The following is a 286,757-nucleotide window of genomic DNA, read 5'->3' as shown; positions in this document are numbered from 1 at the left end:
TGAATTGAAAAAAGTGGAAGTCCCACATCGGATGGAACACACACATTAGTAGTGTTTATATAGTGGAGGTGTACCTCTAATTAATGGGGGTACATAAGCACTAGAGAAAAAATATATATTGATATATATTTTATTATTTGGAAATGATAAATTAAATAATTAATTTAATCATTATTGAAAGTGCTTTCTTAGTCCCCAAATTTTGCTAAAATATTTTGGTACATAATATAATATATTTTTGTACTAAATTTAATATATTTTAGTACTCAATTAAGATATTTTTGTACTAGATCTAATATGTGAATTACTTAATCGCAAAGTAATATGTTACTTGTTCCCAAAGTTTCTCATATTACTTGTTCCCAAAGTTTCTCACTTATTAGTTGTGAATTTTCTCTATAAATAGAGAGCTCACACAGTGCATTCCACACACCAAAGAGTTTCATTGAGTTGTCGGGAACTCTTTCTCTCTTCTCCCTTTTTTGACTTGTGTTGACGAGTCTTTCATCTCTTCTCCCTCCTTCGACTTGTTTAACAAGTCCTTCTCCTTTTTCTACTCCTTTCTGTCCCTTCGGAATTAAGAGGGTTCTTAAGACCATAGTCCCTTTTCGGTTTAATGTCCCTTCGGAATTAAGAATGGTCTTAAGTTCATAGTCCCTTCGGTAATATATGTCCCTTCGGAATAAAGAGTACTTTTAAGATCATAGTCCCTATTTGGAATAATAATGTCCCGTCGGAATCAAGAATGATCTTAACGGTATATAAATATTATAACAATATTTTTCTATTTGAGGAGTAATGGTGGTAACACCATATTTGAGTGGTCATAATACCATATTGATAGTTTGGAGAACTTAAAGGTTAGAATGGTGGAAACACCATATTTGAGTGGTCTTAACACCATAATAGAATGGTAATAATACCATATTAAAGTGGTTTCAGTATTAAAGAGTGGTCTTAGTACCATATTTGACGGTGTAATTCTCGAACGATTTTCTACAGTGCAGTAGTTAATCGAACAGTTGTAGCTGGACTTGTTTTATCCTGGAGGCGGCGTGGTTGATAGTCTACCTTGCACAATTTTGGGTAGTGCCACGAAACGTCTTAAAGAGAGCGACCTGGTCGTGACTCAACCTAGTAACAACTTCGGTAGATAATAGAATTTGGAAATCCAAATACAACAGTTTGGAAATCCAAAAACAACAGATGTAAGGTGTGCTATGAGATTATATTGGTGGGTAAAAAGTTTCCTACCAACATAGAAGTTGGATTATAAGTTTTCAGCCTGATTTTTGACATGTGGAAATTCTTGGAGTGTTTTAACTTCAAGTGAAGTATATTTTTGCATTGAAGTATGATAGTTCTTTTAAACTATGATTGTCAGTGAAAACTCTTGGAGTTATTTAACTTCAAATGACTATACTCTTTATGATTGAGTATGATAGTTCTTTTGAACTACTATCGACTACAATAAAGAAGTCGCTCTTATCTAAAACACTTTAAACTTGTATCTGACTTTTTTTTTTCTTTTATACTCTTTTCTTATAATGCTATGAGATGTACTAGCGACATAATTTTACCAAAATTAGAAAAATATAAGTCTTTATTGAAGTTATTTTATAACGCTATGCATCAATTATTCTTTGTTTTGATTTTTTAAATCTTTGTATGACCTGTTTAAGCTAGAACTTACAACGAATGGGGGAAGATTAACTCAACTCAAGAGTACTATAACAAAATAAAAGCGTTTCGTTTTCTTTTCAACACGTATGATAATATGATATTGATATGGAGTATTAAATAAAGAGTATACCATGGAAGTTGGAAACCGAAATTATTATTTAAATTACACAAGAGAGGATTGGGATGAAATGATACATATTTCTTATAATTGAACGAGTGACCTCGGGTTCGAGTTTCACTGAGAATGCATTAGTCTCTAATTAATCATCATACTCAATACTAATCTCTCAATTGTGTGCAGAAGATACCTTACATTAAAAAGACCGTGTAAATTACGATGTATTTAACTTAGTTTACCCGCAAGCATGCATGAAAAAGACACAAACTTTGCTGTCACTGTTTTATTGACAAAAGAACTAAACAAATTGGTTGGCAAAGTCATGCGAAACTACGTATTAATAAATGCTTGGAAGGCAAGCAACACGACCCAGGAAATGGTTATAAATTAGGATGTCTTGATCATACACAGTGGCCTAAACAAAATTAATATGGCTTCTAAAAACACCTTTCTTATCTGGGTTGCCCTCATTCTTTTTGTGTTTTCATTGCATGCCATGGAACTAGATGGTACTTCTGAGCTTCAAGCAAGTAAGTGAAACATCCAGTTATGTATATTCAATTGTTTTTTCTTCAAAAACTGTTGTTTATTCCATATATAGATTTATATGAGGTGTTTTACATGCAATATTGACCGGCTTAAACTTTTTCGAATAATTAATTACTCTCTATCCCTATATATGTAAGATATTTTTGGACAAAATATAAAAATTAAGAAAAGTAGTTGTTGTATTAAATTTTTCAACAATATATACGCTTCTTTTGTGTAAAAAAAAAACAATATATACGTTTCTTTTCCAAATTTAACCTTCAATTATTAGAAGAGAAATTGAAAATTGCAATTGTTATTAAATTTTAATAACACGATATGAGATGAATCCATGCATAATATTATCCATACATATTTTCAAGTCAAAAAGGTTTTTATATGAATTTGAAACATATGTTCTTAATAAAATTATTTATTTATATCTTGTCAAAAAATATAAACTATTTATATGCTTGTGAAAATAATCATTGCCTTGCAAAATAAAAATAAGTTTTGCTATTAATGTATAGGGTCATGCTAACCAGTGCCCCCAGGGCACGGGGCATTGGTTAAAGATGTCAAAAAACGAAATAATTATAACCATAGAAGGAAACAGTTTTTACTATTTTAGTATCATTAACCAGTGCCGGGGACACCGGTTAACATTTCCATATATTTTATAGGCTGGTACGAAATGACTAAGAGTAGAAGGCTACTTGGCCAAGAACAGAAAGGTCCAATTAAAGGTGGGGGATCAAGTCTAATTGGAAAACCCAAAAATAAGCCATATGATGATCCTTGTTGCCACAATTACTACCATCCATGATCAGAAGGAAATACAAATAACTAAGACCTATTGTTGTAATCGGTTATACTTTCATATAGATTGGTGTTGTAATTCTGTAGATTATATTATTGGATCTTGTTGTTTCATAATTTAACTATTTTATACTGGTTCTTCTTAATTTAATTTGTGTAAGAGTTATTTACACTAATGCCTCTAGTATTAGTACTCCATCTAATATAATTATTTTTAGGTTATACATATTTTCAATTCCTATAATATCCCGACTTTTTGAGTTCAATTCTACAATATCTAATCTAATTTGTATTAAATTTAGACCCCATTTTGAAAACCCTCCTGTAAAATGGGTGTCTTTAGTCCGTCTACAGACTCCATATATAGGGACCAAAAAAATAAGTCCATATATATAAAGCAAAATAAAAACTAAATTAAATTGAATAAGATTTACGTAGAGATTAAACTTTTTTTTTTTTGAAAGAATGTAGAGATTAAACTTGAAAGGTATTCCCGCCGTCGCTGATCTTTGGTCCTTTTAGGATTTTATATCATCCCAAAGTTTTGGTTCTTTTAAATAAAAAATGGAGATATAATTGCATCTATTTTCTCTTTTATACTCCCACAAAAACCAAAATTTATTTATTAATATGAGGCTTTTAAGTTTTTAAATCAGTTTTATGTTTTCTTTCAAAAAAAAATGAGTTTAAGTTTTTTTTACAATAAAATAAGTTTCATTCAAAAGTTAAAATAACTATAGTACAACCAAATTAGTTATGAGTGGGATATTCTTCATCCATATTTAAAAGCCAAATACATGATATCAAATTATCAATACACAAACATTTTAGAAGGCAAAAGTACATTAACAAGTCAAACTTTTAATCCTATCAATCAAACAAAATTCTTTTATATATGGTCAATAATAAAGAATAATGAAAGATCAACAATATTCAATTGCATTGGTCCTCGGGAAAAAATATTGTTGGTATTCGTCCATTCTAACTATAGTTGGTCTTGAAAATGACGAATTTAATCACATGTTGACAAATCTTTTATAAGGCCAAAAAGAAAGTTAAATTTAGTAATAATCAGAACACATGCTTTATTCAAAAAATGATACTGGCAAAATAAGTCACTCTCAGACATTTCATCAAACACATAGTATTTTTGTTTGTTAAATTTATTAACAAATAATATTAAGAACCTTTGTAAATAAGATTTAAGATACGATATAAAATTAGATCTAATTCTAAGCATTGAACCATTTATGCATTCAACCTTGTCAAAATTCGATTTTTACATAGAAAATTATGTAGTTATGACTTTTACATGTATTTGATTTGTATTTTCAAAATGAAATTTCTTTTTGTGGGTTCATTTAACAATGCTCTTATGACACTTGTTAGCAAGACCCTTGATAGACGTTTGGCAAGTGCACCAAATATTATCGAAGTAGTAAAAATATCGATCCCACGAGGACTGTTTTTAACTTCAATAATTCAATTTCGTTATATAATTAGGATGTGTAAAGTTTATTTTGTTTTGCCACTAGGCAGAAGATTTGGTTTGATTTTATGAAATCAAATAAAAGAAATTAGATTTGATTAAGAAAATATGAGAGAAAGATGAGATCAGATCCGTCGAATCCTCTAAGTTCCCCTAATTGGTCTACTGCACCTATTTGTTATGAACCCTCTTCTAGTTTACGATGATTAACAAATTAGCCCTAATCAATCCCTTGAGTTAGGACCCTCTTCTTAAACTACAGCCCCTAATTCCTTAGGTGGTCTAATAATTCTTGAAGGTTTTACCGAACGTTAACCTATTATCACTAACAAACGATTATCTATTCCTAGACTAACCCTGTTTATTAGAACAATTCAATTAGGTCTAAGTTGAAAGCCATGGTCAGTGGTCATTCATTCTCACGAAATCAAGTTATATGTGATCAAGATATAAAAAGCATTAAGAACAATTGAATTGAATAAACTAGAATTGAATTCATAAACAAAATAGAGTTTCACAGCAACATGTGTCAATTAGGGTTACAAAGATTCATCTCGGATCTAATCTCTAAGAGATTTAGCTACTCATAATCGAGTTTACAAATAGCATAATCAATGAAATAATTAAAACATACATGAATTGGTAAAAGGTTGAAGAAATCGCCCTTCTAGCCGTCTCCGATGTCTCAAAATCGCACTTTGCTCTCCAAAATCGTAACCCTTGTTCTTCAGATTGAGTGCAGTATTTATAGAAGTCATGAGCCTGACCCATCAAAATCGCGCCGCGCCTTGTATAATGGCGTGCCGCGATTTCCTCTTTACAGGAAGTGTGTAATTTTGCTTCAAAAATCGCAGCACGGCTTGAAATTGGCGTGGCGCGATTTCCTTCGAACAGACTTCAAATTTTAAGCTTTTTGCACTCCAGAACAGTATAAATTGCATGAGAACTCTATCAAAATGTCACAATAAGTCCCTAATATTACGTAATGACAGGATGTCATCACAACCCCAAACTTAAACCATTCCTTGTCCTCAAGGAATTTGCTTGCAACAGTGACAAACGACAGTAAAATAACAGTTACCTGACAAAACGATAGTACCCAAAAGTTCATTCTCCTTCTAGCTAAAGATGAGCTAGTTTGACTTGTTCGCATCCACCAATTCACAACTCCACGCATCAAATTGAAATAGGGTTCTACCAGTCGACATGCAGGTCTACATATTACCATACGCTTGAAAAGTTTCTAAACATCAATCAAAGTCAATATCATTACACACTTTTGAGGTCTTTAGGGTTATAACGGGGCTTAGGTTAAAGGAGGGATATATTTGGATAAGTAGGCTACATAAAATTTGAGTTAGGCATTCCTACAGAAGTTAAAGCATAAAATTCAATCCTTCAATCATTCACCTTGTGGAATAACAATCAATGCAAAGGTACTAGAGAATATTTTTAACATTTAGGGACAATCGAGTTTGAAGTTACTCGGATTTTCAATGTTTTGTCCCTTTTTCATCATTCAATTTCTTTTTTTTTTTTGATACACCATTTTTGTGTGTATTTTGCATGACAATTTCATATTTTATTCATTTTTGTTCTCTAATTCTCTAGTACCCCCACCCCAAACTTAGTTGGTTGCAAATTCCAATGGCAACCCCAAACTTAATCTTTAGCAACATACTACAATGCCTTAACTCAGAAAATACATTAAGGGACAAATCCTAAAAGTCTCTAGGCTTGTAATGTAGTTTGTCACCGAACAAAAAGTTCTAATCCTACCGGCTCACAATTGGTTAAGAAAGGATAAATTTAACAATTTAAAACAGGGTAGGCTTCAAAAAGGCTCACAGGACCAAGCACTTTTGCCTCAGTGTGTAATTAACAAAGACCAATCAATAATAGAGAAACAATGCAAGTTCTAGAAATGTAGTTGCATGGAAAACTAATCTAAATATAAGTAAATTGAAAAACAAAATTTGGCAATGAACCTTATGGCTGAGATTTCTGGGAGTATGTGACTACCTAGCAACGCCGTACACTTCGCCTTTGAATCAAGTCACCCCTCCTTAAGAACTTTTGGAGTACCGTTTCATCAAACAACTGTTACTAAACTGGAATAGGTCACATGAAACAAAACAAATTCATTAATTAAACAAGTGCAGGAGCAATTACAATAGGGAAATAAGTTCAATGGACTTCGACATAAAAAGAAAATAAAGAAAATACATCAAAAGAAAAATAAGCGAAAATAAAATACAAAGCAGGAAATGCTAATTCATAGTAGATCAGCCCATGTTCACATCATCATCCGGGTGTCCAGCCCCCGGTGTCCTTAATCCCTCAAAGATGCCATCCCCTTGATCTTGCTTGGTGGCATTGAAATCGTCAGTGATTTCCCTCCTCAGTTTCTCAACCCAACACTCCTCCGGCGGTTGAACATTCAGCTATGCATTAAGGGCTTCAGGGCTGAAATCAATGATCTTGCCCCAAACAAAAGATTGAAAGGGTGTATCGGAAACCCGTGCATTTGCAAAGAATTCGACGATCACGGTTTTGTTGTTCGCTTCATCGATCATCTCATTCAACTTCGTCCACCCTCTCCTTCGTAACTCAGCCTCAAAGAACGGATAATTCACAAGCTTTGTGAATTCAAACTTCCTCTCCCCCACAACTTCAAAACTTTTCATGGCATTTGTGGAACTCTTGGGCTTGGTCATTGATAAAATGAATGGCGTTTTCGGGTGGTTCGGATGCGGTACGAGGGCGTTTGGCTTTGCTTGTGGATGGCTTGGGGTTGGTGGCTTTCTTTGAGCGGGTGTTTCGTGGATTGGAGGCCATTTGTGGTTAAGGAAGATGGTGAAAAGGAAGTTTTGTGAAGTTTGGGAAAATTATGATGGATTGTGAATGATAATGGTTTGGATTGATGAATTTGTGATTGGATTGTGGTTTGATGATGTTTAGGAAGTGATAAGGTAGATTAAGATGGGAAAAATTCGTGAATGGGAAGTCTAGGGAAATTTTTGGTAGAGAAAAGTAGGAAAAATGGAATGAAAATGATGATGAATAGTGAGGTTTTTATAGGCTGAGGAGGAAAATCGCACCGCGGCTAATATCAGGCGTGCCGCGATTTCCTCAAAACAGGGAGTTTGGTTCTTTGCTTGTGAAAATCGCGCTGCGGCCATATACAGGCGCGGCGCGATTTCGGTCAAACAGGGAGCATGTTTTGCTTCCTCAGGCCAAAATTTTTGTTTTCTTGAAAAATGCCTGAGTTCCTTTAATTTCTGAAAAACTTTTGAGGAGAGAATCATGCAAGACATCAGTACCTTGCATGATTTTCTTGGTAGGAGGTATACTTGAACAAATTTTTTTTTTTTTTTAAACTTTCATGCCTCATATTAAAAAGAAAAGAAAAATATTTTTGTGTTTTTGTATTTGAAAGCAATAAAATTATACCTGAAAAATAAATAGTGGGTTGCCTCCCACCAAGCGCTTTCTTTTACGTCATTGAGCTTGACGCTTCAACCACTGTTAGGGTGGCAAATATGTCAGAAAGAACACATCATCCTTCTTCTTCCTCTTGTTTGGTAGGAATTCCATGAATTTGTAGCAAAGAAGTAGATGCTCCCATGATCTCACCGTTAAACCTTTAGAGTTTAAGCTCTCCCACCGTAGAGAAGGACGTGCATCCATCTGCACACGAGTGATTTCCTCAACCTCCGTTGGTTCAGACTTCGGGAAAATATCAACACTCCTCACTTTGGGTTTTTCTTCCACCTCAACCTTGTGACACTCACTCTTCATCTGAACCAGCTTCCTCTGAGACTCATGTGCTTTCTCAACAAGATCACCACACTGAACATCAAACTTTTCAAATAAAACTTGATTTGACACCAAGAAATCATCTAAAATATTCTGAAGTTGAGTATTGTAATCGATGTTGATCACCTCTTTCTTCCCTTCACCATCACTACCTGGTTGATTTGCCTCATAATGACCACAACTCGAGATTTTGTTGTCCAAAATTTTGATCTTAAAAGATAGCATATATTTTTCATACTGCAACTTAGCAATCTCTTCTGTGTCATAGAGGAGTAACCTGTCTATCATAGCTGCAAAACTTGGATAAACTTTTCAGTAGCACAGTACAATGAGAAGAAAACAAAGAGCATAATATTTTTTTTTTAATATATATATACAAAAATATAAAAGACAGAAATCCTAAATAATAATGTAATTGCCAAATTGAAATGACTCAACAGTCCCCGGCAACGGCGCCAAAAACTTGATAGACGTTTGGCAAGTGCACCAAATACTATCGAAGTGGTAAAAATATCGATCCCACGAGGACTGTTTTTAACTTCAATAATTCAATTTCGTTATATAATTAGGATGTGTAAAGTTTATTTTGTTTTGCCACTAGGCAGAAGATTTGGTTTGATTTTATGAAATCAAATAAAAGAAATTAGATTTGATTAAGAAAATATGAGAGAAAGATGAGATCAGATCCGTCGAATCCTCTAAGTTCCCCTAATTGGTCTACTGCACCTATTTGTTATGAACCCTCTTCTAGTTTACGATGATTAACAAATTAGCCCTAATCAATCCCTTGAGTTAGGACCCTCTTCTTAAACTACAGCCCCTAATTCCTTAGGTGGTCTAATAATTCTTGAAGGTTTTACCGAACGTTAACCTATTATCACTAACAAACGATTATCTATTCCTAGACTAACCCTGTTTATTAGAACAATTCAATTAGGTCTAAGTTGAAAGCCATGGTCAGTGGTCATTCATTCTCACGAAATCAAGTTATATGTGATCAAGATATAAAAAGCATTAAGAACAATTGAATTGAATAAACTAGAATTGAATTCATAAACAAAATAGAGTTTCACAGCAACATGTGTCAATTAGGGTTACAAAGATTCATCTCGGATCTAATCTCTAAGAGATTTAGCTACTCATAATCGAGTTTACAAATAGCATAATCAATGAAATAATTAAAACATACATGAATTGGTAAAAGGTTGAAGAAATCGCCCTTCTAGCCGTCTCCGATGTCTCAAAATCGCACTTTGCTCTCCAAAATCGTAACCCTTGTTCTTCAGATTGAGTGCAGTATTTATAGAAGTCATGGGCCTGACCCATCAAAATCGCGCCGCGCCTTGTATAATGGCGTGCCGCGATTTCCTCTTTACAGGAAGTGTGTAATTTTGCTTCAAAAATCGCAGCACGGCTTGAAATTGGCGTGGCGCGATTTCCTTCGAACAGACTTCAAATTTTAAGCTTTTTGCACTCCAGAACAGTATAAATTGCATGAGAACTCTATCAAAATGTCACAATAAGTCCCTAATATTACGTAATGACAGGATGTCATCAACCCTTCTATTATACCTATTAATCACGCTCTTCTTTCAATCTTTAATTTATTTTTCCAATACCATTTATTAAAGACAATTTTATAAAACAACTCATAATATCTCTTTCTCATATAAAATTAATTATATTCTTATTTGAAAATCCTTGAAGAACGCTCTTGGGACACTCATTAATTAAAACCCTTGAGAGATTGATATGGTTTTGTTGTCTATTAGATCATACCTTACCTAGAATTAGTCTTCCTAATAGTCTGCGGAAAATACATTACTAAAAGTCTAAAACGACCATGTCATTTATTTACGATGATATATTTGACTTGGTTTACGCGGAAGCATGCGGGAAAAAGACATTGTCACTGTCTTGTTGACAAAAAAGAACTAATACATTACTAAAAGTCTAAAACGACCATGTCATTTATTTACGATGATATATTTGACTTGGTTTACGCGGAAGCATGCGGGAAAAAGACATTGTCACTGTCTTGTTGACAAAAAAGAACTAATTCTTGGTTGGGAAAGTCATGCAAAACTTCATCATAATAATGCTTTAAAAGACAACCAATTGACATTTGCCTTTCCAAAAAAAAAAAAAAAAAACATTCAACAATGCTTTGTGTTATAAATTAAGATATCTTGAATACATAAACCAAACTAAAATGGCTTCTAAAATAATCTCACTTATTTGTGTTTCTCTCATTCTTTGTGTGTTTTCATTAGCTGGTGCTTCTGAGCTTCATTCAAGTAAGTGAAACTCCCACTTATATTCAATTGTTTTTTCTTCAAACATATTTGCCTATTCCGTTTCCATATAACACATGAATACATGATGTTTTAAATGCTTTATTGAACAACTGAAACATTTTTGGATAATTAATTATTAATTCATGGCATATATAGTACCATATTTTGTATGATCATATGAACGAAAATGTCATCATATATTATTACTCTTATTTTGCCAAGTAAATTTTTTTATACGACTTTCCAAGAGAAAATTCAAGACAATACAGATGAATCTATGCATGATATTATCCATAAATATTTTCTCAAGTCAAAAAGGTTTTTGTATGAAAGATAGGGTATGTTATCTATAAAATTATATACTACTATATGCTTGTGAAAGTAATCATTGCAATTAACAATGATTCATATGTGTATATTTTATAGGCTCGTATGAAATGGCTAGGAGTAGAAGGCTACTTGGATCAAGAAGTCCCTGTGGGGCAAGTCTTATAAATGATCAAAACAAGCAAGCATCTGATCAACCTCGTTGCGGCAATTACCGCCATCTTACCCATCCATGATCACGTTATTGCGTTACTATTCACAAAACGAAACAGTAAAAATTACAACTATATAAGACTTATGTTGGTTTTACTTTCATTATCATGTATTGATAAATAAAATAGATTGCTGTTATTGATCTTGTAGATTGTGTATTAGACCAGTAAATTTGTAACATCACAGAAAAATTTATTCGACTAATTTAAATGGACTAATTTGTGTATTAGTCCATTTAATTTTTTATTTTTTTTCATAAGTTCCCTCCCTTATGTTAAATATGAATACTTGTAGTCAAGATTTGATTCTTGGTTCGACATATTGTGAGTCTAATCTCTTTCGCTAAACTCAATTTGTGCTAGTCAATCCCTTGATTTTTAAATCTGGGATTTTAGTTGATCTATTTCAGAAAGTTTTAGAATTATATTTTATGGTGTGTCATATTTATTAATGACGTGAAAATGTATTTAATGATGTGTCATTGTTGATTTGGACCATGAACAATGAAATTTAATAAAAATATGTTTACATCTGTTAAAAAAACTAGAAAAAAAAAATGTTGTGATAGAGCTTCTAATCACGTTTCACGTTAAAAAAACGTTTATATGGTCCACAAACTTTCCTTTTAGAACAAAATTCACACAATAATAACAAAATGGAATTAAAACATCAAAAACCTTAGAGGTCGTTTGGAGTGATTCTAAGTTTGTTTTTATTTTAGTTTTAAAAGGTAAAAAAAAAAAAACATTGAATTACTTGGTTCATCTGCAAGGTATTTTCGCATGCACTTTCAAACGAAATTGTTTTTATAGGTTTCCGTCCACACCTACAATGTGTTTATGTTCGCGTTAAGATGCATGCCAAATCCAAAGAGATTGGCACAGCCATAAGATGCTTCGAATTGGAACTCCCAACACTTTCAGCAACAAATGTCCATTCCAAAGTTTACGGTCTATTCAATGGTGGTGGCTCGAGTGGGGGTTGGATGGTCGAAGAAGAAGACAGGTCGATTACAAGTGATCGTTTTGATGAGGCTTTGCATGAAAATGGGATTGTGATGAGGTCTCTAGGTAGGAAGAGTTCCCGTTAGGGAAATGTGAGAATTACATTCGCGACAATAAGAGCTTCACAGATTGTGGGGATCGAAAGGATACAGAATTTTGATGGGGAGCACACTATGATCACGGATGGGAAGGGGGTCGTGTTGGTTGTCGGCCGAGGCGGAAGGGAGAGAAAAAGCAAACATGGAGCGGCTGTTGTGGTCTCATGCATATGTGAGTAGAAAGGGGAAGACGATGGCAAGCAAACAAACCCCGCCGTTGGGGGAGGAAGCCTAAAATAAGGTTGCAAATTTTGTTTATTTGCCAACGTTGAATTTGACAATGTACCAGCTATTCGAGTTTTATATTGTGTATAACTTGAATTTGACAATGTCTAATCTCTGTTTTACACGAGACTTGAGTTTTTCCAATACCAGCAGAGATTGTTTATGTCCAACTATTTCCATAGTTTGGTCCAATTGTATATAAACCCTTTGAAAAAAGCCCGAGTTAATCATGAAATTAACTTGCAAATCAATTCACCTATTTCCAAAACTACTGTCACTGTCAGATATTACCGAAAGACCAAGGAAATCATGTAAAAATAAGGATAGAAAGAAACAACTCAACTATATATAATCCATGATTAATGATTTTATATTGACATTTTAATATCAATGGCACACTACTGGATCTAGATCCTCAAAAATCTATATAAAAAGCTAACATTTATTTTAGGACAACAAAGTAAGAAATAGATAATTACATATAGAAACTGATTACACATACCCTATATATATCTTGCACACCTTTTTCAATTATTTTCCTTCTCTAGCAACAATAAGTTCCACCATGTTATTATCACCAATAATATCTTCAGGTACCAATATTTCATCTTCAGTTTGGAAATTGTACTTACCACCAATAGCTCTTAAAAACTGATATACTTCAAACATGGTTGGCCTCTCCTTTGGAACTTCTGTAACACAGTTGCATGCAACCTTTAAAAATTGGAAAAGCTCATTATCATCACCTTTGTTGAGAAGTGACTCGTCGATGGCATCGTGGAGTTTTGAGTTGCTTGAAAGCTCCGTAATCCATTCTACGAGATTTCCTTTAAAAGTTTCCGGTGCTTTAGCCACATTTGCAGGTCTTTCACCGGTCACCAACTCGAGAAGCACGGTCCCGAAGCTAAAAACATCGCCCTTTGGCGTAGCAACCAAAGTTTTTGTGTACTCAGGAGCAACATAACCAAAATCGCCAAATTCACCGTTTACAAAAGTACTTAAATGCGTATCGAGCGGGTTCATCAGCCTGGCAAGGCCAAAATCAGATATTTTGGGCTCGAAATCTGCATCCAACAAGATGCACTTAGAGCTTATGTTTCGGTGGATGATGCGAGGATTGCAGCTATGATGAAGCCATGCAAATCCTTTGGCTGCTCCAATTGCGATTTTGAGTCTCGAAGGCCAGTCAAGTGTGCACTCACCCGCAGCAGGATGTAGTTGATCATGGAGCATTCCATTCGGCATGTTTTTAAAGACCAAAAGCCTCTCCTTTTTGGCCACACAAAAACCTAAAAGTGGAACCAGATTACGATGTTTGACAGTCCCTAGTGTTGCCATCTCAGACATAAACTCTTTCTCGGAGTGTTGAGATTCCTGCAATCTTTTCACCATAAATGCCGTGCCGTCATCAAGGGTGGCTTTGTAAACTGTTCCTGTTCTTCCTGTACCAATGATATTGATATTACTGAAGTTGTTGGTAGCCTTCATGAGATCGCTCAATCTCATTTTTGAAATTGATTTCTCAAATAGAGATACCTGATGTTCATTTCAGTACAGTTAGACTTTAAGTAAAATATTCTCATCAGAGTCCAACAGTATGCAAAATCATATAAAGTACAGCTCTGTAAATGTTACAGAAAATAATTTTGCAAAAAGTATATTCTTTACTTCTAATATTTGAAGAGAAAATGTTTGCTATTTTTCTTTTTAAGGATGTTTGCTTTTCTGTATTTCTAATAGTTGAAATTTTATCTTATAAAATGGAACCAAAATTTTCTCCAAACATTATCTTATAATTAGGACCAGAGGGAATCAATATTTTCATGTCTTCGATGCAGCAGTATGCAGAAAAGTTTTCGCAATTGATGTAAGCAACAATGAAAAGGATATATGTTCCTAGCATTTCTCTATTTATTAACAGTTGAAAGTATTAAAAAATAAGCCAATAAACTAGATTCTACTGAGCCAACCCAACTTAGTGGGACAAGGCTTGGTTCTTCTTGTTGTTGTAAACTAGATTCTATCGAAAATATTTAAGGGCTTGTTTGGATTGACTTATTCGAGCTTATCTACTGACATAATCACTAGTGAAACTGTTTGGGAGATGTTTAAGACGTTTATTATTAGAGTTGTTTATGGAAACAGCTTATGGCATGTTCACAAATTTTTTTCATCTTATTTCCACAAGCTCTTCAAAAATAGCTTATGAAAACAGCTCAAGGCTTATATAAAAATAGTTTGACTTAATTTTATCTTTTGTCATAGGAATAGTTTATACATATGCACTAATATGATAAGTGTTTATGCTATGAGCGCTTAATTAAGTAGTTATCCAAACAAGGCTTAGAACAAGTATCTAATTCTATAAAAGACAAATAAATCTAATAACATAAGTGAACAGCTTCTCTAGGTGTAACCATATATGCCATGTGCAATGATGCATCAATATACAACTTACCTTAATTCCTTTAGTTCCTTTAAGACTTCTTGCCCATTTGTTTCCTTCAGGATCTTCTTCCTTCTTCCTATAAGCACTGCGACGCACAAAGAAGAACATAAAAACGCCCAATCCTAACGCTGCAAGAGTCACTGCACCAACAGCAGCTCCAGCTATGACTGCGGTGTTACTCTTGGACGAAGCCGTGCCCTTGCAAAGCCCCAATGAAGATGTACCACAAAGACCTTGATTATTTGCATAATTTACTTCAGTTTTATTAGCAGTGAAGTTTGGAACTGGCCCGGTCAAAAGATTGTTGGATACATCGAATGTCTTAATACGATCGAGAGTGCCTAATAGTAGAGGAATTTGACCGGTGAGTCGGTTCTGACTAAGTTTAAGGATATTCAGATAAGTACAATTTGCAAGACTAACAGGTATCTCCCCAGAAAATTCATTTGAAGATAGATCAAGAGACGTCACAAATTTTAGAAGCGTCGATATATCTCCTGGAATAGTTCCAGATAGATCGTTGACTGAAAGATCTAATCCTGTCATGCTCGAACAATTAACAATGCCCCGAGGAAACTGACCCTTGAGTCCCATATTTGATAATTTGAGATTCAAGACTTTATTCTCATCAGGATGCCAACATTCAACACCATTAAATCTACATATAAACCCTTCAGTTTTATTGTTGAAATTCCATGAAGATGTCAAATAATTATTCGGGTCTTGAATCGAATTTTTTATACTTTTCAAACAGAAGATATCAGTTTCAGTCCCATAGGTTATACCAAAACTAATCAGTAACAACAAACTAACAAAAACATAAGAACTCAAATTCCAGCTACTTAGAACAAGAATCATCTTCACCAAAATCCTAAACACAAAGCCAAAAGCAAAAATCAAGAAACCTCGTTTATTAGTATCCAATTCAATCCGCACAGCCACATCACACCCTGAAAAATAAAATCAAAATAGCAAAAAGCACAGTTCAGAACTTCACACAAACCAAGTCAACCATCCAAAAACAAAGTAAGTCAACAAAGTAAAAAACTTTACTTTAGAACAAAACTAACACGGCAATAACAAAAGCATCAAAAACATGAGAAACCCATTTAAGTAAATTTAATACATATGAATGAAAAAACATAAATTTTCAATTTTTCACAACAGTACTAAAATTCCCATCTGAGTTTTGAACAACCCAATGAAACTTACATTCCTGAAACTTACCTCTACCAAAAACATGAGAAACCCATCAAAGTAAAACTAACATATATGAATGAAAAAACATAAATTTTCAATTTTTCACAAAAATACTTAAATTCCCATCTGGGTATTAAACAACACTCAATGAAGCTTACATGAAAATCCAAAAAGTAAGACAAACACACACAAAGAGAGACACAAATAACTATAAAGTTTGAAACTTTGAAATGAGAAAAGAGCAAGGAAGTTACCTGTGAGAGATTTAGATGATAATGTGTGAAAGGTTTGATGTGAAGAAGAAGGAAAAAAATGAAATGGAAAATGGAAATTGGAACGGGTCAAAGAAGGAAAGGCAAAAAATTCCAAAGAAGGGAGAAGACTTGGAATAAGAGAAGACTTTTGAAAGTGATGGTGCTTCTTCATTTGATGACTAGGCTTTTTTTCTTTGTTAAAAAATTGAGGTGTTTTCTTATTGGACAACCTAAAGAAAATCGTGACACAAAGGAAACAACATTTTCTTTCTAAATTTCCCTAATTTTAAATAGGGAAATGTTAACGTGTGTCCTTGGGGGCATAAGTTAAGAAGGCGTAGAAAGTTTTTTTGAAACTTGCATTCAATATCTTAAAAGTTACAAAAATTATATTTTTAATATAAAATTTATTTTTAATTTCTTTTTCAAGCTCCTTAACTTATGTCCTAAGAGCATAAGTTAACATGACTCTTTTAAATATCGTTTGGTAGATAAGGTGGGGACGGGGGTTCTCTATTGTAGCTGTTTCATGCAGCAGACGATCGAGGACATGGATCAAGGATTCAACGACTCTAATTTATATAGTGTGGATCAACAATTTCATATAATGTTTAAGGGTAAAATATGTTTTTCGTCCCTGCAATTATAGGCCATTTGAATTTTCGTCCCTGAGCTTACTAATCCTCCCATTTCGTCCCTGTAAAAGTTAATCACTTGAAATTTCGTCCCTCTCCTCTTTTAATCACTGCCACGTCATCAATTCACCAAAATGGCATGGGGAATTGACGAAAATACCCCTGGCTTATTTTTTTCCTTAAAAAAAATTTCAAAATTTTGAAAATTCTTTTTTTTAATTAAAAAAATCTGAAAAAAATAATTAAAAATCATGAAAAATTTCGGAAAAAAAATGTTAAAATTAAAACTGAAAAAACTTAAATTTTTCGGAGAAAAAATCGTAAAAAAAATTCGGGAAAAAAACTGGGGAAAAAAATTTGAAGGAAAAAAACAAAAAAAAATAAGTCAGGGGTATTTTCGTCAATTCCCATGCCATTTTGGTAATTTGCTGACGTGGCAGTGATTAAAAGGGGAAAGGGACGAAATTTCAAGTGATTAACTTTTACAGGGACGAAATGGGAGGATTAGTAAGCTCAGGGACGAAAATTCAAATGGCCTATAATTGCAGGGACGAAAAGCATATTTTACCCAATGTTTAATCTCGATCGCATTTATTTATTATTGAATTGTCGATATTAGTTACAGCACCGCGGAATTCAAATCCTTTTTTTCCTTTTATGGGTTCATCATTAACTCTTATCTTAATAATTTATTCACATGCATCCAATGAAAATTCATCGTTATGACATGTCAATCGAATTGTATAACTTATTTTTCAAATTGATGATAAGAAGTATTAAAACAAGGAAAATTCTATGGTGAAGTTAATCAATTGACTTTTTCGGTGAAGTTACCCTAAATCCAATAATAATGTGCCACATGTCATGTGTGCTGATTGTGGGATGGTATGTACCGTGTACCTGCTCAATATGTTCCACCGTAGACTAACTTTTTTGAACCATCAAATTAAGCACCTCACTAGTGCTATTTTGTTGCCTTTCACACTATATATATTCCCTTTCTCCTTTTGACTTTTTCTTCCTTCTATTTCAACAACACATTTATTCCAATTTATTTATTTATTTATAGCAAAATTACACTATAAATCCTTTATATTAAAATTTTGTTTTAATTGAAAATTCATTATTTTAATAAAGTTTAAATTCATTATTTAATAACGTTTAAATTTGTTTTTGGTCATTGCATATCTTTTTCATAACAATTTTGTTTTCGTATAATATCTATATCTCCTTGATCAAAAAATAATATCTATATCTTAAATCATTAGTTTCAACCATCAAAACAATCTTATATATCTCAAATTATGATTAGTTTGTATCAAATTATAAATTTTCATATTTCATTATCAAAACTATATGAATTATTTTTCCTATTATCTCTTGATATAGACTATGTTTTTGTAACACATTTGTCCTTTTTTCATTTTTTATTATAAAAAATGCTGAAATAATAGTTTTTTTTTTTTTGAAAGGATGCTGAAATAATAGTTTTATTAATAACCTTATTTGTTAAAATATTTTTAATTAAAAAGATAAAGAAATTCATAAGTCATATGAATATCTTCATCGTCTTCTTCCTTGATTAAAAAAAAAGACCACTTAAAGCCAAGGCTTCGGTGAGAGAGTGAAACAAGTCTCCTCTTGTGAGATAGTTTAACACAACCATAAGATATATTAATTTTTAATTCAATGGTGTGGATTTGAGAAGGGCAACCTGTTTGAATAGTGTTGGACAAGGTTTTTTCATATTATTAGGTTATTAGCACATGAGTAGTTAGATATTGGAATTACTAGATCTTTCACCCGTGCGAAATAATAATAAGATCAACCAATGACATTTAAAAATAAAGAAAGTATGGATAGCACGATAATAATAACTTAATTTAAAAATGTCAAGTACAACATCCCCAATATAAAATAGTACATAAAAACATTAAATCAAACATTTTGGAAAACTTCATGGTATACCACATTAGTGGTGTTGTCAATACATTCCCCATTTTCACCTGTTATCATCATTTTCAAACCTTTCCTTGAAGTGACCCTCGATACCGCGACATAAAGTTGACCATGGGAGAATACCGATTGAGGTAGGTATATGCCAACTTGCTTTAGGGACTGCCCTTGACTTTTATTAATAGTCATAGCAAAACTAACCATAATAGGGAATTGTTTTCGTTGGAATTTGAATGGTAGTCTAGTATCTGAAGGCTGCAATGATAGTCTTGGTATATACACCTTCTCACCAATCCTGCTTCCAGATATAACCATTGCTTCAAGAACATATCTCCCCATTCTCGTTATAATCAGTCGTGTTCCATTGCATAGCCCAGCGGTTATATCCAAGTTCCTAAGTAGCATGACAGGAACTCCCACCTTCAATGTTATTTTGTGGTTTGGTAGACCTGATGAATTGATTGAGTTAAGAAACTCGGGAGTGAGTATGTCGTCTTGCCTGTTAGCCATAGTGTTGCTAGGGCAAGGTGAATCACAACTTAAATAGACCCTTTCCTCCCCAGGAATCATGTTGAGCACATAATTATTGATTTCGTCAACAATAACATTTTTTGCTGTCAATATAGCCCTATCTTTAAAAAATTCTGGATCATGCATATTTTGTAGAATTGATGGATAAATGCAATCTACTATGGATGCAATAGGATCACTACTACTGGGAATGAGAAGATCTTCGGGAATTTGTATATTAATGCCATCATCTCTTACATCCCCCACGGTACCATCACCAATACCCAACACCCATTCACTAAACTCTTTTAGTTCTTCAACATCATTACTCGAACAGCCATGCAAAAGCCTCATATTAGTAGTTAGAGATAGTACCTCACAATGACGCCATAATTTTGATGCATTAACACTTGCGCGAACAATATCTTGTCTAGTGCCTTTGGGAACAACTGGAAGAATTTGGCGAAAGTCGCCTCCAAGGACCACAACTTTACCACCGAATGGAATATCCATTCTGCCATTGTTTTGTGCTCGAAGCACGTCTCTTAAGGTACGGTCTACGGCTTCAAAACAGTGTTTGTGCATCATAGGTGCTTCATCCCATATTATTAGTTTTGCACGCACTATCAACTGACCCAAAGGACTTGTAGGACATATGGTGCATGTGGAGAACTCATCAATTATGAATGGGATATGAAATCTAGAGTGGGCTGTTCGTCCTCCAGGAATAAGAAGTGCCGCAATGCCACTTGAAGCTACGGTCAACACAATTTCCCCCTTCGAACGCAACGCAGATGACATTGCCCTCCAGATAAATGTTTTCCCTGTACCACCGTAACCATATAAGAAAAATAATCCGGGTTTATTGGCCTCAACCCTTGCCATTATAGTGTCATATATTTTTCTTTGTTCAGCAGTCATGGTTGACATCAATTCTGCGTGCTCCTTTAACAATTGTTCCTTGTCATATTTCAGCTCATCATAAATCAACATGTTTAGTCCTTCAGTATTCAATGAAACATCTGGTCTCGGCATTGATGGATAGTCCTTTTTCATATCTTTTCCGTGAGCTTGCAACAATTTTTCTATCTCAGCGAGGGTATAGCTTTTTATTTGATCTTCTGTTAAAACCAATTCTGCAAATATATAAAGTAAACATTACTGTGTATCGTGAATGTGAAGCAAGTGTGTTGTTTAAATATTCCATACATTTTATGAGTTAATATAACACATAATGGCATGAATAAAATTGCTTTCAGTTAGTTTGATCTTATTTTGATGGTCTCTAAACACCTATACATACAATATTTATTTCGACAAACATGTTAGGAGGCAATATAAAACATGATAGCATGAACAAAAGTGCCTGCATATTTGAGGAAAATAGTGTATTTGATGTATCACGTGCTGACAGAGTCACCAAGACATTATTTGCAGAATTATATATATCAGACAAAATAAAATAGAGTTACACCAATAATAGCCATTTGGATCGTGGAATTACCTGGAGCACGCAGAATACGCCTTTGACGGTAGAGTACATCATCGCTTAGACTCTGCCATGTTTTATCCCACACAACATTTGGTCTGGAGAACTGGTTCGATACTAAAAGCGCAACAAACAACATTCGCATCCATTCAGCCGTCCCCCATTGTGCAGCTTGATTTATAGCATCAATACTTTCTTTGTCATCATCCAACAAACCAAGTGCAAAGCAAGCCTCCTTAAAAGTATCATATTTGAAGTTGTCAACAGTTTTTATTGCATCGTAAGACGTAGGTCCTTTAACATAATTGAGCATGGTACGGAGGTAAAATTTCTCCCCTGATCCAGGCGGTACAAAATGAATTCGTCCAACGGAATAGCCTCTCTTCCTTGGTGTCCATTTGTGTTCCTGTTGATTCCACACAAACTTCAAGGGAAATTCAGCGTAAGTAAGATCCTTTGCTTCAGGATATTTCCTGTTAGCATCAAACCACGCCATAAATTTTGTGTCACGGATGTGTGGTTTGTTGAGGACCTCTTCTAAATCTGCATCATCTTCAAATACAATAGGCTCCTCTCCTTCTAAATGGAAACTTAAACGCTCTACCGAAGGGTCTCTGTAGTTGATATCGAAAGAAAAGATCCTCCAAACAGCTTCACATGCTGATAGATAACGACAATCATAGTACATCTTAATCTCATCATAGCATTCATCACCTGAATTGTAAAAAGAAGCTGTGACGCGATCGTGTCCCTTATTCACATATTTGAACAAATATTTGATTGACCGTGACTGGTTGCACCATTCCACATTGATATGTGCATTAAACATCTTCAACAATTTTGCATTGTAAGGGACGACAAACCTATTATCGACGAATGCTTCACCCTTCTTGATAGTCACGCCATTGTCCCTTCTTCGATAAACGGGATATCCGTCTTTGTCAATTACGGTGTTATCGACATATCTCTTAGGAAAATACTTGGTACATTTCCCTCTATCCATGCAAGGGGAACTCAGATTTTGTTCTCCGCATGGTCCGTGTATCATGAGGGATGAAACGATATCATACAATTGAGGATCTTCATCTTTGTTGGGTATTTCCGCACATATAATTTTGTCGATGTTATTTGGATGAACAACTCGAAATTGCGGGTGAAGGAAGACCAGAATATGAGCATGCGGTAGTCCTCGTGATATATTACTGCAACTCTATTGTGTATATTACTGCATAAATTCCAAATATTTTGGTTAATATAAAAGATTTAAGTTAAAATACTAAATGTTCAATATAAAATGGCAGTATTAAAGTATAAGTCACCTGCTTTAACTTTTCCGAATATCTTCCCCTTCTTAACTTCTTTAATCAAATGATTGAGCTTGATCTTAAATATTCGACTAACCAAGTCAGGCCTATCTTCTGGCTTTAGATTGTGTTTTTTTAGGTAATCAACTAATTCTGGCCATTTGTGGTTACATGTAAACGTGATGAACAGATCCGGATAACCAATCCATGAACATATCGCCATAGCATCTTGATAATTTTGGATCATGTACCTTGCACCGCCAACAAACCTTGACGGCAACACAATACGCTTTCCGGCCGTAGAGGGATTTGTCTCACCCCTGAGCACTGCCTCGTACAACCCTTTGTACATATCAGCTCGCACGTCCTTTTGATGGTCTCTATACCACTTCAATCTCCAAGACTCAATCATGCTATAAGCGTCAACTAAGAATTGTTGGAACAATCGTTTTGAAAACATTAAACCGGTCGGTTCATGGATTCTCTGCTGAATGATGTAAGCAAACCATTCCTTCATCGACACAAAAATTCTCTTTATAGGATTATTTGTTGGTCTGTCGGAAAATTTAATATCCCTGCGAAAACCATCCTCACCATAACAAAATAACAAAGGATACTGGAGTGGAAGGTATCCAGGTTCAAAAACTGACACCCTTTTGAGCATTCCAGCATGTGTTTCAATAACCAAATCCCTGTCGAAATCTGATGCATCGTAGTCGCCTACCACTAACGCTGCGACTTCGGATGCGGACGGCAAATTATAACGTCTTCCATCGTAACCTCTTTTGCCCAGAAGACGCAGCTTGACCTGAGGGCTGCCATCTTGTTGGATTTTGTCTCTAACTAATCTATATGATTTGACATATGAATTTGAAGCGTCAAGAATGTGCCGCAAATCAGAAACGATATCTGCCTTCAGATTGTGTTTATCATCATCCATTCTGCGAATTCAGAAAAAAAAAAAATGAAGTATGCATTATTATAACATTCATAATGTGTACATAATGTTAAAGACAGTATACTCAGTTGAAAGGTAAACTCGATAACAATTGAGTTATTAACATGAAAGATCTAAGGATTGCAAACACCTAACATCCTAGTGTCATGATTGTGAAAAATGGTCGTCTTTCAATCTGAATGCCTAACTACCACTCATTAGACGGAAACAACATACTAAGGCAAAAATTAATAAGCATAAATTCTCAATATTATGTCTCTGACTATAGTGTGAATAACCGGATATGAACACAATTACAGCGAAAAAGAACAATATATGTTATTTGAAACAGAATTGATTAAAAGATATTGCGATTTTATGGAGTGGGATAATGTCAGAATTGTATACTACCTTACGGCGTCCATTCTATTTCGAATCTCGTTATCGGTATCATATATATACAATTGTGCAAATTTCGGTTGGTCACCCGGACTTGGTAGTAAACTTCCGATTTGATGGTAATTTTCTCCGTTCATGACGAAAACAGGTGGTGCTTTTCCATTATTCCTTGTGTTGTCTATTTTGGCACCAATCGACGTAAAAGCGAACATGCTATTAAACGATCGGATATTGTCAAGAAAATACTTGCTTTTTTTGTCACGTTTGTGGAAAAGATCATGGAGAGCTTGTGGAATTTGACGGAGGGGTGCAATTTCTATCCTCCCTTGCATGCAACACATAGAAAACTGAGGATTAGTTGTGTTACGATTCTTTCCGACTCTTTCTTCGTACCACATAAAAGCCTTGCACCACTTGCAAACAGACCGCGGTTCGCCAATGTCGTAATAGGCTGCAACCATATTCGCACGATCGGCGTCAATATTCCGAAATAACGTATGATTTATTGAAGTTTAGCAATATGAAGGAAATATAAACGATAAATATCGGATTTGCAGTCTTCACAACAAATTAACATTAACATATTTCTAAATGGGATAAGAAAAAAAAAAGACATATACCTATAACTTCGGGCTCAAATGATCTTGTGCGTCTACTTCGCCGTGTCCTTTTTCTTGAAACTGTGTCAGATGCGATAAGTTGCTGGCATTCCACTACGTTCAAACAATGTGCGGTTAGAATAAAGGTTTACATAAAAACGCAACTACTAAATGTACGAATAAGAAGGATATTCACAACCAAAATGCAAATAAGATTTGCATTTATATACCTATATCATTATCAGGAATGTCATATTGTTCGCCATTTTCCATACACATATCAATTTCACCGCCATGCACATTCTCAGGGCCATATTCGTCGTCAGATGTATCAATAGCACTTGATACGCTAGAATTGTCGTTTTCTACATATCAGAGAACAAATAATTATTACATATATTGACAACTACTTATAAATTCAATGGGATGATTTATTTGTTCTGTTTTATACCATTATCTTGGTCAGAAAGTTCCATACAGTCAACATGTCGATCGCTATTAGATTTACACTGATGGGAGGCATAGTTGTTTGCTGATATAACAGGCTGTGCTCGGTCAGATCCTGATGCCCTTCCAATAGATCTAAGAACATGTCTCCCCGGTGAAATGGGACTACTAAGGCCAGGGACAACTGGTTTACGTTGTTTGGATGATTGAATTCCAGCTGAAGATGAAGGAACTGAATATTTAACAGTACACAGATATGAGTAGCAGTTTATATAGAAACTAAAATATCAAAACTGCATTGGAGACATACCGTTAGTAATATCTGAAAAAGGTAATCTGCTGCAAACTATCTTGCGCCTCTTGCTCGACTCCATGATAGATACTCCACTTCTTAACCCCCGTAAATATGAAGATGAATTGGTTTTGGCATTCGTGTGCTAAAATGTTAGACCAACAGTCACGTATGAAGCTAATTTTAATATATCATACATGTAACTTTCATTAATCACTAAACAGGAGATAACCATAAGGAATAAAGTAAAGATAGTTGCTCATAGGGAATTGTAACTAACACACACAGACTGTCCAACTAATTGTAATTTAGATACATGGTTTGTGTGTGTTTAATATTCTAAACATTGAGCACCGTAAATTAATTGTTTTTAACAATCTAAACATTAATTTGGATTTGATGCCATTTAAAATTACTTGTTTCTATATAAACATTGGAATGTGGTTCAATATCTTATCTATTTATATAAAATATGATTATTTGCATAACCTGATTTTATTGGACAAAAAAGGTGAGTAACCATCAGTTTTTCTTTATTTTAGTTATTCTCATGATGTTTTCAATTAAGCTGGTTAATTCCATTGGTCTCATACTTACATGCTTTTTAATATAATCTCCTCAAATTCTATCAGACATTGCCTCTTTTAAAATTGCGATCTGTTCTTTGTTTATAAGTACTAAAACTGATAAAGTAATTTTTTGATATCACACATTAACAAATGAATATATGAAAGCAATACATATGACAATAGGTTATTCTTATACATCAAATTAGTTACTTATACGGGTGAATTATGTTAATTTATTTATATAAGATTTTAATATATACTGATGGCATACTATAATCCACACAATCACCACAATTCAGATATGATACAAAATAAATCAAGTGTTCATATGGCTCAAATAATATGGCGAAAGATTATGAATGGATCGTTATAAAAAGATGGCTCAGATAAATAGGAATAACCAATTACCATATAATGAAGTTGGAACCAAATTATATGATAAATATGTCACTTAATATCTTAGAAATAAAAACATAAAACCAAACTAAAAAGTAGCTGATGAACCTTCAGATAAGTCTTGATTCAACATAAACAGCACACATAAGTATGTGGCCAATATTATTAACAACTCAAAACTAAACTCAAAATGGAAAGTTAAATTGTAAACAAAAGGCACGATCAATAGCAACTTTGAATCAGATCATCTTGCTCAATCCTTTTTCTCAATCTTCACAGACTTGAACTTTGGGCCCTCCTTGCTTGATGAAAATTCTCCAGTTTCAGCTCCAGCAACAGAGGCAGTAGCCACCTTCTTAGATGATCTTTTGTTATTAAGCTTGCTGCAGGGGGTGTTATCACTTTCCTTGTTCTGCTGTGGATCACTCTTGTTTGAATCTCCAGACTCAATAGCTAATATATGTTCCTGAAATCATATTATATATATTAAAACAACGAAAACTATCAATTTTCATTATAAATTCACAGTGACTACATATCAGATATACCTCAACATTTGCCTCAGTTGGAGGAGTCAAACCAGGATCACCACGATCCACAACACAATCATCTTCATCAAACGACTGCGCATATTTTTCAGATTGTTATTACACTCACTATTCAACATTAAAATAAAGAACAACACTATGAAATAGACATTACAATACCTTAATATTATGAAAGGCTTTAAATCGACTTATCAAGTCAGCATCATCAGAAGTTCGTTTGACAGAATAACTCCGCCAATTGTGCACTAAGTTTCCTTCAGTTATCTCCACCTTAAATAGCATCTCCTTTCCATCAAATATGTCCATCTCAGTCGGAAACTTATCGGACTTGTTACCCTAAAAATGAAATGAATATAAACATGTTAACATTGTACATATGGGAAACAACTCAAGTTGGTTGTGGATTGATTTTTAATTATCTACCTTGGCCTGTCTATCAATCAAGTCATGCACACTAACATTGACAAAGTTCTGCACATTCTTATCAAAGAGAATGAAGACTGTTGATCCAGTTGGATCAATAACTTGGACATGGAGCTTATATCTGGTTTCAAATAAAAACATCATCATAAAATTCACAATTAAGCTATATTCATGAGCAAAAGGGTAAACACGACACTACCTTGGTACCGCATTCCGTGTCTGATTACATCTCTTGCAAAACATCCTTCCAGCAATGATCCTACATCGTGCAGAGCAATGTTTGCAAGACTCGTAATACCAGCTAAACTCCTCTTCAACACCACATATCGTACCGAGAACAACACCATGACATTTCTGAAGGGGATCATGCAACTATTTGTTAAACATCACCACAATTTAAATAAATCAAACAATAATATTAACATATATAAATGGCTGATAAATTACCTCTGTCGCCTCAATCAAATTTTCTATGGTCATCCTCTGAGTCTGCATCATGTCGTCAGCCAACGGCACCGCTACGACACCGGTAGACTGGCTGACACCTTGGGATAGCTGGATATCAGAACCTTCAATCCTGGAATTAAACACAGTTGATCAGGATATTATTTCAACTCCATTAGTTAATAAGTGACACAAAAATATTCTCGCAAATCTATTTGTTATTATCCCAACCTCTTACGATATGCGACGATCTCAGGCAAATCACTTTGAACATGCACTTTTGTTCCATTAAAGGCATTAGACACGCCCATTGTTCCAAAATATGGTTTCAACTTGCATAATTGTAATACAACGACAACAGGTGAAGTTTGGTCTTGGTTGTTAAGAAAGGTGTGCATATTGTTTGCAAAATCCCCCCAAAGTGAGCAATGCACCCTTGTTCCTCTGTATAATAACATTTTCACGATCAATATAAGCAGCGTAGAAATAATAAATCAACAAAGATTTTTTCTAAACTAATGAATTATGCTAAACTGATTGAGTCAGACTCACTCTTCATCCTCCAATGTCAAGTCAAGCAGATTGCGCCTCCTGCCACTTAGTTCCTTCTCTTTAATGTCGTCCTTCTCAACGACATGGCCAATCACATCTGGTAAGAACCAAAATCGACACATTTAAAAAAATCACGTTAATGAGATGAAAATAATAACTGATTATGTAAGTGCAAACGAACAGAAATAATACCAATATATTGGCCTTCATTGGTGGATGCCAGTATGTCCTTAAACTTCATAAAATCAAAATGGTTGTGAGGAATGACATCTTCATCGAGTTTAGTCCAATTAGTGCGATCTGTAATATTGATCTTCCATTTGTGAGGTGTGGTACGATACTTGGGATCATTGTGTGTGACCAGAATATTTTCAACCTCATACGTTGATCCCTCAGATACCAATTGCTTAATTTTTGGGATCAAAATCTGCTTTGCTGAAGCTTGTATCTTCCCATTCTGGTTGCAGCGAATAGCATGCAGAAGTTAGCATATGTAAAATTTTTGAATAAATATTCATTATGAAAAGTAGATAACCGCGAAAATCTACCTAATATCATACCTTCTCATCGAGCAGCAGCATGCTAATGAAATTTTCCTGTTCAGGATTGTTAAAATCTCTAACGGTCCAAAGATGAATAACACGAACTTTCAGCTTTAGCTTAATTCTTCCAGCAACGATAGCAGAAACAGGTGTGTAAATCGGAGCCATTGCAGTCTACCAGATGTTATATCTTTCAAAGCTACTTGGAAAAATGGAAGGAGTAAAACAGAGTATGATACTTATATAGCAAGGGGATTAAATGGCATTAGTTTGATTCATCACAAACTTTGAATCTTGCACATAATCAATCTCAATATAATTAAAGATGGCTTGGAAAATACTGACTGCATATCCAACACAGTTGTGTTGGGAATCAGCGAATTATTGGGAGATGTATTTCTTTAAATTTTTGTATAACAAAAAACGTGGTAAAATTGCAATAAGGTGGGAATATGAATAGGTGGTATTTCAAACATTTTCTACAAATAATAGCTTTCCAATGTCATGAAGTAATAATTTGTGACCTTTGCAATAACCCACATAATTAGTTATCCAAAAAGTTGGGCTCTTTCAAACGTAATTTATAAATTCCCATATATAACTTACTTAAAAGTACCAATAATTATAATTTAAACAAAATACCTCACATTTTTCCAAACGATGTGCACTTCCAATGTTATTAAAATTTATCAGATAATTACCCCCCAGCATATTGATAATGTGTGATATTGATAATGCGGATAAACATAGACATAAATTTATCAACTCATTTTTATTTAAAATTATGCTAACTACTGATAACATTTTAACTCCACCTTAATTGTACATCACTTATCTCTATCCCCATTAATATCAATTTAAAGAACATATGTTTGTCTTTGTTGATATATGATAGTTTGTTAAAATGTACCACATTATTGTTTGTGTTTGAATATGATAAGTTTGGAATTGGAATTATACTGATAAGCTTGGTTCACATTGACATTGTATTGTTTCATAGTATATTGACTTTTACTAATGAAATTAAAAGAAAATTATTTTGTAGTGGTTTTGTCCTTTCAATTGGAATTTATATATACAAATTGACGAACTTTAGCCATATTTGTGGTACATGCCCTGTAATTTTTAAAAGGGTTGTCATAATGTTCAGTGCGAATATGGTAACAGTTTGAGCAATATAAGACAGTAAACTAATGAACTATAAATTTCGTCCATGACAGAGTTGAATAAGTTGTATTATAATTTCACTCAAAGGTCATTGTTGATGATACATAACACAATAGCTTAGTTATACCTTAAGATCTTAGAACTAAATAACTTATAAAATAAAAAAAAATAAAATTCAAGAACCAAATAAGAGATATATAGTGATCCACAGCTTCCAACAAACACGAATAACCCCCCACATCAAGACCGGATGATTTTAAAGTAGAGTGTGTCATTGTTTCCAGCATGAGGTGCACCAATAACGACACGTATTCCTTGGCGAAACCTCCTTGCAACAGCCATTCGTTTCCAGCCTCCCCCTATCTTAAAATGAGGACATGGATCATTTTCAAACATGACAGTACATTTCCACAGGTTTCCACATTCATCCACCATACGCACATTCTTGGTGCGCATATCCATTGTAGCTTTGCAAAAATCAACATTATCAAGCACCTGTGAATAAATAAAAATAGAATTAATTAGCTAACAAAAACGGCACAAATATTTTAGTTGGTAACACAACTATATTCACTATAATCACTCACCAACCATCCTGTTTCAACCTCGTCATAATCAAGTAGTTTCTCATGACAAAATTCAAAGTCCCCAGCTTCATGTGTGAATGGCAATGGCATGAAATTATTAGCGATCACAGCTTTGTCAACCTCAAATTTGATTGGTATAGTAAACCTCGGACACCTAACATGCACCCCAAATTTATCCCTGAGTTTAATCCCAAACCGACTATTCCCAACATACACCATAGTAACCAACGCACCAAGAGCTATCCCATAGAAGTCAAGCATTGCGTGCCATCCTTTGGTGAGAAATATTAATCCATATCGTCTTTCGACCAAAACCTCAAATTCGTTGTCCCTTTTATCAATCAGCTTCGCAAATGTGTGAAGCTCGTCACCAAAATCATCTCCAAAAGTGGTAGGCAGAACAGCATAACCCTGGAGGAAATATGAAACAGTTGAAAGAATGATTTAGTAAGCCAGTAAACATTAGAGCAAATATAATTGTATGTCAGGAATAATTATACACAACACTCACTCGATTGATGTTGAACTCCACATCATAAGTTCTGTACTTGATACGCATTTCGTTAACCATCTTATCCAGGTCTGTTGTTGGATTACGCATCAGAGGTGCTGGCATACAAAAACAAAAAGTTAAATAGGTGTTTCAATAAATTGTTTTGTGAAGACGACCATATTAAGTTATGGTAATATAGTGCTCACCAATTAAGGAGTGGTAGGACAATGTAGCTTGAGCACCGAGGCTTGACATTCTATAAATTTCTCTACGGAAGTCTTGAAGGAAAATGGAGGAACACTATGAGAAACACTGATCATTTATATAGATGTTGTTGATTACAGGAAAATGAAAATCAAAACTGCATTGGAAAACACACGCAGAGTTAATGTATATGGGAGTGGAAAGGTTAGCACATGTGAAATCTGAAAGGGGGGAAATCTGAATTTGGTTGATAATTCAATTTTCTAGGGCGGAGTTACATTAGACGGTTGGGATGTGTTGTATTGTAAGTAATCATGATCCAATGGCCTATCTTTATTGGCGCCTAAACATGATAGAATTAGGGTAAGCACAGTTGTTAGCAATGTTTGTTAGGATTAGAAATAATAAAGATTCAAAGATAATCTTAACATTGTTTCGCTACGACGTTAGCATCCAAGAAATGACAACCTAACATTGTATCATTCATAGAAAATTTGGAGAAAAAAAATTCTTGTTTCGTAAATGATAAAATTCCTTTTTTTTTTTTTACAAGAATGATAAAATTGCTATTTCTATTAATTTAATACTTTTTTATTAAATTGAACAACCATTATAACATTTTTATTATTTTGACATTGTTAGCAGACTTTAATTTTCAGTTAATCTATTGAAAAAAATTAATGAAAAAATTAGTGTGATGTTTAGTTTTGAAAAAAAAAATGTTAATAAGTATTTGTTCTATTTAAAAAAGAAATTGTGGTAGAATTTTGTAGAAAATTTAAAACATCTCCAACCCACCCAAAAAAAAAAATAGGTTGAGTTGGGTAATTGGGTAAGTATGGTTTTAAAAATGAAAAACTCATAATAAAATAACGGGTTTAGGGTAAAACCAGGCTCAAATCTAATAAACTCACTTATCAAATAATGTCAACATTTTTATTTCTATTTTCATTGAGAAGAAGGAGAATACAAAATATTATGGTCATAAATCAAGTCTAATTTTCAAGAAGGAGAATACATTCTCTATATTCGAAATCAAATCATTCTAGATTTACAAATTTGGATGTTGCACTTTTTGGTTTTTTTTTATGATAATGCAATTTTATTTTATTTTTTTGAAAGAGATAATGCAATTTTATGTAATGCAACTTTAGTTTGTTGCAAGTATTTTTTTGATGAAATTAATTATTTGATATTATCGTTTATTATTTTTTATGCTAAAATATAGTGAAAATATGTTATACAATTTTTTTAGAAAATAAAAAAGTTAGTATTTTTTATGAGAAAAATATGATGACTCGTCATTTAATATTAACAAAAAATTAGAAAAATAATTTGGCTAATCCACTACCCAACCCAACCTAAACCAAAAATTAGTTGGTTTGCCCAGACCAGACCAATAATATAACGGGTGGTTATTTTACCTCACCAAAATCGTGGTGCTCTATATGGTTCAGGTCTTGGGTTTGGTCAAACTCAACCCAAACCGAGTTATGTACACCCCTAGTTATATTTATAAAAAATATAGGATTAAATATGTTTTTAATCCCTATAAAACTAAGACCTTCTAAGTTAATAGTTTTTTTGTAGTACAAAAAATTTCTGCACTTAGCTTTTGTCCATATTAAATTCAAATTTGAGCAATTTTTTATAGACGTATTAAGAACATAATATTGAGTTTAATAAAACAAAAAAAAAATTAAAAAAATGTTTTAAAACTGATTTTTTAAATAAATTAAGTTCCATCACCCATATTGTCAACCTCGATCTTTAAATTTAAGTGATGGAAGAGACTGACTTATTCCAACGTGAGTAACTTTTTGGACCAACTTGAAACTTTTAAAACGTAAGGGACCAACTTGAAACTTTTAAAACATGAAGGACCAATTTGAAAACTAAAATTAACATAAGAGATCAAACATGCGATTAAGCCTATCACTCTTAAATTCACAATCTTCTAATAAATCTTCTAAATCCCTGATCATAATCATCTAGAATAATTATCACTCTTAAATTCACAATCTCCTAATAAATCTTCTAAAGCCCCGATCATAATCATCTAGTCATAACAAACCAAATTAAACATGATTATCTATTTCAATAACACCAACAACAATCTTTATTAGAGAAAAAGTTGTATAAGGGTAAAATTGGGATAATAAAAAACACTCATAATTAGGTTCAATTGTTTAGGTGAACTGAAGATAATTGAATACTAAAATAGTAGGTTATTAGTGAAAGGTTCAAGCTCTTAGATGAACTGAAGAGATTATTTGAATACTGAAATACTAGGTTCTCATTTGAATTTTCGACCTCCTATGTCAATTGAAGAGTGAAATAGTAAGTTTTCAGTTAAATATCTGACCTCTTAGGTCAATTGAAGAGATTTGAGTACTGAAATACTAGGTTCTCAGCTGAAGTTTCGATCTCCTATGTCAATTGAAGAGTGAAATAACAACTCCTCAGTTAAATATCTGACCTCATAGGTCAATTGAAAAGATTTGAATACTGAAATAATAGGTTTTCAGTTGAAGTTTCGACTCATTGGTGAATTGATTACTGAAATAATATGTTCTGAGTTGAAGATTCAACCTCTTATGTCAATTAAAGAAATTTGAGTACCGAAATACTAGGTTATGGGTTGAAGTTTCGACCTCCCAGGTGAATTGAATACTGAAATACTAGGTTCTTAGTTGAAGTTTCGACGTCCTAGGTTGATTGAAGATATTTGAATACCGAAACAATAGGTTCTCAGTGGACGGTTCAACATCTTAGGTCAATTAAACAGATTTGAATACTTCCTCACTGAAATACTAGGTTATGAGTTGAAGTTTCGACTTCCCAGGTGAATTGAATACTGGAATACTAGGTTGTAGGTTGAAGTTTCAACCTTCTAGGTGAATTGAATACCGATAATCTATCTTATATTTATTTTTTTAAAAGGGATAGTCTATTTATTATTTTGTTAATTATTTTGAATAAACTACTCATTAAAATTAAAAAAAAAATCTATCATCAATAGTATCGGTCCCTAAATATATACTTATTTTTAAGGAGAAAAAACACATTAAACCTTAAATATAATGGGTTGATAATGATTTGAGTCGATGAATGTCTAACATTAACTAAACATAATAGTCTATGACGTTAAAATATATCTAAAATGTTTTTTTTAAGAAAAAATATATCTTAAATGTTGATAATACCTATTTAGGGACTGCTAAACAGTGGCCAACTACATTGATTAAGCATCCAAAACAATAAAGTTTTCATAAAAAGTGAAGCAATAATTATTTGGTGAAACCTAACACCTTATCTTTCCAAGACAAATTTTTTATTCATTGATTCCTTAATCAATGCTCCAACGACACTGGTTAACAAAAGGTTACATATTTTCATATAGGGTCTGGTTAACGAGTGCCCGTAGGGCAGTCTTTAAGCATATCAAATTTAGCAAATATTCTTTTAAAAAGTTAACTATTACAATTTTCAATGCATTCAATACACAACTTTTCGTTAAAAACTTACCATTTAAAGTGGTTAAAGAGTGCCCCGAGGGCACTCGTTAACATTTTCCTTTCATATAATATGATGTAAATATGATGGACGATCAATATGACAGTATTAACATAATATTTTGTTACGAGAGATTATTCTGATTAACGAAATGCATAATCATAGACTATTTAAAAGTCCTCATGAGCATAACTCAATTGGTAAAGACAATGCATAAAATATGCAAGGTCCGGAGTTCAAACTCCGACCACTATAAAAAAAGACTATTTAAAAATGTCAATGCATTCAAAGCTTATTGTGACTATTCATTACATATTCAGGACCAAAATGACAATTATCTCTAAATTTAATATTTGGAACTAAACTTTTGGCGGGATAATTTACCGCTGAAATTTATATTCTGCAAGCAAATGTGGATGAAAGTGGTTCTTCGAAATAAAAGATGTAGCCAGCGGCCTGATCAATGCGCCTTGTCTTGTCTTTTCATAGGGCTAGCACACACACGTGTTCATTCCCTAAGGCCTCACTATGTACATGATCAGACATGTCAGTGTTTAACTTTTTTAAAAAATTCATCGAGTTTATTTATATTTTATGGCTTTAAGTCACTGTTCATAATGAATTATAAACTAGTCCATCTGTCCCGCAATAGATGACCCATTTGAAAATGTGTTATTTTGAGTTAACTTACTTTGACCATATTGTTCTACTAATATACAAAGATAATTAATATCATATAAGATGTCGTTAGATTTATCTCGAGAAGTCTTTTCAAAATATCAAATTTTCATTGTTTTTTATAATATATTATTCAAGATATTTAAACTCAAAATTATGCATTGATATGCATAATAAGGTCAACTGTGTCAAATATTAAGGAACAGACATAGTATTTTATATTATTATTATTTTGTGTGGGAAATTTTATAATTTTATTTTCTTTGTTGACTGATTAAATGACTTAATTTTTTATGTTTTACTTTTATTTTAGCATATGGTGATAATTATAGACATCAAAGTTTTATTATATAGAGTTTTGTTAACGAGTGTCGCCGAAACACTTATTAAGTATCTGAAAAATAAGAAATTATTCTTTAAAAGAATCAAATATTTTAATTTTCAATGTATTGATTACATAAATTATCATAAAAACTTATAATTTAGAGTTTTTAAAGAGTGTATCGGATACACTCGTTGATCATTTATTTATTTTATAATATAGTGTAGTCATTTTTTTGAATGATAATATAGTGTATTGTAGTTATAGTCTATTCAACACAAGGCACGGCACGTGATAGTTAATTGCAAACCAGCTAAAGAAAACTCAACAACCGCATATAAATGATATTGCAGATGTTTGCACCATTAAAGAGTTCATTAATGCAAGACCAACCAACATATATATTGTTTATCTTGTTGCTTTGACATTCACATACAAATACACACAACCTGTGAATTGTGTTATCTAAAATTTTCAGAAAAATGGTCGCAGCTTATGTTGTGTTTAGAGGCAAAGTTCCTGGTGTTTATCTATCATGGCCGTTATGTCACATGCAGGTGTATCGTTACAAAGGAAACGAATATGTGGGATACAACACTTATGAAGAGGTTGTGAGAGAATGGATATTGTACTGTGAAAACCAAGGTTACGACAAGGAGTATATCAAAGGAGGTATACCACGCAAACAAGCTCAAAACATACACCATGATTCTCAAGGGAAAGCATTCAACATCCATTCTAGTTTTTCCAGCAACAATGAAGAATCTTCACAACACAGTCATTATGAGCAAGAAGCAAGCCGTAAGTATGAGGCGAAACGTCACGTTGAGCAGGTTAATTATGAAACCGTTGACAATTTCTCTTGTACACGTAAGTTTTATCTTCTCAGCAACTGCATATGTGGGTAACATGTGTGTGTCAATTTTTTTTAACTTTTGATAGTTTTATACGTGTTCCATGAACATATAAAATTTACAGGAGAGTTTGAACCTTACTTTGCTGAAGATACCTTATCTTTGGATTGGATAAGCCAAAAAAGCATGCAGAAAGAGGTTGATAAGATGTGTTATACATTGAGGATACCATTGCCTACGTATGAACTACAAGAGGTTCATGGCTTTGGAGGAGTTGAGTATGTCAAGTATAGTGCCTCTTTACAAGTTGGTGCAAAAGGAACAAGAACTATATTAGTGGGTAGGTTTGGAAAGACAGAATATGATGCAAAAGAGGATGTTGCTGTTTTGTTAATTCGACAACTGCTGTTATATTGTGGTAGGAAGATTCGTGATTTCAACCATTACAACTTGGAGGATATGGTACACACTATTAAAAGTCTTGAAGACGAAAACTTTGAGTTAAAAATGGAGTTGGCCATGGTGAGAGCTGAGGTTGATGTAGCAAAGACAAAGGGAAAAGGAAAAAAAAATATTAGCCAAATGTGTTATAATTTATGTGATAATTTCTATGCATGCATGTGTGTGTTCAAATGTATTGTGTTTATTTTGATTTTTTAAATTCACGTGTTATGTGTTTCTTGACCATTGTGTCATATGTTATGTTTTTTTTAACAATCATATAGTATGTTATGTTGGTTTAATTTATTTTTTGACCATAAAAAATATTTGTTTTTTAATATAAAATGTATTTTATATTAAACTTAGGTTATTTATTGTTATGGTCTCCGAGCAAACCACCAAATTGGTCTCTGTTTTTGTAAGTGATTGTCAAATATGTCACTGACTTTAATAATATTTCAAAACAATTCCTATTTTCTTCAAAAGTTTCTCAATTAAGTCCCTCGTCATGTGCAAAAAAACATAGAAACAAGTGTCTAATTGATAAACTTTTAACAAAGACAGAGACTATTTTGAAATATTATTAACGTTAGTGACTAATTTGATAATCACTTACAAAGACAGGGACCAATTTGATAGTTACTCGTATACCAGTGTTGGTATTTAGACACATTAAGTAAAATAAAAGTAGTTGTAATTTGGCAAAATTAAAGCAAAAACCAATCATTACTACTCTAAGGCTAAGCGATGTGTATCAATTAACGTCATGTGGGTTGATTGAACAGCAATCACTTGTCAAGCTATTTGGTTGCTAAAAAAATACAATTATAATAAAACTGTATCATTATAAAGGGTGGGAGTAAGTCCTAGCTCATTTCACAAGAGGTTACTTCTAACACTTGCTGCAACAAACCGAAAATGGAAAACACCAACTTAGCAGATCAATCTGTGTATGGGTAAGGAGCATACATTTATTTATATGATTTTCCATAAATTTAATTTCAAAAAATGTTGATATAATTTCCTACAAATGTTTTTCTTTAATTAAAAAGAAGATTTGTACAAATATGTTTTTCGTAACTTGGCTCATTCTTTTCCTTGTTTTAATAGGATGGATTATGAACAACACATTGAGGGTGAATATGAGCTCAGTAGTGTCAATGAAATTGTCATCCCTAAGGTATTCTAGCATGGGTTTATTTAGCAAAATTATTGAAACATTCTTTTACTGGTTCAGTCATATGGTATTATGGAGAGTTAATTTTGATGTAGATTGTCATACCACCTTGCATTCAAAGCAACCAGACAACCTCTAATGATGAACATACCAGAACTGATAAACTTGAAGAAGTTGTCATTGAGCTAAAGGCAAGTTTTATGCATGTTTATATACCTTAGATTGGGTGTTAAGTTCTGTTTTGTATGAAAGACTGAATTTATTTTTTATGATTTGGTGTTATGCTATATTATGTATCAAAAACTAAATTTTGTTTTTCTTTTTTCTGTCCTTGTTATATTCATGAAGAAATTAAGCACAAAAGTTGAACAAGTTGAATCCACAAACACTAAGATTCTAGAAATCCTAATTGGAATGGTTAAAGTGAACATCAAACCTGCTGTAGCTGGTGAAGAACAAAACACTAACCCTCAACCTAAGAAACATAAGTCAGTGTTTGAAGATAAGAGCAAATTTCATGGTCAAGCTCAATGGACAACCCCTTCCATCCAGACTAAAAACACTATCGAATCAGACAATGATTTTATGAACAACGTGAATGATGTCTCAACCATAATCGTAATAGATGATGAAAACATACCGGAAAATCACCAAAATAAGTCTGCCTCACACAACCGTGGTATATCAAGTACTAGCACTATTGTTTCTTGTGGCTTAAGTGATAGAGGAAAAGAACCAATGACCTGTGTTGACACTGTTATGGACGATATTGCTTTTCACAGACTTGTTGGTAGTGATTTCCACCAAACATCCAGAAACAAGGTATACTTTGTTTACTTCCCATAAATATACATATGCTTACTTCCCATTGTAGTAATAATTTGTTTTGTTTTTAACAAAAAAAATGTTACTTTAACATGAAGGTTATACTAAATGATGCTGCAATGGTCGCAAAAAAGCTGTCTTTTACACCTTCACCGTCCCAAACAACGTTCAAAAAACCTAAACACTCAACACCTGGAAATTCTCAAAGTGGAAAGACTGTTGCATCTGTGTCAAACATCTCAAGGTCATCCACCCCTGTTGCGAAAGGTAAAATTGGGGCTGCAAAATCACAAAAGACTAAAGTAACAGGTGCAACAGTTCCAAAGGTAGAATCTTATTTTTTGATTGTAACCTTTTCTTATTTTATAGTCTATTTAAACCTCAATAATGAAAAACCTTCTTATTTACCGAAAAATGTAGTATATGATGTGTGAGTTTAGGCCAAAAGTTGATATGCAATTGTCATTGCTAGAAGCTCAAGTTTGTGCTTACATTTTCCGACCTCTGAATTCTGATTATTTGTAAGTACTATCTCACAATAAATTAGTTTTGGTACATATAAACTACTTTGTTTTTTTAAATTAGACAGCAAGGAGTTAACAAAATATTTATTATTGGCTTGTCTGAAACATGTAACAGTGACTTGGTGTTTGGTTTGGGAAATTTTTATGCATTGCGAACTGATTTTCAATGCTTAATGCCTGAGGGTAGGGTCAATGAAAAGGTAAATGATCTCTTTGTAAAGATAATAATTAAATTACTTGTTAAACAAGCAAATGTAACATCATATATGTTTTCAAGGTCATACACACGATGACTTTGAAAGCAACTTGGAATCAAAAAAATGTTACATCACGAACTGTGTGGTACTTCCCTCCGTCATTTGCGGTAAGTATATCATGACAGGTTCCTTGGAATTACCACTGTAAGTAACTATGTGATGACACTAACTACCTACGACATTATTTGGTAGATGGATGTTGCAAAGGAAACTAGTGTTGATGGACTTGAAAGTACTTACATTCAAGATTGGATGCCTAAGTTTGATAAACTTAACTTGGTAATGAAATTTACATAACCTCCTAACAATCAAACTAGTCTTTAATCATAATTCTTTATTAAGTAATTATGTTAATTTATGTGTAGATCTATGTGCCTATTGAAGAAGTGCTTGAAGGCCACTTGTATCTTATGGTGGTCCACATAGAGGAAAGGAGAATATATCATGTGGATTCAAATCTCACTGATGGAAACAAGGGTGGTAGACGGCTGAAAATTCACAAAATTGTAAGAAATCCTAAACTGAATGGGATATGAAGTTTTGAATAAATAAAAAAAAAATACACATTTCAGCCTTTGTTTTTACTGTGAGATTGCAGGCTGAAAAGTTGTCTGAACTTGTGTTGAGAGTGTATGGGAATGAAGTTCCTTTTTGTGCGATACCTGACTTGAGCATGTGGAACATTGTTGAGCCCCGTGGCGTTCCATATTGTGGTACCAGGTGAATAACATGACAATGTGTTTCATTATTACCAAGAGGTTAAATAGTGGATAAATAAATCTAATCACCATCTTTTAACATGATTGTAGTGATAATTCTGGAGTGTGGGTAACAGAATGGATTAACATGCAGAATAACTTCAACAGCCAGATTCACGGTGTGGTAAGCGAACATCAAACACAGTTACTTGTATCTGTGACAGCTGTTATATTATTAATTCCTTTTATACTTTTGATTGATATCAAATCTCTTTCACATGCAGATGGATGAAAACAAAGTTAGGATGAAAATAACTATGCGTTTGCTGTTGGTGGGTCATAACGATTGCAAGGAAATGTTGGAGTACAATGCTGTTGCGTTATGGAACAAAGCAATGGCTGCAAGAACTGCTGCACAGTCAAACAAGTGAAGCAAGTTTGTGTATTTTGGATGGAAAACACTTAGGTTAACTCTAGTATATTAAGTAACTTGTGATGTTTTAAAAGGTCTGGTGGTTGTCCTAGTTTAGCATATTTTTAAGGTTATCCTATTAAGGATATATTTTGACAAATGGTCTTACTATGTTTGGAACATGGTATGTTCTTTTTTTGGCTAAATTCCCACTAGAACATGGTATGTTCTTACTCTAAGAAAAGTATCTATTATGCTTTATGTTTGAAGAAAATATTACGTGTGTTTGTAATTCACTTAATGGACACAATGTGTGTTTGTCTGTTTGTAAAAAGACTATGTCAATCAAATATGTGCAATGGTTGTGGAACTGTTCTTGGTATGATATTTATTTCTCCGCCTATATTTGGTGCATATTGGCTACTGCTGAAATTCATTCAGTTTTGGCCTTGAACAGATGGTGTGGCAGCCAAGTTGCTGGCTTTTCTTGTGTGCTGTTTGTGATCTGTTTTGCAGGGTTTCTGGTGTAGCTGCTGTTGGGTTTTGGGTGAATTTTTTTATTCACATATTGCTGGTGTTAACATCTTAGCTGCATGTCCATCAAAAACTAGTCCAAGTATGATCAAAATTGACAAAAGAAGAGCCTATTCAACATTGTTTCTGGTACCTCAATGTCTTCTCCTCATGTTAGCGGCGTTGCCGCGTTGATTAAATCAGTTCATAAAGATTGGTCACCTGCAATGATCAAATCATCTCTTATGACAACAGCTTACACATTGAACAATAGAAAGCTTCCAATTTCTGATCTTGCTTCAAATAACTCAGCTCCTGCTAACCCTTTTGCATTTGGTTCAGGACATGTTAATCCAGAAAGTGCTTCTGATCCTGGATTAGTCTATGATATTAACACCAAAGACTACTTGAATTATTTTTGCAGCCTTAATTTTACCTCTTCAGAGAGTTTGATAGCTGTTGGTATTGATTTCAACAATCTCTCTTGTGAATTCAGACACTCTACCATCAAATGAAGGTATCTTCTTCTTCTTTCAGATCTCAATTATTCAATTTTTATTTTCTTTGTGAAATTGTACAATGTAGAATTAATTTTGCATTTTTATTGAAATTATTAGTCTTATGATCCTTTTCTGTGTTAAAAAGATTAAATTTTTAACTCAAATATGGGAATGATATTAATTTCAATAAAAATGAAGCATTGTTGATTCATCATTGAAGGGGTTTCTTGCAAAGGAATTAGGCCAAATTACCTATTTGGAAGAATTGTATGTTGTTAATTTTTTTTTATCATTGTTGATTTAATCTTTGCGAGATATCGCGGTTGATGCTAATTTGCAGTTTTTTACCTGAGATTGCTGTAATTTCTCTCTGCATCAAGGAGGAGGATTATTATTTCCATTCAGGTGGTAGAATTGGCAAGGTTAAATCATGAGATTACTGGAAAACTACTGGGATATTGTAGAGAGAGCCAAATCCGTTTTCAAGGATGTTGGTTTTTTATTATGCATCAAATGGGACCCTTCTTTAGCACCTACATTGTTGTAAGCAAGTTTCTTAGTGTGTGTGTGTGTGTGTGTGTGTGTGTGTGTTTAAACAAATGTTTCAGTTCCTTCAACATGCAATTTTGACTGCGCAGATGAAGAAGGATGCCAATTCTCATGGACACTTTGTATGAAAATTATAATAGGCATTGCACGTGGACTCAAGTATTTGCACACAGAAGTTGAACCTTCATTCACTATCTTAGAGCTGAACTCCAGTGCTGTATACCTTACATGTATATATGTGCTGCAGGCCAAAGACTATCTTGAAAAGCCAGAAGTAATGTCGCATTTGGACTGGGCTGAACTTGCTCTTTTATCATAATAATGATATAGTCAAACTCATCACTAACAGATCTACATTACAGCATAGATACACAATTAATAATTTTCCTCTTCAATTTTATTTATGTTGTAAATTATTGCTCAAAAAGGGTATATGTTAGGCTTAAGTACAACAAGGTCTCATTGTATAGCTCTAGCCTACTTGTAGAACTTCAGAAATTGTTAAATAGAAGAAGATTGTATTGGACAAGTATTTTTCTTTTATGCACTATAGAAGAAACTTCCCTTATTTTTGCTTGCTCCTTTCCCGTTCATTCTTTTTCGTGCAGCCCATCCTCTTAGTCTCCAAAACCAAATACCTTTCTCATATTGATTAACTAATTCATAATATTCACATCATCTTGTCATTTAACTGATAAGTTCTAACACTTCTTCATTTGATTTCTGCTATAAACTATATAAATTAGATTTGATAAAAACTCACTAGTGATAATCCAAGTGAAACAAAAAAATCCAAGTGGTTTCATTGGCAACTTGGCAGAGTAGCAATCTACAAATAATAGATGCTTACTTAATTTCGAAACTAAACCAAGAGTAATTGAAAAACTGAACAATGACAGAGTTTAAGTAGTAATGATGCATTATATAGTAATAATGTATTATAGAATAATCGAAGAAGATTTATGCTTTCCACATTCATTCACCTTCGAAACACAACCTAGCATCATACATAGCATAACCTTCCTAACCAGCATTTCCTGAAGTAAAACATCTGAAGAAAAAAAAAAAATATTCGACCTCCGTTTGATTGTCTATTGGCAACATCATAAGCCCCAATGTGACCACCACTACAGCTGTTGCGTATTAAATATGAAACGGCAGCAGAACAAGAACAAAATAACAGGCACTGAAATACCAGAAACCCAACTAACAACAACAACAAAAAACTCCTACAGCACAAAACAGAAAGCCTGTAGAAGGAAAAAACCAGAAAAAACAGACACTGCTAACAGAAGGCAGACCTGAGGCTAACATATACAAAACTGCAGCACACAAACCGCACACAGCACGCACCGCATACCCCAGCGTCAACCTCCAAACTTCCAACCAGTCTCTTACCAAATCAGACATTCTCTAGGACTCCAGCACCATTCATAATAAGTATCATTTAATAACAGAAGCGCCGCAACAGGCATCCATAAATAGATATGCCAACACATAAAACACATTCAATATTCTAAACAACATAATATTTCCTAAGAAAATGTCATTGATACCATTAAACCACAATACATCAACGCACATATAAGTAACACATTGTCTTTTTGGTGAGGGGAATCCACATTACATCACTAACACAACAAAAGTACATAAGTAGACATACTACAAATGATTTTCCAGACTACAAACAAAACAATACATTAACCATAAACCCACCGGTGTCCACCGTCTTGACAGTTGCTCCATATAAGGTTTTAACCAACATCAACTACGAGCTCATTCCAATCTGCATCAGTAAATAATATTCATAAGATAATAAGTTCAAACTAAATTAAACTAACTATAATCATAATCATGCTTCAATGTTATTTAACTTACTTTATCACAGCTCAAGATCTCCTTCTTCATCATCTTCATTAATTCCATAAATTGTCGCACTCGAAGTGCATGCATTTTCAAAGTTGTTGACTCCTTTAGGACATGATCGTTTATTGTGTCCTATCACACCACACTGACTACATGATTGAGGACGCCTACTTCCACCAGGCGTAGCAATTGGATTAGATCCACACCCTTTAGTCCTCACACAAGTAGGGTCCAGTAAACTTTCGTCGACGACTACATTGTGTACCCCAGTGCTAGCATCAATACCAACAGATGTTGGTTTATTCTTCAACCTCAAAAGTTCAGCACTAAGAAAATCTACAATGCGGTTGTACTCCTCTACATCTTGATAAACCCTCTCAGCCACATCCTTCGACAACTGAATAATTCCCGCATACCTTGAAGCAATTTGAGAATCCCAATATTGTGAACCATTTGTGTATCTTGATCGAACTGTATCTGTAGCGAACTTTGTCCACCTGTGTAAAACTAGATTCTTGGGAAGGTGATCAAAATCCAGATACATCAAAACAGCAATAATATGATCGCAAGGCAGTCCAAACGACTCCATCCTAAGACACGAACATTTGAAATCTACAGGAGTTTCACAATGTGTAACGTGCCAGACACTTCCATTTCCACAGTACTTTGAAACTTTGTAGATAGAACCCATGGACATCTCTTGAATTTCAATAATTCTCAACATCAAAGATTTTTTCAGAGCATTACGGAAAAGGAAGAAAATCTCCCTTGTAAACTGGTTCGATGCTGATCTCTCAATGAATCGCAAACTAGTTTGCAATACGGGTTGACCATAGTTGGAATGATAGTCGGACTCAATCTCTCAAAATCGAAAATATGTAAGGCACCTATGAAATTGCTGGACAAAATCAGTCAAGTTAATTCTTGAATGCACAAATTGACATATGTGACTATGTAAACCCTCACACCGAGATGTGGTTCGTATACCTGCAAAAAATTCTCCTTTGATATGAGCAGTCGCCCACATTCTTTTCTTTGCATACATCTCATTGATCCAATTGTTGTCTTGCAGGCCAAATTTTTCAACCATTTCTTCCCATAGTTCTTCAAACTTATTCACCTCCATATCACCCAACATGCATCTTTTAAGATATGACATGAAATCAGCAATCCCAACATTCGATGATGCATTCCATAGAAGATGCCAAGCACATAATCTATGATGTGCTTTTGGAAATATACTCTTTATGGCATTTTTCATTGCAACATCACCGTCAGTTATTACGGATAAAGGAGCCTTACCATTCATAGCAGTCGCAGATTGGTCCAACAACCAAACATATGTCTCTTCCGTCTCTCTCGTAACTAAACCTGTCGCAAAGACAACAGTTTGGTTATGATGATTAACACCGGAGAAAATAACAAACGGGCAATTGTATTTGTTTTTCCTATAAGTTGCATCAAAGGCCAATACATCACCAAAAATTTCATAATTCATACGACTTTCTCCATCACACCAAAAAAGACGTTCAAGCCTCTTATCTTTGTCTACAGTATGTGCAACATACATTAAAGGGTCTTTTGTACGAAGCATATGAAGATACTTCAGTGCACCGCAAGAGTCAGATGAAACTAATTTCCTTTGTCTTCCTGATTGGTTATACAAATCCTTTTTCACAAAACCTAACTTGTGAAAACCACCTGATGAATTAGCCATTGCACCATACGTTTGATATGGTCTTACACCAACATTCTTATACTTTTCAATCTCAATCAAATCAGTTGCTGTTAGCTTTCTATGTGCCGGTAAAAGACCACATAGCAAACCATCCAACAGCTCGTGGTTATGCGCAAATTCAAATACGGTCACATACCAACGCTTCGAAACAATGTCTATGTGGACACGACATTTTGCAGAACATCCACACCTGGTATCATTTCTGGGTTCTCGCTTCCGCCTCTCCAAGGTCAATCCCCTGTTCTCTCTAAAACCTTCCCGCGAACAAACAAAAGTTTGCTGCAGAACATTACCCAAACGGTCCCTCAGAACTTGGGTCTTCCGAACAGAAAATCCGTTTACCCTTGCATACCATGAGTAGAAATTATATGCAACATCTAAATCAGCAAAGTCAAACCTTTCAACTACATCTACAGAAATGTTTTTCATGTCCATCTTTAAAATATCACCGATGCCATTTATGACTATAGCATTCCCATTAGACTCAGATGAATCGCTACTCGCTTCTAAATCTCCATCACACTCATTAGCCCCATTGTCATCCATATTATCTCCTTCGTCTGAAGCTTCGTCCATTTCCTCGATGTTAATATTGTCATTACTGTCAGCTGAACTTTCTGTTACCTCCTCCATAACCTACAATATAAGCATAATTTTAACAATCATAAATTTGAAATTTCATCTACTCTGTAAATCTTAATGTTGAAAATGTGTCTAAGGAGATCAAACTAGGTGCCACAACATTGAGGTAGTTGTAAATCAGGTCATCTATAATATCATCAGTAGGAAAAGGAATGAAAAAGGTTAATGGGAAAACAAACGAGTTTTAGAGATAAAATTATCTCTTTCTAATTAATGTGGGAGACAAATAGTCTCTGAAAATACTGCAATACCACATTTTCAATACATACACGGTGAACTGTCACATGGATGAAGGAATCTGCACACAAGTCAGCAAAACAAAATTTGTCTTCACTAAACACCAATAATTAGCATCAATTTATTTTTTTTAGAATCAATAATCTGGGTTCTCATAACACAGAGTCTCTTTGTAAATTGTAACAGTGTTTTTACGAGATAAAAATTTAGAAGTTTGTCTTTATTTGTACAGATTTTTTTTTAAATGGCGAGAATTGGAAGAAAAATAATAAAAAACTGTTTAAGATTATATAAGCTGTTTTGAGTATCTTCAAAAAAAATTTGCACTTAGTACTAGTTACATCTAAGAACAGTTCTGACACATAAATAAGCACCGCATACACATATGGCCATCAATGTCAAATATAATGGTGAAAAATCATTAATTTAGACTTAAATTTCAAAAACAAAGCTACAAAAACATAAATAACAGAAGATTTCAGTTTGAAGGAACATAAAAAAAATAAAAATAAAGCTTAATTTTGGTAAGTACCTAACAACACAAAGAGTCCCTTAGCTTTGCTTGGTTTGGATCTCAGGATGCTACTTTCACTTGAACTCAGTTTGAAAGACAACAGAACAGATTTGTTCATAAGGAATGTGTTGCATATTTGTTTGTAAGAAGATGGAACAGATCTTGATTTTTGTAATTAATATATGTTTTTTTTCCTTAAAACTCAATTTTGGTTGTTGAAAGAGAAGAGGACAAGGACGTGTGTGTTGTTTTTGGAGAAAAGATATGGATGTATGTAATGAAGATGAAGATTTTAAGTGTTAATTTTAATTTTCATTAAATAAAAGTAAAAATGGGAAAATATATATTATAAGTTATTAAATTAAATGAAAATACCTGCTTAACTTGTAATTGCCGGTACAAGATAACTCTCTCACCATAGGGGATTTGTAAGCCTCTCTCACGGTAGAAGGCGCCCCACTTAAATACACATCTAAATTGCTTAAACATCTTTACTTTGATCTTCTTCTAATCTCAAAATCCCTAAAACTCAATTAACCCCAAATGGTTCAAGCAATTCATTAAATTGCTTCTCAATTAACCTTGATTAGCTTCTAGTTCATGGTTTCATGTTTTGTGTTATGTGGGTCTTCAACCGGGACGAACTAACCCATATGAAGGTTGAAGATGAAGTTAAAAAAAAAACAAGAAAAAAAAAGGAATAAAAAGTGTGAAAAATTTAATTTTGGTGGCACATTAATTAATACGCAGATTCCTAAGCCAATTAATTGCTCAACTGCTTTAACTTTTCGTAGAGAAATTTCTAAATTGAAAAAAACTAAAGACAATAGGTTCTAAATTGAAAAAAACTAAAGACAGTAGGAATCGAACCATGTACATGGTTGTGCAAAATCGAAATTGTAATCATTGTGTCATCTATCTTTTTATGTCTAAAATTGAATATATCATATATGTATGTTATATCTACATTTTTTTTTTTAGAAATGCTAGTGTCACACCCACTAATACTCTCTTTTAACACACCAATAAAAATTAGCCATGTGTTCCATTTTTTTAATAAGAAAAAGAAGAGAGAAACAAAGCGTGAGTCTGTTCACCCTCTTCTCCTATTCTCCAAAACTTCTACTCTGTTCACCCTCTTCTCCTATTCTCCAAAACTTCTACTCCCACTGTCAAACATCTATTTTCTTTCCCAGGACAACAAATTGGAATTTCTCAATTTGAAAAACCCCAAATCTGCCGACGTCTATCTTCAAATTAAATATCCTTGGTGAGAAAATTAGCCTTAATTATAATCTTCCCCCAATAACTACTTACGATGCACATACTGATTCATAGGATGTGTCACCAACCCCACTAATTATATATTCAGGTGAAATTTTGATTTACCAAAATCAAAATCATTCAAGTAGCATGTGATTGATCATGAGAGGGAAGCCTTCTTTTTCTCTCTTCTTTTTCTTTTTTCTCTTTCTCTCTCCAAAATTTAGAAACAGGATGAGCAGGTTACAACTAAATTGAATTAAAAAAATGGGACACATGGTTAATTTTTATTGGGTGTGTTAAAAGAGAGTGTTAGTAGGTGTGACCCTAGCAATTTTTTTTTTCCATAACATCATTATTAAATATAATATTAACATAATATGAAAGTATTCAAAAAAAATATTTTTTGTTAAATTATATATATTTTTAATTTATATGCAAAACACCGTTAAATATTTACACTGCATCCGTTGCAGACTTTATATGTTTATATGCACGTAATCAAAAAAAATTACTACAACCATTTATATGTTGACTAACTAGGTTTCAAATGTGATAGTTTGTCATATCGACTTACACCGAAGATTCCGATTTCCGAAATTCCAGTTGTTACTTTGTTCTCATTCCAATAAGGACATATTCAACGGTCTGATTGATTATATTTGATAGCGTTAGTCGGTTAGGTCCATTTTGATCGTCGGAGCAATGTCCTTCCATATTGACTAGGTTTCTAATGGGATATGTCATACCCCAATTTTTGACCTAAGACCCCACATTCATACGCCATTTGACCCTGATTAGTCTCTGACTTTTCAGAGAAAAATTCGGCAGAAAGGTATCTTAAAATACCTCATGTTTGGTTCCGAGTCGGGCCCTCTTCTCTCTTTATATTTTTATATTTTTAGTTTTCTTTAGTTTTTTATTATTTGTTATTTACTCTTTAATTTCCATCTTTTATTTAATTTTATAATTTTAATTTTAATTTCTAATTTTTATTTTATCTTTTAATTAGTCATTTTTCATATTTTTATTTTGGTCACTTTTATTTTATTGTCTAAGTCAAAAAAAAAAAGAAACAAAGTGTCAATAGGTCCAAAAATAAAATGTCCAAGGTCCAAAAAATTTCAAGTCAAGTGTCAACTTTCACATTCATCTTTTAAAATTCACCATTAAACACCATTCAAATCACCATCAAAATCCATTAAACCATTTTTCCATTTTCATCAACCTCCTCACCTATAAATATAGCTCTCATTCTTTACAATTTGACACACAAAAAGTTCTCTTGAGTTGTCAAAGAACTTTTCTCTCTTCTCCCTCATTTAGCTTGTGTTGAAGAGCTATTCTTTTCTTCTTCCTCTTTTTCTGTCCCTTCAGAATTTTGTCCCTTCGGTAATTTTGTCCCTTCGGTCGTCCCTTTCTTTTTTTTTTTTATATTTTTATTTCTTTTTAGCACTTTAGCATTCTATTTTATTTTCTATTTAGCATTTTAATTATTGTCATTTATTTTCCAGCAATTAGAATGAATTTAGGTCCAATGTAAATATAAATGAGAAAAGTGTGCGTGCGTGTGTGTCTTTTATTTCTTTACCGCTTTTATAAATCGAAAAATACAAAAAAAAAATAGATTAGGTTAGGAGATTTTGTGGTGATCCAACATCACTACAAAATTCTCACGCTTTTATTTTTATTTATACATTAGTTTATTTTATGTTCTATTCAATATTCAAAAACAACAAAAACATTCAAATAATCAAAAATCACAAAAATATTTTCATAATAAACCTTGATTTTCAATCAAGTGATAGTTTTTTATTTTCTTTCTTAATCAAATATCAAATCAATTTTAATCATACTTTAACTCTATTTTCTTTCAATATAAAAAAATACAAACCAATTCTCATTTGCCACTTGGCTTTTTACTTTAAAACCTTTTCAAAACTAATAAAAAACACAAAACAAATCAAACGTCAATTTTTACCCCTAACTACGTGATTTTGATCCTTCACGGGTACGTAGGCAAAGGACACTTGTCCTCTCAAATCAATAAAATGTAGATAAACTAGGTCCCCTTTCTTTTATCATTTCAAATTCCTTTTTTCGAAAACAAGCAAGTTATAGCACATAAATTAAATGAAACCAAGAGGTTCCCGTAGAGTACTACGGACATAAAGGGTGCTAACACCTTCCCTTTATGTAACTAACCCCCGAACCCTAAATCTTTTCAATATGGGGTGGTTTGAACTTTTTTCCCCCTTTTTTTCAAAAAAAATTAAATGTTCAGTCGTGAAATCAAAAGTGAGTCAAACGCTAATCAAATAGCCTTGATCTCCAAAAAATGACGCAACATGATAGTTCGTCAGATCAACTTACATCGAAGATTCCCATTTCCAAAATTCCAGTTCATGCTTCGTCTCATGTCCTTCCATGTTAACTATTTTTACTGCGTCCATTGCGGATTTTATGTTTTTATATCTGCATAAGAAAAATTTTATATAGCGATATAAGAAATTTGTTATGAATTATGATAAGATTTTAGTAAACCACGACTATTTTCGAAATATCAATATTAATGTCCACCGTTAAAAATCATGACTATTTTTAAATCATGACATCTTTGAAAATAAAATATATTATTATTAAGATAGATCTATTTAAATATGTGTCTTTTTTATAAGTATCTTTTTTTTTTTTTAAGGATTATAAGTATAGATTTGTACTCTAAAGTATTCTTTTTTCATTTTTTTAAAGGATTTTTGCCTGCCACTTTTGCCATATGTCCACATTACAAATTTGTCGTCTTTATTGACATTGGATGGCTTGGTTTGAATAAATAGAGGGACTTTTTTTTTTCTTTTCAATCAAGCTTGGGAATTGAAAAATTACAGGATATTGAAAATATATTCCTCAAGCTTCGACGGTATACAAATTACAATTGGTCACCAATTAAAGCATGAAATGGTCAAAAAGGGATTTCTGGGTTTTCCTTTTGAATGTGATAAAACCGAGATCTAGGTTATTTGGATTGAAATAATGTACTATGAAAATCAAGTTATATGCAGGCTGCCATTTTTTTAGAAATTTGTGAATTGGGATTTTAATGCCATAGAAATAGAAAGATGGAAAACGTATCAAAAGGGGGTTAAAAAAAATTGGGATTTTAATTTTAGAGTTTAGAAGAAGATGGAAATAAACAATACACATAAATTCATGCAATTTTGAGGTGGATTCTGGTGGATTTATTTTTTCGTTTAAGGAAGGAGATCATGAAGATCAGACGAAGAAGATGAATAATCATGTGATTTTAGAGTTTTATGATTTTCAATATAAAAAAATAAAAAAAATTATCCTATGTGGTTTGCACATCATCAGATTTTAATAGAAAATGAAAAAAGGACCAACTTGTGCAAGATTATAAAGATAAAGGACCAATATGAGAAAAAATAAAGATAAAAGACCAATCTATTACAATTAAATAAGATAAATGACCATTGGAGTAATTTTGCCTTTTTTTAATTATGTAATTTCTTTCTTTCTTTTTTGGATTTTTTTTCATATGAAGAAGATGAAGATATGATGAAAATGATGAATGTATGATGAAGATATTGAAGAGTGACATAGTGATTTGATAAAAATCTGGAAGGGAGAGAATATGTATAAATAAAGAAAAAGAAAGAAATATGAGAGAGATGAATGAGTGATAAAGAGGAGAGAGAATTGGAATTATAAGAAAAATCATGTGTAGAGGGTGTACCACAATAACATAGAGACCAAGTAAATCTAACCGTTAAGATCTTGAAATAAACTTGTCTATGGTGGAACATATGAAGCAAGTGATCCATATTATAATTTGTCCCAACATCTGACGTGTCATGGCTTGAAATCTGATTGGTCCATTCAAACGACTTCACTGAAGAAGTCATTTACCCGACTTCTTCATAGAAGCTCCCTTAAAACAAATGTTGTCATTGTATTCAGTACAAAAATCTAATTTATCAATGGTGTATATATCAACTTTTTAGGGCAAAAAAGAATCTGAGCATAATAAAGAAAATGAAAATGCTAACAAGTGTTCATAGGACATTCGTTAAGAAGTTTAAAATAGAAACTTTATTTTGGAAATTATGCATTCAACACATTGAAACAAAAAAAAAGTAACATTTTCTACATAAAATTCATCAATCATTTTTAATTTTGAATCATTAACCCTAAAAAAAATAGGAAAACCAAAAAAAATATTGGCAGACGTAATTACGTAAACCTAACCTAACAAAAATTATTAAAAAAGTCAAGAAAAACAAAGTTAAATTCGTAAAAAAAAAAAAGCTAAATTACACCAGAGGTCCTTTAAGTTTGAGGTTTGTAACTGTACTTACAAAAAAGTACGGTAAGGAATACTAGGATTCTAGGGTTTAGACTGATGATTCGATGCCTTGAGAATGCTCTCAAGAGTGGTATTTATAGCCTGCTATGGGCTTGGGCTTCGGTTGCTTGGTTTCCAAGCAACAGGGGTATTTGTGTATTTTGGGGCTTTTGGGCGCTTTCTAGAGGCTTCTAGAAGTTTACTGAGGCGGCGCCCCTTAGGGGGCGCGCCAGGGCTCAGGAGTCTTTCTGGAGGGCGCCCCGGCCTTTCCAGAGGGCGCCCAGGCCTTTCTGGAGGGCTTAGAGCCCTTTTTGGAGGGCTCCTATGCCCTTAGGAATATGATGACGGTCCACAGCCCCCCAAGCACGAGTCTTGGGACAAGGCGAAGTGATGATGTCATGCGAAGAGTCTTTCTGGGATCATTTGATTCATTTAGGAATATGATGACGGTCCACAGCCCCCCAAGCACGAGTCTTGGGACAAGGCGAAGTGATGATGGTTTCACGAAATCCCGCTATGCCGCCGGACTATTTCGAAGGATTTCTCCAGGGCGGTTTACGAATGTCACGGAGACCCCGAGGGTAGATATATGTTCTGAACTTGGAGCGTTGTACTGAGTCTGTCATGGAATGCTTTGACGGAACCCGAGGGTGTTTGTTCTGTGTGCCCGTATCCTGCATGCCCCCCAAGCACGAGTCTTGGGTCAAGGCGAGTTGGTTGGTGATCCGGGTTTGCTTCGTGTATGTTTTGCTCGAAGGAGGTCGCCATTAGGCGATCTCGTATGTTCCTTTTGTATGGCGAGCTCCCCAAGGCGCTCTTGGGGTGTTTACTGACCTTTGACATGCCTTGAACCATTTATGTCCGCCACGTGTCCTGATCTTAACTGTGCCTGGCACGCTTCCCGAGGCGGCTTTGCTCTCCCTTAAAAACGGACTTCTAGGTTTTCATTTCTTCATTTTTCATTTGTCCAACGCTCCTTGCTGCTCTCCTCTTCGGTTCTCTTCACGTTTTGTTTGCCGGTTTATAGCATCTGCAGATCCGTCTCCCATTCCCTCGCAGGTACTTATTGACTTCTCATCCCTTCTTTTTCCCTCTTTTTGTATTTTTATGTTTAGAGCGAAAAACGTTAGTTTAGGAGATGGTTCTAATTAGGGAGTGCGATGGTGAGGGGAAACTGGTCCAACCCGTTGATCCGATTGAAAAAGAGAACTTGAGGAAAGCGTGCCTGAGGCACGCTACCGATGCTGATGGGATTATCAATTGGGATGCCTATTACGATGGGTTATTCGGGGAAGAATTGTTCAGTGACCTTTCGAGCGAGTCAAGTGCTAATTCGGGCCATGATATTGATTGTGTGTTTCTGTCTGCCACTTCAGGGGCAGCTAAGGAGGACGAGTGCTGGGAAATTCGTCCGCTTCAGGGGACTTCGCGCGCAGTGGAGGGGAAAAGATTACCTTCTAGGTCACTAGGAATGTCTTTGTTCGCGGAAGAAGTGTTGTTAGAAGAATCCCTTTATGTTGATGTTTCTGCTATGGATTCATTTCGAAGTAAGTTCGATATTTCAGCTACCGGGCGGGAAGAGGACGTGGTGCTGTTGTCTTGTGATCCAGACGAGCGCGTGTGTGATCAAGAGATGGCGAGCGAGGGGGACGAATCTTACTTTGTCTATACCGCCGTCTTAGAGGAATTTGGCGTGAAAATTCCTTTTACGCCTTTTGAGATGGACGTATTGAAGTTTCTGAACGTGGCGCCCACACAGATTTTTCCTAACAGCTGGGCGTTCATTCGGGGTTTCGAAATTCTATGTAAGTCGCTGGGTCTTGAGCCTTCTGTCGCCGTCTTTTTCCAATTCTATGGTACCAAAGATGTTAACAAAGGGACCTGGATAGCTATCTCTGCTCACTCTGGAAAGAGGCTCTTTCCCACTTACGCTAGTAATTTTAAGAAGGAGTGGCGGGATACTTTCGTTAGAGTGCAGGGGTCGCCTGGATGCTCGACGTCCTCAGTTCTGGTGAATGGCGAGCCAAAGTTTCCTCTTCGGTGGTCCAGTGCCCCTTTGGCGGTGAAAGGGTATGACTTGGATGCGATGTCGCCCTATGAGCATGAGCTAACTCAGTTCCTGGAGAAGGTTCCATTGACAAATATTCATGACCTGTTAAATAGGGAGGGCGACGTTGTCCGCATGGAAGCCTATTTGCGTGAGTGTCTTTTAAAAGTTCCGCATTTGCTTTGGTTTTGGCATTTTATTTGATTTATTCACCTGAGTTTGTTCTACTTTGTGCAGGCGAAATGTTGCCCCTTACTGGCGCGGAGATGAGGAAGTATTTGGCTGAGTTGGAGAGAAGTAAGAACCCTGATGGCTACGTGTCCAGCAGTCCAGGGGGCGTTTCCTTGAGGAGGTTGAAGAGGAAGGAGTCCGCTAAAGGTGATTCTGGTGTGATTGAGGTGGACGATTTAGAAAACGCTGGTGGAGGAAATGCCCCTACTTCGGCGGCCTCTCCTTCGTCTAAGAAGGCGAGGACGGGTCGGGGATCTAAACCTAGCAGCAGCCGCCCTCCCTCGGGAAAAGAAATTGGAGGGACTTCTCTGAATGACGACGTGATGGACTCTTTCTGGCATTCCGGGTTCGACATTCGTCGGTACAATACTATCCTTGTTTTCTTAGGCGTCAATTCCTTTGGCCGTTAGGTCTTCGAATTTTAGTGACTTTATTGTTTGATGATCTGGCAGGTATATGAAGGAACAGGTACCTTTTACTAAGGTGGACGTGGAAGCTGGAGTGAAAGCTAAGTGCAGCGACCTGGTGGCGGATATCCATACTGCATCTTTGAGAACTATGCTTTTGAGCCATTGCTTGGAGACGAAGTATGACCTAGTGGAGAAGAAGCACAATGATGCTGCGGAAGACGTGGAGAAATGGAAACATAAGTCTTCTGGACTTGAAAGCCGCCTTAAGGAGGCGTTGAAGGACAAAACAGCTGCTGAATCCGCCCTGGAGGAAATGAAGCAGGCTAAGGAGGATGCGGAGGCGGAGAGGGACGCGATGAAAGCTGCGTTAGAAAAATCAGAGTTGGCGGTAGACGAAGGGCGGCGGGCTCTAGCGCTATACTTTGAGGACGGCTTTATGCGTGCTAAGGAGCAGGTGCTTTTATTTAACCCAGAGGCCAAAGTTGAAGAGCTTGATCCCTTCAAGATCATCGTGAACGGCGAGTTGGTGGACGATGAATAGTCTTGTGCTTTTTTATTTGTTTTTTATTCGAACTAAGTTTCTTGGTCTGTAACTTGATATTGGCGGCTTCTTAGAGCGCCCTTTTAAACACTCTTTTATTCGCCCGGCGATTTGTGACTTTGGATGTTTACATATGCTTATGTCAGATGCGGTATCTCTTTCCTGTTGTGGCTTGATATTCTGCAAATGTTTAAATAATTTAATGATTTTCTACGTTGCTTTCGATTTCGTTCTATATGTTTAATGCGTCTTCATGAGTTGTTTCTTCAAAAGTGAGAGTTTTCAGTGACCGCGTCTCTTTTTAGATTTAAATCTCTATCACTCATCTGGTATATTTCGTCGCCCTAAAATGTCGACATAAGCATTTCGGTGGTCACGTCGAGACGCCTGGCGTTTATTCTTTCGTCTCTTATTCTGAAGGAGGATTTTGCTTCCCACTCTGAGGGAAGATAGTAAACTTCCAACTCTGATGGAAGGCGCCTCCTACTCTGAAGGAGGACTTTTGGCTTCCCGCTCTGAGGGAAGACTTTTATTTTACACTTCCAACTCTGATGGAAGGCGCCTCCTACTCTGAAGGAGGACTTTTGGCTTCCCGCTCTGAGGGAAGACTTTTTTTTATTTGACACTTCCAACTCTGATGGAAGGCGCCTCCTACTCTGAAGGAGGACTTTTGCTTCCCGCTCTGAGGGAAGACTTTATTATTTAACACTTCCAACTCTGATGGAAGGCGCCTCCTACTCTGAAGGAGGACTTTTGCTTCCCGCTCTGAGGGAAGACTTTTTTATTTTACACTTCCAACTCTGATGGAAGGCGCCTCCTACTCTGAAGGAGGACTTTTGCTTCCCGCTCTGAGGGAAGACTTTTTTATTGTACACTTCCAACTCTGATGGAAGGCTAGGCGAGTTGATGCGTCGATGCAGCCAGAGCCTTTATCAAGGTTGGCGTTGTGGATCCTTTGTCTTTGTTCTTTCAAGGAGCGAATTCTGTTTGCATGATAGAAAAAATGTGGATAGAATCATAGATATGAAAAAGGAAAGGGCGCCTCGTTAAAAACCCCTGCCCTTGCAGGGGAAAAGAGTGCCACCCTAACCCTGTATTATTGATATAGTCAAAATATAAGAGTTGCAGTGGTGATCTTACATCATCTTTATTTGGTACATAATAAAATTAAAATTCAAAAGAAAAAGAATCTAGCTATAATAGTGACGCAGATTGGCCACGTTCCAAGTGCGAGGTATGGCGTCTCCGTTCAGTTCTTCTAACTTATACGCCCCGTGAGCGTATTTTTCTCTGATTCTGTAAGGTCCTTCCCAGTTTGGAAATAGTTTGCCTATTCTGGTTGGGGCGACGACTTGCTTGAGGACTAAGTCGCCTTCTTTCATCTCCCTGGGCGTCACTCTGGAGTTGTACCGTCTAGCTGCTCTCTGCTTGGCTGCGAATTCCCTGATGTGTGCCTGCTCTCTTACCTCATCAATGACGTCCATGCTTACCGCCATACCTACTTCATTAGCTTTTTTAAGGAAAATAACACGTAAATTTACAATAGCAATATTTCCCTGCATTAAAAAATGTTAGTCGCCTGGCGGAATAAGATAGATACCTTCTTCTGAAAACGTATCTCGCCTCCATGTGGGGGTGTCGATTTCGACCGGTATCATGGCGTCTGTGCCATAAACCATAGTAAACGGTGTCTCCTTGGTTGTAGAATGGGGGGTAGTGTGGTAGGACCATAGTACCTGTACTTATTTTGATCGATGCATTTGTTTGTATATAGTATAGTAGCTTGAAAGAGATTTTAAAAGCTTTGGAAAGTTGAGGCGAGAGTAAATTGATTCTGTAAATTATTCATACCTCATGGAGTTGTTCTGCCCACAAACTTTTGGCGGCCTCTAATTTCTTTTTGATCCCGCTAAGAATAACTTTGTTGGCCGACTCAGCCTGCCCATTGGCTTGCGGGTGAATTACCGAGACGAATTTTGTCTGTATCCCTAGGTTCTTGCAGAAGTCCAACACTGTTGAGTTTGCGAACTGAGTTCCATTATCTGACACTATGCACTTAGGTAGGCCGAAACGGCAGATGATCTTCTTCCAGTAGAATTTCTTTACTCTTTCCGCAGTTATCTTGGCGACTGCTTCTGCCTCGATCCATTTGGTGACGTAATCCACTCCCACTATGAGGAATTTCAGCTGTCCTGGGGCGAGAGGAAAGGGTCCAACGATGTCGACTGCCCATTTGTGAAAAGGCCATGGCGAGTATACAGAGGTCAACTCCTGAGCTGGGACATGCTTCCTGTCAGAGAACCTTTGGCACTTGTCACACTTCTTTACGAAAGTCGAGCTATCCTGAAGCATGGTGGGCCAATAGTAGCCGGCGCGGAGGAGTTTGGCGGCCAGAGCTCGCCCGCCTATATGGCTACCGCAAACGCCTTCGTGCACTTCCAGAAGGACCAAGTGCGTCTCGTCTTCTCCTAGGCATCGTAGCAAGGGAGTCGTGCGGCCTCTTTTGTAGAGTTTCCCAGAGACCAGAGTGAATTTGGACGCTCGCCTTCTGATTGTCTGTTCTTCCTCGTCGTTGGTTGGTGTGAATGATCCTGTCAAATATCTAAGCAATGGCTCCATCCATCCTCCCGTGTTCTCTACGACCTGAAGTACTTCGGCCACCTTCGTACTGGGTGTTGCAACCACTTCCTGGATAACTGTTCTGTTGTTGCATGGTCGTTTGGTGCTGGCGAGTTTTGCCAATAAATCTGCTCTGGAATTCTGCTCCCGTGGTACATAAATGGCTTCGAAGAAGCTAAATTTCTTGGCGAGGCTCTGCACCTTAGTCAGGTATTTGGCCAGCTGTGTGTCTTTCGTCTGGTAGTCGCCCGTGATCTGGCTTGTTACGAGCTGGGAATCACTCTTAGCTCTTAAATTTTCGGTGCCCATCTCTAGGGCTAAGGTCATGCCGGCTATTAAAGCTTCATACTCGGCCTGATTGTTGCTTGCCTTGAATTCGAATCTGAGGGATTGTTCGATGAGAACGTCGTCCGGCCCTTCCAAGATAACGCCTGCACCACTGCCTTTCAGGTTGGATGAGCCATCTACAGATAAGAGCCATACGAAAGGAGGTTGTTCCTGTACTGGAGAGGCGAGCTCTACTACAAAGCTCTACGGACCAGGCTACCATTCTTCTGGCCAGGTCAGGTTTCCCCAGCACTTGCCTGATCGGGTAATCTGATTTTACGACGATCTTGTGACTTTGGAAGTAGGGGCGAAGCTTCCTGGCTGTTACGACGACAGCAAGGGCGAGACGTTCTATCTTCTGATATCGCAGCTCTGCCCCCTTGAACACCCTGCTGACGAAATAAATCGGCTTTTCTCCTGTTGCTGAATCTTCTACCAAGACTGTGCTCATGGCGTTGTCAGATATCGCCAGATATAGGAAAAGAATGGCGTTCGGATTTGGCCGCTGAAGGATGGGCGGACTAGCTAAGAACTTCTTAATTTGCTGGAAAGCATCTTCGCATTCTGGAGTCCACTCGAATCTCTCCTTTTTCTTAATGGAGGCGAAGAAAGAGAAGGCTTTGTCGCCGGCGCAGGACAAGAAACGAGAAAGAGCGGCGAGCCTACCTGTGAGTTGCTGCACTTCCTTGATGTTGGTGGGGCTTCTCATGTTGATGATCGCCTGGCATTTGTCAGGGTTTGCTTCGATGCCTCGTCTTGTTAAGAGGAAACCCAAGAATTTTCCCGCCTGCACTCCGAAAGAACATTTTGTTGGATTCAGACGAATCCTATACCTTCGAACCTGGCTCAATATCTCCTCCAGATCTTCAGAGTGACTGTTTCCCTCTTTCGTTTTTGCGACCAGGTCATCAATATACACCTCAAGATTTCGTCCTATCTGCGCGGAGAACGCGGTGTCCATAGATCGCTGGAAGGTGGCGCCTGCGTTCTTTAGACCAAAAGACATGACTTCATAGTGATAATTCTTTGTGCTGGTCATAAAGGCCGTTTTTGGAGCGTCCAGAGGGTCCATCCGTATTTGATTGTAACCTGAATAGGCATCCATAAAGCTTAGCGTTTTGTAACCTGAGGCGCTGTCGATCAGGTGGTCAATGTTAGGGAGAGGATAAGGATCTTTGGGGCACGCCATGTTCAAATCCGTGTAGTCTACGCACATTCGCCACTTCCCGTTTGCTTTCTTAACAAGGACGGTGTTGGCTAACCATGTGGGATACTTTATTTCGCTGATAAAGTGGGCTTCAACTAACTTTTTTACTTCCTCATCAACTGCCTTCCTTCTTTCCTTGCCCATCTTCCTTTTCCGCTGTACTATCGGTTTCACGCCAGCATTGATAGATAGGTGGTGGCAAGCAATGTCGGGGTCCATCCCTGGCATTTCTGACGGATGCCAGGCGAAGAGATCCAGATTCTTCTTTAGTAGCTCGATCTGGGCGACCTCCTCTTCAGGGGATAGTGACGTGCCAATCTTTGTTGTATGGTGGGCTTCTGGTCCGATGGAGACTTCTTTTAATTCTTCAGTGGGTTCTAGGCGTTCTTGCTGGAAGCCTTCTCTGGGATCCAGATCGATCATGTTAACTTCGTGCGTTACCTCACTACTTGGCTTCTTTCTGGTCTTTTGCAAACGCAAACTGTTATGATAGCATTCCCTGGCGAGTTTTTGATCGCCTCGAACGGTTCCAATCTTTCCAGAGTCAAGAGGGTACTTCATTACTAGGAACTTCGTGGATAAGAATCCGCCCAACAGGTTGAAGGCAGGGCGACCTATGATGATGTTGTAGGAGCTAGGCGAGTTTACGACGAGGTACCTGACTCGAATGGTTTTGGCGTGAGATCCGCTTCCGAAAGTTGTCTTTAGGGTGATGTATCCTCTCACATGAACCTGCTCGCCCGTGAAGCCTGCCAGAGTTCCCCTGAAAGGTTGCAGCTGCTCTGGGTCTAGCCCCATTCGATCAAATGTGTCGTAGTAAAGAATATCCGCAGAGCTTCCTGGGTCTATCAACACCCGCTTCACGTCCCACTTGAAGATTTGTAAAGTGACGACCATGGGGTCGTCGTCGTGGGGTACTACGTCTCGATAATCTTTGGGCGTGAAGGATACCTCTGGTTCGTGCTTCTGATCCGTCTCTTCATACTCCTGGCACAACATTACCTGCCTCACATATTTCTTTCGCGACGAACTCGACTCCCCTCCTCCGGCGAAGCCGCCCGAAATAGTGTTTATGGCGTGTCTTTTTTCGTCGTTCACTTCCTCCTTTTTATGATCCGTTTTTTGTTTATTCTCGCTCCTTCTGTCCCTGACGTATCCTCTTAGCTTCCCACTTTGTATCAGTCGCTCGATTTCTTGGCGAAGATGAATGCACGAGTCTGTGTCGTGTCCTCGTACCTTATGATATTTGCACCATTTGTCTTCATCCCTTCCCATGACGGGGTTGCGGGCTGGCAAGGGCTCTGGGATCAGCCTTGCTTCGAAGACCTCCTTCATGATACGCTCTGGCCTAGTATTTAAGGGCGTGAAGTCCCTTTGAGAATACGGATTGAACGGTCGCCTCTCCGGCCTTCTGTAGGGGGCGCGATCTCTGCCAGCTGTTGGTTGATAAGGTCGCCGCTCTGGATTGTTTGCGCGTTCCTTGGCATCTCTGGCCTTCTTTTCTGCGTTGCTCTCCTCGCCCTTGATGTAACATTCTGCCCTGGCTATAACTTCTTCCATGGAATCCGCAGGTTTCTGGGCTAGAGACTCGTTGAACTGCCCTGCCCTTAGTCCGTTCTGGAAAGCTCCTACGAACACTTCCTGGTTGGGGTTGATTACCTTGATGGTTGTATCGTTGAACCTAGCCAGGTAGTCTCTGAGGGATTCATTATGCCCTTGTCGCACATTGAAAAGGCTAGTTGCTGGGACCTTGCGATGTCGACTAGCGGAGAACTGTTGTATGAGTTTTCTGGTCATGTCCTGGTAGCTGAGGATGGAGAAACGTGGGAGATTCATGTACCAGCGTAAGGCGGCGTCAGTGAAAGTACCTGCTAGCAATTTGCATTTCAGAGAATCGGGAGCCCCGACGACCGCCATGCGTGTATTGAAGGCCGTGACATGCTCCATGGGGTCGTTCTTTCCGTCGAAGGTGGATAGGTGGGGCGGCTTGAAGCCCTCTGGAACTGGTGCGTCCCAGATTTCAGTGGATAATGGTTGTGGTTCAGGGTCATCTAACTCGCCATGGTGTGATTCTTCTTTCTCCTCCAGTTGCTTTTGTTGCATGGTCTCCATTGAGGCCTGAAGGGCATCGTTGTGATCCTTCAGTTGAGCGAGCTGAGTTCGCATGGATTCCAACTCTTCGGCTGTTGCATGACGAGGGGCTTTTCTCTAAATCATACGTGAGGTGCGATTTAGGTTGGTCGAAAGGGGTTAGGGTTTCTAAATCGCAAAGGAGTTTTACGATTCAGAGGTCTAGTTTAAGGGTTCCAGAATCACGATTTGCGATCCCGAAACGTGGTCAAGGTTAGTTTTACCTGTTTCCCACAGACGGCGCCAACTGTACTTGCAAAAAAGTACGGTAAGGAATACTAGGATTCTAGGGTTTAGACTGATGATTCGATGCCTTGAGAATGCTCTCAAGAGTGGTATTTATAGCCTGCTATGGGCTTGGGCTTCGGTTGCTTGGTTTCCAAGCAACAGGGGTATTTGTGTATTTTGGGGCTTTTGGGCGCTTTCTAGAGGCTTCTAGAAGTTTAATGAGGCGGCGCCCCTTAGGGGGCGCGCCAGGGCTCAGGAGTCTTTCTGGAGGGCGCCCCGGCCTTTCCAGAGGGCGCCCAGGCCTTTCTGGAGGGCTTAGAGCCCTTTTTGGAGGGCTCCTATGCCCTTAGGAATATGATGACGGTCCACAGCCCTCCAAGCACGAGTCTTGGGACAAGGCGAAGTGATGATGTCATGCGAAGAGTCTTTCTGGGATCATTTGATTCATTTAGGAATATGATGACGGTCCAGTAATAGATTGGTCTTTTAAATGAGTATTATAACAATGCGTGAAGGTTGTTTAGTCGGTATTGTTTAAAGGGAAATGTTAACTAATGTTCTCGGAACACCAATTAAGAAAACAAATATAATAAGGGTCATGTTATCTTGTGCCTTTAGACAATTATTTCTATTGTAAATTCTATTGTAAATTCCTTAACATATGTCTTTGGGGCACATGTTAGCATTTGTCATATACTCCCTCTGTCCCACAATAGATGACCTCTTTGACAATGTACAATATTGACTTAACATATTTTGACCGTATTTTTCTATTAATATACAAAGATAAACAATATCATGTAAGATGTTGTTAGATTCGTCTCGATGAGTATTTTTAAAATATTAAATTTTCATAATTTTTTCTAATAGAAAATTGAAGATATGAAAGATAAAAAATATGCATTGATATGTGTGTCAGAGTCAACTGTGTCAAGTAATATGGGACGGAGAGAGTAATAAATATTGACATTGCATTGGAAATTGTGTAGTCATGGTTATCATGACCCTTGTTTTAAATATTCTTTTCAAGGTTATTCTTGCCATAAATATGAACTAAAAAACAAGGATTAATTAATGATTTGGTCCCTTAAGTTATTTGTTGGTTACATTTTGGTCCCATAAGTTATTAACGTTACAATTTGGTCCCTTAAGTTATTTGTTGGTTACATTTTGGTCTCATAAGTTATTACGTTACAATTTGGTCCCTTAACTTATTTTTTGGTTTCGTTTTGGTCCCTTAACTTATTTGTTGGTTTCGTTTTGGTCCCAAACTACTCCCTTAACTCTAATAACTTATGGGACCAAAACGAAACCAACAAATAAGTTAAGGGACCAAAACGAAACCAAAAAATAAGTTAAGGGACCAAATTGTAACGTTAATAACTTATGGGACCAAAATGTAACCAACAAATAACTTAAGGGACCAAATTGTAACGTTAATAACTTATGGGACCAAAATGTAACCAACAAATAACTTAAGGGACCAAATCATTAATTAAGCCAAAAAACAAAGTTAAGGTTACGTGTTTAAGAAGTCGTCGCTTGTCTATATTTATGTATATAGGAGTCGTACATATCTTTTTGCATATATTTATGTATATAGCACAAGTATATTGAATTAAAAAGAATTGAATTTAGCAAATGTAAAGATATAAAAACTAATTGGTGTTTATACTTGTATAGGTTGGTTCATTCGTAGTTCATAATTAACTTCAAATGAATAGTCACTAACAGTGGCGGATCTTCCTGGTAGCGGAAGGGAGCCACGGCTCCCCCCAACTTTTTTATTTATTTTTTATATATGCTGCTACTGCAGTGCTCTTCCTCTGTAGCGGCACCCCTTAGGTTCATTTCCTTGATCATCCACACAAACTCTGTCGGCAGTTAATCTCAAATTTCTGTATCCATCCATGTCGCGTCGATTCGAATTTCGATTCCTTCCTTTAACTCTTGTGCCTTCTCTCATGAATTTCGGTTGCCTTTGATGAGAAAGAATACAATGATTCCTTTGGTAGAAGATGAAAGGGAATCGAACATTATTGGGCTGAATGGAAGAAGCAAACATGGGGTAGAAGATGATGATAATGGAAATGGGTTACAAAAAATTGAAGCGCCCTACCTCAAGGAAGAACCTGACAGTGGGGAAAGATTTGACCTTGTTTGCATATTCAAATCAACTGAGAAACTTGATAAAAAAATTGATTGAGAATTGTTTAAGGTTTGAAGGTATGGAGAGAAGGGGGTGAAGAAGACGATAGAAGCTAACCCAGTTCTACTTGCTGTGTGTTTTTAATTTTTTCTGTTTTTTCTTTTCACGATCCTCAAACAGATAGTTGTAAACTGGAGTAAATAGCAGTAGTAATAGTGGACGTGCAAAAAGTAATTCTCCTATGATTATTATTTGGAAATGGCTGTAAAAGCCCACATTGTGTTAAGTCCAACAAATGTGTTAAGCCCATATTTTGTTATCTCTCATTTCATACATGTTTTATTTTTGTTTTGTGTTAGTGTTATTTTGAATTTTTAATAAAATTATATGGATCTCTTATGAATTTTGACTAGAATATTTTTGTTAGTATTTACCGCTCCCCCTAATATTTTGGTCAAGATCCGCCACTGGTCACTAACCTGAATAAACCTGTTTTATGTCAAAATATTTATGTAGTGGTTTTAAGTTTTAACGGCTCAGTGTGACATTAAATATGGGATCGACAGGGGTGATGAGTAAAACTAGCGTTGATTTTTTTTTTTACAACATTATAAGTATGAAGTATACATTAATTAATTTACGTGGAACGAAAGAGTTGGATAGTTCAACTAATTTGAGAGGGTTAGGGAATTGAAGATTCAAGTTTAAGTCATGTCTAAGAGAAAAAACTAACATAACAAGGAGCATATTAACTTTTCTCATTAGAAAAAACTAATTTATGTGGATACATAAGGTGAGTTCTTAACTCTTAACTATATTTTATTCATATGCAAGAGTTTAGGATTGAGCTTCTAATCAATTGTTCAAGGGGTTAAAATCCCTTATCACTTTGATCAATCCATTAGTAAATATGTGTTCAATTAATATGGAATTTTGACTAGCTAAAAAATAAACTTCAATTTTTTACAGAAAATAATGTAAATGTTAAACACTTTTGACAAAATTGTAGTTAAACAGAATGTAATGTGGGAAGAAATTGAACGAAATTACGAAATGATGTTGAAGAGCACAACATGATAAAAAGGCTACAAAGTAATAAGATCCTCGAGAGGAAAAAATGGTGAAAAGGACGACGTAGTTGCAAGAACAGTTGCTACACATTTGGTTTGGAGCTACACTTTCTAAAATGATTTGGTGTGGTGTATGGCTAACCATTTCCAACATCAAAGGAAAATAGAAACGGTCGATGTGAATGCAATGGAAAGAAAACAGCTCATCAATTGAACAAGACAAAATGGGAAGACATTTAATTGTGCCGTAACATATGACTACTACCTACAAACTGTAAGCTTTTATTACAAAAACTGTTGTAAGCTTTTATTACAAAAACTGGGGGCGTTTAGCAATGTGATTCACGCATTTTAAGTCTACTACATATACAATCCTAGTTGATCTGAAAGATCAAGTTTTCATATGCAGTAAAATTATCTTAGTCGAGTGTCAATGGCAACACCCAAGAACAAATTGGCTGTCATGATATACATCTCCCATCGTGGGCTAAAAGATGCAAGGGACATACGTATACATCAAAACAACAAGTCGTCGAATCATGTATTTTCCACAAGGATGAAGTGGATGAGTAGTGATATATGTACGTCTATTTCAAGACAATTTTCATGACAACCTTGTTTTTCTCTTCTCTTATTGGTCAAAAACAATAGAGAGAGAGAGAGAGAGAGAAAAAGCAAGAGAGAGAAAAAACATCATGTGAATATGAAAGAGAAAGTTGTCAAAAAGTTGTCACAAATGGTTGTACAAATATCATTTCTCAAAGTGGAATGATTTGACTATTAATTGCATCACAATCAGCTGACGCTGGAATTACCCGACGCATAATTGATTGACATCTAAATCGGTTGTCGGTTAACGACTGAGCATGGTTACCAAGTCCAAATAGACTTGGATGTTGTTGTAGGGTATTATTAAGGTTGTGGTAAAATTTAATGAGAGTTCAAGAGACTAAAAAATAAATTTGGCCAAGTCATAATATCATATAAAGTCTTTCCTAGCTAGGCGTCATGATAAATGAAATGGTTAAAGAGAGATAATAGAGTGATGGTCGAAATGAGTAGTTGATATGGAAGTTTATGACTCAACATACATAATCTTACTTGAGCTAAATGATAAGGAGTTGAAAGTCATCGGTTTAAACAATGACGAATAAGTGAATATTAATCTAACGACTAATGTTTGTAATTAAAAAATTTGTAATCTTACATGATGTAATAAGGTAGTTAATGGGCCAAAAATGTGGCAAGCAATAATGCCGAATTGATTAAACAGAATGAACGTTGTTTTGATAATTTTGATAAAAATTGCTTTTGAAAATATAATTATTCCCTTCGTCTCACAATATGTGTCTCATTTGAGTTTTACACGTTTATTAAGAAAATGAGTAATAATAGTATTGATTTTAATGATAACATATGTATCATTCACTAAAACACGCTTATTAATTAGATTTAGTGGAGTAGTTATAGATGATTGGAGTGCAATAAACAAGGGTATGTTAGTGAAAAAAGTAATAAATGTTGTACTGATATTATAAAAGGGACAAATAATTTGAGACAAAAAAAATTAAGAAAGAGGACACCTATTGTGATACGGAGGGAGTACCAAAATTGGTATCATTGGAGAAAAGGTGGGAGAAATTGATGGTAAGTAAAAAGAACACCGAAAGAAATTAATGATAGTTTAATGTAGAATTGATTCTAACATAATCAAAAGTTAAGAATTGTACCTTGAATGAGAAGTATTTTTGGAGGATGAAAGTAATTCCGAAAACTCAAACCAACATGATGGAAAACATAGTTTTCACAGTGGAGGAGGACGAAAAGCACATTTCGCTTTCTAAAATTCAAACCAAACAAACGTTTAGTTATTCTAAATCTATAAATACTCCATTGCACGGACGGACCCACATAGAGAGCTATGTGGGCCAAGGCCCTCACACCAATTTTAAAATTTTCATTCACATATATGTTTGTTTTGGGTTGGCTTGTAGTATGACTCTTAGTTATGGTATCTTCCTCTATTATGTCATATATTCATAAAATACAATATAATAATGGAGTAATGGTTATTTTAGTCCCTGAATGTGTAACAAATAGTCATAATAGTCTCTAAATGTATCAAAATTCCAAGATAGTTTTTGATTATGCATTTTATTAGTCAAAATAGTTCTTGACGCTAAAATAATCCATCAATACTCACAATAACTCTTTTCATAATGTGACTGAAATGAAAATAAGTAAGTATATTGAACGACTAATATGACAATATTAATGAATTATTTTAATACCACGGACTATTTTGACTAATGAAGTGCACATTCAGAGACTATTTTGAAATTGAGGGACCATTTGACTACTTGTTACACATTCAGGGACCAAAATGACTATTACCCCTATAATAATATATGCAACTATCAGAGCCATCCATTTCTCCCATTTATTTCAACCATAAATATTGTTTATGTTTTCATATTGAGTTTAAATCATATGTTTTGTCAATGTACGATTATTTTATACATACAACTCAATCATATGTTGTCACGTTAATTAGTTAATAGACACGACAATTCATGTGTTTTCTTATTTATTAACCGATGTAGTAGCACATCATAGATGTATGTGTAATAAAATAAGTATACACTGATAGAGTATACTAGAAAAATTCATTGCACTAATTTCATGCCTTTTTTTTTGACAATATTTTGTACTTTTTTTTTTGAACCAATTTCATGCCTTTTTTTTTGACAATATTTTGTACACTTTTTTTTAAGGAAATATTTTGTACACTTATTTAATACTAAAAAAATGCATCGCACCAATTTTATGTCTTTTTTTTTACAATATTTTGTTAGGTATCTTAATTCTTATCCATATTATTTATTAATTTTGTTAGGTCTGTAGCAACTTAACCTATTGTTTCTGTAGATTTTTTTTAATTTAATAGATATCTTAATCCTTATCCTCATTATTTATTAATTTTATTAGGTCTGCAACAACTTAACCTATTGTTTCTGTAGATTTTTTTTTTTGACAATTTGTTGTACACTTATTTAATACGTTTACAAACTGAATACACTAATTTCCGCAAACTTGGTTACCGTAAATAATTTGTTTAGGAACCATGAACTGCATTAATTATTTATGTTTAACTATAAAAGTAATAAATAAAATTGACCCGGGGTTCGAACCCCCGTGAGTTTAGCTCAGTTGGTAGGGATATTGCATTTTATATGCAGGGGCCGGAGTTCGAACCCTGGACACTCCACTTCTCCACAAATTAAATTGTGTGAGCTCTTGCCACTAGGCAGGCTATTTGACAAAAAAAAATTGACCCGTGCAATAATCTAATTTGTGTTTATTGATCGGCCCATGATCTTACGGGTTAAATATTATTTATTGATCTCTATTATAGTCGAGAAGACCCGTGCGTCGCATGGGTCAGAAGTCTAGTGTATTAAATAAGTGTACAACAACTTGTCAAAAAAAGTCTACAGAAACAACAAATATATACAAACGATGAAACAACAGGATATGAATGAAAAACTCATTAGTGAGGAGAAGTATTAGAGATTGCTACATTCTTAGTAAGGAGAAGTATTAAGTATTGCTACATTCTTACAAAATTAACAAATAAGGATGCCCTCACTACTCAAATTTTGCTCGGTCGTGCTCCATTGTAAAGATTATTCAACATACACATCAAATCAAACAAGTCTACATATTTCTACTGCTTTCCTTTATTTTATCTTTATATTTTCTTAATCAGTAGTCTAAGAATGTAAAACTACAAAACTTAGAGCATCTCCAGCGCTAAACATTGAAATTTTGTTCTTGGTTAATTTTTGTGGGTCCAAATGTGACAGGTAGGATTTCAAAACTCAATTCATTTTTCACTCCAATGGAAAATCTTGTGATTCACGTTCTTGTTCTATTGAAGTGGGCCCAATTCCCCCAATGTTATTTCACATGCCAGTTTACTCCTTCCCAAACCTCTCTCTTCTCTTTGCTTTTCCTGACACACTTCTGATAGAACGTTGTTCTTCCTGGGCAACCGTTCTCCAGGGTGGATGACAGGTAGACCTTCTCCAATGCTAAAGAACCATTTTTGTGTGTTCTTGCTCTTGTAGAACAAAGCGTTGGAGATGCTCTTAGTCACTTTCCAGCATAATCACTTCATATAAAAAAAATCACCAACTCAAACATAAATTAACCTGCATAGTATCTTATCAATAAATCAACCAAATTGTTGTGACCTAAATTGATCACACAACTAGTTGGCTAAACACCAAACTTTGCAATTTGCATGACGACAACACTTTGGTTTGGGTTTAGTTCAAAAGAGAAGTTGGTGTTGTCCCTACAAGTACGGTTTTGCAGACAAAGAAGGCTGCTACTGGTAGCGCGCTATTCGCTAGACTTGCAAGTGCTGTTCAGCTTTACACACGACATGCACACGATAACTCCACAAACAAAACGAATCCAAGGATAAACAAACAAACAAAACAAAACCTCTTCAAAGTGAAGTTAATAGATCTGTGTCGGTGCATGCATTTGCATAAATACCCAATCTAGCTAAACAAGAAAAATAGAGTACTAAGGTGTCTTAACAAAGTTTCTCATATGAACTACTATGTTTGGATCAATGTTTAAAAAGCATTTGAAACGTTCCTTTGTGATAAATAGAAAAGAGGAATAGCTAATTGATTGTGAGAAATAAAAAGATTTGATATATTGCTTTGACATGAAGAGAAATATAAATGAAAAATAAGTTATCAATTCAATTACTCCCTCCGTCCCGAATTAATTGAGCCATTGACTCATTTCACACTTATTAAGAAAAATGTATAAATAAAGAGGAAAGTGGAGTATATTGAATTGAGAATGATGAAAGTAGTATTAATTAGAGTTATAAAGGGGAAAAAGTGGAATATATTGAATTGAGAATGATGAAAGGAGTATTGAAAATTGAAATGACTCAGTTATTTTGGGACACTTTTTTTAGTAAATGACTCAGTTAATCCGGGACGGAGGGAGTAACATTTCTCCTCTAATTATTTACCACTTAAAAATATATTAGAAAAAGTAGTAGGTCTTACTCTTTTTACAGTTTCCTCTTCTCTATCTTTCTTCTAAAATTAACCATGAGAAGTTTTTTATTTCTTATCAATTTCTCTCTTACCTCACTTTCTTTTCCCTATTTTTTTAACCGATCACACCCTAAGTGCAAAATTTGTCATAAGGAGAAGCTTATGAACTTATTCATCTTAAAAACTAAGATAATGACATACCTATTCAATTTTAGTTTGACAAAAACATATCATGTTATTTACTCCATTTTAATTTGTCATAAGGAGATTTTTTTAAATGAAAAATGAAATGGATGTAGGTATATATAATATTTATGATACTCATCCAAAGAAGACAAATACATTTTTTTACGCAATATAAGACAAATACTAAGAGCTACTTTATGCATCCACTCCATTTAATTTACATCTATATTCTATTGTATTTTAGACCAACAACTAGAAATCAAACCATGTCACACCACATTGGTATATCTAAACAATATTTTTTCTGAAAAAATAAAAAAATAATAACAACAAGCATGGAACAAATGTAAACAATGTTAATGATGATTTCAAAAAGGTTTATATTTAACAAATACATCTATATGGTCTCACACTAAAATTGATTTAATTTAATGTTTAGGTTTATTTAGTCTTGGTTTTTTAGTTTGAGTTATTTGCGATTTTTTCGTAATTGATTCATGTTATAAAAATTCGACAAAGTTTTATGTTGATTGTCGACGTCTCTATTTTTTAACTCGGACTTATATGTTGCACCTTTCAGCCGATCCCACCTAATGAAATAAGACTTTATTGTCGTATTTGCAATTTTATAATTTTAAATAAATATAAAAGGATAGTGAAGCTTAGCAATTACACTTTTTTTTCAAAATGAAAAAATTGAAAAGATAGAAGTAAAAAGCGTGCGAAAAAAATTACTATAAATAAACTATTACAAAAAGCGTGGGAAAAAAAAGTAACACAGTATGGTAGGCATTATTATTATCGCAACAAGTAAAGAAAATTGAAGAAACAGAGAGACACTTCTCTACTCTTCTTCTTCTTCCTCCTCCTCCTTTTTCTTTCTCTCTCCTAGGGTTGCATTTCTAGAGAGAGAATGGATTGAGATTTCACAAATCTCTCTCTACCTCTCTTATTTTCTTTCCTTCACACCATTCAGGTAACTCTTCCTTTATTTCTCTCTCTTTCATTTTCAATTTTATTTTCCTCTATCAGCTTAGATCCGCTTTTTCATTTTAGGGTTTTTTTAATTTTTGGTTTTTTCGTTGGAAGCTTAAGTTTAGAGATCAAGTCACTAGAGAAATTGTTGTGATAATACTTATTTGGTGAAGATTTTTTAGTTTATGATTTTAGAATTAGGGGATTTGCTTCAAAATCTTTATTAGTACTTTTCGTGTACCAATCTTGCTATCTTAATTGATTGAATTTGTAGTGTTTTGTAAAATTAGCCCTAGAATCAGCTTGTAAATATGAAATGATATAAAAATATATATATTTAATTTCTTCAATTAAGATTATTGGGGTAAAATTGAGATGAAAAATGATAAGCTATGAGCTTTAAACTTTATGCTACTTGAATGAGCTTATCAAAAAATTCTATAAGCTAGTAAAAATACGCTATAAGCTTGTGAGAAAATGATGGTTAGCAACCAGATATTTTTTAGTCAAATGAGCTTATAAGCCATAACCTCAAAAATGTGTCCTTCCAAACAGACCCTTAAGTGTTTATGTAAAAGTTTTATTTTATAACAAGATAAAATAAAGTTAAATTGTTTTCGTACTAGATATAAGCTGTTTTCATAAGCTATATTGGACAGCTTATGAAAATAAGCTGAAAACAACTAATGAACATGTCGTAAATTGTTTCCGTAAGTTGTCCCAAACAGCATTACAAGTGCTTATGCCAGTAGATAAGCTCAAACAAGCCAGTCTAAATAGGCCTAGATTTTTTTTTTTATGCACAATGTTAGTTTAGATATAGGGGTCCCGATAAAAAAAGTTTAGCTACAGGGTTTATGATATTATATTGCAGTGGTACTCTTTTTTTTTTATCAGTAGGAGTTGAACTCGGTACCCTAGGGTTTACAACACTCGCACACACTGCACACTAACCCTGTGGTTGTGATGTTACTCGTTTGATGTTACACAAGTTCAACTTTAATATTTATTTTATTATTTTGTTTAGCTTCTTTACTATGGAGGACAAGGATTCAATTGCTAAAATGATAGACTCTACATCTTCGAAGATACAACAGCTGCAGAAGGCATTTGCTGAACTTGAAAGTTACCGAGCTGTTACTCTTAACTTGAAATGGAAAGAACTTGAGGAATATTTTCAAGGGCTGGAGAAATCCTTGAAGAGGCGTTTTAATGAACTGGAAGACCAAGAGAAAGAGTTTGAAAACAAGACGAGGAAAGCTCGAGAAATGATAGAGAAACAGGAAGCGGCTGTTTTTGCTAAGGAGCAAGCCTTGCTGCAGAGACTTCAAAGGAAAAGAGATGCTTCTGTATTCACCATTGTAGATGCTCGAAAAAAATACAGGAAGGTTTCATCAAAGGACTTGGCTACTGTCTTTAATGGGAGTCAAGCGGCACCAGATGTCAAGGAGAAACCTGTGGATGCTGTGTCCACTGGGGCTGAAGGCAACATCGAAAATGCGAAACTTTCTCCTGCGAATGTAAGTGTTGACATGATGTCTTATCCAGAGTTGGTAAAGCTATGCAAAGAGATGGATGCTGCTGGACTTCACAAATTTATATCTGACAATCGCAAGAACCTTGCTGCTGTGAGGGAAGAAATACCAATTGCATTAAGAGCTGCTCCCAATGCTGGCTGTCTAGTTTTAGATTCTTTGGAAGGATTTTATTGTACGGAAGTGTCAAGTCAGGATATAAAGAAGGATGCTAACTTGCTGGGTCTTCGCCGAACCAGTATCATGTTACTGGAATGTCTAAGTGATTTCCTGACCAATTTGGGTTCTGTTTCTAATGTGATTTCCAAAGATATCAAGGATAGGGCAAAGGCAGTTGCTGAAGAGTGGAAACCGAGATTGGATGCTCTTGACATGGATGCTAGCAATGGGAATTCCTTGGAGGCTCATGCCTTTTTGCAACTTCTAGCTAGTTTTGGTATTGCCTCTGATTTTAATGAGGAGGAGTTATCCAGGCTAATTCCAATGGTATCTCGGCGTCGCCAAACTGCTGATTTATGCCGATGCCTTGGGTTGTCGGAGAAGATGCCTGGTGTGGATTAGCTCTCTTACTTTTATTTTATGCACCAAGTTTTCATCCAATTATCTCATGTTCATTTTTATTTATATATGTTTCTAGATTTACATTATGAAAAAGTTGTTTCCTTGGGTTTCTTTAAATGATTTTCTGTTAATTTTAAATTTAAATGATTCATTTTACTTTTGATGTGCAGGTGTGATTAAAGTTTTGGTAAACAATGGGAGGCAAATTGATGCTGTTAACTTGGCTTTTGCATTTGATCTTACAGATCAGTTTTCTCCTATTCCTCTGCTTAAGTCTTACCTGAATGATGCTAAGAAAACTTCTTCTCCAGTCAAGAGTGTTAACTCATCTCCCACTGCACAGGTAAGTAATCATTCCTACTGTTGTTTTCTATTCATGATTTGAACACATGCTGTCAACTATTGTATTATTTTTTGACTTGTTTGTCCAGTTGTAATTGAGGTCGTCAGTTGTCTAACAGTTTATTGTCAATATGAAATATTAAGGTTGTTAGTTGCAAAGGAATGTTTGTATTATAATATTTTTAGAATATTGTGGGGATAAATTGTCCAATCAGGTACTCTTCTTATTGAGGAGTGATCTCAGGAACTGTTTCCTAATTTTGACGTGCTTCTACTTCACTATGGTTAATGGAAGGTGCTCATGTTGAGAATTTGTGATTTGTGATAGTAATGTGCAAAATTGTTTGGCATGTTATAAAAACATTCACGATTTTTCTATTGGATTCTCTTGTGGATGTAAACCGTTCATGAGTTTTCTCCTAAAAGTATAGTTTTTGAAGAGTTGGTTCATGCCATGGTATTGGAGATTCTATGATATAGTGGTCTAGAGTTTGATTCTTACCAGTTACCAATCCCATTTTTCTATGTAAAAATTGAATTCAACACAAGGTAGATGGATTTATGCAATGTCTGCCCTTCAATCCCAAAGGTCTCTTTTGTGATAGGGTATAATACATATATAACTATATTCACAGGGACTTGTGTAACACTTCACAACATAAGCCTTTGACTGAGTTTATTCATGTCATGTAAAATAGAGTTTATGGAATATAAGTTCATGTAGAAGTAAAGTAGAGTATATGGAATGTAAGATTTGTGGGAGGTATGCTAGTTCTAGCTTAGAGATGAAAATTAGATAACATGCCACAATCCACATCACAGCTTCATGCCAAATGATGGGGAATAGTAGATGTAAATCATAGGATTCATGCAGGAGCGCTTCAAGACATAATTTTTGATGAAAAGGTGCTTCAAAAATAATATGTTAACACAGTTATAAGACCTGTATTAATGTATAGGATTAATTTTGAGAAATATAGAGCCTATAAGAAAGTCAATTCAGTTAGACAGGAGAATGCTATGAAAGATGAGTGGTCATACAAGATAAGATAGGATTAGGAATAAAGTATTTGAGAGAAATTTGGGGTAGTAGTATTGCAAATAAGTTGGTGAGGCCTTGCCTTGGGTGGTTTGGACATGTGCGTAGGAGACCTATAGAAAGCACTAGAAGGAGGGTAGATTAGACGAAGGATAATCTGTTAATAAAATGTAGAGGAATGGAGAAACAGAATCCTATAGGCCAAATCATTAAGAAGGATTTGGAATTTTACAATCCATCCTGTGACATTATTCAATGTAGGACATTATGGACCCTGATGATCTATGTAGTCAACCTCACCTAGTGGAAAGTGAAAGACTGTCTGTCCATTTGTTAGAGAACAGAGGAAGCCGTCATAAAGAGGCAGCCTAGTTTCACTAGTTTCTATCTTAATCTTTATGATTTGTAGATTGACTCAGTTTTCTTTGCTTTAAGTTGAGTTCCTAGGGTCAAATTGTGGGTTTCTCAATCATCTCGAAGATAATGTGATGTGGGTGCACTTCTTCAAAAAAAATGTGATGTGGGTGCACTAGAGATAACCAAGTAGTTATATTGTCATGCACAGAAATCACACACAGTACTGCGATACACTTGCTGTCCCCAGAGTCATTCTCCTACAGATAGTATTCTCTGCCCACAATAGAGCACAACTTCACATACATGATGCGCACACACCCTACTAACGCATATACTGCTAACAACGACGTTTCTAATCATGACTTCCATTAAGTAGTTCTGCCACTAGTTATTTCCTAGTCTAACTTACATCAGGCAGTTATTCCTGTCTTTATGCGGTCTAGTGCACTCCTTTCAAATGTGTGGTTTGGCTGGCTCTCAGATTCCATCAGTGTGATTTAAAGAACTTAGAAGCTCTATGCTGGTGTGGTTGGTAGCTTCTGTGGCTGTGGGGACAGGCAGTGATTATGTAGATAACATAAGCTGTTTGCCAGTATCTGTTGTATGGCCACCAGAAAAAGGTGGACCACAATCTCATTCTTTTAGTAGATATAATGGCAAGAGACTCTGGCTAACTACTGTGGTTGAAGTATGTGGAATGTGCCACACTAATGCAATTGGAAGAATGGGGACAAAAATGTTTGATTCCAAAAATTAGAGTGCTGTAAAATGCAGTAGTGAAAAAATGATAGAAGACATTCTCTATCAATTATCATCTTGAATTGCCTTAAGGATGCATCAAATGCATGTAGAGTAGAGAAGCATTTATTTGGTGTTTTTGACAGGTCCTTATTTTTATGCTCCAAAATAACTACAACATTGCCTATCTTCAATATTCATCTTTATGTTTGGTTATGGAAATGTGTATGAATATTTCTAATGACTTGCTATTGTCTCAGCTTGATGTTAATGAAAGAGAGCTGTTTGCTCTTAAGGCCATAATCAAGTGCATTGAAGAACATAAACTTGATGAGCAGTATCCAATCGATCCTCTCCAGAAACGAATGATCCAACTAGAGAAGGCCAAGGCCGATAAGAAGAGGGAAACTGAAGCGACAAAGCCTCAACCCAAAAGACCCCGTGCCAATGGTGCTGGATATGGTCCCCGTGTCACTAACATTCCTTTTGACAAAACTTCCTATGCTAGAGTTGCTGACAGGTACCCTCAATACGTGTATGACCGCCCTTACATGTACCCAGCACCAACTGAAAATCACTGCTCCCCTTACCTGGCTTCTGCAACCTATAACGTCTCTCCTAATCCTGGAACTTACTTTGGAAATGGCTACCAATATCAAGCTACATATCTCCACTAATTAGAGAGACGGTGAACTGATAACAATGGTCCCTATTAATATTTAGTCTTAAGTCTTAACCCTTAAGCTGTTGTATGTTGTACTTTATAAATGTAGTCTTCAAGAATCCCTTAAACATGTGAAATGTTATGTTAAAATTTTAACTTCGGTGCTAGAAGATATACTTATCCTCTAATGTATCAGTTCTGTTATGTTCTCGTTTTGTACAAGCTTACTTTGTTGTCTTTGTACTTGTAGTATATGTTTCCTATTTAATTTGAGTCCGTCGATGCTTTTAAGTTTTAAATAACTTCACCATTTTCATCTGAAACTCTTGAACACCATTTTCATCTGCATGAATTGATTCTCCTTTTTGTGGGGTATAAGTGTGTCTTGGTATAGTCGTAAACCTCAGGCGGGTTACACTTGACCTGACCTTAAATAATGCGGATTGATTTTTGATTAGTAGGTGGGAAATAAAATTTGAGAAACATGATGTGGTTGGATTAAGTAATTTTATATAGGTTTTTTTAACATGATGTAGGATCTACATAGTTAATTGAGATTTATTAATATTTTAATTGGTAAAAGAGAGTATGATAAAATTAAGTATTAGAGAATGTTCTGTCTAAAAAAGTATATCAGAGAAAATATCACCTAATATTTTTTAAAACCAGGTTTATGCAATCTTGTAAGGAAAAAAAAAAGTTTATGTAGTATATTATAGGAATAGCGGTGATGAGCAAAAATGCAGGTGTGGAAAATATCATATAGTGCTTCATTTTCTTGTATCATGGAGTGTTTTTAGTTGCTTCTCCTGTTTCATTATAATTTTTTTTTTTTGGTGTAAACCAACTAATTGCAAAAACTAATCTCTTAAACCTTGTACAAATTAGACGAGCGTCAAACTCTTTCTAAAAAATTTAATATGTAGCATGCCCAAACTTGATAATGTACACTATTTTAGATCGTGATTATTTATAAACATTATAGTAAAACAACTTGTTAAAGACTAAAGGTCAGTAATTATATTCATTTTTTAAGTAAATAACGTGCTAAGGTATGCATAAGACTTCAAATAATATTATTTGTATTCAATTTAAAAATTAAATATTTTTTTTTGTTTTATTAAAATGTCAAGGGTCATTAACAAACCATTAAAGAAAAATAATACTTTTCTTAAAAGGAAAGACCAATGAAAAATTAATGTCTAAAAAAAGGCCAATGTACTGTTCATTAAAAAAGACCAATAAGCTTATGTAGGACAGAAAAAAGGATTAGGTAGGAAAAAAGGATCGATAAGTAAGTTTTTTTTTTTTGACAAGTAAGGATCGATAAGTAAGTTTGTTATGTATATATATTTTTGGCCAAATACCACTTTTGGTCATTTTAGTTTGACAGAATTCCCAATTTAGTCCTTTAAGTTTCGAAAGTTTTAATTAGGTCCTTTTAGTTTGACAGAATTTCCAAGTTAGTCCTTTAATTTCAAAAGTTTCAAATATGTCTTTTTAGTTGATAAACTATTTGACCGTTACCCTTACTGCCAGTCTCCGTTTAACTGATGTTGATGTAGCCGTTAAGTAGTTGACTTGGATCAAAATGCAGCCTTTTAAAAGCTCGAGGATGTCAAAACGCTATGTTTAATGGTCACAAATGATCATTCATAGTGCTAGAAAGACAATTATTTACAACAACAAATGTCTTTCTAGCACTATTAAAAGACATTTATAGTGCTAAAATGATCATTTGTGACGATTAAACGTAACGTTTTGACACCCTGAAGCTTTTAAAAGGCAGCGTTTTGATCCAAGTCAACAATTTAACGGCTACATCAACATCAGTTAATTATTAACTTACAGCAAGGGTAACGGTGAAATAGTTTATTAACTAAAAGGACATATTTAAAATTTTTGAAACTTAAAGGACTAACTTCATAATTCTGTCAAACTAAAAGGACCTAATTGAAACTTTTTTGTCAAACTAAAAGGACCAAACGTGGTATTTGGCCTATATTTTTTGTTACAACTTGTTAAGGATATTTAGTCAAAGGGTCTTCTTGATATATCCCTTTATGATAATTTGTTAAAAATAAATTCTCAAAAAAGAAAATTTAAACTTTTAATAAATTGGATAGTGGATAAAATATTTTCAATTGAAGAAATTGATAATTATCTATTTAACCCTTAAGCTATCACATTCTCTTCAATTTAGTCTCTAGATTATATAAAACAAACATGCAAACCTAAAAATATACTAGTCAGGAGTTCCTCAACTTTGATGCTACTTCATATTTCATTTGGCACAAACAGGTTCTGTTGATGGTTTCTATTATGGTTTAGCGTCTTCTTCGAATTTGGTTGTCAACAAAGGACAATTTGGTGGCGCGTGACATTATTTCTCATAAAAATCAGTTGTGCGTGACTGGTGTGGAGTCATTGAGACTACTCATCATTTATTCCTCTCTTGCCCCTGTGTTTGATTTACTGTGGAGTCTTGTTCAGGCGTGAATTGGTATCTCATCGGCTGATCCGTACCATTTACAAGACCATGTTATTTAGTTTGTTTATTCTTCATGGGGAGCGCGAGTTCGACGCTCTTTTTTGCAGCTTGTTTGGTTATGGTGTGTTTGGGTCTTGTGGAATGAAAGAAATAATAGAATATTCAAGAACAAGGAATGCACCCTTCACCGACTGTTAGATAAAGTCAAGTTACACTTATTTTGGTGGATGAAGACTACTAATATTAATGTTCGTTTAAATTCTCATTTGTGGTGGTCGAGTCCGTTTGTTTGACATCGACTAATTTGTTTTGTTGTTGTTTCCTTGCTTCTTGTTCGGTTGTAAATTTGTAAATTTTTGAGGTCCTTTCTCGCGTACCTCGTGCTTTTAAGGAGTCTCATTTAGTCGTAATATATTTCATTTTTTATTGTTAAAAAAAAACCTAAAATTATATGAATCGCCATTTTAGTCCTTAAATTGTATGAAAATCCATTTTAATTCCAAATATCTTAATATTGGAGATTAAAATGATAAATTTTCTATACTTCCACGTATCGTGTTTGTGAGAAATATTCTTAACACAATTTTTTTTTTTGTAGGAACACAAAATTTTATAACAACACAATATATTTATATCCCGTAAAAAAAACACTATATATTTATACATTTTCTATTTTTTATATTCTATTTTCTCTCACCTTGAGTCTGACATCTATATTCGTTTTTATATGATGTTAGAATACGAAGTTGAGTTTTGTGTGTCTAAATATAACTTTTTATTAATATAATTTGTAGAGTAAGTTGATAGTTTATTGATTAGATTGATATTTTATTCATTTTAAATACAATAATTATATATTATTTATTAACAAGGGGGTAAGGTGCTCCTGAAAAAAGAAAACAAGTGCACAGAGTGACACATAAGGATGAGAATATGTTAGGCCAACTGACACGAATCTTCGACCTAACCTAGGTATCAAACACAAGTCATATATCAAGCCAACCGACAGGAGTCTATGACCTAGTCTACATCAAGCCTAGATCATATCAACATTTTCTTTTATAGGGAAGATTAAAACTTTTTAAGAAGTCTATTTAAGCAAAAATGTCTGACTAAAAACCATAAAATATCATTTTTTATTACTATTATTATATATTAAATTATAAAACATTTTCAACAATTTAAATTTATTAATCTAGATTAATTTTTCGCATATTTCAATGTAATACTATTATAAACTAAAATTGAAATATGAAACCATATATGGTCAAATTATTTAAAATGTCATTTTGAATACCAAAATAATTTTTAAAAAAGGTCAGACTTACGCCTAAAAAATAAGCATATACTAAACATTCATAAGCCCTAACACTCTTCCACATTTTTCAAGCATATTTCAAAAAGAAAAATGCTAACATGTGACACAAAAGCTTGGGGATTTTTCAAGCATATTTCAAAAAGAAAAATGCTAACATGTGACACAAAAGCTTGGGGAACATGTTAAGTAACTTTATGTAGCAATACTGTATCAAATGCCGTGCACTTGTTCTTTCAAACGCCAAAAATAATATTTATAGGAGAATTTAAATACAAAATGTTTTAAAGGTACATGTTATCAAGATCCTTTCAAACTTGTTCTTTCAAACGCCAAAAATAATATTTATAGGAGAATTTAAATACAAAATGTTTTAAAGGTACATGTTATCAAGATCCTTTCAAAAAAACTAGTAGTGTAATTGGTGTATATAATTGAATGATCTAGTTTGAATGTACGAACTATTACGTAACATATTTTGATCATATTTTTCTATTAATTTATAAAGACAAATTATAGATATAAGATGATGTTGGATCTATCTCGATAAATAGTTTTAAAATATCAATTTTTGATAACTTTTTAAGATAAATAATTTCAAAATATTAAATTACTCTTTATATATAAAAACATTAAACATTCATTTAAAAAAGATACATTATTCATTTCGAGAAAAATTTATGTGACACACTTGATCGTTTCATACATATCAATGTACAACTTTGAATCGTAATATTTTGAATTTTCTCATAACAAATATTTTTAAAAACATTCAAGAAATCCAAGAATTAAATGAGTTAATTTGGGAAAATTTTAAGAATATTTTGCGTACAACAGTGATAAGAGCTACTAGTAGTAATATACTACGAGGCAGCAGGCATGGTAACAAGTTCCAAGAAGAATGTACATGTTTCTTGTTTATTCCTATATACTCACTCACATACTGATACAGCTAACTAACTCTGTCTGCAGTTGGTAGCAACTAGTAACTAGTAATAACGGAGAAGACCAAAACGGGAACGGAACTTGAAAAAACATTTGTTTTTCAAAAAAGAAACAAGTGTGAAACAGAGTCAGCTGCTTTTGTCACTCTCTTTTCTTTAATTTAATCAAACAAACACCACACACACACACTCTCTCTCTTCCTTTTTCTTCTTCATCTTCTTCTTCAACCTTCTCTCTCTCTCTCTCTCTCTCTGATGTGAGGAGGGTTACACTCAGAAAAATGGAGTGACAACTCTCTCTCTCTCTCTCTCTCTCTCTCTCTCTCTCTGTGTGTGTGTGTGTTTTACAGTACTAGTTTCTTTCAGATCAATCAGGTAAACTCTCTCTCTCTCTCTCTCTCTCTCTCTCTCTCTCTATATATATATATATATATATATATATATATATATATTTATTTTACTATTTTAGTTTTTCTGTTATTTTGTTTTCTTGCTGTCGGTTTAGATCGGCTTTGTTATAATTATTTACTGCACTGCATAGTTTTTTTTTTATTTTCTGGAAGTTCATTACTCTGTGATTTTTAAGATTTAAGCTGTTTCTATTTTTATTATTGATGAGTGGAAATGTTTTGCCGATTTTGCCCCTGTTCCTTTTTTTAGTGTTTTTGTAATTGTTGCTCTAAAGGTTTGGATCTAGACATTTTGTTTGTTAAATATTTTTGAAACTTTGTTCTGTTTGATGCATATGAAGGATTTTTTAGCTACTAGGCAACTTATAAAGAAATTAATGCTTGATGATTTGGTGAAGGGCTAATTAATTAAAGGAAAATGCTAGATATCAAGAATGATTTTATCAAGAAAGATTCAAGAATGACATGGCAGAATAATCACCCTTAGATTTTATCAAGAAATTGTCCTGAAATTAATGTTAGCCAATAAAATCTCAGTTTGGCGGAAATCATGGGGTGGTGGGTGTTATGTATTTTTTATTTTATTAAAGGTTAATAAATAAGATTGAAATCTAAGGATGATTATTCTGCCATGTCATTCTTGAATCTTTCTTGATAAAATAATTCTTGATATCTAGCATTTTCCTTTAATTAATTAGCCCTTCACCAAATCATCAAGCATTAAATATGATGTCATAAATAGTGATTATGATTCTATCTTGATAATTTAGCTAATGTCCCACTATTGGTAGCTTCTCCCATTTTTATCCATAGAGTTGTATGAAATTTTTTACTTTCTTAAGTACTTCATGGTTTTTATTTTATTTTATTTTAAGTTTGTATTACTGAGGATGCTTTATTTTTTTTTATTTTTATTTTTGAGGGAAGGATGCTTTATTTATAATTAGTAACCTATGCAGCGTCCTCGTGAGCTTAGCTCAGTTGGTATGGACAATGCATAATATATGCAAGGTCTGTCTGGGTTCAAACCCCGGCCACCACAAAAAAAAAAAGTAATGCAGCATCGACACAATGTCTTGTGTTTAACATGTGTCTGTGTCCGACACTGATGCGACACTGAAACATGTGTTACATTCAATTGCTTTCATTTTTTAAATTACTATCGGTGTCTATGTATGAGTGTCGTGTCCGATGTTTGTGTCGGTGTTAGTGCTTCATAGTTAGTAATTCACTTATAAAGAGTGAATAGAGACACATAGGATGTGTGTATAATTTTAGAAATGGATAAACAAATATTTATGCTATTTGAAGTTAGAACCCTGATTAAACTAAGTAACTGAGAGATGAAGAAACTTATCTTATTTTTATGATGTTATATACTGTGACAGAAGATTGGAACAAACTGTACAGAAATCTAGTTCTTGACTTTCAAAATAGGAAGTTATGAGTTATATAATCCTCAAATTCAAAAACCCTAAAATTATACATTGCCGGCCTTGTTTTCAAAAGATCGTGAGAGTGCAGTGTATACTATTAATCTTAACTTCAAATTAGCACAAATGTACCGTATAAGTTCCCCAAATGTATTATTAATCCTAATCAGATTATGAGTGTGAACTGTATACTATTAACCATGGTTCATGCCTTCACAACCTGAAATTAAGTAGTTGTTTCATTATCATATCTTTTTCAGCTTCTTAGCAATGGAAGAAACAGATTCAGTTGCTACACTGATGGATTCCACGTCTTCGAAGATACGACAGCTGCAGAAGGCATTTGCTGAACTTGAAAGTTACCGAGCTGTTACTCTTAACATGAAATGGAAAGAACTAGAGGAACACTTTCACGGGCTTGAGAAATCTTTGAAGAGGCGCTTTCATGAATTAGAAGATCATGAAAAAGTGTTTGAGAACAAAACTTTGAAAGCTCGTGAAATGTTGAAGAAGCAGGAAGAAGCTGTTTTTGCCAAGGAGCAAGCCACATTGCAGAGGCTTCAAGAGAAAAGAGATGCTGCCACATTTGCCATTTTAAATGCTCGAGAAAAGCACAGGAAGGTTTCACAAAAAGATTTGGCCATTGTCTCTAATGGGGGTCATGGTACATCAGACGTGAAGGAGAAACCGATGGATGCTGTTTCTAATGTGACAGAAGGTCTTGTAGAAGATGTGAAACTTTCTCCTGGAAATGGAAATTTGGAATTGATATCTTATCCAGAGCTGGTAAAACTTTGTAGAGAGATGGATGTCTCTGGGCTTCACAAATTCATATCTGATAACCGTAAGAACCTTGCTGCTATAAGGGAAGAAATACCTCATGCATTAAAAGCTTCTCCTAATGCTGCATGCTTAGTGTTAGATTCTTTGGAAGGATTTTACTGCATGGAAGTGTCAAGTCAGGATATTAAGAAGGATGCTAACTTATTAGGTCTTCGCCGGACCTGTATCATGCTGATGGAATGTCTGAGTGATTTCCTGACCGATTCAGGAGGTATTTCTAATTTAGTATCGAAAGATATCAAGGACAGGGCAAAGGCAGTTGCTGAAGAATGGAAGCCTAAATTGGATGCTCTTGACATGGATGCTAGCAATGGGAATTCCTTGGAGGCTCATGCGTTTTTACAACTTCTAGCCAGTTTTAATATTGCATCTGGTTTTGATGAGGAAGAGTTGTCCAGGCTAATTCCAATGGTATCTCGGCGTCGCCAAACTTCTGATTTATGCCGTTGTCTTGGATTATCAGAGAAGATGCCTGGTATGTATCTGTTCACTTATAATATTCTGTTTTGATCGTAACCTTATGAGAATTATATCAGACTGGGCGATATTGATCAACAGTCATGTTATGTGATTAATATGATTTATTGTTAAAACATCTAATGATCTAAATGGCTTTTAACATGCAAGGTGCATGCAAGAATCTAGCATATGTATCTATCATTAGAGACTAAAGCAATTCCGATTTGCATCTGTTTGTTCTGATGCTTTGTTTTTCGTTTTGGACATACAGGAGTAATTGAGTTTTTGGCGAACAGTGGGAGGCAAATTGACGCTGTTAACTTGGCTTTTGCATTTGACCTGACAAAACAGTTTTCTCCTGTTTCCTTACTGAAGTCCTACTTGCAGGATGCTAGAAATTCTTGCTCACCTGTCAAAAGGGTTAACTCATCTCCCACTGCACAGGTTCGTTGTTGAGTAATTATTCTTTCCATCGTGTTCTTTTAGGGTATGTTTGGGAAGGGGAAGAGTTAATTTTCTTTTTCTAATTTAAGCAAGCTCTGGGTATATTGGTCTTATGGAGGAATATTTAACTTGATAATCTCCTCTTTTCTGTTTTTATAATATTATTCCTAGTAACTTCTTGTATCAGATTGAAGTTAACGAACGGGAGCTAATCGCTCATAAAGCAGTAATCAAGTGCATTGAAGAACGTAAACTTGATGAGCAGTATCCTCTAGATCCTCTCATGAAACGAGTTGTTCAACTAGAGAAGGCGAAAGCTGACAAAAAAAGGGAAACCGAAGCGACAAAGCCTCAACCAAAGAGACCTCGTGCTAACGGTGTGGGATATGGTCCTCGTGTCACTAACATTCCTTCTGACAAAACTTCCTATGCTAGAGTTGCTGACAGGCACCCGCAAACACAATATGCGTATGACCGACCTTACATGTACCCTGCACCAACTGACAATCATTGTCCCCCTCTCCTCGGCGCTCCACATTATAACTTCTCTCATAACCATGGAAACTACTTTGGAAATGGCTATCAGTACCAAGCTACATATCTTCACTAGTTAGCTGAGATATGAGCAGAAGATTATGAACCTTTTGTTTAATATATCTAGTCTTAACCTTCTAAGATGTTGTATGTTGAACTTTTAAAATGTAGTCTTCAAGAATCACTAAAAGAAGTTAAGTCTCATGTTATTAATGTTTTAACTTTTGCTGTACTAGAAAGATATTCTGATCCTCTAATGTATGAATTCTGTTCTTGTTTTGTACAAACTTATCTTGCTGTTGCCTTTGTAGTATGTTTTGGTTGTCTTAGAACCGAGGCTGTCTTTTATTTATTTGTTTATTTACTTATTATACTGTCAAAGATCTGTGCAACCAATATCTTTTCCAATGTAGTCAAGACATGACTGAATTTTTTTCAATAGAGAATAATTTGAAATAATTTCAATAGAGTTTGAAATCAAAACTTAAGTCCAGATATTGATGTTTTTGTAATAAGAAAGAACTGAGATATTGGTATTTTTTTTGAACAGGCAAAATGAAATGCATTATTCTCATATGAAGTTCCTACAACACAAGAAGGCACGGAAAAACTCAAAGAACATACAACATAAGATAATCTACCAATGATCAAGACCAAACGTTAAACTTGGATGTTTTGCTTTCAACCACTAAAAGGATAACAATTTAGTTCTATCAATTAAATGCTCAATCAACTCCCATTTTGTTGAAAACAACGATTACTTTTTCCTTTCAAGCAAGGAAGCCAATGCGCCAAAATACAACATGTGATCGGACAAATGTGAAATGTATATTGATGAATACATAAATGATCGATGTTTTTCTCAAGACCGCGACCACTAACATACACATCATTTTATTCTTCCACTATCTCAATTCATTAACCACATCAACAAGATAGTTATTTTTTTTTAATGTTTCACTATAATCATACACCACAATATTGATTTAACAAATTTTAGCTTAGTTTGTTATTTATTGACAAAATTTTAAATTAATTTTCTTAACAAGTGACCTAAGGACACTTTTTAGTATTTTTCAACAAATTGATTTTAATTTTTTGAGATGGTACTTGAAAATGAGTTGAATCTAAAGTCGTTTAAGATAAAACGAGTTGAACAATAAATTTCATAGTAAAAATCATGTTTAGACTCAAAAACTATAAATCCCAACTTAAAGTTAAAAGCAATAAACAATATTAATTCTATTGAAAAACAACCAAAGCATGTTCAAGTCAATTTTACACCTCCATAGAACGAACCATAATCAATTGTGACTGCTCGAAACATGAAACTAAATATATGCTAGTAAATTGTAGGATGCAAATTCAGTGCAATCAAGAATACACACATTCCCAATCAAAATTACAAATCCATATTTTTTTTATTTCTTCAGAAAACAGAAACATAGTTCTTCAAATCGGAGGGTTCATGTTTGTCTGACTTTGTGTATCGGAGGGTACAACAATAATTATCGGGGGTATAGATAAGAATTTTCTACTTTCTTATATAGCAGATAAAAAGGCCCAAGGCCCAATGTGATACATTGTAAACCCTAATTGCAGTTCCATCATCACTCCTTCAACAGAACCAGTGCTATAAAAACGGAGCAGTGGAGTGCATAATTTCATTCACCATCACCAATATTTCTAGGGTTCGTTTCTCTTTTTCTTCCTGCCTCATTTTTTCGTTTCTTTTTAGGGTTTTCATTTCATTGATTGCATTTAGATTTCCGACTTTCTCTGTTTGCTCTCCTAAGCTGTTCACGGATCTCTCTTCATTGATTGCGTTCAGAGAAACCTATGAACTAGTTTAGGATAGTAAACAATGAAGTACAGAATCCAATTCAAAGAGTTTTTAATTTTCATATTTTTTATATGGTATTTTGTTATTGTATTTGAAAACCAGACATATAGTCAGGTATCTACCGTGTTTATGTTGGTAGATACCGTTACATGGCTGGGAAATTAAACTGAGAGAGTGTGTTTCAGATGAATTTGGGGTTTCCCATTTTTTCTGATGCATCTCTTTCATTAGGTGTTCATCGTTGCCCAATAATATTCTATTATTATTTGAGCTACATCTGGACTCTACATTTACAATACACACTCACACCTTTTCTTTAATTTCTATGTAACTCTTTTTCCTTAACGTTGATTTTGAGTTTATAATATTGTATAAACCAAATTAATTTTGTTGTAATGTTGGTTCAATTCAATTTTCCTTCATAACGTTGAAACATATATTGAAGAAATGTACCCCATGATCAGATTTCGGATTCAGCATTAACGACAAAAATGAAGAACTACTCAGAATGTTCATTTGATGACTGATAATCCTAAAATTAAACTTAATACAATACTCGTATGATACGATACGAAAAATTATTTTGGATTGATTTTAAAAAATGAAAAAAATATTAAAAGTTAAATCTTTTCACCCTGTGTGTTACAAATGGTAGATCATAGGTACTGTGATATGAATATGTCAACATATTATTTAAGAGATAATGGATATAATCACTTTAATTAACAACAAAAATTAATGAAGAACCTATCAGAGTGTTCACTTGATGACCAATAATCCCAAAACTAAACTTAATACAATACTGGTATGATACATATTACTTAAAATGATAATGGATTAATGGTGATACAGATGTTTGGATGCATTGATACTAAACCATTAAACATCAATGGCTAAGTCCTAAAAGTAATAAACATAAATAAACAATTATTAAAAATGAAGGGTTAAGTCCTAAACTTGGTTGGTAGGGAGGAAGCGAATATGACAGGTATTAGGATAAAATGAGAAAAATGTCTACTTGAATGCCAACTCAATTTACCAAAAGATAGCTTAGGGCTTTTGGAGCAATACGAGAGGCGCACTTAGCCTCACTGTTTTAGAAACCAACTGGTTGAACCATGAATTGACGTTGTCCATGGTTCACTTATTTAAGTGGCGTGACCACAACTCAGTTGTAGTTTGAGCGTTGTGTATAAATGGTGAACAACCGATGGAACAGTGAACCGACACCGGCCACTGTCTATAGTTCAGTTATTTAAGTGGTATGACCACGGACTCATCCTAGTTTGAACAAAAGAAATTAGTAGAACCATAACTCAGAAGTCTTGCCGGTTTGCTGTGAAATTAAATTTTTAAAACATAACCTACACAATTTTTGGAGTATTTGAGCTTCTTAGTTTTGTTTATAAGAAAATAAATGTGCATCCTTCTTTTAGGGATATGGACTTCAAAGAAGCCGCTAAGGACAAAATCCCTTGGGATGGGACTATCTCTCTAAATGATTTTTCCCTCTCTGCTTCTACATTTTCTAACAAGTGGAAAATGTTCAATCCTTCCTTTCCTCCATGGCTATGGACTGCTATTCCAAAACATCATTTGGGTCCTCCTAAGGTGACTCTTTTGTCATAAGGCTATCAAATCCACTGCCTTGATCCATGCTTAGCATCTGTTCTGAATATTTTTTATCTGCATGTCTCTCCCTATGTCAGGTTGAAGGATACTTATCACTTGAGAATGTGTGCCTTGTCAAATCAAGTGAGGTCTGTCAGCAATTTAGTGTAAAACTAATTTTTATGGACGTGCATGTTTGGAATCACAATGAAGTTGATGAAACTACAATGCCACTGATTTTATGTAAGTTTCAAAGTGTAGCTTTTCTCAAGGTTACGCCGGCACACATTGATTATGTCAACCTCACTGTCAATCCAAACATGCACGGAGTGAAGTTTATGGTACTTATTGAATTGTAATCTTCATTACAGGAAGAAGAGAGTAACATAAGTCTGACATGCAAAGCAGAGAGCATCATCTCACGAACAGAAGAACCCTTTGATGATGCAACTTTAGTTTGTATGGCCAAATTGGTATTCCTAAACTAATTTACTTATCCCATACCGTGAATCTGGATTCTCTGCAGTTTCAGTACTTTTCCTTATCAAACTACTTGCATAATGCATTTCTTCCTTCCTACTAGGTTCAGAGCATGAAGTAAATCACTATGATTTTCACATTGTCTACAGTCCTTCATATAGAGTTCCGGCGTTGTACTTCCGTTCATACCATAGTGGTATGTTCACTTTTCTATCTGTGGAATTTGTTTATGATAAATAGCTTATGGATATGTAAATATAATAAAAACAATCAAGTTTTATAACCAAGATTTCATTATGGTCGTTTGATTGGAACCTAGATTGTTCGAAGTGATCCTCTGATCCTATTACACCATTTATGCTATTGAATGTGGATACTAGAAGTGCTTTATTTCTTTAATATCAATATGATTTAAAAACTTAGATTTAAATATTCTGTTCATATCTAATGACGATATGCTAAATTAGTTTCTTGCTTGAATCACATAAATGATGATCAATATGTTTGATACTGATACTGTTTGATTATGTAGATGGACAACCTTTGCCAATTAGTGAAATCGAAAAGGACCTTCCTGGTCATTCTGCAGAATTGCTATTAGAATCCAAATGGACATTTATAACTCAAGATGTAAGCAACCTGTTTCAATCTTTTTCCTTTTCATTAAATACCTATGTTTTAACTATTTTTTGTCACTTATAAATTTAAATGAGTGTTTTTCTAATAATTTTGTTACTGTTGGAAATATGGTTATCAAATTTAGATTCAAATTGTAAATCGGAAGATCTACTTTCTGAATTGTGAATCGAACTTATTATGAATAGTAGGATACATTACCAATAAAAATATGACATTTTAAAGTAGGAAAAGCGATATATCAAACCTATAAGCTAATATATCATCTACTAATCTCAAAATAATTGAAGATTAAAGTCATAAATCAAACAATAACAGAAGTGACTGGCCATAGAGTTGACAAAAAGAACGGCTGGTAGAATGAATCATGATTCATCATAGAAGATTATAATTAGAAAAGAAGATTATAATTAGAAAAGAGCTGCCATACATAGTTCGATATAAGAATAGATACACATTGAGGATTGGTATGATCTTATCGATTGAGTTCACTTTCGTATCGAAGCGTGGCATACGGCTCACATATTTTGTAAGATACTGATAATTATGAAATATAATGAACAAGTACATCAAAATTTAGGCCCACTTGGGTTGGCCTAGTGGTATTGGCTTGAGATCTGGGAGTGTGCTCCTCCTTATGGTCTCAGGTTCGATTCTCTCTGGTGCTATTTTGGGTGGGTTAGTTTAGCTTCTTCAAAAAAAAAAAAAAAAAAAAATTTAGCCAACCTGATCCTTGCGTTTGTTTGTTTACATCTAATGAAATGGGTTTTATGAATACATATGGAATGAAAAATGCAGAAATAAAGGGATAAGATGCGTCTTTAAAACTCTATCGGTTGAACTTCAACACCATAGAAGTGTCATTTGATCTGAAAGTGAAAATGGCTGAGCACCCATATAGGTGGAAGTTAGGAAAAGAAAAATATTTTCGCTTTAGTAACAAAATTTCATATTAAAAGAAAACCACAATTAATCTTTACACCTTATCATTGGTTAGTTTATTATTATAACCATTCTTCTACACATTAAACTAAATGGTTTCAATTTTATATCTTGCAGGAACACCCATATTTGAACAGGCCATGGTACAAGTTACATCCTTGTGGGACGAGCGAATGGATGAAATTGCTCTTCCATGGTGATACATCTTTGAATAAAAACTTCATTGAACAATATCTAGTTTCTTGGTTCTCAGTTGTAGGGCAAGTCGTTGGCCTTAAAACTCCTCTGGCAATGCTGGACAACGTAGTTTCAAATGATTCTTAGACGGTCATACACGTGCTTATCCAAAATGAAATTATGGGATTGAGAAATAATTTCTTTGCAACCGATCTCTGTTGTCCTAACATTAGATGTGATGGAGGAAGGAAGGGGTGTGTTTGCAGTTGTAAATGGTAGAAAGTTGTAGGAGAAAAACTTGTCAACTTGTTTAAGACATGTTTCAATTAGAAATGATTGGAATGTTCACTCACCCTTCTATATTTGCATGAAACATTATCGTTTATCATATCTATACAATTTTTTCTTGGAAAGGATATCTGTATACAATGAAATGCAGCTTAGTTCAACACATCTGTAATATATTTTTAGAAAATCCTTTCATGAGCAAATAGTCTATTCCTTTTGATAACATTGGTATCTTTGTATATTTCTCAACTAAATGCAGATTGGTTCAACACATCATTCTAAAGAACATAATGTATATCAGCTGCTTTTTGATACCTTAAATACCATTGGTTTTGCACTTTTAATTGAATTCAAACATTTTTCCTTTTGCGTATTTACAATTGAGATTTCATCATCTATATTTTTAGAAGACTTTTATCAATTTCTCAGGAGAAACTTTCATTTATGAGCTATTGTTAATTGATTCGAAAATAAATTGATAAAGGTACCCGATTCTCTCTGCCCCCATCAGCACTATGTCATAAAGAAACTAAGTACAGAAGATCTTTCAATTAAAATTGCACCTATAACATATATTGTGCAGTGAGTTAAGTTCTCTACAGTTTTTCCTTTGAACATAGAAGAGGGAAAATTTTAGAGAATTTTAATTCAACAACTACAAACAAGAATCAAATCAAGCAAATATTTGGCTTTTGAAGTTTCAGATGATATGGTTTCAAAAATTTCAAATTCAACATTCTCAATTTATAACATTATATCAAAAAGGAAGACACATCAATATCAAATTCTATGAAGGCTAAGCACTCCTCATCAAGTTTCCATGTGACTATAGCCATAGGTTAAGCCATAGGTGAATAAGGAATCTTAACAAGAACCAGCTAATATTACTCACTGCTTTCTTTCACTAATAATGAGTCATTTGTTTTAATGGTACATACAAAAAATTCATCACTACCATTCAATGGCACCAACAACTCATTACTATACAGGAATACATCTCTCCCACCTGCTACATCTTCTCAGAAGGTTGAAGAAATGCATCATCAAGCTAAATTTCTTCTCTAATTTCTTCATGATTTTCAACACCTTTGCTATGGATTCTGGTGAAGTGAACAAGGAATTCTGTATTACCCTCGGCACCTTTGAGAGGAGACTCAATCCAACCTTTGCTGCAGAAACCAAAACTCTCTACTCCCTTTGTAATCTTCTCGAGAACCTGAATTGCAGAAATCGATTACATTTTTAGCTTAGCAAAGTTTTCCATACCCTTTGTAGGATAATCTGGGAGCCTTGCTTAAAACACCAAAAACAGAAACCCTCATATAAGATGTGAAGCATTGTTTCAATTTAATTGGATTTTTAAGAGAAAAAGTTGAAGACAGGACACATAACACTTGCTATTACTACCTCTGTCCCTAATTATAAGTCTGTTATAGAGCGCAAAATGGTGCTCATAAAAAGGAACAGAGGTAGTAATTAGTTTTATTTCTCCAAAATTATATTATGAACAAGTTGACAACAAACAAGAAGTTTAGATAGCAAAAAACTACCCACCTCTTGATGGACAGCAGGATCTTTCACTATCCCTCCCTTTCCTACCTGCACAGACAACGGAATTCCAAATTTAGAAATGATATTTGTTTCCAGGAAACGGAGGCAAAATGATGATTATTTTATAATTCAAAAAATCCCGCTTGCATAGAAATAGTGTATTATATTTATACTGACTCCATTTCAATGATAACATATTGACCACGTTGGTAGTATTTAGCTGTATATTATTACTATTATTACTGGAAATATCAAAACAAACAAAAAAAGATATAATGTGATTTCATATTCCTTACTTGAGATCTCCGAGCTTCAAATTGTGGTTTAACCAAGGTCACTAATGCAGCATCTTCCTTCATAACATTTACCACAGCAGGCATGACCTGTTAAAAGAATATAAGAATATTTAGTTGATACAAACAGGTAAGTCATAGATTAGTGAAAATAATCTCAAGTGTTTCCTCTCATTATCTTTCTCTAGTTGCTTAAGAAGGGTGGTTGACCACTTAATAAGCAATTGTAAAACATTGAATTTGTTAAATATTAAATATATAATATGCTATCCAAAAATGAGTAAGATTATAAATGGACTAGTCCTGTTTAAGTTGGCAGGTCCAATTCAATTTTCACAAACATCTCATGTGTTATGCACAGATCAGGAGAAAAGCTTCACAAGCGAACATGAGTATATGACTATGTTTAAGCTGATTAAAGAGCGTACCGTTAGAATAGAGATGAATGAGAGGTCTAGAGTCACCAAATCAACATTTTGTGGGAGTTCTTTGAGATATCTTAAATTTGTCCGCTCTATAATAGACACACGTTCATCTCTTTGAATTTTGTCTGCTACCTAGAAAAGTTAACAATCATTACTACTAGAAAATCACTGAAAAACTGCAGATGTGCAATAAAGCAATATAATTAGGAAACGCTGTAAGAAAACAATAATAGAATATCAAATCTTCTAAAAAAATATGAAACAGACTCATTAGAACTCTAAAGTAAGATATATTATTTAGTTGAGTTCACCAAACTAGCAAGTTCCCAAATTATTTTAAAGACATTACTGTAGAAGTTCAAAAGAACCTCATAAATTGTACTCCAAAATATATATACATGGCATGAACAATGAACCGTATACGTAGAGTAGAATATATGCTTTATTTTACTCGAAAGTAACACCTCTGCAGATTACATTTCAATGGAAAAATCTTCCTTGTAAGTTTTATCAAATAGATCATATTGATTCAGCAGGAAGTCTAGAGTAACAACTAATCCCCTTAACCATGAAAAAACATGAAATATGTTATTAATAAACAATCTCTATATGCACATATTATTTAACTGCTGAAACACTACATTTAGTTTTTTTTTTTTTTTTTTGGTACACATTTAGTTTTTATTTGCATCTGCAACAATAAGGTGTTTGGCCGTCAAAAGTAAAAATCTTTGAAAGAGAATCCAAAAACCTATCAAAGGAGAAATTTATCGTTAGAAATTCTGGAACTTTATGAATTGATATTAAGAATAATTTAATATTACTGTATTAAGGCAACCAGTCCTACTCACATGAATAATAACACATGTTTTGAGAAAGACAAGATTTTACCACCTTCAACTTCTGATATCTCTAGCTAGAGATGTGTGTTTATATTTACTATTCCATGTAAATGTAAGAAACCAAAAGAAAGTCTTCGGAAAGTACTTAATCCCAAATCATGCAGAAGACTACTACTCTGAAGATAGTAGATACAATGGGAATAATTTACAATAGCCACATAACAGATGCCCAAAATTCAAAAAACACTAAAAACCTTAAGAAATATCCATCTCAAGTATTCAAAAGATGTAGGCTAAAGACATAACAATCAGTAATCTAATAAGGAAAAGCTAACGACAAAACCGTAGAAAAACATAAAAGTAAAGCACTAAATAACTTTAAGCCTCTAAGGCATAACTATATATGCCTAATCATTCAACACATACACAACAAGCAACCATATTTGCCCCAAAACTATAAATAAGTAGGCAAAGTACATAACCGAGTTTATGTTTACACCAAAAAAAAAAAAAAAAAACGGAGAAACAAATAGCTAATGAATGGTGGTGGTTCAACCCTACCCCAAATAACCTTTGCCCCTTCCTTACCAAATTCTTGCACATCCAGAGTAACCCAAAAAATAAAGCAATGTTTAATAAGTTACCTGTCCATAACCTACATCAACCCCATAAACATGTGATGCACCATACTGAAGTAAGCAGTCAGTAAATCCTCCAGTTGACAGCCCAGAATCAAGAGCCACTTTACCAGCAACATCAACACCGAGCTGTTCAATAGCACCTTCCAACTTATGTCCAGCTCTGTGTCGATATAAAAAATACAAACAACAATGCAGTTTCATCAAAGTTGCCGTTGAGATATTATGTCAAGTAAACAGAGATTGGTGACTTCACCTACATACATATTTGGGAACTTCAGCTTTTATCTCCACAACAGATTTGTCAGACACAGGTGTACCGGCTTTATATATTCTCTTCCCATTCACGTATACTTTTCCTGCATTACATATGTTGTCAATTATATAAATGGTATATTTTCTTTTCTTACTATGAATAGGCATTAGAAGAGTCTGGAAGGAAAAACACTCTTGATTGTTAAAATAACTATACACATACATACAAATGGAGTGAATAGCCTCCAGAAATGATTATATTATACAGGATGAAGAGAATCATGGAGAAAAAAATATGGTTCTAAATATTACGTAGTATTTTGAATTGTGTTTTATATAACCTCAAGCTTACAGCCTCAACGTTGATTTCACTAATTTGGAAGATTTGTTCTAATGGCTAACAGTAGAAATGTTAATAAACATTATTTTTCCAGACTTCATATCCATAAAAATCAATTTACTCAAGGCCCAATACTCTAGCTCCTGCAGGTAAAAGGATATGCCACCGCAGGCTAGATCATGATCTCTAACCTTTTCTAACCACAAAAGAGAACATGCAATAGACGATAACATTACTATTATTTGCCAATAGCAGCTAGCATTGTTAATTTAGAAACAAAAGAGGATACAAGGGTGTGAAAACATTTATGATCAAATAAATATGTTATGATAAATATGAAAAAAAGAGAGAGTACAATCAGGAAGATAAGAAATCCTCACAAATAGAAAACCAAAAGTTAAACGACAATGAAATCAGTTCAAGAATGCAGACACTGTCCAATTTCTTTGCATATCAACAACAGGAATTAGCTTAATATAACCAAAGTGAGCTCAGGATAGTGTCTACATACTAATTTGGAAATAAAAAAATAAAACTGATTACCTTGCAAAATCCATGACTGGATGATGGATCTACTATATTGCTGATATTGTTCAAGGCATACTTCATCAAGTCTCTTTTTCCTAAAAGGCGAATGCACAAAAATAAACAAAGTAGTTCAGTGTTATCAGCAATTTTCTTTCAAAGGGAGTGGTGGATGACTAATTAGTAGAAGGAACAATTTGAATGATGGAATGCTCCCCATGTTAAATACGTGTGTTTTCTGACTTTCTCTTTGACAAATTGACAATAGAACCTAAAATCGAACTTCCTTTTTTTCCTTTAAGAGAATAACGCAAAAAGCTTAACCCTTAATGTACTAGTTAAATGCCTGCTACACAGTGTAATTCCTCTGCATTAGGCCTTAAATATGTCCAAAACGATCTCTGTAAAATTAGATCCCCTTAAAGCATTTAATTTGAACAGCTAAAATGTTTAAAAAACATATCAATAGTCATTTAAACTGGCTTGTTTAAGGACCCTGAGGTAAAAAAAAAATCTTTTCGAATATACAGTGATTTACCAGCCTTCAACAATAAAATGCAGAACTTTTCATGCTCTTGACGTGAAAGCTATATCATCATCCTCACCAAAAGCACTACTACCATGACATATTGTTACCACTACCACAAAGCCAATAAATAAAATCAAGAATGGCAACATTACCACCAATTAAAATTTAAAACCATAATTTTTTACGAGTGCATTATAAAACAAGTGTAAGCTCAATAGTCAATACAAATCCAAAATAATTTGCTTCGCCGTGTTAGTGAAGATACCATGTAGATGTAGTGTTGTCAAATAGAAACTATAATATAGCAGCACCATTGCGTAGCTGAACTCTTACAATTCACTATTGTTGAATGATGCATTATTTAGTACAAGTAATAGTGGCTATCACGGCACTAAAACTCTATACCGTAGCAAAATTTGAACAAACTGCTATTTTTCTACTATCTGCTATTGAAAACTGATAAAATGGCATACCATCATGTCATTCTGATTCGACCAACGATGCAATAATGGAAAAATTACATAGGAATGAAGATACTTAATCACGAGCTTTGAAGAAACAATGAAAGCTTACTTCTTGATTGGTATAATCTTTTCTGATTTTGCAGTAGCATAGCTTCTAAAGGAACCTCTTCTAACTGGTATTTGACCACTGACCCATCTCACTAAAATCAATTTCCATGAAAAGCAACATCAATAACAACGTTTCAATGCACAACAACAGTTCAATATACAGTAAACAACATAAAAAATTGTTTTTTTTTATTTTATTTTTGCAAATAATAATATTTATTTGAGGGTTTATTGAGAAAAAAACAGAATGGAAATTTGAGAGAGACAGAACCTGTTCCTGGGAGTTTAAGGTTTCGTAACAAGGAAAAGAAAGTTAAGGTTGTCTCGCTTTGTAAACCTCGTAACTGGTTCTGCTTCACAAACTGTAACGCCATTTCTGAATTCTCAACAAAAAACAGAACGAAGTGTTGATAGATAGGATATGAACAAGATGGGTTTTGGGGCTTCTCATTCAAAGCTCTTTCTTTCTGTTAATTCTATTTCACACCCCTAATTTTAATACTCACACCTCCTAAGAGTGTGTTTCAGTGTTTGTATGAGTTACTTTTTTTGAGGTATATAAGAGGGTAATTCAAATTCTACCTTCAATTGGCCGATGAGATTGGTCCCCTGAATTAATCAGTCATTGGTCGTATACCGAATTTCCAAAAAAAAAAAAAAACTTGAAAATTTAACATTTTCGATGTGAATCTCCAAATAGTCGTTATAATTCTTTTAAATAATGCAAATTGATTTCTATATATTTCAAACATTAGTCTATTTTAATTATTCGGACTTTGCAACTTAGCCCCTATAAAATTTTTAAATTTGCAAATTGGTCTCTTTTTTCTTATTTTGAAATTTACAAGTTAGTATTTGTAAGCAATTTTGAGACCAGAGAATCCCTATCCATTCCAAATGGACAAAAAACATCATATGTTTCTTTTCCTATGTTGGCATCAAAAGTACTAACTAACGGTTTTTCTGTTCTGTTACCTATTAAGCTACTTTTTCCCTCTTCATTCTCCAACCAATCAAACCAAACCAAACCAACCAGTGCTTCTTTCATGCAATGACCATTCAAGCCTTTCATGCTTCATCTTCTTGTTACTTCCATTCTCACCTTCATTCTTCTTCCACAAAGCGTTTCCATTCAAGGAAGACTCTGAAGCTGAACTGTAGTACTTCAAATGGAGACAAAGTTTGTGTCTTTGTGTTAATGGCTTGTTTTTATCAGCTTTACCTCTTCATACTTTGTTTCCAATGCTGCAGGATGATTATCTTCTGGATGCTCCTATTTCTGTTGGTGATGGTTTCTCTTTCAGTGGAGGTAGCTAGCAACTCTTTTTCATTTCCTTTTTTGGATCATAGATTTATTGTATAAAGTTCTTTTATGTAATTCTGAAATATTATTGGAATCACAGGAAAATATTCAGATGGGCCTAATCCAAGTGATGAATGGTTTAAGCAAGGGAAAATGGTAATTATTCATATCATCATTTTTCATCCATTTCTTATATGCTGTCAAAAGTTTTTTTTTTTTTTTTTTGTCTTACCCCTCCGGTTTCCGAGGGTTAGGTAATCTTGAGTTCAGCTGGAAAGTAAATAAATTTTTGCCAACGATTGTTCTAGTCAGGATTTGAACCCGAGTTATCTTGAACAATGGTTAGAAGGGGTTTGACTCATGTCTAGTAGCAATGTGACACTTTTCTTGTATTGAAAAGAATTTGTTATCACCACAGTTATCTAAACAATTCTGCTAACAATTCAACCCTATGTGACAAAAATTTGTTAGCATGACTAAATTGATTGTGAAGTGTAAGGTTACAATATTATGATACAGAGAAAGTGATCCCTTTTATTATTTGAACTTCATTAAGTTGAGGTTAGAATGTTGCAATTTCGAACACTATTATATGATTTTTATCCAATTTTGTTGTTGATATGATTAGGTTAAAGCTTATTTAATTCCTGGAACTGGTGAAAAAGCAAAAGATCCAATTTTTGGGCTAACAATGGGTACTAGCTCTCAAGCTACCGGCGATCGTTTCAGGTAATTAAACTAAATGTATTGTTATGTCGACATAACAATCTTCATATTAGAAGAACACATGACAAATTAAGAAAAATATGACATAGGAAAAATTGCGGTTATTATCTCAGTTGAAGTTAAACTTGACATTTAATAAGTAATGCTAAAAGACTTAATTAAGAATCTATTTCAGCTTCTTCACTTTACTTTATTCCTACGTTACTAATTGAATCATATTATGTGAATATGATTTTCCACAATAGATGGTTTTGTGTCGAAAGCGGAAGTGTTGATAATCCTTCAGTGATATTAATCCATGGTTTCCCTTCACAGGTGAGTTTCATTTGTTTCTTCCTAGGCATATTCTTATATGATCCATCACAATTAATATGATTTCTATGTTGCTGCCTAGGCATATTCTTATCGTAAGGTTCTTCCTGTACTCTCCAAGGACTATCGCGCCGTAACATTTGATTGGCTAGGTAAGATCACACTCTCGTGACATATTCAACTATGCTTTGTGTCAATGCTTACTTTATGGCTTTTAATTGATATAAACCAAATTAATGGATGCTTTTAGAAGCATAGGATTGGATTTTGTAAAATGCTTTCAATGAATGAAATCTTTCAGAACAAATATTGAGGGCCAACTTTAGTTTGTTAATGTTATTTTTGGGCTAATGTAGTTTCCTTGATAATCAAGCTTTCATTTAACTCAAAGTTAGTAGAGATGTGGTTCAGTTTGTGAGTGATGAGTCTAAATACTCACTCCATTTTCTTTTTCTGTTTCAGGATTTGGGTTTTCTGATAAGCCTCAACCCAAATATGGGTTTGATTACACCCTTGATGGTAATTGCTTGTGTGTTTCGTTTCATAGCGACAAAAATTGAGTTGAACAATGCATTTGAGTCTAAAAATCAGTTTTAGAGGCAGAAACATCAAATTTTGAAGGCAAAATCAATTATATTCTAGAGCATTCAAACATGACACAAAATTCTACACCTCTAGAATTTATTTTGCTTACTAAGGATTCTTGTTTTGAAAAAGAAGAAAAAATGAAAGATTCATGAGAAACTGAAATGATTTATTTTCTTCTACCATGCAGAATATGTGTCATCATTGGAGTCGCTTATTGATGAACTAGCTGTTACCAAAGTTTCACTTGTTGTCCAAGTAAGTTTCCATTGGCTAATAAGAATCATGGATCTACTAGTTAAAGTAATCTCTTCTTTGACATAGCATTAGTCTTGCTTGTTTGCAGGGATATTTTGCACCAGTTGTAGTTAAGTATGCCAGCAAACACCAGGAGAAGATTAACAACTTAATACTCATTAATCCACCTGTATGTTTATTTTTGAGTTGTGTAATTCTGACACATAAATTTGAAATCAAATTTTGACATGGTTAATTAAGTTTAAATACGTGATTAATTACATTCAGTTTATGATTAATAACTTGAATTTCTCTTTCTTATTTTATAAGTTAACAGCCCAACATGCCAAACTTCCACCTACATTGTCCATATTCAGCAACTTTCTGCTAGGTGAAATATTTTCACAGGTATATAGTGATCATAAATACTAGTATTCAAGTTTAATACAGAACCTAAAGATTCCATTTAATGTGATTGATTCTCTTGTGAGTGTTTAGGATCCATTGAGGGCCAGTGACAAAGCACTGACAAGCTGTGGACCCTACAAAATGAAAGAAGAAGATGCAATGGTCTATAGAAGACCCTATCTCATATCTGGCTCCTCAGGGTTTGCATTGAATGCAATCACCAGAACCATGAAGAAAGACCTAAAGGTGAATATTTATCTTTATCCCAAAATATATAGAAATTCACTGAGATTCAGTCTCTGTCGTTTCGACTCATGCCAAAATAAAGTACTCAATTAACATAAAACATTAGATTTTATTTATCTGTGATTTGAGAAATTTGGTGTTTGTTTAATTCATATTTCCTTCAGAGGTATGTGGAGGATATGCAAACAATACTACAGGACAAAAGTTGGAACGTTCGAACCACCGTATGTTGGGGCCAGAGAGATCGCTGGTTGAGCTACGATGGAGTGGAAGATTTCTGCAAAGGTTCCAACCATAAGCTTATTGAAGTTCCAAAGGTAAATGCTTAGATTCCTTTTCACATATTTGTCTTAAGCTGGTTTTAGTTACTTCAAAGCTCTTATTTTTTATAAGCCAAAAAGTATCATTCTTTTCCTGCTTGCCTTCCGCAAGGCTACTATATGAGCATATATTTGTAAAAAAATATGCCTCGTTACCTGTTACTTTGCTTAAATAAAAGCCAATGAGTATGCAATCATAAACCTAAGAAGCATTTCTTTCTTAAGAGCATACATATACTAATAGAAACTATGGTTAAGGGTTCTTAGCATAACTCTTCACAATGAAAATGTGGTAAGCCGATTTATAAATGCCCCTTGCAGTGACATTCATTCGTAGTATATGGATCACATTCTTATCAACAGTCAGATCATTGACTGTTTTGATGATAGTTTGGTAGGTTTGACACTAAACTTCAGGATATCGTGTCTATGCTAGAAGTAGCTTAATCTCATGGATGAGGAATGTCAAGGAACCCGAGTCAGTGAGTGCATAATATAAAAATTGAGTTGAAGGAGTGCAGATTTTTAAAAATAGAGAGGGTAAAATATAAAAATCTAAGATTTTTCTCATAATTTTCTGTCAATTGTTGCACTTGCACACTCTCACTATACTCTAAATGTACTCCTATTCCTAAGAACTTAGACTGTTAGGTGAAAAACACATGATAACTTCCATACCGTTTCTCTAATGCACCTCCTCACACGAGAACCTCCTGAGCTTTGAAAAATGGCCAATGCACTAGCTCATCTACCTTGTGTGGAAATTCAACTTTTTGTCAGAAGAATGGCAGGCAAGAAATATAAATCTCTGGCGCACTAGATTATAGAGGTTCTAATACCATGTCAGGAATGGATCATCTTGACTCTCAGAGCTTAAGTTGCTAGATCTAGTATCTAGTATTGTGGCCATGTACTGTGCTATAGCAGCATCAACTTGTGACTTTATGTGATTAAAGCAGTTTCATAGGGAGCTTAAATTGGGAAAGGTCTAGGAAATACAGGAATATGTGGCAACATTGAAATCTTGAAAATTGCTTTGAATGTAGTTTTTAATGAAAGGACCAAATGCGGCATTGATCATCAACACTGGTGTCTGGTTTGTTAATATATTTACCTAGTTCCTTAAGAATTCGAACAAGTTTGGTGCACGTAATATATTTGATCTAGCTTGAGATGCAGTGTTAGAGTTAGACATATAGGTTAAATACTATTGAATTCCTTGTTGTCTAAGATAGCTTGGAAACTAAGAAACTTGAAGACAAAAGAATGTAAAAACCGAAATGTTTTTTTAGTATGAATTTGCACAAAAGTACTATGCTTGGAAACTATGGTTGTACTCTTAGATTACACTCTCACACATCTTTCTATTCTCCTAAGGGAATGTTACAATAAACTTCTTGCTCTTTTTAGGCTGGACATCATGCACAGGAAGATTGCGGCGAAGAACTTGGACAACTTATTTATGGAATAATAAGAAAAAAGAACTAAACATATAAATTTTTTGTAGTTGAATTACTACAGTTCAAAACTTGAAGTTTACATGTGAAATTTAACCTGTGTAGGCCAAGTATATATTCAAACACATGATATATTCTAAACATTTTTGTTTATGTTGTCTTGATATGTTCAACATGATATTGCAATTAAAATTAGGAAATGCAGATATTCAAATCCAAATTTGGATAGGGAAATGTCATAAATGCAAGCAAAAAATGAAGTTTCTGCACGAATTGCATTGCAACTTGACTAATGATACACTCTTTATTTAACTTTATTTCTCCACATATTGGAGGCCAATAAAACATTAATTAGATAGACAAGAGACATTTGGAAAGGTATTTCTAACTGTTCCATGAGCATTTCTACAAAAAAATGAAGTCTTTTTTCCTGCTTGAGGAGCTACAATGTTATTTTGATCCAATAGAATGTCGAAACAACCAGGGGAGCTACAATTTAAATTAATAGCTATCTTGCTAGCTGAAGTTCCAGTAAATCCTCGATATGTCACAGAACTCACCCTCACAGATGTATCCTAAAAATTTCAAAATTCAACTTGTATATAACTATGATATATAAAACCAATCAACAGTGAAATAATCCATTGTTGAAATGACAAGATATAATAATATGAATAATAATGTAGAGTGAAATATGTACCTGTGGACTAATTTTGTACCCTTGGTCTATAATTATTGGGTTCTTAACATTACCAAGAATGATTTGCTCAAATGTAATCTGTCTTGCATAACCTGATCCACCCTGCAAAATATTTGACAATGAAAGTTTTGTTATAAATTGCGTCGCTGAATTCGAACATATTATCATTGTTTTACAATGCAAAATTTAGTATAAATTATTGTCAAATAGTGGCTATAGCAGTGCTTTAGAGTAGCAAAATTTGAAAATATATTTTAAATCCTAATAAAATTTTAAATTTTGAATTTAGTCTCAATAATGCACAACTACTAAAGACACGTTGATTTGATTTTGTAAAAAGTAAGGACGAAAACTGAATAAAATTTTAATATCAACATAATTTTAATCCAATTAGTCACACTCACCGGAACCGTCTTGATTCTTGCTCCATTTGTAGTCCCAATGAAGGTGCAGTTACGTATATGAATATCGGAAACTTGATCATTTGATCTATTTCTACCAAGGCTGCCAATACTGATTAATTCATAAAGTACACATTTTTATGAGGTTCATAAAAAATATCAATACATGTACAATATAAAATTATGGCACACCAAAATAAGTCTAAATATGTCAAGAATTCAAACTCTAAGCACTAGTATATCATACTAACATCTAACATTGTTTGTAAAAAAAAACTCATATGTTGACATTTCAAAATGAGATTTAAAATACAAATTTAGGTTATTAGTTGTCAAATCCAAATTCGATTTACACATGCACACACATTATAATTCTATGCTCTCATTTTTACTAAGGTACAATAGAAATAGTATATGTGTGAAATTGAACTTTAGAGATGCAATTTTTATTACCTTATTCCATGGCCCGGTCCGCAAGTAACCCGAGTAACATTAATAAAAAAGGAGCCATCATTAAACGCAATACAATCATCACCTATTTAAAAGAAAAAAAACTCAAGTTAAATATCCGCAAATGTTAAATATTTTAAGGATAATGACCTTAATTAGCTATAAAAATAGTGTTTTGCATTTACTTATACTAATATGTTTAGTCAAAATTTATGTTTTTTAATTAACTTTTCCACATTTTTCATATCAATTTCTATATGACACTTATAAAATAATCATAATATAAACTTTACTTACCGGATCTTATCTTAGAATTTTCTATCAAGATATTATTGGAACGAGAAATGTCAAATCCATCAGTGTTGGGGCTAGTAGCAGCAGAATTAATAGATATATGAGAAAATGTTGAATGATTGCACATAGTAACAGAAACATGAGATCTTGGGCTATTCAAGATCCTCAAGTTTCTAACATTGAGACCATTGCAGGAATGGAAAAACAACATCTGTACCAACAGAAAAATTATGTCACAAGATATTCACAATCATTTCGAAATGATAATTTGGGGCTCAATAAAAAGTTGTAGAATATAAAATCAAATTATAACTGTTCATTTTATCCTCTAAAAAAATGATAATTAATGATTAAATATGTTTTTCATCCCTATACACTTTTGTTTTTCGTCGCCATGAAATAAGTGCCACTTTTGTGTACTTATAAAATTTCTACGCACGTATTTTTAGTTTGTGTTGTTAAGTCGGCAAACATTTTTTTCCATAAAAGAAGAAGAAGAAAACAATGTATTTTAGAATTATTTTTTTTACAAACATGTTAGAACATTAAAAAAAGTTCATCAACAAAAAAATGAGCTTACAATTTGAATTCTATATCTAGATTTTATTACTTTTATCTTAAACTTTTGATATTTAAAAAATTCATATTTAATCCACCCCATGTTAATAAATTCATATTTTTTATTTGTAAATGATCTTTATATAATTGTCTAAACATGTGTTCAAAAATTTGCGTGCTAATTTTTTTTTATATGAACACAAAAGTGCCATATGTTATATGACAACAAAAAAATAAAAATCGATAATTTTAGGAACGGAAAACATATTTAACCCTCAAATCAATTTTCACATAGAACAAAGTGAATAATAATTATACCTTAGGTCGATCACAAGTTGGGCATTGCCACCAAGTAGGACCACCTCCATGAAAACCTCCTTTGTTATTGCCATCAATTGTGAGTTCGTTTACACGTTCAACGCTAATCCAATAAAACTTAGATTTCGACGCTGCTCTAGAAGGTGCGACTATTTGCCCTTCAAGCTGCAGTATAAAAGGAAAAATATTAATGATTTTAATTATTTTAAATTGTCATTAATATTTTAATTTTAGAAAAACATTTATGTATATAAATATATAGGAATGAAAATTGAGAATATTTTTTATGATCTAAAATTAGATTGAAATAAATAAGAATAAAACATTCTCATGAACATAGCTTTGTTAGAAGGGACATTATCGAATGTCACATTTATTCACGTTAATGATGGATTTCTAACTACTAAACTATTTGACCCAAAGAAATAAAGAAAAAAAAATCAGGGAGGACATAATAACATGGAAAGGAAATATCATTTAATCAATCATTTTTGTTTTTGAAAAAGTTAAACTAACTCCACGAAATTGATAGTGGATTCTTATAATTAATCATTTGTATTTTTTAAACGGAAAAAGCACAAAGAATACACAAATAAAATAAGAAAAGTTACGGAATAAGCCTAAAACCTGTTTGGATTGAGCTTATACAAATAATTAAGCTTTTATGTTAATCCATAAGTTGTTTTTTCATAAACTACCTTAACAAACTTATAAATAATACATTAATGTTTATTTATTTGCATAAACTGCTTTATATAAGCTCTAAATATAAGCCAATCCAACCAAACACCTAATTGAGGGCAAGTAACACACGAACAATGAGAAAATACAAATCCAACCAAACACCTAATCGAGGGCAAGTAACACACGAACAATGAGAAAATACAATTTTAGATCAAAAACTACCGTAGAATATTAAAAAATAGTCAACGTTGATTATATCTATCTTCAAAGTTGTGCAAAAAATGCTTTGTGATTAATTAATTTTTTTTACACTAGCAGTGCATCGAAATTAATTTTGTTTTTATAAAATAAAATTAATATCTTATATATATATACACACACACACACACACACACACACAAAATATTTTCACAATACCAAAACTTCACTGGAATAATAATGATGCATATCTATATTTTCAATATAAAATATTATTTTTAAAATTTAATATCATAATTTCTTAAAAAAATTATATTATAATTCATACATAAATTAAAGTCCAACAACTATACCACATTTGTTAAATAAAGTAAAATCATATTCCTTGTGGTGCTTGAAAACTAGTAATGTGGTCTTTAACTTTGGTACTCATAATTGATGGTCAAGCCCGCTTTTATGTACGGGCATTGACTGACTTTATTGTAATTTTAACAGGATTTTGATCTTTTCGTGATTGTTATGGCACGCCTTGTGCTACAACAGTTACGTTGTTCATGGTAATATAATTCATTTTTGCTTGCTAAAAAAAATAATTCATACATAAATTTTGTCCATCAATATATAATTAATATATAGGTGTTTTATTTTATTGACATCAATGAATAGATCTTATAAATAAGATCTGAGACTCTACCTGGATGAGAACTCTGGCGCTGCAAGGACCACTAAAATTTGCTTTCGACACCATGTATGTTTTTCCAGCTGGTATTATTAGAGTTGACATCCCTGATGCTTTACACGCACTGCTAAATGCATTAACAAATGCCTACAATTCAATATACACATATAATTTTATTAGGCAACATATACATATAATTGAAAATATTGTTGTTGAGGGTCACTACTCAGTTAGAATAGTCATAATCTACCAAAACCATAAGCTTATCATAAAAATATATAAATTACAAATGAAATAATATAGGAGACAAATTTCTCATGAAATATATAGACATATTAATGAAAATAATAAAGAAAAAGTTCAAAGAAACATTTACTTGTGAATCATCAGTTTTGCCATCGCCGCGTGCACCATATTGTATCACATTATAAATTGCATTTTCGGTTCCAACATTCAACCTTGTACATAGACAAGGTGAAACAAAACCAAGAATCAAAACAAGAGCAATGAACCCTTGCATGTTGACTTAGGGTGATTTAAAAAAGAAGGAAGGTTCAGAGCTACTATGATGATTTGAAGGCAGTAAGTAGTGGTGTGGGGTTGAATAGAAACTTGCATAGAAGACACTTTATTACGACTATATATAAGGGACTAAGGGGAAAAAAAGTAAACGGAAAATATATTTTAAATATGTCCTAATCATAAAAACATTAAATATTTGAAAAAAAAACATTAAATATTTGGAAATATATTATTATTGTTTGAAAATAATTTCAAAAAAAAAATCTGACTATAGTTTTCGTTACTTTGTTTATATGTATATTCTAGTAAGTAGTATTCCATTTCAAATTTGTTTATTTTTTTATTTTTATTTTTTATGAACCGTTTCAAATCTGCTTCTATCTATTCTATTCTATTCAATTAATATACCTTCAGATTAATTTTCTACACTTTCTAGAATTTAGAGACTTAGACCATCTACAATGGGGTCCTTCCCCTATTTAACACCATGTTAAATAGGCACCCCCATTGTGACATCAATGAATTGGTGCTTACACCCTTTTTCGCCTATTACTCATGGGTCCCACATGCACAATTAATTCTATTTTTTCTCTATATTCAAATATTGTATTATTTTAATATTAAAAATAAATTATATAATAGTTTTAAATAATAGTTAAATTATATAATAGTTGCAAATAATAGTTTCTTGAATTATTAATAAAAATTAAAAAAGAGTTTGTTTTTTTTTTTTGAGGGAAAGAGTTTTTTTTTTATAATTTATAATTAAATTACTTCAATATTTTTAAAATTATATAATTATGAATGAGTATACAAATTATTGTAAAATTTAATGATATAGAGATATTGTTGGGACCCAATTCATAATTATTTTGAGATGCTGGGTTGGAGAGATTGGGTGCTCATTCAGTATTAATTATAAAACGAATGACGTGTACAGTTGGGACCCGTTTAAGCACTCAAATGAGGCGCTACATTGTGGATGGTCTTAGAGATTTGGGGATTAAATTTGGGATTTAGAGGGGTTTGAAATTCAATTTGGGGATTTAGGGAATTAAATGAGATTTAAGGATTTGAGGATTAAATTCGGGATATAGGGATTTACGATTTGAGGTTCAATTTGAAAATATTGATTTTCGGGTTAGGACTAAAGCGACAATTTTCTACTTTCACTTTAGTCCCGTGACACCTCATGCACCTTGTTAGCACAAAACATTTGTCACCTCATCAAGTAACTTAAGTTTTTAATGCCATAGACTAAATTGATAAAGGAAGTGCACATTCAAGGATTACTTTATATTTAATCATGAGTCAAAGACCTTTGTAACAATGAGATGTAAAGTCAAAGACCAAAATGACCATTTACTCAAAACAAAACACTCAGCTGTACCAGAATTTGCTCATAAAAGATCACGTCCACTCCTTGATCAAATCCCATATATATTAACTTGATGGAATGAGTGACAAACTCTCACGTTCCAATTCATTTGTAAAAACCGACGAGTATTTTGCACTAAGATCCAACCCCATATTCACTTAGATTTGTTTGGGAGTTTGGAGGGGAGGGGAAGGAAAGACTTTGGAGGGAGAGAAATATAGAGGAAAATTGAGAAATCTTTTCACATTTTTTAAAAGAGTATTTTTTTTAGAGAATGATAAATTAATGCTTATGATTAATATAATTTTAATTTTAAGAATGTCCTAACAATATATATTAAATTTGAAAAATTCATATAAACCCCCCAAAACCCCTCAAAAACCCTCATCCAATACAATTTTTTAGTTTCTCAAATGAGGAGGGTTTATATTTTGAAGAAAGATAAGCCCGCAAAACCTCTCATTCCAATGTCCTATGTTTCTTCTACTTAGTCCTTCCTTTTTTTCTCAAACCTTTCATTCTCTTCCCCTCCAAACTCGGAAACAAAAACCTTACAGCTATTTCCCAGAATACTAACCTCCACCGTGTTCACATCAAGATATAATTCCACTTTCACGTACCCATTACTATGCGCCAGTTTCAAATCTTCAAAAGCAACCCTATAAATCTGCAATATAAGCACTACGCTTTCCTATATGAATTTGGAAAAAACACTACACCAGTTTCCATACTCATCCCGAATTAAAGCACCCCAACCTTGCATGATTCCATCCGTATTAATCTGGACTCCTCCTCTAGGAGGCAGATGCCAATGAATATTCATATCTAATCTTTGTTGCACCTAAATTGATATATATATATTCATATCTTCAGCATTGATATAGTACTTTAGAATCCTCATTTGAAGAAGCTATTGAGTGATCGATCATCAAGTTTGTTCCCAGGCCACATACATCGGTCGTTGTCTGTTATTTAATTCGGGGGATTAATCGCCTTAATTTTCCAAAATAGGTTACACAGAATCAACGGAATGCAGTCTTTAAAGATCCAACATCACCTTACTACCATTTTATTCATCATTACATACAGCCATATCCAGTCTCTCAAATATTTGAAAGTGTATTTGATATCCTACCATTCCTAGATCAATCAGTTTACATATATTGATTATGTTAGAAAATAAATTGCACTTTCTTACGCAAGCCACCACGCCTCCTTTCATTTTTGCTTGATTATCTGTATCATTGAAATCACCAACTACTAACCAAGCACCACTCATACCTATCAACCTTAGATCATCCTACATACTTCATTGCAGGTCTTCACTTGGACTAGCGATAAGAAGGATTTTTAGGTCCTTTATGCCGGTTTTATCAAAAATAAAATATCGCAACGAAGAATAGAGACGTATTGTTAGGAAATAAGCTATGTTAACTATCTGTATCATGCTCCTCCTTAATCGATTATATATTCCTTCTATTTCAATCATTACTTCACTTATCCCTCATCATATATTTCCGTGTCTGAAAAACGACACAAAATCCATTTTACCTGTCGACTTCCGATGCTGAGCAAAATAGACAATTGATTCAATGACATATAACCGAATAGTTGAATATAAATGCAAACCAGCATCTACACATGCTTTAAAAAAGATCTCTTAAATGAAGTTAAAAAAGCCCTATGTCTTGCAAGATATAGGGTCTGGTTAGACTTGCAAGGCATTGACTCTCCCTCTAGTAAAGAGGTGGATGGGTCCACCAATGGAATTTGTATCTACCAAATTTAATAGTGCACCATAACCACCTATTTGATGAATGTGATGATAAGAACTAAAGAAATGAAGATGAAGAAAAAGGATAAAAAAAATAGGCGGTGTTGGTTCAATATTAAATACAATAGACATATACAATCCAATGGTCTGTTTTTTAATAAAAAAATCAAATGGTTACAATTAAAAAAATTAATAAAATCTTTGGTGGACCAATTACAATGTTGGACCACCTTAAACATTTGAGGTTAAATATTGTCGGAAAGAAAGAACGTGAATAGCGGAGATATAATTATGGGGTATAAAAATGGAACGAAAGCTAATTAAAGAATCAAAATGAAACCTCAAAAATAGTTAAAGGACCAAACCATCAATATAACCGTTGAATTACTAGAGTTCTAAGAATTTTGAAGTTTATATATGAAATTTAACATGTGTAGGTCAAAAATATATTCAAACAGACGATTTATTCCAAAGATTTGTGTATGTTGTCTTGATATGGTCAATATGACGTTGCGATTAAAATTAGGAATATGTTATCATATATCTGGTAAATGCAAGCAAATAATCAAATCCTAATTTGGATAGGGAATGTCATGTCATAATGCAAAACAAAAGAGTTTTCGTGCCTATTTCATTATAACTTAATTAATGATACACTTTTAACTAGTTTTTTTTCTTCTTCTCCACACTATGGAGGCCAATACAACATTTAATTAGATAGGCAAGGGACACTTGGAATAGTATTTCTAACTAATCCATGAGCATTTCTACAAAAAGAGGAAGTCTTCTTTCCTGGTTGTGCAGAAACAATGTTATTTTGATCCAATATAATCTTAAAACAACCAGAAGAACTGCATTTTAAATCAATTGCTATATCACTAGAAGAAGTTCCGGTAAATCCTCGATATGTCACATCTTTCACCGACACAGCTGTATCCTGATAATTTCAACAAAATTCAACGCATATATAAATATGATGTATAACACACTTTGTTGAAATGACAATATATAAATATATGAATATATGAATAATAATTTAGAGTGAAATATGTACCAGTGTGCTAAGAGTGTATGCTTGATCTATTATTATCGGGTTCATAACATTGACAAGCACAATGTGCTCAAATGTAATTTGTCTTGCATAACCTAATCCACCCTACAAATGACAATGAAGGTGTTGTCATTGCATCGCTAAATTTGAACAAATTGCATTGCTGAATTCGAACAAATATTGTCAAATTTGAATAAATAGCAGCTATAGCAGCACCATAGAGAGTAGCAAAATTGAAATGAATCGCTATTTTTTGCAAAATGCAATTGAAAATATTGGTATAAACTAAGATATATATTGTGATATTATTATATATTACTCTTAATATTTGCTACATAAAAAGTCCTAAAAGGTACAAAGTTATGATGTGAAATTTACAATAAATCAATTTTTATGCAAAGAAAGTGGATGTGAGAAACTATTTCTCACTCATAATATTCATTTTAAATCCTTAATAAAATATTCATTTTATTTTAGTCTCTATGATATTTTTATCCATTTATGGTCTATATTTTTTAAAAAGCACATTAATTATACAAAAAAAATGTAAGGACATTAAATAAAAGCACATTAATATTTTTAAATATTTTGTACATTAAATAAAAGTTTTGTAAAAAGTAAGGACTAAAATTGAATAAATAATATGGGAAAAATATTTCAACCCTATTAGTCATACTCACCGGAACTGTTTTGATTCTTGCTCCATTTTGAGTCCCTATAAAGGTGCAATTTCGTACATGAACATCGGAAACTTGATCATTTGCTCCATTTCCACCAAGGCTACCAACACTGTTTAATTCATGCCGTACACATTTTTATGAGATTCTTGAAAAATATGAATATATGTATAATATAAAATTAAAATCATATCACACCATATTAAGTTTAAAGATGTCAAGAAGTCAAACTCTAACTACTAGTATTATTCTAAAAATTAACATTTGTTCACCAACAAAATCATATTTTATCATTTGAAATGAGATTTAAAATAAAAATTTAGATTGTTAGTTGCTTAATCTTTATACAATGACACACACACTAAAATCCTTTGCTCTCATTTTTACTAAAGCTACAATAAAAATAATATAAATTTAAAATTGAACTTTAGAGATACAATCTTTTATAAACCTTATCCCATGGCCTGGTCCACAAGTAACCCGAGTAGCATTGATAAAAGAGGAGCCACCATTGACGGCAATACAATCATCACCTATTTAAAAGAAAAAATGAAAATCAAATTAAATTGACCCAAAGGTTAATTATATTTACTGATGCTAATGTTCAGTCAAAATTATTTTTTAAAATTAATTTTTCCTCATTTTTCATAATAGTTTCTACTTGACTCTCTAAATAAAAAAATGATATAACCTTTTTTTAGACGTCTATATAATCTTTTTTTAAGGCATATACTAAAAATTTAAAATACCATAAGATAATATAAACTTTAATTACCAGATTTTATGTTGGAATCTTGTATTAAGATATTACTGGAATGAGATATGTCAAACCCATCAGTGTTGGGGCTAGTAGCAGGAGAATTAATAGATATATAGGAAAATGTTGCATGATTGCACATATTAACAGAAACATGAGATCTTGGGCTATTCATGATCCTCAAATTTCGAACATTGAGACCATTGCAAGAATGAAAATGCAACATCTGTACCATAAAAAAAAATGTCACATGATACTCAGTAACTATAAAAACGATAGTCTGGAGCTCAATTATTTTAGTTAGAGTTGTAGAAAAGCTTGACTACAAATAGCTGATGTGCAATAGGGGTATATATATAATCAATTACATTGTTATAATCTTTTACCAAATAACTTATTATTATAATCATAAGTTTAAAATAACATTCTGCTATGCTATTTTGCTTTAAATAGACTGACTATTACTCTACATTTTGAAATTAAACTAATTGTAACAAAAAAAGTGAATAATAATCATACCGTGGGTCGATTACACTTTGGGCATTGCCACCAAGTAGGACCATCTCCAAGGACACTTCCTTGGCCATTGCCATCAATTGTGAGTCCATTTACATATTCAACGCTAATCCATTCTGATCCAGCTCTCCACGCTGCTTTAGAAGGTGCAACTATTTTCCCTTTAAGCTAACAATAGAGGGAAAAATAAATTTATTTAATTATTTTAAATAATCATTATTAAAAGGTGCAACTATTTTCCCTTTAAGATGCAATATAGAGGGAAAAGTAAATTTATTTAGAATAATTATTTTAAAAACGATAAACACCTTTAAACTATTTAAAGGATCCATATTAGACACACTCTTATTATAGATTTGAATCAAGAAATTACAATAACTTTCACTTACAATTAAGGTCAAAGAGGGAGTACCTGAATGAGAATTTTGGCGCTGCAAGGACCACTAAAATTTATTTTTGACGCCATGAATGTTTTACCTGCTGGTATAACTAGTGTTGAAGTCCCTACTGCTTTGCATGCACTACTCCATGCACTAAAAAATGCCTACAATTCAACATGCACAAGATAATATATATTTTAGGAATAGAAAGAAAATAATAGCAGAGAAAAGTTTCTCATGAAATATCAATATTAATTTAAAATTATAAAGAAAAAGCTCATAGAAACATGTACTTTTGAGTCATCAGATTTTCCATCGCCACGTGCACCATATTGCATCACGTTATAGATACCATTTGTGGTTCGAACATTCAGCCTCGTACACAAACAAGGTAAAATAAAAGCAAGAATAGAAACAAAAGTAACGAACCCTTGCATGTTGAATAGAGTGAACTAAAAAAGAAGGAAGATTAAGAGATATGAGATACTATGATGATGATGATTTGTGAAGGGTGGTGTGGGGCTTAAATAGAAAATTGCATGGAAGATAATTTATTAGGAATATAGAACGGACTAGTGGAAAAAAAGTAAACGGTCAATATATATTATAAATGTCCTAATGATAAAAATATTCAAGTATTTAAAATAAATACATTAAATATTTGAAATGTTATATTTTTCTTTCAATGAATGAATAAACCATCAGATATGTAAACTTCATATAATTTGAATAAACTTTTCTTAAGTATGAATTTAAGTATTTAGGTGTTTTTTGGAACAAAGTATTGTTTTGCTAAAAAAAAGTTAGGTTTTGTTCGATAAAACCAAACTAGCATTACGCTCTAAATCACACTTCTTAATGGCAAATTATATAATAATTCCATTATAAGTAAAAGTAATTAGATCTTCTATAATAACTAATGAAAATGAAAGAGGTGCACATGACCTTTAACCTCTCACCCGTTTCTTTTTTGAATAAGCTATTGTTCTTTCACCTTTCATTGCACATAATTAGAAGACTAATGCTAATTAGTGCATGACCTTTTATTTTTCACCGGTTTCTTTTTACAATAAGGTATTGTTCTTTCACCTTTCATTATACATATTAGCAAGACTAAAGTTTGGTTGAAATATATGTAAAATTAATGAGAAATTAAGCTAGAATTGGAAGTTACATATAATAATGGAAGAATAGGAGTTTATAGTTTTTACAAGGTAAAAAATGGAGAATTTTATCGAAAATGATATTGAAGCAAAGATACTTTAGAAGTAAATAAATTAGAAAAATGCTAAATTGTGCCATTAGGACACAAGATAATGACCTAAAAATAGAATAAAAAAAAAATAAATGTTGCATAGAAAAGACAAGTTTTTAAACTTTTAAGATTTTAAATTTACAATTTTCAATATTAAATTTCTACATTTAGATTTTTATTTTGTAACCTTAGGGCATATATAGTAGGGCTCGATTTAGCAGGTTTTTGGTCTATTGATTTGAAGCTAGCTACCTCATGTTTCCTGTATGTTGAGCGGTTTTGGAAATGTAGGGTCTAATTTTCTTACAGGAAGTAGTTTTTCTCTTTGGTACGGTGTTGACCATGATGTTTATGTATGTCTTAGTGACGTGAATACAAGAATTGATCAATGCATGCACATGCACTTTTCTGCTCCAAGCATTAAGTATTTCAAAATCTTCAACAACTGAATATGTTGAACATAAACAAAATAATCTTCAAGCCAAAACCTTAGTACACTCAATCAAGGACAGTAAAAAATGTATTAGTGTCTATAGATTGCAGCAGGCAGATACCACAAATTTGTAGTTTAAAAAACAATAGTAGCATGAATAACACAATGGTCCCATAACTAATTGTCACTAACTCTTTCATCATCCATCATGTATTAATAGTAGTTCAATATTCTTTTAACTTTGAAACTAAACATTCAGATTCTTTTTTTTGATATTTTTATGTTAGCTTGTTCACGATGAGAAATATTTGGTTTTAGATCATGAGGTACTATGATGTCTTGATTAATGTCAACAAGATGTTGCAGTTTAAATTAAGAAAATGTTATCCCTTTAACCGTACAAGATGTGCATTTTAGTTCTTAAATTTTAAAATGTATAAGCTGGTTATGAAGATCAAAATTTTATCATACGTGAAAAGATTTTATTCAAAGATTTGGTGAAATATATGGTGCAACAATGCATGTGAAAATGATGTCTTCGTGAGCTTAGCTGGACAATGCATAATATATGCAAGATCCGAGTTTTAAACCTCGGCCACCACCAAAAAAATGCATGTGAAAATGAAGTGTGTATAACCAAATCATTTGAAAATGAGCATCACATGTTTCACGCATTTATCAATTACCAACTAACAAATAGAGTGTGCATAGAAAATCCCTTCTAGAATAAACTAGCAATTGTTGAGTGATTATTCTTTTAGCCTCTCTAAGATCTTATTAAGGAGTCTCTCAATTGCATTGCAACTTATTTAATAATACACTTTTTTAATTGTTTTTTTCATGCATGGAAGCAAAAAAACAAAACAATTACTTTGATAAGCAAGGGACATTTGGAACAGTATTTCTAGCAGTTCCATGGGCATTTGTACAAATAGAAGAAGCCTTATTTCCTGGCTGAGCAGAAACAATGTTGTTTTGATCTAATAAAATGTCGAAACAGCCAGAGGAACTACAATTTAACTGAATAGCTAAGCCGCTAGCAGAAGTTCCTGTAAATCCTCGAAATTTCACGGAACTCACCGACACATTTGCACTTGCACCCTAATAATTTCAACACAATTCAACACATATAAATATCATATATAAAACCAGCCAACACAGTTGAAATGACAAGATTTAATAATATGAATAATGTAGAATGAAATATTTTACCTTCCGACCAATACCATAATCCTGATCTATAATTAGGGAGCTTCTATGGTGCAGTCAAAAAAATGACTTTTTTAAAAAAGTCATTTTGTTTAACCAATAGCATAGTTGTTCATGCCATGTCAGCTAGTGTCTTTGTGATGGACCACTGTAACACTTAATTTTACTTTATTATAAATTAGTCCTCATACAAAATATTAATTGATTTATTAACTTATTTTATTTAAAATTTCTAAAAAAACTTATTTTATTCAAAATAAAATCATTTTTTGTTCTTCATCTTTTCAATTTGTTCAACCTTTCTTCACGTGCTGTGCATATAATTCATTTTTCTTCATCTTCTTCCCAAAATGGAAGACATGACCATCACTGACAAAAATCATTCTTAACCCAATTCAAGATCGAAATCGAAATTGAAATCCATTCAAAATCTTGAGTTCCTCATCTCAAAATCGAAATCCATTTGAAATCCAATTCTTCCAATCAAAATTGAAATCATGTTCTTCCTTTCGAATTCTCGCGTGACCGACCCAAGGGTTTCCAAACTTGCTATTGCGCTTACCCAGCCTAGGATTCGTCTATCAGATCCACCAGACATAGTTTCCGTTCCGTAGCCGCCGCTTGCCATTTCTCAAAATCACACCAATTTCATTTCTCCGAAACCCTTTCTTCAAGAGTTAGGGTTTTTCCATTTCGAGCAACAATGGCGAGAGTTCGAAAAAATCCTCAACCCGAAGATGATGAACAAGGTTCAAGAATCTTCACATTGCGTTTCTCTATCTTCACACATTTCGAATTTGTCAATTATTATCGATTTTTTTTTGAGCTAATTTCATTTCCAGGTTTTGATTTGCGTTTTTTGTTTGTTTTTGTTTTTCAGAGACAATCCGAAGGAAAGGGAAGAGGAAATTAGCTTCTACTGTTGATGACGATGGCTACATGATCACGAGGTATTAACTAGATCTTCTTCTCAATTTGATTGTCCAATTGCTCTAATCTCATTTAGTTTTTTCATTGATTAATAATTTATTTGGTTATATTTAATTCAAGGTTGATTGGTATCCATGGGGTGAAGAAGCTTTCGCCGAAGCTCGCCGCAGAGATTCTCTTTTCGTTGTAGTGGTGATGATGGGTAAGTGCTTTTCGTATCATTCACTCCTCCCTTGTTCCCAAATTGTTCTCAAATCACAAAGATTGAGATGAGGTTCAGTTTGTTCATTCTAGTTTGTTTGTTCCTTCAGTTAGTTAATTTTTTTTGTGTATATTTTTTGGGGTTTTAAAAGGTTTTACATCTTAATTTTGCTGCTGAGGAATGTTGTAACTGCATTTGATTTACAAGTCAGTTTTGCGATGTCAAACCTTTGTTTATCTTTGTTATGTTTTTGAATTTTTGTTCGTAATATCTGTCCTTGATTGTGTTTGTGGTTCTGAGCATATTTGATAGTTGATAGTGCCTGCAATTTTGCCTGGTAAGATTGGCTTTATGCATCTGTTTGGTTTAGCCTGTTTTAGCTGTCTTGACATAGTTGATTACTGATTTCCAGAGTGTATGCCTAATTCATGTGCCACAGAATTTCTGCTTCTAATAAATACTACTGCATTTGCTGTAGCCAAACTAAAAATGTAATTCTCTTGGGGTTGCATTATCAATAGAAGCACCTGACAATCACTTATGTGTATGCATCAATTGCTTCTGTTCTTGATCTAGGTTAATTTTGTGGACAATCACTTCTGTGTATGCATCCCTAATTTGTAAAATTAAAAATACTATTTAATTTGCCTATCATTGAAACACATAATTGCAAGTCAAGATAAGATTAAGGTGTACCTTGGAGGGTTGTTTCTGTTGCTAAAATTCTCATACTCTTGATCAAAATATGGCCAACAAACTGCAGCCATTCTAAACAGGTTACAAGAGCATAACTTGCTTCTGTCATTAGATAGGGAGTTTATCTTGTCATTAGGAGTTTATTGGTTTTGGTTTTTGGTGTTCCGTATATATGCGGCACCATTTTTGTAGTTTCAGTTTTCGTCCTTTCCTTGCGGCTTGCGGGGTTGGCACTAATAAATTTTGCCGATTCAAAAAAAAAAAATCTTTTTGTGAAACCCAAAAATCCTTGACACTACCATTATATATGACAGTGATATTTCTTTTTAATTTCAAGAATTGCATGTTATATATATATATATATATATATATATATATATATATATATTTTGCTGGGTTTGTTAATGATTCAGTTCATTTGCAGGGTCGAACTGATTCATGTTTCAGTTTGTTACTCATTCATTCATGTCCATGACTCGCTTTCCAGTTTTATTATCGCGTGTTGGTGTTGGCTGCTCGCAACTGCTCTCAGATATGCAGGCTTTCAAGGTCAGGCTCTTGATATGGAAAGTGCTCCTGGTTTCTAAAAATGAAGTTATACGTTGTTTGAAGAGGGTGTTGTCAGAGGGATAACTGTCATGGATCTTCTAATAATAATTCTGACCTCATTCTATCTGCAAACAGTTGCTCAAAGACCAACATGTTTGTTTGGTCCTTGCTATCTCGTTTTTCAATGTATTTTCAGCTATCCTAGATCTCCTTATTAGCCCCCCCAATACATCTTTCTTCTCAAGCAGTTTGATTTTAGTCATACCTCTTAATATAAATAAATTAACTACAATTTTGGTTCCTAATACCAAGTGAACTTAAATGTTTTATGCTGCATTGAGAACGCGTTCTATAAGCTTTTATTTACCCGAGACACTGGTCATTCTGTGCGATAAAATGTTGATGCTATTTCCTTAAGATTTATACATGTCTATGCTTTATGCTTACAGGATTCCATCCAAGGGTGTGTTTATATTTGGCGTTAAAACTTGCCGTCATTTAATTGTGAGACCTTTCTTTAGTTGAAACCTTCTTTCACGTGAAACATTTCGGACTTTTAGAGGGATTGTTCTATTCAATTTCCTCTTTCTTTAATGGCATCAGTAGCAACGGTTGTTCTGTTTATCATCTGATTCACTATTATTTTGATCATCAGGTTTAGGTTGTTTTTCTTATTGTCTGAGTTGCATCAAAGTTGCATTAGAGAACATGCCTAATTTTTGTCTCTTGAAGTAGGGGTCGGTGTTAATAGGTGCTATAGAGGTCTCTTTCAATTGGTGAGTGTTCCTTGTATGGGAAGAGAAGAATAGAAATGCAGTTATGAAAAGAACCATTTTGTCAATTGGATTCTAATACATGGCTTTTTTTTTCCTTGCAATATTTAATAGAAAAGTGTTTTTGAGTGCAATGGCTCTTAACGAATCAATCTCGTAAATCTCGTAAATCTCGTAATGTTCTTACCGAACACCTATCTCACCAATTAACGTATTAGGTACTAAAATAAAATTCCTTCCTTCTTTTTAGCCATAGATATCTCATGTTTAAACTAAAACATTTATGTGCTTATTAATCCTCTGCAGGATCTGGTATAGCTTTTCATGGTGTTTTCCTATTTTCCAGAATGAATAGAATTAAGCCAAAGACAGCCTAATGTTCAGGTATTCATTATTTGTTCACTGCAATTACACGCCACAAGCACAAACTACATTAGGATTATATGTTGTCATGATATATGCTGTAAAAACTATACATGATGTATGCTGTCATTGTCTTATTCAATGTTTTAGTGTAAAAAAAACTGATATTGACGTCGAAATATAGGGAAAACAATTCAAACAAAAAGTCAATCCAAAATTAGGGTTATCCAAACATAGTCTAGATTCTCTATCCATCAACCTATCCAATAGAAATCATAATTATCAATGTAAAAACAAAACATGCAGAAATTGTAAAATTGTCTCAAAGTAGATAGAAACAAAACATGCTGAAATTGTAAAATTGTCTCAAAGTAGATAGAAACAAAACATGCAGAAATTTTAAAATTGTCTTGAAGTAGACAGCATTCAAACTTTCACTTTCACCAAAGCTTTCCTTTTCTTTTCCTGAGCACTCCAATAATTTGCAGCCCTGGGCAATACCTCATACTTGTACAACGTATTGTTACTAGAATTGACCAAATGAAGTGCAAGTTTCATCCTAGTGGCTGTGACAACCTGAAAAAATAGTAAGAATTATAAATTCTTCCATGCTAGTTATAAAGGATAACTTGTGAAAGTAATTAAGATAGTGACATGGAATAAACTTACATTGATATTCTGATAATCACTTTTCAATGCACATTCAGTCATCCATTTAGCAACCCACACTCCACAATCATTCCTGTGGAAAATAGTAGTACATTAGTGACTCTGACAACAACCATAGATTAAAAATAGAAATATACAAAGTATAATGAATGAGAAATACGATCCAGTGCGTTGTGTTGGAAGGGATCTAGGTTGAATTGTACAAAAGTTTGATATTGAATTGGGTGAATCCACATTATCAACAGGAGAATCAATACTCAAAATTTCCTCAATAAAAATACCCTGCAATAAGTTACAAACCTTAGTAACATAAGCATAATAATAAGTTATAAAGTAACAAACATGTAGGATACAAACCAGCTTCAAAACATCCCGACGTCTTATGTAATTTCTTTCCGGACAAGGCAAAGAGTCTAACACCACCAATTTTCTTTCTATAAAGTCGACGACCATGAGATACCAGTGCATCCCTTGATCGTTAACAGGAATGAAAATCTGAAAGAAAGAAAAAAATAAAAATAATTCATTTGATGCTTTAATTTTGATATGGCAATAATCATACAAACAGAATCAACATAAAACAACCTTGCTAGGAGATTGACCCTGTGGAATGAAATCCTTTTGAAGGATTTTCCGCACTTCTTGCGGAGTGTGTCGACAGCCGAGTGCGTATTGCTGCATAAGTAACACAAACATAATTGATTTTAATAATAGTACAAATAAATAAAAACTTCTAGTAAGATCAGTAGTGGTGAATACCGCAAAAGATGTGGGGAGATACCATACTCCTCTGGTTTTGGTTTTGGATAATGAATCCATCAGCCAGTTTTGGTGCGAAACAACCAAATTAATTACCTGTATAATGTAATATTAAAAATTATGAACATACACCATCATAATACAATGTGATTTTTAAGTAGTTATTATCATATTCAAATTACCTCCTGATCCACAAAAGTCCTTGGCATCAGTGACTTTAGGGTTTTCCTATATCCAGACACATGTTTAGTTGAGCGAATCAGTTCTTCGTCCCTATAATGAAAATTGACAGAACCATCAGCTAAACTAATATAAACAAAACTAAAAAAATGATATTCAAATTGCTTAGGATATGTTTTACCCATTTAAGTCATCATCATCAGGCATAAAAACATACGCAGCTATGTAGGCACAAATAGCATCTAGATTCATTGCTGGTGGTGGTTTGAATGTAAATGGCATCCACTGTCAAACAAGTTTTAACATGTCAAAAATTAGGCAACAGTCAGGTTGAGTTGAAAGTTAATGCTTTAAGGTTGAATGATTACTTACTGAAGGAATTTCAAAAGCAGCAGCATCACCATCATATCCAGTTGGCTGATCTGGATGAAAGTTCAGGAAAAAATCGTTATCATCTTCCTCTTCAGGTTTGCAAAAAAGGTCTTTCCTAACCCGAGTCAGTTCCAAATCAGCCATTTTTCTCTTGCCTTCGCTTTTAGTCTGTGGAGGTGCTGAATTGGTTCCAAGATCAGCATTAAAATTAGTCTTGGAGGCTTTCATTTCGGATTTTGCAACTTTCCTCCGATCAGCCATTTTTCTCTTGCCTTCACTTTTAGTCTGTGGAGGTGTTGAATTGGTTCCAAGATCAGCATTAAAATTAGTCTTGGAGGCTTTCATTTCGGTTTTTGCAACTTTCCTCAAAACTTTTGGCGTTGAAGCCGTAGAATCATAGTTTTGTACCTTTTCATCTTCGCTCTCATCATGGCTACTTTGACAGTTACCAATTAGAACCATAAAAAGGTGTAAGAACTTAACATATCATTTATCAAAAGAAAGTTATAATAACATATTTATTCAAATTCAGCAATCTAACAATAACTTATCATCTTAATATTCAATAAAAAAATGATTATCCAACATATTTAAAATGATTACCTGGATGAAAGGACCACTAATTCAGATTTGAAGTCATGTGAATGATTCTGTGACCCGAATCTCTTGGCTGCGACTTTCTCCATAATAGTAGATAGAAGATATGATGTGCCCTGAAGTTTGTTTTTAGAACTGGTTAGGAATTGTAGAAATGTTTTGCACTGACGCTTTTTTTCTTTTTTTTTTAATTTTGATGCAGGTGTATTTATTCAGAATTACGTTGATGCAAATATTAAGGGATTTGGAGGATATTACCATACGATTTTTTATGCAATTCTGCAAATATTAAGGAGTTTGGAAGATATCATTATGTTTTTACCATACACCGTATTAAATTCTTGATACAATTATGCAAATATTAAGGAATTTGAAAGATATCATTATGTTATTATCATACGACCGTATTAAATTCTTGATGCAATTATGCAAATATTAAGGGATTTGGAAGATATCATTATGTTATTGCCATGTTTTTTTGTCAACGGTTTCATATCATATTTTATGAGTAACCAAAAAAAAAAATCATATTTTCACTCTTGTTTTAATTATTCTTAAATAAAGGTTTGTAAAGAAAAAACTAGGAGGGGAATAATACATTGATCATGACATTCATAGCTTAAAAGAAACTGAATTTAATTAAAAAAAATGGCATTGCTTAGATTCGAACTGACATTCATAACTAAATGCAAATTAATAATTAATAGAATTGAAATAAAAATTACGCAAGTAAATAAATAATAAAAAGAATGGACCTAAAACGAAACAAAAAGAATTTTTTTTAAAATACCTTGAACCCGAAAGGGACAGAAAGGAATAGAAAAAGAAGAAAAACTCGTCAACACAATTTAAACGAGGGAGAAGAGAGGAAAAACACAAGAAGCATCAATTGTGAATTTCGGTGTCCAAAATGCATTGTGTGAGCTCTCTATTTATAGAGAAAATACACAACTAATAAATGAGAAACTTTGCGAGCAAGTAATTCACATTTCAGATCTACTACAAAAATATCTCAATTGCGTACAAAAATATATTAATTCACATTTCAGATCTACTACAAAAATATCTCAATTGCGTACAAAAATATATTATTCAGTACATGAATATGTTATTCAGTACATGAATATGTTATTCAGTACATAAATACATTATTGAGTATTAAAATATATTTTAGATCAAGCACTAAAATACTTTAGATTGTCTACCAAAATATTTCAGATTGTGTTCCAAAATATTTTAGCAAAACTTGGGGACAAAGAAAGCACTTTTTAATAATGATTAAATTAAATAATTAATTTATCATTTCCAAATAAAAATTTATTTAGTGCTTACTTCGTTCGCACAATTATGTACGCCCATTAATTAAAGATACACCTCCACTGTGTAATCTTAGGTAAAAAATATTGGGGTATGACAATGCCCTACGGTAAATGATGAACATTGTCACACGAAACTTCAAGGGTCTCAGGTTAAACCCTAAACCCTAAAGTAGTTTGTTTTTTTTAAGGAAAATACATGTATTCAGTTGATTGGACCAACTTCTAAATAAATGCAATGTTACAATTTTATTCTTTGGTTGGTATCCTTAAATAATACAATACGGTGAATGATGAACATTGTCACACGAAACTTCAAGGGTCTCAGGTTAAACCCTAAACCCTAAAGTAGTTTGTTTTTTTTTTTTTAAGGAAAATACATGTATTCAGTTGATTGGACCAACTTCTAAATAAATGCAATGTTACAATTTTATTCTTTGGTTGGTACCCTTAAATAATACAATACGGTGAATGATGAACATTGTCACACGAAACTTCAAGGGTCTCAGGTTAAACCCTACACCCTAAAGTAGTTTGTTTTTTTTTTTTAAGGAAAATACATGTATTCAGTTGATTGGACCAACTTCTAAATAAATGCAATGTTACAATTTTATTCTTTGGTTGGTATCCTTAAATAATACAATACGGTGAATGATGAACATTGTCACACGAAACTTCAAGGGTCTCAGGTTAAACCCTAAACCCTAAAGTAGTTTGTTTTTTTTTTTTTAAGGAAAATACATGTATTCAGTTGATTGGACCAACTTCTAAATAAATGCAATGTTACAATTTTATTCTTTGGTTGGTACCCTTAAATAATACAATACGGTGAATGATGAACATTGTCACACGAAACTTCAAGGGTCTCAGGTTAAACCCTAAACCCTAAACCCTAAAGTAGTTTGTTTTTTTTAAGGAAAATACATGTATTCAGTTGATTGGACCAACTTCTAAATAAATGCAATGTTACAATTTTATTCTTTGGTTGGTACCCTTAAATAATACAATACGGTGAATGATGAACATTGTCACACGAAACTTCAAGGGTCTCAGGTTAAACCCTAAACCCTAAAGTAGTTTGTTTTTTTTTTTTAAGGAAAATACATGTATTCAGTTGATTGGACCAACTTCTAAATAAATGAAATGTTACAATTTTATTCTTTGGTTGGTACCCTTAAATAATACAATACGGTGAATGATGAACATTGTCACACGAAACTTCAAGGGTCTCAGGTTAAACCCTACACCCTAAAGTAGTTTGTTTTTTTTTTTTTTAAGGAAAATACATGTATTCAGTTGATTGGACCAACTTCTAAATAAATGCAATGTTACAATTTTATTCTTTGGTTGGTACCCTTAAATAATACAATACGGTGAATGATGAACATTGTCACACGAAACTTCAAGGGTCTCAGGTTAAACCCTAAACCCTAAAGTAGTTTGTTTTTTTTAAGGAAAATACATGTATTCAGTTGATTGGACCAACTTCTAAATAAATGCAATGTTACAATTTTATTCTTTGGTTGGTACCCTTAAATAATACAATACGGTGAATGATGAACATTGTCACACGAAACTTCAAGGGTCTCAGGTTAAACCCTAAACCCTAAAGTAGTTTGTTTTTTTTTTTTAAGGAAAATACATGTATTCAGTTGATTGGACCAACTTCTAAATAAATGAAATGTTACAATTTTATTCTTTGGTTGGTACCCTTAAATAATACAATACGGTGAATGATGAACATTGTCACACGAAACTTCAAGGGTCTCAGGTTAAACCCTAAACCCTAAAGTAGTTTGTTTTTTTTAAGGAAAATACATGTATTCAGTTGATTGGACCAACTTCTAAATAAATGCAATGTTACAATTTTATTCTTTGGTTGGTATCCTTAAATAATACAATACGGTGAATGATGAACATTGTCACACGAAACTTCAAGGGTCTCAGGTTAAACCCTAAACCCTAAAGCAGTTTGTTTTTTTTTAAGGAAAATACATGTATTCAGTTGATTGGACCAACTTCTAAATAAATGCAATGTTACAATTTTATTCTTTGGTTGGTATCCTTAAATAATACAATACGGTGAATGATGAACATTGTCACACGAAACTTCAAGGGTCTCAGGTTAAACCCTAAACCCTAAAGTAGTTTGTTTTTTTAAGGAAAATACATGTATTCAGTTGATTGGACCAACTTCTAAATAAATGCAATGTTACAATTTAATTCTTTAGTGTTTTTTTTTGACAAAATTTTATTCTTTAGTTGATATCCTTTATTTGCTTTATTAATATTTTTCAATAACAATTTTTTGTCATGTGCTTTATTTTAAATTAATTTTTCAATTAAATGTCTTTTAATTGATTGAGTTTTTTGTTCTTCTCACATTGCTCTTTTTTGTTTTCACGCTAAAAAAAACTCCTTCAAAAATAAATGCAATTTTTATTCCAAGGAAAGGATATTTTCATTCCTTCAAATAAATGCAATTTTTGTGGTCAAATAAAAATATATGCCATTATTTTTAGCGTAGAAAAAAAAAAGTTGTGATCAAATAAAAAACTTTGATGCTTATTTTACCATAGCGGTTTTAAAATTTAAAGTGTTAAATTAGTTTAAGTATATAGTATGTGTGATTTTTTTTTTGAAGGTATAGAAATATTCTTTCCTTGGAATAAAAATTGCATATATTTTGAAGGATTATTTTTCTAGCGTGAAAACAAAAAAAAAACAATGGGAGAAGGAAAAAAATCAATAAATTAAAAGACATTTATTGTTTTCATATTTTATGGTGATAAGTGTTGACTACCATATCAATTAATCTAGACCATTAATCAACATTGGAATTAAAGGTCAAGATTTGGAGTAAGTTATTACACTTAGTCTTGGAGTCAAAATATCCCCCTCTTAACATTAAAATATCTTCTTTTTATAGATTGTTTATAAAAATGAACAGTAGATATGTAAAAAAAAAAAAAATTGAATTTTGGTAGACAAATTTACATTGAGGTAGAAATTGTAAAATGATTACATTAAATTTTAGTCATCGAAATTTTACTGTGACATGTCTATAATAAAAAAATTGATTTAAAAATTCATTCTTTTTTATTGTGGCATTAGTTAGGCATATGTACGGTTACGCCTAACAAAAACAATTAATAACATGTTAATGTGATTTTATTCGGCACATGTCAATATATGATTCTCTTTCTATAAATAAAAAATACTGTGATGTTTTTGCTAAAAAACGGACGCGTGGTTGATGATTATAGAAATCAATTAAACTTCTTAAATTATTTCCTTTTGCTACATTTGGATTCTCACCATGAAATAATTCATAACACCAAACTTGAAAATTTGCGTGATTAGAAAATTCAAAATATTCATTTATAGAAATTTCCATAACTAATGAATTAGTCTATTTTAATTTATTCTACGTATACTTGCAATAAATAATTTGATGGTGCAGTGGTCTGGGTTCCTTTCTTTAATCTCACTTACATTTACATGGTTCAATTTATTTATTTTTTCAAATTCAAAATTTTCTTTTTATAATAGTGAACCTCCTATGAAAAACGGTTTTCAATGGTAATAAATGGCATAAAAATGCTATTAAAATGTATTAATAGCGTATTAAAGACTCGTAATTGAACCAAGTATTGTGGCTACCATATGGGTTACAATTTAGATGGAAAATAAACTCAATCTACCCTGCCATGGTGATGTTGATAACATATGACAATATAAGTAACACTCAAACGGAACCATTCAGTTTCATAAGTTAAATAAAAAGTCAATTCAGCACCAAATCTTCAATTGCAACCCTATGTGATCAAACATCCAAACACAACGACTGAAGTACAAACAAATAAAATGCTACATAAATTGTATCCAAAAAAAAAGTTCTCTGATATTTTAATTTGCATTTTACAAATTAAAATATGATAGAACTTCTTGTTCAAAAACAGAGAGAACTTTCCCTATTGAGTCTTAAATTAGCTAGCCAGCTTCAATCAGTTTGAGCAGAGTAGAAACAAGACTGCGATGACTGTTGTTGTCCAAAACCAGCAACATTCATGACTTGTGCCAAGAGCCCAACACAGGAAGTTGATGATTCACCACCATGAAGTCCATAATTGGGGTAAATTGCTTGCATTTCCATTGGAAATTTACCAGGTTGCAACACATTCACAGGAGGTTGAACTACATTTGTAACTGGCAAATCAGCTGTCTCCGGAATCTCTGGAATTTTTGTTGCCTCTTTACATTTCTTTTGCTTGCTTGTGCTAGCATTGCCATTAGGTTTTCTTTTCTTTTTCTGTGAATGACATATAAGTTAATACACTAATTGTTGTGATCTAATATTGTTGCATAAAAGGCATAACAAACAAATATACCTTCTCTTTTTGGCGTAAAGAATCATCAATAGAGATAGAGACCAATTCTTCATTATATTGAAGTTCAGCGTTGTGCGTATCCTGCAAAAAAAAAAAAAAAATTGCTCAAGTATTTTATCATGCACATTATAATTCTTAATTCATGGACATATTATTCATCAGATCATATATAGATAAATTACCAAACAATGCCTTGCGGTATGACTTGTACTTTTGCATCTTGAACAGTGTCTGACACTTTTTGTTGCGTTCTTCTTCTTCTTTGGAGCACCTTTGCTCTTCACAGTGACCGGATCACCTACCTGATAACTTTTAGACTGAGTAGAGTCTTCAACATCACAATACTTTTTTTGAAGATTCAAAATTTCATCCATTATGTCCCTAAAAACACCATTCTTTTTTGAGGCTTCTTTACAGAATGTAGTAAAAGCAGAACAGTAAGCACCAAATCGAGCAAGTTCAATCATATTAGCATCTATTTCCCCATTGGAATCGCTGTTCAGAAACACACCTTTTGCGTTCTTTGTCCAACGTGTCATAACCAAACATTCTGGTATGTGATCAATGTCCTCTTCCTTCATCACAAAAAAGACATGACAACATGGAATCCCACGTGACTCGAATAGTCTACACGAACACTGAAATTCTAAACTTGTAGCATTGTATACAACGTCTCTTTCAAAGCCTTTCTCACGATATTTTCCCAATGTATAAACCATGGTATCCCCCACACATTTTTTGTCCTCGAGACGTATTGCACCAGCATCCATAATTTCATCTTTAACTTCTTTAAAGATCTCTGCTGTGTAAATTCTGGCAGCATCACTCTCAATCAAACGCAGGTGAGTTGACAACACAGGTTCCGTGAATTTTGATTTAAAGTCAGCAACAAGCTCATTGTTTCTGTAACCTCCCAAAACCTGTTCAAAATTATGCATAAATTCAAAAATTTTGCCTTTGGCTCTAGAATATGTCTTGACAATTGCATTGATAGCTTCACATTGAGATGTGGTTCTAATACGTCCAAAGAACTTATCACGTAAATATGCGGTTGCCCACAGTGACTTGTTCGCATATGTCTTGATAACCCAAGCATTTCCTTCAAGTTCATTCTTCTGAATTAACTCTAACCAAAACTCCTCAAATTGCTCCGGTGTAAAATTTGAGTACATTGCTTTTCTAAACCCCTCCAGAAATGGTGTTTTCTTTATATTTTCTTGCGCATTCTTGTGTAAATGCCAGGCACATAAGCGATGAGATGCATCAGGGAATACCTGTTTAATAGCTTCCCTCATTGATCCATCTCCATCTGTTACCACTGCTTTTGGGAACTTACTTTCCATACATTCTAAAAAACGGTTCAAGACCCACTTATATGACTCGATTGTTTCGTCCTCCAACAACGCAACACCAAATATAATGGTCTGTGAATGGTGGTTACACCCAGAAAATATACACAACGGATAATTGTATTTGTTCTTCTTGTACGTTGTGTCAAACGCCAAAACGTCGCCAAAACAAAAATAATCAGACCTACTACTCCCATCAGCCCAAAACAGTCTTTTCATTCTTCCATCATTGTTGACATCGTATTCAGCATATAACATTGGATCGGTGGAAGACTTCACATTAAGATACTTTAGAGCAGCAGCAACATCACCGTCTTTAATGACATCGCGCATCTTTTTATCAAAATAGTTATACAGATCTTTCTTAGTAAAACCTACATCAGTATATCCACCCTTCTGAGCAACCATATATCCCATTATATGACAGGTTTTGATTCCATGTGATTGAAGAGCATCAAGTTGGGCCCTATCTGCTTCAGAAATTTTACGATACAGTGGGTGCAAGTGTGTAAATTTACGTGGGGTTACTTCATGGTTATGCCCCTCTACAAAACTAGACACTACATATCTCCCTTGTTTAGCTTTGTAATGCACACGAAGCCTTGCTTCGCAATTTGTTCGGGTGATACGTCTATGATCTCTTTTCCTATCATTCCTAGATAAGTGCTTCTTGTCTCTTAACCCATTCTTGTTGCACACAAACTGCCTCATTGTAATTATTCCACTACTATTGCGCCTAACATCACCTTTCCTAATGGAAAAACCTTTGCATTTTCCATAACGATAATAAAATTCATACGCTTCATCAACAGTACCAAATTCAAGTTTAAGAATTTCATCAGAGGCAATGGAATTTACATTCACAAACCTGTCACTTGCTAATGCATCGCTGATTGAACCCTCTTGTTGAACTGATTCATCATGAACATCATCATCAGCATTACCATCAACATCATCTTCAGCATCAGACGAACTATGATGTTCTTCATCATCTATTAAATCATCTGTGTATTCTTCTTCACTGGAATCGGAGTCCAAACAGTCTTTGTGGTGTTCCATGACAACCCTAAAATAGCCAATATATTATTGCAACCAAAACCAACTTTGACCAACTTAGATAACAACAAAAACATAAAGAATGCTAAATAATCTATAATTATATACTTAATCATAATAACATGCTTTCTAGTTTCTTCATATTTCTAAAGAGGAGAGGTGGTGCTAAAAATGGAGAAGAGACGGTGAAAGGAGTGAAGCCAAGCAGTGGCAGCAACTTTGGTGAGGTGAAGAAGAACTCAGCTTCAAGTTCAAAAGTGGTTGTTTTCTATGATTTCATGGCTGAGAAGAAGAACAATATTGATGCATCCTCCTCCTCAATCACAAATGAATCACTCCCATCCTCTCTTGGAAATGTTTAATCCACCCCCTCCCCTTCCTATGTCTATGTCTATGTAAGTAGTAATTATCTCAAATGTCCCAAAATGAGGTTGGCATTAAGAGTAGTCTAGTCTAATCGGAGCTCTCAATTGAAGAGTATGTATCTTAGTATTTTCAGTTTCAAGAATGTAATCTAAGGGGGTGTGTATTTGATTGAGATTTTAAAAGATTATTTTGGCAAACAAAATCCTGCAGATTTTAAAAGACTTTGTGAGATTATATTGATTTTATAGGATTTTAAACTACTTTTTTAAATGACTTTTTACAATCAGGATTTTGAGCTCAAGATTTTAATGGATTTATAACAGATTTGCAAAGATTTCAATAGACTTTATGGACTTATAAGATTTGAGAGGATCACATGACTAATAATAGCTATAATAATAACCTGTTACTAATAATAATAACAAAAGATTGCACAGTAGTGTAAGTTGTACTAAGAACAACAAAATAATCTAAAAAAAACACAAATAACGACAAATTAGAAGAAAAAAACTGACTTAAAAGAAACATTCGACAATGAGAAGCAACAAGGTAAAAGTTTCAAAAGAATGATGTATTGAACAAGGAAGAATAACAGGGAGGGCTTATGAATAATAACAAGAAGAAAAGGGTATGAGTGTGGGACAAGAACAAAACAAGAATAACAGGGAAGGCTTATGAATAATAACAAAACAAGAAAATTCTATATTTTCCCCTCCTTTTAAGAGATTCTCTTAAGTGTATGTATGTTTGGTATCATTGTGGTGTGTCACAATCATGGTGATCCATCGTGATTTTTCAAAAAATACACTTATAACTTCTGCAAAATCAATTAAAATGAGTCACCGTGATTCTAGCATAACGTCTGCAAAATCAAAATCAATTAAAATGGGCAATGCAAGGGTTCACTTTTTACCTAAAAGAGTACATGCTGCAGAACTTGCATTATAGATTTTTGATATCTCAAAATCATTGTAAAAGCATTATAGAACTTGCTGCTTATGGATTACTGCTAGTGTTTTGATATCTCAAAATAATTGTAAAAGCAACAAAAAAGGCTTTGACTAATTAATTCATAAACAGAAAGCTACAGTTCGGATTCAAACATGACAAAAAAGTAATGTCTTTTGGAACTCAAAACACATATATTTATTCACTTCCGATCGGCCACACAAAATTAGTAACAATTTCGGACCACAAAAATAATCTCCAATTGGATGGATAATCACAAAATCCTAAATTTTGGACACATCAAAACCCTAACAATGGTTTCACAACCCTATTATATTACTCATAATCCCAATTTCATAATCAATCAACCAATTAAACACTATTAGATTCATATAAAAGAATCCAAAAACAAAAAACCCTAATTAAAAAAAAGGAGATTCGTTCATTCAGATTGTTCTGTCGAGTGTTAGAAAACGAACCTGAGGCTTGGAGAGCCAGGTGGCGGACGGAGGATGGCGGTGGTCGCACAAACTAGATAGAGATTAAAAAAACAAGCGTGCGCCACAGAGAAAGGGAGGAAGATATCGATCTGAAATTTTGGAGAGAAAGGGAGGAAGAAATCTGGAATTTTGATGAAGCTGAATCTGTGCGATGGTGAAGATGCATGAATTGGTCGTATCTATAAGTTTAATACGATGGTGAAGATATGTATGTATAAGCTGAATCTGAAACACTACAAGTTTTAAGAATAAAAAGTAAAAAATAATAAAAAAAATGTTTAATTTTGATTTAATCAAGGACACAATTGCAATATGTAAAAATATAGTGGTGCACCATATGAGCAAACGTAGGATGCGTAGTAAAATTTGATGTGGCATGCATTAAATACACAAATGCATTATGATTGGCTATTCTAATGACTTCACCAGAAAAGTCATTTTAACGACTTCACCGTAGAATTTTCCCTATAATTATTGGGTTGTTGACATTCACAAGGATGATTTGCTCAAATGTAATCTGTTTTGCATAACCTGATCCACCCTGCAAAAAAAATTGACGATCGAATTGGAACTAATATGGTTTGCAATAATATTTTCAATCATTATAGCCTAAAGTTTCAATCATGCCAATTACCAAAAATAACAATTCAATGTGTTTCTTTATACATCAAGATCAATAAAGATGAATATGAGAAGGGGTTGAAGAATGCAAGAAACACCTCGACGAATGTCTTGCATTTGCAGGAATGGGATAAACCAAAAAGTATTTTTTATATGAGTAGGTTAGTATATTTTATGATTAGCTACCTCAATAATATATATAGTTATAAAAAATGAATTATTTGTCAAAAACTAGTAAAAATAAGAAAGTCAAAAGACATTATCTTGTTTGATAGATGTATTATGTATTATTTTGACACTTCTAAAAGTTTAAATAACTTCCTAAAAAAAATAGTTTAAACAACTGCGAACAAAGTTTTATTAACATTAAAAATTGTCGAAACAACACTCACTATATGTTTCATTTTATTTATTTATATTTGGCCCCTTCGCAAAAGAATGGTTAGCTTCGCCGCTGCCAATAACGGTGTGTGCCTTGTAGAAGAAGCTTTCCATTCTTTTGAAAGATATAGGAAATTGGAAGCTAATCTCTCTATGAACGGGTTTATTTGAGTTTCAGTTTTCATCGATTGATGACATGCAAAGAGTGTGGTCCATCGGAACGTACAATTTGAAGCTTGGAGCAAACTCATGCCCTAGTCTGGATTAGATTGATGGACTTGACACGTAAATATTGGTGTCCAGGAAGGCTCTTTGAAATTGCCTCAGGTGTTTGTACACCCTTAACTCTTGATGAAGCTACCAAGAATCGAGTTCGGGGACTACACTTAGATCTTGGTGTATATTGACCTATGAAGTACAAACACTTATGTGATTTTCTCAAATTACATTGACTTATCGAGAAAAGGTGTTTGATGAGATTTTGATCGAATGGGATAGATACATTTTGGTCGAATAGGATAGATACATATATGTCGAGGTTCTTTGCGAAAAAATATCCAATGCTTTCCCTATCAATGCAATTAAAATTTATGATGAAGTTAAGGACCAATGGATAGACAAACCTAAAGGTGATAAAGGTAAAACTCCACATCATATCAAAAAATTCAAGGTTAATGATCAGCCTAATCTGAGAGAGATGATAAAGGAAAGAAACCACAAAAGTTCAATCCAACTAAGGCTTGTACAAGGAAAGATAATGTTCAAATTACTGAATATGCCTTGCAGAACAAGCCATTATTGATCAAGGGTATTACTGTTGCATGTTTGGAATTTATTAATTTATTGTGTCTGCAAATATTTATTATCTTTCATGTGGAAGTATTGACAATAGAAAAAACCTTACGGTAATATGAGATAGGTCTTACTCTCACTTATCAAGTTTACAAAAAAAAAAAAAAAAAAAAAAAAAAAAAAAACTTACAATAATATTTGTCTATACAATTATAATTAGTAAAGTATATGTGAAAAACCATTACTTCTCACGCATACATGATACATATATTACAGGTAGTATTGAATATGTTTATTAATTTTTTTTTTTGAAGAAAAATATGTTTATTAATAAAGATGACACTTTAAAATCCATATTTTTTTACGAAATATAAACATATTTAATCTTGTTAGATATACTCACAGGAATTGTCTTGATTCGTGCTCCATTTTGAGTTGCATTGAATGTGCAATTCCGCACATGAATATCAGAAACTTTATCCTCAGATCCGTTTTTACCAAGGCTTCCAACACTGATTATTCATAGGATACATATTTCTATGAGAATCGTGAAAAAATATAAATACATAGTATGAAATTTAACACTACTAACACCCCAAAAGAAATTTGAGGAGGTGGAATTCAAACTTTGGCTACTAGTATATCAAACTAACAATAAATATTTATCTATAAAAAATTATAATAAGGTTATAAATAAGATTTAAATATTAATATATATGAAATTGAACTTTAGAGACACAATTTTATAAACCTTATTCCATGGCCAGGTCCACAAGTAATCCTTGTAGCATTGACAAAAGAGGTACCACCATTGACGGCAATACAATCATCACCTGTTTATTAAAAACAACGTAACTCAAATTAAATTTACGCAATATTTAAATCTTTTAAGCGTAATAATCTTCGGTAAAAAATATTTTTTATCGTTTATTTAGATTGATGTTTAGTTCTACTTTATTTAAAAAAACAAAAAATTCTCTCCTATTTCATAACAAATTATGTTTGACTCTCTTTTTTAATTAAAATGACGTATTTTTTTTTTTTAAGACAAAGTAAAAGTTTAAAATATCTTAAGATAACATAAACATGACGTACCAGATTTTATGTTGGAATCTTGTATCAAAATATTAGTGGATGAAGCAATGTCAAACCCATCAGTATTAGGGCTAGTACCAGGTGAATTAATAGATATATTAGAGAATGTTGCACCATTGCACGAATCAACGGCTACATGGGAACGTGGGCTATTATTGATACTCAGGTTACTAACATTGAGACCCTTGCAGGAATGAAACAACAAAACCTGTAGCATCAAAAAAAAATTAAAAAATAATTTGGTGGTTCAATCACTCTTTTTTTGTTGTTTGTGAGGGGGGTCAATTGTTTAAGATGATACATACCCCAGGTCGATCACAATTGCATTTCCACCAAGTCGAACCATCTCCATCGACTACTCCTCGACCATTACCATCAATTGTGAGTCCGTCTACAGATTGCACGTTAATCCAATATGACTGAGCTTTCCAATTTACCTTAGAAGGTGCAACTATTTTCCCTTCAAACTGCAAAAAAGATAGATGGCAAAAATACAAAACAAATAAAGTTTATTTAAACATGTTAAAAGCCGCAATTAAAAACACAATTAAAACTTATACATATAATTATAAGTTTTTAAATTTGAAGCTGATAGAAGGTATCCAACCTAATAATACATTGACTATTGAACTAGGTCTTAAAAGTGAACGTTAGATATACTAAATACCTTAATAAGAATATTTTTGTTGGTGCAAGGACCGCTAAAACTTAGTTTCGACACCATAAATGTTTTTCTTGCTGGTATAACTAGTGTTGGCATCTCTGCTGCTTTACACGCACTACTCCATGCCCTAACAAATGCCTACAATTCAACATATACATGTAATTAAGAATAATAAGGGGCAGCACGCAATTATAGCCATATATCTATAAAAACCATAATATTCTCATAAAGTGAGTTAAAAAAATATATTTTTAATAGAGTTGTCATTGTTTTAAAATAGCATAATGGCTAGAAATTCAAATTTTTAAGGTAAATAAGTGAGGTGTTAGGGGGTTTGAACTCTAGCATTTGCATATATTATGTAATATCTCTACCAACTAAGTTAAGCTCACAGAAACAAGTTGTGCAAAAAGAAACCATAATATTCTCATAAAGTGCAAGAAGAGAAAAAAATCAAATAATGAAAATGACACAACTTGTTCTCGTAAGCTTAGTTAAGTTGGTGAGGATATTGCATTCAATAGTCATGGTCTATCAAAACCATAAACTTTTCATAAAAATACTGAATTTAAAGATTAAATAATTGAAGCGAAAAGTTTATCATGAAAACTATAGATATTAATTAAAATTATGAAGAAATTTTTTACGAAAACATATACTTTTTTTTAGGAATGAAAACATATACTTGTGAATCATGTAACCAAAAAATAAAATATACTTGTGAATCATCAGTTTTGCCATCACCACGTGCGCCATATTGCATCACATTATAAATGGCATTTTTAGTTTCAACATTCAATCTTGTGGATAGACAAGGTAAAATAAAAGCAAAAATCAAAGCAAAAGTGATGAACCCTTGCATTTTGATTAGATAAGTGAAACTGAAAGAGAAAAAGATTTCGTGTTACTATGATGGTTTGTGAAGAGTAGTGTGGGGTTTAAATAAAAGGGACTATGGTTAAAAACAACAGTAAACGGGCAAATACTTTTTTTTTCCTGACGATGTAAACGGGTAAATACTTTAAATATATCCTAATGACAAAAGCATGAAATATTTGAATTATTATAATTTGGAAATAATTTCAATAAGAAACTAGACCCATTGTTTATGTCCCATATTACATGTATGTAATATTCCGTTTCTATCGTCTTCTTTTGTTATAAAATATTCCGTTTCATATTTGCTTTTGTATTTTCTTTTTCTCGAGAGGATTTGCTTCTATATTTTCAGTCAATATACCCTCAGATATAGAAAACTTTTTTTGTTCTAGAGAGAAATAAATATGAAATTTAAGTGTTTAAGTTTTCCACACAAAAAAAAAAAAAAAATGCGGTCAACGTATGATTTTTGGCTCTATGCCTTTGAAAAAAATATGGTTGAATGAGAGAATCCAACCTAATATATCGCACAAGTTCCTCGATGAAAATTAATCACTATTATACGACGGTGAAAACTTTGCACCAATATCATGGTCACTAAAAATAAAACCAAGCTAGCTTACGGTTGGGATCAGGAAACAAAGAGATTAGTCACTGCAGATAGCCGAGCTTTTATTTTAGCAATGCGCAAACTATGAAAATTATATAAAAAAAATTTGAAATAAAATTAATATAAAATTTTATAATTCCTTTTTTAAGAGGAAATTTTCGAAATTTATTTTTTAAAACATTGATTATGTTATTAACATTTTTTGAAAGGATAAACTTATTAAGATTAAAAACGTCTCCTTCAACATGTTACGATTTTTTTGTGTGTCAATGCTCATGTTTCTAAAAAAAAAAAAAAACCTTAGTAATTCAGAGTTCGAGAGATAAATAATTTACAAAATAACACTAATCAAATCTACACTAAACTTTTCAGTAAACTTTTCAATTGAGTCCTTAAAAAAGAAAACTTTTCAATTTAGTAGTCGGTCACACTTATTTTCTTACCCTTTTTTATTTTTTTGACAAATTCTTACCTCTGCTATAAAGTGTAGTATTGACTGTATTGATGAATGAAAAATATATTTCCATCGAGACTTATATTTTTCAAAAAATATTTTAAAAATATATTGTAAAAAAGTTAATGAAAAATGTCTTTCTAATTTTTATTGTCGAAATATATAGACTTATGTTTAAAAAAGGCTTTAACTCTTCGTCGGATCAAATTGTCCTTCATCGGTAACTGATTGCATAACAAACACCAAACAAGCAAGGAAACCTTTAAAGGGGTTACTTTGTGCCAAATAATATATGTCAAATCGACCATGTTGCTCCATATTTGACAATAGGTGATACATGCTGCTTATTGTGTAACCTTTGCTAGATCAAGATTCTAATCCCATTTTTCTTCCATACCATCATGCGGAAAAGAAAAATGTTAGACAACACCATGGACCCTTTTGAGATAAATAAATAAATAAACAGAATTGAACATACATGACTAACCATTAGCTTTTGTTGCTCCATGGAAAACTTCAACTAGGCTCAATGAAACGCGGTCCAAAGCTGCAGCAGATGTTGAGAAGCTTGACTTAGGTTCAATAGAAAACTTCCTTGTTCAAATGACTACCTCATGATAACATGGCATGCTCATCTCTTTCTATTTTTGTGTATCGTATATAAGTGAGTTTATGTTCTTCTAAGTGTGTTTTCTAATTTCCCTTTATCAATGTTTTGGTAGATTCCTTAAGTGGAGGTGGAGTGATGTGCCATGCATGAAGGTGGGAGTTTGGGTATGGTCACCTTCATCTGATGTGTAGGAATATGAGGGTGAAGAGAACAGGGGTACACCGTAGGGGAGCAAACAAGATCTCCCCTCTGATGCTAGGAAATACCCTTGGATCACTGAGGAATATGGAAGTCATTGAATAAATATATGATTAGATTAGATACACCCTTTAACCCTAAACCCTAAACTCTTGATATTCTTTTTTATGATTGTACTTCTTTATTTTTATTGTTTTTGAAGAAGAGAGGAGTACTCCGTGAATATATAATGATATATTTGAGAGTTGAAATTTTAGGTTTTCTTGGTTGCTATATTTTGTGGATGTAATTGAGATATCTTAAGAAAATGTGGTTAAGTAATTGCTAGTTTTAAACACAAAAGAATAGTACTAAGATATACATTGTGCATATTTACAATGTTGTGATTGCTACATGGAGTAGTGACAGATCAAGATTCATAAGTCACCCTCTCTACACTATCATTAGACATACTTATTTCACACTTTTAATCTTTCATTTGCTTTTTCCAAAAAAACTATACAAGGATAGAAAAAGAGATAGATTGTAAAAAAAAAAAAAAAAGTGCAAGTATAATATGATTATACTAATAAAAGATACAATTTAGATTTCAGTGACTAGTGATTTGGAGGCTTCCATTCACGGAGTCCCTTTGCTTGATTGGTGGTAAGAAAATTAACATTTTTCCTATTTTCCCTTTGAAATGAATTTTTTTTAGCAGTGAACAATTTCTTCTTGGTAACAAGTATGCTTCTGTCTTCTTGGTAACATGTTTATCGACCAATTTCTTTGAAATGAATTTAAAACATTTTAGTCCGAACATTATAAATATAAGTTGAATAAAAGTGTTATATATTCAATCATTTTTATTGTTGTCGCGTAAGTGTAGCTCAGTTGGTAGCTACCGGAGATAATTTGTGCAGGAACCGGGGTTCGAACCCCGGATTCAGCACTTCTCCACACATAATGTGTGTGAATCTAGCCACTAGGCTACTTGACAAAAAAATAAAAAATATTAATAACATTGTGCTTACAATATGTTGTTGTGTACCATGCATGATATTTATTAAACATATATAAGACGGTTATCAAAATTGTTATTATACTTGAAATGATTTAGTTCAAACATTGATCAATATTATGGTGCAATAATAATTATGTATAATGAAACTTATAATCAAATTTGTGATTGGATTGATTTAGAGGCTCTACAGCTAAAGAGTTTCACATTTGGTCCAATCCTCAATCGGTAATATTTGGATCCAAAGATCTGACCATTCATATTTCTACATTGGGAATTTTGGTTCAAATACAAAGTTAAAATGTGAGTTATACTTGATCTTAACAAAGTTAAAATGTGAGTTATACTTGATCTTACTCTGATGATTCAAGCTGACAATTGCATGAACGTGAGGGATTCAAATCATTATTGGATTGGAAGAAAATATTATGAGAAAGTAAGAAGTTTCCATATTGGATTGCAACTTATAAATTTTACAACACTTATTGAAAATAAATAAATTATATAACTGTGATATAGATTTTTGTCAAAAAAAAAAAAAAAAACTGTGATATAGATTATGTTGTATGGAGACCGATAACAGGTTATAATTTTATTTGCAAAAGACCTTTGGTACAACGGAATCATCAATTTTTCCATGGAAATTTTTGCAAAAAGCAGAAACCTTACTACTCTTTTGAGAAGAGACAATGTTAATTTGATCTAATACAATGTTGAAACAACCCATGCAATCCAAATCAATAGCAATATCACCGGCACAAGTTCCGTTAAATCCACGATATGTCACGTCACTCACTTGCACAGCTGAATTCTAATGATATCCACAAAAATCAAAACATAACTTACTATGATATATTATTATATAAAACAGAAAAATACATATAGTTGAAACGACAAGATATTATATATTACAAATGTAGAGTTAATGTGTACCGTTGCAACTTGAGAACCATAGTGTTGGTCTATAATTATGGGATTGTAAACATTTTTAAGTTGGATTTGCTCAAAAATAATCTTCCTTGCATAACCCGATCCACCCTGCAAATAGAAACACCTGACAAGTTATGGTTGATTTGAATGTTTTTTTTTTTTTGAGAGGATGGTTGATTTGAATGTTGTGAAACAATGCTATCTTTTTTTTACAAGTATGCATGTCTTAAGAAATTGGTGGTCAAACTCCCCTCATTAAAGTAGTTTTTGAGAAATATCTCTGAACATTTATGTACTTCGGTCTTAAATATAAGAAAAAAATTATCAAAATAATTGATATATTTAGTTGGCGATATTTTTTGTGTACAGTGAAGGTACCCCTTCTAAAAAGTGAAGTAGTAAGCTGCAGAATTATACCCCCTCCGTTTCAAAATGAGTGTCACTTTAGCCAAAAAAAATTGTTTCAAAATGAATGTCACTTTCAGTTTCCAATGCAATAATAACTTTTCTTTTCAATTGTACCCTTCAATTAATACTATGTTACACTACTTCCAAAGTATTTTTTTTCTTTAATGAAAAACAAACCAATAGTTGATTAGGATAATTCGGCAAAATTGCTATGACATTTGACTACTTTATTTCATTCCTTAATATGTGTGCAATTGGCTAAAGCGACCCTCGTTTTGAAACGGAGGGAGTAGTTAGCAAATGTGATAATATATCGTAATTTTCCACCACAAACTATAGTAGTAATTACTACTACCTCCGTCCTTAATTATAGGACCCTTTTGAAAAAATAACGGGAATTAAGATAGTGGATATTTGTATTAAATATGTTTGTAATTACTATTGTTTTTACAATTTTATCCTTTAAGAGAGATGGTTGGTTTATGTTTTCAACATGTTATTTATTGTTGATTGAAGAAAAAGATGTATAATAAATAGGGGCATGTATGTAAAGAAATAATTAATGTAGTTGGAAATAGCAAAGGGGTCTTATAAAAAGGGACAAAAAAAATTCTCAAAAGGGTCTTATAATTAGGGACGGAGGTAGTAATTACTCACAGGAAATGTCTTGATTCTTGCTCCATTTGTAGTTTCAATGAAGCTGCAGTTCCGTACATGAACTTCTTCAACTATTTCATGAGAATTATGTTTACCAAGGCTGCCAATGCTGATTAATTCACACATTTTTCATGAGTGTCTCAAATAAAATTAAATCATAAGAATATCATAGTGCTTATCTAAAAATAAGATAAATATCATATCAATATAACATAAGATAAATAAATTTCGTATCCTTTGCTTTCTTATTTGCACATGAGCTATAAAATGGAATAGAATAAACTATAATTCAATTATTATATTACATAACCTTATTCCATGGCCGGGTCCACAAAAAACACGGGTAACATTGATGTAAGAAGAACCACCATTGAGGGCAATACAATCATCACCTATTTATAAGAAATAAAATTCATTTTAAAATTGGACATGTATGTTGATCATTGCTATAAAATGCATTTTTTATTTGATATTTATACTACCTTCTTTTATCAACAAAGATATATTATAGAGATTATGATGGATAATTAAACCCAATACAAATATTTGAACCAAAGATGTCTTTCAATGCACATTACATATTTAGAACACCAATCAACAAAACTATAACATAATTTCCTTGCCCTATGAGCTTCAAACCAACTCTCCAATATAATATTTAACAACCCAAACCATAAGAAACCTCACCCTTGAATTTAATTTTATTTTTTGAAATTCAAAGACCCTGTCTTGCTTTTTGTTCTCCTTCAAGTTGATACCATCTTACAAAAAATGAGAGGCACAATTTTGAGATGTGGCAATAAAAAAAAGTGGTGTAGACTAGTTTCATCGAAATTAAAGCAAATGACACATGACGATTTTCTAGCTGGATCCAATATCCCTTTGAGAAAAGATATTTGTACAACCATCTTATTATGTAAGTACTGGTCCAAATGAAATACTTATGAAGTTTTTTACATTGATTTATGTTTTTCTTTCTTTATTAAAACAGTTTTACAATTTATGTCTCACGTATTATTTTAAAACTATTTATGTCACATCATTTGGTGAGGTGAGTATATATGACAAGTCATACATATTTTAACTTAGTACATTTTGTTCTATGACAATACATTATTTATTTTTATAAAAAACATTTATGTGAGTTGGGTAATGGAAGTTCACCAGAGTTAAGGTAAGCATCAAGAGTGGCGGAGCTAGAAAAAAAAGTAAGGGTGAGCCACTAAAATTAATTATAATATATAAACACAAATTAAAGTTGTAATAAACATTAAATACGAAGTTGAAATGATAAAGTTTGACTAAAAAGTTAGGGTGTATACCTAAATAATTACATACTTAATAACTATTATAAATTAAGAAACTTTTTTTGTATATTACAACCGTTAACTGAGAGAATTTTCAGTTGACATGACAATATACAGGATATTTGAAACCCATGCAAATTCGAAGTTCTATAAACCTCCGCTAATATGCCAAGTATAAGCATCACAAAAATCATGTATGCCACTTTTGAAAGCGCGGAAAACTATAACCGTTGAAAAATTGTTTAAAGTCTCGCAAAATAGACATATAATTGAATTATTTAAATTTTTCGAGTGGACCACTACACCACTTTGCGGGAATTTGGATCAACCGAAACCTAAAACCGACACAAAATTGTATAAAATTTCGCAAAATAAACCTATAGTGATTAGTTTTAAAATTTTTCCGGGTGGGCCATGGCCCACCCCAGCCCATGAAGGGCTCCGCCACTGCATCAAGGTTTTGCAAAAACTAACAGAGGTACTTCACATCATCCATCAAAGACGTTTTCACGCTGACAACTGAAGTTAAACTTAAAACGTTATGGATGACTCAACATCCTTAGTAGCATAGTCAACTTTGGCTGACAATACATTTTTAGATGCATCTATAAAATATTAAATTTGTAGTGTTTATATATAACTCATATTTAAATAATAAGAAAAAATATTTTGACTTTGGTTACCTGTTTGAATGGTTGAATCTTCTATCAAGATATTCTTCGAAGCAGAAATGTCAAATCCATCGGTGTTGGGGCTATTAGGAGGAGAATCAATTACTAAATTGTAGAATTTTGCACCGTAGCAACCATTTATGGCTATATGACCTCCTGGGCTATTGGTGATCTTTAGTTTTCTAACACTAAGATCATTGCAAGAGTGGAAAGACAAGATCTGTACCATCAACATGAAATTAATATATAATCGCTTAATAGCCATTATTTGGGACTCAGTTATTTGAATTTAATAAAAAACAAGAGTTTTTTAAATTATATAGTTTTTTTCATTATATGTGTGTGAAGAGTTGATTCAATTGGTATGAAGTTGACTCATATCAATTTGGATTCAACTCATGCCGCCAATGTAACTTATGTAAGGGGAGACATTTATGGGTATGTATGAGGTAGTTTTGGCTACCCCAAAAATTATTATTTTTATTTGTATGAGTAAAGTATATTTATGTTTAACTACCTAAATGATTACCATTTGTTTTATAGATTTAATTTTTCTTATTTGACGATTCAGGTACCTTAAACAACTACAAAGAGAATTTTACTAGCAATAATACTTGTAAAGACAACTATATAGCTAAAATTATATAGTTTATTTTGCTTATATAAGTAAAATTATTGTGATTTATTTTTCTTGCGTGTAGATTTTTTTTTTTGGGAATAGATTTTTAAAATATATATTATTTCAATCATCTCGTAAAATATTGGTTAACTTTGGAAGATTTATAAATACTCATGTTGCGCTCTATAAGTTTTATCTAATCTAACTCTAATAAATCCTAAAATCCAACTCACCTAAAATTTCTTTAAAAGAAAAAAGATAATTAGCATAAAGTGTAGAATATCATACTATAGGTCGAAGGCAACTTATACATTGCCACCATGTAGAACCATAGCCGTCAATTCCTCCTCCATTGCCATCAATTGTGAGACCGTTTACATATTGGATCCTAATCCATTCCAACCCAGATTTCCATGATTTCTTAGAAGGTGCAACTATTTTCCCTTGAAGCTACAAGTGTAAAATAAATTAATAATAAATAAATATGTCCGTTACATAATTGATGCTATAATGCATGAATTTACAAATAGAGATGGTTGGAAACTTGGAATACCCTGCACTCTGTTTTCTCAATTTTTTTTATGGTTTATGCTAACTAGTGTCTCAATATCATTTAAGTAAATTACTATAGAGATATTGTATTGGGAAGTGATGAATAGTGGTATATTCAACTTTTCAAATAAAAAAAATCTAAAAAAAATAAAGTTTTTTTTTTCTTTCTGGAATTTCAAATTTCAAATAAAGTTCAAAGGTCAAAGTTTTTAACTTCGAAAAAAAAAACAAATTTTAGGAAATTGAAATTATCGAAAGTGGGTGCCATTTCTTTTGATCAATTTACTCTTTTTTACTAATTGACCTATTACAACAACAAAAAAATCACATGTAACGTGTCCTTAAACTTTTCAAAATGAAATCATCATGAAAACAATGTTTTGCTTTAAAAATGCACGTTATACCTTAATATGAATACTTGTGGCCTTGCAAGCACCGCTGAATAATAAGTTCGTCACCAAGAAATATTTTTGGGGTGGTATAACTAGTGTTGCAGCCCCTTTAGCTGCACATGTACTTTTCCATGCACTTAAAAATGCCTACAATCAATTACAAAAAAAATTGTTAAGAGTCACTCAAATTATAGAAGATTAAAGTATAGATAATAAAAATTAAATTAAGGACAAGAGAGGAACACATATACATGTGAATCATCAGATTTTCCATCACCACGAGCACCATATTCCATGACATTAAACGTATTCTTTTTTGTTCCAACTAGGTTCCACCTTTGACATATACAAGGTGAAAAAAAACCAAGAATCAAAACACAAGCGATTAGGACTTGCATGTTTGACACAAGAGTGAAAACGAATACCCTTATGAGTTAGGATTGAAAATTGTTGTGGTGATTTGTGAGTAGTGGTGTAGGGGTTAAATAGAAAATAATTACATTGAATATATTTGCAATTAGGTAATAGGAAAAAATGTATTCATGCAAAGTCTTTGAAATATTGTCCTTTTATGTAACGGGGCCGTTGAAATATTAAATTTCCAATGGAAAGAGTATAATGTATTTGCAATTATTACTTTCTTTTTAGTGCGTGAACCAGTTACCATATGCACGGAACTGTAGTGGTTATTTTGTTTAAGCTGGATATATGACCGCACTTGGTGGTTGAATTTAAATCAATGACATCTGATTAAACTGAAAAAGATCTTTTATCATCTCATCACAGTGTTCTTCGATAATATGTTTGCAATGACTAGTTTAAAGTAGTATGCCGACTTCTATTCAATCACATATACTTATATCTTGAGATATATAGAATTGCATAAACGACAAAGTTTTATTTAGTAGACCATTGATTAAAATAGACTCGTATCATAATTCTTTTCTTAATCATTGTATCAGTTGTTAAAGCGTCTATTTTAGAGTGATTTTGAAGGTTTAGACAAATTCTTAAAATTCAATTTGTATTATTATAATACTCTAAGAATTAAAAATATATTAATCTTAAACAGGTCATAAACATTATTGACTTCCATTTTTAAAAAATATATTGACTTCAAAGGCGCGGTATCCTTGCGACTACAGATACCACTTGTTTATCAGGTTGTGGCATGGAAGAAACAGTCTCCCATATTTTCCTCCATTGTGAAGTTTTTGGTTCCTTATGGCAGCACATTAGGTCGTGGATCGGCATGTCTGGAGTTCATCCTCAAAATATTAGTGAGCATTTTCTTCAATTCACTCATTCTATAGGACACTCGAAGGCGCGTCGGTCATTTTTACAACTAATATGGCTACTATGTGTTTGGTTGATTTGGAATGAACGTAATAATAGGTTGTTTAAGAACATAGAGACACCGATTATACAACTGTTAGAAAAAACAAAATATCATTCGTTATGGTGGTTTTTTTTTTTTTGAATGGCAAAATATATTATATATAAATATGGGAAAAGATCCCAAGTATTACACCAAAAGAAAATAAAAATACACCAAAACACCAATTGAAAAACCAACAACAATCGATTTTCCAGCACCACCAACAGAGATCAAAAAAGCAGCGGAAGAAGGTATGATGCTTCAAACGATCAAATTCGCCCACCACTCAATATCCGATAAGTCGGAGGAGACATCAACAAGCCAAAAGGAACTTGCATCAAAGAAAATAGCTTCCGATCTCGAATCAAAAGCGATCGGCCCACCAGACTCCCTACACAAATTCATAAGGCACCCCTCAACTCACGACCCACCGGACCAGACACCTAAACTTGTCCAAACTCGGCCCACCAAAATCCCGATGCCAAATTCGAAGATGGAGAAAAGGTGGAACAGCAGCACAAATCGAACCAGCTCAAACCAAAGCAAACCAAGAGAAGCCACTAACTCAACCACCACAAGCACAACCCCGAACACCTTTCCAGCGCCACCCTCTGGACCACTGAACCGTCTTTCTTCGCGGAGGAGAGAAATCTCACATCATCCAGAGACTGGATCCACCACAACTGCACGACCCTTTGTAGACCTAAGGGACGCCGCCGATCAAAGACCGACGACGAGGGGGAGATTGGGAAAGCGCACAGAAGCTTGGACGACCAAAAAGAAGGTACAGAAACCAAAACCAGCGCGGAAAAAAAACAAGCCCCTCTCCCCCGAAAACGAACCCCGAAACGAAAACACAAGACCCAAACAACCAGCGACCCTACCACAACAAACACAACAGAAGTCCTGTAGGTACAATGAGCAACTACTACCGTCAACATGGAGCATCTATGCACCTAACCCTTTCAAGCAACATCAGGCGCAAGTCTTATTGAATCCATATCTGGCATCAAACAAGAACACACACAGATGGACAGGACGAGAGAACACCACCACCCAACCAAAAAACCAAGAGCAAAAAGGAACCAGAAAGAAAACAAACACAAAACACAAACAACAACACAACTAACACAAAATGCCGGCGAAAACAAACGAACCCTCGTGACAGCAGATCTAGAATCCATGGTGGCGAAACAACAGCAACCACGAAAACAGATCAGCAACACCAGAATCAGCCAAAGACCCAACAACGAGAAACCACCAACCACCACCAGAAAGCGAACCAACCAGCCCAACCCATCACCGCCAAAGGCACCGACGACGCGCCGAAAAGGACACAACAGCAATGACAACCTCGAAGAGGGAGGATTCCGGTTGAAAGGAGAGCAGAACCACACCGAAGGGAGGAGTTGGCGTGGAGGAGGACCGACAACCCCGCCCTCCGGACATGAATCCTTCGAAGAACAGCTCTCAACGCCGACGACACTTCGAACCGACACCCTACGAACAAGACCGAAAGTCACCCATCGAAGCTACGACGGCGACGACGACGACATAGCAAAACCAGGATAACGCCGATGGGAGAAGGGTGCGACGGTGGTGCGGAGAACAACTCTCAACGCACCACCACCACAGATCTACATCACGGTGGGGTCGGATTTGGATTTTGGGAGGAGCAACGGTGGAAGGAAAGCTGTGTTGTTGGAGGTTAAGAGATAAAAGGCGCTGCTGCTAGAGGGAGAGAAGATGGGAAGGGCGGAGGTACTGTGAGAAAACGAGCAAGCAAAAGTTGTGGTTGAAATCTAGAGAGAGGCGGGACCTTCTCTCTCTAGAGTTTTGATTTTAACTATTTAGTATGAATCATTCGTTATGGTGGTTAAAAGCAAATAACACCATTTTTGTGTACGGTTCCCAAAGATGGTGGTCGGACCCTTTACTTTGTTTGGGTTTCGACTGATTTTGTCTGTAAATATGTTGTAAACATTTCTTTTTCGGGGTGAGTTTTCTCTAGTACATCTTGTACTGAGAATTTTTCATTGCCGCTGTTAATATAATCCATTTTGATCTTATAAAAAAAAATATTGACTTCCATTTATTATATATAGTTTATGGAAGTCAATAATTGAATGTAGACATTTTTAAAAATAAAAATAAAAAGTGACTATCCAAATGATATGTATATAATAAGGTTGACTTCCATAAACTAGGTTGACTTCAAGAAGGAAAAAAGCAATAGAATTCAAGGAGGAAAAAAGCAATATAATTAATAGAGAATATGCTTTAACTTTTTTTCTTGACTTCATCTCTAACTAACTATTTTTTTTATAGGCAATATTTACCTAATTAACTAATGGCTAATATTACACATGAAAAAATTAATGACTAATATAATTTTTTTCATATAAACTCCAATTAAGAGATAAAAGAATACAAGATTATAAAATTTTAAATGGAGTATATTATTTTATCTTTTAAAGATACTAGAACTATTGTACCAAAAAAAAAAATTACAAGAACTATTTCACATTTAATTGTTAATATCGTTAAGGACAGTCGCAAAAAAGATGTAAAGATGATTCCAAATTAGAATCACAAATATTATCATTGAGGGACTATATTGCACCTTCTAGATATAATGTTCTCATCAATGGAAAGTTTATGGTTAATAAGTCTCCACGTGATCAAAGACTTTGAAGGAGTAATGTAAAGCAGCAACTTCATTGATGTCGAGGATTGATACAAGGTCGAGACCTCTTTCAGCAGTAGGAGAACAAACTTTATATCAAACAACGGTAAAACTTTCTGTTATTAATATTGTTTAACCAAATGAAATTCCTCATTCTCACTTATCAATGGTATTAAGGTACTAGAGTATTCACCTAAAGTTTATACTTATAATCTACAAATTAATTACATTGTCAAATTTTCTTGATATATATGAAAATCTTTTAAGATTCTTATAAAAATGGACGGAGAAGTGAAGTTAGTATTCTTTTTTCTTTTTTTTCACTACCAAAAAATGAATACTAACTTCACTTCTTTTTACTTGTCGATCATATCTACCGAGAAGGTTATATTACACTAAATATGGACGGCTCTTCTTTTGGCAATCTTGGTAATGCAGGTTTTGGAGGTCTTTTGAGAAACAATAGCGGTATCTGAATTCATGGTTTTTTCAGATCTTGTGGTAGACCTTCTAATTTATTGGCAGAGCTTTCAGCTATATGGAGAAGTCTTCAAATGGTTTGGGATCTTGATTATAGTTCTATCATCTTGGAATCTGATTCTCAAACAACTTTGAATTTTATTGTAGATACTACACGGAATGATTTTCATCCACATGCAACTTTACTCTATTTATTTAGAAAGTTAGCCTTTCTTCATTGGATGGTTTCCTCTACTCATACCTTAAGAGAAGACAATAAATGTGCTGATTGGTTGGCCAAGTTTTGTGCTACCAACGTTGAGTCCTTGAAAATATGGACAACTCCTCCTCCTCAATTAGATATCATTTTACTTGGGGATATCTCTGAGGCGTTAAGACAGCGAATTACTTGGTCATTTTTTTTTGTCTTTTTCTTACTTTTTCCCCCTTAATAAAAAAAAAATCAATGCATCATTCATTACTTTTAAAAAAATAAGGCTCAATTACATTTTTGATCTTGATTTTACTCATTTACAGAAATTCATGGTCGTCCCTAAGGAGGTGCAATCAGCTCTATAGAGTTGGGCCTCCCCAATTTTTATTTATTTATTAATATACAATACACTAAAAATATTAATATATAGGCGTAGCATTGTAATTTTAACAATGCAAAACGCGTAGCCTAGTGATAAAACTCGGTAGTGTTATGTTTGGTGGCTAGGGATGGCAGATGTCTTATTTTTCAATTGTATTTTTTTTCAGCATGATAGAGTCTCTTTTGGGCCTAATTTTAATAGATTTGATGTCATCAATAATATTTCTTCTCCTTCTAATTACATTTTTACAAATAAAAGTACAATATTACTTTTTTTTTTTCTTGGTTTTTTAGAACACTTGTAATTTTTGGCATATACTTGTATAAAATCGCAAAGTTCTAACAACAAACATTTTTTTGAAGGAAACAACAAACATTATAATTATTCTCTAAATAAATAAAATAAAAATAATATTATAGTTTTTTTTTCTTTTAAAAAAATTGTATTTTTTAGGGGTCTATTTTTACTAAAAGAACCAAGCCTCCAATCATGAACGGCCATGCAGAAATTGGTTCTCCCATTTCAATATCATCCAGATTTGGTCGCTTCTTTTGGCTTCTATGGTTAGCATGATCGTTAAGTTAGTTTATTAAAAGAAAATGCTTAAGTTAGCGACAAATACAATAGGGAGAAGATTACAAAGGCTTAGTAGCACAGCATAAATGAAAGTCCACTGCCAACACTATCCCGTGTTTGCCGGCCATGAGATTTCATTGGTTAGACGCTGGTTCGTGAGGAGTTTTTTAAGGGATTGATTTTTCTTTGATTGTATGTTATATAAATTGAATTCAAATTCAACAATTTAGTCAACAAAAAAAATATTCAACATTCAAAAACCAACATAGTATCTAAAATGGCGCAAGTAAAGAACAAACAAGTGATTCTGAAACACTATGTGTCTGGTTTTCCTAAAGAATCAGACATGAACATTGTTGAAAGTACTGTAACTCTCATGCTTCCGCAAGGTTCAAATGATATTGTTCTGCTCAAAAATCTCTACTTGTCTTGTGATCCTTACATGAGAAATCTTATGAATAGCCCAGAAAACTGTTTCTATCGTCGTAACTATAGTCCTCAGTCTGTAAGTCAATTTATTTTTCTGGGTCAAACCCTTTTCATCATATGTCAAATTGAGCCTTAAAGTAGTTCTTTTGAATGTGTTAATTAGTTTCTGTATTGCATGGATCAACTTGTTAGTTGGTTTGGGATCTTGATTTTTGTATGATCCATTTCTTAGCAATTTTTTTTGTGTGTGACTAATTTGTGTCAATGGACTAGATGATATTTGGGATGAAATTGTGTGTTTATATCGAGTATTGTGCTTTTTAAATAATTTTAAAGAAAAAAAAAATTGTGTTGTTGAAATGGGAAAGAGTCTCTGGTGTTTTATGTGATACGAAAAATTTTACGGCGGTAAGACAAAGGATGTTGTATGGAATAGATTTGGGTGGTGAAGAGCCAACACGACAAAAAATAAGTGTAGCGAGATGATGATGTTGCGTTGGATGTGTGGTAAGAATAAATGAGATAGGATTAGAAATGACAAATTAGAAAGAGAATTGGGGTAGCACCTAAGGTAGAAAAGATGGTGGAAAATAGGTTTAGGTGGTTTGATCATGTAGAGAGAAGACTTGTGGATTTTATAGTAAGGAGAGTAGGTCAGATTGAGGATAGTCAGATCAATAGAGGAAGAGGAAGAACTAGAAAAAATATATGACACACTATTAAGAAAGAACTACAAATTAATGAGTTCGATCGAAATGTGGTCTGTGATAGAACATTATGGCATAATTTTATCCTTGTAGTTGACCCTACTTGGTGGGATAAGGTTTGGTTGTTGTTGTTGTTTTGGTCTTTAACTCTGTGATTCTTGGGGGAGGGCCCCTGGTATTCCAATGTTCAGGCGAGAGGTAAGTAAAATTTGATCAAGGATTGTTCTAGCCAGAACCGGAATTCGGGTTCTCCTGAATGATCCATCTTTAACTAGAGCTCACAAAAAATATTGCATAGGAAATTCTGTTTGTTTCCTGAGTTCTCTTGTTGAGAATTTTATTACACAATGCAGATCATAAGGATACTAAGCATGAAGATAGCAATAGCTTGGAAGGTACATCAAGTATATATACAATGTTATTGTATTAGCTTAATCTATATTGTACTACATAAAACTAAGCTATTGTACTATACTATCTTGTAACTTGTACTGCAAGCTATTGCTATCTTCATGCTTAGTATCCTTATGATCTGCATTGTGTAATAAATTTCAAGGAATTGCTGGATATTGGAAAGTGGTTATGTGATTTGGGCTTAAAATCCCTTGATGAGTAGCTTGTGTGATTAAAATTTCAGTTTTATTTTTAAGCCGGGATTGAAATTAATCAAAGAATAGTTGCAACATTGTAATTGTGTTGTGTAGCTACCGATGATTTTTGCATAATTGCAGCCACTAGCTGGCTATGGTGTGTCTAAAGTTCTGGAATCTGGACACAAAGATTATAAGGACGGTGATTTAGTGTGGGGGTTTACTAATTGGGAAGAGTACAGCTTGATCCCTGCAGCTCAAATACATTTCAAAATTGAGCACACAGATGTTCCTCTTTCGTACTATACTGGAATTCTTGGTATGTATTCAACAATTTCAATTTATTACGTTGATTTTGTTGTCAATAATGCACTTGACGTGAGTATGATATCTAGGCCTTAAGTTATGTTGTTTTCATGTGATAAATGACTCTTTACTTTGTTTAGTATCTGCTGGCTGTTTGGTCCTACATTCTTTTTCCGTTTTCTTCTTTTGTTCACCCTGTTTTGGTTTGGAAAAGAACCAATATTGAATGAGCCATGTACTTATTAGGAACTGAAAGTTCATTGCTTTTATATAATCTTCCCGTCTTATAGTTATGATATCTTCTATTTTATGTTTGATTTTATGAGTATACATTATACTTATTAGGAACTGCCATTCTGTTGTGCTTTTTTGATATATTTTGTGTTTTTGTTTGAGCACAGGTATGCCAGGAATGACCGCTTATGCTGGTTTCTTTGAAGTAGGCTCTCCCAAAAAAGGAGAGAATGTTTTTGTTTCAGCTGCCTCTGGAGCAGTTGGTCAACTTGTTGGACAATTTGCTAAATTGCATGGTTGCTATGTTGTTGGAAGTGCTGGAAGTAAAGAGAAGGTATTTATCTGATTATGCTGTTATATGTGCATATGCCTCGTACATAAATGATGAATATTCTGCTTTTTAAGTTTTACTGTGTTGAATTTCTCTAGCACTCACATTTCTGATCAAAGGCATGGCTGGTATCCGACACCGACATAACACATGTAATTATATTTAATTAATTCATTTTCTCAAATTATTATCAGTGTCAACATATCAGTGTCGTGTCGGGTCCTCTGTGAGAACTTCATAGTTTTGAATTACCCTAATTACAATGACAACAATCAAGGTCTTTGCTCAATACTTAAATTACGAAAGTACTGTTATATAGCAAAATTACTAGAATTTGCCAAAATATATTACAAAATTTCGATTCTACAAGTGTTTACATAGTTAGCCTAATTGAAGAGAATTCTAGCAGCCAGCAGGAACCAACAATAGTACTTCTCTTAATTTTTGGGTTAGGAATGCTTTATTGTAGCTTGAAAACAAGCATGATTACCAACAATCCATTTAGTTTCTTTTTATTGACCAACAAAACTATTGTCTTCCTTGACTTTAATGTACGTCTTTTGCAACCAGGTGGATCTGTTAAAGAATAAATTTGGATACGATGAAGCAATTAACTACAAAGAAGAGCATGACCTCAATGCAACATTAAAAAGGTCAGTATATAACAGTGATGCAGTTGAATTTTTTTAGTTTAATCTGTTTGTTGACATAAAGAGTATAGTTATCGTGTTTATTGTAACACGAGACACACTAGTAACTGGTGGATATCATTTTATGTAAATCAGGCTCTTTCCAGAAGGCATAGACATTTACTTTGAGAATGTGGGGGGAAAGACACTTGATGCTGTACTCTTGAATATGAAACTCCATGGGCGCATACCTGTGTGTGGAATGATCTCACAGTATAATCTTACTCAACCTGAAGGTGTAACAAATTTGGCACATATCATATATAAGCGGATTTGTATGCAAGGTTTCACTGTAGCTAATTATTATCATCTATACACCAAATTCTTAGAGTTTGTCCTGCCTCATATCAGAGAAGGGAAGGTTGTGTATGTAGAAGACATAGCTGAGGGACTTGAGAAAGGTCCTGCAGCCTTGGTTGGCATATTTAGTGGTCAAAATGTTGGTAAACAAGTGCTTGTTGTTGCTCGTGATTAGGAGTGAAAATTGAGTCTATTTATCAATCATCTAAAGTCACTCCAATTGTAAATCCATATAATTCATCCACTACACAATAAAATTGTCAATGAATTGCAATCCAAATTCAGGTGGGTACTCTTGTGTTCTTTGTTGTGAACCAACCTGTTCTGATTTTTATTTTTATCTTTAATTAATGTTTTAATGCGTCATATCACATGGTATGTATATATAGTGTGTGTAACAAGTTATTTCAAGATTAAATTGTTTGTGTAATTACGTATATGAATTACGAACCATTCCCATATCAACTTGATAGTACCATTCCTCTCAAGCTTCCACATTGTTGAGTATATGTCAAATTTGATCCTTCAAGTTTTTTTTTTTTTTTTTTTTTGTGTAAAGTAGTCTCTGCATGGATTAACTTGTTAGTAAATAAGACATAACTGAGGGTGTTGAGAATGGTCCTGGAGCATTGATTGGCCTTTATAGTGGTCGCAATGTTGGTAAACAAGTGGTTGTTGTTGCTCGTGAATAGAAAGCATTTGCTTTTCCTATGTATTGTTATGTTGTCAATTTTTTCAAATCTTTTCTAGAAAGTTTAGTTGTCTTTGTACCACCTTTTCATCTTTTTTCATATCTATGAATATATGATGAGACTGTGTTCCTGATAATCAAGGGAGCTGTGTAATCTTTTATAGTGTTATTGTTAGAGAATAAAAGCATTTGCTTCCTTTTCTGCATTGTCATCTAACCATTTTTAGCTTGGATTAATCTAGGTAAAATTTTTGCTACTTTTCTGAGTTCACATGTATGGTATCCTCCAACACCGCACAATACATGTGATTACATTCAATCAGTTTTTTTTTCCGACGCGTCCTGTGTTTGTGTCAGCGATTCATAGTTCTAAATTGCCCTAATTACAATAACAACAATCAAGGTCTTAGTTCACTAAATATCTTACAAAATTTCAATTCTGGAAGAAGTGTATACGTAGTTGGCCTAATTGAAGAGAATTGTAGCGGCCAGCAGGAACCAATATAGTAGTTCTCTTAAATTTTGGGGTATGAATGCTTTGTTGTAACTTCAAAAAAAAAAATTATGATTAATGAACCGAAGAAATCCATTTAGTTAGGGTTAAGATCCTCTCCATTTATAAAAATAAATGGAAGATGCAATTTGGGGAGAGATAGACACAAAAAATAGGTAGATACAATGAAACCATTAACTCGAAGAAGAACACGGACCTCAATAGATTTATAACTAGCCATAACTGCTTCATCGGTTTTTGTTTCCGGCATCGCTAGAGTTTTTATATATTTTAATAAATAGATTAAATGGATATTCATTCATTAAAGTTATACATCCCGGCAGAGCCGTTCTTTGGGGAGTGCAAAGAGCTCAACCGAGCTGGGTCTCCCAATGTGATGGGCCTCAGGAAAAAAATTATTGTTCAATATCCTCACCCCCACTCAAAAAAGAAAAATAAACATGTTTCATGTTTCAATTTTTAAGTAAAAAATCATGTTTCATGTTTCTATTTCTAAGTTAAAAAACACGTCTTTAGTAAAAATAATTGCTAATTTTGATTTTGGTGGCTAATAATCATTATACGAGTGTTACTTTCAATTTAAATAGAAGATTAATCTTTTAAAAAAAATTGTGTTTTTTTTCTATTAGGGGCCTATTTTTACTATGAGAGCCGAGTCTCAAATTTCATAGAGACGGCCCTGCATCCCGGTCACTGTTATAAGAAAAAATCTATATTTTAGATTTTTATGTTCAGTCGATGAATTGAATTAGATTATTTTAAACGACTTTTAATGGGTTATTAATGGATCAATGAATTGTTTTAATCTCTTATCAATTTTTGTCACCCATACTTGCAACTAAATGATGATGCTTTCATTTGATTTTTGTGTTGAATGACAATCCCTCTTTGTATGCCTTTTGCAACAATCTTTCTCCATTTTAACGTGGATTGTAATTGCATGTTTCAACGACATTTTAAATAAAATTATGGGTATAAGTGCAAAACCAATGACTCAGACCAATTAAATTGGTTCGATTTTTTTTCTATGTTCACGTCAAAACTGAATCAAACCGGTCAAACTCTACCTTTATTGGTTTGAGTATCGGTTTAATGTCATTTAAAACTGTTCACGTAAGATCCAAACCACTTCATTTTACTTTATTATGATTTATTTTGATATGTTACTAATATAGTTTCTTTTTTTTAGTTATATTATTGATATAGTTTCTTTTTGGTGTAAATCATGTATCCTCCACGCGTAATTTACAGAGACTAATTCTTAAAATATTGTGATACTCAAATGGGTGAAAACTCTCCCTAATACTAATATAGTTTCTGATTATTCAAAGAGTATAAAAATCTACACATTGTTGGAAAAGTTGTTGTATTTTTAATCTAAGTTTCTTAAAATTTAAAAAATATAGACACAATTGAACCAAATCAAATCGATGAATTATCAAATCATCTTGTAATTCATCAGTTTGGTTTTATTTTATGGAAAAAAGATTGTAAATAATAAAAATAGAATCAAATCAGTTTTTTTTTTATTAGTTAGAATTCATTTTCTCCTCTAAGAAACGGACTAAACCAATTTGTTAAACTTTTTATTAGCTACACTTAAGAGATCAAGATCTTCTTTATTTCTTAAACTTTTTTTTAAGTGTAGCTTTGTCCCTTAAATGTGAAGAGTTTTTGTTCTTTGACTCACCCCAAATGTGAACAAGTTTTAGTTTTTGACAAACAAGTGTGAACTGCTGTTTTTTTTTTCGATAATAACTAAAAGTGAATGAATGTGTACAATTTATAAGGCCGGATACGGAGTTTTCAATTTAATGTCCTACCTTACGTATTTATTGGACTATAATCCACTCACATTCCCATATTATGAAACACACATATTTCAGAATTTTCTCTTATAATCAAAACATCACAATCACACATTAATCACATTTCACACCTACATTTTTTCTGTTATAAAACAATCTGAAGAATCATATTCAACAATCACAATAACAAAAAATGGCACAAGTAAAGAACAAACAAGTTCTTCTGAAACATTATGTGTCTGGTTTTCCTAAAGAATCAGACCTCAACATTGTTGACAGTACCATTACTCTTAAGATTCCAGAAGGTTCCAACGATGTTGTATTGGTTAAAAATCTTTACTTGTCTTGTGATCCTTACATGAGGACTCTTATGAGTGACCCAAAAGCTTCTATCAATCCACGTGCCTATGTTCCTCAATCTGTAAGTTTATGGCTGAAACCCTTCTCAGTATTTGTCAAATTATGCCTTAAAGTAGGGTTTTTTATGTGTAAATTGGTCTATTCATTACATGGGTCAATTTGTTATTAGTGGGTTTACAATTTTGATTTTTATATGATTCATTTCTTAGCAAATTATTATTTTTGGTGACTAATTTGTTGTTTTAACCCTCGGGTCCTGGAGGAAGGTGTCTTAGTAATTCGCAATTCGGCAGCCAAGAGATAATTAAAGTCTGAATAAGAATTGTTCTAGTCAGATACGAATTCGGATTCTCCTGATGACTTTGGTGAATAATTTGTGTCTATGGGGATAAAGAAATATTTTTGGGATTAAATTGTATGTTTGTTATGATTATTGTACTTTGTATATTTATATAATTATTATTTTTGGAAAAAATATGCCTATAAAATTTTGTTGAGATTATATTTTTGTTGAGAATTTGAAGGAAGTGCTGGATACTGGGATGTGGTTATGTGATTTGTGCTTAAAATCCCTTGATGTGTAGTTTGTGTTATTCGTATTTCAGTTTCATTTGAAAGTCGGGAATCAAGATTGAAATTGATCATAGAATAATTGCTGTATTGAAGTTGTATTGTGCAGCTACTGATGATTTTTGTAATTGCAGCCGATAACTGGTTATGGTGTGTATAAAGTTCTGGAATCTGGACACAAAGATTATAAGGAAGGTGATATAGTGTGGGGGATAACGAATTGGGAAGAATACAGCTTGATCCCTGCAGCACACATACATTTCAAAATTGAGCATACTGATGTTCCTCTTTCCTACTATACCGGAATTCTTGGTATGTATTCAACAATTTCACTTTATTATGTTGATTTATGGAGAAGAATGCAATCGAGTTATGAGTTTTCATGTGATGAATGAGTCTTTACGTTGTGTTGTTTAGTATTGTTATAGCATGTTTGTTGTGTGATAGAGTTGTTTGGATATCTGGCTGTTTGGTCCTATGTTAATAGTTTTCCATTTTCTTCTCTTTATCAATGAAGATTATGTAGCTGAAATTGATCCTTTATTCATTAATATTTGGTTGGCTGGCTTTGGTTTGAAGGAGATCCAATATTAAACCAGCCTTATAGTTATTTGGAACTGATGATTGCTTAATACACTTGTATATGTTACAGTCACTTCTCTGTATAATCTTTTCTCGGTTTATAGTTTTCCTATGTGCAGTTTTATGTTCTATTTTTTGAGTATACATTATGATTTTTCAGTATGAACCTAAGCATCTAGCATGCAAGCAATCTTATTGATTTTTTATGTAAAGTTTATTGATGTTATTCATGTAGTTTTCTTCCATTCTGGTGTGTGCCTTTTTGACATATTGTGTTTTTCTTTGAGCGCAGGTATGCCAGGAATGACTGCTTATTCTGGTTTCTTTGAAGTAGGCTCTCCCAAGAAAGGAGAGAATGTTTTTGTTTCAGCTGCTTCAGGTGCAGTTGGTCAACTTGTTGGCCAATTTGCTAAATTACACGGTTGCTATGTTGTTGGAAGCGCTGGAAGTAAAGAGAAGGTATTTGTCTTATTACTGTTGTTATATGTGCCTGCATAAATGATGAATCTTCTGCTGTTTTAAGTCCTACTGTTTTGAACTGTGTAGCATCTACACTTTTGATCGAAGGCGTGTTCAGTGTCTTACATTTGTCTTATATACAATATCAACAATCAACGTTTTTGCTCACCAGTTATATTACGAAAGTACTTTAATGTAGCAAAAACACTAGAATTAGCCTAATTTTATTACAAAATTTCAATTCTGGAAGAAATGGTTAACCAAACTGAAGAGCCGCGCTAATCTTAATGTTTGGGTTTTGATTAATGACTCCCCTGAGATCCATTTTTGTTTCTTTTCATTTACCAGCAAAATTACTATCTTCCTTTACTTAAATATGTCTTTTGCAACCAGGTGGATCTGTTGAAGAATAAATTTGGATACGATGAAGCCATTAACTACAAAGAAGAGCAAGACCTCAATGCAGCATTGAAAAGGTCAGTTTATACAGTTTTGCGGGAGAAATTTTAGTTCGATATGTTTGACATAAAAAAATATAGTTACTGCGTTTGTAACACGAGACACTCAACTAACCGGTGGATATCAATTTGTGTAAATCAGGCACTTTCCAGAAGGCATTGACGTTTACTTTGAGAACGTTGGAGGCAAGACACTTGATGCTGTACTCTTGAACATGAGACTACATGGTCGCATACCTGTGTGTGGAATGATCTCACAGTACAATCTTACTCAACCTGAAGGTGTAACAAATTTAGCACATATCATATATAATCGGATTCGTTTGCAAGGTTTTGTTGTAGTTGATTACTATCATCTATACGGCAAATTCTTGGAGTTTGTCCTGCCTCATATCAGAGAAGGGAAGGTTGTGTATGTGGAAGACATAGCTGAGGGTCTTGAGAAAGGCCCTGAAGCCTTGGTTGGCATATTTAGTGGTAAAAATGTTGGCAAACAAGTGCTTGTTGTTGCTCATGAATGAATGCTGATGCTTTCATACTTGATTTTTGTGTTGAATAACAAGCCCTCTTTGTATGGCCTTTTGTATGAATGAATGCTTTCACTATAATGTTGATTGTAATTGCTTACTTAGTGACATCTAATGATAAATAAAATCTCTATTATATGCTTCTTTGTTGTTTCTTCTAATAGTATATTGATAACCTAATTAAGTTTTATTTGAATTTAAGTAGGACCATTAAGTCATTAACTATACTTTAATGTTTTAATATTAATTTCCATCAAAATTTATGTTGCACTGAACTTTAGATTGAAAATGTCTCCATTGTTTGAATTGTGTCGACAACATGACAATGATACATATGGGTACATTAAATCACTTATATTTTTTCAAACTATTATGTAATAGGGTATATGTGTGTTAGAGTCGTGTTTGTGTGTGTTAGTGTATCATAGTTCAAAATAGCACGCTTTCGAAGTGATACACCCTGAATATATGTTAACACATGTCTTTAAAAATAGATGTAAATCCATGGGTAAATTTTGAAGTATTAATAAATCATAAGAAAATTAATTTCAGATAACTAAGATAACATGATGGATTTTAGAACTGTGAAGACTTATCTGGTTGCACTATCATTCTAGTGACTAGTCTTAATTTTTCATGATCATGATGGGGAAGTTTACTGGATGACAAAATCAAATTTGTACCCTACTGTATAATAATGGTATCCAAATGAAGGAAGAGTGAGGACAGTAGAACAATGGAAACCATGACCTACCATGAAAAAATAATGGATCTTGTTAGCGAATATCTCATAGACATTGTTTAAGGATGCTGAATTTAGATATTATTTCGTAAAAAAGTTAATCACTTCAAATTTCAATATATTGATATTTTAATAAAATCTTACTATTATTTAAAGTTTTTAAACAATACCCAAAGACAATCGTTAGTGTTTCCCAAAAATAAGCTGTGAACCATGCTTTTCACTCATAAGTTGACCATACGACTGTAGATCACTCATACGTTTCCTCTTTTCCAAACCATCCTTGATTGGCCACATTTGGATTGATTGGCCACATTTGGATAGGTCACATTTGAAATATCCCTTGAATTTTTATACTCTCTCCGTGTCCTAAAGTAGGAGTATTTTACGAAAATTGTGCTTATTAAGAAAAGTTGTTATAGTGATAAATTTGTTTGAAAAGTGTGAAACTATTTCTAAATTGTCATTTATGTATAAATGAATTTAATATTGATTTTTACTAATATTCTAAGACAATCGATACTAAAAGAGTAATTAATGCATTTAGAAATTTGTAGATGGTCATATATTTAAAAATGTGTAATGATTATTTTGGTCTCTGAATGTGTAACGAGTAGGCAAAATAGTCCATCAATGTATGGAAATTTCAAAATAGATCATGATTGTGCACTTCGTTGGTCAAAATCGGTCATGACATTACAATACTTCGCTAATTTTGTCATATAAGTCCTCATAAGTACTTACTTATTGTCATATCAGTTTCTATGTGAAATGAGTTATTGTGAGTATTGAGGGATTATTTTAGCATCGGAGACTATTTTGACTAACAAAATGCACAATCAATGACTATTTTGAAATTTTGATACATTGATGAACTATTTTGATGAACTATTGTGACTACACGTTACACATTCAAAGATCAAAATGACTATTACCCTATTTGAAAACAAACATTTTTTTTAAATAGTCTTATAATTAGAGACGAGTGAATTATATTTTTATAAATGGATTGGATGGATATTCATCCATTAAAGCTATATAATGGATTGGAGGAATTCTATGTTTAATGGATGAATTGATATAATCATAACCCCGAATGAAATATAAGTTAGACAACTTATAAAACACATTATCTATGGAATAAGCTGACGGGTGTCATAGAGTATTGATTAAAATACTTATAGTAGTAAGTTTATATTAAAAAATTGTGTGATTATAATATTGATAAAAATAACAGTTTTTATTTATCATTTATGATCTTTATAGAGTGTTTTTGGGACACTTGTTATTATTTGAATTAATACACATCCTGACATTAATACAAATACAATTCTGCAAATGTAAACCTTCATTAAAATATACAATTTTGCGTAAAAAAAAAATACAACTTTAATTATTTTTGTCATATATACAATCGTATATTTTTTTTTAGAGGAACTCTACAAATCTTTTTAGTATTCAACTTCAATTCTTTTAGTCTCGAGCTTCGATCTTTGAATCAATCTACATAACTGAAAAAATATAACAAATCAATAAAATTTAGTCAAAATCAAAGAATAGTTGGTCGAAGAACAACTCACATATATCACCTCTTGCTAAAGAAGAAGAAAAAATGTTATAAAAGAGAGGCAAAGAGAGTCTAAAAATAGATGGAGATAGAAAGAAAACATACCACCTATAATAAGCCTCAAATCAATAAAAATATGCAATAATTAACAAAATAAGTTGGAATGTATCTCTTACAATAAGGAAGATTGTCTTTGTTTATATCTTTCACAAACCACATGTGAACAATCCGTGATTGGATTTCATGTGGTTGCAAAGAACTACGAAGAACAAAGGTTAAAAAAATTAAACATAATAGAAAGAAGGGTGATTGAAGTTCCGATAAAAAAATTATGATAACCCATATGAAAAATTTATAGACATATTTCAAAGGGTGATTTGGTTAATCAATCTTTGTCATTAATTTTGTTAATTTTTTACATCTCTTTATGGAGTGTCATTGGTCAAAACAGATATGGTTTGCTTCCTCTTTAGGTGTGGTATTTAATTCGCATGATTCCAGGTATGTTCCTTTTCATAAGTGGTTAGAGGAAAATATTATTGATGTCGATGAGGATCTTATAGTCCAAGTCCTGGCCTTGTGTTATGAGATATGGTGTGCTAGAAATAAGAAATGTTTTGAGGGGACTGATGTTGATGCGGCTGCCACTATTCAAAAGGCACTAAGATCTATTGTGAATTTTAAGAGTGCTAGTAAGGTGTTGGTGGTAGGGGTGTTCAAAACCGAACCAACCCAATAGAAAAACCGCAAACCAAACCAATCCAAACCAAAACCGCAAAAAACCGCACTTGGTTCGAATGAATTCGGATGACTTTTGCACTGAACCGCGCGGTTCGGTTCGGTTTGCGGTTTGCATCTCAGCAACCGAACCAAACCAAACCAAACCAAACCAAACCGCAAGAATAATTAATATTACTTAAATATGTACTAGCCCAATTACATAGCTCAAGAATAATCTCTTTTGATTCGATTTTTCCATCTTTGCACCATCAGGTTCGATTATAATTCTCTTCCATCTCTTTCAATTCATTTCCAGTGATGAAATTGTTTTCTTTACTTCCCAATAATTTGTTTCATGCTTATGTTTCTTCTTAATTTTACCTATTTTGATATAAGTTTTACCTAATATTTTATCATATAAACATCAAAATAAAATGCCCTATGTTTATTTTGTAACAAGTTGGCAATATTAGAGTTAATATAATATTTTTTTATCCCGCGATAAACCGCACAAACCGAACCAATCCAAACCGCATTGGTTTGGTTTGGTTTGGTTTGGATGACTTTTTAAAAATCAACCGAACCAAACCAAACCGCATGCTTTTTTATCGTTGGTGTTGTTGTTTGCAAGTATGTTCATTACCAGATTCAGAGGTTGCAGAAGCTTTAACTGAAGTTGAAGTAAATGTCACTAGAAGGGGGGTTGAATAGTGACCCTTTAAAAATTATCGTGCTTTGGAAAGAAATGGTTAGTAGAACAATAAAAATGTAAGCAAGGCAGAAAGTAAAGAGTAGAGTTTAAGAGAGATCACACAGAGAAGTTATCCTGGTTCCCTCAATATGGGTTAGTCCAGTCCCCACAGCTTTGTGAGATTATCCACTAGTTATCAGGAGTTTCTTCCTCCTTTTTGCAATGTGCAAAACAATATGTATTCTCTAAGCCTCACAGGCTTACACTCAAGCTCGAGCTCTTACAGAGGCTGAGCTTGTACCACTATGTATTCTCTTAGCCTCACCAGGCTTACACAACTGATATTATTAGCTTCAGCAAGCTTACACTATCACTCAAGATTTTACAGTCAAGAGGATATACAATCAAAATAAGATTTGATGTTTGGATCTAGTTACAACTTTCAAGCTACTAAGAGAATGAGAGATTGTAATTTGTAATACTCTTAAAAAGATGATCCAACAATATGATTTGGTACTGTAAGAGTATTTTCTGATATTGAGATTGTTTGATGAATTTGCTTGTTTGTAGACTTGAGATTGTATTTCAAATTCATGCTTTCTTTGTTGAGAGAAAGCTTCTATTTATAGCCAGCCTTCACCCTTCAATATCTGCAGCTGTTCATTCTTGTGTAAAGACCCTTGCTGTTGATGGGAATTGCAAATATGCCATTGTCCCATACTTTTGTACATTGAGCTTGAGCTTGTCAGCCTCGACCTCAACATTTAACACTAAGAGCTTGAGCTTGTCTTTGTACCAGGAGCGTGTGTGAACAGTGAAAAGTACATGAACAGTAAAAAGATCTTTTCTTTTTACAGCTGTTTCATGCTTGTTCTCCAAGATGTATTGCTGTTAATGTCTTTGTATTTCTTAGTCTCTAAGGCATCATTATTTAATTATTTTAGCACACTTGGTCACCAAGTCTTGTTTCTTTAAGATATTTTGCTTGCTTGCTCATCAAGATTCAACTCTAGGGCTTTGTCATCATCTTTAACTTTACCAAATGATTAGCACATGACTGAAAGATAATTTTCCCTTGTATTAGCGCATGGCTTTCCTTTGTGATTTTGCTTTATTAACCTTTCTTGATTAATAATGAATTACCAACTCTAATGCTTTATGAGAGCTTGAGCTTGTTCACAATGTTCATTTGAGCTTGAGCATAATCATCGATATTCATTTGAGTTTGAGCATAATCATCCATGGTTTTAACAATGTGTGAGAGTTGGACTTTCCTATCCTTAATAAAATTCACTCAAGAGCACACATTAAATAACCAAATAAAATTATAATCTTAATTTTAATACAAGAGTTTGTTTATCATTTAAAAACAATTTCAAAGGGATTTTTGCTTCAACAATCTCCCCCTTTTTTGATTGATGACAAACTTCTTGAAATTAAAATTGCATAAGGAGGTTTAGAATAAAAGCTCCCCCTTAATTTATGCATCATGTTAATTTTGGGGCTCCCCCTCAATTTATGCATACAAATTAATATGATTTGATTATAAGATGTAAAGATAAAGGCATAGAATCATTCATTTCATTTATCATAATAGTTCATGATTCATAAAGATTAGCATAAGCATAATATTAAAATTTCAGAGGATCAATTTGCTACATACACCATGTTTAAGCTTAAAAAAAAGATCCTGGAAATTTCAAAAGGAGTTAAAAACTAAGTGCTACCTAGTTTTCCAAAAGTTTAAAATAAACAACTGTTTATACAAGCACGAATTGCAGACTGATTGCAATTTTGAGAAAGCAAGAAAATAAATAGCAAACAGCAGAGACCAAATTTTTTCAAGATAATTCTCCCCCTTTGTCAGCAACAAAAAAAGTGAGGGGGTGGTTAATGCTTAGCCTCAGCCTCAGGCTGGAGGTGGAGCTTGATCAGAGGGTTCAGGAGCAGGAGCAGGAGTAGGAGTAGGAGCAGTAGACACTGGCAGGATGGGATAAGCAACATCAGGTAGAAAAGGAGGTGGCAGATTTGGAGCAACAGCATGTAAGAAATCTCCCAATATCCAATTGTCCATAACAACTTGACGGATACCATAGCTAGCAATAGTTTGTTGTAATCCAACCAAGTTTTGAATCACATAAGAAATGGTAGGTCCTCTTTCAACCATAAGATTTCTAGAAGTAGGAACATGAGAATGCACAGAAGGTGCCTTAGGGCGACCATCAGAGTTAGATGAGTTTGTGTTAGCAAAAGACGCATCAAGAGAACCAAAGTGGCTAGCTTCAGGTAAAGGAGAGGAAGAAGTGGGTTTGTGAATTTGTGGATCAAATGTTGGTGAGGTGAGAAAAATGCGAGCAACATCAAGAAAAGGGTGAAGATGGCGGCGGAGATGGTGGTGATTCGTCCTCAACATTGAGTGATAGCATGGATGCATTTTTCATTTTTGCCATTTGCAGAAAAAAAATGGAGAGAAGAGAAAGGAAAGGAGAGGAAGAGGAAATGTTGTATTTTTAGGACAAAAGTTTTTTTTTTTTTTAAAACATAAGAGAGGGAAGAAATACAAATAATTAATAAAAGCTAATGATGGGAAAAAATAGCCAAACACGTGAGAGAGAGGGAAAGTTGGGAATGGTGAAAGGTTTTTATGTGAAGGGAATAATTTGAAATGATTAAAAGTGGTTTTGGAGACACTTCAAAAAGGAAGGTTTTGGAGAGAAGTGACAAAAGGGTGGTTTCTAAAGACATGGAATTAAAAATTTTGAACTTAGGTGTAGTAAATATATTAATCCTCTATTTTCATGTTGGAGAAAAATATAAATACACTAAATAAACTATTCTAACAAAGATATACTAATTATAGATAATTTATCTCTTTAAAAAATAAAATCTATCTTCTACCAAAGGTTTAGTAAAAATATTTGCGAGTTGATTTTCAGCATCAATGAAAAACAATTCAATTTCTCCTTTCTGAACATGATTTCTGATGAAATGATGTTTTATTTTGATATATTTAGATCTAGAATGATGAATTGGATTTTAAGAAAGATTTATAGCACTGGTATTATCTCAAAGAATAGGAATTTTTGTGTACCTTACTGAGTAATTTTCCAGCTGATTTTTTATCCATAATACCTGAGAGCAACTGCTTGCAGCTAACACATATTCAGCTTCAGTAGTAGACAGAGCAATTGTATTTTATTTTCTACATGACCAACTGATGAGAGCTTGACCAAGAAATTGACATGCTCCACTTGTGCTTTTTCTTTCAATGTTGTCTATTTTTTCATTTATAGATCCAAAGATGATATCATCAACATAGACTTGAGCAATTAAGAGATCTTGATCCTCCATCTCTTTCTTCAAAGGATAGAAAGCAGTCTTTATTCCCTATCATATGCCTTGAGCAACCATTGTCCAAGTACCAATGCCTTTTCTTGATTATCAGCATACATTCCTGTATCAGAGGTTAGCAGTAACTTTGGTACCCATATAGATTTGGGTCCTTGAGGGTTAGTGTTCTTGAAACTTTTGTTTTTATTGTAACATTTGGATTCATGATGCCCAAATTTGTTGCAGTAGGAACATTTTCTCTTTTTCTTAACATAACAGTTTGATTCATGATGGTTTGGTTTTCTACAATAAAAACATTTTCTTTTGATAGTTGCTTTCTTTTTATTATAAAAGCAGTTATCCTCAGTATGACCATGTTTTTTACAAAAATTGCATTCCTTTCTCATTTTAGGAACTAAGACTTTTTGATCCTGCTTAGGAATAAAAAAGTTTTTGTACATTTTTTGTTTCTTTGAAATGTTAAAACCTATCCCTGCTTTATCAAACATTCCGGCTTGGGAACCCATAATTTTTTGAAATGTTTCGGTGGATTTAACAAAGCTGGTGATGTCATTCGTCAACTCTTCTACTTGAGTTTTCAAAGAGTTGTTTTCTTCTTCAAAAGTTTCAGTGGTTTGTTCAGAAATGGTAATATCATTTGTAAGTTCCTCTACTTGATTTTCTTTTTCAAAAGTTTCCAGAGGTAGAGTATTTAAAACATCTTTTTGTTCAGACAATTTGAGATTAGCTAGCTTTAGATTTTGAATGGTTTGAAGATATTCTTCATTCCGTTTTTGTAGCTCCTCATTTTGTTTCTTTATTTCAATAAGTTGATCTCTTTGAGATAAACATTTTTGAGATAAAGTTTCTGAATCTTTTAAGAGGTTATCAAAAATAATTTCTATCTTTTTACAAGAAAAGCAAGAGTTTGAAAAAGTTACCTCTTCTGCATCATCTTTTGCCATGAGACATAAGTTTGCTTCCTCAACCTGTATTCCATCATTTGATTTCTTTCTCTGTGGTGGCTTATCTTCCATGAGGATGGATTCATGAGCTCTTAAAGAGCCTACCAATTCCTCAAGCTGAAGCTCTTTAAGATTCTTAGCTTGTGTGATTGCCGTAACCATTGGTCTCCAAATTTTTGGAAGACTTCTCAGAATTTTTCTAACCCTCTCATGGGTTGTGTATGTTTTTCCAAGAGAGCGTAATTCGTTTACAATGATTGTTAATCTTGCAAACATCTCATCAATGGTTTCACTTTCTTTCATCTCGAAGGTTTCAAATTTTTTAACTCCCATGTCTATCCTTTCTTCCTTGACATGACTTGTTCCTTCATGATGAATTTTCAAGGCTTCCCATATTTCTTTAGCAGTTGTACATTCTTCTACTCTATCATACTCTTCCCTACTTAAAGCACATGTTAGAAATAATTGAGCTTTAGAGTTTAGGAGTACCTTTTCGTTTTCTTCTTTTGACCATTTTGCTTGTGGTTTTACTACTGAGGGTGCTGTTCTTGTAGCAGTTGTCATTGGAACAAAGTTTCCATTTTCAACAACTGGCCACATATAGTTGTCTTGAGATATTAGAAATAATCTCATCTTTCCTTTCCAATAGTAGTAGTCTGTTCCATCGAAGTATGGAGGTCTTATGGATGATCCTCCCCCAGGTATGAACATTGACATTTTCTTCTTCCTGGATCTTTTCCTCTTACATTGTTAAGTGCTCTAACCGAGGCAGAGCTCTGATGCCAATTGAAATTGAAGTAAATGTCACTAGAAGAGGGGTTGAATAGTGACCCTTTAAAAATTATCGTGCTTTGGAAAGAAATGGTTAGTAGAACAATAAAAATGTAAGCAAGGCAGAAAGTAAAGAGTAGAGTTTAAGAGAGATCACACAGAGAAGTTATCCTGGTTCCCCCAATATGGGTTAGTCCATTCCCCACAGCTTTGTGAGATTATCCACTAGTTATCAGGAGTTTCTTCCTCCTTTTTGCAATGTGCAAAACAATATGTATTCTCTAAGCCTCACAGGCTTACACTGAAGCTCGAGCTCTTACAGAGGCTGAGCTTGTACCACTATGTATTCTCTTAGCCTCACCAGGCTTACACAACTGATATTATTAGCTTCAGCAAGCTTACACTATCACTCAAGATTTTACAGTCAAGAGGATATACAATCAAAATAAGATTTGATGTTTGGATCTAGTTACAACTTTCAAGCTACTAAGAGAATGAGAGATTGTAATTTGTAATACTCTTAAAAAGATGATCCAACAATATGATTTGGTACTGTAAGAGTATGTTCTGATATTGAGATTGTTTGATGAATTTGCTTGTTTGTAGACTTGAGATTGTATTTCAAATTCTTGCTTTCTTTGTTGAGAGAAAGCTTCTATTTATAGCCAGCCTTCACCCTTCAATATCTGCAGCTGTTCATTCTTGTGTAAAGACCCTTGCTGTTGATGGGAATTGCAAATATGCCATTGTCCCATACTTTTGTACATTGAGCTTGAGCTTGTCAGCCTCGACCTCAACATTTAACACTAAGAGCTTGAGCTTGTCTTTGTACCAGGAGCGTGTGTGAACAGTGAAAAGTACATGAACAGTAAAAAGATCTTTTCTTTTTACAGCTGTTTCATGCTTGTTCTCCAAGATGTATTGCTGTTAATGTCTTTGTATTTCTTAGTCTCTAAGGCATCATTATTTAATTATTTTAGCACACTTGGTCACCAAGTCTTGTTTCTTTAAGATATTTTGCTTGCTTGCTCATCAAGATTCAACTCTAGGGCTTTGTCATCATCTTTAACTTTACCAAATGATTAGCACATGACTGAAAGATAATTTTCCCTTGTATTAGCGCATGGCTTTCCTTTGTGATTTTGCTTTATTAACCTTTCTTGATTAATAATGAATTATCAACTCTAATGCTTTATGAGAGCTTGAGCTTGTTCACAATGTTCATTTGAGCTTGAGCATAATCATCGATATTCATTTGAGTTTGAGCATAATCATCCATGGTTTTAACAATGTGTGAGAGTTGGACTTTCCTATCCTTAATAAAATTCACTCAAGAGCACACATTAAATAACCAAATAAAATTATAATCTTAATTTTAATACAAGAGTTTGTTTATCATTTAAAAACAATTTCAAAGGGATTTTTGCTTCAACATTAACTATGCGAAAGGGTTTGGAATTTGCAAAAGACATGTCTTTTCTGAATCTTATAGCAGAATCAGATGCTTCTAATGTGGTTTTAGCGTTGAATGTTCACCAACAATCTCTCAACTATGTTGGCTCTATTATTCGAGATTGTATTAGTTTTAAAGGTAGTTTTCGTAGTTTAAATTTTTTGCATGTTAGGCGTGAAGCCAACCAAGCTGCTCATTATTTAGCTAAATGTGCTCTTAAGAATTTAGATTGCATATGGGTCGAAGAAACTCCGCCTTGTATTTCTGCAGTCTTGGCATTTGATTTATTGCCAGACTTTCGTTAATGAAATTGCTTTCAACGTCAAAAAAAAATGCCAAATTTCTATTACTATTTTTTTATACCATTTATATTTACTGTTTACATTATTAGTTTGGAAGGAATTTTCTTTAGCCATAAAGTAAGTTCAACGCGGCAATAAAAAAAAAAGTTCAACACAAAATGTCGGTTATAAAAGTAATTCTCGGTACGAAAAAAATAAGACATATTTTTAAGGTTGATTTTGTTTAAGACTGTTTATTTTAGAAAGTCTTAATATGATTTTAATTAATCAAGTTTCTTCACACCATTCAATCACAATAAACTCCAAACTTTATTGTGATTATTGTGATTTTAATTAAGATATTTTTGAATTCGAAATGTTTGATTATTTGACCATAAATTTTTTGGTTCCAGACATTTCCTAACATAAGTTTTACTATTTTTTTTGGCTGCCTGTCATACCCCAATTTTTGACCTAAGGTCCCACCGACACGCGTCACGTGACCCTAGTCGAACTGATGTAAATTCTTTAGCATGTTGTTATTTCTATATTTATTAGATTAGGATGCATATTCATCATTCATTTATTCATTGCATATTTATTTTATATGTCACTTATTTTTATTCTTCAATAATTAGAATGCATATTAGGTTAATGTAAAAATCATTCATGCATCTATAGTTTAGGTTTATTATCATGCATATTTCATTTTTCGTTATGTATTTTATCACATGGACGTAGTTTGTATATTAGGCTTTGATGTAAATCATTCATGCATTTTGGTTTTGTTTCATCGTTTTGCATATTAATTTATTTATTCTTGTCAGACTTTAGAATGTATATTAGGTTTAATGTAAATACATTCTTAGTTTAGGTTTATTATAATGCATATTTATTTTTCGCAGACTATAGAATGTATTATTAGGCTTTTGTAATAGCTTAGGTGCATGTGTGCGTGTATGGGTGTATGCTTTACTTTCATGCTCTAGCTTTAGGTTAATGGTCTTTGTGGTGATCCAACGTCACCACAAAGTGCTTACGCTTTATTTTCTTGCTCCGATAGTTTTAGTTTTTAGTTTAATTATCATTCAAAAACAACAAAAACATGCAAATATTCAAAAAATCACAAAAAATATTTTCATAAACAAACCTTGATACTAAATCAAGTGACCGTCTTTTTTATTTTCTTTTCTTAATCAAATATCAATCAATTTAGCTTATTTTGAGTCCATTTTCTTTAATATTAAAAAAAACAAATAAATTCTTATTTGCCATTGGTAGAATTGCATTTAACTAATCTTGTTCGTCCAATCGTCCAACTCATCGATGTCCAGCTCATCGATCCGCGTGCTGAGTTTTGTTATTTCCCTATTACGCTATCACATTCTTATACTTTGATATGCCATAATCTTTTGATGTGTTATGAAACCAAATATTAGATATATAGTTTTTTTTTTCCTAACCTCATGTGCATGAATATACCATTATATATTGAGCATTGCTATTTGGTACGCGGAAAAACAACGGAAAACGACGAGAGAAAGAAACAAGTTGTTACAGATTTTTTTATTTAATATTAAGATAATATAATTTTGGCATTTAGTGGCAATCATGGGTAGTTTTGTAGTACAATTTGTCGAATTTCGTTGGTTTGTTTCGTACCATATAATATTTCCCTTATATATTTGTGGATATGTTACTATTTATTTATGTATTGAGAGCTTAATTTTGTATGAATTATCCTTATATGTATAGAATCAAAAAAAGGTTAATTAATATCAGGGAAGTAAGTTTTTTTATTCTAACTAAATATATACAAATATGAAGCTTGTCCTAAGAACAAAATCTCATTTTCTATAGCTCACAACAGAAAATATTTAAGTTTCAGGTACTAGGTTGGAGAAAATTGATGCCTAAAAAATAAGTGATGTGGACATAGGGAACCCATTTAAGCACCTAATTTGGGATGCTCTGTTGTGGAAACAAAGGTGAGAAGGCGTGATGTTTAGGTAAACTCATCTTAATAAAAAAAAAAGGGATTTCTTTGTCTTTTGATTACTATCACGATGTGTTTTTTCTACTTATTTTTCCTAAACTATTCTTTTATGCTTTTTTCACATATATTTTTTTTTATTATGATCATGATTTGCAACCATGAATGCCAACTCAAATGTCATAGTGTTATGATTTCTAACATCATAGACTCTACTTGGGATTATTTTCTGATGTTGAGGATTGTTAGATTGTGTCTTGTGACTAAAATGTCAAAATCTCATGAGTCACACTCATTTGAAAAGGTCCTAATGAATGTTTGAGGTTATCATTAATTTGTTTTTTTAGTATTCTTTTACTAAATTAAACGTGTTTCTTGGTAAATGTAATTTTCGATTTTGATTTTTGATGTTTAGGGAAACCAAATTCATGCAATAACCAAAAAGAGGCTCATATACATGTTTGTAACACAATTGAGAGAATGTGTTGTTAAGAACACGTGAGAATGTCGAGCTATTACTTAGAGACAACATCAAGATAGACAAAGTGCATGATACTAAATTTACAAGGGTTGATAATAATGATTTACCATGAAATTTGTTTCATTTCACTCCACGGGTTGGTATCTCCCAAGACGAAGATGATTTTGACATAGATTTCTTGGTTGAAAATTAAACAACTTCATCGTAATAATATAAACTATCACACTACGATAATATTGTTTATTCTATTCAGACGTTATTGGTTTACTAACTTCTATTGGAAAAAAGAGAGAAAATAAGTTAGAAATAACTTCAAGGCAAAAAATGTTGTCGTAAAGTTAGACAATAATAGGTAAGCATTTTTTATTTTGTCCAAAAAAAAAAGGTAAGCATTTTTGGAAATTATCACATTATGATAACATTGTTTATCCTATTTAGACGTTATTGGTTTACTAACTGCTATTAGAAAAAAAAAATATGTTAGAAATACCTTCAAGGCAAAAATTGTTGTCGTACAGTTAGACAATAATAGGTAAGTTATCGTTAATTTGTTGTTTTTAGTGTTCTTTTATTAATTTAAAAGTGTCTCTTGGTAAATGTAATTTTCGATTTTGATTTTTGATGTTCAGGGGAACCAAATTCATGCAATAACCAAAAAGAGACTTATATACATGTTTGTAACACAATTAAGAGAATAAGTTGTTAAGAACACGTGAAAATGTCAGGCTATTACTTAGAGACAACTTCAATATAAACAAAGTGCATGACACTAAATTTACAAGGGTTGATAATAATGATTTACCATGAAATTTGTTTCATTTCACTCCACAGGTTGGTATCTTCCCAGACGAATTTTGACATAGATTTGTTGGTTGATGAATTTGTTTATATATTAAAAAATTAAACAACTTCATTGCAATAATATAAACTATCACACTGTGATAATATTGTTTATTCTATTCAGACGTTATTGGTTTACTAACTGCTATTGGAAAAAAAAAAAAAACAGAGAAAATATGTTAGAAATAACTTCAAGGAAAAAATTGTTGTCGTATAGTTAGACAATAATAGGTAAGCATTTTTTATTTTGTGAAAAAAAAAGGTAAGCATTTTTTGTTATTGAAATAGTCCATCAACATAATTAATTCATGAATGTTGTTAGGGTTTACTGATTAAAGATTTTCCCACGAAATTGTATTGAAAAAGCGAAAGGTTGCATAGAAGAGAATATGAAATGTTGATTGAAGATTTTCCCATAAAATTTTGTTAAAAACTAAAGGTTTCATAGAAGAGAATATGAAAAAGGGTGTGAAATTTTTCATTGAATTGATTTTTCATTCCTTAAATCCTATCTTGCGATTAGTAATTACATAAGTAGTTTGTGTTTGCAACAATGTTATCAAATCTCTCTCTCTCTCTCTCTCTCTCTCTCTCTCTCTCTCTCTCAACACTTTTTTTTCATCAGCTCAATTGATGTAGGTGGTTACAAGTAGGTGTTTTTCTAATAGATTCCTTTTCTAATATGTTATATAAAATAGCATAGCGCACTTGATGTTGGGATAACTTATCCGAAAAGTTGTGTGTTTAACTCCCATTGTCAATGTGATGAGTTCTTTGATGGATGACATGAAAGTACCTCTATTAACGTTCACTGAGCCTTGAGCTCTACTCTAACACTGATAAACCTTTGAAGCATAACATGATAAAATAATTTAAATGTACGAAAACAATGGAATAATTTTGGATCGCTTTTGCTTTTTTTATTGGAATGATTTTGGATGGTTATGGTAATTTAATAATCATTATAAAGGTTTATGTACAGTAATATGTGGTAGTTCAACTTGTGTTTGTTTGTTGCCTAATAGAGTAATAACAAAACTCGGTATTCGGATCGATGATATGGATGGTTGGACGAACAGGATTAGTTAACTGCAATTATATCGATGGCTGTGATTTGTTGTATTTGCATCACGAGAATCGATGATGTGGCAGATTTCCTTTTTTCTTGTTAAATGCAATTATATCGATGGTAGTTCAACTTGTGTTTGTTTGTAGCGTAATAGGGAAATAACAAAACTTAGCACGCGGATCGATGAGCTGGGCGATTGGACGAACGTGATTAGTTAAATGTAATTCTATCAATGGCTGTAATTTGTTGTATGAGATCAGTGATGGAAGGTGATCCGGGGACGAGATAAGTGATGGAAGGTGATCCGGCGACGGGATCAGTGTGGAAGGTGCTTCTTCGTCGGCGAGATTTTTTGAGACAACTTTCTTCTTTGTGACGTGTAAATCTGGAGCTCCAGTGTTGTTGGTATTCTTAGGAGGCGAATCATCGGAACCGACGGCGGAGGAATTGCGATCACGTTTTCTTGATTGAGAAGAAGAAGTGAGAGAAGTGGCAGGGTTAACACTTGACATTTGGCGATTTTGCTTTTTTTATTGGAATGATTTTGGCCTGTTATGGTAATTTAATAATGATAACAAAGGTTTATGTACAGTAATATTTTATTCCATTGTTTTCGTACATTTAAATTATTTTATCATTTTATGCTTCAAAGGTTTATCAGGGTTGGAGTAGAGCTCAAGGATTAGGGAACGTTAGTAGAGGTACTTTCATGTCATCCATCAAAGAACTCATCATATTGACAATGGGAGTTAAACACACAACTTTTCGGATAAGTTATCGCCACATCAAGTGCGCTATGCTATTTTATATAACATATTAGAAAAAAAATCTATTAGAAAAACACCTACTTGTAACCACCTACATCAATTGAGCTGATGAAAAAAAAAGTGTTGAGAGAGAGAGAGAGAGAGAGAGAGAGAGATTTGATAACATTGTTGTAAACACAAACTACTTATGTAATTACTAATCGCAAGATAGGATTTAAGGAATGAAAAATCAATTCAATGAAAAATTTCACACCCTTTTTCATATTCTCTTCTATGAAACCTTTAGTTTTTAACAAAATTTTATGGGAAAATCTTCAATCAACATTTCATATTCTCTTCTTTGCAACCTTTCGCTTTTTCAATACAATTTCGTGGGAAAATCTTTAATCAGCAAACCCTAACAACATTCATGAATTAATTATGTTGATGGACTATTTCAATAACAAAAAATGCTTACCTTTTTTTTTACAAAATAAAAAAATGCTTACCTATTATTGTCTAACTATACGACAACAATTTTTTCCTTGAAATTATTTCTAACATATTATCTCTCTTTTTTCCAATAGCAGTTAGTAAACCAATAACGTCTGAATTGAATAAACAATATTATCACAGTGTGATAGTTTATATTATTACAATGAAGTTGTTTAATTTTTTAATATATAAACAAATTCATCAACCAACAAATCTATGTCAAAATTCGTCTGGGAAGATACCAACCTGTGGAGTGAAATGAAACAAATTTCATGGTAAATCATTATTATCAACCCCTTGTAAATTTAGTGTCATGCACTTTGTTTATCTTGAAGTTGTCTCTAAGTAATAGCCTAACATTCTCACGTGTTCTTAACAACACATTCTCTTAATTGTGTTACAAACATGTATATAAGTCTCTTTTTGGTTATTGCATGAATTTGGTTCCCCTGAACATCAAAAATCAAAATCGAAAATTACATTTACCAAGAAACACTTTTAAATTAATAAAAGAACACTGAAAACAACAAATTAACGATAACTTACCTATTATTGTCTAACTGTACGACAACAATTTTTGTCTTGAAGTTATTTCTAACATTTTTTTTCCCAATAGCAGTTAGTAAACCAATAATGTCTAAATAGGATAAACAATGTTATCATAATGTGATAGTTTCCAAAAATGCTTACCTTTTTTTTTTTGACAAAATAAAAAATGCTTACCTATTATTGTCTAACTTTACGACAACAGTTTTCGCCTTGAAGTTATTTCTAACTTATTTTCTCTCTTTCTTCCAATAGAAGTTAGTAAACCAATAACGTCTGAATAGAATAAACAATATTATCGTAGTGTGATAGTTTATATTATTACGATGAAGTTGTTTAATTTTTTAATATATAAACAAATTCATCAACCAAGAAATCTATGTCAAAATCATCTTCGTCTTGGGAGATACCAACCCGTGGAGTGAAATGAAACAAATTTCATAGTAAATCATTATTATCAACCCTTGTAAATTTAGTATCATGCACTTTGTCTATCTTGATGTTGTCTCTAAGTAATAGCTCGACATTCTCACGTGTTCTTAACAACACATTCTCTCAATTGTGTTACAAACATGTATATGAGCCTCTTTTTGGTTATTGCATGAATTTGGTTTCCCTAAACATTAAAAATCAAAATAAAAATCGAAAATTACATTTACCAAGAAACACTTTTAATTTAGTAAAAGAATACTAAAAAAACAAATTAATGATAACCTCAAACATTCATTAGGACCATTTTAAATGAGTGTGACTCATGAGATTTTGACATTTTAGTCACAAGACACAATCTAACAATCCTCAACATCAGAAAATAATCCCAAGTAGAGTCTATGATGTTAGAAATCATAACACTACGACATTTGAGTTGGCATTCATGGTTGCAAATCATGATCATAATAAAAAAAAATATATGTGAAAAAAGCATAAAAGAATAGTTTAGGAAAAATAAGTAGAAAAAACACATCGTGATAGTAATCAAAAGACAAAGAAATCCCCTTTTTTTTTATTAAGATGAGTTTACCTAAACATCACGCCTTCTCACCTTTGTTTCCACAACAAAGCATCCCAAATTAGGTGCTTAAATGGGTTCCCTATGTCCACATCACTTATTTTAAGGTAATACTTAATAAGCATTAATTTTCTCCAACCTAAGCATCAATTTTCTCCAACCTAGTACCTAAAACTTAAATATTTTCCGTTGTGAGCTATAGGACTGAGCAGCGGTCGGGTTCGGTCGAATTCGGACCAGAAATCCTATTCCGACCAACAACCGACGAGCACAGATCGCCACCCATTTCCGTCCGTTTTCCATCTCGGTTTTGTCGGGTTTCGGTTCGATCGGATGGCGGGTGAGTCGGTCGGTATTAAACGGGTTAGAGAAGAAGAAACTATCAACCTTCAAAAAACAGATCTGGATTTGACTCTGTGTGGGGGTGGCGATAGAGAAGTGGTTCTAGTTGCATTCAAGAAGAAAGAATATTTGTGTCTCACCATAACTTATTAATGGAAATTAGAAACTGAAATACCATAATTTGTTTTGGAAGCTGAATTGAAGCCTGGGTTTCAGCTTCTTCTAGTCTCGTATTTTCTTATCTATTTTGTTTATGATGAGTTTGATTCAAAATCTATAGAGAGAGAGGTGAAACTGAAAGGACTTCACATTGGGAGTAAGAGTGCAATGTAAAAGCATGCTGTCAAATAAAATATTTATTATAATTAATTTACTTGGATAAGATTGAGATCGGAGAGGAAAAGGCACGTGAGGGAGCATGTAAAAGGGACATAAAAGTTTATTTCAATAAATTGGCACAGACAAAAGACAGAGAAAGTGGTTGATGGCAGTCTACATCTTAAAAAATTATTAAAAGCCATTGCTAGTTGCCTAGTTCCACGCCTTATACTACATGTCTCGGGCGGGTTTGGGTAACGGTGGATGTGATTTTCCAAAACCGACCCCGCCCGCCTAATCCCACACAGACCCATTTTGATTCCTTTTTTAACCCGAGACCCGTTCCAATCTGACCCGTGTACCCGTGGGTGACTCGGTTATCTCGGTTGGTGGGCGGGTTCGGATTCTATGCTCACCCCTAGTGAGCTATAGAAAATGAGATTTTGTTCTTAGGACAAGCTTCATATTTGTATATATTTAGTTAGAATAAAAAAACTTACTTCCCTGATATTAATTAACCTTTTTTTTGATTCTATACATATAAGGATAATTCATACAAAATTAAGCTCTCAATACATAAATAAATAGTAACATATCCACAAATATATATAAGGGAAATATTATATGGTACGAAACAAACCAACGAAATTCGACAAATTGTACTACAAAACTACCCATGATTGCCACTAAATGCCAAAATTATATTATCTTAATATTAAATAAAAAAATATGTAACAACTTGTTTCTTTCTCTCGTCGTTTTCCGTTGTTTTTCCCCGTACCAAATAGCAATGCTCAATATATAATGGTATATTCATGCACATGAGGTTAGGAAAAAAAACCTATATATCTAATATTTGGTTTCATAACACATCAAAAGATTATGGCATATCAAAGTATAAGAATGTGATAGCGTAATAGGGAAATAACAAAACTCAGCACGCGGATCAATGAGCTGGACGATTGGACGAACAAGATTAGTTAAATGCAATTCTATCAATGGCTGTAATTTGTTGTATGCGGATCACGAGGATCGATGATGTGGCAGATTTCCTTTTTTTTTTTGCACTTTCTTGTTATGGTGCGCAATCATGAGACCACATCACTTTCTCTTTCAAAACAAACAAATTTGGAATGAATATTACTGGTTATTATTATTTTATAAAAGGGTTACTTTAGAACAAATAAAAATAATCCACCGATTAATATTTCCTCTAATCTTTTATATAAGAAAAAAAATAAATAAATCTATATCTATATTATATAAATTTGAGACCTATTTATCAAGTCCCTTTATGGAAATGAATTACTATTCTTTTGGTGTTGCCATGTGTCCCTTTCTTTTTTACAAATGCTCTCACCATATTGATCTTCACAAAATGCTTTCACCACAGTCATCCTCACATATTTGTATTTAATGTTCATGTATAAAAGGAAGTTTTTCAATATCAAATTTTGTTACTTGAAATTAAAAAAAAAATTTGAACAAGCAAAAATGGAATATATATATATATATATATATATATATATATATATTAACCACAAAAGCAACTCGTCTAGCACAAGATGTGCCAAAAGAATTACCGAAAGAACAAAGTATCAATTACACAACCAACAACCAAACCATTAAGTGATGGCCAAGCATTGAAACGGACTTGAACACCACCTATCAGTGCCAAACCTAAAGACAACCTTTTTCGCTTTCATCCAGGCTAAAGACATATATTTAACTTTCTCTAGCAACCTGGGAATAGGAGTTACAACATTATTGAAAAGTCTATTATTGCGCTCATTCCATAAGAGCCAAACACTCAAAAGCCAAATAAGCTGAAGAAAAGACTGCTTAGCTTTTCCACCACCTGTTAGATGCACAAACTGGATAAAATGATCGGCTATGACATTCGAATCAACGCCTATAATGCCCAGCCAATGACGCACTAGGGGCCATAACGAAGAATACAAATTACAAGATAAAAACAAATGTTGCATTGTTTCATTGAACCGCAATCTGATACACACGTAGAAGCTTCCGAAGAAATAACCCGTCGATGGACCATGTTGGACTTTGTTGGCAATCTGTCACGAAGCAACCTCCAAGCAAAAATAGACACCTTCAATGGCACCTGATTATGCCAAATCAAAGATGATGCAAGATCCGCACGAGGAGTATCCTTTAAAGTCAGCAAATGATAGGCACCGCGAACAGAATACCCTTCAGAAGGGTCCGGTAACCAAATCCACCTATCTGAAACATTAGCATACAAAGATACATCAAGCAATAAAGTTCTACACTCCTCTAACTCCTCTACCTCCCACGCCCACAACCTCCGCCTCCACCTCCACGCCTTCCCTCCCTGCTCAAAACCAATAGCAAACAAATTTGCCACAGTAAAGAAATTAAATTAGAAATCAAACATTTCGAATTCAAAAAGGACAAATTTTAATCAAATAATTTTTGTTTAATAATCAAATAGTTTAAATCAAAATTCTTTCAAAAAAATAGTTGAAATTAAAATATTTGAATTCAAAGATTAAAATAAAACAAGTAATGGAATAATTCAAATTTAATTAAAATACGATTAATGGAATAATTATTTAAATGTCAAAGAGATCAAATAATTGATATATGTCAGAAAGTAAAAATACGATTCGATAAAAGTATAACTTTTGAAAATAATTTAATTCGATTGGGTAGTAACCATTAATTTTTAAAATGATTTAAGTTAATATGCTTTTGTTTCTATTTTCAAATGTATATTGTATAGTAATATAGTAATAATAACGCATAATAGTGTTTATTCAAAAAAAAAAAAACACCAAATAGTGTTAGACATTTCTTACTTTTTATTTTCGTAATAATGATATTAATGATGTTAGACAAATTATTTTTTTGACAAAATGATGTGAAACAATTAATTTGGTTGTAATCATGTCAAATATATTTTATTTAAAATGGCATTAAAACAATTAAACACAATATGATTTGATTTTCCTTAATAATAAGAAAAAACTATATGAAAGAGATGCATATCGAAGTCAACCGAAAAAATAGTAAATCAATAAAATAAAATTGATTAAAAAGGGCAGCCAGAAAAAAATAGTAAAACTTATGTTAGGAAATGTCTGGAACCAAAAAATTTATGGTCAAATAATCAAACATTTTGTAACAGAACAGCCCAGGTGGGTCCCGGCTAGGCACTGTACCCCCCGGCACTATTACTCACAAGCTTAATCACTACCCCCTCTATAGTAGTGTTTTTGCCTTCCGTGGGAATCGAACATAGTACCTGGGGTTAAGTTCTACTTCAATGCATTCCCACTACCAATTGGTAAATATAAATGGTATAAAAAAATAGTAATAGAAATTTGGCATTAAAGTTGTTTTATTGCATTAAAAAAATAACTTTAAAATCTTAATGTTAAAAAATTAACAAAATTAATGACAAAGATTGATTAACCAAATCATCCTTGAAATATGTCTATAAATTTTTCATATGGGTTAGCATAATTTTTTATCAGAACTTCAATCACCCTTCTTTCTATTATGTTTAATTTTTTTAACCTTTGTTCTTCGTAGTTCTTTGCAACCACATGAAACCCAATCACGAATTGTTCACATGTGGTTTGTGAAAGATATAAACAAAGACAATCTTCCTTATTGTAAGAGATACATTCCAACTTATTTTGTTAATTATTGCTTATTTTTATTGATTTGAGGCTTATTATAGGTGGTATGTTTTCTTTCTATCTCCGTCTATTTTTAGACTCTCTTTGCCTCTCTTTTATAACATTTTTTCTTCTTCTTTAGCAAGAGGTGATATATGTGAGTTGTTCTTCGACCAACTATTCTTTGATTTTGACTAAATTTTATTGATTTGTTATATTTTTTCAGTTATGTAGATTGATTCAAAGACCGAAGCTCGAGACTAAAAGAATTGAAGTTGGATACTAAAAAGATTTGTAGAGTTCCTCTAAAAAAATATACGTTTGTATATATGACAAAAATAATTAAAGTTGTATTTTTTTTACGCAAAGTTGTATATTTTAATGAAGGTTTACATTTGCAGAATTGTATTTGTATTAATGTCAGGATGTGTATTAATTCAAATAATAACAAGTGTCCCAAAAACACACTATAAAGATCATAAATGATAAATACAACCTGTTACTTTTATCAATATTATAATCACACAATTTTTTTAATATAAACTTACTACTATAAGTATTTTAATCAATACTCTATGACTATATCAATTCATCCATTAAACATAGAATTCGTCCAATCCATTATATAGCTTTAATGGATGAATATCCATCCAATCCATTTATAAAAATATAATTCACTCGTCTCTAATTATAAGACTATTTAAAAAAATGTTTGTTTTCAAATAGTGTAATAGTCATTTTGGTCCTTGAATGTGTAACGTGTAGTCACAATAGTTCATCAATGTATCAAAATTTCAAAATAGTCATTGATTGTGCATTTTGTTAGTCAAAATAGTCTCCGACGCTAAAATAATCCCTCAATACTCACAATAACTCATTTCACATAGAAACTGATATGACAATAAGTAAGTACTTATAAGGACTTATATGACAAAATTAACGAAGTATTGGAATGTCATGACCTATTTTGACCAACGAAGTGCACAATCATGATCTATTTTGAAATTTCCATACATTGATGGACTATTTTGCCTACTCGTTACACATTCAGAGACCAAAATAATCATTACACATTTTTAAATATAAGACCATCTACAAATTTTTAAATGCATTAATTACTCTTTTAGTATCGATTGTCTTAGAATATTAGTAAAAATCAATATTAAATTCATTTATACATAAATGACAATTTAGAAATAGTTTCACACTTTTCAAACAAATTTATCACTATAACAACTTTTCTTAATAAGCACAATTTTCGTAAAATACTCCTACTTTAGGACACGGAGAGAGTATAAAAATTCAAGGGATATTCCAAATGTGACCTATCCAAATGTGGCCAATCAAGGATGGTTTGGAAAAGAGGAAACATATGAGTGATCAATCAATGTAATTTAACCAAATTTAAATTTACGACTAACCAAATGTATCTTTGTCCCGAGATATGTTTGGTTCAAGAGAAAAAGGGAAGAGAGAGTTAGGGACGAAAGAGCTTGAGGAGAAATAGTTATTTGTTCAGTTTGGTACATTGAAGAAGTTGAAAAGAGAGATTAAATATTAGTGGGCCCTACCAACTTTTTGTTTCTCTTCAAAGTAGCCAAGAAAGTGGCAAGAGAGTATTGTTTTTTATTGCTTTCCATTTGTGCCCCTGGTGTTTTTTAGGATGAAAAGAACATGGTCACACACATCACCACCTATGAATATTTTTATTTTATAATTTGATAAGGTCATTTTTGTCAATTTATAACATCATTTTATTTCCCTCTTCTCTATTTCTTTTCTCTTTCTCTTATTCCAAACAACCCAACAAAATTTACTCTATTTCTCACTTTTTTTCTCTCTTTCCACACTATCTCTTACCTATTTCTCTCTTCACAATTTATATTCCAAACCAAACACACCTAGATGGCTAGTGGCTATAATTCACATATTTTAAGGTGAATAAGTGGAGGTGTCTGGGGTTCGAACCCCAGCCCCTGCATATCCTACCAAGTGTCACTACCAACTGGTGTGAACAACTGTGTTTTTTCCGACAATAACTGTGTGAATGCATACAATTTATTAGAGCATCTCCAATGGGGGGTCCTTACTTAACAAGGACCACTCCCTGTTAAGGACCCTCCATTGGAGGAAGAAAAAATGAGTCCCCGTTAAGGAACGGGCAACTATATAAAGACCCTCTCTCTCTCCTGGGTAACTAACGGGTCCCACGCTTAAAAAAGTAATAAAATGTGTACTACTTGGTCCTACTTGCATAAACGAGTAATAAAATGTGTACTACTTGGTCCCACTTGTAAAAAGGAGTAATAGATAAATTATTTTTGTTTAATGGTATAAAGATAGTGGGACATATTTAAGTACTCCCTCCGTTTCAAAATGAGTGTCGTTTTAGGTGTTTACACACATATTAAGAAATGCAATGATTAAAAAAAAGAGAATGATTATTTTACCAAATTATCCTTATTAACTATTGGTTAGTTTTAAAAGTAATACTTTGGAAGTAGTGTGCAGAGTATTAATTGGAGGGTATAATTGAAAAGAAAAAGTTATTATTGCATTGGAAACTGAAAGTGACATTCATTTTGAAACAATTTTTTTTGGCTAAAGCGACACTCATTTTGAAACGGAGGGAGTACTTTTTATTGGAGTCCATATTAGTGTATTACCATTGGAGTCATTGAGTCCTTAATAAGTACTTTTATTAAAAAATTATAAATAAGTGATGTGTCACGTGGGGTCTATTTAAGGAGTCCTTGTTAGAGAACTAACATTGTGGATGCTCTTAGGCCGGATACTTTCACTTTAATACCGTACCTTAGTATTTATTGGACTAAATGACACAATCATCACATTTCATACCAACATTTTTTCTTCGATTTATGTATATAAATTGAAGAATCAGATTCAATAATCACAAAACATAACCAAGTAATAAAAATGGCACAAGTAAAGAACAAGCAAGTGCTTCTGAAACATTATGTGTCTGGTTTTCCTAAAGAATCAGACCTCAACATTGTTGACAGTACCATAACTCTTAAGATTCCAGAAGGTTCCAACGATGTTGTATTGGTTAAAAATCTTTACTTGTCTTGTGATCCTTACATGAGGACTCTTATGAGTGACCCAAAAGCATCTATCAATCCACGTGCCTATGTTCCTCAATCTGTAAGTTTATGGCTGAAACCCTTTTCAGTATTTGTCAAATTATGCCTTAAAGTAGAGTTTTTTATATGTAAATTGGTCTCTTCATCATATGGGTCAATTTGTTGTTAGTAGGTTTACAATTTTGATTTTGGTGTGATCCATTTCTTAGCAAATTATTCTTTTTGTGTATTTTGTTTTTGTTTTTGTTTTAACTCTCTAGTTCTTGGTGCAAGTTGTCCTAGTAATCCGCAATTTGGCGGTAGCATAAGTAAAGTATGAATAAGAATTGTTCTAGTCAATTTACAAACTCGGATTCTTTGGAAAATTGGAACCATTTTGGTGACTAATTTGTGTACATGTGTTAAAGAAAAAAAAGGGATTAAATTGTATGTTTGTTTTGATTATTGTATTTTGTTATTTATATATTTTAATTGGAAACAAATTGCATAGAAAATTATGTTTCTTTGGTGGGATTTTATTTTTGTTGAGAATTTGAAGGAAGTGCTGGATAGAGGGAAGTGGTTATGTGACTTGTGCTTAAAATTGCTTTAACTTTGTAGTTTGTGAGATTAGAATTTCAGTTTCATTTGTAAGTCAGTTACTGATGATTTTCGTAATTTCAGCCGTTAACTGGTTATGGTGTGTCTAAAGTTGTGGAATCTGAACACAAAGATTATAAGGAAGGTGATATAGTGTGGGGGATAACTAATTGGGAAGAGTACAGCTTGATCCCTGCGGCTCAAATACATTTCAAGATTGAGCATACTGACGTTCCTCTTTCCTACTATACTGGAGTTCTAGGTATGTATGATTATAGAGAAGAATGGAATTGATGCCAGTATGATATGCAAGCCTCAAGTTATTATGATGTTTTTATGTGATGAATGAGTCTTTACTTTGTTTAGTATCGTTACAGACGGGTTAGCCATCAGGATAGAAACCTATTGTGTGAAAGAGTTGTTTGTTTGTCTGGCTGTTTGGTCCTATATTAATATTTTTCAATTGTCTTATCTTGTTCAACAAAGGATATACGGCTGAAATTGACCTTTTATTTGAAACTGATGATAGCTCAATGCATTTGAATATGTTACATCCGCTTCTCTTATAATCTTTTCTTGGTTTATAGAACAAATTTTAGTATCTAACATGCAAGCAAGCTTATTGTTAATGTTAGTTGTGTAGTTTTCTGTCATTCTGTAATGCCTTTTTGACATGTGTTTTTCTTTGAGTGCAGGTATGCCAGGAATGACTGCTTATGCTGGTTTCTTTGAAGTAGGCGCTACCAAGAAAGGAGAGAATGTTTTTGTTTCAGCTGCCTCTGGTGCAGTTGGTCAACTTGTTGGCCAATTCGCCAAATTGCATGGTTGCTACGTTGTTGGAACTTGGAAGTGCTGGAAGTAAAGAGAAGGTATATTTTTTATTGTTGTTGTTATATGTGCCTGCATAAATGATGACCCGTCAGAATCTGATCGAAGGCGCGTTCAGTGTCTTACTCTGACACGGCAGATTTGATTACATTCAATTAATTTATTTTCTGTAATTATTACACTGACATTGATCGAAGGTGTGTTCACTCTCTTACACTGACATGACAGAATTGTCCTATCTACAATATCAACAATCAAGGTTTTTGCTCACTGGTTATATTACAAAATTACTGTAATGTAACAAAAATACTAGAATTAGCCTAATTTTATTACAAATTTCAATTATTGAAGAAATGTTTACGTAGTTAGCCAAATTGAAGAGAATTGTACCAGGAACCAGAATAATATTTGCACAGTTGAACTACTCTTAATTTTTAGGATATGAATGTTTTGTTGTAACCTGGAAAAGGAAAAGAGTATGATTGATGAGTCCCCAGAAATCCATTTTTGTGTCTTTTCATTGACAAGCAAAAAAATTATTATCTTCCTTTACTTAAATATATATGTCTCTTGCTACCAGGTGGATCTGTTGAAGAATAAATTTGGATACGATGAAGCCATTAACTACAAAGAAGAGCAAGACCTCAATGCAACATTGAAAAGGTCAGTTTGTAACAGTTTTGCTGCAGATAAATACTAGTTCAATATGCTTATTGGCATAAAAAAGTATAGTTACCACGTTTAGCAACACGGACGAGACACACTAGTGACATGTGGATATCAATTTATGTTAATTAGGCACTTTCCAGAAGGCATTGATGTTTACTTTGAGAACGTTGGAGGCAAGACACTTGATGCTGTACTCTTGAATATGAAAGTGCATGGTCGCATACCTGTGTGTGGAATGATCTCACAGTACAATCTTACTCAACTTGAAGGTGTAACAAATTTAGCACATATCGTATATAAGCGGGTTCGTTTGCAAGGTTTTATTGTAGCCGATTACTATCATCTATACAGCAAATTCTTGGAGTTTGTCCTGCCTCGTATCAGAGAAGGGAAGGTTGTGTATGTGGAAGACATAGCTGAGGGTCTTGAGAAAGGCCCTGAAGCCTTGGTTGGCATATTTAGTGGCAAAAATGTTGGCAAACAAGTGCTTGTTGTTGCTCGTGAATGAATGCTAATGCTTTCATTTGATTTTTTTTTTTTTTTTTTTTTTTTTTTTTTTTGTGTTGAATAACAAGCCCTCTTTGTATGGCCTTCTGTATTAATCTTTCTTCACTAGTGTTGATTGTAATTGCTTACTTCAGTGACATCTGATGATAAATAAAACCTATTATATGCTTCTTTGTTTCTTGTAATAGTATATTGATAATTTAATTCAGTTTTATTTGAACTTAAGTACGACCATTAAGTTATTAACTATAGTTTAACGTTCTAATATTAGTTTCCCTCAAAATTTATGTTGCACTGACACTTTAGATTGAATGCGTCTCCGTTGTCTAAATTCCGTCCGCGACATGACAATGGCACATATAGATACATTTAATCTATTATTAGTGCATGCGTGGTAGAGTCATGTTTAGTGTTCATGTTTGTGTGTGTTAGTGTTTCATAGTTCAAAATAGCACATTCTCAAAGTGATATGACCTAAATATATGTTAACACTTGTCTTTGAAAATAGATGCAAATTTTTGGGTAAATTTTGAAATATATTAATAAATCATAAGAAAATCAATGTTGAAATTGTTTTATAATTAAGATAACTAAGACAACATGATGGATTTATAACTGTGAAGACTTGTCTGGTAGCACTATCATTCTAGTGACTAGTCCTGATATTTCATGATGGTATCCAAATGAAGGAAGAGTAAGGACAGTACAACAATTTGTTTCTTGCTGCAATTGTTGTAGTTAGGTTAAGTTTTACATTAACTTAGGACTATTATAAATAAATTATTCTCTTATTTAAATTATATTTCAATTGATAAAGAGTTGATTCATACCTAAAAGACTTCCGGCTCTGTTAAATGAACTTGGACCACATATTTACATCCAACAACTGGGGAACATTAACAATTACTTACCCTCCAGATCCAATTTTCACATTTTGAGGACAAAGTCACTAATACTTTTCAATTTTTCTTTTTCATTTTCTGTCAAAAAAGACTGCATCTAAATTCAAATCCTTTAATTAAGATGAGGCTCTAATTTAAAGTTTAAACTAATCAAATATAATAAGTCACTAAAGTGCATTGAGATGTTAGCGTGTTGCTACTTGCAACCATTCATTCATTCCACTTTATAGCATCATGATGATTCAACTTTTATATTTTAGCTTAACTTATCCTTCATTAATCACTTTTCTGTTGAAAACTGAATGAACTAAAACAGTACCAAACATGGCACAAGTGAGGAACAAGCAAGTGATACTGAAGGACTATGTGTCTGGTTTTCCTAAAGAATCAGACATGAACATTGTTGATAGTACAATTACTCTTAAGCTTCCACAAGGTTCCAATGATATTCTGCTAAAAAATCTATACTTGTCTTGTGATCCATTCATGAGGAATCTCATGAACAAACCACAAGGAGCTCCCATTAATCCTCTTGCATACACCCCTCAATCTGTAAGTTAAAGCTTATGTGAATAGCCCTTTTGAGTATATGTCAAATTTGATCCTTAAAGTATCTTTTCTTATCTGTAATTTAGTTTGTGCTGTGCATGGATCAACATGTTAGTAAGTTTACAATTTAGATATGATAAATTTCTTAGCAAATTAAAGAAATTGGAATTTTGCAGTTTATGTGATTAGCTTTTCAGTTTTATTCTTAAATCAAGATTGAAACTAATCAAAGAATAATCTACAAAGTTGAGTTTGAAACAATATTTTGTTAATGTAGTTTCTGATAATTTTTCAGTAATTACAGGTAATAGCAGGTTTTGGGGTGTCTAAAGTCCTTGAATCAGGACATCCTGATTATAAGGAAGGTGATTTAGTTTGGGGATTCTGCAAATGGGAAGAGTACAGTTTGGTCCCTTCTTCTCAAATACTTTTCAAAATTGAGCACACGGATGTCCCACTTTCCTACTATACTGGAATTCTCGGTATGTATTCAACAATTTCAATTTATATTGATTTATGGTAAAGAATGCACTTGATTTCAGTCTCATATGCAGGCCTTATCTGTTGGGAACCAACCATAGCTGATTATTAGTGTTTGTTTTTGTTTAATGAGTAAGTTAGGTTAGCTGTTGGTGTATTCTGTTAGCTAGGTTTGCTGTTAGTGTATTCTGTTAGTCCTCCTATGCAGTATAAATAGGACTGACAGTCTTGTTGCAGAATTAGGAAATCATTTACTTCAAGAGTGTAAACTAGAGTATGCTCTAGTGAGAAGAGGAAACTAGCTCCTTCGTGTATTGGTTTTCTTCGTATCAATAAAACTTGCAGGGAAGAATAAACTCCATTTTCTCTACATTGATACTGCAAGAACTAATCAATTCGGACCTATCACTATCATTAAACAATAGGTATAGTTGGCTGTAGAGGATCCATTTTGTCATGGAAGATACATATTGTGTGATTGTTGTATAGTTGTCTGGCTGTTTAGCCGTTATCAACCCTTTTCCATTTTCTTCTTTTCATAATTGAAGGTTATTTAGAATTGGTTTCTCATTGCTTTTAGACATCTGTTACAGCCACATCTCTGCATAACTTCTCTCTAGCCTAAGTTTTTAATGTTCTCATTTATGTTTTATTTACAAATGATATTGTACAACATATGTCATTGATGACTCGCATATTTTTCTGCCATTCTGTTGTGCTTTTTTAACATATGGTGCGTTTTTCTTTGAACACAGGTATGCCAGGAATAACTGCTTATGCTGGTTTCTTTGAACTAGGCAGTCCTAAGAAAGGAGAGACTGTTTTTGTTTCAGCTGCCTCTGGTGCAGTCGGTCAACTTGTTGGTCAATTCGCTAAACTGAAAGGATGTTATGTTGTAGGAAGTGCTGGAAGTAAAGAGAAGGTATTGTTGTAATTGCTTAAGTTTTATGTTCCTTAGTATGTCACCGTCACCTTGGGGATTGGGTAGTTGAGCTAGTTTGATATAAAGGTTAAATATAAGTTGAAGGAGTTATAAAGGACCGGGGTTTAAACCCTAGTGAAGGAGAAAATTGTAAGATAACAACTAATATACTATCATTTGCCTATCCAAAAAATAAAATAAAATCGCCATAACCTGTTCCTTATTTGTATATATAATGTATAGAGTTTTATGGTTCTAATGTACAAATTTGGTTATAACGTGTACTTTATTTTATGTATCAGTATTTGTACTACAATATTCAACTCCCTTACCCTTGCCAAAAGAAAATGGAGGGAAAAATTTGCATAATGAATTGTGGCATAGATTAAAAATTGTACCAAGACCTGAAATAGTTTTTTTTTACTGTGTTAAAAAAACCTAGTCCTTCTTTTGTTTGAATGCATGTTTTTTTTACAATCAGGTGGATCTTTTGAAGAATAAATTTGGATTTGACGGAGGTTTCAACTACAAGGAAGAGCCTGACCTCGATGCAGCTTTGAAGAGGTTTGTATTCTGCACTGAACAGTTTGGTCATACAAAAAGATTTAGATGTTACTTCGTTGCGTAGCCATTATAATTTATAAACTTATGTTACAGTGCCGAATAGTAAAATACAGTAGTTGCTAATGTATTATATCGAAATATACAAATCAGGCACTTCCCTGAGGGCACTGATATTTACTTTGAGAATGTTGGAGGAAAGACACTTGATGCAGTACTTCTGAATATGAGAGTCCATGGCCGCATACCTGCTTGTGGAATGATCTCACAGTACAATCTTACGCAACCTGAACCTGTAACGAATTTGGCACATCTCATATATAAGCGGATTCGAATGGAAGGGTTTAACAGTGCTGATTTCTTTCACCTAAATCCTAAATTCTTGGAGTTTGTCCTCCCTCATATCAGAGACGGGAAAATTGTGTATGTTGAAGACATAACTGAGGGTCTTGAGAATGGTCCTGCAGCATTGATTGGCCTGTATAGTGGTCGCAATGTTGGTAAACAAGTGGTTGTCGTTGCTCGTGAATAGAAAGCATTTGCTTTCCTATGTATTGTTATGTTGTCGATTTTTCAAAATTTTCTAGAAAAGTTTAGCTGTCTTTGTACCACCACCTTTGCAGTCATCTTTTTCATATGTATGATATGATGAGACTGTGTTCCTGATAGTTCAGGGAGCTGTGTAATGTATTAGTGTTATTGATAGAAAATAAAATCATTTGCTTGCCTTTGTGCATTGTCATCTAAAGATTTTTTTAGTTTGGATCAATCTAACTTAAAAAATTTTGTTACTTTTCGGCGTTCACATTTCTAAAAATTACACATGTAGTTAAAGCTTTTTGATGGTATATCTTCTAGATATGTGCTTATAAACATAACAAAATTAGGTCTTTTTTTTCATGTGTACAACTAATGTTAAGGAAGGTGAAAAGAGATTTTCCCTTAATTTTCAAATAATCTTTTCATTATAAAATTAAATGAAATTCATCCGCGTTGATGTTATTTTGTTTTTTTTGTTAATCATCCGTGGGACTCTCAACCTAGATAAGAAGTGGTCGTATAGATATTTGATTCACGATTTACTTTTATTGAATTGAGAGTGATTCTGCAGCTGAATTCTTTTTTTTTTTTTTTGTGAGCATTCTGCAGCTGAATTCTTTTTTTTTTTTTTGTGAACATTCTGCAACTGAATTCTAAACGACTAAGTTGATGAAAATGATACACAAGATATTTAGGTAGGCAATAAAGAAAAAGCATCCAATAACATCGACACAGATGCCTAGGGATGTACTTGTTTTAGCAATCACTCATGATTTCCTGTAATCAAACAGTTACTGGCCAAGCAAAAAAATTCCCATCTATATCAAGGTAAAGGAGAACTACACTTTGTAGACCATGGTCAACATAAATAATAAATACCAGACAACTTGATACATCAATGTATAAATTTGTAAATTAGAAAAATGAGATGCAATGAACAGGCAATTTGGGGTAGTGTTTTGTTTTGAGCCTTAGTGGATAAAGGTGCATCCAACCACAACTTTTAAACACTCAATACTCATCAGCATACTGCCCTAGCTCTGCATTTGTTGGCCTGGAAAACCTTGTGGAGGTGGCATTGATGGAGGTCTAGTCCCAATGGGGGCTGGCGGTGGAAGAGGCGGCATTGCACCAGGTACAGATCTAGGACCGTTTGCAGCCATAGGAGGTGGTGGTGGCATTGATCCTGACATTGGAGGTGGAGGGGCCCGTGGAGGATTTCCCATAGGTGCGCCGGGAGGTAGCCCTTGTGGAGGTGGTGGTGGTGGTGGTAGTGGAGCTTGTGGTGGTGGGGGCATAGGCCTTGGTGGAACACCAGGTGCTGTGGTGCCATTAGGTGCAGAGGCAGGTGGCTGTGGTTTGGTTGCCTCTGGGGGCTTGGTTTTAAAATACAACTGCAGCTGCAGACAAAGCAAAAGTTCTGTCATCAGAAGCTGCTAGTGAAAATTAAATATCAACTACCGTTAACTTATTCACAATCACACAAAAATTATGTAAACTAGGATGGACAAACTTTTTTATCTTAGAAAAGAAAGAGGAGAAATGTACTAACTGTGAACATCTTTGAATCTGGGTCCCAATGCGAGAAAAACTTTGGAGTGGACTTATCAATTTCTGTGCTTGGTACCTGAGATGTGGATTGATTAACAAAGTACAAAAAGGTAAATTTCCGGAACTCAATATATGTATGTACTCATCGCCCAAAACATGATAAATAATAAACTAGAGTAAGTATTTACCTTGAAAGAAATTGTTTCATAAGGTTCAGCTGCAAACAATAGATACTGGTATCTTTTATCAAATGGCTGAATCCTCTGTATACATAAAAATGTGAACGAGAGAAAAACCGAAATGTTAAGACATGGCTTTGTGTACAACAAATAATTTGACAGCTTGACTTCAGAACACACACACACACACACAAAAAGATAGGAGGCGGTGTAAATCTATAAATTAAAAGTGTACCTGCTCATAGGAGGACATAAATCGATGTCTCGGCTTTGCGAGGTCTTCGATCTCAGGATATTCAATCTGCATCAATAAAATTTTAAAATTTTATTATTATCATATAATGTTAGAAGCATTCAATGTTGAGAAAATCACAAGGAGAAGTGTTATTAACTACTACAACAACAACAACCAGCAACAGTGCAGTCTATTCTCACATTTTCGGGTACATGGGTGAAGCATCACCACCATAATGTCCTATCATGAATTGTATTTGTGTTCAATGACAAACCACTTAGAATCAAACGATTCTTAATGGTTGAACCAACAGTCTTCTTTGATGTCCCTCATGTCAACCCCTAATACTTGTACTATCTATCATCTAATCTGCTCTCCTCACTAGTATTTCTACAAGTCTTATCCAGTCTCCACACACATACCCAAATAAACCAACCAATATGTGACTCCGCCATCTTTTATAGAACCGTGCTACCCTAATTTTCTCTCTACGGTTTCATTCCTATCATAATACTCTCTCTATCCTAATACCCACATGGAGAAGTGTAATCGACAACAACAACCACTATCACTACTACCGGAGTCTTCTCTCATGGAGTTTAATACATTAATATTGTCCTATCAAAAGTAAATTGTACCTAATTACAACTCATTTAGATATGAATCCTTCTTAATAGTGCAACTTAAAGTATTCGTTGATGTCCCTCTGTCCCTAAAATTTGTGTTATCCTTCATTTGATCCACTATCTTCACTGTCATTTATATGAGTCTTCCCACAGCCCACACACACCCAAACAAACCAACTACTTTTTAACTCTACCACATCATATTCTCCACTAATAAGCGCTGCCCTAATTTTCTCTCTAAGACTTCCATTCTTTCTTCTTTTTTTGGTGTTAACCCTCTGGTTCCTAGGGGAAGGGGGACCCAAGTAATCCAGAGTATGGCCGGGAGAGACTTCCATTCTTAATCCTCATGTATCTTCTCATATACAACCAGTACTCCTAATCCTCTAAATTTTCCCAAAATCAATTTGAAATATATAACCATTAAAATCTAAGAGCTAGCATATTCTTACTTATACAGTTTAAACAAAATTGCTTCTTCCATCCTTTAAGTTATTTGAACATATCTACCGGCATAAAAACATGTGACACTGGTAGGGAGAACTTATGTAAACAACTTATGACATGTTCATAAGTTGTTTTTAGCTTATTTCCATAAACCCTCCAGCACAACTTATAAAAGCAACTTACAGAAATCGAAAAAATAGTTCAACTTTACTATATATTGTGTTACAAAAATAGTTTATTCATAAGCATTTATATGCTATAAGCAACAAAATAAGCTTTTAATCCAAACAGAGCTAAGTCTCACTCACAAGTCACAACAATTAAATTGTGACAATGTTTGAGAAAACTTACGAAAACAACTTATAACATGTCCATTAGCTGTGTTCAACTTATTTCCATAAACCTGCCAAGATAACTTATAAAAACAACTTATACTTTAACCTTATCCAAAAACAGTTTGACTTTATTTTATCTTAGAAATAGCTTATTTATCTGAGCTTGCTTATATGATAAACACTTATGTTATAAACTACAAAATAAGTTGTTATCCAAACATGACCTAGAACTTATTATTAATCCAGTATAATTAAATAACTTAAAACCACAAAAACAATTTCACCTATAATATAACTTAACGAACAAAATCTGAATTCAAACATGAAACGAGAACAAACCTGAAAAAGGAGAGATCTTTGCTTCGTATCAGGATCAAATTGCTTAGTCACACGGTACCCAGGCCTCCCAATCTTAACTGCAAAAAACAAAACCCACAAACACACAAATAATAAAATTAATTATCCCAATTAATCAAACTAATTATCCCAATTAACAATTAAACAATGATTAAGGGGTTTAATACCAGATTTCTTCATGTTAACCTTCCTCTTATGAGGCTGAGGTTGAGTAGGAGCATCTTTAGCCTCACGAGCAGCACGTTTAGCGAGATTGGTTTGATGACGTTTTCCTTGAGTATGAGCGAGGTAGTTACCTTCGTTGTTGTGAAGAGTGAGACAGAGTTTACATTCATAACTACCGAGATGATTGCGCATGAAATAGGGATCTTTTGCTAGATCTATTGTTTCGAGAGCGAGTCGTCGGAGTCGTTCACGGCGGTCTATAGCTTCGTTTTGAGCTGTGGCGGCTCCGCCACTTCCTGGTTTTGAACCCCATTCTCTGTCCATTGTTGTTGCTCAGTGCTTAGTTCTTCGTTCTCTCTTTCGATGTACTAGCTACTATCGCTTTGGAATCGAGAAATTGAGAAACGAAAAGTGCATGTGGTGTTTTTTCAACTATATATATAGACACTTCAACTTTGTTGGGTTGGGCTTGGCTTGCCTGTTGGTTCACAAGGCCCACTAGCTACTTCTTTCTTTCTTTCTTTTATTTTATTTTAAAATTTTAAAATAATACTTTTTTTGAACAAAAAAATTTAAAATAATAATGATATATAAAGGTTTAAGTAATAGTTAATGATTGTAAGATCAACTTAATTTTCGAGTTCTAGAAATAAAGTAGGTATAGGTATGTGCATTCGAGATGAAGAAAGAAAGTTGTGTACTCTCAAAAACTATGTAGTTCATCTTATTGTGTTCGTTTGATGTAGAAGAGGCTTTGGAGTTTTACCATGTTATTTGGTGGATTCATGACTTATAGCTATCAAATGTGGATTTTGAAGTTGAATCGAAATAAGTAGCCGACTATTTCAATTGAGGTAGGGGAGATCATCGAATTTGACGTCATTATGGATAGTAGCTTGCAATATTGCAAGTTACATTTAACAAACTCTCGTGTTAGGTTTATTAGAAGACATGTGAATGAGGTTACCATTGAATTAGCAAAGGCAGTCTTTGCCTAGTTTTTGCGTCTTTGATGAAATTTCGACAAATACTAACTACTTGATTGCTAATGAAATGTTATAAGCATATTTTATTAAAAAAAACAAAAACAAATTCATATTCCTTTTATTGTTTATATTTATCGTGAAACCAACAAATTTGCAAGCTTTCATGCTAATAAAGGCCTTCCGCTCCTTTGATCGGAATTTAAGTAGAATTTGTTTTTCCTTTGTTTGATTTATTGTTACATGATGATGTAAGAGGCGTTTGTGCCTCTTGACTTGTTGTGTAGCTTCTCTGTTTATCACAAAAAATAAAATAAAAAGGACATGAGTATTACAAGTCTGTTCATAAATACATCATTTTGAGTATATGTTGTTGGATATAAGATTTGTTTTAGTTGAGTCTGGTCATAATTGGCCTGCTTATTTGTTGTAATAAGGTTCAGGCCTCCTCCTGTTTTGCAATTTAATTTTCTAGCTTTGATCAAAAAAAAAAATGTTTAATTTATGTTATTCTTGTTGTGTTTTATCAATTTGAAAGAATAATATTGTTTGACAAATAATGTATCATCTTTATTAGAACTATAGATGATCTAGAACTTGTTATATTTTTTTTTTTATATAAAATAATCATTCTAACGAGTATTATATCTGTTTGTTAAGACTTTTAAAAAAGAATCAAAAATCACCTTTAAACGAAAAGTTGTTATCGACGGTTTCATAAAAACAAACATGAAGAATTGGGGTGTCCGAGGTTCGAACTAGACTTTTACATTTATGCAATATCTCTATCAACTGAGCTAAACTGTTTTATTCTCGGAAAATAAAAAGATTTTTTTTTTTTTAAGAAAGGGAAAATAAAAAGAAATATAAACCATTTATACCTCACAAATAAATTAGAGGACGATAAAAAATAAAATTACCCTTGAAATTGAAAGTATAGAAAATGTCTTAAAAAAAAATCGAGATTAATTATTGTTTTTGATCTGTCTCGAGGTATCACATCACCGTATTATACCAAACCAAACGCAGCCTTACATACAAACATAGAGAAGAGAAGAGAACGTGGTGGTGGATCGATCGATCGATCATGGCGTCGTCGGTGGTGAAGAGCATCTTAAACACGGTGAAGGAGAAAGGTCTCGGTGGCTTCTTCAGACACCTCAAAGATGAAGGATACCTGTTTGTCCCTTTTCCCCTTTCCATTTCTCTTTTTCAATTATGATTCAATTTCACAAACCGTGTAGTACCTTTCGTTTTTGGGATTATTAATCCATAATAATCATTATTCAGCCCAAAAAATGCGCTTTTTCCACTATTATTAAATTCTTCTTATTTAACTGCAAAATGGAATTCCGTATAGTTGAAATCAAACTCCAATTGATTTCAATTTTTCGGTTAATTAATGTGATTTTGCTGTGCATTATTTGAAGAATATAATTATTAAAAGTTTGTTGATTTGATTAGCTGATATTGTTTTTTATTTTTGTTTTGAATTTCCAGGAGATGCCTTCCTGATGGAAACCTATTGTAAGTCGATTTTTGTTTTGTTTTTGATCTTACATTTGACTTTTTCTTTCTTTCTGAGTGTGTGTTTGTATTCAAATACAAACATGATAATGACGATAATGTGTTACATTTTGTTGCTTCATAATTTCCCTAAATGGTTAGTTGGATGCGAGCTTTTAGGTGTTGTTTTTGGATGTAAATCGGGTATCCTCTGCCTGCAACGGCGGAGACTAAACCCTCGCGCTTTGTGGGACCCAAATGGGCGACAAACTCTCACTACGAGTTTTAATGTCGTTGCATACCCAAACTCGGGTTTGAAGAGAGTTTTTAGGTGTTTTGATTGCAAGTTGTTACGAATAAAGACAATTTTTCTCTATTGTGATGGAGGGTTTTTGAAGAAAAGGAATGTGAGGGCAGCATTTTCATTTTGGAATGAGTTATGTTATGTTCAAAATAATGAATATGGGATAGGATATTGAGTTTCATGATAGTATGTTCTTTTTAAAAATTAAGAAATTTGTGAATATTCATTTCAAATGAAAATCTTATCCGTCCTTTCGTCCCCCCCTAAATCCTCCATCCAACCATACCTTAGGTTGAGTTGAAAGAACTTATGTTTCTCATTGCAATCAGATTCCTATTTGGATAAACAACTTAACTTGAGGCTTATGTTTTAGCTATTTTTATAACAAAAGATACATTAAAGTAAAAAGATTTCCCATAGGATATAATCTATTTTCAATAGGTATCTTGGAGAGCTTATGAAGAATTGAAGATAAGCTGAAAACAGTCTCTGAACATGTCATAAGTTCTCCCAAACAGTCTCACAAGTGCTTATGCCAGTAGATAAACTCAATAAGCCAATCCAAACAGGCCCTTAAATTTGTTTCTGTAAAGTTGGTGAAAGGCTCAGCTTTTGATATTAATATCTCTGCTGTTTATTTGCATTTTACCCCGAGATTTGAATTTCCTTGTGTTACACGTGTTTTTCCTCTTCCACTCTAATTGCTTTCTGAATTTATGTAGGCAAACCAAGATCCACAATATTGGGGCAACGCTTGTTGGTGTTGACAAATACGGTAACAAGTATTATGAGAAAACTGAAAACACACAGTATGGTTAGTTCCCCGCTCTCTCTGTCTATATCTGTATGTGTGTGTGGTTTATTCTGATAAATGGATGTGGCTCAAATGAATGAAAGCCAATCCCTTGAGCCAAGACCAGTTGCGATCACTTGGGCTGCAATCGCCAGCTTCAAGCATTCTGGTTTTTACACATTGCTATCTCATTATGACATAATGAACATGATAGGTAAAACCCTTTAATTAGTTAGTTAGTTATGTCAGACTATGATGTGTATGCATAAGAACAATTAGAGAGAATCAGCTTATCATTTGAGAGAATTACGGCATTTGGGTAATTGGGTAAAACCCTTTAGTTAGTTAGTTATGTCAGATTGTGATGTGTATACATAAGATCGATTAGAGAGAATCAACTTATCATTCGAGAGAATTACGGCATCTAGGTAATTGGGTGGTTTGTAGGCCCTCAAAGTTCTACAGTGTTCTAGTTCTCTAATAGAGGGAATCACCCCTACTTCCTACTTACCAAACAGGTTCCCATCATAACAAGATAGAGAGGGGGATATAACCTATAAGAATGACATTTTGTCAAAAAAAAAAAAAACTTATAAGGATGACATGGTGGATGAGGTGGGAGAGTTAAGGAGTGGAGTGATGAGGAGGTCAATGGTTCGATCCCCACCCTCAGCATAAAAACTAATAATGCTAGCATTGGCAGTTTCAAAAAATAAAATGAAATAAGAATGGGATATGGTGTAATGTTGTGGCTTTTAAAATATTATCTCATATGAGTTTCTATATGGAGTAGAATACTACTGAGGGAATAAATGTCTAATGCAATTATTGGAGTTACTACATAACCTTACAAGTAAGCAATCAATATCACAATATTTACAATCAGGTCAAGAAAGATAGATGTAAACACTTGTTCTATATCTCTATCTGTACAATTAGCTCAAGCGTATAGCCGAACATGCCTATAAGATGATTGCATTCCATTTGGGACAATTGTGTGTGCAACACACAGCGAAAGGATGAAGCAATCTTTTAAAACAGAGAGCTATTGAGACATTGTTCTTACTCTACATTTTTGTGCATTACCCGTTGATTTCCCAATCAATGGCAATAACACTTCACTTTTCTATCTGAAAGTATGATTCACTTTAGAGGAGTCAAATCTTCCATATTCTATAATTTATTGTCAAGACTCAAACTTTGGTTGGACTATTTAAAACTCTAGATGTAATAACAAATGACACATTATTTTTAAAATTTGGCAGGAAGACACAGGTGGGTTGAATATGCAGAGAAGTCTAGATATAATGCTTCTCAGGTTCCTGCTGAATGGCATGGCTGGCTTCACTTCATAACTGATCACACCGGCGATGAGGTAAATTCGCTTGTTTCCTAATTCTTTTCCTAAGTAATACCATATGCTAAAAAAATATAAAGCCCCAACATAATATTTGCAATGAATTTGTTGCAGCTTCTTTTATTGAAACCAAAAAGGTACGGTCTTGATCATAAAGAAAATCTGTCTGGACATGGTGAAGAGTTTATCTATCATTCCAAGGGACATGCTCTCAATCCAGGGCAGAGAAACTGGACCAGGTACCAACCATGGCAGTCCACAAACGAACCGTGAATATGGTTCAGCTTTGAGTTGCCGATGTATTGGATTGAATGTTTGTTTTTCTTTCCTCCTGACAAATTGCTAATTCAATTCATGAGGTGGAAAACTGTTTTTGCTTTTTAATAATAAAAGAATTATTAGCTGTGATAGCAGACAAATTGACTGTGAAATTGGAATATTTCCTATATACTGTCACCAATCGGTATGTATGTGATGTAATATGTCAAAAATATTTGCTCTAATTTTACTGTAATATTTTGCCCTAGCTCTGATTTGGAGTATACGTTCTTTAATTTCTGACTTAGTTTAGTAATTGTCACCCCTCAAACCTGTTATGAAAATTATATACAGCCATATCCCATATGTATCTTCACTTTATTTCACATTCGTAGTTGAAAACTTTTTTCCATTATTTGTATGAAAATTCCACTTCCTTTCCATATTTAATTATTTATGTAATACGCATACATAAATTTTTCTTGCAAATAACAAAAGGTAAATATAATTTTTAAATAAAGTGCCACGTAATAAATAAATAACAGAAGTGATTCCAATTCAATCTTCCAAGATCGAAAGATATATTGTCCCTTATGGAAAGAGAACGAGGATCAAATGCTCTTAAATTCAAATGGTTTTGATCTAAACTAATGTTTTGAAAACAAAACTAGTCATCTAACAATTGTGATCTTCCGTCATGGTTCAACTGCTTGAACTGAAACAAAATTGTGGTCGAATTGCTCAAGTAACCAAGTTGCAGACAATGCACATTCATTCATGATGTAAGGGAATTGGTCCTAAATTTTTTAAGCATCTCCCTTTTTAAGAAATTGTTTGGCACATGAACATAGGGGAGAAATGTTAACGAGTGTCCTCTAGAACACTCTTTAAGAGTCTAAAATGATAACTTTTTATAAAAATTTATGTACTTAAACTTAATATATTGGAAATTGAACTATTTAACTTTTATAAGGAATAACTTCTTAATTTATAATTCTTAAAGAGTGCTCGGAACACTTGTTAAGAAGACCTTTAAAATAAAACTGAAATGTACTCTTTTTTTTTTTTTTAAGGAGCCTTTTATGTTTTGGCCAATTCAATTTTAGCTTGTCAAAAAATAGAGAACAATTCTCTCAAAAAAAAAAAAAATAGAGAACAATATTCAAATCACAGTTTTTTTTTGGTAAAAAATCACTACATTTTTGCTTTATACAAATTAGGGTTAATAGGCTTTTACCCCCCTGTAATATAGGTGACTTTTGGTTTTGCCCCCTAGGAAATTTTTTTTTTAGATTCCGTCCTCGTAAAATGAAGATTCTTTGGTTTTGCCCCCTGACCCCAATGAGTCAGCAGAATCTCCTATGTGGCACGCTGCGTCAGCAGATTCTGCTGACGTGGCGCGCTGACTGTATAATTATTTTTATTTTTTATTTTTTTATTGGGGTACACGTGGCATTTTTATTTTTTTTTAAAAAAAATATTAAAAAAAATAAAAAATTCTGGAAACTTGAAAAATTAATTAAAAAAATTTAAAAAAAATTAAAAAATTCTGGAAAAATTAAAAATTAATAAAAAAATTGAAAAAAAATATTAAAAAATTCTGGAAAATCGTAAAATTAATTAAAAAATTCTGGAAAAATGAAAAATTAATAAAAAAATTGAAAAAAAATAATAAAAAATTCTGGAAAATAAAAAAATTAATAAAAAAATTGAAAAATATATTAAAAAATTCTGGAAAATTGAAAAATTAATAAAAAATTAAAAATTCTTTAAAATCGAAAAATTAATAAAAAATCTGGAAAAATGAAAAATTAATAAAAAAACTGTAAAAAATATTAAAAAATTCTGGATTTTTTTTAAAGAAATTAAAGAAATCTGGAAAAATTTAAAAATTCTGGAAAAATTAATAATAATAAAAAATGATTAAAAAAATAAAATAATCTAATAAAATGAAAAATAATGAAAAAATTTTGGAAAATAAAAAATTTCTGGAAAATATTTAAAAAAATTCGAAATTTTCAAAAAAAATTAAAAAGATTAATCATTTTTAAAAAAATGAAATTTTTGAAATTTTCATTTGTATTTTTCAAAATTTTGATTAGTATATATGCATTCATCACTTTAAAATTTAGTTTTGTATGGTTGTATTAGGTCCAGTTTAAATTTGAAGACATGCAATTGAAATAAAACGAACCAACATGTCATAACATTAGTGAATGAGAAAGCTAGATTAATAGAGTTCGATATTGCACCCGATAGAAGAACAACCGGCAAAATTCCAGGAAATACTAATTAGTTGTAATTTTTAAATGGTCGAGAAAAGGGGAAATAATGGGCGATAATAGAACACATGAATCAACGAATGTAGTAGACATTGTTGAAAACAAAATTTCGAAAAATACGAATGAAAAATTCAAAAATTTCATTTTTTTAAAAATGATTAATCTTTTTAATTTTTTTGAAAATTTCGAATTTTTTTAAATATTTTCAAGAATTTTTTCCAGAAATTTTTTATTTTCCAGAATTTTTTCATTATTTTTCATTTTATTAGATTATTTTTCATTTTTTAATATTTTTTACAGTTTTTTTATTAATTTTTCATTTTTTCCAGATTTTTTATTAATTTTTCGATTTTCAAGAATTTTTAATTTATTAAATTTTTTTATTAATTTTTCAATTTTCCAGAATTTTTTAATATTTTTTTCAATTTTTTTATTAATTTTTCATTTTTCCTGAATTTTTTAATTTTTTTTTCAATTTTTTATTAATTTTTCATTTTTCCAGAATTTTTTAATTTTTTTTCAATTTTTTTATTAATTTTTAATTTTTCCAGAATTTTTTAATTTTTTTTAAATTTTTTTAATTAATTTTTCAATTTTCCAGAATTTTTTCAATTTTTTAAATATTTTTTAAAAAAAAAATAAAAAAATGCCACGTGTACCCCAATAAAAAAATAAAAAATAAAAATAATTATACAGTCAGCGCGCCACGTCAGCAGAATCTGCTGAAGCAGAGTGCCACATAGGAGATTCTGCTGACTCATTGGGGTCAGGGGGCAAAACCAAAGAATCTTCATTTTACGAGGACGGAATCTAAAAAAAAAATTTCCTAGGGGACAAAACCAAAAGTCACCTATATTACAGGGGGTAAAAGCCTATTAACCCTACAAATTAATTAAAGTCATTTTTACCGAAGTGAAATTATCCTCTACCGGGTATACATGATAAACGATGATGACCGTTGCAAAAACGACGTCGTAGAAGGAAGAGTGATGTGATATCGCACATAGCTCAGAAGGTTGAAGAAGAAGACGAAAATGGCGCAACAGCAGCAACAACAACAACAGCTGAACAGCAACATCCCAGTAAGCGAAGTTTTCTGGACTCTCGTCGACAAAGCCGACAAAAAATTCTCCAAAATCAGAGACTTACCTTATTACCAACGCTCCAGGTTCGTACATCACAAAACCCTAACCCTAATTCCTCTTTCCAAACCCTAACCCTAATTGCATCCTCATTTCTTTAATTACAGACATGATACTTATTTCTGCAAGGTTTTCAAAGTCTACACACAATTATGGAAATTCCAACAAGAAAATCGCCAGAAACTAATTGAAGCAGGGTTGAAAAGATGGGAAATCGGAGAAATTGCGTCGCGGATTGGTCAATTGTATTTTGGACAATATATGAAAACTTCTGATTACAATTATTTATCAGAATCTTACATTTTCTATGAAGCCATATTCACGCGCGATTATTTCAGAGAGGGATTGTTTTCGGATGTTAATATTGCGAATAAGCAGTTGAGGTTTTTGGCGAGGTTTTTAACGGTGTGTTTGCTTTTGAATCGGAGGGAAATGTTGCAACAATTGGTTAATCAGCTGAAAGTGTTGGTTGATGAGTGTAAGAGAGTGTTTGTGGATAGTGATTTTAAGGAGTGGAAGGTTGTTGTGGTGGAAATTGGGAGGTTTTTGAAGGTTGATACGGGTTTTATGAATGTTAGACCGGTGAGGTATAGTTTGGTTTTGGATTCTCATCCTGATACTTTACCGCGTGTTCCTGTTGCTATCGCGAAGCGGAATTTGAAATTAAGAGATGCTGTGTTGAGTAGCTTCCATTATAATGAGGTAGACAATGATACATTACAACATAATATTTGTTTGAAAATGATAAATGGGGCGTTGGTGTTTTATGAGAGCTTACTTGAGATTGTCTTATTGTATAAGCATTTGTTTAAGTATGTGGATGAGCTTATGGAAAAACCTTATGACATGTTTATAAATTGTTTTCCTGCTCCCCTGGCTAGCTTGTAGAAATAGCTTATACAGAGTTTATGCAGGATTTCCTCTTTGATTGTAGAAATAAGGTCTGTTTGAATTAATTTATTTGAGCTTATCTACTGACATAAGCACTTGTGAGACTGTTTGGGAGAACTTAAGAAGACAACTCATGATAAGTTCATAAGCTGTTTTCAGCTTATTTCCTTAAGTTATCCAAGATGAAAACAGCTTATAGCTTATACAAAAACATTTTGACTTTATTTTATCTTGTTGATAGAAATATTTTATCTTATTTGTAAGTGTTATGCTATAAGCTGCAAATTAAGCTGTTTATCCAAACATGTCCATAATTTATATATATATGCACTTATACAATAAACAGTCAAGTTTAATTAAACGGTTTACCCAAGTACTCCACAATCAATAAGGTAGGTTTTTTACTGTCTGTAACATGTTATGGACTTTCATTAATATTGTTTTTAAATGTGATTGTGATGATTACTGAACAGGTTAAGTTTTCAGAGTTCACTATTGACACTTTTAGGATGCTTCAATGTTTAGAGTGGGAACCTAGTGGCTCATTTTACCAGTCTGGTGGTTCAAAATTTAGTCAGAATGGGGCAACTGGGACTGGTCGTATCAGTTACATACAAGATATTGCTGATCCTACGTTACCAGCAAACCCACGGAAAGCTATATTATACCGTCCTTCACTGACACATTTCATAGCTGTAAGTATGGAAATATATATTATTCTTTATTTGCTTTTCCATGGACCCAGTAGTTCTTGTATCAAATCAGTTGATTCCATTCAATGACTGAGGTTCCGCTATTTGGTCTCAAAGAAAAGGAGAGAATATTTCATTGATGAGACTCTAAATAATTGTTATATGTCCTTGAATGCACAACATTGAGTTTATAGCCTATTATACTAGTAATCTAGGTAAAGTACAAGTCTAGTGCAAGTAGTACAAGCATGACTCAAAAACACTCATAATAACGTTCATAATGATGGTAATAATCTTAATGCTTAACAAGGCCAAATTGGTCTTCCCTCACATTTTCTCTTAGGGTATGTTTGGATGGAGGGTTTAGGATGGGAAGGGAGGGCTTACCTTTCTTTTTAAATTTCGGACACTATAAAATGTTTTTTAAAATCATTAAGTGTGATTGAACTATTATATAATCATTAATCATGATGTTCTTTATTTTTTTGAAATATCAAATACAAAAATATCGACTTAGCCCTCCAAAAACCCCCATCATTTCTTTTATGTCTTGAAAGAAATGAACAATGGCTTGAAGCTGAAGCTATTTAATCTAAATTTTTATCAATAGATACCGGAAGAAGTTGACTACCTCTAACATGTAATGTAGGGACTTGTGTAGCCTTGATTACTGTTTTTAACATCCTATCCCTTCATGAGAATTCATGCGCCTGCTTTCTTGTTTTAAACATGGAGATACATCTTTATTCCCCTCACATCCTCCCAAAAAATATCAAGGGACGAAGGTGTTAAGAAAATTTGGACCCGACCATTTATTCTGTTTAATATCAAGGGACAAAGGTGTTAAGAAAATTTAGGCCCGGCCATTTATTCTGTTTAATATGTAGTGATATTGACCATTCCTGCTTTCAACTAGAAGAAAGGGGTTTACATATCAGTGCGACTATTTCTTCCATTCTTTTTCCTGGATTGCAAATTTTTTGAGTATAATATTGTTTTTCATTTTAATGGCTAGGTTCTTGCCACAATTTGTGAGGAGCTTCCTTTGGATGGTATTCTCCTTGTATATTTGTCAGCTTCAGGTTAGATATCTTCTATTAACTAGGACTAAAAGACTGTAAATGCGTAGGTTATATCATACTTCTATGTCAATATAATTCCTTTACTGAAAGGTGAACTTTGCTTTCTACATCAAATGCAGGAGCAGGATCTTCTGGTGCCGGGAATAATGAATCTGGTTGCATAAACTTAGGTTCCCGTGGAGATAGAGGTACATTCTATAGGATTTGTTTCATGCACTTCCATTCTTGTACTGCCTGCTATGTTACTGGCTCTGCTTTTGTCATAACTCTTGATGTGTTTAGAGTTTAGACCCTTGTTAGATTAGTTATTGGAAATTGCAGCGCCTATTGTCTGACATTTCCCCACCGTAAATGGATATTGTTTATTGACCAAGAAAACACGTGTTTGTTTTTCATATATATATGGTATTTTAACCAGTGGTGGATCCAGGACCCTGGATTAGGGGGTGCAAACTTTTTGACTTCATTAATAATTTTATATATATATTTGTGTGTGTGTGGGAGAGAGACCAAGTTTTAGAGTAGTAATTTTTCTTCTTATTCCATCATTAAAATCAGCTCAACTAAGTTGAATAAAAAAAAAATCAACACAACTAATCATTTTAACAAGAACCAACGATCAAATAAAACTCATGTTATTATTAAAATCAATGCAACTAATCATTTTAGAGGTAAAAATTAAAGGGGAGAAAAGAAATAATTAAAAATCACGGTGAAAAGGTAAAAACATACCATTTTAAAACATACAAAATATTAAAAAAAATGAGAGACCGAAAGAAAAAAAAAAGTATTAGAAAAAAAGGTTATGATCAATTGACACAATGGTGTCAAACTTAATACATGACACTTCACATAATTCTTTACCACATAACCATATTATAAAATTCATCGTTGCATTGAAAGTTATTATCACATGGATTATGTCTACAAAATTTGACATTATTCGGAATTCAGATGTCATTTGATACGTTAACTAGATACATAAAAATTAACATGTTTGATAAAAAGTTCATAAGACGTTGATATTGATGCAAGTTGTTGACATATCAAACTATATTATCAAATTTTGTAATAGTTTTCAATTCAATGAAGAAATTTGTAATATGATCATGTGGTAAAGAATTATCGAAGGTGTCGTATATTAAATTTGACTTTGTGGTATCAATTGATCATATACTTAAAAAAAAATGAATTATTGAGTAGTTATATATTGTGTTTTCAAAGATCAAACACATAACTTTCAATTTGGGTGAATTTGGCTTAGTGGTAAGGTATTATTTGCTACTTGTAGAAATTGTGCTTGATTCCCTTCCCAAGTTCTACATTTTACCCTTAAGATTTATACATAATGTAAATGATAAAGTAAAATTAACATGTATCAGAAAGAATGTGAAATAGATAATCGGCAGTTGGTGAGGTGCAAAACTATACTATTAGGTAAGGACCGAAGGATGTGGTGCAATGCAAGTGCAACCCAAAAATTCCAGGGTATGCAAAATATAATAAAACAATATCATTGGTATAAAATTTAAGATCTCAGGGTGTGCAGCTGCACACCCTCAAGTGCACTTGGCTCCGCCCTTGATTTTAACTGCTACTCGTTGCCTCCCCATGGATTTTAGCTGTTATTGATTTCTGATCTGCTTCTCTGAGAAGAAAAAAAAATCTAAATTGACATTGTGTTCTCATCCATTTTTCCAGCGTTAGTTTTTTTTTCATTAGATTACCCTGAGCAGGTGCCGTTAAAAGAATGTGTAATTTCACATTCTTTTAACAGGGCATTGCTTTGCTTGCATTCTTTTTGGATGAAAAAATTTAGTTAAAAGGAGGAAGTACAAGATTGGAAAGCCTGTAATCTTTCTTGTAAAAAGAGAGAAGATTGTGGAGATCAAATTCATGATTTCTGGGTATTGTTGTGCCTTTCAGTGAACAGAGAGGTCTTATCAGTGATTGAATCCTTGTTATCTGCCTTCATTACTGTATTCAATTTTGGTATAAAATGAGCTTGTGTATTGTTCATGCTTCAGACCTCCTCTAATGGCTCTTACATAAGAGTATGTATTAAAGACTCAACCATTCTTTGTCCTCTACCTATCTTCTCAAGCATTTGGAGAATTGGTTCTTGACAAGTTTTGCCGGTCGTAGTGGTTTTGTTTATGAACCCATACAATGTGAAGTGTTCTGACAATTACTTGTTTAAATTGGTTCCTTCATGAATAGCTTGGAATCATTGGGTGCGTTAATTTGCTTAAATAGGTCCAAGCAGATTGAAGAGAGGACTTAAAACCCAAGGATTTAACATTAGTTATGGTCATAGATATTGATTGAAATGTATTCCATCATCTTAACTGTCCTCCAGCGTATAAATTTGTATTATGATATGATGAGCTCTCATAATATACATTCTTTTATTGGAAAATCAGAACACTAACACAATTCCTTTTCAGGATCAAACTCCATATATCCATCGGACTTTCTACCGTTTACTAGAAGACCACTTCTTTTAATCATTGATAATGAGAACAGCAAAGCTTTTAAGGCAAGCCCTACTACTTCAGTCATTTTTCTCTTGATTTTGTTTGATGAAACAATTTATTGAATTTTATACTATTATCTGTAAAAGTTAATGAATGCCAATTTTACCCTAGACTTTGGTGGGAATTAATTATACTGCATATATCATACCTGTCACTGAAAGTATTAACCGTAAAAATGGTTATTGAATGCTAGTATAACCTATTGATTTACAAAAAAATCATAAATTTAGAGCTAGATGGTTTGATTTCACAATTCAATTGAAGTTCCTAGTGCCTACAATGATGTGGCATTAATGATGTCAAAGGAACACCAACTATTCAACGAAAAATCTATGGCTGTCACTTTTGCTTTCTTTATTTGTATATTTTTTCTGCCCTCCCGGAAATGATGGTTATACCGCTATCTTACATCATTCTATAGTGTTTTTGGGGTTGGCTGCCAATCACCTCTATCTGGAATTGACTGATATTTTCTTAAAAGTATGTAAATCTATTCAAGTTTAACAGTAGGTATGGCTCAATTGGTTATTGCAACTATGTTTGACAACTTTGTTACGCAAGATTAAAATTTGCCATATTCACATCTTACAACACACTTAACAGGCAATCAATTGAATGTGCAGGTCATAACTGAAGCAGAAAAAGGAGAGTCAGTGGCAATGCTTCTTTCTCCAAGCCGTTTGCCTCCTTTTGTGTCTGATTGCTCACATTCTTCAAATGGGAGCCTATTCACCATGTTTCTTACAGCTCCGCTACAAGCTTTCTGTTTGCTGCTAGGATTTTCAGGCACTGATGTTGATTTGGTATGCCTTATTTTTTTCCCTTTGTTTTTTGTATCTGTAAATTCTTTTCATTTTCTGTAATTTATAAGATTCTATACTCGGTCCTTCAGCATTCAGCAACTTAATTTTGATTTCAGGACTTGTACAACAAAGCTGAAACACTGCTGTCATCATCATTAAATAACTGGGGATTGGCGTTGGCATCAACAGACACGCTTGATCCAGTTTGGGGACAGGTTTTAGGCGATCCCTTCATAAGGAGACTTCTTATGAGGTAAAGTTTTTCTGCATTTCTGTTCTGATTTTTATTGTTTTATTGACAAAATTTATTGTTAGTTATTTCCCATAATTCTCAGTTTTCTGTTCCAAACTCCACTACCATACAACTTGTGAGAAATACTGACTTTTACCCTTCTATTTTGCTTGTGCCAATATTAATTCATCATTGTTAGTTATATCGATTTTAAAAATTGTTAATTTTAGGGCCATTATTAAAAATGCAGTACTTATCCAGGAGTGCTACACATTTTTCATCATACTCTTATTTATTGGTTAAAATTTACACGGGTCCCACCAAATCATCTGCCTCCCATATAATTTTGGTGGGACACAAGAATTTTATCCGATAAAAGAATGTTGCTTGCATTATTCATACTGATTTATTGTGCAATTGTGCCATATGGAAGTTTTTTTCCCCTCTAATTCATCCAGCTAGAATTTGAACATCCTTTGTACCAAAAATAAAATAATTTGAATATCCTTATTTTTAGTTTAACAAGAAATAACTGGGAATTAGTTCTATATTAGTGTACACAATTTCTATTCTTTGTCATGGAAATGAGACTTGAAAGTTGTCTTCAGTCAACTTAACACTCTATTACCTAAAATTTATGCTAAAAAATTTGTGTTGAATTGCTTTTACACCATGTTATGAAAGGACAGGCTAAAGTTTGTTGAGGCACATGCCAAGCTTGTTCTCTTTCTCCAACAAGCATATTTTTTTTTATTCTTTAACAGACTAATCAGCCTATGTTTTTGTTTCCTACCTTCGTCCAGATTCATATTTTGCCAGACAGTGTTGACCTCGTATGCACCAGTTTATGATAAAAATGAATTCCTTCCAACATGTGTCCCTTCTCTTCCAACGCCTGTCCTAGCTCCATGCTGCTCGTATCAAAGTGTAATTCTGCAACTAGCTGGCATTTTTGGTGCAACTAAGCACTTCATCTTTTCTGAGGACGTTTCTCCTAAAAATACACTTCCAAACGTGGATCAGTTGTGAATTATAGCATTTTAAGCAGCAAGGGATCCAATTTCCTAGATAAGCAAGAACTTCACTTCAGAAGCACATAATGTATACAGGTTATTTGTATAGCTATCAAGAACTGATTCCTATCAACATCACAATTTGGTCTTTGTGAGTTTCGTGTAATAATTCAAGTGAAGGCTTTAATATTGACCAAAAACAAAGAGAAAGGCGCTTATGTGGATTTGTAATTCAACGCTGTTTGCATGACAAGTTGTGTGCTCAGGAACAAGATTATAGAACAGAACTAGGAGAAAGTTTTATATGGCGCTTAGTAGTATTTTTTAGAGCAACCATTTTATACCCTTTCCCTGCAAGTGTCAAGATGCTCCAATGTTTGTGCACTTGCTCATTAATGCTTTTCAATGTATGAAATTATTTCTTCCATGAAGATGTTGGCACACTGCATTTTGAATGACGTTTTTCTTTAAAATGTGAAAAACAATACCACATTTACAAGTTTGGGTTTTTTTTCTGCATCATTTGTGGATAGTTCCTGCATAATTTGTGTATCCACCAACATGTGTTTTTTTCTTCTTCTTTTCTTCCCTTCTTTGGAAATGGCATTATTGTTTGTTACATAAGCTAGCATGTTATCTTATGTGGTATAAACTGGATTTCTCTACGTGCAATTTTAAGGTCATTTCTTCGAGTTTGATAGGACTATGTTTGAAACCAAAACAAATGGAACAAATGGGTTTGTTGTTTAATAATCATGTTCTAAGTTATTTGAATTCAACTCTAGGTTAAGCTATCACTGCATCACCAAATCTATCCATGCAACATGGTGATCAAATCTATCCATGCAACATGGTGATTTAGAAGCAAATTTACCTTCAAGAGCTATTGTTGATAGTTTGATAGATCTAACTGTTGATCTTCATGTTGAAAATTTAGATGCCAAGTTCATGGTTGAGTTAGTATGGCGTTTTTGGAAGGATAAAGAATTTAGGGAAACTAATGATAGATTGATGATGAAGAGAGTGTTCGTGGTTTTAATTTGTTCAAATTCATATATAATACTTGCTCATGGGTTGATCATAAACCTACTTAATTTTTTTTTATGTGAACTGAATAACCTATGCGTGTAACTGCAATGATTAATGCTTCGAGCAGGGTATGCTGCAGTGGATGATCAAATTTTTTCTCAAAAGATTTAACATTGTTGAATTTCCAAGGTTGAATTTGAACCTAAAATTTTAATTGAGAGATTCATTATCATCTCATCTAAGTGTTCTTACGTAACATAATTGAATACGAAGACCTTTTTTATTTATTTACTTTTTCTTATAAAAAATATTAATATATTTAGTAAAAAAATATAATAGATTTGTTCTTTATAAATGGGGGGTGTTGAGCGCATACCATAAGTCAAATATTAATAAGGTAGTTCAACGATTACTTTTATGTAATTAAATTAAATTTTAATCAAATATATAATTTTTATGTTATAATTTCATGTCAACCGTTAGTTTTTTTTTTTTCTGTACAAATCAACCGTTAGTTTTATTGAACACTACAAGTTAAATCTGTCAGTTTATTCATTATAAGTTCACCTACCGTAGACTATTTTATTAGCTGGTCGTTAATTGTTTTAATTTTTTTTTACCATTGGAACCCCAATTGTGATATCCCATCTAACAATTTAGATATTTTGAGTTAAGATTTGTAGGTACATGATATTAATTAATGAAGAGAAGAGAAGGAAAGGATACATTAAAGCATATGTTTTAATTTTTTTTTACCATTGGAACCCCAATTGTGATATCCCATCTAACAATTTAGATATTTTGAGTTAAGATTTGTAGGTACATGATATTAATTAATGAAGAGAAGAGAAGGAAAGGATACATTAAAGCATAAGATAAATGAATGAAGAGTAGTGGATATACATGTAATATTTTCTTCAATAAACTATAAAGTGTAGGAGAAAGGAACATTGTGCATAGTTGAAAAAGAAAATGTTAGACAAAAAACAAAAGAAAACAAAACACATTCTGTCTCTTAAAACAAACTCTTGAGTCAGTTCAAACAAACATCGATTATTATACCGTAATAAGCAAGTAGTACAAAATTTACAACTGAGATAATAAAGGTAAAAAGCCTTTTTCCAACACCGGATTTTTCACTCTTTATTTATCCTTCTCTCTCACTCAGACACACATTGCTCAGCCACCACTCTCACTCTTTATTTATTCTGGGTTTGTTCAAGTTAAATTGATTTTTCAGCTTTTTTTTTGTGTGAATGTTTTAATATATAGATTACAGAGAAATGAAAATCATAGTAGCGCTTGTTATGGTTTAGTGGCAAAAAGTTGATGTGTTGTGTTTTTTACCATTGAGTTTCACTAGATGATTTTAATAGACATTACATGATTTTTAAAAACTATCAAGATTTATAATTTGGATTTTAATGGATGTACATCTAAGATTTTAAAGAACTTGAAATGATTTTATAGATTTATAAGATTTCAAAAGATTTTATGAAATTTAAGGACTCATTGAAAAGAAATGATTATAACACATTCTCTTTCACAATATTCTTAATAGAGACTTTTTTCATTTTACTAGAGAGATGGAGAGAGATGAAGATAGAGAGAGAGAGAGAGAGAGAGAGAGTGAGAGAGGAGATAGATATTAAAATCATAAAAGAAAAATAATCCTAAGAAATCAAATTTTCATGAAAGATTTTTTTATGCTAAAAATTCACTAAAAATTCCCACAAAATCCAATTTATTAAACAATCTTAGTCTTGATTGAATACCACAATACTTTTTTAAATACTTTTTTTAAGCGATGAAGAGTCTTGATTGAATAGCACAATACTTTTTTAAATGACAACGAGTGTTATTAAATACCACAAAACTTTTTTTAAGCTACAAAGAGTCTTGATTAAATACTATAAAAAAATTATAATAAAAAGTCTCATAGAATCCTAATCCAATACACCGCTTATTGTAATTTGATGGTTCTGTTTTGGACAATGTATTTTGATTAGTTCAACATGAGATTTTGGTTTCTACTTTGATAGTTTACTTGGTATGTTTTCTACTTTCTATATGATATTCTTTGATTCGGAATCATTTTTGAAAATTTGCTCCAATTTTCTGTATCGTGCTTGAGGTGTGGCAATAATTGCACATATCTTGATTGAATATTTAAAAAATATCATTCCATCGTATATTGTTAAACCTTTCTTTAGTTGATGACTTGAAATTTTACGAGATTAGGTTCCTATCCTTATTTTCTAATAAAATTTCACAAAAATAGTTTTGACAGCTTTTACCAAATAAATGAACTGATATATCATGTATTTGTGTACTCTTGATTAAGTGCATGCGCATGCATGAGTGTTGATAGTGGTTAGAGAATTAAAGTTGGTGTTTGTTTGGTATGTGATTGGTTGATAACGTATTATTTTTTGTTTAACATGTCGAAATGTGGTTTGGATCTAGTATTTAAGAGAGAAAGTTAAGAACAAAGAAAAAATGACTAGTAGGTGAATCTGTATGCACTATAGGCGTAGGAGGCTCCCTACGGGCTGGCTGTAGTAGTCGTCTCTTATGCGACTACATCCCTACCCTCGCATTCATTACGATCGTAGGGTTTGACTAATGGTCAACCATAGCCTCCTTTGATCATGTGTTTTTTCTCTAGTGTAATTTTAATTGTTTATTTGATCAAACTTAGGTTCGTTGGGAGCGATCGATAGTGTAGTTTAATGTTAGAGACATAATGAAGAATATAAGTTATGGACGTAAGTAGAAATAGTATAGTATATAAACCTTGTTCTTTCCTTAAAGAAAAACCTTATTCTTAAATAAAGGTTGGTAAGAGGGACACATGATTAGTAGAGAGAGTAAAATACTGTTGGGATACATGATTGTGGTTTTGTTTGTATTTTTGGTCTTGTTATATTGTTTCTAGTTATTAAGTGAGTATCACTTGCCCACATCATATTTTCTTCCCAATTTCATTCATTTCATTTTCTGATTTAATTTATGTTTTTCTTGCAGACTAAGTCTAGAATGTATATTAAAGAACTTGTAAAATAGGTGCCTCACCCAAAGTCACCGAAATAGCTTAAAACCACATTTCAAAGTGTTTTTGGACTTAACAACCGTTTTTACATCAACCATGATTTGTTAGAGATTATTTGTTAGGCAAATTCTATCGTACACCCAACATATTTGAGTGTACTGGTACACCAAAACCTTAAATTTATAGTTAAATGAGTGTACTGGTACACCAAAACCTTATATTTTTCTTCAATATAATTTTTTTATCATTTATAATTATAATGATTAAATCTTATTCACCAAAAGTGTCAAAGAAATAAAATTGAATTTTTATCGCTCATAATAGAGAACTTTGATTATTTTATACGATAATATGTAAAAATTTACTATGATTCTTATAAACAATGAATGATGTGTTTTTCTTATGAAATAATATTTTCTAAAATATAAATGCCGACAAATAACTATTTATTTCAGAAAATTGATCGTTAATTTATAGATTTAGGAAGCAAGAGTACCATTACACCTCAATTTATGAGTGTACCGTAGAAGTTCCCTGTTTGTTAACACTTTAGTCTTAGTAAGTATTAGTCTTAGTAAGTCTTACTTTACCTTGAAAAGTCAGGTTAATCTTGTTATAACCTTAGAAAATGTGCGTATATAAACGAATATGTTTATATAGGGAACCGATGATAGATAGCAGAAGAGAACTGCGACTATATAAAGTTAATAATAAAAAAGCTAAGCAGTGAATCAATTAAGGTTCATATAACGTAGGAAACAAACTATAACTCAAGTGGATGACACTTTTACAAATGTCTTTAGACGTGAACAACAAGGTCATTTGAATGCACCTTAAACATATATTTTGAATATTCTTGATCATCCAAATGGCGTTATTGTCTGCGTCCTCGTCGACATCTCTAAAGGTGCCTTTCAGCCACCTGAGTTAACAGAGAGTTGGTTTCCTACTCTATCTGAACTTCTTTAGATTCTTTACATGGTTTTTCTATTATTAAATTTATATAGTCGTTCACCACCTTCTGGCATTACCGGTTCCCCATCTAAGTTACGTACAACATATCTTCTAAGGTTATGACAAGATCAACTGATTTTTTTGAGGTAAAACAAAACTTATTAGGATTTAAGTGATCACAATCACAAGTAATCTCTAACAAACTATGGTCGATTGGAAAAACTGTTGTCCAAATCCCAAAACACAAGTGTACTTTGAACTATTTTGACGACCTTTACGTGAGACATCCATTTTACAAGGTCTTTGATGTAAAGGATGTCTAATGCATGTCTTTCAGTCAATTAATTTTAATTTATCTTCAATAGTAGCATGAGAAATTGCACAAGGAATGGAAAGAAACAGATTGAAAAAAGTGCAAATTGAATTGGATGGTTTGAAGCAAAATCATGAAACACGTACAAGTGATTATCAAAGGCTAAGGTAATTACGCAATAAATAAGATAAAGAGGCACGTCTCGACTTCATGACATAGATCTTATTTTATCTTTTAGTTATTGGTATGTGTTGATAATCATGCATTCTACCAGGACAATGTTTACACCTTTTTGTGCAAGCTCAAGTGAGTATCTTCATGATATAAAACCCTTAATTAATTAGTTAGTTCACTGGATTAATTATTTTTGCTATAAATATAATAATAGATTTTCATGTTCTAGTAAGTACTAGATGTAAGAACAGCTATCCTAGTAGAACATGTTCTTGCATTGTTTTTGATATTATTTTGTCTATCTCTTTCCTATGCAAGTGTCACAAATCTCGTTCAAAAGTTTGTTGATGCGTTCCTAATATACTTCGGGTTCATATGTGAGTTGTAGACATGCATCTTTCGAAGTGAAGGAAGTTTATCACACAGCAATAACACTAGCAATGATTTGTGCTAGTAAAATTAGGGCAGTGAAGTGCTAGTTACAACTTACAAGAATATTTGTAGTGGAGATGAATATGTTGCTGCATTGAGTAATACTTGACATACAAGAAAATCAAAAATGGAAGTATTTGGAAGAAGGTTGGAGTAGCACCTACTGGGAAGATCACAAGTACTCAGGAAAGAGTATGTAGTTAAATTCATGTCAATCATTCACCCTTCCTTCATCAAACTTAAAACAAAAATCTATTATGCCCTCTATGTATGTTTAACCCTATCAAATATTTTTTGCTAAAACAAACCCATCTCATCAAATGGGTTTCTTGTTGATAATTATGTTAAACGTTATTTTAATTTAACTCTAGGTGATGCTATAACTGCTTCACCAAATTTATCCATGCAACATGATGATTTAGAAGCAAATTTACGTTCAAGTGCTATAGTTTGATTGTTTGACAATGACACATCTAAATGTTGATCTTCATTTTGAAAATTTAAATGCCAATGTTCATGGTTTTGAGTTATTGTGGCGTTTTTGGAAGGAAATTGTTTTTAGGGAAACTAATGATAGATGAAGAGTGTGTTCATGGTTTTGATTTCTTCAAATTCATATATAATACTCGCTCACGGGTTGATCATAAGTAACCTACTTAAGTTCTTTATGCGAACTGAGTATCCTCTACGCGCAACTGCAGAGATTAATCTTTTAAGCAAGGTTAACATTGTTGAATTTTCCTGGTTGAATTTGAACCTAAGACTTTTAGTTGAGTTGAACGAGATTCATTACCATCTTATCCAAGTGTTTTTGCCTAACACTCAAGCAATGAAAGTTTCCTCGTCACCATACATGATTGATATTTCTCAATGTCTACATTCTGATCAATTTCAACAAATGCAAGCTTCTTTGTCAAGAAGCATGGTTCCCGTGCCACACAATCTATCTAATCAACATTCTCAGTCGCAACCAATGAAAGCTTTGTTGTCACCATACACGATTGAGATTTCCCAATATCAATCTAGTCAACGTTATGCTCAAGCTCGACAAGTGCAAGCTTCTTCACCACCAGACATGGTTGCCATGCCACAACAAATGCAAGATTCTATGCCAGCAGACATGTTTGACGTGCCACAGGATCAACCTAATGAACATTCTCATTCTCAAATGGAAGATGACACTGATACATGTGACTTTATAAACTTTGATTCAGACGTTAATAAAAATTTGGAGTACTAACAATTTTTCTAGGATCCAACAATTTACCTGTCTGCAGTCACCAAATGTAACCCCGGATATGGTTTTTCCTTTTTAACGAAGTCATGCAATCTCATGTAAAAACTACATCTGGTTTATTACTTACGAAATGTAACTATCAAGTTGTTGTTGAAGTTGTATTAGATGGTTCTTTTTCACAATTTAACTTTGTTGTTTTAACTTCCCTCTCATTCACATTCCTATATTATGCAAACAAGTTTATAGTACTTTCCAACACTTGGGATCAGACATTGGCATGGCATGGCATGTCTTGAAGTTGTCAAATTATTATGGATAGGTTGGGCAGGTGGATATATTTTTTTCTCAATTATGACAATTCTGTTCTGTTTTTACTGTGTAGCTAAGACATTTTTACTCTATTGTAATTTAAGTACTTTTCAGCTGCATGATGTTAGCTCATTATGTTTATTTTGTCGTCTTATTTTTAATCAATTCATTTTGCCTTTGAATTAAAAAAATCAAATTCCCATTTGTTGATTTATCCATTCTCTTTTATTTGTTTCTTTCTTCATCTTTCTTATAAAAACATTATAAGTTCAAAACAAAACAAAACAAAAAACATGATACTAAATAGTTACAAAAAAACAAAAAAACAAAAATCACTTGGGAGGTACATCACTTGTAAATATAAATGTTTCAAAAACCAAAATTATAACAGGGAAAATATATCTAACCACCTCCCAACAAAAACAAATTGGTACTCATTATTACTAATCATTCAAACAAAGAATGAAAGAAGCCTCTAAATAGAAGTGCAAAACCATAGTGTTATCAGATAGACCTTTAAGGTGAATTCTCAATTAGACAGTAGAAGCAGTCTCCTTCACAACATGATCTTTGGACAGTGTTTCCCAATTAATTTCTCTAAGCATTTTAACTCTTTCATCAATTGTCACAAAGCTAACTTCAGGAGCTATGACACCAGTAGTCCCAGCTTGATAAAGCAAGACAACAGCAGCCCCAATATCTGGTCCATGGAGTTTTCCGGTCAGTAGGAGCCGAAGTGGCATGAAGAGTGATTTTCCCTATAAGATTATCAACATATTTTTCAAGTTATTATAGTGATATGTGAAAACTGAAGTGATGCATGTATTTTTAATTGAAAAAAAAAAGTAAAATGACATGCACAGGCAATCAGGCATCACAATAACAACCGATATTCCAACTATGTTAGCACACACTAAATGCCGACAATCACAGCAAACCAAAAATTCGATTAAAGAAATGAAGAAAATATAAACGAACAAGGGTGACCGGCCTAAATCCGAATCATGTTTGAGACTTTCCCATTCAGCTCACCTTGCGCTTAGTTGATTTGCCGAAGCCTTTGACCCAATTTTTCCAGCCAGCTTGGCCTTCTTCCAGTGCACCTACAAGATCACTGCTATCATATGCAGCCAAGAAGCTGGCACAAAACTCAGGAAGATTATCTTGTATGGCAGATTCTGCTTCTTCGCTGCCAGCAACAAGTAGAAAGTTGGCACAATCAATAAAAGGAGATATGGCATTCGTGACTCCGAAATTTTAAAAAAAAAGCCAAACTCATACAGCCTTGCATATCACAATCATGTTCATTTTTAGAAGGCCAATGATACAATTAGGAATATCCAAAAAGATTAATATATACATATGAGCATCACCTTTGTAAAGTAGAATGTAGAGGATAAGAAAGCAAGTTAGAAAGTACTTTGTCTGCATCAGTTATCAAGTCAATCCCATCCTTAAGTAGGTTTATTAATTCCTGTTACAAGATGTAACAACACCACACTAAATAAATCACAATTGGATAGAAATATGTATGTAACGAAATCAATTATTTTATTTATATCATTCCTCCACCTAATTAAAAGTATAAAGGAAACTGAATCAAGTATGCAAGTAATTGGATCTTACATCAACAAAGGGCCCTTCTGATATTGTAAGGAAGCCAGATGTCTTCCAACGCTCTCCGATAAGTTTGGTCATCTCCTCGGATGGACGTGCTCGTAAATGTTGACCATTCATCCACCTAATTAAAAAGTATAAAGAAAATTACAAAGTCATACATTATTATTTATTTATTGGAAGGCACTATTAGCAGCAAAACTTTGCAAGGACTCCTAATAGCAAAAACACTCGAAGTTTATGATATGAATAAGTTAACTAATAACTGTACGCAAATAAATGTACCATACATCCTATTACCTGTTATAAGCAACTTTAAGATTTTTTTTTACCCACTTTATCTTCAATATAGTAAAACCATGAGGAAGAACACAGGATTTATTTATTCATAGAAAGTAGGGAAAATGCAATACATTTTTTTTTATGGATATATATCATCATTTCTCATACCTTAACTTTGTGGAATCAAAAACAGCACCACTTTTGTTCACACGTTCAATAGTGAATCTTTCAACTGTTTGACACAAGAAAAGCATTTTAGAAAAAGAAAGTTGTGAAAACATTTTTCTGGTTAGAAACAAACTATCAGAATAGAGAACCAGAATTTACTAACCAAGTTTATCAAGGGTGAAGAACTCATTATCGGTCCCATCGCCCCAGCCTAATAATGCTAGGTAGTTATTCATTGCCTCAGGTAGGTATCCCATTTCCCTGTACTGCAAGACAGCAGATATTGAGGTTTTAGAACTAATTACCCTTAGAAGAGAAGAAGCTTTATTAGAGCTTACATTATAAATTAAAGGTTTTTTTTTAAGAAGCAAAACTAGTCGACTGAAATTGGTACCGGGAAGAATCGAACCTGAGACCTTGAGAGGAGCACACCCCAAGGTCCCAAGCCAACACCACCAGGCCAACCCAAGTGGTGTCACAATATCAGTTTGCCCAATTTTAGCCCCTATATTAATAACTTTTTACAGAAAATATTTTTAATCCCTGTATCTGTATTCAGTTCCTATTAAAGCAGAATAAGGACCAAGATTTATATAGGAACTAAATTGAAGATTTGTGAAGTTTATAGCAACTAAAAAGTAAAAACATTAACCCTAAGATCAAAAAAAAAAAAATAAAAGAAAGTGAGACCTCATAAAACTTTAAGAACGATGTAATCAGGAAATGATGGATGAAACTTACCTGACCAACTGATGTTGCTCCATGTCGCTTTGATAATTTACTCCGATCAGGAGCTAAAATCAAGGAAACGTGTGCAAAATGAGGCATGGGAAATTCTAGTGCCTGTAAACAGATTCATGCACAGATGCAGAACAAACCAAAATCAGTGACCAAGATGCGATAAAAGATTATATACTTTACTGTTTGCGCTTTACCTTATATATTAATGCTTGCCTTAGAGTGTTTGGTAAATGCTCCTCTGCTCTGAATTACAAATAATTTATGGAATAAGATAGCGAAAGCATTTAATCAAACAGATTGATTTGATTGAATAAGAAATTAGACCATTACCTGATGACATGAGAAATAGCCATGGTAGCATCATCAACCGTCACACAAAAGTTATAAACTGGCTGACCATTACTCCTCATTATCACAAAATCTCCAAGTGTATCCAAATTCCAACTAACCTTCAAGACACTAACAAAGAAAGTTAATAGCTAGTCAACATGATTTGAAAGAAATTTGTTTATTTTTTATCAATGAACATGTAAAGAAATAATGTGTTTATGCAATTACATTAATCCACTGTTTCGAAGGGATCATGGATAGCAAATTATGAGATGAAATACATTACTTAATCAGTTGACTTATGAATATGAAGGCAACACATTAAAAGAAGTGAAGTACTTCATTTTTGAACTACATGGAGTAGGAAATCACCAATCATACCTTAAAAAAAAATACCAAGATAAAAAAAAAAAGGATAAGGGCGGAAGAGAAATAAAGAACACACCTCGCCTCGTATTAAGTCAGTAATTTTTAAACTTCCTTTGGGGACACGAAACCGGAATGTATAAGGAGTTCCTTTTGCCAGCTCTTCTTCTACTTCCGCATCTGTTGCATTGGCCCATTTACCTGTGTATACTGGAGGTAAATTTTTTAGTTTAGCATTCACCTTCATTTTCTCTAGTTCCTGTGTAAAGACAAATAAAATTGACAATTTTGAGAATTTTCAGTCAAACATATACATGCTTCAAACTAGAGGAGTAAAATCTAAAAACTGAACACACTCAAGTATAACAGCCTCACAATCTCGTACTTATTCCTAAAAGGTACACATTCAAAAAAATAGGAAACCTTGCTGAAAAGGAAGTTTCCATAAACTGAACTAAAAACCAGTTGAATGGATGCAAAATAAAGTATGAGTACAAGTGAAGAACAAAGCAGTAGCTAAGGAAGTTTTTTCCAGTAATGCCCTGTTTGGATAAACAGCTTATTTTGCAACTTATAGCATAAGATAAAATAAAGTCAATATGTTTTTGTTAATATATATAGTTGTTTACATAAGCTATGCTAGAGAGCTTATGGAAATAAACTGAAAACAGCTTATGAACATGCTATAAGCTGTCTTCATAAGTTCTCCGAAAGAATGTCACAAGTGCTCATGCTAGTTGATAAGCTCAAATAAGGCAGCCCAAACAGGCCCTAGGTCAAATATATTGTTAAAAAACAGGACACAGAATAATACAAAACAAAAACACCGATGCTATCATCACAGATCATGCTATCTGTTTCTATTTTCAATATATGGAGGGTTTTAGGAGGGCTTTGGAGAGTTTATTTTTCTTCATAATACAAAATCCCTCTAATTTTGGGGAACTCAAAAAATGTACAGGACAAGGATTTTGAAGGGCTTAAATAAATTCTTCAAATCCAATCTATGTTGTTATAATACTCCCAAAATTGAAAATATATATTAATAGCATTCATTTACCATTCTCTACCAAATCACTCAAATAAGGTGTGAGATTTCTCTCAATTTTTCTCTCCTCCCCTCCCCTCCCCTTCAAACTCCCAAACAAAGCCTTAAGGATTTTTCTTTTTCCAAATGCACTCGGTTTAAAAATAAAAGGGATACATGCAAATGGCCCTTAAGCTTCCCTAAAACACATCACACATAGTTACATGACATGATTACAAATGTTTCATTCTATTCCATTCCATTACAAGTAAGAGATTGTCATGAAGATTGAAAATACCTCATTAGAACAGAAGCAGCGATAAACTTGACCGGATTGAAGTAGTTTCTCAGCATATTGTTTGTACATAGAATTCCTCTCGGATTGTCTATATGGACCATAATCTCCACCAACGCCGGGCCCTAACAATCACAATCACATCATTAATCATCATCAACCAAATATATAAATAAAACCCAACAACAACAACAACAACAAAAATGCATATAATGTTCTACCTTCATCCCAATCAAGGCCAAGCCAAGTAAGATCTCTAAGCACTGCCTCCTCAGATTCTCTTGTAGACCTCTCCAAATCAGTGTCCTCAATTCTCAAAACAAATTTCCCACCTTTAGACCTGAAAAAAACATTCCCAGAACATACAAAATTAAAACCAGCCAAACCCATAATCAAATTCTGATTTTTCTGTTAAATTGAAAAAAGAACGTAAAAAACCAAAACCAGAACATGAAAACTCAAAACAAGCCAAACCCAAAACCATTCAAACCCAGAATAAAAAAATTGATTTTTTTAAAATGCAGAACATAAAAAATAAAATAAAAAAAGCCAAACCCAGAACATAAAAAATCATAACCAGCAATACCCAGAATTAAAAATTGAATTTTTACATAAAATTCGAAAGAACGTACAAAAACCAGAACACAAAAAATCAAAACAGCCAAACCGAATATTAAAAATAGAAAACCCATGACATAAAAACTCAAAACAAGCCAAAACCCAGAAATAAAAATTGAATTTTACAATTCAAAAAGCAAAAAGAAATTGAGGGTGTGCGATTGACTGACCTAGCAAACAAATAGTTGAAGAGGGCAGTTCTGGCACCACCAACATGAAGGTTACCAGTAGGAGAAGGAGCGAAACGAACACGAACGGGAAGAGATTGTTGTTGTGAAAGAGCATTGACAGAGAATTTGCGTCGAAAGGAGAAGATTCGAGAAGTGTAAGAAGAGTAAGATTGATGGAGAAATGGAAATGGAAGAGATGGAGTAGCAAGCTTTGTCCATGGACTTCCGTTACTCAACGCAGCCATCATCATATTTCCTTGTCTCAGCTTTCGGAACAGAGAAGAAGAAGAAGAGATAATTGATTTTGTCTTATGCGTTTTTTCTTTACACTAGGTTAAAATTGATGGGTAAAATAACGAGATAATCAAAGAATTGATGATGATATGAAATTTCACATAAAAAGAAATAAATGATATGGAATATGTCAGTATAAATTTCATTTATGAAAAAAATAAAAATTGAAAATATATATCATATATATGATGAGCTGATATTATATTTTTAAAAATAGGTATTACACAGTGATCCTGAGATCACTTAGTTGTTCATTACTTGTTGCACAAGATATAGCAGCTAGGGTTTATATGCTCTATTGTATGCACATGATAGCTTATTATACTCCTAGCTACTTGTATATATACTAGTTGTAACCCTCATTTCATCAATAACAAATCATTTTACTCTCATTTCCCTTCTTTCCTAGTATGGTATCATGCGCCTTTTCTCCATAGGAGAAAGGTTGTTACGATCCAATAACGGTTTTGTAACCGTTTTTCTCCGCTGCACTTTCTTCTCCGATCATCATTTTGATCGTTGATTCTTGTTCTTTCCGGTGTTGATTCTTGTTTTCCACCGTGATTCTTGCTTCTTGTGGTTGTTTCAACCTTGTTACGCCGTTGATTTTCACAGTTGCACCAATTTCTTGCTTTTCTTCATCTTCTTCATTGAAGCTTTTTCATACTCTGTTTTTCTGCAACTTGAATTCTTCTCTGCATTTCCATGGCGCCTCGTAATTCATCTCCTGATACTGAATCTGTTTACTTCGTTCATCCTAGTGAGAATCCTAATTCTCTTTCTATTACTCCTAAGCTTACTGGTTCCAATTACATTGCATGGAGCCGCACTGTTGAGCGTTCTTTAGGAACGAAGAACAAATTAGGTTTCATCAATGGTTCAATTCCAATGCCCGATGAAGATGATTTGAACCGTTCAGCTTGGGAACGTTGTAATCATCTGGTTCAATCTTGGCTCATCAATTCGGTGTCAGAATCTATTGCACCAACTATTGTGTTTTGTGACACTGCTCTTGAGGTATGGCTTGATCTGAAAGAAAGATTTTCCAAAGTTGATCGTATTCGTATTGCAAATTTGCGTTCATCAATTAACAACTTGAAGCAAGGTTCTAAGAGTGTTTTAGAGTATTTCACTGAAATGAAATCTCTTTGGGAAGAGTTATCTTCACACAGACCAATCCCTAACTGTGTTTGTGTTCATCCCTGTCGTTGTGTTGCTTCAAGAACTGCTAAGTATCATAGAAATGAAGATCAAATAATGCAGTTTTTAACTGGTTTGAATGATCAGTTTTCTGTGGTGAGAACTCAAGTTCTTCTTCTTGATCCTCTTCCTTCTTTGAACAAGGTTTACTCTTTGGTTGTTCAAGAGGAGAGTAATCATGCTTCTCTCACTTCATTAAGTGTTTCTGAAGATTCCTCTGTTCAAATTAATGCTTCTGAATCAAGGAAACCTCAAGGGCGTGGTAAAGGTTCCTATGGAAATAAACCAACTAGGTTTTGTACTTTCTGCAACCGTACAAATCATACTGTGGATTTTTGCTACATGAAGCATGGTTACCCCAATGTTAACAATAGATCCATGCCTCGTGCCAATGCAAATGCTGCTTGTCAAGAAGATATGGAAACTGGTACTTCATCTTCTTCTGGTTCAGGTGCTTCTGCAAGTTCTTCATCTGCTGGTTTCTCTCAAGAGCAGCTTGCTCAGCTTGTATCCATGCTACAACAATCAAACTTAGTTGTTTCAGCATCTCCTCCTTCACAAGCTACTTCAAACCATGTCACTTCCACCAGCATTGCAACACCTGATGCTTCTGCAGGTATATTTGCTTCTGTTTCTTCTTCCACAAGTAAACCTTCTTTTTGGCTCATTGACTCAGGTGCAAATGAGCATATTTGTTGTGATCTTTCATATTTCAGTTCATTTTATAGAATCAAACCTATGTATGTCTCTTTACCTAATGGTAATTTGGTATTAGCTTATCATGCTGGCACTGTCTCTTTCAATCCCAAGTTTACATTGCATCATGTTCTTTATTCACCTCATTTTAAACTCAACCTTATTTCTGTAGCCAAAGTATGTGAATCATTGTCTTGTTTCTTTCAATTTTATCTTGACAAATGTATCATACAGGACACACAGTCTTTGAAGATGATTGGTTTGGCTAAACAAGTGGATGGCTTGTACAAGTTTTATCCTTCATGCAAGGCTTCAAATATTGAGTCACCTTCTGTTTCTAGTGCTTCTTGCAATGTTATTTTACCTTTCAGTTGTAATAAAAATGATCATTTTGTGCCTAATGATGCCTTGTGGCACTTTAGACTTGGTCATTTGTCTAATCAAAGACTTTCCAAAATGTCTCTTTTGTATCCTGATATTACTTTCAATAATAAAGATACTTGTGATCTTTGTCATTTTGCCAAGCATAAGCATTTACCTTTTATCTCTAGTTCTTCATATGCTTCTATCAATTTTGAACTAATACATTTAGACATTTGGGGTCCTTTATCTGTCACTTCTGTGCATGGACATAGGTACTTTCTTACCATTTTAGATGACCATAGCAGATTCCTTTGGGTTATTCTTCTTAAAACCAAATCTGAAGTATCTAGTCATGTCCAGAACTTCATTCTCATGATTAAAAATCATTTTCATACAACCCCCAAGTTCATAAGATCTGATAATGGCCCTGAATTCAATTTACCTTCATTTTATGCATCTCATGGTATTATTCATCAAAAATCTTGTGTTGAAACCCCACAACAAAATGGTAGGGTTGAAAGAAAACATCAACATATTTTAAATGTTGGAAGAGCCTTATTGTATCAATCCAAACTTCCACCCTCTTTTTGGTCTTATGCTATTCACCATGCAGTTTTCCTTATTAATAGAGTTCCCACACCTATCTTACAAAATCACTCCCCTTATTTCATGCTTCATCATAAACTTCCTAACATTTCTTTGTTCAAAGTTTTTGGATGCCTTTGTTATGCTTCCACCTTACAATCTCATAGAACAAAGTTACAACCTAGAGCTAGAAAATCCATTTTCTTGGGTTACAAGGCAGGTTATAAAGGTTTCACATTATATAATCTCCATTCCAGAGAAATTTTTGTCTCTAGGCATGTGACCTTCCATGAAAATCATATCCCTTATCCTCATTCACCTTCTTCTACTTCACCTGATTGAGAGTATTTCTCTCATCACTCTCCTTCTCCTTCTGTTGACACTTCTCCTTCACAACCTCCCATTTTTGATGACATTATTTCTCCACCTACTACTACTTCTTCTTCACAGCCTCCTCCTATTGTTGAATTTGTCCCTTCCTCTTCAACTGTTGCTCCTTTTATTCCCAGACATTCCACCAGAAATATTACTACTCCCTCTTATTTGCAAGATTATGTTTGCAATAACATTCATGCATCCACATATCCTATTTCACATTATGTTTCTCATCACATGTTATCTAATACTCATTCTTCTTTTGTTATGTCCCTTCACTCTCAATCTGAGCCCACATCATATGCTGAAGCAAGTAAATTTGATTGTTGGAAGAATGCTATGCAAGCTGAACTTCAAGCTCTTGAGAAAACTGGTACTTGGAAACTTGTGGATTTACCTCCAAATGTCAAGCCTATTGGTTGCAGATGGATATATAAAATCAAGTTTCATGCTGATGGTTCCATTGAGAGATACAAAGCTAGGCTTGTTGCCAAAGGATACAATCAGATTGAAGGATTGGATTACTTTGACACATATTCTCCAGTTGCCAAGCTTACAACTGTGAGACTGGTCATTGCTTTATCTTCAATTCATAACTGGCACATTCATCAGCTTGTTGTTAATAATGCCTTTCTTCATGGTGAACTTCAAGAAGATGTATACATGATAGTTCCACCTGGCATTAAGACTGATAAACCAAATCAAGTTTGTAAACTGCAGAAGTCCTTGTATGGTTTGAAACAGGCCAGTAGGAAGTGGTAAGAAAGATTAACTTCCACTCTCATGCAACATGATTATATTCAGGCAGCTTCTGATCATTCCTTGTTTGTGAAGAAAACATCATCCTCATTAACTATTCTTTTGGTTTATGTGGATGACATCATACTTGCAGGCAACTCTCTTCAGGAATTCACTCACATCAAATGTGTTTTGGATTCATTATTTAAAATCAAGGATTTGGGTCAGTTAAAATACTTCTTAGGCATTGAAGTTGCACATTCCAAATCAGGGATTTCTCTGTGTCAGAGAAAGTATTGCTTGGACTTACTTGATGATTCAGGTACTATAGGTTCCAAACCTGTATCCACTCCTTCAGATTCATCAGTTAAGCTTCATCATGATTCTGGTCCTCTCTATGATGATATTCCTGCCTATAGAAGATTGGTAGGTAGACTGTTATATCTTAACACTACCAGGCCAGACATTACTTTCATCACCCAGCAACTAAGCCAATTTCTCTCTAAACCAACTCAAGCTCATCACCATGCAGCTCTCAGAGTCTTAAAATACCTCAAGGGTTGTCCAGGCAATGGTTTGTTCTTTCCCAGAAACACTTCTCTTGCCCTTCAAGGTTTTTCAGATGCAGATTGGGCTGGCTGTCTTGACACTAGAAAATCAATTTCTGGTCAGTGTTTCTTTTTAGGAAGCTCTCTCATTTCATGGAGGACAAAGAAGCAGATCACTGTATCCAGATCTTCTTCTGAGGCTGAATATAGAGTTCTTGCATCTGCTACTTGTGAGCTTCAGTGGATTCTGTACCTTCTCAGAGATTTGCATGTCTCTTGTACCAAGCTTCCTGTGCTTTATTGTGACAATCAGAGTGCCATTCACATTGCCTCTAACCATGTGTTTCATGAGAGGACTAAACATTTAGAGATTGATTGCCATTTGATTAGAGAAAAGCTTCATTCTGGTATACTCAAGTTGCTTCCAGTTTCTTCTCAAGACCAAGTTGCTGATTTCTTCACTAAAGCATTGCTTCCCAAGACATTTCATGCTTTATTATCCAAGTTGGGCTTGATAAACATTTATCAACCTCCAACTTGTGGGGGGATATTACACAGTGATCCTGAGATCACTTAGTTGTTCATTACTTGTTGCACAAGTTATAGCAGCTAGGGTTTATATGCTCTATTGTATGCACATGATAGCTTACTATACTCCTAGCTACTTGTATATATACTAGTTGTAACCCTCATTTCATCAATAACAAATCATTTTACTCTCATTTCCCTTCTTTCCTAATAATAGGTATCCTTTGTGTAACAATAAAAATTGATCTCTCAAGCTAAATAAAACTGCAATGGATGACAAAGCTCTTGCTTAGGATATTTGACCTTAGTAAAATATTTATTTTTAATTATGCTTTTAATATAGGTTAGACAAAATAACTCTCGTTGTCCCTTAATTTCATTTCACATAGCGTTTCATTTTTTTTTAGTATGATGTATTATTTATCATACACTTTTTCTACTTATATAAACTGATCCCAAAGTAATCAATTTGCAAAAAACTTACATCTTCCAAACAAAAATGTCTGTAACAAAGTTTATTCTCCGCCAAAACAATTTCTATAGACAAAAACTTTGGGCAGCCGAAACAACACAGAGAGAACTTATAAGCTTGGAAAATATTCCTCTTGAGAGAGTTTAGTTTTGCCCCTCATGTGTTTCCGTCTTTCGATAAATTAGTCTCCACAGGTGCATTTGAGAGATATCCAATTCAGATCAAAAAGCAAGTCTCATCTCGGAGAGACCAAGGTATATGTTCTTGGTGCATTAAACTAATTTAAAGCAAAAAATGTACAAGGTACAAATTGATTTGTATACTACCATATCAGTCTTAAGGTACAAAACTAAGGCACTCTTCTAGCTTATACTGGATTTCCAAGAACACATATTTGAATATATTTTTAGTTTAATCTTAAATAAAATTGGTAAGGGCATATATATTCGCCAGAACCTCGTCTTCGATTCAGAAGTTTTGCATTGATTAGCGGTCAAAGGCACCCTTAACACCCTTAAGGCTCTCTCCCAAGGACAACCTGCAAGTTAAACACAAATATGCTTGAAATAGAAGCTCATCTAGTCATGCCATGTTGCTTTCTCATTTATAAATCTAATCAACCGCGAAAAAGAATGACTTATACAAATCTAGCCATGTCAATCCAACTCATTGCAATAGACATGTGTTCTAAAGAAAAAACATTACGGAAGTTTTGTTGTGGTTATGCAGAAATTGAGGACTCAAGTCACTGTTCTAATTTTTAACACAAGACAGCAATCATAAATCTGTAGTAACTTGGAACAACCTAACCACTAGGTAGGTGTCGAGTTACAATCGAGTGGAGTAAAGAATTGATATTGGTGGCTCAGTTGCTTGGGAAGCCACTCATAGATATGTAATGAACAAATGCACTAAAACTTCAATGAAAATTCTGAGCATCAAGTTTCAGCAACATACTTAAGCATACAGTATTTGTACTCTTGGCTCCGAATCATGTCTTTTTCTCCCTCTTCAAGCTACAAGGAAAAAATGCAATCTGGTTGAGTATCTCCAAAAATGTAAGAACTATGGAAATAATACTATTAATTTCAATCCCATAAAAAAGGATATGACATGCAAAGTTTGTCTAACCGGGTCACTCTCGTAGATGAGCTCGTAACAAGATGGAGAAAGGCATCGTAAAGCACAATTCTCCCTTGCTATCATTGATGATTTGCATTGCCAACCCCACAATCCACTATCCACACACACAAAAAAGAAAAGAAGATTACAAAAATGCATCTAAAGTTTCCAAATATTGCACACAACCCAATCAAATTTTCAAGAGGAGAAAAAAGACTCAGAAACATGAGTAAAACATCATATATCTATAAAAGTAAATGGAGTAAATATACAAGCTGGTCCCTCGGATATTACTTGCTTTGGTCTCCAAAGACATAAATATAACTTTGTTTCCAAAACTCTCAATTACTATCAAATTCACATTATAAAGAAAATTTGGGGATTAAAATAACATAAGCAACATTTTTCAGCACCAAATTAAATTATTTACTCTTAACAAAAAGTGTAGCAAAACTATATATTCTTTTCCACAATTTTTCAGCTATAAAGTATGGATGTATGTATTCTCTTTCAAGTGTGGATGCCACTACTCCCTTTGTCAGAAGTTCCGACAAGTCCTTCTCTCTTCATTTTCTCTTCCTTAGATTTCCTACAGAATATCACCCAAGAGTTCACCTCCAAAGCTATGGAAACACCAATCAGAGTAGAAAGTCCCAAACAGTAACTCAGCTTGGCATAGGATCTGCTGGCCCCCATCACTTCAAACCCTTGAAACACATTCACAAACCCGAGCACCACACAAGAGTACCCAACAAAGTGGTGGTAGGATTTCCAATACTTCCTGAACTTGTTCCTAGCGTTTGGCCTAAACAACAATGCTAAAGTCTGCAAGGCTCCAAGGCAAAACACGGCGATTCCAAGCTTCCTGTGGAGGCTATACTCCACTCCTGGAGACAATTGCCCAAGGCGAATGCCAATGGCGAACCCCACAGTTCCAAGAATGAAAGCAAACAATTGTATTCCTGCATGAGCATAGAACCACGCAGGACCTAGTGATTGAATATGCCTAAAGTAACGTGCAGTTATCGCTCCCATCGGCAAAAGAATACCCCATGAGATGGCATTCAAAGTACCGTGAATCACTCTCAGCATTGTAAGATCTGTGTGTTGACGAGCGGATGAACCTGACAACACGTCCAAGGTGGCAATGGAAGAGAGGTCAGTGGAGGTGGTTGGATGAATAGTAGGCGAATAGCCTTGAACATAAAGTCCTCGATTCCAAACAAGGTGGATTTTGGTTTTGTTTGATTCTAGTTTGAATTTGGCATAGATTTGGATGGGGGCACCGTTGTGTATGGTGGCCTTTTTGCCACCATATATGGCCGCCATGGAAGAGATAAGGTGAATGTCAAGTGGTCGAGAGAGTAGTGGAGATTTTTGGAGCTTTACATTCGGGTCTATGATGTAAGGAAGTAGGACTACTTGGCCTGAACTTGGGTCAGAAAAGGCTATTAAAGCACGAGTTCCTGTCATCTCCGATGAAATGGGGTTGATTCCCCATCCAACCCATCCAGAAGGTGAAATGAAAGTACCAAAGAAGACTAGCTCTAAGGTGGAGTTATGAGGGTAGAAAGTCCATGCTATAGAGGCTTGTTGGGTGGGAAGGTTCATACATTTTTGGAAGGTTTTAGTGGATGTTTCTGTGATGCAGTGAGATGAAAAACCATTGTGAGGAAGGAAACACAGTTGGAGAAGGAAGACATAAACAAGAAACATGATGGTGCTGTGGTAGATGGAGAATTGCACTAGTGGATGGTTTATTTGGTTTGTAAAGCTTTATCTTTATGTAAAAGATTTGTGTTTTGTAATGACGTCTTCAGAGGAAGAGTGTAATCTAATGTAATGTAATGTGCCATCAAAGATTTTGAGTACATTAGTGAATTTTGTCTATGCTTAACTTTGAAGGAAAGACATATAATACTCTATGTGTTTGGTGGACACACACAGACAGTAACATACTACTCTTTCTCTAAGTACAAGGAAAATAAAAATTTGTCTCCAAATATAACCATCATTTCGAATCACCAAATACAATTATTTAATCTTCCAAATATACCTCTCATTAATACTACTAATTTATCTTGTGATATAAAAAGTCAATAACGCATCCGTACACAAAAGGGTATTTTAATTTTTCATATATTGTCATGGCAGCAAGTCATGATCATCAATTTGTATGACTTTATAAAGTAGTGCGGATAAAAGTCAAATATTTATAAATGATCTAACGGTTATGTTTGATTCGCACTTTACACTCGGTGTATATGAACTAAATCCTTCAGAGAAATTATTTTGACAACCAAAAAGTTGTCTAACATGGTATTTTTATATGGTTGTTAATTTAATAATAAATTTTTCTTTAACAAACACCTTATGTGTATTTTTACACTTTCTTTCAAATAGCACTCCTCAAATCTTCATGTACAAAATAAACTACTTATTTATGTGAAAAATAACACAAAAAACTTATAATAAGAGGAAAAAGTGAAGAATGAAGAAAACCTGTCAATATCAGCATAACATTGAATCTTGTTATTCCTAACTTGAACATCCTGCAAAAAAAATGAAAAACCCAGAAATGAAAATCCAAAAGGGTGAAAGAAAGTGAAATCAAAAAATGAAATTGTTGTGAGGTAAACATACAGAGATTGGATGAGGAGATTTGGCAAGGAGTGGTGTGAAACAGAAGAAGGAAATCAGGAGAAGAGATATGAACAATGAATTTGGGTTCCGAGGTGAAACTGTTGTAACTATCATCATTGTGTTCTGTTCTGTTCTTTTCTTGTCTGCTTTCACTGTCGGATATATATATATATATGTTAAAAAAAATTCATAAAATATATTTTTATAAAAACAAATATTCATAAAAATATTCCATAAAAAAAACTATAAAATATATAAAAAGAAATAAATACTACCAAATAAACACTCCTTTCTTCACCAAAATAAAAAAAAAAATAAACACTCCTTTTTGTGTGTAAAATTTAGATGAGTTGTTACAGATTATTCAAGAGAAAAACTATCATTTTAACAAAAAAAATAAAAATTTTAAGTTGTTTCAATTGTGTTTGGAGGACATAAAATTGATTTAAATGTGTCACATTGATTTAGTCATTTTTAGATGTTCAGAAAATATTTGAACGACTTTAAATTTAATGATTTTGTCTTTATTTCTTTCTTAACCAATTACTCTTCCATCAAAATCATTTATTTTAATTATTTATTTATCGGTCTCTTTTATCAAAATACACTAAAATCAAGAAAGCTCAATCACCCAAACATTTTCTGAACATAAGAGAGTGAACACACGTGAGTGGCATGTGCAGGTTGGTTATTACATGAATTGAATGTTAACGAAGAAAGTATATTACTGTTCATGAGTTACTTAACACATTTATATAACCACCTTCATCTGAGAGTCGTGATACATGGATTTCACTTGGATGACTTTGAATTTTACTAAGTATCTTTTCAATGCGAAAAAAACATAGAATTTTTCCTTAGGAATCACAAATTGTTTCCTTTGGTTTCCAACATTGACTGCCAAACTTGACTCATAGACTTGGCATCAAGTAAGTGCTTAAACAACTAAATAATTTGTCCTTTTTCTGTAGCTTACTTCTGGAAAGGGCTAAGACAAAGAGTTCATCACTTTATTACTGGATTTGAGTACTGTTATGATATTCAGGTGCAACTAGATTCAGAGGTTGCATGAATACAAAGTTGAAGGTTAATGTGTAAGTAGAGAATGGTTAAGAAAAATATGGCTTGTTCACAAAGAAAGTGTATACAAAGCTGTGAAAATTGTGATGGATGAAAGGAATGAAATTGGAAAGAGGTGAGAACAAAGCATGTCTAATCGAGGAACTTTTTACTAATCAACAATTTCGAGTCCTTGTGTCTTGACACTTTCTGTCACAAGCTTCATGATTTACTCTGCTGAATTCTAAATTTCAATAGCACAAACTTAGTGTTGGCGATGAGTTGTCGACTCATTGCACGTCATTATGTAACTATTATTTTGTGAGCTCGCGAACTTATATTATCGCATGCATAGCATAGCCTTTGATGGTAAAGTCAAGAGTAACTCTGACAAAACTTTCTGCGCCTTGATTCTTTCATTGGCCCTGGTGAGTCCCCAGAACTCAACTCGCCTAAATTTTTATTTATCAGAAAAAAGGTCAAGAGTATATTTTTTGTTCAAAATGCCAAATACAGCCATTCTTATTTAGGACAACAATTCTAACATGAAAACAGTGGCAATACTATGTACAATCAGGACAATCCTATCATTCTGTTTTATAAGAAATGGTGAACAATGATAGTACTACTCAGATTCCAGACTGGTCTCCCATCTTTTGGAACCACACAACTGCAAGGGTAACAAGGGGTGCATAAATTGCATTGGGTAACTTCTGCACCACTTTTCCAATGCCAGGGACACCTTCAGTGGCTCTTTTTGTTGCCATTGCAACACTTGGTGCTACAACCAAAGTGATGATAAGTTTCTGACTAACAACTGTGAATGTATCAGCTGTCATTTTCTGGATGAAATCGCAAAATTCGTCATGATCAATTGCCCCATCCAAGTTCATATCACATTCCTGCACATTGTTATATGAACCATACTAAATTCAAAGATACCAAGAACTATAACATACATGAAAATTTGTTCATTGTAGTTGGAGAAATTGTTAGCCTGAACAAACCTACATTATATATCTAAATTTCTCTAGAAGTATTGATGTTTTAACATAGTCAAACATGGAAAGAAAGATGGTTCTGAGCAAAATGTTCCTAACAACTCATGGTCTATGATCAAAGCTTTACACATGTCCGTGTTATCATTTCTGGATCACGAAAAAATAGCAATTTGTTCAAATTCTGCTATGCGATAGTGCGTTATAGCCGCTATTTGACAACACTTCTTTGGATTACGAAAAAATAGCAATTCGTTTAAATTCCGCTATGCGACAGTGCTATAGCACCGTTAAAGCCTCCTATTTGACAACACTTTGTACTAAATAGAATATCATGGAACAATAGCAATTTGTTCAAACTTCTCTATGCTATAGCGCCATTGTACCTGTTATTTAACAACATTGCGTTTATTCTGATTGAAAATTAGAATACGACTTCTTACACATATCACAAAATTAGCTTCTTGAAAATATATTGAAAGTGTGATGAAGTGTGAAAACAACCTCTGCTTATCTGTACCAAGGCATGGTCCCAACCCAGCATGTACTATGCAATTTTTACAAAATAACAGAATTTTTAGCATCCAAATTTGTAAAAGTAAATTTTTTATTCCAACAATTTTCATGGTATTGAAATTATCCGATAGCAGTTTTGAATCACTCTTTAGTATACCTTATGAATCTGATAATACTGAGTTTTTAAGGCTTTTACGCATACTTTAGCTTTTCTTTACCCTAAGTGAATTATGTTTACTGAAAAATCTTGTTCAAGTTATCACCATGCACATGGTGAATCCTTTCTCAAGAATACTGTCAAATGATCTTATTGCTTTCTCCCTACGAGGTATTCTGAGACTGCCGAGCTTCTTAAAGATTAAAAAATGTCATTCCAATTCCAAAGCAAAAACTATAAGCACTTCTAAAATGTTTGAAACAAACTTTTACAGCATTACCCTTACAGCACCGTTTAAATCCCGCTATGCGACAGTGCTATAGCACCGTTGTAGTTCTATGCTATACCATCATTGACTTAAAAACCCTACTTAAGCAGAATGTCGCTCGGCTCAGCCTATTCCCACCCCTAGTAGAGAATTATAAAACTGTAACAGCCATGAAAACCAAAACGTTGAAGTCCTTCTCAACAATTTTCATTCCACATTTTGAACATCTCCCATTGTCACTTTTACTGAGTATATACTTAATCTTAAATACATACATATTGACAAAGTCATCACTCCAGTGAACCAAAACTCTCGTATAAACAATTAAATAGATAATACATGGTTGCTTCTTCTCAGATAGAAACTCTTCACTGTGATAATAATGGAATTGATGAACAAGTGGCCTATCATTGAAAAGACGGAGAAATGCATGTAGTGCATTATATGGTTATGATATTATGCTACAAAGCAACCCGGCATATAATCATTTTCACGGTATGAAAAAATCAGATTCATAAATAAACAAGTATATAGTTGGTCTCGGTATGACAAAATGAAGTACCTGCATGATTTGTCTGACAGTTTCTTTTGATGGAGGATCGAAATGAGGACCAGGAATAATCTTGTTGATATCACTATGACATAGAAAGAGATAACAGTTATAAGATCTATTCAAATTTATTCATTATTCAAAAGAAAATCTTATCAACTAAGATAAAATGTTGAATACAACTACGAAGCAGACTTCTTACTTGTAGACAAGTAAAACAGCAATATACAAATCTTCAAAACTCAAGTACTCTGTTTCGACTTGATTCTTTACATTCTGAAAAACTCGATCTGTTATCTTCCTAATTTGTTTTTTTCTCCACTCCTCACCTGCATTAAATGTCATGGCATAAAAATTGCATTATCATTCAATCCAGATTCCTTGAGTACATGAATGAATACATGACATGATTTATCATAGAAATGGAAGATAACAATAAGCAAAAAAATCCAGAAGATAACAAATAAATCAATCAACCCTGCCTATGGATTTATGCAACTTTTCAGCTCAAAGGCTGTTAGAACAGTAACTTGGTGCAAAAGTAAAAAGATACGAAAAACACAAACAGAAAACACATGATACTTGATCATGGAGGGTCAGCCAATTGTGCCTACGTCTCCGACTACATAGAGGCTGCAGTACCTTTTTATCTATGAAGCACCGACATAGACATCGAACACAACATTGACACGTTGATACTGATAGTAATTTAAGAAAAGACAATTAAATGTAATCACATGTGTCAGACTGTCAGTGATGTGTAGGTGTGGGACACCGGACACACCTACCAAAAGTGTTAGTGCTATAAAGCTTTCTATTAATCAAGCTTAAGGTTTGCAAAATACAACTTATGTTTAAATACTCTCCCCGCTCGTGCCACCTGGCCCGCTATTCAGTAAAGTGAGCCATATCTGACAAAAGCAAACTCCAAGCCAGAAATCATACTTGAGTTGATCAATCATCTTAGGGTAAGTTATATATCAATAAACTAACCTCATTCAGATTCAATCAATGATTAAATTAAGAAACATGTTTGCCATACCATAAGACTCCAATTAAATTTCCTTAATTCCATAATAAACTGTGTTACTTACACAATCAAGGATTAAATTAAACTCCTCTAAAATCAAGCTGTTGTAAAACAAACACACACACATAGACACAGGGTATATAACAAATTATGAAATTGTGAAAATCTCAAGATTCAATAAATTTGCATCCATGTACATCATTTGTAGGTGGGAACCAAAAAATAAAAGATAAAGAAAAATCAGCAAAAAAGGTAATTCCAAAACAGGAAAAAAAGAAAGAAAGAAAGAAAATAACCTTGTAATTTATCGAAGATTTGTCCCATGATAATGTTTTGTTTTGTTTGATAATAATAAGGAACCAAACTTGTTGACTATGTTATGTTGTCTTTGAAGTTTAAGAGTGGAGTGAAGGTAGAGAATTATTATTATACTATACTATTGATTAATTGATAATAAATGAACGAATGAAAATCAGCGCTATGCTTTGGATTTAGATTTAGCTTCACAATCACAATCACAATCACATGCTATGCTTACATTACATTACTTTTATTTTACTCTTTCAATCATTCCAATTTCCACGCACACGCTACACCATTTTCTCTTTTCAGTTATGTGATTATAAACAAACATTTTCATTTTAATTCATTTTTTAGAATCTTACATTATATGTTTTTTTTTATTAATCAGTTGAGTTTAACTACTTGACTTTGAAGTTAGGTACATTTGTGTTAGCTTCAACTACTAATCTCTCAAGTCGGATTAAATGGTGCACCAAGTAACTCATGCTTGAAAATTTATATGCATATGGACCAAAATGACGTGAAAAATGAGATAAAAGACAAAATTGTTATATAAAATTAAGCTAAGCGACGACGAGTGTAATTTTGCCTATATATTACTATGATTTTCAATTTTTGTAATTTATTTTCGTCATATCGTTAATGAAGGATAATTTTGTGAGTCAATTCATTTCGTCATTCTTCTACAAAATTAACCATATTTGTTAACATGTGTGAAATTTGCAAAATGACTTATAATTTGAGATGGATAGATATAATTAAAAATATATTAGAGTAGTATAGAGTTGGTTAATAGAATTTGCTAAGTGGTTGTTACGATTTGTTATTTTGGTTATATTCTTAGAAAGTCTTTAAATAACCCTCGATTGGGATAGCTTTGAAAATTTAAATCACGACTGGAGAATTATCTTCATGAAAACCTTTCAATCTCTATACACCTAAATAAATTTCGCTCACTTGCATATTGAGTTAAATCACTTTTCTTGGAACCTTTACACAATTACACCCACCCCCTTAATCTTTGTGGTTAAGATAAGAGGGTTAGGGTACCAAAGATTAAAGATATATTTTTCTTTTTTTACAACAATGAATGATTAAAAATATGTTGATCAAACGAAGACATTATGCTCATAAGAGCCGACATTTGGCACCCTAGGCAAACTAAAAGAGTGGTGCTCTAATAATAATAATCATAGCATTATAATTGATTTTCATGTGCATTAGTTTTCGCAAAATTATCACTAATATATTTATAATAAGGGTTGCACATGTTAAAACAATTAATAGTAATAATTTTTTTCTGGAAAACAACAATTATTTATTCAAAAGTTTTATATTTAATATTACTAGTACAAGTTTCAATACAAAATTTTTATTTTAAACTTCTGAACATATATAAATTTGCAAATGATAGAAAAACTCTTATAATAAATGCTCTTTAGAAAGTAATCTAGCATAAAATGATTTTTTAGGATTTATGATCCAACACACCGAATAAAAAAAGAGAATTGAGAAATTAAGAGATATTAAATAGATCAGGTCACTACAAAATTAAATTTGTTTGAATACTTTCACTTTCAATTCTTTAATATCATCGATAAAAAAAAAAAATTGAAGGGAAAAAATTATTTTTATGTGATTAACCGATATTAACTTTTCTGTAAAAGAAAAACCGATATTAACTTTTTTTTTTTAGGGTAACCGATATTAACTTTTGTTATTACGTTTGTATACTCTAAATTTTTTGTTAGTATATACTTCTCCTAAACAATATTTTTTTTTGACAAAAAGTAAACAACTTTGCTATTTTATTTTTTGTTAGTATATACTTCTCCTAAACAATATTTTTTTTGATAAAAAGTAAACAACTTTGCTAAAAACAAAAAGGATGAATATGTGAACAAACTCACAGTATCCATGTTAATAACATAAAACAGCAAAGTATCTATGCCTACAAATATATATTCAAGTCTCCAGAATACTCATGTCTCCGGATCTGCAACGTTGACGCCAAAACCATTGTCATTGATCGGATCTGCACTTGCTCAAAGCTAATCTTTCAACCTGGATCAAATAAACACCGCACTAAGACGGGAAATCAAAAACACACCGCACAAAGACGGGAAATCAAAACAAACAGAGTCGTACATAGACGACGAAATCACAAAAACAAACGAAAGAAAACAAAAAATATGTTATTCAATTAGGATAGAAGGAAAAATAACTCGGAGGGCTGATTTTTGGGTCAAAATTGACCCTAAATCACCCCTCTGACAAGAAGAAGAAAGGGGTGACAGCTAGGGTTTGAGAAGGAGAGAAGAGAGAGAGAGAGAGAGTTGTTGAGTACGTTTTTTTCTCCTAAACAATATTTCTATTTCATTTTTTATTATTTTTCATAAATGTGCTCCTAATTTACATCCACCTAGGAACGCTAAGGTGTAAACTAGTAAACTACACCTACCTAAAAACACTAAGGTGTAAGTTAGCAACCTACACTCACTTGATTATAATCATTATATACACTCATTTTTATAAATTTTATCAAATTGTTTACAACCACCTCACTAATTTACACCCACTTTCATCATTCAAAATATTGTTTTCTTAAAAGTTTGTCTTTATTACATGATTCGTACTTTAAACATGTCATTGTTTTTTTTAACGATATTCCTTAAAATAGTTACAAAATTGTCTTTCTATTTAAATTTAATTAGAATACAAACAAAAGAATGTTTTAGTAAAATATAAGTGGGTGTAGCTTGCTAATTTACACCTTAATGTTTTTAGGTGGGTGTAAATTAGCAGGCCCTTTCATAAATCCCCTAAAAAAAATATTCTATTACTTTAACCTTTTAAAGTTGGATAGAAATGTAATGTTTGATCTTTTCCACTTTAAGGGCAATGGGCTCTGATAATCTAAAATTCAATTGATAGGTAAGTAAAACATTTTTTTTATTACCAAATGTTATTATGCTAATTATGATGTTAATATTTCCAAAATCGGCAGAATTTGAATTTTGGATCTTTAACTCATTTAATACCTCAAGGGCAAAACATATAAGTATTGTTCAAATTAGAGATAAAAGATGGATTCTCTTGATGATGATTTAATTTTGAACTTAAACAAAAAATGATAATTTTATTTTTAGTTTAGGAATTTTACTGTTATAAATTTTAATTAAACAGGAGAGTAAAACTGAAATAATATTTTATTAAGTTTAATTAAAAAAATTATGCTTTAAATATTAGATAAATCATACATAATTGATTTTCCACAATTCTCATGTATTAAATATGATTCTTGATTTGTACCCAAAAAAAAAATATGGTTCTTAATTATTGTAAAAAAATAAAAAAATTTGGAGTCATGTAGATCTTTCACCAAGAGCACCACCAACCAACAACATATCCATTCATTCCACCATAAGAAGTTTTTTTCTTTTTCTAAAGAATCCATTCTCTCTAATTATTCATATATTAAATATGACTTTTGGTATCATGTATGTCATGTGTTAGTGAATATTATATATACTCATGTGTTAGTGAATATTATATATACTAAACTAGAAAATGGTTGTAAATTTTAAATATGATTTCTTTTAATAAATTGTATATTTTATTATTATTTATTATTTTGATGTGAGTGATCAATAGTTGATATATATATATATATATATATATGGCTGCTTCTTTCTCTCTCTAAGAAAAAAACGCTCTAACCTCTCACTACACCTTCTTCACCGTAGCAGTTCTCTCTCCCACCAAAATCCTAACTTTGTGCTTCCGATGTAGGCTTTTCAGGTGGTGGTGCGATGAGGCGCCTCCTCCGCGCCACCTCCTCCCTTCAGGGTGGGTTTGTTGTCCTTTCCACCGGCAATCTCCCGTTCTCTGTTTCACCGCCATCGTCGTTTCCGCTGCGCCCTTAACGGAGTGTCGTCGGTGTCTTTGGGGTGATGGGATCGGTTGGTTCTGGTTCTTTTTCCTGGTGGTGGTTAACGGATTTCTAGGCGGTGGGTCGATTCTGATTTTGGCTCCTCTCGTCTTTTCCTGGCAAGGCCTCTGATCTCTGGTTTCTTTCAGATCTGTTGAGATCTGCAGATTTCATGGCTGTTGTTCCGTTGCTACTGCGTCGGTGGACTTGGGATAACTTCTGCTGGCTGTTTTTGCTTTTGTTTTGTGTGGTTTTTTATTTCAGGTTGTTGTTGCGGTTCATAGATTGGGTGGGTTCGGCTTGACCTTTTTGCAATGGATGGTTCGTAAACCCGAAAGGGTCTGTTGTGATTCATAAACCCGAAAGGGTCTGGTTCGTTTAACCCGAAAGGGTCTGGTTACTAACGTATTGGACTCATCCCACGATCTGAGTCTTTACGCGTTGATTTGCTCGAAAGGGCACATTATGCTTGCTGTTGATCAGGGAGCTGTTGGCACTTGGGTTTGTTACCGTGTTGGCGGTCAATCCATTCGCCATTCTTATATTCTAGTTGTTCTTAGCAGATTATCACTTTTCATGCCTTTTTTGTAACCTGGTTTCGCGCCCGTACGCGGGTTCGCTGGGTTGCGCTTGTGATTAGTGATTTTTTTGTTAGAATAGATTAGAGTCGATCCATTTAGGACTGTTCTCTCATGATGTATTCCCTGTTGGGTTATTCCTGGGTCAGGTCAAATGTCCCCCCAGTCTTTGTAACTCTTTCTTTTTTTTATATATTTTCTATTTTGCTTAAAAAAAAAAAAAGAGTGATCAATAGTTATTATTGTTATTTCGTTTAAAATCTTAAATTTTATATATTATAGTTTTCTTGTCCTAGAAAGGTTATAGTAAAGTTGTTGTCACATGTTGAAAAGTCATTGATCAAGTTCTAAAAATAGCATCTTGTGTATAAAATAAGGTAAGGTTGCGTACAATACACTAATTGACGGGATCCCTTCACGAACCCTATGTATACGGCATGAGCTTTAGTGCATCAGACTACCCTTTTTATATTTTTCTTCCTAAACAACATTTATATTAAATTTTTAATTCTTTTGTATATTATGGTGAGGATAATTTCACTTTTATAAGTTGGAGAAGTCCCAGTGAGTTTAGCTCACTTGGTAAAGATGCATGATATATGCAGGAGCCGGGGTTCGAACCCCGGGCACCCCATTTATTTACCTTTAAGGTTAATTTCCCTAGCCGCTAAGCTACTTGACAAAAAAAAGTTGGAGAAAAATTTAAGATTTGATATAATTCTCAAATTTTCAAGGAAAGGAGGCATTGGTATCTAAAATTAGATCGATATATAAGCAACATATATTATATTTTTCAAATTGGAGATCGAACATGGATACTCATGATCAAGAGTTTAATTTTGTGCTTAATCTAAAATCTATATGCATGTAATATAGTTTTTAGTTTTTTTTTTTTTTTTAAATTATAAATAGTTTTAGTTACTAGAATCAACGAGGGCGTTGATCTTCCAATAAAAAATTTGAGATGCATCGATACACTTAGATTTTTTTTTTGTCAACTAACCTAGTGGCTAGAATTTACTCTTTAAGGTGAATTTTTTTTGGGTGGTGGCCGAGGTTTGAACCCCAGATCTTGCATATAATTATGTATTGTCCCTACCAACTGAGCTAAACTCACGAGGACACGTTTTAAGGTGAATAAGTAAGGTGCCAGAGGTTCGAACCTAGTAGTTAAATGAGTTTTTTTTTTTTTTTTTTACAATTAATAATTATTTTTTATCATTTATATTTACAATAACTAAAAGCTATTCACTAGAAATGTCGGCGAAATAAATTTTTCTTTTTATTTTTTTATTTACTATAGTGATTATTGATACTTTTACAATAAAAAAAAATAGTATGATTCTTATAAACAAAATTATGTGTGTGTTTTTTTATAAAATAATATTTCCTAAAACATAAAAGTTGAGGGATAGCTCTTTTCATAACACTGATTGTTAATATATTGATTTAATAAACAAGTGTATCCGTACACTTCAATTTATAATTGCATCGTAGAAACTCCCTATTTTATACTTGAAGCAAACATTCGAATACAACATTGTAGAAAGCTTTGCGATGACGTTGGACAATTTGATATCACGATCAACGACGACGAATCTGTTGTTACTGCCTACGTAGCTACGTAGGTATAGTGATGATTTTCGTGTCCACAAGGCATATGTACCATTATTCCACCATAGTTAATGGTGAGAGCGACTTTGAAACCTTTCCAAGTGGGTGCTCCATTGATCAACAAGTCTTTTGAGAGAGTGAAAAAAGTGAACTGTGAAGGGAAATAGGTTTTGAGAGAGTTAAAAAGTGATCTGAAGGGGAAAGAGGTGACCAAGGGTTTATATATAGTTGATGAAAAGATAAGATGTTTGTTTAGTTTGGAAATTGTTTGTTACAATTTTTTTAAAACAAGTTTGTTAGCATGTATCTTTAATTGAAAAATTTAGTCGGATTCTATTAAAATAGCAATAATCTATTGAAATAGAGCAAACATCTAATTTAATATTTTTTGTTGTTATCTAATTTAATGATTTCTTTTTGACAAAATTTAAAGTGAGAAAATATTAATAAAAGAGCTTAAATAACCAGTACACTTAATAGAAGAAAAAAAAACTCGATTACCCTTTATATTTAGATATAGATTTGAAAAGAAAACACCTCATTATTTAACACTAGTGGAAAGAAGGACACCCTTTTTATTGCAATAACGCGTGTAAATTATGAACGATATTTTATGTGAAATTTTGATTTTGATTAAAATTATAAGCATAGATATTTATTACTTTTAAATTGTAAAAACTCAACAAATCATGTTTATCTTTTTATTAAAAAAAAACATGTTTATCTTTTTCAATGACACCAATAATATAACAAATATAATATAAATTCTTATCTTTTTTAATAATATCAACAATATAACATTATATAATAATATATTTTCCCTTAAAAAAACATTATTATATTTGTCAAAAAAATATAACATTATTAAAGGAAAATTTATTTAAGGGTATAATTAAAATAACAAAAGAGTTTTGATTTTGTCAAAAAAAAAAAAAAAGAGTTTTGATATTTACACCGAACAATTATTTCATGTAAGCATCACGATGGACAAACTGGTCAATTACAAACTAGTGCTTAACGGAATACATGGGTGGTTGGTTGGAAAATATGAAGGTCAACGAATAAACAACTAGTGAAAATTGTCTATCTACATCGTGATGGCTTCAAGAGCCCAACAATTCGAGATCAATGGCATTTTCCTAACAAAAAAGCCAACCAAAAATACTCTATTTTCTTTATTTTATTTTTTTGACAATAACCAAATTAGCTCATTTAATTCATAGTATCGTACTCAATACAAGATGGCATATCATCATGATAACGAGGACTGACATAAGACAATGACACCCTTGCTAACAAATGGGCTACATTGTTTGTTTGTCGCCGGATGAAACTTATCTTAAAATTTGGTAAACTTGAGAGTAAAAATTTACAATAATTTAGAATAGCTCCTAATTTGGAATTGGTTGGAGAATCGTCAACAACTTGCAAGTCAAGTACTATGGAAACCACCATTAATCATCATAGTTACCAATGGTTTACATTAAATACTCATAATTACTGATGGTTTTGCAAATCCACAATTTTCTCAAAGTTTGTTGTAACAAAGAAAAAGTAAATGTTATATGAAGAACCATACGAAAGATATGTAAGAAAATGCACATAAGTTTTGTCCTTATAATATAAATCTTTATAATATAACATCGTTTAACTAAGTGTTATTTATTTGAGGAAGTTTTCTCAAAAAAAAAAAAAATATTTGAGGAAGTATTTGACTTAATTATATGCAGAGTATTGGACGTTACTCTTATGTCTGATTATATTTGCTTGAGACATGTTAGAATTAAGACTATAACTTCCAACAAGTGATTATTTCATTGCATTATGATACGTTATTGTTGTTCTCTGTTGGTATATCAAGTGTGAGTAATATGTCACACATCGGATGGAAAAATGAACGTTGAACACTTTATATACAGGAGCACTCATGAGTCATGACCCTTATCTCGTAAGGTTTTGGGTTAAAGAGTGGTATCTCTCCCACTTATATGACTGTTCAAGTCCCGATGTGATGATCCCCCGGATCCTCTCATGACACATCATTCTCACCACTATTTCACTGTCAAAACATTACCTTTGTTAATAATGATAGTAACTAACACGTCACATTAACTAATTAAAAGATCCCTCAAAAAAAAAAATTAACTAATTAAAAGAACCTATCAGTTGAACCATACCGATAATATAAACATTTGTTATAAGCATATATCAGTTCAATGTTGTGAACTAACACCACATTTGAGTTCCAGTCACAATGGATTCTTTTCTATCCATTTTGCGGTGATTGGCCCAGATGGCTTCACAATTTCCTCATTCTTTTCAGGGTACACCCACATCCTTTCGCAAAGCTTGTTGATCAATGCGTGGTCGATGTAGCTGGTGGGAGAAGAATTGTTCGCTGTGGCCCAAAGGTCATTTGCTAGGAGACGGCCAACATTGACCAGTTCACCCTTAAGGATTGCAGTTAGCAAGGTTGCTTTCTGAATGGTCAAGTCTGACACATTTGAACATGGGAGCAAGGTATGCAAAACAAATGTTGCCCATGCTTTAGCAACGGGTGTCAGGTCAGTAGAGTGAAGTTTTCTTGGTGTTCCGTCTTTGTTCCTAACCCAGTCGGCCTCAGGCTTGCACAGAGTACTAAGAATCTCCTGATGATCGACGTTAGATCCCTTGGCCTTTCTTGCTTCAAACGAACATTGTTCGTAGTTCTCAAGCCCAAACAATTGATTTATAATTTTCTCATGAAATGGCACCTTCTTCCCTCTGACAAAACTAGTGAATTTCATCAAATCATTCTTACAGTTCCCATCTTCTTTAGCAGGACCAACATATGCATTTGCAAAAAACTCTATAGCTAATTTTGTACTAGCCTCTTTTGCAAATGATGTCAATTCCCCCCATCCTCTGGTCACTATCATTGCCTTGCCTGAATATCTGAGAAATTGTCCCCTTCCAACCAGAAATTTTTCTTTAACACAAAGTTTTTGCAGGCCAGAAACTTCAAATAGCGCTCTTGATGGACCAATGATATGAAGCGAAGATTGTCAAATGAGCTAGCTGAGGTGATGGTGGCAACCTTTTTTCTCTTTGCTTTGTTTTGTGTTGCCATTTGTTCCTACAAAAACAATCAACAACAAACATGCATAGTATCCAAAATTAGGACAAGTACCTGTGAACAAGTAATCATCCCTTTCACACAAGCAAGCTCAGTCACAAATAAACTAAAAAAACAATTTCATCACACTCATGCATTATGTACTACTGCGCACAACACGTCCAGCATTCACGCCAAGCGTGCAAAGAGGCACTCCAGTGCAGCCAAGTCAGGAGGGAACAAGTAAAAATGCGCTTAAGCGCTCCAGAATGAGCCCCAGCACATCTGGAATGTGCCCAAAGCGCACAAGGAGCTGCCCCAGTGCAGGATGACTTGCAGACTTCTTTATAGACTTAAAAAAAATATCTTTTAAGCTCCTCTTCAATGCTTGTGCATTCAAAAGTCGGAAGACATTAAAACAGTTCATAGCTTCAAATTGCAACTGACAACGATGAGTTTAATTGCATTTTACTGTGCAACCCAATCTAAATTTCTTCAATTCGCTAGGCAATTATTCAAATTAAGACCCATAATTCTAAATGTAATTAAGTTTGTCATACCTGCATGTCTGATGGAGGGGCAACAACACTGTCCGTCACAATGACCTCCTTTGACATATGAACGTTGTCATTCTCTTGTAGTTCATCTACTATAGGTGCATGTCTAGATGATGCACACTCCCTACATAAAGAGGCAACAAGACGTCCATGTCCAAAATACGCAGCATCAACCATAGCTCCTCTAGTTAGTGCCGTCACCGATAAGAAAGTATATTAATTGTTAAATAAATTATTGTTAATTATAATTATAACAATACTTAATTTTCTATTCCTATTCAAATTTTAATTACTTATGTAAGAGATACATACAGAGTTTTCATACCTGATGATGATCTGGCACCATGAGTATCTTGCACCAGAGTTTCCATCAACTTTCTCAGCTCACAAGCATCCAACTCCAATTTATTGTTCTTCTTTCTCATCTTTCCCATCATGGCGACAAAAGATGTTTGTAAAGAGTTGTCTGAAGAAACATGTGATTCAGAAGCAAAAAGGTAGCTTTACGATCACTATATTATCCCATATCAAGTGTTGGATTATATCTCTTACGATAGGAATCAAACAATGTCGATTGTGGAGTATAAAATATAAAAATGCTCTATATCTATTGTATTCTAGATAATCTTCAAAGTGTATATATAAAACTATAAGTGATTTCAGAACAAAAATATGAAAGAACTGATATATGCCAATATACATTTCTTCCTTAAACTTACTGCTGAACATAGAATAATCACTCACTCTCTCTTATCTAATTAACCTCCTACAAATAACAATTTTAATTCGAATGTGCCTTATGGGTGCTACTGTATAACTAACTCCTACAAGACCACTTTATTGAGCCTTCTTCTCCATACCTTCCAACCGTTGACCCGTGGTCATCACAGAATTTGTCTACAATTTGTCCTCTAGGATTGATGTATGGATGCTCTGGAGTATGAAAACTCGTGCTTTTCTAGTCTAGGAGTGGTTATTGATTTCAACCTTATTGCAAATTGATTGGAAATTAACATGAGTTCATATTCTGAGTTTGTTACAGAATGTTCTTTATTCATTCATATTCAAATCATAAGTCCTTAGGCAGGAGAACCTTTAAACCAAATAAATCATTAATTCCTTAGATAACCGAAAATAAGAAACCTTAAGAGCATACATTCCTTAGATGACCGATAATAAGAACAAGCATCAACGACTACTTCTAGACAAGAGAAACATGGGTTTTCATATTCAAGCAATCAACTCACAAATTAACAACGAATTCAACGGGACAGCAAGATTAATTAATTAGTTTAACAAGGAAAGAGAAAAAGAATATAAAAAAAAAAAAAAAGCAACAATATTTTTAGTTTAGATTATAAAAGGAGAAAGAACACAAAGATGGTTAACTGGTTACTTATTGATGAATGGTTTAACAAGGATCATCTCTCCTATTCTGGTTATGAAAATTATCAGATTCCTGAAGCACCGCCTTGAAACTGACTTTGCATCATGAGTTTAACTTCTCACAGATCCTGCCAATGATATTTCCATTCCCACATGAAAATCAGATTCAGGTTAGAGAGAGAGCCAATAGTTTGTTTGAGCTGGGCAATGTAGAATTGACGTGAACTCGAGAGATCAATGATACATTTCACCAAATTTGAATAGAGATGAAAAATATGTGAGTTTGGGCAGCAGAAATTCACATTTTAACCTCAGTAAATTCAATTCAAAAACAAAATTGGAATTTTCATCCAACATTTAGGCCAGGGAATGCCATAAGAAATACTAGTTCATGATTATTTTCGAGCAACATTCAATGATTCTTCGTCTAAATAAAATTCATCTTAGGCATCAATAATGACAAAACACTTCACAACAGAAAATTATGCAAAATTAAATGGAAACCACAATGTTAGTATACAAAACCAATAACTTGTCAAATAGAAAGTCTTATAAGCATGTTTCATAATATGAGCTTAATATTGCAAATTATAATGATTATTCAATTCCAATGAAGAAACAGAAAAACTAGAATGGTTAAAAAGCAAAAATCTTCATTGTCACTTTAAAATTTCACTCTCTTTCACCTTCATTCAATCAATCTCTATAGAAGATTGAAGAGTGAATCAAAATATCTTTCATTCATACTCGATTGCATATAAGTAAAGTGAATTTCTTCTTCTTTTTCAATGATGCTAAAGTTTCATTTTTTTTTTCTTGTTGTTCAACGCTGATATTTAATGCACTATACAATGACATTTATTTGATGGTGGCGCTAAAGTTAATTTACTTTGTTGAGGTTAACTGAAATTCATTTTAAGTAGGCAGGTTCATGTAAACTGAGTTTAAGTGAACATACTTAAACTGAGTTTACGTATACATACTTAAAATAAGATTACGCAAAATCATTAAACAAATTTAACTTTTAATATGCACACTTAAACTCAGTTTACATGACTTATTTAAACTAAGTTTTCATGACCTACTTAAACTAAGTTTAAGTATGTACACTCAAACTCAATTTACATGACTTATTTAAACTAAGTTTACATGACCTACTTAAACTAAGTGTGCATGACTTACTTAAACTGAATTTAAGTATGTAAACTCAAACTCAATTTACATAACCTACTTAAACTAAGTTTACATGACCTACTTAAATTGAATTGAAGTATGTACACTCAAACTCAATTTACATGACCTACTTAAACTGAGTTTTGGAAGAGGAATGAAGGAAGATGCGTTAGTTTTCTGGGTGAATTTGAAAATTAAATTTTATTTAAGGATAATTTTGTCATTTTAGGATGTAATCAGGAATACATGAGGTGTAATTAAAAAAATTCTAATAATAATCATAGCATTATAATTGCTTTCCATGTGCATTAGTTTTTACAAAATTATCACTAATATGTTTATAATAAATGCTCTTTAGAAAGTCATCTAGCATAAAAAGATTTTTTTTATATTTATGATCCAACACACCCAACAAAAGAGATTAGAGTGAGTTAAGAAATTAAGAGATATATCTCTATGAGCTTAGTTCGATTGGTAGAGATATTGCAAATTATATGTAGGGGTTGGAGTTCGAATCTCATATATCCTACTTTTTCATATTTAATATTGTGAGTTTTAACCACTATACTACTTAACAAAAATAATTTAAGAGATATTAAATAGATAAAATGACTATAAAATTAAATTTGTTTGAATACTTTTTTTTTTTGACCGATGAATACTTTTCTTTTAATTCTTTTACATCACTGATATTAAATTACTTTTGATTAACCGATATTAACTTTTGTTATTTCGTTTGTATACTCTAATTTTTTTTTGTCACGGTACACTTCTCCTAAACAATATTTTTGTTTCATTTTTTATTATTTTTCATAAATCCCCTATAAAAAATATTTTTCATATCATGATTATGATACGTACTTTAACCTTTTAAAGTTGGATAGAAATTTAATGTTTGATCTTATCCCTCAATTTTTTAACGACAATAGGCTCTAATAATCTGAAATTCAATTGTAAGGTAAGTAAAACATATTTTTTTCCATACCAAATGTTTATTTTTTTTTTAAGAAATAACAAATGTTATTGTGTTAATTATTATGTTAATATTTTTTTCAATTGGTAGAATTTGAATTTTGGATCTTTAACTGATTAACACATTTAATCCCTCAAGAGTAAAACATATAAGTATTGTTCAAATTATAGATAAAAGATGGATTCTCTTGATCGATGATTTAATTTTGAACTTACACAAAAAATGATAATTTTATTTTTAGTTTAGGAATTTTACTGTTATAAATTTTAATTAGAGGGGATTAACTGAAATAATATTTCATTAAGTTTTAATTAAAAAAAAATTCTTTAAGTATTAGATAAATCATAGGGAATTGATTTTTTATAATTCTCATATATGATTCTTGATTATTGGCAAAAAAAACTTATGATTCTTGATTCTCAGATATGGCAAAAAAAAACTTTTGGAGTCATATAAATCCATCACCAAGAACACCACCAACCAACAACATATCCATTCCACCATCAGAAGTTTTTTCTTTATCTAAAGAATCCATTCTCTCTAATTATTCATATATTAAATATGACTTTTGGTTTCATGTATGTCATGTGATAGTGAATATTATATATACTAAAATATGATTCTTTTAATAAATTGTAAATTTTATTATTATTTATTATTTTGATGTGATCGATATTTATTATTGTTATTTTGTTTAAAAACTTAAATTTATATATTTATATGTTTCTTTTTGAACAAGATATTATATGTTTCTAGTCCTAGAATTACAGTAAAGTTGTTGTCACATGATTGAATGGTAATTGTTCAAGTTCTAGAAACAACATATTGTGTACAAAGGTAAGGTTGTATACACCAATTGACGGGATCCCTTCACGGACCCTGTGTATACGGCTAGAGCTTTAGTGCATCAGACTACCCTTTTTATATTTGTCTTCCAAAACAACGTTTATATTCAATTTTAAATTCTTTTGTATATTATGGTGAGGATAATTTCACTTTTATAAGTTGGATAAAAATTTAAGATTTAATTTAATTCTCAAATTTTCAAGGAAAGCTAAGGAGGCTTTGATATCTAAAAAAATATGCATGTAAGTAATATAGTTTTAGTTTTTTTAAAAAAAATCATAAGATAGTTTTAGTTACTAGAATCAATGAGGGCGTTCATCTTCCTAGAATCATAAGATCGTTTTTGTACCCAAAAAAAATGAGGGCTATCATCTTCCAGTAAAAAAAAAATTGAGCTTCATTTGAGATGCATCGATCCGTTAGACTTTAAATAATTATTTTTTATCATTTAAATTTATAATAACTAAATATTATTTACTAGAAGTGTCGATGAAATAAAATTCAAATTTTTTATTTTTATAATTACAATAGTGAATATTGATATTGTCGATGAAATAAAATTCAAATTTTTTATTTTTATAATTACAATAGTGAATATTGATATTTTTACAATAAAATTAAAAAATTAGTATGATTCATATAAACAATAGAATTATGTTTTTTTTTATATGAAATGATATTTCCTAAAACATAAAAGTTGATAGATAGCTCTTTTCATAAAATCGATTGTTAATATATTGATTTTTTTTTTTTGACAAAAATATATTGATTTAAAAAGCAAGTAAATCGGTACACTTCAATTTATGATTGTACTATAAAAACTCCCTATTTTGGATATTAGTATATTTTTTTGGTGCAAGTAGCCGCTCTTAAAGAAAAATAATAAAAATTAATGATTTAAGTATGAAAATCAATTAATAAATATTTAAGAGATAAATAAATAACATAAAAATACCTTTCTAAAGGTAGTTTTTGTTATTTAGTAAATATATTTCTTTACTTCCTCTTACTTTCCAATAACATATTCACTCATATCAAACAATAATAAAATCATCTCATTTTATACTCACTTTCATTCCTTTCAAATTCTTTTCTCTTACTTTCTTTCCTTCCAATTTTTTTTATTTAAACAAAGTCTTTTTTCACACTCTTACGGGTTGTTCCAAATTCCACTATGAAATGTATTTTTTTTATTGATTCTTTCAAAAAAAAAAACGAACTTATTGATCACTCTATTCCTTAAACCGGCCACAATTTTACCTATCAATCTCATGATCTCATCAACTTGGCTATTGACTCTTAATCTCATCGTATAAGCGTCACTACAATGACCGCCAACCCATCCCATCCCAAATCACTGCACTGAACCATCATACACGATTCCGATTTTATTTCGTAACCACCATCACCTATCACGGTTTAAATGATCATATATTATCTTACGTGATCAACATCGACGATTCTGTTGTTACCGTCTATGTAGCTATAGTGATGATTTTGGTGTCACAACGCGATATGATTATTCCACACCAGCTAAGCTAATCAATGGAGTGACTTTGGAAAATCCAGGTCGGGCGGGGTATAGAGGTGTAATTAGGATTACAGAGGCGCGCATGGTTATGTTTATAGGATTTTAGTGGACTTACAGAGTTTGATGATAGCTTGGAAGCGGATCTCTTGCTTATAAACAAGACCTGATTGCGCGGAAGCTTTAGCGTTGATTCAAATCTCATGAATGTCAGCCTGAGAAGTATGTTCAAATCATCAAGAACATGAAAGAGCTTGTCTTTTTAGGGTTGGACGTTTTTATTTTCCCACACTTACCGAGAAGGTAATCAATGTGCGGATTATATGGCAATATTGGGAGCAAACGGCGTAAAATAACGTGTCTTTTGGATTGTAATCCAAACTTTATTGACAATGTCATAAATATAAGTGGTGTTCCTTTTTCTTCTCGGTTCGTTTTCTTTATTTTTTATTTTTTTACCAAAATTGTTCCTTATATGCAAATGTTTTCGACACATTAAAAATCAAACACGTGAAACAACATGCATGCTACTTCTATAATTATAACATTAATGAGTATGCATTTGCAAAGTAGTTGAACAAGCTTTCAGAGCTAACGAGTGATGCACCTTAGTGTTGTTAAATATAAAAACGAAACTGATATTCCATTAATAGGATTACCATTGGTTATATAATTTCCGGTGCTTCGTTGCATAGAATTACACAACAGCCAAAACATATAGAATAGGAGACTATGTCATTATACAGGTAAAATTTTATACACATTCTAGTTTTCCTGCACCAAATTTCTCCACTTGAGTGTTAATTGAGAAATAGTCTTTGTAGAAGAGCCATCTTCTTTGAGTGCATTAAAAGCAGCTTCTTTTAATTCATTTATGTTATTGTGCAATTTCTCGCCTTCTTCTCCTTCCATGAGACACTTGATCACCTTAGCAACCTCTACCCTTTCCACAATTCCATTTTCATCAACTCTTGGCCTCAGTCCCACTTTTAGGCCCTCGCTCAATAAAACCGAATTCATTCTCTGCTCAGCAACAAAGGCCATGTGATTAGTGGCACACCATGCACCACTCTCTCAAGAGTTGAATTCCAACCACAATGACTCAAGAAACCACCAATTGATCTGTGACTTAGGATTTGAACCTGTGGTGCCCATGATGGAATAACCATACCTTGATCTTTGGTTTTCTCTATGAACCCACATGGTAAAAATTCCAAAGGATCAACATCATTTTGTGCTGAAACTGAAAAATACGCTGCACTAGATGAACTACTACTCGGTGCTCGCACAACCCATAAGAATTTCTGATTGCTCAAATCCAAACGGAAAGCCAGCTCATCAATTTGCTCTTGGGAAAGTGTACCACCACTCCCAAAAGAAACATACAAAACTGAACAACGTTGTTCTTTATCCAACCATGTGAGACACTCCAACCTATTAGCATCATCACCAAAACTTGTTACTGTCCGGATGATGGGTCCAACAGGATACACAAGAGGGTTGTTACTTCCTTCCTCTTTTAGTGCTTTTATAGGACCTATTTCCATTTCTAAGAAGCTATTAACAAGAACACCATCAACAAAACGGTACTTTTTAACTTGGTTGTAGAAAGGATTTTTTAGCTCATTGATCACGCTAGTTCAATTACTTGACTTTGAAGTTATGTACATCTGTGCTAGCTTCAACTACTAATATGAAAAACCAAGTAACTCATGCTTGAAAATTCATATACAAATGAACTAAAATGACGTGAAAAATTAGATAAAAGACAAAATCATTATCTGAAACTAAGTTAAGCGACGACGGATGTAATTTTGCCTATTTATTACTTATGTTTTCCAATTTTAGTAATTTATCTTTTTCATATCATTAATGAAAGATAATTTTGTGAATCAACACTCATTTCATCATTCTCCTACACAATTAACCATATTTCTTAACATGTGTGAAATTTGCAAAATGACTTTATAATTTGAGATGAATAGGTATAATTAGCAATATATTAGAGTAGTTAAGAGTTGGTTAATAGAATTTGCTAAGTGGTTGTTAAGTCTTTGAAAATTTATATCATGACTGGAGAATTATCTCCATAAAAAAACCTTCCAATCTCTATTCAGCTAAATAATTTTCGTTCAGTTGCATATTGAGTTAAATCACTTTTCTTGGAACCTTTACACAATTACACCCGCCCCATAATAATCTTTATGGTTAACTAACACTCTAAGAGGGCACTGATCGTCGATTTTGCATACCAAGATAGCAGGAGGAGGCAGCTTCCATCTTATATATATATTTTTTTTTTTAGGGAAGCTACCATCTTATAATGACGCACCAAATAAAGATATGTTTTTTTTTTTTTGTTTATTTATCAAACGAAGACATTATGCTGATCAGAGCCGACCCTAATATTTTTGGCACCCTTGGCAAACTAAAAGAGTGGTGCTCTAATAATAATAATCATAGCATTATAATTGCATTCCATTCCATGTGCATTAGTTTTTGCAAAACTATCACTAATATATTTATAACAAATGCTCTTAATTAGAAAGCCTTCTAGCATAAAATGATTTTTTTGGATTTATGATCCAACACATCGAACAAATGCTATTTAAAAATCTCGTACATCCGACTTCTCCATATTTAATATGTGTGATTTCTTGTCACTAGGCTATTTGACCAAAAATAAAATTAAGAGATATTAAATAGATTAAATGACTATAAAATTAAATTTGTTTGAATACTTTTGCTTTCATTTCTTTTACATCATTGATATTTTAAATTATTTTTATGTGATTAACCGACACTAACTTTTGTTATTTCGTTTGTATACTCTAAATTTATTTTTTGTCACTGTACACTTCTCCTAAACAATATTTCTATTTCATTTTTTATTATTTTTCATAAATCCCCTAAAAAAAATATTTTCCATATCATGATTGTGATCCTTTAACCTTTTAAAGTTGGATAGAAATGTAATGTTTGGTCTTATCTCTCAATTTTTTAACGACAATAGGCTCTAATAATCTGAAATTCAATTGTGAGGTAAGTAAAACATATTATTTTCCATACCAAGTGTTTATTTTTATTTTTAAGAAATACCAAATGTTATTGTGTTAATTATTATGTTAATATTTTTTCAATTGGTAGAATTTGAATTTTGGATTTTTAACTGATTAACACATTTAATCCCTCAAGAGTAAAACATATAAGTATTGTTCATATTAGAGATAAAAGATGGATTCTCTTGATAGATGATTTAATTTTGAACTTAAACAAAAAATTATAATTTTATTTTTAGTTTAGGAATTTTACTGTTATAAATTTTAATTAAAGAGGGGATTAACTGAAATAATATTTCATTAAATTTTAATTAAAAAATTATGCTTTAAGTATTAGATAAATCCTACAAAATTGATTTTTTATAATTCTCGTGTATTAAATATGATTCTTGATTATTGGCAACAAAAAAAACTTTTGGAGTCATAAATCTATCACCAAGAACACCACCAACGAACAACATATCCATTCCACCATCAGAAGTTTTTTCTTTTTCTAAAGAATCCATTCTCTCTAATTATTCATATATTAAATATGACTTTTGGTTTCATGTATGTCATGTGATAGTGAATATTATATATACTAAAATATAATTCTTTTAATAAATTGTAAATTTTATTATTATTTATTATTATTTCAAAAAAAATATTATTATTTATTATTTTGATGTGATCGATATTTATTATTGTTATTTCGTTTTAAAACTTAAATTTTATATATTATATGTTTCTAGTCCTAGAATTACAGTAAAGTTGTTGTCACATGATTGAAAGGTCATTGTTCAAGTTCTAGAAACAACATATTGTGTACAAAATAAGGTAAGGTTGTATACACCAATTGACGGGATATATCCCTTCACGGACCCTGTGTATATGGCAGCTTTAGTGCATCAGACTATCATTTTTATACTCCCTCCGTTTCAAAATGAGTGTCGCTTTAGCCAATTGCACAAAAATTAAGGAATGGAATAAAGTAGTCAAATGTCATAGCAATTTTACCAAATTATCCTAATCAACTATTGGTTTGTTTTTCATTAAAGAAAAAATAATACTTTGGAAGTAGTGTAACATAGTATTGATTGAAGGGTACAATTGAAAAGAAAAAGTTATTATTGCATTGAAAACCGAAAGTGACATTTGTAACACCCCGTTTTCCCAACATAAAAATTTCATAAATAAATCAGAGTTTTTCAACATAAAACGGAATGTCACATTCTTTTCTTAAAAATCATAAATGGAATAAATAATAATTTATCCTTAAAAAAATCATTCAACATAAGTATTTATAAACTTTGCAGCGGAATTAGTTCAACATCATAAAAATAGTCTTTGGCACCAGGGCCTCATCATAAAAGTCTCATAGATTGTCTAAACATCATGATTTGTTCAATCCGACAACTTCATTATAATTCTCATAAAAACAATACGTAAGGAATAGAAAGTAAAGACATAATCCCCATCCCGTTACGTATCAGAGCATCCTAGACGACACGATGTGAGGAGTCTACTCACGAACACAGCTAGTCTTTATTACCTGCACATTACCCACGGTCGAGGCAACATATACGCAGAAGGGGTGAGATTTCTCAAACAATAATATTAAGCTCATTAATCATAAATTACATTTAACAATATAAACATCTTATAATTTAACAATTATAATCAAGTACATAGACATCATCATTTCATCTTAGCAATATATCATCATATAGCAGTCACAATCATCGTCACATATCATCATACTAAAAGGCATCACAAAGTAATTCGTTAAAACATCACAACTTAACAACTTGACTTGACAATGCATCTAGACTCGACTATGCAACTCTTAACGTCTTAAACCATCTCGAATCATCATGAAATGCAAATGCATGTGGTACCAATCTAGGGCATAAGCCCTCATCGTCGTGGTTGAGCATAAGCTCTCATCGTCGTGGTTGAGCATAAGCTCTCATCGTCGTGGTTGAGCATAAGCTCTCATCGTCGTGGTTGAGCAAAAGCTCCATCGTCGTGGTTGAGCAAAAGCTCCAGGGCATCAAGCCCTCAACTTTGAATGAGTATGCATGGACTCAACATCTTACGTCTTAGAACTTCATGAACATCTTATAACTCTTTGACTTAGACCGACACTTACATCTTAAATAAGACTCAGCAGTATACGCAGCATATAAATAATTCATCTCATATCAGCATCATAGTACAACAGCATCAATGATAATCAACAACATCTTAAACATCGCATCAACATAAGCATCATAATTAACACATATAGTGCATAAATAACAATGTCACATCATTAATAATCTTAGTCATCTTAACTTAGGCTTCCTGGACAGCTCCTAATAATCTAGACATCCTTCCTTTCCTACTCCGAGTTCATCTTAAAACTACACGATCTTTAAATAGTAACACATCTTTATAAGACTTGACAATTACTCATCTTTAAATAACTCGACAAATACACATATTTAAATCACTACTTCAAATATCACATCATTATATGGCATATCTTTAAATCACACATCTTCAAATAGCACATATTTTTATAACACATCTTAAAAGCACACATCTTTAAATCAAATATCTTCAAATAGTACATCTTTTACATCATTAAATAGCATATCAATACACATTAATTTAATTATTCAATCAAAACCTACAACCATGGCCGTGAGATTCGAATAAATTGTGTTACACACTACTCTCTTGTTTGTCTACACTTCATATTAATTGGGTTTTAATTAATTAATTAGAGGCTAGCATATAAGAGTTAGTCCCTATCCAAACAAGTAGATCCAAGAGAGGATCAGAGCCACCCCAAGGCTATTAAGACACGTAAAAACAAAATCAATATATTAAACCAATATGTTAATTAATAGATTATAATTAAGTTGAAAAGAAACAGTAATAAGAGTTCGCTTCCTCAAAAAAAATATTAAGAGTTTGGTAGCATCTTATAAGCATATGAGGCTCTGAGCTAGTTAATTAAGCTACTCAACTATTGCTAGATATTATTATTATTTTCTCTAACGTGATTAAAACCTACCTATACGTTTACTATACTATACTATAGCAGCAAAAGAAAAATCATGGTAAGGGTTCAACTTCAAAGAAAAATCATCGTATATGTTATGCTATTCATGGATTTTCACTCGCTTTTACTCGTATACTCAAAACACAACATAACCGTGAATCAAATACAAATTTAGTTCATACCAATAATGAATTTAGAGACAAGACTAGACCCAAGATCATAGCAGCAAATTAGACCACGTATTTAACATAAATTATAATGGAAAACAACGGAAAATAAAAGCCCTTCACTACCTACATGTTCATACCACCCTAATTCTTAAAATCTCACAAATTCATCCTAAATCATGTTAGATGCAATCTAATGAATCACAGACTTAATATTAGTGAAAGATAGTCTCACCCTTACCTTAGATTGTTTTTCTGAAATCAAAAGCAGCGTTCTTCGTTCCTAGGGTTCTCTCTCTCTGAGTTCTCCTCTTCCTCCTCTTTCTCCAAAAAACGGTTTAATGTAACGCCCTCCTCTTTATTTAATTATTTTAAATGAGTTTTAGAATATATTTATATGATTAGTGTGATTTATAAGATTTATGTGATTTATATGATTTTAGGGAAATTTATGAGACGTTGTAACTTATTTTATTGTTTAATAAAATAAGATTCGAAAATAAAATAAATATTAAGTTGTGGGGTTATTTTGTGTAGAAATATATTTGTTATTTGTTATAGATATATTTGTTATTTGGTGTAGAAATATATTTGTTATTTGTTATAGATATATTTATTATTTGGTGTAGAAATATATTTGTTATTTGTTAGAGATATATTTGTTATTGGTGTATTATTATTATTTAGTGGGGGAGAGATATATTTAATTTAGAAATAAATAAGATTATGAGGAATATAGTAGTTTTGAGGTGTAAGCGAAATAAGAAGGGGGTTAGAATAGAAAGAAGAATAAGTTGTTGGGCCAAAATAGATTTAGGAAGAGCGTTTAGTATTATAAATAGAGAAGCTTAGGTTAGAAAGAGTTTACCGGAAACCGCTTTTTGGAAAAGAGGAGAACAAGAAAGAAGAGAAGAGAAGAGAAAAGTCAAGAGAAGAGGAGAAGACCTTAGGAAAGAAGAACGCTGCTGCTGATTCAGGAATTAAACTAAGGTGAGGGTGAGACTATCTTGCATTAATATTAAGTTGTTAAATCATTAGATTACATCTAACAAGTTGGGGAGAGTTTGTGAGAATTTGAGATTAGGGTTTTGAGAGAGTTTTGATGATTAGATGATGAAAACTTGTTGAATTGATGTAGAAATTGTGTACAGACCTTAGATAATCCATAAGATGATTATTGGAAGTAGTTTTGAGGTTAGCACCATGAGATTAGGTGAAACTTGAAGAAAATCTGCATTCTGCCCGAATTTAGATATTAAAACTGGTATTGATCGGTGCGGAATTGGTCTTAGGTGTAAACACGAAAGTTGTAGGTATGGATGTTAGCTTTCTAATGCCGTTGGTCTCACGTCAATAGGATTTATAGAGCTTGAGTTATGGTCAAATTACTGCACGTAGGTCACAGTGAATTTTTATGGACTTTCAGCACAACTTTTCCGAATTTAAAATAAAAACTGGTACTGATCGGTACAGAATTGGTCTTAGGCGTAAACATGAAAGTTTTAGATAATTTTGTTAGCTTTCTAGTGGCTTTGGTTTGACGTGAAAATTATGTTTGGTCTTTGAGTTATGATTAAAATACTACAGGGAGGTCTTAGCAAAATTGTACGGTGACAGCATTCTCTGTTTCATGTTTTTGCGTTTTGTTCATATGTTTCTGTTTTGAATTGATCTTTGTTCTAAATATGAAAGTTGTTGATATTTGTGATATCTTTCCAGTAGCTTTGGTTTGACATGAAAATATGTTGTGGATAATTTATTATGTTTTTACAAAGATACATAGTGAATTATTGTCGATGTTTAAATACGATGTTATATGAAGTTGTTTATGATTGATGAATATGATGTTTTAAGATGTTGTTTATTATCATTTGATATTGTTATATTATGATATGACATGAATTATTTATGTGATCCATATGTTGTCAAGATGTTAAGATGTTAAGACGTTAAGATGATAAGAGTTGTTAAGTCGTCGAGTCGTTATGAAGTCATCAAGTTGTTAAGATGTTATGTTGTCAAGATATCAAGATGTTAGGATGTCATAGATGTTCATAAAGTTTCTAAGACGTAAGATGTTGAGTCCATGCATACTCATTTAAAGATGAGGGCTCATGCCCTGGAGCTTTTGCTCAACCACGACGATGGAGCTTTTGCTCAACCACGACGATGGAGCTTTTTGCTCAACCACGACGATGGAGCTTTTGCTCAACCACGACGATGAGGGCTTATGCCCTAGGAGTATATTTATGCTCAACCACGATGATGAGGGCTTATGCCCTAAAATGGTACCACATGCATTTGCATTTTCATGATGATCAAAGATGGTTTAAGACGTTAAGAGTTGCATAGTCGAGTCTAGATGCATTGTCAGGTCAAGTTGTTAAGATGTCAAGTTATCGAGATGTTAAGATGTTAAGATGTCAAGTTGATGAGCTATTAATGAAGTGCTTTATGAATGATTATGATGCTTAAGATGATGAATGATTATGATGTGTATGATGATTGATTACGAAGTTGCTTATGATGATTGATTATGAAGTTGTTTATGATAAGATGCTATGTGATTTATGATAAGATGCTATGTGATTTATGGTATGATGCTATGTGATTTATGATATGATGCTACATGTTTACTAATGATGATATGTGATGATGTATGTGATATTATTGATAATATAAGATGAAGTATATGACTAATATAGGAAGAATAGTGACACTAGTTAAGAAAGTTTAAGTTGTTAGATATGATTAATGAATTATAAGATGTTTAAGTTGTTGAATGTACTTTATATGATTTATATGCTTTATATTATTGTTTGAGAAATCTCACCCCTCTGCTTGGAAATGTTGCTCTTCGTATGGGTAACTTGCAGGTAATCAAGATTAGAGGCGTCGTGAGTGGACTCCTCACATGTGTGTCTAGGTGCTCTGATACGTAACGGGATGGGACTTGACTTTACTTCTATTCCTTACGTAATGTTTATGAACTTTTATGAATAAATATTGAACTAAGACTTATGAGATTTTCTGATGAGGCCTGCGTGGCAAAGACTTTTTATGTTGAATGAACTAATTCCGCTGCGAAGTTTTGAATTACTTATGTTAAATGATTTTGAAGAATAAATTGTTATTTATTCAGTTTATGAATTTTTAAGAAGTGTAGCATTCCGTTTAAAGTGGAATTACTCTGATTTTTAATTATGAAATTTTTACGTTGGGAAAACGGGGTGTTACAATTGGTATCAGAGCAGGTCGGTCCGTCCGGCCAAGTAGATGAGTCGTTGTGTCGTGTCGTCATGTTTTCTAGTTAGTAGTTATGTTTTTTATGTGATCATGTTTAACTGACTAACTTGATGTGGTTTTTGTGTTTTGTTTGAAGAAGTAATGACTAAATTTATTTTCTATTGTGCTTGAATTTCGAGGACGAAATTCCTTTAAGTTGGGGAGAGTTGTAACGCCCTCCTCTTTATTTAATTATTTTAAATGAGTTTTAGAATATATTTATATGATTAGTGTGATTTATAAGATTTATGTGATTTATATGATTTTAGGGAAATTTATGAGACGTTGTAACTTATTTTATTGTTTAATAAAATAAGATTCGAAAATAAAATAAATATTAAGTTGTGGGGTTATTTTGTGTAGAAATATATTTGTTATTTGTTATAGATATATTTGTTATTTGGTGTAGAAATATATTTGTTATTTGTTATAGATATATTTATTATTTGGTGTAGAAATATATTTGTTATTTGTTAGAGATATATTTGTTATTGGTGTATTATTATTATTTAGTGGGGGAGAGATATATTTAATTTAGAAATAAATAAGATTATGAGGAATATAGTAGTTTTGAGGTGTAAGCGAAATAAGAAGGGGGTTAGAATAGAAAGAAGAATAAGTTGTTGGGCCAAAATAGATTTAGGAAGAGCGTTTAGTATTATAAATAGAGAAGCTTAGGTTAGAAAGAGTTTACCGGAAACCGCTTTTTGGAAAAGAGGAGAACAAGAAAGAAGAGAAGAGAAGAGAAAAGTCAAGAGAAGAGGAGAAGACCTTAGGAAAGAAGAACGCTGCTGCTGATTCAGGAATTAAACTAAGGTGAGGGTGAGACTATCTTGCATTAATATTAAGTTGTTAAATCATTAGATTACATCTAACAAGTTGGGGAGAGTTTGTGAGAATTTGAGATTAGGGTTTTGAGAGAGTTTTGATGATTAGATGATGAAAACTTGTTGAATTGATGTAGAAATTGTGTACAGACCTTAGATAATCCATAAGATGATTATTGGAAGTAGTTTTGAGGTTAGCACCATGAGATTAGGTGAAACTTGAAGAAAATCTGCATTCTGCCCGAATTTAGATATTAAAACTGGTATTGATCGGTGCGGAATTGGTCTTAGGTGTAAACACGAAAGTTGTAGGTATGGATGTTAGCTTTCTAATGCCGTTGGTCTCACGTCAATAGGATTTATAGAGCTTGAGTTATGGTCAAATTACTGCACGTAGGTCACAGTGAATTTTTATGGACTTTCAGCACAACTTTTCCGAATTTAAAATAAAAACTGGTACTGATCGGTACAGAATTGGTCTTAGGCGTAAACATGAAAGTTTTAGATAATTTTGTTAGCTTTCTAGTGGCTTTGGTTTGACGTGAAAATTATGTTTGGTCTTTGAGTTATGATTAAAATACTACAGGGAGGTCTTAGCAAAATTGTACGGTGACAGCATTCTCTGTTTCATGTTTTTGCGTTTTGTTCATATGTTTCTGTTTTGAATTGATCTTTGTTCTAAATATGAAAGTTGTTGATATTTGTGATATCTTTCCAGTAGCTTTGGTTTGACATGAAAATATGTTGTGGATAATTTATTATGTTTTTACAAAGATACATAGTGAATTATTGTCGATGTTTAAATACGATGTTATATGAAGTTGTTTATGATTGATGAATATGATGTTTTAAGATGTTGTTTATTATCATTTGATATTGTTATATTATGATATGACATGAATTATTTATGTGATCCATATGTTGTCAAGATGTTAAGATGTTAAGACGTTAAGATGATAAGAGTTGTTAAGTCGTCGAGTCGTTATGAAGTCATCAAGTTGTTAAGATGTTATGTTGTCAAGATATCAAGATGTTAGGATGTCATAGATGTTCATAAAGTTTCTAAGACGTAAGATGTTGAGTCCATGCATACTCATTTAAAGATGAGGGCTCATGCCCTGGAGCTTTTGCTCAACCACGACGATGGAGCTTTTGCTCAACCACGACGATGGAGCTTTTTGCTCAACCACGACGATGGAGCTTTTGCTCAACCACGACGATGAGGGCTTATGCCCTAGGAGTATATTTATGCTCAACCACGATGATGAGGGCTTATGCCCTAAAATGGTACCACATGCATTTGCATTTTCATGATGATCAAAGATGGTTTAAGACGTTAAGAGTTGCATAGTCGAGTCTAGATGCATTGTCAGGTCAAGTTGTTAAGATGTCAAGTTATCGAGATGTTAAGATGTTAAGATGTCAAGTTGATGAGCTATTAATGAAGTGCTTTATGAATGATTATGATGCTTAAGATGATGAATGATTATGATGTGTATGATGATTGATTACGAAGTTGCTTATGATGATTGATTATGAAGTTGTTTATGATAAGATGCTATGTGATTTATGATAAGATGCTATGTGATTTATGGTATGATGCTATGTGATTTATGATATGATGCTACATGTTTACTAATGATGATATGTGATGATGTATGTGATATTATTGATAATATAAGATGAAGTATATGACTAATATAGGAAGAATAGTGACACTAGTTAAGAAAGTTTAAGTTGTTAGATATGATTAATGAATTATAAGATGTTTAAGTTGTTGAATGTACTTTATATGATTTATATGCTTTATATTATTGTTTGAGAAATCTCACCCCTCTGCTTGGAAATGTTGCTCTTCGTATGGGTAACTTGCAGGTAATCAAGATTAGAGGCGTCGTGAGTGGACTCCTCACATGTGTGTCTAGGTGCTCTGATACGTAACGGGATGGGACTTGACTTTACTTCTATTCCTTACGTAATGTTTATGAACTTTTATGAATAAATATTGAACTAAGACTTATGAGATTTTCTGATGAGGCATGCGTGGCAAAGACTTTTTATGTTGAATGAACTAATTCCGCTGCGAAGTTTTGAATTACTTATGTTAAATGATTTTGAAGAATAAATTGTTATTTATTCAGTTTATGAATTTTTAAGAAGTGTAGCATTCCGTTTAAAGTGGAATTACTCTGATTTTTAATTATAAAATTTTTACGTTGGGAAAACGGGGTGTTACATTTAACGTAAAAACTCTTTCTAACCTAAGCTACCTTATTTATAATACTAAATACTCTTCCTAAATCTATTTAGGCCCAATAACTTTTTCTTCTTTCTATTCTAACCCCCAAATCTACTTACTCTAATAATTCTCATATTCTAATAAATAATAAAATACTAACACCTCATATATATAAATAAATAACATAAATAGATTCTAACTTAATAAAAATAATTAAATATCAAAGTGGACGTTACAACTCTCCCCAACTTAAAAGAATTTCGTCCTCGAAATTCAGAGCATAAGAGAAAATGAATTTAGTTATTTGCTTCAGTATCTTAAACCATATATATCAAAATAGAAACATCAACAACACACAAAAACCAAATCAAAGTTAGTCAGTTAAACATGATCACGTAATAAAACATAACTACTAACTAGAAAACATGACGACACGACACAACGACTCATCTACTTGGCCGGACGGACCGACCTGCTCTGATACCAATTGTAACACCCCGTTTTCCCAACATAAAAATTTCATAAATAAATCAGAGTTTTTCAACATAAAACGGAATGTCACATTCTTTTCTTAAAAATCATAAATGGAATAAATAATAATTTATCCTTAAAAAAATCATTCAACATAAGTATTTATAAACTTTGCAGCGGAATTAGTTCAACATCATAAAAATAGTCTTTGGCACCAGGGCCTCATCATAAAAGTCTCATAGATTGTCTAAACATCATGATTTGTTCAATCCGACAACTTCATTATAATTCTCATAAAAACAATACGTAAGGAATAGAAAGTAAAGACATAATCCCCATCCCGTTACGTATCAGAGCATCCTAGACGACACGATGTGAGGAGTCTACTCACGAACACAGCTAGTCTTTATTACCTGCACATTACCCACGGTCGAGGCAACATATACGCAGAAGGGGTGAGATTTCTCAAACAATAATATTAAGCTCATTAATCATAAATTACATTTAACAATATAAACATCTTATAATTTAACAATTATAATCAAGTACATAGACATCATCATTTCATCTTAGCAATATATCATCATATAGCAGTCACAATCATCGTCACATATCATCATACTAAAAGGCATCACAAAGTAATTCGTTAAAACATCACAACTTAACAACTTGACTTGACAATGCATCTAGACTCGACTATGCAACTCTTAACGTCTTAAACCATCTCGAATCATCATGAAATGCAAATGCATGTGGTACCAATCTAGGGCATAAGCCCTCATCGTCGTGGTTGAGCATAAGCTCTCATCGTCGTGGTTGAGCATAAGCTCTCATCATCGTGGTTGAGCATAAGCTCTCATCGTCGTGGTTGAGCAAAAGCTCAATCGTCGTGGTTGAGCAAAAGCTCCAGGGCATCAAGCCCTCAACTTTGAATGAGTATGCATGGACTCAACATCTTACGTCTTAGAACTTCATGAACATCTTATAACTCTTTGACTTAGACCGACACTTACATCTTAAATAAGACTCAGCAGTATACGCAGCATATAAATAATTCATCTCATATCAGCATCATAGTACAACAGCATCAATGATAATCAACAACATCTTAAACATCGCATCAACATAAGCATCATAATTAACACATATAGTGCATAAATAACAATGTCACATCATTAATAATCTTAGTCATCTTAACTTAGGCTTCCTGGACAGCTCCTAATAATCTAGACATCCTTCCTTTCCTACTCCGAGTTCATCTTAAAACTACACGATCTTTAAATAGTAACACATCTTTATAAGACTTGACAATTACTCATCTTTAAATAACTCGACAAATACACATATTTAAATCACTACTTCAAATATCACATCATTATATGGCATATCTTTAAATCACACATCTTCAAATAGCACATATTTTTATAACACATCTTAAAAGCACACATCTTTAAATCAAATATCTTCAAATAGTACATCTTTTACATCATTAAATAGCATATCAATACACATTAATTTAATTATTCAATCAAAACCTACAACCATGGCCGTGAGATTCGAATAAATTGTGTTACACACTACTCTCTTGTTTGTCTACACTTCATATTAATTGGGTTTTAATTAATTAATTAGAGGCTAGCATATAAGAGTTAGTCCCTATCCAAACAAGTAGATCCAAGAGAGGATCAGAGCCACCCCAAGGCTATTAAGACACGTAAAAACAAAATCAATATATTAAACCAATATGTTAATTAATAGATTATAATTAAGTTGAAAAGAAACAGTAATAAGAGTTCGCTTCCTCAAAAAAAATATTAAGAGTTTGGTAGCATCTTATAAGCATATGAGGCTCTGAGCTAGTTAATTAAGCTACTCAACTATTGCTAGATATTATTATTATTTTCTCTAACGTGATTAAAACCTACCTATACGTTTACTATACTATACTATAGCAGCAAAAGAAAAATCATGGTAAGGGTTCAACTTCAAAGAAAAATCATCGTATATGTTATGCTATTCATGGATTTTCACTCGCTTTTACTCGTATACTCAAAACACAACATAACCGTGAATCAAATACAAATTTAGTTCATACCAATAATGAATTTAGAGACAAGACTAGACCCAAGATCATAGCAGCAAATTAGACCACGTATTTAACATAAATTATAATGGAAAACAACGGAAAATAAAAGCCCTTCACTACCTACATGTTCATACCACCCTAATTCTTAAAATCTCACAAATTCATCCTAAATCATGTTAGATGCAATCTAATGAATCACAGACTTAATATTAGTGAAAGATAGTCTCACCCTTACCTTAGATTGTTTTTCTGAAATCAAAAGCAGCGTTCTTCGTTCCTAGGGTTCTCTCTCTCTGAGTTCTCCTCTTCCTCCTCTTTCTCCAAAAAACGGTTTAACGTAAAAACTCTTTCTAACCTAAGCTACCTTATTTATAATACTAAATACTCTTCCTAAATCTATTTAGGCCCAATAACTTTTTCTTCTTTCTATTCTAACCCCCAAATCTACTTACTCTAATAATTCTCATATTCTAATAAATAATAAAATACTAACACCTCATATATATAAATAAATAACATAAATAGATTCTAACTTAATAAAAATAATTAAATATCAAAGTGGACGTTACAACTCTCCCCAACTTAAAAGAATTTCGTCCTCGAAATTCAGAGCATAAGAGAAAATGAATTTAGTTATTTGCTTCAGTATCTTAAACCATATATATCAAAATAGAAACATCAACAACACACAAAAACCAAATCAAAGTTAGTCAGTTAAACATGATCACGTAATAAAACATAACTACTAACTAGAAAACATGACGACACGACACAACGACTCATCTACTTGGCCGGACGGACCGACCTGCTCTGATACCAATTGTAACACCCCGTTTTCCCAACATAAAAAATTCATAAATAAATCAGAGTTTTTCAACATAAAACGGAATGTCACATTCTTTTCTTAAAAATCATAAATGGAATAAATAATAATTTATCCTTAAAAAAATCATTCAACATAAGTATTTATAAACTTTGCAGCGGAATTAGTTCAACATCATAAAAATAGTCTTTGGCACCAGGGCCTCATCATAAAAGTCTCATAGATTGTCTAAACATCATGATTTGTTCAATCCGACAACTTCATTATAATTCTCATAAAAACAATACGTAAGGAATAGAAAGTAAAGACATAATCCCCATCCCGTTACGTATCAGAGCATCCTAGACGACACGATGTGAGGAGTCTACTCACGAACACAGCTAGTCTTTATTACCTGCACATTACCCACGGTCGAGGCAACATATACGCAGAAGGGGTGAGATTTCTCAAACAATAATATTAAGCTCATTAATCATAAATTACATTTAACAATATAAACATCTTATAATTTAACAATTATAATCAAGTACATAGACATCATCATTTCATCTTAGCAATATATCATCATATAGCAGTCACAATCATCGTCACATATCATCATACTAAAAGGCATCACAAAGTAATTCGTTAAAACATCACAACTTAACAACTTGACTTGACAATGCATCTAGACTCGACTATGCAACTCTTAACGTCTTAAACCATCTCGAATCATCATGAAATGCAAATGCATGTGGTACCAATCTAGGGCATAAGCCCTCATCGTCGTGGTTGAGCATAAGCTCTCATCGTCGTGGTTGAGCATAAGCTCTCATCGTCGTGGTTGAGCATAAGCTCTCATCGTCGTGGTTGAGCAAAAGCTCAATCGTCGTGGTTGAGCAAAAGCTCCAGGGCATCAAGCCCTCAACTTTGAATGAGTATGCATGGACTCAACATCTTACGTCTTAGAACTTCATGAACATCTTATAACTCTTTGACTTAGACCGACACTTACATCTTAAATAAGACTCAGCAGTATACGCAGCATATAAATAATTCATCTCATATCAGCATCATAGTACAACAGCATCAATGATAATCAACAACATCTTAAACATCGCATCAACATAAGCATCATAATTAACACATATAGTGCATAAATAACAATGTCACATCATTAATAATCTTAGTCATCTTAACTTAGGCTTCCTGGACAGCTCCTAATAATCTAGACATCCTTCCTTTCCTACTCCGAGTTCATCTTAAAACTACACGATCTTTAAATAGTAACACATCTTTATAAGACTTGACAATTACTCATCTTTAAATAACTCGACAAATACACATATTTAAATCACTACTTCAAATATCACATCATTATATGGCATATCTTTAAATCACACATCTTCAAATAGCACATATTTTTATAACACATCTTAAAAGCACACATCTTTAAATCAAATATCTTCAAATAGTACATCTTTTACATCATTAAATAGCATATCAATACACATTAATTTAATTATTCAATCAAAACCTACAACCATGGCCGTGAGATTCGAATAAATTGTGTTACACACTACTCTCTTGTTTGTCTACACTTCATATTAATTGGGTTTTAATTAATTAATTAGAGGCTAGCATATAAGAGTTAGTCCCTATCCAAACAAGTAGATCCAAGAGAGGATCAGAGCCACCCCAAGGCTATTAAGACACGTAAAAACAAAATCAATATATTAAACCAATATGTTAATTAATAGATTATAATTAAGTTGAAAAGAAACAGTAATAAGAGTTCGCTTCCTCAAAAAAAATATTAAGAGTTTGGTAGCATCTTATAAGCATATGAGGCTCTGAGCTAGTTAATTAAGCTACTCAACTATTGCTAGATATTATTATTATTTTCTCTAACGTGATTAAAACCTACCTATACGTTTACTATACTATACTATAGCAGCAAAAGAAAAATCATGGTAAGGGTTCAACTTCAAAGAAAAATCATCGTATATGTTATGCTATTCATGGATTTTCACTCGCTTTTACTCGTATACTCAAAACACAACATAACCGTGAATCAAATACAAATTTAGTTCATACCAATAATGAATTTAGAGACAAGACTAGACCCAAGATCATAGCAGCAAATTAGACCACGTATTTAACATAAATTATAATGGAAAACAACGGAAAATAAAAGCCCTTCACTACCTACATGTTCATACCACCCTAATTCTTAAAATCTCACAAATTCATCCTAAATCATGTTAGATGCAATCTAATGAATCACAGACTTAATATTAGTGAAAGATAGTCTCACCCTTACCTTAGATTGTTTTTCTGAAATCAAAAGCAGCGTTCTTCGTTCCTAGGGTTCTCTCTCTCTGAGTTCTCCTCTTCCTCCTCTTTCTCCAAAAAACGGTTTAACGTAAAAACTCTTTCTAACCTAAGCTACCTTATTTATAATACTAAATACTCTTCCTAAATCTATTTAGGCCCAATAACTTTTTCTTCTTTCTATTCTAACCCCCAAATCTACTTACTCTAATAATTCTCATATTCTAATAAATAATAAAATACTAACACCTCATATATATAAATAAATAACATAAATAGATTCTAACTTAATAAAAATAATTAAATATCAAAGTGGACGTTACAACTCTCCCCAACTTAAAAGAATTTCGTCCTCGAAATTCAGAGCATAAGAGAAAATGAATTTAGTTATTTGCTTCAGTATCTTAAACCATATATATCAAAATAGAAACATCAACAACACACAAAAACCAAATCAAAGTTAGTCAGTTAAACATGATCACGTAATAAAACATAACTACTAACTAGAAAACATGACGACACGACACAACGACTCATCTACTTGGCCGGACGGACCGACCTGCTCTGATACCAATTGTAACACCCCGTTTTCCCAACATAAAAATTTCATAAATAAATCAGAGTTTTTCAACATAAAACGGAATGTCACATTCTTTTCTTAAAAATCATAAATGGAATAAATAATAATTTATCCTTAAAAAAATCATTCAACATAAGTATTTATAAACTTTGCAGCGGAATTAGTTCAACATCATAAAAATAGTCTTTGGCACCAGGGCCTCATCATAAAAGTCTCATAGATTGTCTAAACATCATGATTTGTTCAATCCGACAACTTCATTATAATTCTCATAAAAACAATACGTAAGGAATAGAAAGTAAAGACATAATCCCCATCCCGTTACGTATCAGAGCATCCTAGACGACACGATGTGAGGAGTCTACTCACGAACACAGCTAGTCTTTATTACCTGCACATTACCCACGGTCGAGGCAACATATACGCAGAAGGGGTGAGATTTCTCAAACAATAATATTAAGCTCATTAATCATAAATTACATTTAACAATATAAACATCTTATAATTTAACAATTATAATCAAGTACATAGACATCATCATTTCATCTTAGCAATATATCATCATATAGCAGTCACAATCATCGTCACATATCATCATACTAAAAGGCATCACAAAGTAATTCGTTAAAACATCACAACTTAACAACTTGACTTGACAATGCATCTAGACTCGACTATGCAACTCTTAACGTCTTAAACCATCTCGAATCATCATGAAATGCAAATGCATGTGGTACCAATCTAGGGCATAAGCCCTCATCGTCGTGGTTGAGCATAAGCTCTCATCGTCGTGGTTGAGCATAAGCTCTCATCGTCGTGGTTGAGCATAAGCTCTCATCGTCGTGGTTGAGCAAAAGCTCCATCGTCGTGGTTGAGCAAAAGCTCCAGGGCATCAAGCCCTCAACTTTGAATGAGTATGCATGGACTCAACATCTTACGTCTTAGAACTTCATGAACATCTTATAACTCTTTGACTTAGACCGACACTTACATCTTAAATAAGACTCAGCAGTATACGCAGCATATAAATAATTCATCTCATATCAGCATCATAGTACAACAGCATCAATGATAATCAACAACATCTTAAACATCGCATCAACATAAGCATCATAATTAACACATATAGTGCATAAATAACAATGTCACATCATTAATAATCTTAGTCATCTTAACTTAGGCTTCCTGGACAGCTCCTAATAATCTAGACATCCTTCCTTTCCTACTCCGAGTTCATCTTAAAACTACACGATCTTTAAATAGTAACACATCTTTATAAGACTTGACAATTACTCATCTTTAAATAACTCGACAAATACACATATTTAAATCACTACTTCAAATATCACATCATTATATGGCATATCTTTAAATCACACATCTTCAAATAGCACATATTTTTATAACACATCTTAAAAGCACACATCTTTAAATCAAATATCTTCAAATAGTACATCTTTTACATCATTAAATAGCATATCAATACACATTAATTTAATTATTCAATCAAAACCTACAACCATGGCCGTGAGATTCGAATAAATTGTGTTACACACTACTCTCTTGTTTGTCTACACTTCATATTAATTGGGTTTTAATTAATTAATTAGAGGCTAGCATATAAGAGTTAGTCCCTATCCAAACAAGTAGATCCAAGAGAGGATCAGAGCCACCCCAAGGCTATTAAGACACGTAAAAACAAAATCAATATATTAAACCAATATGTTAATTAATAGATTATAATTAAGTTGAAAAGAAACAGTAATAAGAGTTCGCTTCCTCAAAAAAAATATTAAGAGTTTGGTAGCATCTTATAAGCATATGAGGCTCTGAGCTAGTTAATTAAGCTACTCAACTATTGCTAGATATTATTATTATTTTCTCTAACGTGATTAAAACCTACCTATACGTTTACTATACTATACTATAGCAGCAAAAGAAAAATCATGGTAAGGGTTCAACTTCAAAGAAAAATCATCGTATATGTTATGCTATTCATGGATTTTCACTCGCTTTTACTCGTATACTCAAAACACAACATAACCGTGAATCAAATACAAATTTAGTTCATACCAATAATGAATTTAGAGACAAGACTAGACCCAAGATCATAGCAGCAAATTAGACCACGTATTTAACATAAATTATAATGGAAAACAACGGAAAATAAAAGCCCTTCACTACCTACATGTTCATACCACCCTAATTCTTAAAATCTCACAAATTCATCCTAAATCATGTTAGATGCAATCTAATGAATCACAGACTTAATATTAGTGAAAGATAGTCTCACCCTTACCTTAGATTGTTTTTCTGAAATCAAAAGCAGCGTTCTTCGTTCCTAGGGTTCTCTCTCTCTGAGTTCTCCTCTTCCTCCTCTTTCTCCAAAAAACGGTTTAACGTAAAAACTCTTTCTAACCTAAGCTACCTTATTTATAATACTAAATACTCTTCCTAAATCTATTTAGGCCCAATAACTTTTTCTTCTTTCTATTCTAACCCCCAAATCTACTTACTCTAATAATTCTCATATTCTAATAAATAATAAAATACTAACACCTCATATATATAAATAAATAACATAAATAGATTCTAACTTAATAAAAATAATTAAATATCAAAGTGGACGTTACAACTCTCCCCAACTTAAAAGAATTTCGTCCTCGAAATTCAGAGCATAAGAGAAAATGAATTTAGTTATTTGCTTCAGTATCTTAAACCATATATATCAAAATAGAAACATCAACAACACACAAAAACCAAATCAAAGTTAGTCAGTTAAACATGATCACGTAATAAAACATAACTACTAACTAGAAAACATGACGACACGACACAACGACTCATCTACTTGGCCGGACGGACCGACCTGCTCTGATACCAATTGTAACACCCCGTTTTCCCAACATAAAAATTTCATAAATAAATCAGAGTTTTTCAACATAAAACGGAATGTCACATTCTTTTCTTAAAAATCATAAATGGAATAAATAATAATTTATCCTTAAAAAAATCATCCAACATAAGTATTTATAAACTTTGCAGCGGAATTAGTTCAACATCATAAAAATAGTCTTTGGCACCAGGGCCTCATCATAAAAGTCTCATAGATTGTCTAAACATCATGATTTGTTCAATCCGACAACTTCATTATAATTCTCATAAAAACAATACGTAAGGAATAGAAAGTAAAGACATAATCCCCATCCCGTTACGTATCAGAGCATCCTAGACGACACGATGTGAGGAGTCTACTCACGAACACAGCTAGTCTTTATTACCTGCACATTACCCACGGTCGAGGCAACATATACGCAGAAGGGGTGAGATTTCTCAAACAATAATATTAAGCTCATTAATCATAAATTACATTTAACAATATAAACATCTTATAATTTAACAATTATAATCAAGTACATAGACATCATCATTTCATCTTAGCAATATATCATCATATAGCAGTCACAATCATCGTCACATATCATCATACTAAAAGGCATCACAAAGTAATTCGTTAAAACATCACAACTTAACAACTTGACTTGACAATGCATCTAGACTCGACTATGCAACTCTTAACGTCTTAAACCATCTCGAATCATCATGAAATGCAAATGCATGTGGTACCAATCTAGGGCATAAGCCCTCATCGTCGTGGTTGAGCATAAGCTCTCATCGTCGTGGTTGAGCATAAGCTCTCATCGTCGTGGTTGAGCATAAGCTCTCATCGTCGTGGTTGAGCAAAAGCTCAATCGTCGTGGTTGAGCAAAAGCTCCAGGGCATCAAGCCCTCAACTTTGAATGAGTATGCATGGACTCAACATCTTACGTCTTAGAACTTCATGAACATCTTATAACTCTTTGACTTAGACCGACACTTACATCTTAAATAAGACTCAGCAGTATACGCAGCATATAAATAATTCATCTCATATCAGCATCATAGTACAACAGCATCAATGATAATCAACAACATCTTAAACATCGCATCAACATAAGCATCATAATTAACACATATAGTGCATAAATAACAATGTCACATCATTAATAATCTTAGTCATCTTAACTTAGGCTTCCTGGACAGCTCCTAATAATCTAGACATCCTTCCTTTCCTACTCCGAGTTCATCTTAAAACTACACGATCTTTAAATAGTAACACATCTTTATAAGACTTGACAATTACTCATCTTTAAATAACTCGACAAATACACATATTTAAATCACTACTTCAAATATCACATCATTATATGGCATATCTTTAAATCACACATCTTCAAATAGCACATATTTTTATAACACATCTTAAAAGCACACATCTTTAAATCAAATATCTTCAAATAGTACATCTTTTACATCATTAAATAGCATATCAATACACATTAATTTAATTATTCAATCAAAACCTACAACCATGGCCGTGAGATTCGAATAAATTGTGTTACACACTACTCTCTTGTTTGTCTACACTTCATATTAATTGGGTTTTAATTAATTAATTAGAGGCTAGCATATAAGAGTTAGTCCCTATCCAAACAAGTAGATCCAAGAGAGGATCAGAGCCACCCCAAGGCTATTAAGACACGTAAAAACAAAATCAATATATTAAACCAATATGTTAATTAATAGATTATAATTAAGTTGAAAAGAAACAGTAATAAGAGTTCGCTTCCTCAAAAAAAATATTAAGAGTTTGGTAGCATCTTATAAGCATATGAGGCTCTGAGCTAGTTAATTAAGCTACTCAACTATTGCTAGATATTATTATTATTTTCTCTAACGTGATTAAAACCTACCTATACGTTTACTATACTATACTATACTATAGCAGCAAAAGAAAAATCATGGTAAGGGTTCAACTTCAAAGAAAAATCATCGTATATGTTATGCTATTCATGGATTTTCACTCGCTTTTACTCGTATACTCAAAACACAACATAACCGTGAATCAAATACAAATTTAGTTCATACCAATAATGAATTTAGAGACAAGACTAGACCCAAGATCATAGCAGCAAATTAGACCACGTATTTAACATAAATTATAATGGAAAACAACGGAAAATAAAAGCCCTTCACTACCTACATGTTCATACCACCCTAATTCTTAAAATCTCACAAATTCATCCTAAATCATGTTAGATGCAATCTAATGAATCACAGACTTAATATTAGTGAAAGATAGTCTCACCCTTACCTTAGATTGTTTTTCTGAAATCAAAAGCAGCGTTCTTCGTTCCTAGGGTTCTCTCTCTCTGAGTTCTCCTCTTCCTCCTCTTTCTCCAAAAAACGGTTTAACGTAAAAACTCTTTCTAACCTAAGCTACCTTATTTATAATACTAAATACTCTTCCTAAATCTATTTAGGCCCAATAACTTTTTCTTCTTTCTATTCTAACCCCCAAATCTACTTACTCTAATAATTCTCATATTCTAATAAATAATAAAATACTAACACCTCATATATATAAATAAATAACATAAATAGATTCTAACTTAATAAAAATAATTAAATATCAAAGTGGACGTTACAACTCTCCCCAACTTAAAAGAATTTCGTCCTCGAAATTCAGAGCATAAGAGAAAATGAATTTAGTTATTTGCTTCAGTATCTTAAACCATATATATCAAAATAGAAACATCAACAACACACAAAAACCAAATCAAAGTTAGTCAGTTAAACATGATCACGTAATAAAACATAACTACTAACTAGAAAACATGACGACACGACACAACGACTCATCTACTTGGCCGGACGGACCGACCTGCTCTGATACCAATTGTAACACCCCGTTTTCCCAACATAAAAATTTCATAAATAAATCAGAGTTTTTCAACATAAAACGGAATGTCACATTCTTTTCTTAAAAATCATAAATGGAATAAATAATAATTTATCCTTAAAAAAATCATTCAACATAAGTATTTATAAACTTTGCAGCGGAATTAGTTCAACATCATAAAAATAGTCTTTGGCACCAGGGCCTCATCATAAAAGTCTCATAGATTGTCTAAACATCATGATTTGTTCAATCCGACAACTTCATTATAATTCTCATAAAAACAATACGTAAGGAATAGAAAGTAAAGACATAATCCCCATCCCGTTACGTATCAGAGCATCCTAGACGACACGATGTGAGGAGTCTACTCACGAACACAGCTAGTCTTTATTACCTGCACATTACCCACGGTCGAGGCAACATATACGCAGAAGGGGTGAGATTTCTCAAACAATAATATTAAGCTCATTAATCATAAATTACATTTAACAATATAAACATCTTATAATTTAACAATTATAATCAAGTACATAGACATCATCATTTCATCTTAGCAATATATCATCATATAGCAGTCACAATCATCGTCACATATCATCATACTAAAAGGCATCACAAAGTAATTCGTTAAAACATCACAACTTAACAACTTGACTTGACAATGCATCTAGACTCGACTATGCAACTCTTAACGTCTTAAACCATCTCGAATCATCATGAAATGCAAATGCATGTGGTACCAATCTAGGGCATAAGCCCTCATCGTCGTGGTTGAGCATAAGCTCTCATCGTCGTGGTTGAGCATAAGCTCTCATCGTCGTGGTTGAGCATAAGCTCTCATCGTCGTGGTTGAGCAAAAGCTCCATCGTCGTGGTTGAGCAAAAGCTCCAGGGCATCAAGCCCTCAACTTTGAATGAGTATGCATGGACTCAACATCTTACGTCTTAGAACTTCATGAACATCTTATAACTCTTTGACTTAGACCGACACTTACATCTTAAATAAGACTCAGCAGTATACGCAGCATATAAATAATTCATCTCATATCAGCATCATAGTACAACAGCATCAATGATAATCAACAACATCTTAAACATCGCATCAACATAAGCATCATAATTAACACATATAGTGCATAAATAACAATGTCACATCATTAATAATCTTAGTCATCTTAACTTAGGCTTCCTGGACAGCTCCTAATAATCTAGACATCCTTCCTTTCCTACTCCGAGTTCATCTTAAAACTACACGATCTTTAAATAGTAACACATCTTTATAAGACTTGACAATTACTCATCTTTAAATAACTCGACAAATACACATATTTAAATCACTACTTCAAATATCACATCATTATATGGCATATCTTTAAATCACACATCTTCAAATAGCACATATTTTTATAACACATCTTAAAAGCACACATCTTTAAATCAAATATCTTCAAATAGTACATCTTTTACATCATTAAATAGCATATCAATACACATTAATTTAATTATTCAATCAAAACCTACAACCATGGCCGTGAGATTCGAATAAATTGTGTTACACACTACTCTCTTGTTTGTCTACACTTCATATTAATTGGGTTTTAATTAATTAATTAGAGGCTAGCATATAAGAGTTAGTCCCTATCCAAACAAGTAGATCCAAGAGAGGATCAGAGCCACCCCAAGGCTATTAAGACACGTAAAAACAAAATCAATATATTAAACCAATATGTTAATTAATAGATTATAATTAAGTTGAAAAGAAACAGTAATAAGAGTTCGCTTCCTCAAAAAAAATATTAAGAGTTTGGTAGCATCTTATAAGCATATGAGGCTCTGAGCTAGTTAATTAAGCTACTCAACTATTGCTAGATATTATTATTATTTTCTCTAACGTGATTAAAACCTACCTATACGTTTACTATACTATACTATACTATAGCAGCAAAAGAAAAATCATGGTAAGGGTTCAACTTCAAAGAAAAATCATCGTATATGTTATGCTATTCATGGATTTTCACTCGCTTTTACTCGTATACTCAAAACACAACATAACCGTGAATCAAATACAAATTTAGTTCATACCAATAATGAATTTAGAGACAAGACTAGACCCAAGATCATAGCAGCAAATTAGACCACGTATTTAACATAAATTATAATGGAAAACAACGGAAAATAAAAGCCCTTCACTACCTACATGTTCATACCACCCTAATTCTTAAAATCTCACAAATTCATCCTAAATCATGTTAGATGCAATCTAATGAATCACAGACTTAATATTAGTGAAAGATAGTCTCACCCTTACCTTAGATTGTTTTTCTGAAATCAAAAGCAGCGTTCTTCGTTCCTAGGGTTCTCTCTCTCTGAGTTCTCCTCTTCCTCCTCTTTCTCCAAAAAACGGTTTAACGTAAAAACTCTTTCTAACCTAAGCTACCTTATTTATAATACTAAATACTCTTCCTAAATCTATTTAGGCCCAATAACTTTTTCTTCTTTCTATTCTAACCCCCAAATCTACTTACTCTAATAATTCTCATATTCTAATAAATAATAAAATACTAACACCTCATATATATAAATAAATAACATAAATAGATTCTAACTTAATAAAAATAATTAAATATCAAAGTGGACGTTACAACTCTCCCCAACTTAAAAGAATTTCGTCCTCGAAATTCAGAGCATAAGAGAAAATGAATTTAGTTATTTGCTTCAGTATCTTAAACCATATATATCAAAATAGAAACATCAACAACACACAAAAACCAAATCAAAGTTAGTCAGTTAAACATGATCACGTAATAAAACATAACTACTAACTAGAAAACATGACGACACGACACAACGACTCATCTACTTGGCCGGACGGACCGACCTGCTCTGATACCAATTGTAACACCCCGTTTTCCCAACATAAAAATTTCATAAATAAATCAGAGTTTTTCAACATAAAACGGAATGTCACATTCTTTTCTTAAAAATCATAAATGGAATAAATAATAATTTATCCTTAAAAAAATCATTCAACATAAGTATTTATAAACTTTGCAGCGGAATTAGTTCAACATCATAAAAATAGTCTTTGGCACCAGGGCCTCATCATAAAAGTCTCATAGATTGTCTAAACATCATGATTTGTTCAATCCGACAACTTCATTATAATTCTCATAAAAACAATACGTAAGGAATAGAAAGTAAAGACATAATCCCCATCCCGTTACGTATCAGAGCATCCTAGACGACACGATGTGAGGAGTCTACTCACGAACACAGCTAGTCTTTATTACCTGCACATTACCCACGGTCGAGGCAACATATACGCAGAAGGGGTGAGATTTCTCAAACAATAATATTAAGCTCATTAATCATAAATTACATTTAACAATATAAACATCTTATAATTTAACAATTATAATCAAGTACATAGACATCATCATTTCATCTTAGCAATATATCATCATATAGCAGTCACAATCATCGTCACATATCATCATACTAAAAGGCATCACAAAGTAATTCGTTAAAACATCACAACTTAACAACTTGACTTGACAATGCATCTAGACTCGACTATGCAACTCTTAACGTCTTAAACCATCTCGAATCATCATGAAATGCAAATGCATGTGGTACCAATCTAGGGCATAAGCCCTCATCGTCGTGGTTGAGCATAAGCTCTCATCGTCGTGGTTGAGCATAAGCTCTCATCGTCGTGGTTGAGCATAAGCTCTCATCGTCGTGGTTGAGCAAAAGCTCCATCGTCGTGGTTGAGCAAAAGCTCCAGGGCATCAAGCCCTCAACTTTGAATGAGTATGCATGGACTCAACATCTTACGTCTTAGAACTTCATGAACATCTTATAACTCTTTGACTTAGACCGACACTTACATCTTAAATAAGACTCAGCAGTATACGCAGCATATAAATAATTCATCTCATATCAGCATCATAGTACAACAGCATCAATGATAATCAACAACATCTTAAACATCGCATCAACATAAGCATCATAATTAACACATATAGTGCATAAATAACAATGTCACATCATTAATAATCTTAGTCATCTTAACTTAGGCTTCCTGGACAGCTCCTAATAATCTAGACATCCTTCCTTTCCTACTCCGAGTTCATCTTAAAACTACACGATCTTTAAATAGTAACACATCTTTATAAGACTTGACAATTACTCATCTTTAAATAACTCGACAAATACACATATTTAAATCACTACTTCAAATATCACATCATTATATGGCATATCTTTAAATCACACATCTTCAAATAGCACATATTTTTATAACACATCTTAAAAGCACACATCTTTAAATCAAATATCTTCAAATAGTACATCTTTTACATCATTAAATAGCATATCAATACACATTAATTTAATTATTCAATCAAAACCTACAACCATGGCCGTGAGATTCGAATAAATTGTGTTACACACTACTCTCTTGTTTGTCTACACTTCATATTAATTGGGTTTTAATTAATTAATTAGAGGCTAGCATATAAGAGTTAGTCCCTATCCAAACAAGTAGATCCAAGAGAGGATCAGAGCCACCCCAAGGCTATTAAGACACGTAAAAACAAAATCAATATATTAAACCAATATGTTAATTAATAGATTATAATTAAGTTGAAAAGAAACAGTAATAAGAGTTCGCTTCCTCAAAAAAAATATTAAGAGTTTGGTAGCATCTTATAAGCATATGAGGCTCTGAGCTAGTTAATTAAGCTACTCAACTATTGCTAGATATTATTATTATTTTCTCTAACGTGATTAAAACCTACCTATACGTTTACTATACTATACTATAGCAGCAAAAGAAAAATCATGGTAAGGGTTCAACTTCAAAGAAAAATCATCGTATATGTTATGCTATTCATGGATTTTCACTCGCTTTTACTCGTATACTCAAAACACAACATAACCGTGAATCAAATACAAATTTAGTTCATACCAATAATGAATTTAGAGACAAGACTAGACCCAAGATCATAGCAGCAAATTAGACCACGTATTTAACATAAATTATAATGGAAAACAACGGAAAATAAAAGCCCTTCACTACCTACATGTTCATACCACCCTAATTCTTAAAATCTCACAAATTCATCCTAAATCATGTTAGATGCAATCTAATGAATCACAGACTTAATATTAGTGAAAGATAGTCTCACCCTTACCTTAGATTGTTTTTCTGAAATCAAAAGCAGCGTTCTTCGTTCCTAGGGTTCTCTCTCTCTGAGTTCTCCTCTTCCTCCTCTTTCTCCAAAAAACGGTTTAACGTAAAAACTCTTTCTA

General features: G+C 33.0%; 27 protein-coding genes, 6 long non-coding RNA genes and 6 pseudogenes across 39 annotated transcripts; 14 read left to right on the top strand and 25 right to left on the bottom strand.

Annotated features, from left to right (window-relative positions):
• The first annotated feature begins 2,196 nt into the window (after positions 1-2,196).
• LOC146896541 (uncharacterized) lies at positions 2,197-3,299 on the top strand. The gene is made up of 2 exons (XR_015022411.1): positions 2,197-2,331; positions 3,013-3,299. It is a non-coding gene; the product is annotated as an uncharacterized LOC146896541 (long non-coding RNA).
• Positions 3,300-10,541: 7,242 nt separating this feature from the next.
• Positions 10,542-11,612, top strand: LOC146896540 (uncharacterized). The gene is made up of 2 exons (XR_015024147.1): positions 10,542-10,753; positions 11,180-11,612. It is a non-coding gene; the product is annotated as an uncharacterized LOC146896540 (long non-coding RNA).
• Positions 11,613-12,944: 1,332 nt separating this feature from the next.
• LOC146896539 (probably inactive leucine-rich repeat receptor-like protein kinase At5g48380) lies at positions 12,945-16,626 on the bottom strand. 2 transcript variants are annotated; one of them, XM_085739223.1, is made up of 3 exons: positions 16,524-16,626; positions 15,079-16,019; positions 12,945-14,156 (listed from the first exon to the last, which is right to left on the bottom strand). In XM_085739223.1, exons 2-3 carry the CDS (start codon positions 15,925-15,927, stop codon positions 13,152-13,154), a joined length of 1,854 nt encoding a protein of 617 aa, XP_085595349.1. In that variant the 5' UTR covers positions 15,928-16,019; positions 16,524-16,626; the 3' UTR covers positions 12,945-13,151. The 2 variants fall into 2 exon arrangements, with proteins under 2 accessions (XP_085595349.1, XP_085595350.1); XM_085739224.1 differs by lacking the exon at positions 16,524-16,626 and adding an exon at positions 16,428-16,501.
• A 2,470-nt stretch (positions 16,627-19,096) lies between these two features.
• On the bottom strand, positions 19,097-25,173 carry LOC146896538 (uncharacterized; annotated as a pseudogene).
• Positions 25,174-26,309: 1,136 nt separating this feature from the next.
• On the bottom strand, positions 26,310-27,782 carry LOC146896537 (uncharacterized). Its single transcript, XM_085733443.1, has 7 exons — positions 27,703-27,782; positions 27,475-27,604; positions 27,227-27,399; positions 27,028-27,148; positions 26,764-26,940; positions 26,605-26,679; positions 26,310-26,522 (listed from the first exon to the last, which is right to left on the bottom strand). Exons 1-7 carry the CDS (start codon positions 27,780-27,782, stop codon positions 26,310-26,312), a joined length of 969 nt encoding a protein of 322 aa, XP_085589569.1.
• Positions 27,783-28,019: 237 nt separating this feature from the next.
• LOC146896536 (replication protein A 70 kDa DNA-binding subunit C-like) lies at positions 28,020-28,733 on the bottom strand. The gene is made up of 3 exons (XM_085733440.1): positions 28,584-28,733; positions 28,216-28,480; positions 28,020-28,120 (listed from the first exon to the last, which is right to left on the bottom strand). Exons 1-3 carry the CDS (start codon positions 28,731-28,733, stop codon positions 28,020-28,022), a joined length of 516 nt encoding a protein of 171 aa, XP_085589566.1.
• Positions 28,734-29,770: 1,037 nt separating this feature from the next.
• Positions 29,771-31,205, bottom strand: LOC146896535 (uncharacterized). Its single transcript, XM_085734966.1, has 4 exons — positions 31,019-31,205; positions 30,831-30,928; positions 30,320-30,730; positions 29,771-30,227 (listed from the first exon to the last, which is right to left on the bottom strand). Exons 1-4 carry the CDS (start codon positions 31,065-31,067, stop codon positions 29,973-29,975), a joined length of 813 nt encoding a protein of 270 aa, XP_085591092.1. The 5' UTR covers positions 31,068-31,205; the 3' UTR covers positions 29,771-29,972.
• A 12,591-nt stretch (positions 31,206-43,796) lies between these two features.
• LOC146896533 (protein FAR1-RELATED SEQUENCE 5-like) lies at positions 43,797-47,485 on the bottom strand. Its single transcript, XM_085736153.1, has 3 exons — positions 47,298-47,485; positions 44,161-46,522; positions 43,797-44,068 (listed from the first exon to the last, which is right to left on the bottom strand). Exon 2 carries the CDS (start codon positions 46,517-46,519, stop codon positions 45,011-45,013), a length of 1,509 nt encoding a protein of 502 aa, XP_085592279.1. The 5' UTR covers positions 46,520-46,522; positions 47,298-47,485; the 3' UTR covers positions 43,797-44,068; positions 44,161-45,010.
• Positions 44,165-44,839, bottom strand: LOC146896534 (protein FAR1-RELATED SEQUENCE 1-like). Its single transcript, XM_085733438.1, has one exon. It carries the CDS (start codon positions 44,837-44,839, stop codon positions 44,165-44,167), a length of 675 nt encoding a protein of 224 aa, XP_085589564.1.
• An 11,611-nt stretch (positions 47,486-59,096) lies between the features above and the next one.
• On the bottom strand, positions 59,097-62,453 carry LOC146896532 (uncharacterized). The gene has a single exon (XM_085733431.1). It carries the CDS (start codon positions 62,451-62,453, stop codon positions 59,097-59,099), a length of 3,357 nt encoding a protein of 1,118 aa, XP_085589557.1.
• Positions 62,454-71,963: 9,510 nt separating this feature from the next.
• LOC146896531 (FRIGIDA-like protein 3) lies at positions 71,964-77,594 on the top strand. Its single transcript, XM_085736137.1, has 4 exons — positions 71,964-72,116; positions 73,143-74,200; positions 74,382-74,554; positions 76,948-77,594. Exons 2-4 carry the CDS (start codon positions 73,153-73,155, stop codon positions 77,362-77,364), a joined length of 1,638 nt encoding a protein of 545 aa, XP_085592263.1. The 5' UTR covers positions 71,964-72,116; positions 73,143-73,152; the 3' UTR covers positions 77,365-77,594.
• Positions 77,595-82,283: 4,689 nt separating this feature from the next.
• LOC146896530 (FRIGIDA-like protein 3) lies at positions 82,284-86,537 on the top strand. Its single transcript, XM_085736135.1, has 5 exons — positions 82,284-82,404; positions 82,441-82,476; positions 84,205-85,262; positions 85,518-85,690; positions 85,878-86,537. The coding sequence occupies exons 3-5, from the start codon at positions 84,215-84,217 to the stop codon at positions 86,298-86,300; spliced, it is 1,644 nt and encodes a 547-aa protein (XP_085592261.1). The 5' UTR covers positions 82,284-82,404; positions 82,441-82,476; positions 84,205-84,214; the 3' UTR covers positions 86,301-86,537.
• Positions 86,538-87,777: 1,240 nt separating this feature from the next.
• Positions 87,778-92,306, top strand: ATG10 (autophagocytosis-associated family protein). The gene is made up of 7 exons (XM_085736134.1): positions 87,778-87,915; positions 89,504-89,678; positions 89,777-89,827; positions 90,050-90,137; positions 90,262-90,354; positions 90,691-90,788; positions 91,854-92,306. Exons 2-7 carry the CDS (start codon positions 89,508-89,510, stop codon positions 92,058-92,060), a joined length of 708 nt encoding a protein of 235 aa, XP_085592260.1. The 5' UTR covers positions 87,778-87,915; positions 89,504-89,507; the 3' UTR covers positions 92,061-92,306.
• A 579-nt stretch (positions 92,307-92,885) lies between these two features.
• On the bottom strand, positions 92,886-98,565 carry LOC146896528 (bacterial hemolysin-like protein). The gene is made up of 9 exons (XM_085736133.1): positions 98,443-98,565; positions 98,173-98,263; positions 97,089-97,168; positions 96,207-96,309; positions 95,957-96,113; positions 94,474-94,602; positions 94,049-94,135; positions 93,756-93,800; positions 92,886-93,417 (listed from the first exon to the last, which is right to left on the bottom strand). The coding sequence occupies exons 1-9, from the start codon at positions 98,543-98,545 to the stop codon at positions 93,250-93,252; spliced, it is 963 nt and encodes a 320-aa protein (XP_085592259.1). The 5' UTR covers positions 98,546-98,565; the 3' UTR covers positions 92,886-93,249.
• Positions 98,566-99,120: 555 nt separating this feature from the next.
• On the top strand, positions 99,121-103,965 carry LOC146896527 (alpha/beta-Hydrolases superfamily protein). Its single transcript, XM_085736132.1, has 13 exons — positions 99,121-99,351; positions 99,423-99,480; positions 99,575-99,630; positions 100,103-100,203; positions 100,446-100,515; positions 100,595-100,664; positions 100,975-101,031; positions 101,288-101,355; positions 101,444-101,524; positions 101,665-101,742; positions 101,833-101,988; positions 102,153-102,305; positions 103,719-103,965. The coding sequence occupies exons 1-13, from the start codon at positions 99,223-99,225 to the stop codon at positions 103,794-103,796; spliced, it is 1,155 nt and encodes a 384-aa protein (XP_085592258.1). The 5' UTR covers positions 99,121-99,222; the 3' UTR covers positions 103,797-103,965.
• Positions 103,932-108,667, bottom strand: LOC146896526 (putative polygalacturonase At3g15720). Its single transcript, XM_085736130.1, has 8 exons — positions 108,424-108,667; positions 108,063-108,194; positions 106,487-106,651; positions 105,614-105,821; positions 105,320-105,401; positions 104,870-104,978; positions 104,466-104,567; positions 103,932-104,340 (listed from the first exon to the last, which is right to left on the bottom strand). The coding sequence occupies exons 1-8, from the start codon at positions 108,565-108,567 to the stop codon at positions 104,113-104,115; spliced, it is 1,170 nt and encodes a 389-aa protein (XP_085592256.1). The 5' UTR covers positions 108,568-108,667; the 3' UTR covers positions 103,932-104,112.
• A 1,767-nt stretch (positions 108,668-110,434) lies between these two features.
• On the bottom strand, positions 110,435-115,539 carry LOC146896525 (putative polygalacturonase At3g15720). Its single transcript, XM_085733430.1, has 9 exons — positions 115,396-115,539; positions 115,135-115,266; positions 114,726-114,890; positions 114,225-114,432; positions 113,901-113,982; positions 113,453-113,561; positions 112,776-112,877; positions 112,473-112,658; positions 110,435-110,638 (listed from the first exon to the last, which is right to left on the bottom strand). The coding sequence occupies exons 1-9, from the start codon at positions 115,537-115,539 to the stop codon at positions 110,435-110,437; spliced, it is 1,332 nt and encodes a 443-aa protein (XP_085589556.1).
• Positions 115,540-117,564: 2,025 nt separating this feature from the next.
• Positions 117,565-118,037, bottom strand: LOC146896524 (uncharacterized). Its single transcript, XR_015023052.1, has 2 exons — positions 118,003-118,037; positions 117,565-117,891 (listed from the first exon to the last, which is right to left on the bottom strand). It is a non-coding gene; the product is annotated as an uncharacterized LOC146896524 (long non-coding RNA).
• Positions 118,038-118,042: 5 nt separating this feature from the next.
• Positions 118,043-124,560, top strand: LOC146896523 (uncharacterized). 4 transcript variants are annotated; one of them, XR_015023051.1, is made up of 7 exons: positions 118,043-118,748; positions 118,880-118,949; positions 119,050-119,131; positions 120,252-120,376; positions 120,826-121,367; positions 121,456-121,533; positions 124,292-124,560. It is a non-coding gene; the product is annotated as an uncharacterized LOC146896523 (long non-coding RNA). The 4 variants fall into 4 exon arrangements; XR_015023050.1 differs by having other exon boundaries at positions 120,252-120,880; positions 121,032-121,367; XR_015023049.1 differs by having other exon boundaries at positions 120,252-121,152; positions 121,264-121,367.
• Positions 124,561-129,147: 4,587 nt separating this feature from the next.
• Positions 129,148-134,236, bottom strand: LOC146896522 (protein FAR1-RELATED SEQUENCE 5-like). Its single transcript, XM_085736129.1, has 4 exons — positions 133,995-134,236; positions 129,979-132,211; positions 129,797-129,877; positions 129,148-129,717 (listed from the first exon to the last, which is right to left on the bottom strand). Exons 2-4 carry the CDS (start codon positions 132,202-132,204, stop codon positions 129,409-129,411), a joined length of 2,616 nt encoding a protein of 871 aa, XP_085592255.1. The 5' UTR covers positions 132,205-132,211; positions 133,995-134,236; the 3' UTR covers positions 129,148-129,408.
• A 132-nt stretch (positions 134,237-134,368) lies between these two features.
• LOC146896521 (putative polygalacturonase At3g15720) lies at positions 134,369-138,430 on the bottom strand. Its single transcript, XM_085733426.1, has 7 exons — positions 138,287-138,430; positions 137,572-137,706; positions 137,210-137,371; positions 136,905-137,112; positions 136,561-136,642; positions 136,213-136,321; positions 134,369-134,556 (listed from the first exon to the last, which is right to left on the bottom strand). The coding sequence occupies exons 1-7, from the start codon at positions 138,428-138,430 to the stop codon at positions 134,464-134,466; spliced, it is 933 nt and encodes a 310-aa protein (XP_085589552.1). The 3' UTR covers positions 134,369-134,463.
• Positions 138,431-139,696: 1,266 nt separating this feature from the next.
• Positions 139,697-140,849, bottom strand: LOC146896520 (uncharacterized). Its single transcript, XR_015023047.1, has 2 exons — positions 139,999-140,849; positions 139,697-139,899 (listed from the first exon to the last, which is right to left on the bottom strand). It is a non-coding gene; the product is annotated as an uncharacterized LOC146896520 (long non-coding RNA).
• A 1,032-nt stretch (positions 140,850-141,881) lies between these two features.
• Positions 141,882-147,312, bottom strand: LOC146896519 (putative polygalacturonase At3g15720). Its single transcript, XM_085736128.1, has 8 exons — positions 147,107-147,312; positions 146,868-147,002; positions 146,200-146,361; positions 145,305-145,512; positions 143,625-143,706; positions 143,315-143,423; positions 142,253-142,357; positions 141,882-142,130 (listed from the first exon to the last, which is right to left on the bottom strand). Exons 1-8 carry the CDS (start codon positions 147,251-147,253, stop codon positions 141,912-141,914), a joined length of 1,167 nt encoding a protein of 388 aa, XP_085592254.1. The 5' UTR covers positions 147,254-147,312; the 3' UTR covers positions 141,882-141,911.
• Positions 147,313-152,801: 5,489 nt separating this feature from the next.
• Positions 152,802-156,560, top strand: LOC146896518 (NADP-dependent alkenal double bond reductase P2-like). Its single transcript, XM_085736126.1, has 5 exons — positions 152,802-153,055; positions 154,418-154,595; positions 154,984-155,150; positions 155,718-155,800; positions 155,933-156,560. Exons 1-5 carry the CDS (start codon positions 152,828-152,830, stop codon positions 156,309-156,311), a joined length of 1,035 nt encoding a protein of 344 aa, XP_085592252.1. The 5' UTR covers positions 152,802-152,827; the 3' UTR covers positions 156,312-156,560.
• Positions 156,561-159,329: 2,769 nt separating this feature from the next.
• On the top strand, positions 159,330-162,248 carry LOC146896517 (NADPH-dependent oxidoreductase 2-alkenal reductase-like). Its single transcript, XM_085736125.1, has 5 exons — positions 159,330-159,570; positions 160,214-160,391; positions 160,954-161,120; positions 161,514-161,596; positions 161,721-162,248. The coding sequence occupies exons 1-5, from the start codon at positions 159,343-159,345 to the stop codon at positions 162,097-162,099; spliced, it is 1,035 nt and encodes a 344-aa protein (XP_085592251.1). The 5' UTR covers positions 159,330-159,342; the 3' UTR covers positions 162,100-162,248.
• Positions 162,249-169,205: 6,957 nt separating this feature from the next.
• On the bottom strand, positions 169,206-170,837 carry LOC146896516 (uncharacterized). The gene is made up of 2 exons (XM_085733424.1): positions 169,643-170,837; positions 169,206-169,279 (listed from the first exon to the last, which is right to left on the bottom strand). The coding sequence occupies exons 1-2, from the start codon at positions 170,835-170,837 to the stop codon at positions 169,206-169,208; spliced, it is 1,269 nt and encodes a 422-aa protein (XP_085589550.1).
• An 11,252-nt stretch (positions 170,838-182,089) lies between these two features.
• LOC146896515 (uncharacterized) lies at positions 182,090-186,807 on the bottom strand (annotated as a pseudogene).
• Positions 186,808-186,979: 172 nt separating this feature from the next.
• On the top strand, positions 186,980-190,041 carry LOC146896514 (NADP-dependent alkenal double bond reductase P2-like; annotated as a pseudogene). The gene is made up of 5 exons (XR_015023046.1): positions 186,980-187,294; positions 187,897-188,074; positions 188,508-188,681; positions 189,221-189,303; positions 189,439-190,041. The product of XR_015023046.1 is annotated as an NADP-dependent alkenal double bond reductase P2-like (transcript).
• Positions 190,042-191,000: 959 nt separating this feature from the next.
• On the top strand, positions 191,001-193,978 carry LOC146896513 (2-alkenal reductase (NADP(+)-dependent)-like). The gene is made up of 5 exons (XM_085736123.1): positions 191,001-191,270; positions 191,572-191,749; positions 192,503-192,669; positions 193,151-193,233; positions 193,384-193,978. The coding sequence occupies exons 1-5, from the start codon at positions 191,043-191,045 to the stop codon at positions 193,760-193,762; spliced, it is 1,035 nt and encodes a 344-aa protein (XP_085592249.1). The 5' UTR covers positions 191,001-191,042; the 3' UTR covers positions 193,763-193,978.
• Positions 193,979-194,565: 587 nt separating this feature from the next.
• LOC146896512 (hydroxyproline-rich glycoprotein family protein) lies at positions 194,566-198,071 on the bottom strand. The gene is made up of 6 exons (XM_085736124.1): positions 197,668-198,071; positions 197,483-197,559; positions 195,736-195,801; positions 195,510-195,584; positions 195,323-195,397; positions 194,566-195,170 (listed from the first exon to the last, which is right to left on the bottom strand). Exons 1-6 carry the CDS (start codon positions 197,987-197,989, stop codon positions 194,805-194,807), a joined length of 981 nt encoding a protein of 326 aa, XP_085592250.1. The 5' UTR covers positions 197,990-198,071; the 3' UTR covers positions 194,566-194,804.
• Positions 198,072-199,675: 1,604 nt separating this feature from the next.
• LOC146896511 (NADH:ubiquinone oxidoreductase, 17.2kDa subunit) lies at positions 199,676-203,134 on the top strand. The gene is made up of 5 exons (XM_085736122.1): positions 199,676-199,827; positions 200,149-200,175; positions 201,181-201,272; positions 202,517-202,626; positions 202,723-203,134. Exons 1-5 carry the CDS (start codon positions 199,736-199,738, stop codon positions 202,879-202,881), a joined length of 480 nt encoding a protein of 159 aa, XP_085592248.1. The 5' UTR covers positions 199,676-199,735; the 3' UTR covers positions 202,882-203,134.
• Positions 203,135-206,116: 2,982 nt separating this feature from the next.
• LOC146896510 (signal transducer, putative (DUF3550/UPF0682)) lies at positions 206,117-214,062 on the top strand. Its single transcript, XM_085736121.1, has 9 exons — positions 206,117-206,316; positions 206,398-206,992; positions 207,655-207,876; positions 208,889-208,955; positions 209,075-209,143; positions 211,403-211,494; positions 212,116-212,295; positions 212,412-212,548; positions 213,331-214,062. The coding sequence occupies exons 1-9, from the start codon at positions 206,183-206,185 to the stop codon at positions 213,554-213,556; spliced, it is 1,722 nt and encodes a 573-aa protein (XP_085592247.1). The 5' UTR covers positions 206,117-206,182; the 3' UTR covers positions 213,557-214,062.
• Positions 214,063-221,347: 7,285 nt separating this feature from the next.
• Positions 221,348-226,965, bottom strand: ERS (glutamate tRNA synthetase). Its single transcript, XM_085736119.1, has 13 exons — positions 226,655-226,965; positions 226,088-226,206; positions 225,870-225,991; positions 224,624-224,803; positions 224,179-224,297; positions 224,043-224,091; positions 223,849-223,950; positions 223,271-223,373; positions 223,108-223,171; positions 222,667-222,781; positions 222,414-222,514; positions 222,073-222,229; positions 221,348-221,798 (listed from the first exon to the last, which is right to left on the bottom strand). The coding sequence occupies exons 1-13, from the start codon at positions 226,903-226,905 to the stop codon at positions 221,574-221,576; spliced, it is 1,707 nt and encodes a 568-aa protein (XP_085592245.1). The 5' UTR covers positions 226,906-226,965; the 3' UTR covers positions 221,348-221,573.
• Positions 226,966-232,668: 5,703 nt separating this feature from the next.
• Positions 232,669-236,375, bottom strand: LOC146896507 (uncharacterized). The gene is made up of 5 exons (XM_085736120.1): positions 236,219-236,375; positions 236,078-236,127; positions 233,585-233,690; positions 233,411-233,469; positions 232,669-232,991 (listed from the first exon to the last, which is right to left on the bottom strand). The coding sequence occupies exons 1-5, from the start codon at positions 236,333-236,335 to the stop codon at positions 232,940-232,942; spliced, it is 384 nt and encodes a 127-aa protein (XP_085592246.1). The 5' UTR covers positions 236,336-236,375; the 3' UTR covers positions 232,669-232,939.
• On the bottom strand, positions 233,802-235,329 carry LOC146896508 (cytochrome b561 and DOMON domain-containing protein At2g04850 pseudogene; annotated as a pseudogene). The gene has a single exon (XR_015023045.1). The product of XR_015023045.1 is annotated as a cytochrome b561 and DOMON domain-containing protein At2g04850 pseudogene (transcript).
• Positions 236,376-237,688: 1,313 nt separating the features above from the next.
• On the bottom strand, positions 237,689-241,193 carry LOC146896506 (uncharacterized). Its single transcript, XM_085736117.1, has 4 exons — positions 241,093-241,193; positions 239,969-240,095; positions 239,779-239,851; positions 237,689-238,179 (listed from the first exon to the last, which is right to left on the bottom strand). The coding sequence occupies exons 1-4, from the start codon at positions 241,118-241,120 to the stop codon at positions 237,907-237,909; spliced, it is 501 nt and encodes a 166-aa protein (XP_085592243.1). The 5' UTR covers positions 241,121-241,193; the 3' UTR covers positions 237,689-237,906.
• Positions 241,194-249,384: 8,191 nt separating this feature from the next.
• Positions 249,385-252,100, bottom strand: LOC146896505 (uncharacterized; annotated as a pseudogene).
• A 5,444-nt stretch (positions 252,101-257,544) lies between these two features.
• Positions 257,545-259,059, bottom strand: LOC146896504 (hydroquinone glucosyltransferase pseudogene; annotated as a pseudogene).
• Positions 259,060-263,733: 4,674 nt separating this feature from the next.
• On the top strand, positions 263,734-266,196 carry LOC146896503 (uncharacterized). Its single transcript, XR_015023097.1, has 2 exons — positions 263,734-264,026; positions 265,913-266,196. It is a non-coding gene; the product is annotated as an uncharacterized LOC146896503 (long non-coding RNA).
• The last annotated feature ends 20,561 nt before the right edge of the window (positions 266,197-286,757 follow it).

The sequence above is a fragment of the Medicago sativa genome, chromosome 8 (genome assembly GCF_051527215.1).
Source record: "Medicago sativa cultivar Bolivia chromosome 8, Bolivia_mono, whole genome shotgun sequence".
NCBI classification, from domain to species: Eukaryota; Viridiplantae; Streptophyta; class Magnoliopsida; order Fabales; family Fabaceae; genus Medicago; species Medicago sativa.
This window is presented reverse-complemented; position numbering and strand designations above follow the sequence as displayed.

What these genes read in the sequence shown, in the direction of transcription:
- LOC146896528 (XM_085736133.1), bottom strand. Translation starts at nt 98,545, where the DNA reads ATGGCGTTACAGTTTGTGAAGCAGAACCAGTTACGAGGTTTACAAAGC. An exon ending in CCTTAAACTCCCAGGAACAG is followed by an intron (nt 98,264 to 98,442) that starts GTTCTGTCTCTC and finishes AATTGATTTTAG; the next exon opens with TGAGATGGGTCAGTGGTCAA. An exon ending in AAGATTATACCAATCAAGAA is followed by an intron (nt 97,169 to 98,172) that starts GTAAGCTTTCAT and finishes TTCGCCTTTTAG; the next exon opens with GAAAAAGAGACTTGATGAAG.
- LOC146896521 (XM_085733426.1), bottom strand. Translation starts at nt 138,430, where the DNA reads ATGCAAGGGTTCATCACTTTTGCTTTGATTTTTGCTTTTATTTTACCT. An exon ending in GCAAAACTGATGATTCACAA is followed by an intron (nt 137,707 to 138,286) that starts GTATATTTTATT and finishes GTTGAATTGTAG; the next exon opens with GCATTTGTTAGGGCATGGAG. An exon ending in CACGAATCAAGACAATTCCT is followed by an intron (nt 134,557 to 136,212) that starts GTGAGTATATCT and finishes TTTTTTTTGCAG; the next exon opens with GGTGGATCAGGTTATGCAAA.
- LOC146896527 (XM_085736132.1), top strand. Translation starts at nt 99,223, where the DNA reads ATGACCATTCAAGCCTTTCATGCTTCATCTTCTTGTTACTTCCATTCT. An exon ending in GGTTTAAGCAAGGGAAAATG is followed by an intron (nt 99,631 to 100,102) that starts GTAATTATTCAT and finishes TGATATGATTAG; the next exon opens with GTTAAAGCTTATTTAATTCC. An exon ending in AGCTTATTGAAGTTCCAAAG is followed by an intron (nt 102,306 to 103,718) that starts GTAAATGCTTAG and finishes TGCTCTTTTTAG; the next exon opens with GCTGGACATCATGCACAGGA.
- ERS (XM_085736119.1), bottom strand. Translation starts at nt 226,905, where the DNA reads ATGATGATGGCTGCGTTGAGTAACGGAAGTCCATGGACAAAGCTTGCT. An exon ending in GCTATTTCTCATGTCATCAG is followed by an intron (nt 224,092 to 224,178) that starts GTAATGGTCTAA and finishes TTTGTAATTCAG; the next exon opens with AGCAGAGGAGCATTTACCAA. An exon ending in TTTGATTCCACAAAGTTAAG is followed by an intron (nt 222,782 to 223,107) that starts GTATGAGAAATG and finishes CTTTTTAATTAG; the next exon opens with GTGGATGAATGGTCAACATT.
- LOC146896532 (XM_085733431.1), bottom strand. Translation starts at nt 62,453, where the DNA reads ATGCGAACTCAGCTCGCTCAACTGAAGGATCACAACGATGCCCTTCAG.
- LOC146896537 (XM_085733443.1), bottom strand. Translation starts at nt 27,782, where the DNA reads ATGGGCGTGTCTAATGCCTTTAATGGAACAAAAGTGCATGTTCAAAGT. An exon ending in ACACGGAATGCGGTACCAAG is followed by an intron (nt 27,149 to 27,226) that starts GTAGTGTCGTGT and finishes ATTTGAAACCAG; the next exon opens with ATATAAGCTCCATGTCCAAG. An exon ending in TGATTGATAGACAGGCCAAG is followed by an intron (nt 26,941 to 27,027) that starts GTAGATAATTAA and finishes TTTCATTTTTAG; the next exon opens with GGTAACAAGTCCGATAAGTT.
- LOC146896535 (XM_085734966.1), bottom strand. Translation starts at nt 31,067, where the DNA reads ATGTCAAGCCTCGGTGCTCAAGCTACATTGTCCTACCACTCCTTAATT. An exon ending in GTCCTACCACTCCTTAATTG is followed by an intron (nt 30,929 to 31,018) that starts GTGAGCACTATA and finishes TTTGTATGCCAG; the next exon opens with CACCTCTGATGCGTAATCCA. An exon ending in AGGTTGAAACAGGATGGTTG is followed by an intron (nt 30,228 to 30,319) that starts GTGAGTGATTAT and finishes ATTTATTCACAG; the next exon opens with GTGCTTGATAATGTTGATTT.
- LOC146896513 (XM_085736123.1), top strand. Translation starts at nt 191,043, where the DNA reads ATGGCACAAGTGAGGAACAAGCAAGTGATACTGAAGGACTATGTGTCT. An exon ending in TTGCATACACCCCTCAATCT is followed by an intron (nt 191,271 to 191,571) that starts GTAAGTTAAAGC and finishes CAGTAATTACAG; the next exon opens with GTAATAGCAGGTTTTGGGGT. An exon ending in GTGCTGGAAGTAAAGAGAAG is followed by an intron (nt 192,670 to 193,150) that starts GTATTGTTGTAA and finishes TTTTACAATCAG; the next exon opens with GTGGATCTTTTGAAGAATAA.
- LOC146896533 (XM_085736153.1), bottom strand. Translation starts at nt 46,519, where the DNA reads ATGGAGGAGGTAACAGAAAGTTCAGCTGACAGTAATGACAATATTAAC.
- LOC146896534 (XM_085733438.1), bottom strand. Translation starts at nt 44,839, where the DNA reads ATGGGTTCTATCTACAAAGTTTCAAAGTACTGTGGAAATGGAAGTGTC.
- LOC146896517 (XM_085736125.1), top strand. Translation starts at nt 159,343, where the DNA reads ATGGCACAAGTAAAGAACAAACAAGTTCTTCTGAAACATTATGTGTCT. An exon ending in CTACTATACCGGAATTCTTG is followed by an intron (nt 160,392 to 160,953) that starts GTATGTATTCAA and finishes CTTTGAGCGCAG; the next exon opens with GTATGCCAGGAATGACTGCT. An exon ending in GCGCTGGAAGTAAAGAGAAG is followed by an intron (nt 161,121 to 161,513) that starts GTATTTGTCTTA and finishes TTTTGCAACCAG; the next exon opens with GTGGATCTGTTGAAGAATAA.
- LOC146896530 (XM_085736135.1), top strand. Translation starts at nt 84,215, where the DNA reads ATGGAAGAAACAGATTCAGTTGCTACACTGATGGATTCCACGTCTTCG. An exon ending in ATTATCAGAGAAGATGCCTG is followed by an intron (nt 85,263 to 85,517) that starts GTATGTATCTGT and finishes TTGGACATACAG; the next exon opens with GAGTAATTGAGTTTTTGGCG. An exon ending in ACTCATCTCCCACTGCACAG is followed by an intron (nt 85,691 to 85,877) that starts GTTCGTTGTTGA and finishes TTCTTGTATCAG; the next exon opens with ATTGAAGTTAACGAACGGGA.
- LOC146896536 (XM_085733440.1), bottom strand. Translation starts at nt 28,733, where the DNA reads ATGGCTCCGATTTACACACCTGTTTCTGCTATCGTTGCTGGAAGAATT. An exon ending in TGCTGCTGCTCGATGAGAAG is followed by an intron (nt 28,481 to 28,583) that starts GTATGATATTAG and finishes CGCTGCAACCAG; the next exon opens with AATGGGAAGATACAAGCTTC. An exon ending in CAATGAAGGCCAATATATTG is followed by an intron (nt 28,121 to 28,215) that starts GTATTATTTCTG and finishes GGTTCTTACCAG; the next exon opens with ATGTGATTGGCCATGTCGTT.
- LOC146896519 (XM_085736128.1), bottom strand. Translation starts at nt 147,253, where the DNA reads ATGCAAGTCCTAATCGCTTGTGTTTTGATTCTTGGTTTTTTTTCACCT. An exon ending in TAAGTTGCCTTCGACCTATA is followed by an intron (nt 145,513 to 146,199) that starts GTATGATATTCT and finishes TTGATGGTACAG; the next exon opens with ATCTTGTCTTTCCACTCTTG. An exon ending in GGACCCGGCCATGGAATAAG is followed by an intron (nt 143,424 to 143,624) that starts GTTATGTAATAT and finishes TGAATTAATCAG; the next exon opens with CATTGGCAGCCTTGGTAAAC.
- LOC146896518 (XM_085736126.1), top strand. Translation starts at nt 152,828, where the DNA reads ATGGCGCAAGTAAAGAACAAACAAGTGATTCTGAAACACTATGTGTCT. An exon ending in GTGCTGGAAGTAAAGAGAAG is followed by an intron (nt 155,151 to 155,717) that starts GTATTTATCTGA and finishes TTTTGCAACCAG; the next exon opens with GTGGATCTGTTAAAGAATAA. An exon ending in CTCAATGCAACATTAAAAAG is followed by an intron (nt 155,801 to 155,932) that starts GTCAGTATATAA and finishes TATGTAAATCAG; the next exon opens with GCTCTTTCCAGAAGGCATAG.
- LOC146896531 (XM_085736137.1), top strand. Translation starts at nt 73,153, where the DNA reads ATGGAGGACAAGGATTCAATTGCTAAAATGATAGACTCTACATCTTCG. An exon ending in GTTGTCGGAGAAGATGCCTG is followed by an intron (nt 74,201 to 74,381) that starts GTGTGGATTAGC and finishes TTTGATGTGCAG; the next exon opens with GTGTGATTAAAGTTTTGGTA. An exon ending in ACTCATCTCCCACTGCACAG is followed by an intron (nt 74,555 to 76,947) that starts GTAAGTAATCAT and finishes CTATTGTCTCAG; the next exon opens with CTTGATGTTAATGAAAGAGA.
- LOC146896506 (XM_085736117.1), bottom strand. Translation starts at nt 241,120, where the DNA reads ATGGGACAAATCTTCGATAAATTACAAG. An exon ending in AATCTTCGATAAATTACAAG is followed by an intron (nt 240,096 to 241,092) that starts GTTATTTTCTTT and finishes CATTTAATGCAG; the next exon opens with GTGAGGAGTGGAGAAAAAAA. An exon ending in CTGTCAGACAAATCATGCAG is followed by an intron (nt 238,180 to 239,778) that starts GTACTTCATTTT and finishes AACAATGTGCAG; the next exon opens with GAATGTGATATGAACTTGGA.
- LOC146896516 (XM_085733424.1), bottom strand. Translation starts at nt 170,837, where the DNA reads ATGTCAATGTTCATACCTGGGGGAGGATCATCCATAAGACCTCCATAC. An exon ending in GTTTGATAAAGCAGGGATAG is followed by an intron (nt 169,280 to 169,642) that starts GTTTTAACATTT and finishes CCTCTGATACAG; the next exon opens with GAATGTATGCTGATAATCAA.
- LOC146896511 (XM_085736122.1), top strand. Translation starts at nt 199,736, where the DNA reads ATGGCGTCGTCGGTGGTGAAGAGCATCTTAAACACGGTGAAGGAGAAA. An exon ending in CTTCCTGATGGAAACCTATT is followed by an intron (nt 200,176 to 201,180) that starts GTAAGTCGATTT and finishes GAATTTATGTAG; the next exon opens with GCAAACCAAGATCCACAATA. An exon ending in CTGATCACACCGGCGATGAG is followed by an intron (nt 202,627 to 202,722) that starts GTAAATTCGCTT and finishes AATTTGTTGCAG; the next exon opens with CTTCTTTTATTGAAACCAAA.
- LOC146896507 (XM_085736120.1), bottom strand. Translation starts at nt 236,335, where the DNA reads ATGATGATAGTTACAACAGTTTCACCTCGGAACCCAAATTCATTGTTC. An exon ending in TCATCTACGAGAGTGACCCG is followed by an intron (nt 233,470 to 233,584) that starts GTTAGACAAACT and finishes TTTTCCTTGTAG; the next exon opens with CTTGAAGAGGGAGAAAAAGA. An exon ending in TACAAATACTGTATGCTTAA is followed by an intron (nt 232,992 to 233,410) that starts GTATGTTGCTGA and finishes TTTAACTTGCAG; the next exon opens with GTTGTCCTTGGGAGAGAGCC.
- LOC146896522 (XM_085736129.1), bottom strand. Translation starts at nt 132,204, where the DNA reads ATGGAACACCACAAAGACTGTTTGGACTCCGATTCCAGTGAAGAAGAA. An exon ending in ATACCGCAAGGCATTGTTTG is followed by an intron (nt 129,878 to 129,978) that starts GTAATTTATCTA and finishes TTTTTTTTGCAG; the next exon opens with GATACGCACAACGCTGAACT. An exon ending in CTTTACGCCAAAAAGAGAAG is followed by an intron (nt 129,718 to 129,796) that starts GTATATTTGTTT and finishes TGTCATTCACAG; the next exon opens with AAAAAGAAAAGAAAACCTAA.
- LOC146896510 (XM_085736121.1), top strand. Translation starts at nt 206,183, where the DNA reads ATGGCGCAACAGCAGCAACAACAACAACAGCTGAACAGCAACATCCCA. An exon ending in GTAGCTTCCATTATAATGAG is followed by an intron (nt 206,993 to 207,654) that starts GTAGACAATGAT and finishes ATTACTGAACAG; the next exon opens with GTTAAGTTTTCAGAGTTCAC. An exon ending in CACTGACACATTTCATAGCT is followed by an intron (nt 207,877 to 208,888) that starts GTAAGTATGGAA and finishes TTTAATGGCTAG; the next exon opens with GTTCTTGCCACAATTTGTGA.
- LOC146896525 (XM_085733430.1), bottom strand. Translation starts at nt 115,539, where the DNA reads ATGCAAGGGTTCGTTACTTTTGTTTCTATTCTTGCTTTTATTTTACCT. An exon ending in GCGCCAAAATTCTCATTCAG is followed by an intron (nt 114,891 to 115,134) that starts GTACTCCCTCTT and finishes CTCTATTGTTAG; the next exon opens with CTTAAAGGGAAAATAGTTGC. An exon ending in CATACACTCTTAGCACACTG is followed by an intron (nt 112,659 to 112,775) that starts GTACATATTTCA and finishes TGAAATTATCAG; the next exon opens with GATACAGCTGTGTCGGTGAA.
- ATG10 (XM_085736134.1), top strand. Translation starts at nt 89,508, where the DNA reads ATGGACTTCAAAGAAGCCGCTAAGGACAAAATCCCTTGGGATGGGACT. An exon ending in ATCATTTGGGTCCTCCTAAG is followed by an intron (nt 89,679 to 89,776) that starts GTGACTCTTTTG and finishes TCCCTATGTCAG; the next exon opens with GTTGAAGGATACTTATCACT. An exon ending in CTTCCGTTCATACCATAGTG is followed by an intron (nt 90,355 to 90,690) that starts GTATGTTCACTT and finishes TTGATTATGTAG; the next exon opens with ATGGACAACCTTTGCCAATT.
- LOC146896526 (XM_085736130.1), bottom strand. Translation starts at nt 108,567, where the DNA reads ATGCAAGGGTTCATTGCTCTTGTTTTGATTCTTGGTTTTGTTTCACCT. An exon ending in CAAGAATCAAGACGGTTCCG is followed by an intron (nt 104,568 to 104,869) that starts GTGAGTGTGACT and finishes AATATTTTGCAG; the next exon opens with GGTGGATCAGGTTATGCAAG. An exon ending in GGTACAAAATTAGTCCACAG is followed by an intron (nt 104,341 to 104,465) that starts GTACATATTTCA and finishes TGAAATTTTTAG; the next exon opens with GATACATCTGTGAGGGTGAG.
- LOC146896539 (XM_085739223.1), bottom strand. Translation starts at nt 15,927, where the DNA reads ATGATTCTTGTTCTAAGTAGCTGGAATTTGAGTTCTTATGTTTTTGTT. An exon ending in AAGGAACTAAAGGAATTAAG is followed by an intron (nt 14,157 to 15,078) that starts GTAAGTTGTATA and finishes AATGAACATCAG; the next exon opens with GTATCTCTATTTGAGAAATC.
- LOC146896512 (XM_085736124.1), bottom strand. Translation starts at nt 197,989, where the DNA reads ATGGACAGAGAATGGGGTTCAAAACCAGGAAGTGGCGGAGCCGCCACA. An exon ending in TTATGTCCTCCTATGAGCAG is followed by an intron (nt 195,585 to 195,735) that starts GTACACTTTTAA and finishes TTATGTATACAG; the next exon opens with AGGATTCAGCCATTTGATAA. An exon ending in CAGATTCAAAGATGTTCACA is followed by an intron (nt 195,171 to 195,322) that starts GTTAGTACATTT and finishes CTTTGTCTGCAG; the next exon opens with CTGCAGTTGTATTTTAAAAC.